General features: G+C 44.1%; 4 protein-coding genes across 12 annotated transcripts in view; 1 reads left to right on the top strand and 3 right to left on the bottom strand.

Moving 5' to 3' along the window:
• HPSE (heparanase) overlaps nucleotides 1-60,341 on the bottom strand; it is an 89,281-nt gene extending 28,940 nt beyond the window's left edge. Inside the window, exons 1-10 of the mRNA XM_073541756.1 lie at nucleotides 59,884-60,341; nucleotides 48,646-48,794; nucleotides 35,787-35,912; nucleotides 26,803-26,979; nucleotides 24,730-24,901; nucleotides 20,829-20,876; nucleotides 13,502-13,595; nucleotides 4,687-4,793; nucleotides 440-554; nucleotides 1-108 (exon numbers count right to left, since the gene is read on the bottom strand). The exon at nucleotides 1-108 is cut by the window's left edge and continues 20 nt beyond it. Coding sequence (XP_073397857.1) covers nucleotides 1-108; nucleotides 440-554; nucleotides 4,687-4,793; nucleotides 13,502-13,595; nucleotides 20,829-20,876; nucleotides 24,730-24,901; nucleotides 26,803-26,979; nucleotides 35,787-35,912; nucleotides 48,646-48,794; nucleotides 59,884-60,074 — 1,287 coding nt within the window. The 5' untranslated portion in view covers nucleotides 60,075-60,341. The remainder of the gene's footprint in view (nucleotides 109-439; nucleotides 555-4,686; nucleotides 4,794-13,501; nucleotides 13,596-20,828; nucleotides 20,877-24,729; nucleotides 24,902-26,802; nucleotides 26,980-35,786; nucleotides 35,913-48,645; nucleotides 48,795-59,883) is intronic.
• A 66,947-nt stretch (nucleotides 60,342-127,288) lies between these two features.
• Nucleotides 127,289-191,661, bottom strand: HELQ (helicase, POLQ like). 7 transcript variants are annotated; one of them, XM_073541779.1, is made up of 19 exons: nucleotides 191,525-191,661; nucleotides 187,402-187,905; nucleotides 184,429-185,074; nucleotides 183,753-183,931; nucleotides 182,167-182,367; nucleotides 178,555-178,627; nucleotides 175,713-175,810; nucleotides 169,203-169,301; nucleotides 165,289-165,434; nucleotides 164,880-165,119; nucleotides 160,723-160,864; nucleotides 157,598-157,702; nucleotides 145,402-145,615; nucleotides 145,174-145,331; nucleotides 143,225-143,323; nucleotides 136,030-136,203; nucleotides 134,835-134,948; nucleotides 130,679-130,813; nucleotides 127,289-127,868 (listed from the first exon to the last, which is right to left on the bottom strand). In XM_073541779.1, the coding sequence occupies exons 2-19, from the start codon at nucleotides 187,594-187,596 to the stop codon at nucleotides 127,752-127,754; spliced, it is 3,135 nt and encodes a 1,044-aa protein (XP_073397880.1). In that variant the 5' UTR covers nucleotides 187,597-187,905; nucleotides 191,525-191,661; the 3' UTR covers nucleotides 127,289-127,751. The 7 variants fall into 7 exon arrangements, with proteins under 7 accessions (XP_073397880.1, XP_073397871.1, XP_073397914.1 ...); XM_073541770.1 differs by lacking the exon at nucleotides 191,525-191,661 and adding an exon at nucleotides 191,295-191,451; XM_073541813.1 differs by lacking the exon at nucleotides 191,525-191,661 and adding an exon at nucleotides 191,295-191,451 and having other exon boundaries at nucleotides 187,552-187,905.
• On the top strand, nucleotides 191,655-224,712 carry MRPS18C (mitochondrial ribosomal protein S18C). 2 transcript variants are annotated; one of them, XM_073541857.1, is made up of 6 exons: nucleotides 191,655-191,813; nucleotides 197,358-197,395; nucleotides 201,510-201,593; nucleotides 214,310-214,367; nucleotides 224,479-224,538; nucleotides 224,612-224,712. In XM_073541857.1, exons 1-6 carry the CDS (start codon nucleotides 191,723-191,725, stop codon nucleotides 224,674-224,676), a joined length of 396 nt encoding a protein of 131 aa, XP_073397958.1. In that variant the 5' UTR covers nucleotides 191,655-191,722; the 3' UTR covers nucleotides 224,677-224,712. The 2 variants fall into 2 exon arrangements, with proteins under 2 accessions (XP_073397958.1, XP_073397968.1); XM_073541867.1 differs by lacking the exon at nucleotides 191,655-191,813 and adding an exon at nucleotides 196,571-196,640.
• A 408-nt stretch (nucleotides 224,713-225,120) lies between these two features.
• ABRAXAS1 (abraxas 1, BRCA1 A complex subunit) lies at nucleotides 225,121-257,982 on the bottom strand. 2 transcript variants are annotated; one of them, XM_073541841.1, is made up of 9 exons: nucleotides 257,714-257,982; nucleotides 254,123-254,213; nucleotides 248,852-248,888; nucleotides 247,387-247,453; nucleotides 245,186-245,379; nucleotides 243,875-243,994; nucleotides 236,754-236,838; nucleotides 236,087-236,198; nucleotides 225,121-225,664 (listed from the first exon to the last, which is right to left on the bottom strand). In XM_073541841.1, exons 1-9 carry the CDS (start codon nucleotides 257,798-257,800, stop codon nucleotides 225,267-225,269), a joined length of 1,191 nt encoding a protein of 396 aa, XP_073397942.1. In that variant the 5' UTR covers nucleotides 257,801-257,982; the 3' UTR covers nucleotides 225,121-225,266. The 2 variants fall into 2 exon arrangements, with proteins under 2 accessions (XP_073397942.1, XP_073397931.1); XM_073541830.1 differs by having other exon boundaries at nucleotides 236,081-236,198; nucleotides 257,714-257,981.
• Nucleotides 257,983-258,619: the final 637 nt, after the last annotated feature.

The raw sequence follows: 258,619 nt of genomic DNA, 5'->3' as shown, positions 1-258,619 counted from the left end.
AAGATAAACCCTAATGTTTTCCACATTTACATTCATGGACTTCTTAAAACCGGCATTCAAAACAATGGCTCCAACCAGGTTCCTAAATACCAGTGATAACCAGTAGTCCTAAAGGAAATATTTTAGAAGATTGAAAATATTATAAGATGATCTACTCTTTGAGGCAGAGTTTAGATAGCATCTTGTAAAATGATGAATTTAGCAGTATACCAAAAAATATAGCATACCAAGTGGTAAAGAAGTAATGCAGGTATCTGACACAGGTACAGATATAGCGTACGGTATTGTAACCGCATATACTACATTCTGGTATACTACATATTTCGGGGCTAAACTGATACATAATGCTGTATAACTACCATGGGACCAACAGAAATTCTAAGCATGTTCCCATCCAAAAAACTACCCTATAGACATAAACTACCAAATATTTACTTACAGGTAAAGGTTCAAATTCAGAATCCACCAGATTGTATGAGCCAGCACCAAACAAGGCCTGCCTCATGACCACGTCAATTCCCAGTTTAGCAGACATCCCCAGCTTGTCTAGCCACCTGTTTGAAGTAACAAAGAAGAAGAGAATTCTAGAAGGACATCTGGTACCTTGTCTGATGCCCTAGCTATCAGACAAGGTTTTGGTTTATTTTATAATGCTTTATTACACTTCATTTTATAATACAGATAATTGTATTAGAAAAAATATCCAGCATAAATCCAACCCACCAACGGTGGATAAAAATAAATAGGGTTATTATGTATGTAACGAGAGAGACTGGATAAACTCATCCCTACAATTCCGGAATTCCAGACTTCAAATGTTTCACCCAATGTTTCAAGGCGCGCTCACTCCTGAACCAGTTTCTTTCATGCTCAATTATTCACCCAACAATCCGCCATTCCCTCAATATAAAAACATTCTGTCATAGCCAATTTCTAGTATTTAATAATCTAGCAAGAACAGTTACACTGCAATTCCACAGCTCAAGTTTTAGGTAAGGAAGCACTCCCACTAAATTTTCAATTCATTAAATGTTTATATACAGTACAGTATGTGCATGTAACATGGTGTGAGTATTAATATACTCACCTACCAGTACTCTCTCTGGGTTCAAGCACTGTTCTGGACCTCTTCTCAGTGATGTCACCGATCTGCAGATTCTTCAGGTCAAACTGCGCTCTGTATGACCCGAAAGTGGCCTTTACAATCTAAGGCTACAGAGAGTCAGAATGAGGGCCCCATAGACTTACATTGTTAAAGTGACTTCCAGCTTACACATAGCGTGAGCCAGCTAGTCACAATTGCGGTGACATCAATGAGAAGAGGAGCAGAATGGCACTGGATCTGGAGACATCAGTATTAATATACTCACACCACATTACATACACACATTTAATGAATACAAAAAAATTAATGGGAGTGCTTCTTTAAATGAATATGGAACTATCAAAGGATTACATTTAATCAACATATATTGTGATCTATTTTACTGAATTTTCCCTCTCCGTAGATCACATCGAGATCTCAGACGTTCATTGGTTTTGAGAACAACAGGGCTTTATAAAATGCTAAAACCATGAATGGTGTGCCAGCGATGTACTTTCTGAAGGAGTGTAAGGCCTGTTTCACACTTCCGTTTTTGACGACCAGTCAAAATCCGCCGTTTTTGCAAAAAAACGGATCCGCCATTTTTTTGGCGGATCCGTTTTTTTCCCCACTGATTTGCATTACCGGCGGATCTTGACGGATGGCCATCCGTTGGATCCGTTTTTTTGCGGATCCGTCAATTGTTTTCCGTCCGCCAAGATGCCTGGACGGACCATGCGACGTTTTTTTTTGCTGCAGGATCCGCATTTTGTTAGTGCGCATGCCCAGAGGAATGAAGTCAGCCGGAAATTTACCCCTGAAATCATTTCTGGCGGATAAAAAAATAATATCTCTCTCTCCCTCTCTCCTTCCCGGGCTGCGGTTCCTTTAAAATTCTTCATTCATCGGATCGGTCAAAAAAAACGGTCCGGTGGCATCCGTTCACATCAGTTAGCAACGGATCCGCTTTCCGCCATTTTGGCGGATTTTAACTGTCACAAAAGTAAATTATGTGTGAAACAGGCCTTAGTGAGCTATGAAGCCTCTGACATTAACAATGGATAACTGCACTTTATCAGTGTGATTCTTCTACTGTAGTGCATATTATCTATGAAATGTCAAATACCATTTTGCATTGATTTAATCAATCATTTAAGTATAAATAAATATACTCCATATAAAGCCCAATTCATTAAGACCAGCATTGTAAACTCCAGTCTTAACCCCTTCACCACACAGCCAATTTCCACTTTTGTTTTGTCCTCCTTTTCTTCCCAGAGCCATAACTTCTACATTTTTCTGTTCACCTAGACATAGGAGGGCTTTATTTTTGTTGAACAAGTTGTGCTTTTGAATCACACCATTCATTTTACCACTGTGTACTGGAAAACAGGAACAAAAATTCAAAGTGGGGATAAATTGTGAAAAAAAACGCAATTCTGAAGTTTCTTGGGAACTGTTTTTTAGGGTTTCCTTTTTGTGGTAAAGTTGGCCGTACAATTATGGTGATGCCAAACATGTCCAGGTTTTTTTATTATTATTATTATTATTATTATTATTTTAGTGGTGAAAAATTAGAAGTTTAAAAAAATAAAAAAATTTGGAGAGTTGTGGCGCCATTTTTTGAGACCTGTAGCCATTTCATTATTTAACCGATGGAGCTCTGTGAAAGCTTACTTTTTGCGGGGTGGGATGATGTTTTTATTGATACCATTTTGGGATAAATATGCCATTTTAATCACTCTTAATCACTTTTTTGTGGTATTGCAGTGACAAAAAAAATTGACATTCCTGAATTTTTTCGGTTTACCGATAAGCTTGTTTTTATATTTTGTTAGATCTGACTTTTCTGAACTCAGCAATACCACATGTGTAATTTTATTATCTTTATTAATGGAGGAAAAGGGGGCAATTTGAAGTTTTATGTTTTCTTGATTTTCTTCACTTTTTTTTTTACTGTGTACTGTGCTTGTTTGTCTCCTTAGGGGACTTGGAGCTGTGATCGTCTGATCACTTGTGCTATATACATGTCGTAGGGTTTCAAAGCAGCTCCATAATAACAAGCACAAAGGTCTTTAACAGACCCCCTGTTGTCATAGTGTCATAGCAACGCATCGGCATGCCGATGGGCCATTAGAACGATGCTCTCCCTTACTGGCGCATGTTAATTGCCGCTGACAAAGTTGGACAGTGGCATTTAACAAATTAAGAATCATGGGTGGACCGTTACAGGCAAGTCCTGCCTGTAACACACAGCCATCACCTGCTGAGTATGAGGCAGGTTCACACTGAGTTCTATACTCCTGCCTCTGACTTGCGCCATACAGTTAATGAACTGCCTTGGATCTTCACCAGAGATATACTCCAGTCCAGTCAGGGACTAAAGTGGCAAAAATTTTCATCACACCCTATCCTGCCCATTTAGGCAAAGCCGGCTGGAGAACTAGGGTGAAAACATCAATTTTGCACAATTTTGCACTACTTTTAAGGTGTTTTATGGAAGAATTCTGTTGTAAATACGGCACCTTAATGAATGAGGTCCATAGCTCCTGCATCTAACCCTCCTTTCTCTATTACTTGCCATTTTATCTTTGCAGTTTTACATAAATGGCAGCACCTCCATGCAGGTGACCCCAACCAATTATTGCTTTATCAATGTATAAACATTGTGACTACTAATCCACTATCTCTTAAGCTGTTAAATTGACATGTGTTTTTCTTAAGGTACTGTCACACTAAGCGATATCGCTAGCAATATCGCTATAACTTGTGACGTTATAGCGATATTGCTAGCGATAGCGCTATGTCTGATACTTACCTACGACCCGCTCCCCCGCTGGTTATCGCTGATCGCGCGAGAACAGGCTGGACTGTTTCTCGTCGTCAGCTTCCTGCTGTGACGACGAGCGACGCGTGGAGCCGGGCGGGAGGACGCAGAATCGCCTAGTGTAACAGTCAAGTAGCGACCCCCATCCCCAGCGATGTCGCTAGTGAGATCTGCCTGTGTGGCAGCTCACTAGCGACCACTTAGCGATGTACCAGCGATCCTGACCGCGTCATATCGATGGTCGGGATCGCTGGTGCATCGCTAAGTGTGACAGTACCTTTAGGCTTCTTTCCTACCAAGTTTTGCAACATATACATATATGGTTAAACACTAGAATAGCATATAATTTGCAAGTAAAGGTCTTGTTTCACTGGCTGACTTACAATGAAGAATGTGTATTGTTTTTTAACATATTCTATGCTAACTACTAGAGTTAAAAACAATTTAAGACATGTTCCACATATATACAGGATAAAACAATTATCTGACAACTGTTAATAGCCAGCATTGCAGATATTGTGGAGCGGCTAAATGCCTAATTATGCAGCAATATGGGGAATAAAGTCAAGTATGTCCTATACCATTTCATGAATTCTGAGTGACTGAATACCACTAATTGTTACCCATCACTTTTGGAAGCATAGTATTACTATTAATGTGATAGAAAGTATTAATAAATGAAATCCACTGCAATTATTTTCTCCTGGACATTATAATCGCCACATCAAGGTATAAGTGGGATTTTTTTTTAATTAGAAAACATTGATCAACTTACATGAAGCCATCTATATATGTATTGGATAATCCTGGAGATCCTCCACCATATGCCGAACTGGTTTCACCCAACCAGATTAACTTTCCTGGAACAGTTTCATTTACTATCTAAAACAATGAGTGAAAAAAAAGAAAATAAGAATTGTTATTATAGTTATGGGGTTTCCAGTGTTGTCCAAAAACTCCAGAAAACAAGCATATCACTACAATATCACATTGTCATGTAAATACCCTTTAAAACCCATGCCTTTCCCATACTGAAAGTTCAGTGATCATTTGATATTCTTTGTTAAAGAAACCCTCCCATTTATTTTTTTTTATTAAATGTGTGTATGTGCATGTAATATAGTGTGAGTGTATTAGTATACCTCAGCTACCCCTGGTTTCTCCTGTGTCAAGGGCCGGTCTTCTCCTCTTCTCAGTGATGTCATTCCTCTGCTGACCTCTTAGGTCACGCTGCACTCTGCAAGACTAGAAAGTGGCTTTTACAATGTATGGCTATGGTGTGTCAGAACGAGGCCTGATAGGCTTTCATTGTAAAAAAGACTTCCGGCTCACAAAGAGCACAGTGGCCTGGCTAATCGCAATTGCCGGGATGTCATTGAGAAGACGAGAAGAACTACTCTGGACACCGGAGAAAGCAGCTGTAGGCGAGAATGTTAACACACACTCATACTGTGAACATATACACAGATTTAATACAAAAAATATAGATGAGAGTGCTTCTTTAAGAAGTCTAGAACAATGATATGCTGTGCTTCGCATGTAATCACATCAGTCAACCACTAACAACAGCAATGTTGTCTGTATAGCTGACAACACCAAAGTGATCATCTGTCCCACTCATGTGTCACTTGCTTTATGTCAAAATAAAGCACAGGTGCTTATCACAAAATTAGAATATCAACAAAAAGTTAATTTATTTCAGTTTTTCAATACAAAAAGTTAGACTCATTATGTAGAGTCATTACAAACAGTGATCGATTTCAAGTGTTTATTTCTGTTAATGTTGATGATTATGGCTTACAACCAATGAAAACCCAAAAGTCATTATCTCAGTAAATTAAAATAATTAACAAAAAACAACTGCAAAGGCTTCCTAAGCATTTAAAAAGGTCCCTTAGTCTGTTTCAGTAGGCTCCACAATCATGGGGAAGACTGCTGACTTGACAGATGTCCAGAAGGCAGTCATTGACACACTCCACAAGGAGGGTAAGCCACAAAAGGTCATTGCTAAAGAAGCTGGCTGTTCAGAGTGCTGTATCCAAGCATAACAATGGAAAGTTGAGTGGAAGGAAAATGTGTGGTAGAAAAAGATGCACAAGCAACCGGAATAACCGCAGCCTGGAAAGGATTGTTAAGAAAAGGCCATTAAAAAATTTGAGAGAGATTTACAAGGAGTGGACTGCTGCTGGAGTAATTGCTTCAAGAGCCACCACACACAGACTTACCCATGACATAGACTACAAGTGTAACATTCCTTATGTCAACCACTCTTGACCAGAAGTGTTTTTTATTATTATTATTATTATTATTATTATTATTATTCAGTATGTGATGGTATTTATTATACAAACTAGCGGGCAGGTCAGTGAGGGATCAGTGACCTGTCAGCAGTCTGCATTATGAATATCTAATCAGAGCACCACATACATCAACCCTGCCTTAGAGCACGAGAATGTCAATAACACAAAACTGAAAATAAAGATTAAGAAATAGCCAAAAGATGGATTTAATCAATCAAGGTATCATTTTATTCAGTATAATGGTGCCGACCTGAAACTGTGCGTAGGTTACTATGCATAATCCTGCTGAAAGGTTCCCTTTAACCACTTCAGGGTTTGTAAAACCCTGAAGTGGTTAAAAGAAGGGACATGCTCATTTTTCCTAGTGGAAGCAGTCTGCTCTTTTTCTTCACAGTATGGAGAGAAAGATGCCAGTAGCAAGAATTCCTGGGATGGAAAAACAACAGACAGTGAACTCTTGAAGCAGCTTTGCCTGAGAACACTCGGTGGCTGCGACAGCATCTCAGTGACACCATGTGCACAGGTCAAAACCTGAAGGTTTTCCTTCACTTAAACTGACTATCCAATATATTAAATGTCCTTTACAAATATTTGTCTTTAAGTCCTAACCACTTTTGTCATTTGCTTTATTTCAAATTCCCTACACCACTACATCCTATATCTGTTTTTTACTTTTCTTCCTGTGATGTTTTGTTTGAGTGCCAGCATTCGCTAGGAACTCTAAAACAGGACTACGCCAGGAGAATGGCCCTGCAGATACTTTCCCACAGCTTCTATAAAGTACTCCAAATCTTAGAGGCGACCCATGGGGACCCCAGTGACGTAGGGGAACTTAGGACTCGCCTGTTTAGCCGCATGCAAAGAGAGGGGGAGATGGTTACGCAATATATGAATACACTGCAAGAGTTACACACAACCATTGCTAGGAAGGACAGAGTGGGGATAGGGCCGACAGATGTCGTGTTGCATGACTTGTTGGTGACTGGCCTGCATAACACCCTGACCAAGCAGACCCTGAGAGAGTGGATGCAGGCAGACCCTCGTATCACTTTTGGCGACATAGGAAAAGAGGCACGTGAACAGGAGCAGGGGGTGACGGTCCCGATAGGGAAGGTCCAGAGTTGTGAAGCAGCAGTGAAGCTGATCCCGAATGGGTTGAAGAGATGAGAAAAGAGTTGTTGAATATTCAAGGGGAATTGGCTCAGGTGATGGAGAAAGTTGAAGCCAGCCAGTACGCAGCCGGGGGCCAAGGTGAAGTAGATGTTCCACCGGCAGAGGCTCTTCGCTTGCTATAACTGCGGAGAAGTAGGACATATGGCTAGGGAATGCACGACGGGCTGGGCCCTGGCCACGCTGCCTGTTAAACTAGAGGGCTCCGAGCCTGGGGGACGTCACCCAGAGACAAAATGGAAAGGAAGGAGTAGTGAATGTCCCACAAATCTGGTGTCTGCATGCCCGCTGGCCTGGGCTGAGTTCGATGGTCGGGCCATGCATTGTCTGGTGGATACTGGATCTCAAGTGACCACGATGCCCGAAGCGTATTTTCACCGACACTTCCTACAGACTCTCTGGCCTGAGTGGGGCCCGGTAGCAAAACTGACAGCGGCAAACCACCTGCCCATGCCAGTCGCAGGGGTGGTGTGGATGCAGGTCTCCTTTTACGGGAAGGATCTTGTACAGAGGGGTATCATGCTGACCCTGGGGGAGGCCAGTCCCTGTCATACCATGACCCTGGGGATGAATATCCTGAAAGAATTTGGAAAACTCAGCAATGAACCTTCTTTAAAACAGTGGAGTCCGCACACACCCCAGCGACAGGTGTTTCAACAGCTAATTAGTACAGCTCGGGTTCAGAAGGTCTCTAGTGAGGGGGAAACATTAGGAAAAGTGGTTGTGCTAGCCTCCACTAAACTCACCCTACCACCAGGATAGACCATAATGACCTTGCCCGTCCAAGCACATGCACCCGCTGGAGGGGGTGGAAGTACATTTGGAACCCTCAGTAGCGGAACAATTGCCTGCAGGACTCTTAGTGGCCCAAACACTGGCTGTGGTACGATAAGGGACGGTGTTTGTACGCTGCGTAAATTTGTCAGATCAGGAAATTGTCATCCCACACAGGAGTGAAGTGGCGCGGGTTGTGGGCATGCCGGAAGAAATCATACCGCCCCACATTACCCAGTTGGCAGTAAATCCAGAAGACCCGTGGTCGGTAAAAGTCACCACTTCTGACAGCCGAACCTCAATACATCCAAGAGGGTCCATGCATACTGGAACAGATGCACACTGAACTATCTGAACTCATGCCCACCCAGGTACAACAAGTGGAAGCATTACTCGGGCGATACCAATCTGTTTTTGCGAATCATGAGAATGACTTTGGCTGCATCACGGCAATCACTCACGAGATGCCAACGGGAGATACAGCACCCATTCGAGAATGTTTCCGGCAAATTCCCCCTCAGTTATATCAGGAAGTGAGAGATGCTCGGTCAGATGCTACAGGCGGGCATCATTAGGGAAAGCCAGAGTCCATGGGCAGCTCCTATTGTGCTGGTGCGGAAGAAGGACGGGACACTGAGGTTCTGTGTGGATTACCGCAAACTCAACGCCTGCACCATGAAGGACTTATACCCTCTACCCCAGATTGAGGAATCTCTGTCTGCATTGGGGAAAGACAAATTCTTCAGGATGCTGGATCTCGCCAGTGTCTACTGGCAAGTGTCCATGTCAGAAAAGGACCGGGCTAAGACGGCCTTTATACTACCTATGGCCCTCTTTGAATTCAACAGGATGCCATTTAGCCTGGCCAGTGTCCTCGGTACGTTCCAACGACTGATGGGGAGGTGCCTTGGTGATTTGATCTTTGAGGCCACACTCATTTACCTGGATGACATCATAGTATGCGCTGCCTTGTTTGAAGACCACCTGCAGAGATTAGAGCAAGTGCTGAGCCATTTGCAGAAGTAAGGGCTAAAGGTGAAACCCCAGAAAATGCCACTTGTTCTGGACCTGGTTCGAGTACCTAGTTCATGTTGTTTCCGCTGAGGGAGTGAAGCCGTCACGGGAGAAAACCACCGTGATTCAGAATTGGCCAACACCAGAGACCGGAAAAGATGTCCAAGCGTTCCTGGACTGACGGGGTACTATCGTCGCTTCGTGAAGAACTTTGCCCATGTGGTGCAACCTCTGCTCGAACTTCTGAAAGGAGTACACCCGAATGCAATAGGTCGATCCATCCATTGGGAGGAAAGGCAGGAGAAGGCTTTTTGTGACTTGAAGGCACAGACCGAAGCCCCGCTACTGGCCTATGCGGACTTCTCTATACCGTTCATTCTCCACATTGACGGATGCTTGCACGGACTTGGGGCTGTGTTGTCACAGGTGCAGGACGGGAAAGAGAGGGTGATTGCCTATGCTAATCGGTCCCTTCTTGATTCCGAGCATAACCCAGACAACTACAGTTCCTTCAAACTGGAGTTGCTGGCGTTGGCCATGACGGAGAGATTCGCAAAATACCTATCCGGCTCAGAGGTGCTAGTGCGCACCGATAATAATCCGTTAGCGCATCTGGAGAATGCCAAGTTAGGGGCCCTGGAAAAGAGCTGGGTGACCCGGATGACAAAATTTAGGTACAGAATCCCTTACAGGAGGGGGACGTAGAGCATCCACGCCAACGCCCTATCCAGAGCAAAACATGTGCCACCTGGAAAGAGTAAAGATAAGATGAGATGAGATACTGGCGGGGGAGGAGGTTATCCGGTTCCAGAAAATCGCTGGGACACGCTGTACCAGATATGGACTCCCCATCATGAAAGAGTGTTGGGAAGATCTCGGGATGAGTGGGTCCGGTTGCAGCAGGAAGATCATGAACTTGCTCTGTTTAGACAATGGGTGACACTGAAGAAGCTGCCTAGTCAGGAACAGCAGAGTACTCTGACTCCAGAGGCAGTGAAGATATTCCAGCAGTGGAAGCACCTAGAGATGAGAAATGGGCTGTTATATTAGAAGGTTCAACCTTAAAAGGAGTTGGGAGCCTCATGGCAGGTGGTGATTTCAGAGACAGTGCTGTCTACAGTGGTCACTGAAGCTCATTAAAAGAGGGCTCATTTCAGTCTTGAAAAAACTTTCCAGTGGCTACAGTGGTTTGTCTACCACCCTCGGCTAAGAACAGTGGTTGAAAAAGCTTGCAAACTCTGTCGGGCCTGTGAGGTGGCCAAATCCCCAGACCAAAGAGCTCCTACTCAAACAATACTGACATCAGTGTACTGGGGCCCAGATTGGGGGGTGGTCCACTGCTTACCACGACCGGACGATGCAAAGGCGAGACGGAGGCAGAATTCAGTTATAACAGATCCGGGTTTATTGGCTGTCCTCCTGACGACCTTAGCCATGCACCGCAGTTCCTTTACAGCTCTCCATTTCCAGGCCTGGGTACCTTTCACTTTTCCTTTAGTCGTGATGACGTCCCTCGCGGATCTTTCGCTGGGGCTGTCCTAGACCAATCTACTGCCAGCACTTCACCTGCCCGAGGACGTCATCCAATCGGTACCCCCGGGGCCTCGTCTGTCCTGCGGTACGTCGTGTCAGGGCCACGCCCCTGACTGTTTTCTCCTGTCAGTCCCCTGGTCGAGCTCTTCACCGTTCTCAGTCTTCTGTCCTGGGTCTTCCTCTGCTGAGCTCCTCCCGAGACTAGCCTCTCTGGAAACCCAACCTGTCCTATTTATCCCCTCTCTCACTGGAAATTTCCCTCCTGGGTTCCTATCTCCCCGCCCCCATGACTAAGCGGTTTCTATAGCCTTAAGCTGCTGTCAAGTCCTAACCTACGCTCCCCCCTGCCATCTTGTGGTCAATTCTAGGTACTGCACTCCCTTTTCTCTCTTTCCCAGCCGTCTCCCTTCTGTCATTACCATCATCCGTCACCAGTGCCCAAACCGTCCCTTCTACCTCCAGTCAAGTCTGTCCGGCAAGTCACCTTCCCCACGTCAGTCCCCTTGGAGCTGTTGACCATCGACTATTTGACCATCGGGCCGGCACACCAAGGATACGAGCACTGTCTAGTGATGGTAGATCATTTCATGAAGTTTGAGGTGGTGACGCCCACCCGGGACCAAACAGCTGAGTCCGCTGTACATGCCATCCGTAAAAGTTTCTTTTAAGGTCTATGGATGCCCACAGCAGATCCATTCTGGTCAAGGAGCCTGTTTCTTGGGAAGAGTAATGGATGAGTTACAACAGATCTATCAGTTTGACGGGTCTCATACCACACCTTACCACCCTCAGGGAAAAGGGGCCTGTGAGCAGTTTAACCATACTCTAATCCAGATACTAAGGACCCTGGAAGACGATAGGAAAAGCTAGGTGGCCGGAGTATGTGTCTGAACTCGTGTGGATCTACAACAATTGAGTCCAGCAAACCACGGGATACACACCCTACTCCTTGCTGTTCGGCCAAACGGGAAAATAAGTCACAGAACTGGAGCTGGATCCAGGGGAGGACAACCCGTGGATAGGGGTGTCTACCTGGGTCTGAGAACATCGCCACCATTTGCAGACCATACATCGTCTAGTTCAGACTTTGCTCCGGGAGTTAGAGCACCTTGAGAAGCTTCCTCTGAGGGGGACAGATCTTCAGGTTGGTGATCAAGTGTTGGTGTGGGAGAAACGTCCACGGGACAAGCTGGAAAACCAGTGGGAGAGTAGGCCATACAAAGTGAAGTGTCAGGTCGGTACAGAAAGACCTGTATACGAGATTTATCCAGAAAGAGAAAAGAATGCTCCCACTAGAGTGGTACATAGAAGTATGCTCCGGCCATGCCTCTCAAAGGACCCCCATGCAAGAAGAAACACCTGAGGTTCTTGAAGTGGTGCCTCCCGTGACAGTAGAAGATGCAGAACAAAGTCCTGAGCAGCCATCTGAGAATACATCTGTTAGTCAGGGACCTGGTACCCTAGAAGAAAATGTTACGGCAGGTACAGATCCAACTTTACCTCCACTAGAAGACTCCACTATTCTTTCCACTCTACGTCGCTCCGAATGCACAATGGCTGGACAACCTCCCAATCGTTACAGCTAGGATCAGTTCATTTGGCAACAAGTCGCTAAGACAGACAAGCAACAATCTAATGTTTCTCAAGATGCCTCGCCCGTGGAATGGCGAGTGAAAAGAGGGGAGGGTATTAGAAGATGAGCCAGGACAGAGTCAGCTGTTTCCGGTGTACTTTGAGGCCGGAACTATCGGGACTCTCAACACTGTTGCCAGGAAAGGTTCTTCTGGGAGGGGAGGACCTTTGCACTGGACAGGAGGGCACGTGAGGGGAGATAAAAGGGACTGAGCGCGGGAACGGGAGAGATCTGGCAGGAAGGCGAAAGGAGAACAAGGACAAGGTTGACTTCCTCCCCTCTACTTCAGAGGTTCGCACGCTACCGCAGCCCGCAAGCGTGAATGCGGTTTGTGTTCAGCGCCATTCCAGAGGAATCCTCAAAAGAGACTGTTTCTATGTTCCAGCGCACTCAAACCAAGCGGGATTGGATACATCGGCACAGTCGGGAGACTGCTTTTCGTTCCTCCGTAAACGAGTCAGAGACATTGTCCCCGATCTACAACACCGGTGGGAGATATTCCAGTCTTTCCCCAACAAGAACTGCAAGCGATAAGTTATCTTTTTTGTACACCTTCTTCTCAAATATTGTGTTTGTGAGCAAATCCTGTTGTTGCCGTTACTGATATCGTCTCCCTGTGTGAAGTATTCATTGTATGATAATAACCTGTTTTAGTAAATCCAGTTAACCCCTTCTCTGCCTCTTTGCATCCAACGAATCTTACTTCCAGTACCTCTTACAGAAGCAGGGCGAGCAGCTGTGTGATGGCACTGCGTTCCCTTCTCTCTTCTACCACCATGATTGATTCTAGACATCTGCAGAGGGCGGTAGTTGTAAAAAGATGTGGTATGTGACCACAGGTCCGCCAACTGAAGCCTTCCTCTTCCAGGAGGGGGTGATAGAGACTCTAGTGACTGCAGGGTAATCTTCCTCATGATATCTCCTTTGAGCATACCTTCAAACGAAACATCACAGGAAGTTAAAAAAACAAAAACCTGACAGGATTAGCTGTAATGGAATTTTAAAATAAAGCAAACTGCAGAAGTATTTAAGGGATAAAAACAGATATTTACCATATACAGGACCACCATGTTAAATTGACAGAGTAATAATTTCAACATTAAAGGCTTTCATTAGAGATCTTATGCACCTGAAAAAAAATACAACAAAAGTACCCTAATCCATACCCTTAAGACAGTCTTTATTTCTGAAGATAAAGTGTCCAAAATGTCACTGCTGACAAAGTCTTCCATAGATGCAGTCCGGCCATCAACATAATAACTGTTTTTAAGAAAAGAAAACTTTTTTTTATTATACATTAGATAAAAAATAAACTTAATTCATAGGTCAAAACTTAAAGGGGGTTACATTCAAAGTCCCTCCCTCAATTATTTAAAAAATAAATAACAAGTCATTGTAATCTAAGAATTATAGAGCAAGTACTCATCCCCTCTGCCCACAGCACAGTGGGGGTCTCAGATAACTGTAAAGTGGTAAGTACTGTCAGCTCAATCCATAATTTAAAAATCACTCTTTTCTTCTCATGCAGTTAAAATCCATTTACAGTTTCTTATGGCTTTCAACCCACGTGTTTCAAACACTTCATCCATTCTTAGTTCTGGTGTCACATGTGAATGAAGCAATAATTTTTTTAAATGACTGGATTAAGCTCGACAAAACTTATTTTTGTCAGTACAGAAGAACACCCAGCAATGGTAGAGTCTCAGGCACTAAAGGAACATCGAAAAGAATTGGGCGAGCTGATGTTTTCTGAACTTTTGTCTCTGCAGCTAGATGGCACAAATGCATTCATAACTAGTGTTGAGCATTCCGATACTGCAATATCGGGTATTGGCCGATATTCGCGGTATCGGAATTCCGATACTGAGTTCCGATACTTTTAGTATATCGAATACCGGAATCGGAAGTTCCCATAATGCAATGAGCCAGTTTGATTTTATTAAGCCAATGAGGATCCTAAGAAGTGTGGGCACATCCTGTTAGAGCATATTAGGCATGTAACCACTGGCATGGCTGTGATTGGCTGCTGAAATGATGTCATGATGCACTATAAAACCCGCCGCCATTTTGGGTTCACTCTGCTGTGAATTCAGTTATGGATAGGACGCTGCTGTTCTGAGGGACAGTGTGACCTAGCGATTTGCTATATTGTGCTTTACCCAGGCTACTTTATCAACCGCTGTAGCTTTCTTTTGCCTTGCAGCGCTGTTCACGGCTGTCTGTGAGGTCTCTGTGTGTGAGTGCAGCTTACGCTGTAGTGTGTTCTGCAGCAAGCCACCTCTGGTTGTAGTCCACTCAGCGTGCGTCACTGCCTCATACACTGTCCTTTTTTGCATTAGTGCTGCTCATTTTTCCAGATTTCTCCTATTAGTGTGGTTCCATCCATATCCAGCTAAAATATTTGCACACACTATAGGAGTAGTGTAGATGATGAGGTCCTTGACCCATCATGGCATGAGGTACAGGAAGGTGGTGGGAGCAGCTCTGAGGAAGAGATTCCCCAAAACTGCCAAAAAAGGAGGGAGAGGGAGGGGGCAGACTCGGTTGCCTTTAGCCTCCACTTCGGCACCAATTAGGAGCATGCCTCTTCCAAAACACAAAACAGGCGCTCCCAAGACTTGCAGTGCCTGGTCCTTTTTTGACACAGTTGCAGATGACATTTGCTTTGTCAAATGCAAGCTGTGTAATCAAAAAGTGAAAAGAGGGAAAAGTGTCAGCAACCTCAATACCACAAATATGTGGAAATATGTGCGGACCAAGCATGTGGTGGAGTTACAAAGACACACTGAAGACCTAGGCCAACCTACAGTGCAACCTACCACCTCTTCAGCTCGTTTTGTAGCCTCTTCCTCCAGCTCACACACAGCTGGTTCGGCTTCCTCACAGGATCGCCATGGAAGAACCTCTGGCACTGTTGTACAGAGACACAGTGTCATTCCACCCACAGCACCACGTTCCCTGTCATCCTCACACTCCCAGGCCAGTCTACAGCCATCGGTAGCACAGGCATAGGAGAAAAGGCGCCCATACTCGGCAAACCACCCCCGAGCACAGGCTCTGAATGCTGGCATTGCAAAACTACTGTCCCTTGAAATTCTCTCATTCAGGCTGGTGGAGATTGACCCCTTCTGTAACTTCATAGCATTGGCAGTCCCACAATACAACATGCCCAGCCGCTTTTATTTCAACAGGCAAGTCGTCCCTGCCCTGCAAAAGCATGTGGAGGGAAAAGTTAAACATGCGCTACTAAATGCTGTCAGTAGCAAGGTCCACCTGACCACCGATGCGTGGACCAGTAACCATGGACAGGGACGATATCTTTCCCTCACTGCCCATTGGGTAAATGTTGTGGAGTGGCGCTGTACGTGTTCTGCCAACTCCAAGGATTGCAGGAATCCAGTCTGTACACATTGACTCCTCCTCATACTCCAGTTCCTCAGAATCAGCGCTGCAAGAGCCTGTTACGACCGATATGAGCACAGCCGTGGCCAAAAGTCAACAGGCCATATTGAAATTAATTTCTTTGGGGAATGGAAGCCACACAGCGCAAAAGCTCTGGAATGCCATCAAGCAGCAGAGCGACGTGTGGTTTGTGCCAGCAAATCTCCAGCCAGGCATGGTAGTGTGTGACAATGGCCGAAATCTGGTGGCAGCTCTGGGCCTAGGCAACCTCACTCACATCCCATGTCTGGCACATGTGCTCAACTTGGTCGTGCAGAGTTTTTTGAGGGACTATCCGGATCTTGATGCACTGCTCCACAAGGTCCGCATAGAGTTCGCTCACTTGCGGCGTTCCAGCATGGCAAGATCACACATTGCAGCGCCGATTCCGCCTTCCGGAACATTGCATCATATGTGACCTACCCACCCGGTGGAATTCAACGTTACATATGTTGGAGAGGTTGTGTGAGCAGCAGGCAGCAGTAATAGAGTACCAGCTGCATCAGGCGCAAACAAGTCGCACTATGCGCCGGTCACACTTCAGCACCACTGAGTGGGCCTCTATGAAGGACATCTGCCACGTTTTGCATGCCTTCGATGATTCCACGCGGATGGCAAGTGCAGATGATGCACTAGTCACCCTGACTATCCTCCTTATCTGCCTGCTTGAAAAAACACTGCAAGCACTAACGGAGGAGGTTGTGGAAGAGGTGGAGGATGAGGAGTCACAAATGCCATCTGCTTCTGGACAGTCTGCACAACGTGGTTCCTCACAAAGGCCTAGGCAGGGGACACTTTGTGAGGAGGATGAGGAGGAGTCAATGGAGGAGGAAGACATCTGTCCAGAGGAGGGAGGTACACAATGCTCTAGTAGTCAGTATGTAGAGCGAGGGTGGGGTGATGCAGAGCAGGCAGAGATGATGCCTCAAGCAGGGGACAGCGTTTCTTGGCCAGTTGGCAGTCTGCAGCACATGGTTGATTTCATGCTGCAGTGCCTGAGAAACGACCGCCGCATCGCCCACATTCTCAACACGGCTGATAATTGGGTGTACACCCTCCTAGATCCTCGCTACCGGGACAACTTACAAAGCCTCATAACACCGTTGATCCGGGAGTGTAAAATGCGGGAGTACCAAGACACACTGGTGCAGTCCATCATGTTCTCCATTCCACCCGAGATCAGTGCTGCTAGTGCTTTACAAAGCAGCTCAGTGCGTCGAGGCAGTGGAGGAAGCTCTGCACAAAGAAGGAGCAGAATCAGCGCCTCAGCACAAGGCAAGACCAGTATGGCCCAAATGTGGCAAAGTTTTGTGTCCCCGCCACAAATGTCTACACCATCACAGACGGCTCCAGTCAGCAGGAGGCAACGTTTCCGTCAGATGGTGACAGACTACATGTCTTGCCCTCTCAGTGTTCTCCCACTCGGCTCTTCCCCCTTCAAGTTTTGGGTCTCTAAGCTGGATACATGGCCAGAGCTTAGCCAGTATGCATTGGAGGTGCTGGCTTGCCCTGCTGCTCTTGTATTATTGGAACGCGTCTTTAGTGCCGCAGGTGGTGTACTAACAGACCGTCGCATGCAACTATCCTCCTATAACGTTGACCGGCTTACTTTTCTGAAAATGAACAAGGCCTGGATCTCGCAGGAATTTGCCAGTCCTCTTCCAGATTAAATAATTGGTTGGCAACAGTATCCAGGTCTCCTGTTGTGTTCATGTTTCTACCACCTGAACTGTAATCCCTGGGCTCCAACACCGCCAGTTGTAACTCATAAGTGCCGTCTGCACAGTCAACACATGCTCCAGTGTTATTGGGGTTCAGTAATGTCAGCTGATCCCCTGCTGTGTGTCCGGCAATTTCTCCTGCTCTGTCCACATTCACACTACTACAGATATTAAACTTGCTCCAATTAGGCCTCTGGCTACACTCTGTTTCTACTGTAATCCCTTGGCTCCAACACTGCCAGTTGCTGCTCAGAAGTGTCTTTGGCACTGGTACTCCCTCCTGCCCAGCCTGGTTCCAGCACGCAAGCTGTTTCCGGGTAGTGTCAACGTCACTTTGCCTCCAATACGTTGTACTGTCGTGTTGCGGTCGGGTTAGCCGACTCTATGGTGCCTGCAGTTTAGGTGCTTCCTATGTGGGCTGCGGGATCTGTCAATGAAGGCTGGTTCCGTAGTGCCAATAGGACAAGCTCCCACTGTAGGACTGTGGGTTTTGGTAACTTCGGCCGGGTGGCGGCCTTGCAACTTTTTTTTTCATGTGTACCTTCTGCTGCCTATCTGAGTTCCAGTACCATTAGTTGGTTCTTTGGAAGTCAATCTTGAATACGTCCCCCTGGGTTCCAGTAATGTCAGCTGGTTCCAGGCAGAGCCTTTGGCTTATGTGCCTCCTTCTCGGTATCCGAGTTCCACCAACGTCTGCTGGTCCTTGGTAGTGCTTTCTGGCACAGGTACCTCCTGCTCAGTAACCGGGGTCCAGTACCATCAGCTGGTCCTCGGTAGTTCCATTGGCTCTTGTACCTTCGGCTACCCATCCTGGTTCCTGTACCGTCAACTGGTTCTCAGCAGTTCCTCAACCTTCTTGTACCTTCTGCTAGATTTCCAAGTTCAATCTTTTTGAAATGGTTTTTGGTAATCACTCTGGATCTCCCTGACGACGACCCCGAATACGACGACCCTGAAGACCACCCCAAACAAGACGACGACCCTGGAGACGCCGACCCTGAAGAAGACGACGACCCCGAAAACGACCCCAAAGAAGAAGACCAAGAAGATGACCCTGAAGAGGATGATGAAGGAGAAAGTGTGGGAGAAGTAAAAAATGAAGATGAAGAGCATGGAAGTAGTGAAACATAAATATCTGACAAAATATAAAAAAGCTTAACATAGTCAATATCTTTGTAACTCCGAACGTCTTAAAAAAAAAATAAATTCCTGCTATTCCATTTGATTGGGCTAAACCTCTATGTCTTTAATGTCTCCTCCACCTCCCCCAATACATTCTACATTATTCTTAGTGGTTTTCCTTCATGTAGAATTAACCTACATGGAAAGTTAGGGTTTTGTTATGAAAGAGTCACCGTAGGAGGCAAAAACAGAAATACTAGCTAAGTCCAGAAAACCAGAGAAGTTGGCAGCTATCGGATTGCAGACCCCTGAACCTAACAACAACAACTAGCAGTAGCCGAGGGGGGTTCCTACGGTGCCCTAGACCCCTCGACCACAGCCGGAGAACTACATAGCCTAAAGACAGAAAGGGAAATCTAAACTGCCCCAGAGCAGACCCCAAAGCAATAGGCAGCCCCCAACATATAATGACGGTGAAGCAAGATGAAAAAACACTCTCACAGATAGAAAGATAGGCTGAGCAAATGATGGGGCCCAAGCTAACTAAATAGGACAGAATAGAAAAGCTGCTGTCTGCAATCCACCAAAACCCTCTCAAAACAAGAGCCAACAGACTGATAGGGAAAAAAGCCCTGAAGACGCTAGGCTTCAAAAAGACTATATCAGTACTCAGGTATTTTCTGAAGACAGAGCAAAAAGGAATTCAGCTCACCCAGCAGGGAAAGGCAGAAATCCAGAAAAACAAGGCAAAACAAAACCAAAACACAAATGCAAAAAGTAGAGAAGAAAACTTAGCTTTTGAGGAGCAGGAATCAGACTGGTCTCCAAGAATCCCTCAGAGTAATCACCCGCAAGGCAGAAGGGCGTCGGCTGCCTTATATACAGTCAGCAATTCCAGTCACCCAGTCATCATCATTCTGCTCAGGTGCTTTGTAATCAGCCTCACTACCTTCCTTCACCAGAAGAGGGAGTTCATCAGACCTCAATGGTGAAGGGGAAAATGAACTCACAACAGGGTTTATTTTCATTCCGATATTTGCGTCCAATTGACTTGCATTGGTTTCCGGTATCGGAATCGGCGATATCCGATATTTTTGGGGTATTGGTCTGATCCAATCCGATCCGATATTTCCCGATATCGGAAGGTATCGCTCAACACTATTCATGACATTCTCATTACACAGGTCTTCGACTTCCAAGACAAACATCTTAAATAGCCAATATTATGAGACTGATTGACACAAATCAAATTTGAATCAAATTTCCTGAAATGTGCATGTCCCCATGAAGTTGAATAGTCTGTAATGCAATTGGTACGGATCACTGGAAAAAAAAAAGGCCATTTTGCACATTACTGAAAAGTCGCAGAATGGGTTAATGAGGTCAGGCATGCTTCCAACTAATGCACTGCAATTATTAGATCACATGGTCTAGCACGGTCATTCAGAAGGGAAAGTGTCCACAATGAGTTTTTGGTGAATTTTTGAAGCTGGGTATAATCTCTGTGTCAAAAATGCAGAGTCTTGTAGTTCCAGCAAAGTGGATGGGATTTATAGAAATCTCATGCCCACCATGCTTATTTACTCAGCGTAAATTGACCTGCGGAGAATGTTTAATCTGCAACATGTGAGTTTCTTGCGCACAGTTTTTTCCCATCAAAATTAGAGGTGGAAAATCCAAAGGTAAACGTACATTCAGATTCCCCAAACACGCATTTAATCCGCACAACTGTTTCAGTAAAGTTTTGTCCAGGATGAATACCAGGAAGTATCAAAAACACAGCAGCTTTATTTATAACATGACATACCAAAAAGACAAAAATGCAGCGTAAAAAAACTCATGTAAAAAAATGGTGGTGGTCCAGCGATGATGACTCCCTTCCCATGCTGGTGCGGCAGGTTCGGCGGTACCGGGGATCCGACGACGTTTTGTGAAAGCCGGGAATACTGCCGCACCAGCCTGGAATAGGAGTGAGATCACCACCCTACAGCGTCGGACCCCCGCAGAATCGTCCAACTTCTGCTGCCGCCACACTACTGCTCAGTACATTCCTACTAAGACGAACCCCCCATTTTCTCCTCAAATTTCTTTGGAAAAATGAGCATCTTATAATCCATAAAATATGTTAAATTAATACCATAATGATTTTAAATGCAATTAAACTACCAATTTTAACATCATCAAATTGGATAAATATGAAACTACTTACTGGTGCCAAGTGACAGAGTTGATGACTTTACCTCCAACCTTTAAGAAGCTAAAAAAGAAATATTAAGAAAAATATTGTTTCAAAAAATCTAAAATTAGAAACATCAACAATCTGTGTATTATTTTTGTTACATTTGATGTAAACCACCTGAGCACGCTGAAGTTTAAAAGGGTTGTCCAACTTTTGGGACATTTTTTTTTCTAACTTATTGGGGCTAAAAATTTTTGTAATTGGATTTCATTAAAATTTTGCACCGTTTGCCTCCAAAAGTTGCTGCATCACACGGACTGTTGCTGGCTGCACAATCAGTTAGTGGTGTTGGCCATATTATATTTATTGTAACAGATGTGTTTGGGACATTATTTTGTAGTAGTTACTATTATATAGGTATGACAGGTTCTCCTCCTGCTCTTGTTACTGCAGGTTTCCTCAATGACTGCACAGCTCTCCAGTCCATACAATGGCTGCTGGTGGAGGAACAGTGACTAGACCAGTCCAGCAGTCTCCGCCAACAGAAAAACAACTCACATGAGAAAGACGCTTTTCTATTTTAGGAGGCTCATGGCTGCCCATATATATTAGATAGCGGTCAGCAGAACAATTATTTGGTGGACAACTAACTCTCCTGACGCCACCATACACAGGAACACAAAGGGTCCGCCGATCCTGTAAAGTTTACATGAATTTTATATAATGTGTATTGGGGCCTCATGTTTAAATATGTTCTCTTAGAGCACATCTATATATTGATTGTTAAGCTTTTTAAGTTTAATAAAACTTTTTTTACACTTTTTATTGTGCTTAATAGTTTTCTTGGGGGAGTTGTAGCTTTGATTACACAACTTCCGACTTTTGCCATGCATGCACGGCGCATGTCATGAAAGAATTAAACATTTAATATCACCATAATCACTCTGACCATAGAATAAAGTTAATATTTTATTTGCGCTGCACATGAATAGTGTGAAATTTACCCCCTCCCCAAAAAAAATTGCTGTTCTTTTCTATCGCGCCCCATAAAGAGTTACTTTAGATGAGTGACATGTTCCCCAGAATGCTACCACTGACAAACCTGGCTTGTCACTTGTCACACTGTGGATCACCAGCTCCTCCTCACTATGCTCCACTCTATAGGCTTCAAATAAATTTATCTTTCTTGGTTTTCCTCCTACCTCTTACCGCATCTTTACTGTCTCTTTTGCCAGCTCTTATTCCTTTAATCTTCTCTTACTATCGGAGTTACTGAAGGCTCAGTCCTAGGCCCCTTCCTTTTTTCTCTATGCACTATCCCTATTGGACAAACCACAGATCCTGTTTCAAGTATCATCTCTATGATGATGATACTAAAGTTATACACCTCTTCCCCTGACATCACCCCCACCTTAATACAAATACCAGAGAAGGTCTGTCTACTGCCTCTAACATCATGTCCTCCTATCTGAAACTGAATCTCTCCAAACCTGAACAACTTATTCCTCTACAAACCTACCTTTACCCTATATTGCACTGTTACTGTTGCTCTTATTCATTCTCATCTGGACTACTACAACTGTCTACCAATTAGTCTCCCTCAAACCAAAACTTTCTCCCCTCTAATCAGTCCTAAATGCAACAGTCAGGGTCATAGCTCTATCCAGCCGCTGCATGATGCATCCACTTTTCAGTCATTGCACAGATTGCCCATACACTGTAGAATACAATACAAACTTATCTCTCACCCACAAAGCTCTCCGAAATTCTGCATCACCCTACATCTCCTCCCCCCTCATCTCTATCACCCCACCTATGGTCTCTGTTCTGCAATTGATCTTAGACTAACATCCTCCATAATCTGAACCCCACACTTGCGTCTTCAAGACTTCTCTCAAGTTGTGCCAGTTTTCTGGAATGCGCTTCCTGAGAAGATACGACTAATGCTTAGCTCCCACATTTATAAGCATGGTTCAAAAACATCTCTTTAGACAGGCCTGTCACCTGAACTCACTAACCCAACTCTTCATTGTTGCCGCTTTCTAAATTTTCCTCAGAATATGGTCCCTGCTATTCATCTGTCTTTACATCTTCCACGCACCCAATACCATCGGTAATTGTACTTAGCTACTGTCTGATGACTTGATCATGCAGTTTATTTGGAATTCCATATTTACTTACAATGATGGTTGGACCATACATGACTTTCTACTTATTGTGCCCCCACTATTTCCTTAGAGATTAAGCCTGTGAGCAAGACCCCCACTCCTCTTGTAATTGTTGAATGATTTGTTAATTTTTATTTATTCTCTGTACGCACTTAATTGTAAAGAACTGTAGAATATGTTGGCGCTATGACTTCATCGATTCATCATCATCTTCTTCTTCTAAACCATCGATCATCCCTCCTATTGCTTTTGGTAAAAAACAAAAAAACCCACAGCTTTGGATTTGTTTGAGTAAAATGTATAAGCAGCCTCCTATGACCAAATACATTTGTTACTGTTTAAGACTGTTACGCCTCCTATTAGCAGATGCAGGTTTGTGCCAAAATGTGCAACTTTTTCTGGCATGAAGTGGGTCGCCCTCCCAGGGCTGTTGGGTACTCGGTACCGGGCCGGTCTCTCAGATAGGAATGTCACAGTAGCGGTGACCTGGTCCGTGGCCCTGGGCGCCCATGTAAAAGGGGTTGAGTTGGGAATAAAGTTTATAAGTGTTTCATGACGCCACCTGTGGTGTTTGGCAAGGGAGGTGTTGAGCCGACGCTGCAAGCAGATCCTCTGGGACAGATGGTGTAATGCAGCAATGATGTTGTAGCCCTCCACAGGTAGGGCTGTTGGTCCCAGGGCAGTGTAGCTTAATGTTTAGGAAGAGGGTGCAGTGTTTGACACAGAGATGTAGCAGTGCTGAGGATGTTGCAGGAAGGAGGCAAGGACACAACAGGGTGCAGTTTCTTTACCTTTACTTGGCAAACACAGTCCAGGGTCCTGATTACAGATGGTACAGGAGCAGGCTAGCCAGGAAGCAACTCAGGGATCTCTCTATCAGATGGGTTGTGTAGTCTTCTTCCTAGCGCTGACTTGAGATACATGCAGTACTGTGTTACACTGAAGTTCCTCCTTCTTATCTTCTCTTGGAACTACCTCGTATGGCAGACAGCTGTAGCCCTCTATCTCTCTTGGCTCACCCGTCGCTGTTGTGCCTCCGAGTCTTAGGTGGGAATAGAGCATTTACAGCTTCCTATTCCTCTGGTTTCTGTTGCAGGACCTTCAGTATCCATACAACCATGGAGACCAGGCTCCAGATCATGCGCTATCACTGGGAGGTAGCTCTCTAGCCTCAGCTCAACCTCCAGCTTCTCACCACATGTCTACACTAGTTGCCCTCCTCACACTAACTCCTCATTTCCCTTCCTGGCCCTCAGAGAGCACTCCTCTCCCAATTCTGGTTCAGAGCTCCCTCTGTTGGCCTAGAGTGGGAACTGTGTTGCATGAAAATGATTAACTGCTAGAGAGACCCTTCATTGCCTCCAGGCATGACATCACCCTCCCTGTAGGAAGGCAATTGGACTGTGGCGACCATACTCCTGGGGGCGCCACAGAGTCGTAATCAGTCTGTCTACAAGTTGTTCAAAATGTCTACTCTTGGTACTCTGTCAATTTTATCAGCATTGTGCAATTATACGGCAGGAATCTAGAATTTTGCCAAATTTACAACATTGACAATTTTTGGGACTTTATGTAAAAAAATTACTTGATACAAGTGGATCTGTGTTTTTCACAGGTAGAACACCGATAACAATTCTTGATGCATTGGTTATAGTTGCTGCGCAATATTAAGAACATCCTGAAAACTATGACCGGTTAGAGAATATTCAGAGCCAGAGCTTTCATACCACTATGCATCAACATGCTTATAATTACAGCTTTACCTTTTCAGCATCTTTTGTGTTGATTTCTTTGGCTGCCCGATGTCTGGGCCAAAGAGACCTGAGGTTCTGTACCTGCTGTACTTGCCAAGTAGGTCATGTAAAGTAATAAAATCCTTGCCAAGCTGAGTGCCATCAACGTACAGACCAGACTTCTTTTTAAAGCTGTTGGGTTCTAATCGTAGATTAAAGGAAAGAACAAACAATACGGTATAAATAAAGGGGTTCTCCAGGACTAGAATATTGATGGGTCATCTAGAGATCACTATCCAATTACCGTAGTTGTTGTCTCAGTATCCCCATGATTCACCAGGCTATGCTCCCTACCTTTATTAGTGGACATCTACTACTATTGCATCAGGCAGGCTAATCCCACTCGGTGTATAGGACTGAGCTGCACCATCAAGCACAGCCACCACAAAAGGTACACTGTCTATGAGGCACAGTTCCACAAACAATGTAGAGGATTCTACATCCATCACCTTTAATCAGTTGATCAATGAAGCTAGTTTATGAACAAAATGAAAAGTCCATTGAAACTTGAATTTTTATGTGAATTAACATTGCTACTTCTGACATTTTGCAGAGAATGATATCAAAACAAAACAAGTCAGGACCGTTGCATTTTAAAAAATAAATGAAAGAAATTCCTAAGATAAAAAGCTTGCAACTAGAGTAAGCCTTATCTCTGACTTAAATCAGAACTTACACTTAGGGGTACTTCACACACAGTGACCGCCCCCTCCAGGGTATCGCTGATTGTGCATAAATGTCCTGGGCCGTTTTTTGATCGTTGGTCTGCCGCTGGCCAGCACGCGTGTGGCAGCGGGAGACCAACGATCAGTGAGCTCCCAGCGCTGTAAGCAGACACTGGGAGCTGGTATCCAAGGTAAATAGCGGGTAACTAAGCGCGCACGTCACTTAGTTACCCGCTATTTACCCTGGTTACCAGTGTCCTCGCTTGTCCTGATCGCTGGCGAGATATGCCTGTTTGACAGCTCACCAGCGATCATGTAGTGACGCACCAGCGATCCTGACCAGGTCGTATCGTTGTCGGGATCGCTGGTGTGTCGTTTAGTGTAACGGGACCCTTAGGCTATGTTTGCACATTGTGTTTTTGCTGTTTTTTCATGCAAATTTTAAGCTGCATTTTACAGTACCAGCAAAGTTTGAGATTTCATAAATCTCATGCACACACCTTGGTTTTATTTTCCTGGCTGATTTCAAAAACTGCTCAGTTTTTGCAAATAGCAGCATGTCACTTCTTTCAGCATTTTTTCTGTGTATTTGCAGTGTCTTTTCACCCCTAGGAAGCAATGGGTAAGTGCAAGAACAAAGCAAAACATGCAGATATCAGTTTTTGGTGCAAAAACCTATGGAAGTTAAATCATGCTTATTTTTGGGCCATGAAACTTTATCAATGTGCATAAGAAACAACGAAAACACAGCAATAAAAAGCAGCAAAACCTGATTTTTGTTAGCAGCTTCCTTACTTCTAAGAGAGCAGGTTTTGCCAGTGGAAAAAAAAAAAAAACGCAACAAAAATGCAACATGTAAACATAGCCATAGGGTGTACTCAGATGTCCGTGGAAATCGGTTCGATATCGAACCGCAATGCACGGATTTGGTCATGGGTCTCCTGTCCAGAGCAGGACAGCGGCACAGAAATATATGCTACGGTCAAGCTCACACCAGGAAGCCAGCGGCCAGTCTGTGCAATGCGGTTGCAACCTCGAACTGATTTGCTTGGATGTCTAAGAGAGCCCTTAAACTGAAAGATTGTGAAAGAGAATTCCCCAAAACACTTGTTCACGATAATCACGCATTCATCATACAATTAAATCACCAAACTGCTTGTTTAGTGAAATGATTATCGTTCTCAGCAGCGCATTGTCCACACAACCAGGACTGCCGAGAACACAGGCAGCCGATGAGCGCCGACAGATTTATTGCAGATGGTTCAGTGCACATTGGGAGTGTGGTCTACCTTTGTAAACATGCAATTAAACAAGTTGCTGATCAGTGGCTGTTTGGATCTCTCGTTTGCTAGTCTTTCAAATAATTAGTGCATCTTACCATTGCCCAATTCCCAGGACATATCATATTTCTTGGAGTCACAGTAATCAATTAATAACTTGGCATTTGAGCTGTTCCAGTGATGATTTTTATTCTTCCTCAGTAAAGCGTTTAGCCCAAATATGAGATGAAGGCCTGAGCAATTAGCAAATCTGTATAGCAGGTCAACCGTCTGCTCTGGAAAGATAATAAGGTAACACTCAATATTAACACACTTTACATGGCCCAAAAGGTATATGGGTAACAGGCCTAATAATTAGAGATGTTTCAGCCACATCCATTGCATAAAAGCAAGCAAACAGCCATACAACTTCTATAAGGAGGTATGGGACACAGTGAAGACCTTACTTTCATGTAACATGGCCCTGTCCTAAGATGCTTTGTTCTGGAAGATCTCTCCTGGTCAAATCTCAGTGCTATTATTGTGACATGGATGATGGAAAGATCTAGGAGTAACAACAGCTCAGCCACACAGTGGACCAAGAAATCTCACCGACCAAGGCCGCCGAGAGCTGGAGTGTGACACTAAATTCAGCTATACTGTTACAGCAGTCACTAAACATTTCTTATCTTCCTTTGGAAGTGACATTAGCACAAAAACCTTGTGCCAGGAACTTCCTGAAATCGATTTCTTTGATTGAGCTCCTGAATTCAAGCCTAAGGGCTCATACTCATAAGCGAGAAACTCGGCCGAGTCTCGCACGTCAATACCCTGCACTGCCGCCTGCACTCGGATCGGAGCGTTCACCTGCATGTATTTCTATGCAGCTGAACGCTCCGATCCGAGTGCCGGACGGCAGTGCCGGGTATTGACGTGTGAGACTCGGCCGAGTTTCTCGCATACTAGTATGAGCCCTAAGATTACCATGAGTAATGCCACGCGTGACCTGGAGTAATGTAAAGCTTGCAGCCGTGTTCTCTGGAGTGATAAATCAGGTTTCATTATCAGACAGCCTGGTCATAAGTCAGCAGATGCTCTGCAAATGCGACCTGCTAAAATGTGTATTACTAGTTGTAAAGTTTGATGAAGGCAGAAGAATGGCATGTAATGGTTTTACAGTATTTGGGCCAGACACCTAATTCTTAGTAAAGAGCATAACATTTTTTGCTCCCGATGTTTTAGTAACAGCTTGGGTTGGCCTTCTCCTGACCCAGCAGGACTGCCTAGTACAAACTGTAAGCAATATGACGACCATCACTCATGTTATCCCCTTCATGATGGCGTCTATTTCCATTTTAATTTTTTCAACTCCCTTCTTCACAGAGCCATAACTTTTTTATTTTTCTGTCCACAGACATACAAGGGCTTGTATTTTTGCAGAACGAGTTATGCTTTTGAATGACACCATTTATTTTACCACACAGTGTACTGGAAAACAGGGAAAAAAAATTCAAAATGGTGGGAAAAAAAAATTGAGAAAAAACCCACAAGTCTGACACTTTTTTTTTTTGTGAATTGTTTTTATGATTTACATTTTGTGGTAAAGATGACCTAGCAATATGATTCTCTTCATCAGTATAGTTATGGTGATACCAATCATGAAAATAAAAAAAATTTTACAGGAAAAAAATTCTGGAGATCCTGTTGCTATTTTCTAACGCCCGTAACAACTTAACTTTCACAGTATTTCAAGCTGCAATAAAGCAAAAATCACAGTCTCCTTTGAAGCCTGGCCACATAGCAACCCACAGGTGACCATCGATCACGTAATGGGTGCACTGATGGGCGCTTAGAATGACACACCCATACGTCGGTGCATGTTAAATGTTACTGTCAGAGTTTGACAGTGGTATTTTAAAGGTTTACACCCATGAATGCTAGAGGCAGGTCCTGGCTGTTACAGCCATGACCTGCCGGGTATGTGGTGCACTACAGAGACACAGTTTTTGCTGTGTAATCTGAAAACAGCATGAGGTTGGGGTTGTAACACAGATTTCACTGATTTGTCACATGTCAGGCTGTGTGCTGTTTACTTATAATGAAGATTTTGTCACTAGGACATTATCATTGCTGTGACTAGTTGGCACATATCAGATCACTTCCAAAAAGAAAAAGAACGTCCAGCTCCAAGAGTAAAATTCAAAGATTTATTCGGTATAATTTAAAATTGAATACATGGCTGCTAGTGATCAAGAGCTGGTAAACTGAAAAATTTACCGCATGGGGATGATCCAAGACCCTCTGAATGCGTTTCGAGCAAACATTGCTCTTAGACTCAGAGTAACCTCAAAGCATCAGCTGAACAATATATAGAATCAAGATACAGGTGATCGAAATTAATTAGTCAAAAACACCAAACATATGTCAGAATTAAAACAAAACATAAGAAACAAATAATTTAAAAAATCAGTAATGCAGCATAAATTCTCTTCTTAAATTCAAGCTTAAAAGGTGTCCAATACATCCAGTATGCTTCACGATTTCGTAAGAACTTTTCTCTGTCACCACCTCGTATATTTCTTTTAATTAATTCTTTCCACTGCATAAACTTTCATACTAGATGGATCCCTATTATGAGCGGAAATAAAATGCTTGGATAAATTAGAGACATTTCTATTAGAAATCTGCACAATATCGTACAAATGTTTGCGTATTCTTTTAATTTACGAATTGTAGATCCTACATATTTCAAACCGCCTTTGATGCACTCAACAATATACCGTATATACTCGAATATAAGTCGAGATTTTCAGCCCAAAAAATTGGGCTGAAAGTCCCCCTCTCGACTTATATTCGAGTCATATACAAAGGGGTCGGAGGGGGCGGATGTGTCAGGTCATACTTACCCGTCCTGACGCTGTCTTGAGCCCCCAGCTTTTCCCCGTGCTCTCTCTTCCTGCCTTCAGCGGTCACATGGTGCCGCTCATTAAAACTCATCAATATGCGCATATTGATGAGTTTTAATGAGCAGCACCACGTGACCGCTGAAGGCAGGAAGAGAGAGCGCGGAGAAGCTGGGGGCTCAAGACAGCGTCAGGACGGGTAAGTACAGCGATACTCACCTGTCCTGCGTCCATGGCTGCTTGCTGCTGTCTGTCATCAGTCAGTGACTTCAGACAGCAGAGGGCGCGGTGACGTGGTTAATGCGCGCAGCGCCCCCTGCAGTCTGAACGTCACTGACTGATGACGTGCAGATAGCGGTGAGCAGCCATGGACGCAGGACAGGTGAGAATCTGACACCCATCGACGGAGAGGTGAGTATGTCATTTTTTTTATTTTTACATGCAGCAGCAGCAGCGGCAGCACATGGGGGAATAATCTAAGGAGCTTCTTATGGGGGCAGCATATGAGGGAACAATATATGGAGCTTCTTATGGGGGGGCAGCATATGGGGGAATAATCTGGAGCTTCTTGTGGGGGCAGCATATGAGGGAACAATCTATGGAGCTATTTATGGGGGCAGCATATGAGGGAACAATCTATGGAGTTTCTTCTGAGGACACCATATGGGGGAATAATCTATGGAGCATTTCCCACCCTAGACTTATACTCGAGTCAATAAGTTCTCCCAGTTTTTTGTGGCAAAATTAGGGGGGGTCGACTTATACTCGGATCGACTTATACTCGAGTATATACGGTAAATCACATAGTTAGAATTGCAATTCAGAAATTCCTTAATTTTAATGTACTTTGTTATTAATAGAATTAGAGAATGATAAAGTTTTAGATGAAAAATGACAGGTTTTACATGATGAATGGCCACATTTATTATAACCAATAGTAGACAGCCAGTTTTTGCTTTTTATATCAGAATTATATAAACTAGGTGACAAACTGTTGCCCAGTGTTAATGCTCTCCTAGACACTATTCTTATATCATTTTTTAAGCAATTCATTCATGGTATTATCTCTACGCAATATATGTAAATTATTATTTATTATGCTACGAATTTGTTTAAAATAAGGCCTGTAAGTGAGAATCAAGGTTGGACAATCCTTATTTTGTCGAGCAACAGTATTAGACTTAATGAGAGTATCACTACATTTTTTATTTACAATGTGTGCGGCTCTTTGTATGATCCAATTCGGATAGCCGCGTTTATTCAAGCTATTTGGACATCCTCGGACATTTCTACAGATTTTTCATGTGACTTATCCGAGACTAATCATATCAAGAAGAATAAATCCCAAGCAAATTACAAAAAACCACGGAGATCTTTTTAAAAAAACGCACAAGGAGGGCAGGATGGAAACATTCAAGATACGCCGATTTTCCTCAAATCTCGTCTGAGAAGTTCCAACAGGACTCATCATTAGACGTTATTAACCTGTCCTCATTTGTTTTGTTTTGTCTCCAGCGGAACTTAGCCTATTATCTAAAGGTCTAAATTTTGTACCCCTTATTCCAAAATTTAGATGTTTTTTCTACTATTAAGGATATAAATAAATTTGTTAGGGATCTTACCGTAAAGAAACATTTTTTTGCAGATAATGAATCCCATGATACATGTAGAATTTCACAAGAAAATGTTTTTTTGGGTAGGAATTTCTCAGAACAATCATGTTTGTTAAATTTGTTTGATTTGAGTGATTCTAGAACATCTTCTGGTAATTTAACCTCATATTTTCCTTTTAGAACTAAAAATCCATTATTCTACCCGGTATAAGCCAGGACTAATGAAATGGAAATCTTTCAAGAATGTGTCGCGAAAGATATCAAACAATTATTAAATAATCCTAAAGAAAATTTTCCCCAGTTTAATTTAACACATGCAGAAAGAGAAGCTCTATCTAATTTAAAATCCAATCGTCAAATCATCATTAAGATGTCTGATAAGGGCGGCTCCGTTGTTGTTATGAATGAAAATGATTATTCCTTGGCCATTAAAATGATTTCTGAGAATTCCATTTATACTCCCTTATAAGGTGACCCTACTAATTTTTTTTCTAAAAAGATCAAAGATATAACCATAGAAGGGGAAAAATTTGTTTGTTTTTTACAAAAAAACAGAGTTTTTACAAATAGATGATCCAGTAATTCCTATCATGCACGCATTACCAAAAACTCAAAAGGACATCTTTCCCCCACCCATGCATCCTATAATAGCAGGGATAGGGTCCCTTAATGAGCGGTTAGGTCAATGGCTTGACTCTGTTCTTCAACCCTTGGTATATCGTATACCTGGGTATTTAAAAGATACGAAAGATGTCCTTCATATGTTTCATAATGTATCTTGGGAGTCGAATTTTACATGGGTTACACGTGATGTTGCTTCACTATGTACCAGTATTCCTCATAATGTTGCAATTTCTGCGGCACGTTTTCATCTTCAAAAATATGGTCCGTATTCCATTGATTTACAAAATTATATTATTTTGGTTTTACAATTTTTGTTATCTCACAACTATTTTCTTTTTGATAAAAAGTTCTTCCTACAAAGTAATGGCGTCTCCATGGGAGCTAAATTTTCACCATCTGTGGCTAATCTAGTCATGGCTTTGTGGGAAGAGCTTTTTATATTCAATACTAATAATCCTTTTTTTGACCATATTGAATGGTATGCAAGATATATAGACGACTTGTTACTTATTTGGAAGGGGGACACAAATTCTATTCCTATGTTTATTGATTATATTAATTTAAATCAAGTTAACTTGAATTTTACTTATTTTTCTGATCCGCACAGTATTTGTTTTCTGGACCTTTGTTTGTCAGGGGAATCACACCAGTGTATCTCTACCTCCATCCATAGAAAATCTACCGCAGGTAATACTATTTTACATGCTCGTAGTTACCATCCAGCCCACACCATTAAGGCCATTCCTGTGGGTGAATTAACCCGTGCTAAAAGAAACTGTAGCACTGAGGATAATTTTAAAAATGAATTTTTTATATATAAAAAAAAAAAAAAAAAAATCGCTTGAATAAACTCGGCTATCCGAATTGGATCATACAAAGAGCCGCACACATTGTAAATAAAAAATGTAGTGATACTCTCATTAAGTCTAATACTGTTGCTCGACAAAATAAGGATTTTCCAACCTTGATTCTCACTTACAGTCCTTATTTTAAACAAATTCGTAGCATAATAAATAATAATTTACATATATTGCGTGGAGATAATACCATGAATGAATTGCTTAAAAAATGGTATAAGAATAGTGTCTAGGAGAGCATTAACACTGGGCAACAGTTTGTCACCTAGTTTATATAATTCAGATATAAAAAGCAATAATTGGCTGTCTACTATTGGTTATTATAAATGTGGCCAATCATCATGTAAAACCTGTCATTTTTCATCTAAAACTTTATCATTCTCTAATTCTATTACTAACAAAGTACATAAAATTAAGGAATTTCTGAATTGCAATTCTAACTGTGATTTATATTGTTGAGTGCATCAAAGGCGGTATGAAATATGTAGGATCTACAATTCGTAAATTAAAAGAAAGAATACGCGAACATTTGTACGATATTGTGCAGATTTCTAATAGAAATGTCTCTAATTTATCCAAGCATTTTATTTCCGCTCATAATAGGGATCCATCTAGTATGAAAGTTTATGCAGTGGAAAGAATTAAAAGAAACATACGAGGTGGTGACAGAGAAAAGTTCTTACGAAATCGTGAAGCATATTGGGTTTATGTATTGGACACACGGGCACCTTTTTAAGCTTGAATTTAAGAAGAGAATTTATGCTGCATTACTGATTTTTAAATTATTTGTTTCTTATGTTTTGTTTTAATTCTGACATATATGTTTGGTGTTTTTGACTAATTAATTTCGATCACCTGTATCTTGATTCTATATATTGTTCAGCTGATGCTTTGAGGTTACTCTGAGTCTAAGAGAAATGTTTGCTCAAAACGCGTTCAGAGGGTCTTGGATCATCCCCATGAGGTCAATTTTTCCGTTTACCAGCTCTTGATCACTAGCAGCCATGTATTCAATTTTAAATTGTACCGAATAAATCTTTGAATTTTACTTTTGGAGCTGGACGCTCTTTTTCTTTTTGGAATTGTACTAAGGACGTTTTGGCAGAGACATGTCCGTGCTCAGAGACATTGCTAAGTTCTTATGAACTAATGAAAGGTGAGCTGAGTCTCTCTTCTAACACATATCAGATAACGCACCATTCTGTGATAAGCAGCTCACTGTAAATAAACTATGCACATACAGAGTCTGGTGTGGGCAGGAGCAGCTTTCTAAGCTCTGCTGCATTACTAAATCTAAAAACTCTGATTGTGTCAGGACTGCTGCACCTAGTAATCTAAGTTATACATTGTTGGATTCAGGGTACCTTTGCCTACATCAGGTTGTTCTCAGATGACATAGCAAAAACCTGCTAACAGACTCCCTTTAACTAGGCATATTTCCATGCATAACTTTTTATTACGTCCCATATGGAATCAGTCTCAGTCCCATTCCTGTCTCTTATGCATTGCTTGTTTTATTGTATATACGTGCTACGTAGCTGTGAAAATCTGTAACCTTGAAAAAAAAACTGTGTACTGTACTAATCCCATGGAAATTTTAAAAAGCATTGTAAGAAACAAAGCAATATACCAGTACTCATGAAACTTTGAAAAATATTATTAAAAAACATGAAAAAAGTTATATTTTGTGATGGTTCTTGTGTATGTTACTTTGTTTTTTAAATTTTTACTCCAGGGTTATTGGAGAATACTGTAGTACTCGTTACCTCTATCCATTTGACAATTTTTGAGCTCTGCATATTTTGCATAATTCATTTTTTCATATGTTTAAGTGCGCCTGTCATGTACCCAGTTCTCAGCACGTGACTTTGGGTTGTGCCTGCAAGGGTTAATCTATCTCCTCTCACTCAGTCCAGCATTCAACCTCTGTCATATGCTGCAATCGCAGCAAAAATCATACCCTGACACAGACCACGCACCCCGCTTCATACACATTACCACCGCTCACGGAACACACTGCCGATGAGTCCCGGAAATACTACTACTGTCTGCCAGTCACCAGGATCACACACTCTAAGGCTATGGATTCTTTAGACTGGCATACAAGGTTCAAACTTAAAGTTTTAAGGTTTAATAGAAAAAGGTACAGTGCTTACAATAAAAGGATGTAAAAAATATGGAAAAAGTGACATACAAATATGCAAAACAGTTATAAAATAAAAGTGACAAGCTTACAGAAAAATCTAAACTTTGCAGTCTGGCATTCTGCTCCATGAGAGGGAGATGAATATGGAATGGCTCACACCAGCTTAGCTGTCCCTCAGTCTGTGAACAGCTTTCTATGTGTAAAGGCCTAATTTATAGATTTAACCTGGAGATCAGATTTCTGGACCAGCCTCTCAGGTTAATATTCTAATTCCTGGTTTGTGACTGGACTATGTCTACTTTGCCAATGAATACATAATTTTTCTCTGAACGCTATTTGTATAACTTTTCTTTCTCATAGTAAATAGATAGTGTCAGGCTGCAATTTGGCTTCTCCCCATCAAACACAATAGGTGTGAAATGTTTCCAATTCTGTGTGTGTTCTCAGGAAGGCCCCCTGGGTGTCAGGGACCAGGAAAACTGTCTTCTCAGAATAATATAGGTTGTGACCTTTGTGAAGCGCTGCAGCCTGGAAACATATGCCATCACCTTTATGAGACCTGTAGCCTAGAAGAGATGCTAATTTACTGCTGGTCATACATCCATACATATACATATTTCACTTCAGCACATACAATTCCATTTTCATCAATGATAATGGAATTATTCTTGGAACACCTAAGTGACAGGTTCGATCTTCCTGCGGGCCAGGTTCTTCAGTTTCTAAAGTGCATTTTGTGGTCAGTTTATTGCCTTAATTCTTAAATCTTTTTGTGACAAATCGTATTTTTCAAATCATAGTTTGGACAGAGTAGAATATAGTGATATTAAACAATAGTTTAATCATATGGTGTCATAAAATATTATATAGTACAAAATATGTATTATTTTTCTACCTAAAAAAATACATTGCAATTCTTATCTACTAAATTTAGATTAAAATCAGCACTATACGCCTTACTTGTGATTGTGGCATTTTTGTAGGTCTCAGAAAAAGCCTCCTTAAGAATGGATTGTACCTGAGCAGGCCACCGAGACCACAGCTTCAGCTGCACAGAAGAGGAGACTTTGCTTCCTGAACAGACATCTGTTGAAAAAGAGAATTTCCTCATTATGTACAATTAGAGGTTGTCAAGTGAAAAAGAGCCATCACCTAGCCACAGGACTAGATACTGTAGGTGATTATTTGTAAATCAGTGGGTATCCCACTGCTGAGACTCGCACCGCTCGATAGATCAGGGAATTTGTTTCCTCAATGGGGAACTTTTATCCGCATTGCAAAATGGTTGGACACCCCAACAGTAGCTCTATTCATTTTCCATGGGTCTGCTTGAGTGCAGCGCTCAGCAACTCCATAGGGTATAAAAGCAGCAGTGGATGAGCATGCTTAGTGCAGCTTCATTCTAGCGAGTATAGAAGCTCTCCGTTCTGCCTATCAATGCGGGTACCTGTGGTCATATGACTCGCCCCCAGAGGCCGTGGGGTACTCCGTGCCGGGCCCGTTGATTTCAATGGGAGATGTCACAGTGGCAGAGACCCAGTCCTTGGCCTCAGGCGGTCAATGTAAAAGGGGTAGAGTGATGGGGATAAAGTTATTGTGATGATTCGTGACGCCACCTGTGGTTCCTGGTCAGTTTGACCAGCGCTGCTGGGTTCCTCCTCTGGGACAGATGTTGTGGTGCAGCAATGATGTTGAAGCTCCCCACAGGTGGAGCTGTAGTCCCAAGGCAGAGTAGATGAGGTTGGTAAGTGGGGAGATGGTGTAAAGAAGTAGATGTAGCAGAGTCAGGTGCAAGGCGCAGGAATAAGTGGAGGACACAAGGGCATGTAGTTCCAAAGTTTTTCTCACAGTCTGGTGCACACAGATGCCTGCTTCAGTGCCGTGTCCTCCAGGTCAGGGGCTCAGCCAACTCACAGACAAAGTAAAGTACACCTTTCCAGCACTCCTCCAACATATGCCTTCTCTGAACGTCTCCTCACTAGTGCTTAAACTGAAGTACTTGTAGTTGTGAATTAAACTCAAAGATCCTCCTTCCAGATGTTACTTGGAACTCTACTCGTACGGCAGACTGCTGTAGCCTGCTTCGGTGACTTCTTAGTATCAGATCCCGGCTCACATATGTTGCTATTGTGCCCCCGAGTCTCAAATGGAAATAAAGTGATGACAACTTCTATTCCTCCGGTTTCTGCTGCAGGAACATCAGTATCCATACAACCTCGGAGACCGGACTCCGGACCATGCGCTTTAAACTTTAGGAAGGGCCCTGCTCTCACCCTTGTCCTCAGTTCTCTTCTCCCCACATTCCATACTAATCTTTCTTTTGAGGAATTAGGCTCTCTCTTGCTCCTTACCGTGCCAACAGCTCCAGATCACAGGAGTCTGCTGCAGCACTTGCTTTCACTCCATCTCTCTCTGGGGATCTTCTCTCACCAACTGACTCTTTCCTAACATTCTCCTGTTCTCATGTGCAGTATAAGCTCCACCCACTTCCCAGCACTCTTCGTGTTCCAAGCAGGGAGCCACAAAGGTTGCTCTGCTACCTACTGGTGTGTGTGGCTGTGAGTGTTGTAGTGTGGTCAGGTGGTTCCACCTTACCTGGACAGTGGGGTACCACACCTCAGGAAGATGTGCAGTACCTCTGTGGCAACTGAACCCTCAGGTGTGCCACACATACGATACCTGATAAACCTATGGATAAGTGTTTTGCAGAATTGCAGTTTTTGACACAACTAAAATATACAGTGTCAAAAACTCACTAAAAATTCATCGTGGGCACACAGCCTTACACTTTAAAGCCCTATCCTTAAAAATGTAATCAATTTCTTATTAAACAAAAAGTCACCAGGAAGCATCATAATGCTGAACTAGAAACCAGTGATGTGACTTGAAACTCATGGGTCCTATTGCAACATTTCCGACAGGACCCCTACAACTACTTGTCTTTAGTAGTATTGGTATTCTCATATGGGCCAAAGGTTTATTTGGTCCCCACTAGGCTCAAAGGCACAAGTTGTGACTTCAACCCCTATACTTATTATAGTTTCACCCCTGCTAGTAAGTAGTAAGATCAACTCCACATATTTAATCTTTGCAGCACTGGTCAATGAAATGCAAGTAGTCAGAAGTGTAAGCTCCTGTGCCCCAATACTAAATCTTCATGAGGGCCCCTAGCTATCATTTAGAATACTTGTGGCACAGGTGCCTTAGGTCTGGGCTGCTACCTCTGGACATACTGGAAGTTATGCATCTGCAGGTTTCAAAATAATTCAAAAAGTAGGAATTAGTCCTACCAGAAATGTTATTTCCAGGAGTCCATCATGACCGCACCACCAGGAGGTTGTCCTTCAAATCCTTGATATGAACAGGAACACAGAAGAGGTTAAATAGCCCCTCCCCACTACCACCCTTCAGTGATTTTCCCAAGTACCACACGAGGATGGCTGCAACGCTATTTTATTAAACTTCTCTTCTCGCATGTTTACATCACATACCAGATAGGAAATTCACAAAAAAAGGGGGGTATATAAGGGTGCTGTCAGGATGGACTCCTGGAAACATTACCGGTAGGACTAATTCCTACTTTCCAGGACGCCCCTCTCAACACCAGCAGTGACGGGAGCTTTGTTCGCAGCAGGTCCTGTCGCTTCCGGGCTCTTGTGCCGCTGCCTGTAGTCCCCAGGGACGGTCATGAGCCCTGGCACCTGAAGACCCGCCCCCGCCGGAAGTAGTCGCCGGTGCACCTCTCGACGCAGCGGAAGTTCGGGCCCAGGACGCTGACTACCACCAGAACAGCAGCCCCTGCCTAGAGCCCGCTGAGGGGATATGGCAGCAGTTGGGAGCAACCAGCTCAACCGGAATGCTGAGGGACCGCCCTCGGCTTCAGCTTTCTTGCGGAGCATTATCCAGCGGATCTCCGCTCTGAACCCCCCACGGAGGGGAGATTTCCTGGAAGCCCCAGCTTAACCAGAATCCGACCATGCCAGGGAAACCCTGGCCCGCAGGTACTTTGATCTTCGCGCCCTGCGCTCCTCTGCGTCTGTCCCTGATAGGGACAGGAAAAACACTGAAGGGTGGTAGCGGGGAGGGGCTATTTAACCTCTTCTGTGTTCCTTTCCCTATAAATTTGAGCCCCATATGAAGGATGCCAAATGGGAGTTGATCATGGCAAAGACTGTTTGTGGGACTACAACGGCTGAAAGTTCCAGTACAAATTGGAATTTAGAGAGGACTGTCATTGTAATAAAATTGATTCTCTCAGCTACTAACAGATGGAGGGCTCTCCAGACTAAATTTCTACTGCAGGTATGAGAAAAGAGGGGATATATTTAAATCACAGAGTTGTATGTGATTTTTTGCTATGTGTATATCTAAATGTATAAAGAAGGATATTATTAGTATCCTGCAGAATTCATCCCTACTTTCCACCCCAGAGGTAACAACATGGAATTCTGCCAGTTTATTTTTAGAACAGAGAACCAGCTGACTTCAATCACATCCATTACCAAAGGCTGTATAACTCTTGGACTGGCCATAAACAGAATTAGATCATCTGCATATTACCTTAAGCGGTCTTCACAGGAACCCACTTTAATTCCTTGATACCCTGCAGTCTGACGTATCCTGACAACTAGTGTTTCCATGGCAATGGCAAACAAAAAGTGTGGTAGAGAGCATCCCCGTCTGTTCCCTCTCCCCAAGGGAATCAACGAAGACATAAAACCATTAATCGGGACCATGGCTTTCAGAGATCAATACATGACCAAAATCCCTCTTCTGAAGCCTGGTTAAAAGCCAAATTGTTTAATGGCCTTCTCAAGGAAGAGCCACTAAACCAAATCAAATGCCTTAGTAATATCCAGAGATGCCAAGGCCCAATTTTCCTGTCCTTTCCAACTGTGGAGTTGCCTGTGCTCTAATTATATTATTGGTTGTAGACAAATCCACACTGGACTGGATGAATAATTTTGTGAATGTCTTATAGTTAGAATTTTGGTCAAAATTTTCTAAACTAAATTTAATAAGGATATATGTCTGTATGAGTCACAATCTTTGGTAAGCTTAACTGGCTTTAGTATTACCCTGATATTGGTTTCTTAGAAAGATTCGGGTAGAAAGCCGTGTTTCAGTGAGGAATTATCTACCTTATTTTTGGGACTATAAGACGCACCGGACTGTAAGACGCACCTATGTTTTAGAGGAGGAAAGTAGAAAAAAAAAATTTGAAGCAAAAAGTGTGGTCATGGCACACTGTTATACGGAGGGGGGGGGTCTCTGATGTTGACGCTGTTATTATAGATTTATTCATGTTGCGCTGCAGCGCTTTACAGTTTAGGTGTAATGTCCCCCAATATCCCCCATCCTGGAATATATGGTCCTATACTGGTATACATGGCCCCCCTTCCCCATCCTGATATACATGGCCCCCCATCTCAATCTTGGTATACACGTCCCCCCCATTCCTATCCTGGTATACCTGGTCCCCTCATCCCCATCTTGGTATACATGGTCCACTCATCCACATCCTGCGCCTTGATGCTGTTTGCATGCACCACAACCACCATATTGAGCACTCTCTACCTAATTAATACCCTGCATTGACAACTATACAGGTAATCTGCTCTATTAATGCACCTCCTATCACTCACACCATGCCATTGTGTGTCCTTTTAATTTCTAACCCCCCTCTCTTCACAGCAATTTATTTTAGCTACTTGAACTAGGGATTCTCTTAGTTCTTCATTTAACCCATTGTTGAAACCTTATCCAGCAACAAACGACAACGTAATGAGTTTGATGGTGATGAATGTGGCTCTTTGCTTCTGTAATTCAGCAGAAAAATCTAGAAAAATGGACACTAAGTCTCTCCTTTAGGTCTAGCCATGTGGAGTGCTGTGTCTCGATCCCAGAAATTTAGGAGTCTGGCCACAAGTGATCTGGGTGCTGCCCCTGGAGGGGGGGGGGGAATTGTTTGCCAGGCACCCTATGAGCATATTGCACAGCAAAGGACAAGGAGAAGAGTGAGTCAGGGAAAAATTTTCATCAGGTCACTGTCCCTCTGGTCTTTCAGGAAGCCTGATAAAATCAGAGCTGATTCTCCAAGTCATATGCCTTTTAAAACCAAAGCTCTGACCACCCAGTGAGGTCTCATATAGCATTAGGCATCCTTACTATGAGGTCACTTTGAGCCGATACCCAATCCTCCACCTCAAACACCCTCAATCTCAGCTTCTGCATATCGTGTCTGAGTAGGCGCACATCAATTTTTACTTCTTCCATTTCCCAGTCAGGAAGGCATTTCTAGATGCAATAGCAGATAGCAGATAGGAGTTTATCAGATGCCTGTTTCAGAGTCACATCTATCTCCTCCATCCGTTCCCCTGGGAGGTGCCTGTTCGTGTTTCCTGGAGTATGATGGTGGGTCTGGAGGGGCCTGCTGGAATACTCTTCTAGTCGGGCAAAATCTTGCATTAGATTAATAGCAGAATTTCAAGTTGGACTCATTATGTTGGGGGTGCTCAGCACACAAAATTTGTTGCGTTTAGGAGAAATGATGTAAAAATCTAGTCCCCAGCAAGATAGCGTATCACAGCAATTTAGGAATGAAGACACACTCAGAAGTTACCAAGACAGTCGTCAATGATGACATGGCCACACCTCTTGTAACAAGAGTTCATTTATTCAAAAAATATATGGAGACAAAGTGCTTCTGTGGCGCCCCTGAGGCTCAGTCGCCACAGAGGTACTGCACCTTCACCTAAGGTGTAGTGCCCCACCATCCAGGTAAGGTGGGAACTCCTTTCCACGCTCCAACACTCGCACCCCACACAACAGGGTAGTTCTGCACAACCACATTGTGGCTCAGTGCTTAGAGAGTAGCAGAGCACCTCTGGTGGTTCCCTGCATGGAACATTGGATGTGCTGGGAGGTGGGTGGAGTTTAGACATATAAAAGAGTGAGAAAGAGTAGGATTACAGGGCAGTCTGACAGAAGGTCAGTGAGGAAGGAAGCCACACGGGAGGAGTGGGGATCCCTGGAAGAAGGGATGGAGTAAGGAGTGCTGCAGCTGCCTCAGTAATCTGAGCCAGCTGGCACGGGAAAGGAACAGAAGGAGAAAGACGTAGAACTGCAACCTAAGCTTCCATAAGAGAGAGAAGGATCAGTACGGAATGAAGGAGTAGGAGAACAGAGAGGAGACATGGGTTGGAAGAGGAACCCTGCCTATAGGTTCCCAGCGCAAGGCCGGGGCCCGGTCCCCGGGGTTGTATGGACGCTTATGGTTCTGCAGCAGACACCGGTGGAGTAGTTGGCTGTAAATGCACTACTCCCAACTAAGACTCGGGGCACAACAGCAACTGAATAGAGAGCCAGGACTCCGGAGAAGGGAGTCCCCGAGAGAGGCTACAGCTGTCTGCCATACGAGTAGACAGGAGGAACTCCAGAGTACCACGGTACTGGGGATCTTCACACCTTAAGGCGCAATAGAGGAGTCGTTCAGGAAAGGTACATGTTGGTGGAGTGGTTGGAGAGGAGCTTTCCATCTGGCCTGGAGGTTGGCTCAGTCTCTGACCTGGAGGACACGGCCCAGAGGCAGGCACCCTTGTGTACCATGAAGAGAGAAGGAAGATCCGGCACTGGAGACTTGATAAAATCCACGATAAGTTTTATTCACATAATTTCATGATAAAACCATAAAGGGGAAAACAGACCCCCACGTCTGACGCGTTTCGAACCTTAACCAGGTTCTTCCTCAGAACTGGTTAAGGTTCGAAATGCGTCAGGCGTGGGGGTCTGTTTTCCCCTTTATGGTTTTATCATGAAATTATGTGAATAAAACTTATCGTGGATTTTATCAAGTCTCCAGTGCCGGATCTTCCTTCTCTCTTCATGTTTGCAACACATGGTGGTCAGCCATTTGATCCCTAGGCACGACCGGCTTATAGGACTATTTTGGTGAGCACAAATTTCCCTTTCCCCTTCCCAATTTTTTAAATACCCTTGTGTACCACAGACTGTAAGTAAAGCTTTGGAACTGCAAGCCTCGGTGTCCTCCAATCATTCTCGCGCCAACCTATTCAGCACCGCTACATCTGGGTACCATCTTTTACACTGCCTGCTGTTATGAATGAGTCACCGTAGGAGGCAAAAGCAGAAATACAAGCTAAGTCCAGAAAACCAGAGACGTTGGCAACTATCAGATTGCAGACCCCTGAACCTATCAACACAACTAGCAGTAGCCGTGGGGGGTTCCTACGATACCCTAGACCCCTCGATCACAGCCGGAGAATTAAATAGGCCTAAAGAAAGAAAGGGGAAGTCTAAACTGCCCCAGAGCAGACCCCAAAGCAATAGGCAGCCCCCAACATATAATGACGGTGAAGCAAGATGAAAACACTAACACAGACAGAAAGATAGACTGAGCAAAGACGGGGCCCAAAACTACCTAGATAGGAAAGGACAGGAAGGCTGCTTTCTGCAATCTGCCAAAACCCTATCAAAGACATAAGCCAACAAGCTGATATGAAAAAGGCCCTGAAGCAGCTAGGCTTCAAAAACTAAATCAGCACTCAGGTATTTTCAGAAGACAGAGCTAAAGGAATTCAACACACCCCAGCAGGGAATGGCAGAAATCCAGAAAAACAAAGCAAAACAAAGGCAAAGCACCAATGCAAAAGGCCGAGCAGCAAACTTAGCTTTAGAGGAGCAGGAATTCAGACTGGTCTCCAAGGATCCCACAGAGAAATCACCCGCAGGGCAGAAGGGCGTCGGCAGCCTTATATCCAGTCAGTAACTCCACTCAGCCAGTCATCATCATCAGCCTCAGGTGTTTGATAATCAGGCTCACTACCTTTTTTTACCAGAAGAGGGAGTTCCTCGGGCCTCAGTAATGAAGGGGAAAATGAACTCACAACAGCCTGCGCCTTTCCACAACCATTACAACTACACTGCACTGGGACATCTGCCCTGCCTGTGGAGGGCTATACCATCACTGCTGCATCCTGCCATCTGTCCCAGAGGATCTGTCTGCAGCGTCGGCTTAACACCTCCCTTGCCAAACACCACAGGTGGCGTCACAAACTATTCCATTCCATTAACTACATATACATTCCACCATTGACTTGGGCGCCCAGGGCCACGGTCCGGGTCACCGGTGCTGTGACACATCCCCCTGACACTGGCCCAGTACCGAGTATCCTGCTGCCCTGGGAGGGCGACCCACTTCAAATAGGTGAGCTCAAGTTTTGCAGTATTAGATCATACAGTGTACAGATAGATGGTCAGATTAGGGGGGAAGGGGTGATGCGAAGCAGTATATGCCCACCTCAATACTGTGTATTAGATTAGAGCACTTTAATTGTTAAGATTCCTCAATAGCCAGATACTAGATAAAGCAGGATTGATTAAGTTTACTCATTTATATAGTGCCATTAATTCTACAGCGCTTTACAGACATTATTGGCACTGTCCCCGATGGGGCTCACCAGGGCCGCAGCTATAATGAGCCAAGTTGAGCCAGGTGCTGAAGCGGCAGGCAGCAGGGGGGCGGCATTATACGCTCCCCTACCCGCAGCACCTACAATTTAGCCTCTCCATGCTGGTGCTGCGGTCGTGCAAGAGGCTGTAATTGATGAGATCACAGGAGGGAAGGAGTCAGGGGCCCCCTGATCATGTGACCCCTGACTCCTCCCCTCCTGTGATCTCATCATAGGTCCTGTAGTCGCTCCTCTCCTCATCTATAGCGTCTTTAATCTGGATATCATGTGACCCTGACTTCTCCCCTCATATGACCTCATCACAGGCCCTGTGCGCATCAGCCTTGGTTTATGCAGGACTCTGCTGTCTGTGCTGGCTGTCATCATCCTGGATGAGGGAACTTTATTTGTGGGGTCAGGGGGGTTTACATGGTGTAAGGAGCAGAGCCGCGTGTGTGTACGAGGTGTAAGGAGCGGAGCCGCGTGTGTGTATGAGGTGCACGGAGCGGAGCTGCACGTGTACGAGGTGTACGTTGTAGAGATGTGTACGGAGTGGAGCTGTGTGTGTACACGAAGCGGAGCCATGTGTGTGTACGAGGTGTACAGAGCAGAGCCGCGAGTGTGTGGGGTGTACGGAGCGGAGCCACGTGTGTGCGAGGTGTAAGGAGCAGAGCTGCATGTGTACGGAGCAGAGATGTGTACGGAGCGGAGCCGTGTGTATACCCGGAGCGGAGCAGCGCGTGTGCGGAGCGGAGCAGCGCGTGTGCGAGGTGTACAGAGCAGAGCCGCACGTGTACGAGGTGTACGGAGCAGAGTCGCGTGTGTGTGAGGTGTATGGAGCAAATCCGCATGTGTACAAGGTTTACGGAGTGGAGCCATTTGTGTACAAGGTTTACAGAGCGTGGCAACATGTGTACAAGGTGTACGGAGCAGAGCCGCATGTGTGCAAGGTTTACGGAGTGGAGCCATGTGTGTACTGAGTGGAGCCGTGTGTGTACGAGGTGTACAGAACGGAGCCGTGTGTGTATGAGGCATAAAAAGCAGAACCGTGTGTGTATGATGTATGCGGAGCCATACGTGTACAAGGTGTATGGTGGGGAGCATTCATACCTCCCGGCGAAACAGTCCCGATTGAGAGAGATTCTACCCCACTGCCCTGGCTGGGAGCTTACTTTTCCCGTGGACACAGGAGTACACGGCGGAACCCCGAGGAGCACTTTAAAATTCGCACGTGACGTTCCACCGGAAGTGACGTGCTAGAAGCTGACTGGAAATAAGGTAATTTCAGGAGGAGATTGTGACGGAACCATGGAGGCACTTCAGGGAATGCTTCAGATTCATCACCGTATCCTCCCCCAACAGCGTGGACAGCAGGATCGCCATGGACTCGGGATGCTGGCCATGTGAGTGGATCATGATATGTCCTGCATTGGGAGGCTCAGGTGGGAACTACAGTGGGAGCCAGGCTGCTGTAGTATCTTTACAGAATCTCTCTCTCTCTGTTTCTTTCCTTCTTTCCCCTCTTTCTCTCTCTGTTCTTTCGTTCTCTCTCTATTTTCTTTTTGTCTGTACAAGTCAGTGTGCCCACAGTACCAGTCGAATAAGAGGGGTAGGAAACTAGGTGGCACTGGTCACATTGAGCCTCTCATACTTTTTACTGGTGTATAATCATATGCCCTGAGCACCCCCATAAAGTGGGCCAGCGCCAGACAACAGGGTAGAAACAAATCACTATTATTATCAGTCCAAGTGGACAATTATATAGGTAAAGTTAATGATGTCCCTGTGCCAAGCACTGCGGAGGATCAGAATGCACTGAGGAGACCAGAACAGCGGGGTTTGGGTAGAAGAATTATATGGTGCCCATTATACTGTATGAATATATGGGGCCCATCATACTGTATGAATATATGGGGCCCATCATACTGTATGAAGTAATATATGGGGCCTATTATACTGTATGAATATATGGGGCCCATTATGCTGTATGAAGTAATATATGGGGCCCTGTTGTGAGTTCATTTTCCCCTTCATTACTGAGGCCCGAGGAACTCCCTCTTCTGGTAAAGAAAGGTAGTGAGCCTGATTATCAAACACCTGAGGCTGATGATGATGACTGGCTGAGTGGAGTTACTGACTGGATATAAGGCTGCCGACGCCCTTCTGCCCTGCGGGTGATTTCTCTGTGGGATCCTTGGAGACCAGTCTGAATTCCTGCTCCTCTAAAGCTAAGTTTGCTGCTCGGCTTTTTGCTTTGGTGCTTTGACTTTGTTTTGCTTTGTTTTTCTGGATTTCTGCCAATCCCTGCTGGGGTGTGCTGAATTCATTTAGCTCTGTCTTCTGAAAATACCTGACTGCTGATTTAGTTTTTGAAGCCTAGCTGCTTCAGGGCCTTTTTCATATCAGTTTGTTGGCTTATGTCTTTGATAGGGTTTTGGCAGATTGCAGACAGCAGCCTTCCTGTCCTTTCCTATCTAGGTAGTTTTGGGCCCCGTCTTTGCTCAGTCTATCTTTCTGTCTGTGTTAGTATTTTCATCTTGCTTCACCGTCATTATATGTTGGGGCTGCCTATTGCTTTGGGGTCTGCTCTGGGGCAGTTTAGATTTCCCCTTTCTTTCTTTAGGCTTATTTAATTCTCTGGCTGTGATCGAGGGGTCTAGGGCATCGTAGGAACCCCCCACGGCTACTGCTAGTTGTGTTGATAGGTTCAGGGGTCTGCAATCTGATAGTTGCCAACTTCTCTGGTTTTCTGGACTTAGCTTGTATTTCTGCTTTTGCCTCCTACGGTGACTCATTCATAACAGGGCCCATTATGCTGTATGAAGTAATATATGGGGCCCATTATACTGAATGGAGTAATATATGGGGCCCATTATACTGTATGAAGTAATATATGGGGCCCATTATACTGTATGAAGTAATATATGGGGCCCATTATACTGTATGAAGTAATATATGGGGCCCATTATACTGTATGGAGCGTTATGTGGGGATAGGGGATGACTTTGTTGTGGATCAGACCGCTGGGACCCCCATGATCCTGGGAAACATAGCTTTGAAGAGCACCATGTAAATGGAGCTGTGGTCAGTCATACGCACTGTTGCACCATTCACATGTGGCTCTTCAAATAACTCCTTAAAGAGAGTGATGAGGGGACGACAAAGTATAGCAAAAATTCACTAATCGGGGTGATGAGTGCTATAGTTTGTGGGCTGGTGGGATTTGTGTGGCAGGGCTGCATTTTTGTCCCAGTCCGGCCCTGTGCCAGGCCTACCATTGCCATTATTGACCCTTGTTCTGGATACTTCTGTGTTGTTCTTCTATGTGCGTGTGATGCCGCTGACATCCTTGTGTTTGGACACCTTTTTTTTCTATTTATCTAAATCAAAATGTCCACTACTGTACTCCGTTTTACAGGATAGATATGAGAATTTACTTTGTGTGTGTGTGTGTGTGGGGGGGGGGGGGGGGGGGGGCGCCATTTTGCTGTTCGCCTCAGGCAGCAGATAGGCTAGGTTCACCCCTGGGGCTCACAGTCTAGAATCCCTATCAGTAGGTCTTTGGAATGTGCAAGGAAACCCACACAAACACAAAGAAAACATACAAACTCCTTGCAGATGGGATTTGAACAAAGAACTCCAGCACTGAGCCACCGATTACAGGGTTAATTCAAGACCCAGGCAGATGCTTGTGCTTTACAGTGAGCTGAGTACAGGACTGCAAGTAGCTAGCCAACCCAGAGATTGAGAAGGAGCAGCTGTCCCAGTACCTGCAATTTCACAGATTCTCCCTCAGACAAAAGAGTTTTCTGTACTTATCTTATCTGGGAGGCAACAGTGACATTGCTAGCACTGGGCAGGCAAGCACCAATTTCCAATTGCACCACATCCAGGCACTTGTGGGGCGCAAAGGGAACACTATTACTGTCTAAACATACTATGAAGATTAATATGTTTGATTGGGGGCTGGAAAACTTGAAAATCATGTTTTGTAAGGTACAGAGTGGGGCAGTGGGACTCTCACTGTATAATGCAATAATACTGTTTGGAACACAATATGGAAGTGTCTGTTTGGCATTTTTTGTAGGGCCGCTATCTTTGTTGCACCAATTGTTATAGGAAAAAGAGTGTTTTTTATTTATTTGCTGTTTTTTTTTTAACCTGAAGTCTCATTTATCATTCACCTATTGGAGAAATTGTAACAGAGAAAGACATGAAAACGAAAAACAAAACCAATACCTTTTAAAAAAAAAAAAAAAATTTGAGAAACTAAATGAATTTAAAAAAAAACAAAAAAAAAAAAACCCCACATTTCAGTGTGGTGCTTAAAAATATACATTCATTGTCACCTCGCTTTCTATTTTGGAGGTTCCAGGTAATATTTTCTTCTATCGATGCATTTTGTGTTGGATCAAAGTAAAGGAAGTCTGATTTTGTTCCTCCAAATCTTAAGAAGGCAGGAGAAAGCCCTCTTGTTAAAGTGATAAGTTTTTGAGACCTAAAAAACACAAATTAGAATTATACAGTCAGAAAGAGGTCTCTTGATAAGTGCATAACAAAATAGTGACTGATGTACAGTAATTAAGGCAGATTCTGGGAGTAGCTTAGATATTCAGATATTAGTAGTATTGGTGCAATGGGTCCCTCTGCATCAGACAGCCTGCAGTGTTTTCTTCCTCCCCGCCGGCAACCTCCTTCTGTTACTACTCCCTCCTTACTTCTGACCTGTCTCTATGCTGCACAAAACTGTGGCCGACGGCACTTTTATGGAATCCTAAAAAAGACGGACAACACCGGATCACAAGTCAGACAGCGTTCACAGTGCCTCCCATCTGCCTCATTATAGGGAATCTTCTGCCGGGGGGGGTTCTGGTTGAATCACGTATTTCAGAGACTTACAGGGAAACCTCGGTGTAAGCGCTCAGCGCAGAGCATAGGGTAAATGTGCAATCTGTGGGAGGCAAAATGAAAAAAAAAGTCAACAGCACGTGAAGAATTTGTTTTATTTTTTTACGCCGTTCCTCGTGTCATAAAAGTGATTAGGTGACTTTATTCTACAGTTCAGTGTGATTACAGCGATACCAGATTTAGATTGGGTTTTCATGATTGGCTGCTGTCACACAGTAAAAGATGCTAATTTTTCAATATTTTGGCCCACAGAGTTTTTTGCGGGACAAATTGATGTTTTTATTGGTACCATTTTCGGTCACAAAGCATGGTTTTTTGCCTTTTTTTTTTTTTTTTTTATATATACAGTGTTCACTTAAGGGATTAACTAGTGGGACAGTTTTATAAAGCAGGTCGTTGCGAATGCAGCAATTCCAAATGTGTGCTTTTATTTATATTATTAATTTACATAATTTTTTCCAATAAAAATATATGTTTTTGTTCTTTGAGGATTTAAAAAAAAAAAATAAATTTGTGGGCGTTGCTGAGGGGTGTCATCTCTTACACAGAGCTAACACTCGCACTTGATCACCACGATGCTCACCGTGAGGCCGTGCCATCGCAGCGCCGTAGATATACTACTGTTTGCGAGGACTCAGCTCACACACAGCAGTATACAAGTGCTTCTCACTAAATTAAAATATCAAAAAGTTAATTTCAGTTCTTCAATACCAAAAGTGAAACTCATTATATAGAGTCATTATAAACAAATTTCTCTATTTCAAGTGTTTATTTCTGTTATTATAAACCCAAAAGTCATTATCTCAGTAAATTAGAATACTTTATAACATCAGCTTGAAAAATTATTTTAAAATCCGAAATGTTGGCCTACTGAAATGTATCTTCAGTAAATACACTAAATATTTGGTCGGGGCTCCTTTCGCATCAATTACTGCATCAGTGTGGCGTGGCATGGAGGCGATCAGCCTTTGGCACTGCTGAGGTGTTATGGAAGCCCAGGTTGCTTTGATAGCAGCCTTCAGCTCGTCTGCATTGTTGGCTCTGGTGTCTCTCATCTTCCTCTGGACAGCAAACTCGCCTGACCTTAAGCCCATAGAATCTATGGGCTTAAGGTCAGGCGAGTTTGCTGTCCAATCAAGCACAGTGATACTGTTGTTTTTAAACCAGGTATTGGTACTTTTAGCAGAGGGGACAGGTGCCAAGTTCTGCTGGAGAATGAAGTTTCCATCTCCAAAAAGCTTGTCGGCAGAGGGAAGCAGGAAGTGGCTCTAAAATTTCCTGGTTGATGACTGCACTTGGTAAACAGATGCACTGACTTTGGTCTTGATAAACACAGTGGAGCTACACCAGCAGATGACATGGCTCCCCAAACCATCACCGCTTGTGGAAACTTCACACTAGACCTCAATCAGCTTGGATTGTGTGCCTCTCCATTCTTCCTCCGGTCTCTGGGACCTCGATTTCCAAATGAAATGTAAAATTTGCTTTCATCTGAAAGCAACACCTTGGACCACTGAGCAACAGTCCAGTTCTTTTCTTCCTTGGCCCAGAGGCAAGACGCTTCTGGCGTTGTCTGTTGGTCATGAGTGGCTTGACACAAGGAATGTGACACTTGTAGCCCATGTCCTGGATACATGTGTGTGTGGTGGCTCTTGAAGCAATGACTCCAGCAGCAGTCCACTCCTTGTGAATCTCCCCCAAATTTTTGAATGACCTTTTCTTAATAATCCTTTCAAGGCTGCGATTATCCCGGTTGCTTGTGCACCTTTTTCTACCACACTTTTTCCTTCCACTCAACTTTCCATTAATATGCTTGGAGACAGGACTCTGTGAACAGTGTTGTGAGATCATTTTCCCCTTCGTCACTGGGGTCTGGTGAACTCCCTATTCTGGTAAAGGAAGGTAATGAGCCTGATTATCAGGCACCTGAGTCTAATGAGGATGACTGGCTGAGTGGAGTCACGGACTGGATATAAGGCTGTCGACGCCCTTCTGCCCTGCGGGTGATTTCTCTGTGGACTTCTAGGACACCAGTCTGATTCCTGCTCCTCTCAAGCTAAGTTTTCTGTTTTGCCTGTTAAGCTTTTGGTTTTGTTTTTTGGTTTTCCTTGCTTTTCTGTATTCTGCCATTCCCTGCTGGGGTGAGCTGAATCTCCTTTTGCCTTTAGCTCTGTCTTCAGTATATTCCTGAGTACTGACATAGCTTTTTTGAAGCCTAGCATCTTCAGGGCCTTTTTCACTGTCAGTCTGTTGGCTCTTATTTTCATAGGGTTTTTCACGGACTGCAGACAGCAGCCTTCCTGTCCTTTTCTGTCTAGTTAGCTTGGGCCCCTCTTTGCTCAGTCTATCTTTCTGTCTGTGTTGGTGTTTTCATCTTGCTTCACCGTCATTATATGTTGGGGGCTGCCTTTTGCTTTGGGGTCTGCTCTGGGGCAGTTTAGATTTCCCCTTTCTTTCTTTAGGCCTATTTAATTCTCCGGCTGTGATCGAGGGGTCTAGGGCATCGTAGGAACCCCCCACGGCTACTGCTAGTTGTGTTGATAGGTTCAGGGATCTGCAATCCGATAGCTGCCAACTTCTCTGGTTTTCTGGACTTAGCTAGCATTTCTGTTTTTTGCCTCCTACGGTGACTCATTCATAACAGAACAGAACAGCTTCTTTAGCAATGATCTTTTGTGGCTTACCCTCCCTCTTGTAGCTTACCCTCCTTGTGGAGTGTGTCAATGATGGCTTTCTGGACATCTGTCAAGTCAGCAGTCTTCCCCAAGATTGTGGAGCCTACTGACACAGACTAAGAGACCTTTTTAAATGCTTAGGAAGCCTTTGTGTTTTTTGTTAATTACTCTAAATTTACTGAGATAATGACTTTGGGGTTTTCATTGGCTGTAAGTCATAATCAACATTAGCAGAAATAACCACTTGAAATAGATCACTATGTTTGTAATGACTCTTTATAATATACAAGTTTCACTTTTTGTATTGAAGAACGGAAATAAATTAACTTTTTGATGATATTCTAATTTAGTGATAAGCACTTGTATGTAAGGCGAATGTTGGGACATGGTTGATGATAAAGTCAGTGACCCAACCTAGCAAGGTGACATGCAGAGCCAGCACAACAGCGCAGAGGGCAAGGGATCCACAGCATCACAACCAGCAGGAAGAGGCAGTGGGGTAGCCAGAGGGAGAAGGGGGTCAACTGTTTCCCAGAGCACCGACATGCAGCCAGATCTCAGGCCAAGGTTTAGGTGTTCCGCCGTCTGGCGCAATTTTTTTTAATTTTTTTTTTTTTTTACAGAAAGTGCAGAATACAAGAGAACGGTCATTTGCAACCTGTGCCATACCAAGTTCAGCAGGGGCCAGACCACTACCAGCCTGACTAGCACTAGCATGCTAAGGTACCTGTCATGCAAGCACCCAACTAGGTGAATCGAACACCTGGATCCATAACCAGTGTCTGCGGGTGACACCACTGCTTCTTCCCCAGTTCTACATGCATGCCAATCCCCTGTCTAGGACCCGCCCTGCACCTGTTGTTGCACATACGCAAACACCATCAACAACCACTTCCTTGTCAGAGGGCAGTGATCAGCTGTCCCCACCTCAGACCTTGGAATGCAAGCAGAGCCACCATTTCTCCAGTAATGCCATCCCCGCCTTACACCCGCACATGTCCCATATAGCACATTGGGTGAACCTGCTGGAGGCCGAGGCCAAGTCAGAACCTGGGACGGTGCATGTGCTACTGACGCCTAAAATTGTGGACCCAAGTTCCATCAGGGTTTCACCTCCTCCTCCTGCTCATCCACCATCTCAGAATTATTGTCCATATTAGTCACAAGCTGGAAGCACTGCCTCATTGAATTGGCAACAGGTTATGCTTAAACTCATCTTTAAGAGACAAAAGCACACCCTGACAGAGTTATTGAAAGACAACTGTCGCCACTGAACCTACAACAAGGCATGGTTGTGTGTGATAATGGCCATAATTGGGTGTCGGCTCTGAAGCTTGTCAAGCTCATTGGGCACATGTGCTCAATTTAGTGGTTCTGCGCTTTCTGAAAACCTACCCCAATTCACCTGAGAAGGTACACCGTGTGTACCCCAATTGCCGCAAGTTAGCTACAGCTGCCGCTTACAACTCCCACCTCACCGACTTGCCCGTGTACTGGAACAAAACATTGCATATGTTGGCAAGGTTTTGTGAGCAGCAGTTAAATATCAGCTACAACATGCCCATCAGTACTCCTCTCAGGCTCCGAAACTAACAACCGACGAGTGGCCATTGATGTCTGATCTCTGTGCGATTCTCCAAACCATCGAGTAATCAACCAAGATGGTGAGCAGCGATGACAACATAATCAGCTTGACCATCCTGCTTCTAAACCGATTCAAATCCTTGCTGCTCACAATGAAAGAGGAAGCTTTGCATGTGGACAAGGTGCCACTGAAGGAAGAAAGTAGACAAGGTGATAGATACTACGCAGCCCTGCCTTATCTCATCTTTTCAAGCGGATTGGATGATAATGAGGGGGGGAGGAAAGGAGATGGATACCTGCGCTACAGAGTGTACTACTAACACCAGCTTCTCGTCTGTTCAGCGTGGATGACCTGAAGAGGAGATGAAAAGTAGTCATCCTAGTGGGGAGAGGGAAGTAATGCCTGTTGGGAGTCTGGCACACATGGCAGATTATATTTCCTGCTGCCATTCACTTGACTCTCCCATTATACACATTTTGGCCACCAGCGATTACTGATTGTAAACCCTTCTTGATCCACGCTATAAGGAGAACCTTCCATCTATCCTTCCTGCAGTGGAGAGGGCTACTAAAATTGTGCAATACCAGAAGGCCTTAGTTTAAGAATTGCTAAAAAAAAATTTCCCAGTTCTTTGGACAACTAAGGAGTAGAGAGAAGGGACAAAAATACAACAGATCCAACAGAGGCAGTAGAACACTATAAAAGGTCTGGGACAGTTTCATTAGACCCTCCCAGCACCCAGGCCCTGATTTGCAGGGTACTCTAACAAGGAGGGGAATATTTATGAAGATGGTGAAGAAGTACCGAGCTGACCATACCAGCATTCTCCGTGATTTCCTCTGTGCTGTACAACTATTGAGTGTGAATATGCTGACCTGCCCTGCTGCTAGAGGTTGTCAGAGCAGGTTTTTAGTGCTACCGGGTCATAATAACTTATCAAAATGAACAAGGTCTGGATTTGCAGATATTTCTCATCTCCATGAGATGACAGCAACGAAACAGCCAAATAAAATGTTTGCTTTTTTCTGGTGTATTCTCATGAACTCCTTCCCACCCAACAAGTGTATACAGTTCTTTTAATTTTTAGTGTCCTAGTCCTCCTCCTCCACCATATCTACGGGGTCATGATCCGACCCTTGCTCTTATTTTTTTCAAGAGTGTGTATGATGTCCTTCTCTATAAGTAGCAGGCGGCGGCAGCAGTAGCTGACTTGCGGAAATAGGTCTACAAGCGGCGTATTTTCATATGTAGCTCAGGCAAAATCAGGGAAGATTTTCAGAAACTGATGATCCGCTAAGTTCAGCACGTGGGCAAGGCATGATACGTGTGCGAGGTTGCCAAGCTCCAGAGCCGTTACCAGGTTGTGGTCATTATCACACAAGACAATGCTTGGTTGTAGGTTCAGCATCGAGAGCCACAGATCTGTCTTGTCTGGTATACCTTTGCACAACTGTGCGGCGGTGTGCTGTTTGTCCCAGAAACAAATGAATTTCAGCAAAGCCTGTCACCGCTTTACTGAAGCATTGCTTCCAGCTTGTTATTGACATGGACTGTGACATGTAGAATAACGGGCCCCGTCTACTGCGCCACGCACAACAGGCCCTGTCTATTGCTCCATACATAAAAAATAAATAATCACATACTTACCAATCCTCGTTCCTTGCTGGCTGCAGCTCCGGTCTTCTCAGCATCTTCTGACCCTCTGCACTGCTCAGCTCAGAGGGCGAGCTGTAGTGACGTCATCGCACCTTGAGACATCAGAGTCAGAAGATGCGGAAGAGACAGAGGTTGCAGAGGAACAGGAAGAGGCAAGTATTTCAAACTATTTAAAGCATGATGTGGGGGAGGGCCCAGTGGCAGAGACCACGCTGGCTCTGGGCTTCCTCCGGCTCATGGGACCCATAGCGTGCCGGTGTCCCTGACGAGTGAGCCCCCCCGCTTGCTCAGGGCCCAGGCACTTGCCCAGATGGCGATGCCAGCCCTGGCCACGGGTCCCAGTCCTTCTAAAATGTAAATGTTTTCTGAAGCCCTACTCGGTGTGTGTTCCAGAGTGTATTGGAGTGCCTCCTAATTTTTGGAAGCCCTTGCACATAGTGCATACACTTTACGAGTCTGAGTCCCACTCCCTACAAAATGAGAAAAAAAGGTTTTCTGAGGCCATCATCTATGTGTATTCCAGGCTGTATTCCAATCCTTCCTTCCAATTTTTGATAGGCTTTGCCATTACTGTATAGGCTTCACCAGTCTAGGAGTCCCACTCCTTACAAATAGGAAAAAAGTTCAGAAATCTCATGCACGCGATTCTTTATTGCTTTTTTCACCCTCAAAAAAAATGGAAAACTGCTGCATTTTTTAAAGCAGGAGCATGTCAATTCTTTCAGCTTTTTGCATCATTTTTTCACCATTGAAAGCAATGAGAAAGTGAAGAACATTACTGATGAGTGAACGTGCTCAGATGACATGTTATCCTAGCATGCTCGAGCATTGTCTAAGTGTCTTCTGCATGCTCCAATAATATGTTCGAGTCCCTGCGGCTGCATGTGTTGCGGCTGTTAGACAATACCTGTATATGTTGCGGCTGTCTATCAAACAGATCTGTCAGCCGCAAAACATGCAGCCGCACGTAATCCGAGCACGTTCAATCATCACTAGTGAGCATAGCCAAAGGGGTGCAAGAGGAGTTTTATTTCTCTCTCTTTTTTTTATATATAAATTTGCCTTGGGCTGGGTTCACATTGCGTTTTTGGGCAGCGATTAACGCTATGTAACGGATGCGTTAACGCATAGACTGCAATAGACGAGCGCATCGCTAACGCATGTCATAATCGGCATGCATTCGCAATGTGCTGTCATTCTGTCACGAACCCTTGGACGCGGTCTGCAGCGTTCGGGGGTCCGTCACCGCTAGCAGAGACGGGAAGCTGCGCTAGCGTGATCGCTAAACGCGATCACAATATGACAGTAGCGTTAATGCAGTCTGTCAACGCTATGCATTGAACGAACTGCATTAACGCAATGTGAACCTAGCCTTATATACAAGTGATTATATTGAGCAAATGTGTCTACAGTCACAGCACAAATACAAAAAACTAGAAAATAATGTGCCAGTCTATATTCTCTACATGTATAGAGTGACAGGTTCAGTATAAATGGAAACATGTAATCATACAGTGACAAAGGTAGACCAGAACCACACATCCCAGGTAATAATAATAATAATTTTTATTTATATAGCGCCAACATATTCCGCAGCACTTTACAATTAAGCAGGGACATGTACAGACAATAAATTCAATACAAGTTAAGACAATTCAAACAGTGACATTAGGAGTGAGGTCCCTGCTCGCAAGCTTACAATCTACAAGGAAATGGGGGGACACAGTAGGTGAGAAATGCTTGTTAATTCAGGTCTGGCAATTATAATAGGGATTTTCATATAAAGCTGCATGATCCGGTCATCAGCCCGTGTGTTTAAGTGCAATAGACAAGTATCAAGTGCAGTTATCATGTGCATGAAGGGTGTGGAGACAGATGAATAGTAGGGTGCAGATTCAGAATAATATTTGGAAGGAGGGAACAGGGCAAAGTTAGCTTGCTGAGTAGTTGATGTGGTAGGCTTGTTTGAAGAGATGGGTTTTCAAAGCGCGCTTGAATAGGTAAGGCTAGGTATCAGTCTGATCGTCTGGGGAAGTGCATTCCAGAGAGCTGGAGCAGCACGAGAGAAGTCTTGGAGACGGAGGTGCGAGGTTCGGATTACGGGGGATGTAAGTCTTAGGTCATTTGTAGAACGGAGGGCACGTGTAGGGCGATAGACAGAGATGAGAGAGGAGATATAAGGCGGTGCAGAACAGTGGTAACATGCTAACATGTAACATGTACAAGTGGTAACAGGTAACATGCGTCTGAGAGTGCTCCCCCTGTTAGGACTTTATGACTGCACTTTCTGTTCGTTATGTTGTCGTAATTGATGATAGTTTTTTACATGATGACATGGTTTACAATTATGATACCAGCAAATGATGGACAAGTTAGATACGTGTGGAATTGATTGATATGGATTACGGTATTTCATACATAAGTTTGTTACACACTATTTTAGGATTGCGGTGCCATTTTGTGTTTTCCCACTTTTTAATATGTGTTTGTGTGTCTTGCATTGTTGTAACGAATACAATTTCATATGTCTTTTGATATACATACAGTATAGTTCTGTTGTAAAATGTATTTGTCTGATTGCAAGTCATTATACTGAATAGAATGTTTCCCTACTTTTTTGTTATGTTTTATTGTCAGTCCGTAAAAGTGGAGTTATACTCTGGCAACATTGTTCTCAGCACTGACCTGGGAGGCAGAGATGCATCCATGCTTCTTCCTCATGCTGTTCCCATTCCATTTCAGAGCTGTTTCCATCCATTTCAGAGCTGTTTCCATCCATTTCAACAATTTTCCCTGACCCCCCCAGACATCCTGGGAGGGTCTGCCGGAAAAATGCTCGAGTTTCCCATTGCCTTCCATTATGATTGTTACTCAAGTCGAGCACCCGAGCATTACGACCTGATCGTTTCGAGTGCTGAACATCTGAGCATTTTTGTGCTCGTCCATCACTAATGATTACATTGTGAAATGTTTACTTTCTGGAGGGCACAAAGAATATTATTACTTTCTTGGTGCTGAATGCATTATTAGGCTGGAGTCACACACAACGAAAAAAAAAAAAATAAAAAATAAAAAAAAAAAAAAAAAAAAAAAAAAAAAAATCGGTCCGATTTTAACGGTATGAAATCGCACAAAGAATTCTTGTCCAGGGATCCGTCTGTCATCCCATTTTCCGGCGATGAGCCAATTTTATTCGCATCTAAGCATCAAATTGACATCCAATGTCAATGCTTGATGCTGTTTCCTGTTGACCTGGAGAAGTCTTCCGATTTAATCGCAAGTCACACGTGTGGTGCGTTTTCAATGCGATTTTTAATCGCATCCATAGACTTGCATTGTCGAATCCGATCCGAAAATCGGTGACAATCGCAGCATGCTGTGATTGTCTTGGTCTGAGGAACGGATCCGATAAAAAAAACGCATGATGGGAGCAGCCCCATAGAATAACATTGGGACGAATGCAATGCAATTTTTTATCGCATTGCATTCGTCCGATTTAATCGCTAGTGTGACTCCGGCCTTACTGTCAAAACTGCAGTATTATGTAGGTGTGTGGGGCCTAACGTCAGCACTATTACTGTTTGTGGGCCCTGGGAATCAAACAGCAAGGAGTCAGATCTCATAGCACAATTCACATAGGTGGACACCACCAGAGATAGGATAGACAAAAGGAGAGGAAAGGGGAAAGGAAAAGTGAATTAAAATTTAGCTTTTATTAGTATACTTACAGTAAATAATATTCAATTTAATAACCATACACCCACTAGGGGTGTATATTGGATCTTCGTCAGTGATTGGTTATGTTATAAGCACCACTAAGATCCACTAGATCAAGATCAGAGTTTGGACTCAGAGGAAAAATCAATAAAATCAAGGAATCGCAAACATGTCCCCAAAAGTTTTAGAGGCTGGACTCTGGTCCCACAAAACTAGACACTAAATTAAATTATATAACAGGACATGAATGTGGATCAATGTTTTATGTCTATTACTCATTAAGCATAGGGCTTGTTATATTCCTTACCCCTATGGTATATCAGAAATAATAAGTTGTACCTTAACTGTGATATACACAGTCCACAGACACCCTAATGGTGTATTTAGAAATCAGTGTATCCTCATGGCGAGGTTCATAGGATTGTAACACCCTAATGGCGTATTAGAAATCAGTTGATCTCACCATGAGATTCTTATTAATTAATGGACACCCTGATGATGTGTTAGATAGAGGGAACCATATATATTCCACAGCCCAAAATTAGGGTTATCTCCACAGGCACCAATACTTAGGGTACAAATATAATGCAATTATACATGAGGTTCAAGAAATGGGTAATAGACTCAAGTGTAAAATACTGATCAAATACTGAGCGTGTGAACGTGGCCTTAAAAACAGACAGCACTAGGATGCCATCAGTGTTCTGTCCAGACCCCCAGATTTACGTTGGCAAGTTTGGTTGCACAGTCCAGAAAAAAATGGACCTATGCACAGTGCCATAGAATAGTTGGACATGTTCTAGCCATGAAACAAGAACATTTAGATGAGGAATAAAAGTGCCAAAGGTCATTGCTGCAGTGATCTGCATGCCACCACCTAAATCGACAGTTTATGACATTGTTGTAGGTGCAGTATTTCTGGATTTGAGGGCTCAAATTACAATTTGCCAGGCCTTTGTGTAAAACCAACCCTGTAGAAATCTTATATTGGGTATGATTCAAGGCTAGAGTATTTAGTGGTACATTGTACCCAACGTGCTACTTACCCAAGGAAAGCAATGTACTTAGGTTCTGAAGCGAGGCTGGCATCTACGGTTACAGAGAGGAATCTTGGATTTAGAGGGGGTCTTCTGCTACTGTCCAGCTGTAACTGTAGCTCCCCAGGTGCCTCCAGAGCATTGCTGATGGCGAACAAAAGAGAACCAGCAAAAAAAACAAAGCAGACTGAAATATTCATTAGTCAGGCGCTATGTGGAGCGCTGGAAATAACTTGAAATATGCTTCACTGAAATGCTGTACAGGCTGGAAGCAGGAAGCAAAGTTTTCCTCTGTGGAACATGCAACCCACAGAGGATGCTGTGTACATACGGCCACAATGAGTTTGGTTTCTGCTTGGATTGCAAATATTTGTACTCTGTCAAATCATAGGACTTTCCCAACTTCCTCCTTCTGGGCACAAACAAATTCATGAAAGCAGAAGTCACAGCATAGGAAGCACATACACATCCACAGAGAAGGCTACTACCTGCTTTCTGTGCAGTCAGGTGATCGCAGGCAGGTATAGGGAGGAGGCTCACCGGTCAGCCTGCCCCACCCTGACAGCACTCATTGCAGGGAGCTGCTATCAACAGGTTATACAGTATTTGCCAACATCTTCAGAGGACATGGTGGCCTGCAAGTTCCTTTATTATCTCCGATTGATGAAAGGGAATTGAAGGACTGCGGCTTCATAGCATTGAAAAAAGCTGTAGGATCCCCCACATCTCTAGGACGAGAGGGGAACAGTTCGTAGGAAAAAAACGCATATTTTTTTTTATCCTAATCTCAGATAGTCCAGTTAAGCATACACATATTTTACAACTGCTAATAGAAATACTACTATGGGGTCTGTTACCCAAATAGACCAAAAACGTAAAGGAGAACCTGTCATCAGCATCAGGCCTGTTGGGCCATGTGCACACATTGAGTATTTGGTGAGTTTTTTACCTCAGTATGTTTAAGCCAAACCCAGGAGTGGAACAGTCAGAGGAAAAGTATAATAGAAACACGTCACCACTTCTGTATTTATCACCCACTCCTGGTATTGGCTTACAAATACTGAGGTAAAAACGCACCAAATACTGAATGTGTGCATGTGGCCTAGGACTAAAGTGTAGAAATCTGCTGCTTGGTTATCACTAGAAGTTTGTGTTCAAAAAGCTATAAGTGTACCAGGGTGGGACTGTGAGGAAGGTCTTCAGCTCTGCCATGGCCTCTCGGCTGCTTTTGGTGTTCATATCTTCATACTGTTTAAAATTTTGAGATGGGCCCATATTAACTGCGATCGCGCAGCTTGATCTAGTTGCCTGCGCCAGTAAAATGGCGCAAGTGTTTCCTGCCATTAGAGGTATATGTGTGGCACCCCTGAGGCTTCAGTCGCCACAGAGATACTGCACCTTCTCCTAAGGTGTAGTGCCCCACCATCCAGGTAAGGTGGGAACTCTTGACCACACTCCACACCTGCATTCCACACACAGGATAGTTCAGTGGGGCCACCTAACAGCTTCAGGCTGGGGGTTAGCAGAGCACCCCTCGTGGAACCCTGCTTCGTAACACAAGATGTGCTGGGAGGCGGGTGGAGTGAGATGATATAAAAGAGTGGGAAGAGAGAGTTAGGGAAAGAGTTGAAGAGAGAAGATGGGTGTCTGAAGGACGTGCTGCAGCAGGTCCTAGTCATCTGGGCTGCTGGCACGAGAAAGACAGAGAAAGAGACTGATAAGATTGATTACCTAACCTTCCATAAGAGAGATAGAACAGATCGGAACGAAGGAGAATAGAAGGACGGTGGGAAGCTGGTTGAAGAAAGATAGAGAATCCTTCCAGTCCAGAGCGCAAAGGCCGGGGCCCGGTCCCAGAGGTTGATTGGATCTTTATGTCCGGCAACAGACACCGGAGGAGTAGTGAGCCGCTAACGCCTTGCTCCCATCATAGACTTGGGACACAACAGCAACTGAATAGAGAGCCGGGACGCAGTGAGGAGTCTCTGAAGCAGGCTACAGCTGTCTGTCATACAAGTAAAGACTAGGAACACCTAGAGAGAGGCACTCCAGGGTAACTAAGTACTGGAGTGCTTCACACCTAAAGGCGCATTGGAGGAGTCGTTCAGTAAGGTACATATTGGCGGAGTGTGGAAGGGAGAATCCTATCCTGCCTGGAGGTTGGCTGGAACCCTGACCTGGAGAACACAGTACGGAGGCAGGCAGTTGTGTGAACTGCAAACAGTGAGTAAAGCTTTGGAACCGCATACTCTGGTGTCCTCCAGTTACTCCCACACAGTTACACCTGAGTACCAGCATCCATACCATTCTGCGCCTCTCCTCATCCATTGCACCTACACTGCCCTGGGACTACAGCTCCACCTGTGGGGAGCTACACCATCTTTGCTGCACCACACCATCCGTCCCAGCGGATCTGCATGCAGCGTTAGCTCAACATCTTACTTGCCAAACACCACGGGTGGCGTCACGAAGTATCCAAATAAACTATTACACCATTAACATCACCGCCGTTGATATTGGGCGCCCAGGGCCACGGACCGGGTCACCGCTGCTGTGACACATTACCGCCTTGACACCGGCCCGGTACCGAGTACCCCGCTGCCCTGGGTGTGTGAGGGCGACCCATATGCATATTACACTAGTCACTGTAGCAATTTTTTTTTTGTTGCACGGAATTATGTATTTATATATAATCCTATACAAACACTAGGCCTGTTGATTGACATGTTTCAAATGAAGATTTATTTCTGATTCACACGTTTTATATGTAGGTGAAATGTTTTGAATTAGGAACTGGTGACTTATTTTTTCTATAGTCCACTAGATGGCAATATACTAATTGAGTTCACTTTCTTGGCCTTGGAGATACCAGCTCATTGCTACCTAGCTATCTATAGAATAAGGAAATTGTATGCATAAGGATTTATTTTCTCTGATACACTGACCACACTGTCATGCATTTACAGTACATTGTCTTTAGCCATGCCACATGGTCTGCTTTCTCATTGTATCTCTTCATAGCCTTTTTTATCATATGTATTGTTAATTATGTCTCAATAAAGTTTTTATTTTTTTTCTAATAGAAATCTCCATATCTGAATAGGGTTATACATTGTTATTTCTTGGGATACTATAAATAAATATTTACTTTTGGTCCAACTATCAGTTATATATATAAATAAAGTTATTTAGTTACATACAGTTGTGCTCAAAACAGTTTGCATACCCCGGCAGAATTTTTCCTTTCTTGGCCTTTTTTCAGAGAATATGAATGATAACACCAAAACTTTTTCTCCACTCATGGTTAGTGGTTGGGTGAAGCCATTTATTGTCAAACTACTATGTTTTCTCTTTTCAACCCGTTAACGTCCAATGACGGGCATAGGCCATCTTGGCCGGGTGTCAGTTTCCACACCAGGATGGACTGTGTCCGTCATGCATTTAAACTATCACTGTGTGTAAACACAAAGTGGTAGTTCTGTGACAGTTGGCACAGGAAGAGGTGCAGGGACCCATGCAGTCGGTCCCCGCACCCAGATCGCTGTGATCGGTCAATATGACTAACCAATTACAGCATGATCGTGCAGAAGATGCTGAAATATCAGCACTTCCTGCCCAATCACTGCAGTAGCTCAGCTCTGCAAGTGGTACAAACAGCCAGGAGCGCTGTACGCGCCACCTCTGGCTGTTAACCCCCTGCGATCACAGTGTTCAGGAGGTAGGCAGAGGGACAAGAGCTCCCTCTGCTTTCAGATCGGCGTCCCCACGACGTCATAGCTGGGCCCAATCATTGCCATGGTTGCCAACCTCTGAGACCATGCACACAGCATGGTGTCAGAAGCTTTCAGAATAGGTATAATGCACTGCTATGCTAGTGCATTGCAATGTATTATACCTACAATCAAAGTGGAAGAAAGTGAAAGTCCCATAAAGGGACAAGGTAAAAACATTTTTTAAAAATTAGGTAAAAAAAAATACAAAATAATAATAATTTTAAAAAATCCACTAATAAATACACATTTTTATATAAAAAAATTAAACAAAAAAAGTACACGTTTGCTATCGCCGCGTATGAAACAATCCAATGTATAACAGTGTCACACTAGTTAACACAAAAACAGTAGCAAATTATGCTTTATCATCATACCACTTGGAAAAATGGAATGAAACGCAATCGAAAAGACAAATGGTAATAAAAATAGGATCACTGAAAGCGCCATCTTGTCCTTCAAAAAACAAGCCGCCATACAGCTCCATCAGAGGAAAAATAAAAAAGTTAGCGCTCTCAGAAGAAAGCAATGCAAAAATTATTTTTTCTATAAAAGTTTTTATTGTGTAAAAAACACCAAAACATAAAAGAAATAATATAAATGTGGCATCGCTGTAACTGTACTGACCCGAAGTATAAAACTGTTATCAATTTTACCACACACAGAACGGAGAAAAAAAACAATTCCTGAATTGCTGTTTTTTTTCATTCTGCCTCCACAAAAATCGGAATAGAAAGCGATCAAAAAATGTCATGTGCCTGAAAATAGTACCATTAAAAAAGTCAACTCGTCCCGCAAAAAGCAAGCCCTCACATGACTCTGTGTGCCGAAATATGGAAAAATTATAGTTCTCAAAATATGGCAATGCAAAACTTCTTCTTCCCAAAAAAAGCGTCTTTTAGTGTGTGACAGAAGCTAATAATATAATAATAAATTTTATTTCTATAGCGCCGACATATTCCGCAGCACTTTACATTTCAGAGGGGATTTGTACAGACAATAGACATTACAGCATAACAATAATCACATAGATTATAACAGATACCAAGAGGAATGAGGGCCCTGCTCGCAAGCTTACAGTCTATGAGGAAAGAGGTAGACACGAAAGGTGGGTGGTAACAGTTGCCCTGATTGTATGGACCAGCCATAATGTTAAGTGTGTAACAGTACAGACACAGCGTAACAATGGATGTGGGTCACCCTCCCAGGGCTGTGGGGTACTCGGTACCGGGCCGGTATCAGTGGGATGTGTCACAGCAGCAGTGACCCGGACCGTGGCCCTGGGCTTCCAAGTTATAGGAAGATATGAATGGTGGAATGTAGTTAGATGAATAGTTTGCGATGCCACCTGTGGTGCTCAGCAAGGGAGGTGTTAAGCCGACGCTGCATGCAAATCCGCTGGGACTGATGGTATGGTGCAGCAAAGATGTAAAAGCTCCCCACAAGTGAAGCTATAGTCCCAGATGTAGCGGTGCCGGAAAGGTAGGAAGCAGACAAGACACAGCGGGGTGCAATTTCTGTACCTTTACTTGATAACTGCAGTTCAGGGTCCTGATTACATATGGTATTGGAACAGGCTAGCCTGGAAGCAACTCAGGGATTCTCTCTCTCAGCAGATGGGTTGTGCAGTCTCCTTACTAGCGCGTATTTGCGGGATCTCCAGTATCGAGTTACACTGAAGTTCCTCCTGTCAGATGTTCCCAAGAATCTCACTTGCACGGCAGACAGCTGTAGCGTATCTCGGGGACTCCTCTCTCCTGAGTCCCGGCTCACTATCCAAGCTGCTGTTGTGCCCTCAAGTATTAGATGGGAGTAAGGCATTTACAGCCTCCTACTCCTCTGGTGTCTGTTGCAGGACCGTTAGTATCCGTACAACCGTGGAGACCAGGCTCCAGTTCATGCGCTCTCTCCAGAGATCAGCTCTTCCTCTCAGCTCTATCTCAGCGCTCCTTCCACAAGTCTGCACACTTCACCCTCCGCAGACTAACTAACTAACCACCCCTTCCTCTTGGCCCTCAGAGAGCACTTCTCCCCTTAATCGCGGTTCAGAGTTCCCCCTGCTGGCCTGGAGTGGAACTGTGCTGCATGCATAGATTGACTGCGAGAGAGACCCATCATTGCCTCCAAGCCTGGCATTACCCTCCCCTGGAGGAAGGCAAAGCCACTGTGGCGAACATACTCCTGGCGGCGCCACATTCCTCCCTAGTGCAAGTCAGCACTCCTGGGCTGAACAAAACATGAAACATATAAACAGTTAGACAATAATAATTGTACATGAGTTAAAAATTAAAAAGTTACAAAAACCAAGAGTTTCAAAAATGGTCCTATGATGATAAGTCCAAGCATCAATGTCCATGGTCCATTCCTGGGAAAATGGTGTACTATATACAGGAAAGTCTTTGACCACACAAGTCCTGTGGTACAATGTCCATAAAACAAAACTGGCAAATCTAAAGGAAACTCTTACAGGTTACCTGTAGGCACAAAACTTGAAAAACAGTTACATATATACACATATAATTTCAATATTTACATCTATCTATATACGATATCTGATGGGTGGTTGTTATGATTGAGTCACCGTAGGAGGCAAAAATAGAAATGCTAGCTAAGTCCAGAAAACCAGAGAAGTTGGCAGCTATCGGATTGCAGACCCCTGAACCTATCAACACAACTAGCAGTAGCCATGGGGGGCTCCTACGATGCCCTAGGCCCCTCGATCACAGCCGGAGGACTACATAGCCTAAAGACAGAAAGGGAAATCTAAACTGCCCCAGAGCAGACCCCAAAGCAAAAGGCAGCCCCCCACATATAATGACGGTGAAGCAAGAAGAAAGAACAAAACACAGACAGAAAGATAGACTGAGCAAAGATGGGGCCCAAGCTAGCTTAGATAGGAAAGGACAGGAAGGCTGCTGTCTGCAATCCGTGAAAAAACCTATGAAAATAAGAGCCAACAAACTGACAGTAAAAAAGGCCCTGAAGACGCTAGGCTTCAAAAAAGGCTATGTCAGTAATCAGGAATATTCTGAAGACAGAGCAACAGGCAAAAGGAGATTCAGCTCACCCCAGCAGGGAATGGCAGAATCCAGAAAAGCAAGGAAAACAAAACACTAATGCAAAAAGGCAAAGCAGAAATCTTAGCTTTAGATGAGCAGGAATCAGACTGGTTTCCTAGAAGTCCACAGAGAAATCACCCGCAGGCCAGAAGGGCGTCGGCAGCCTTATATCCAGTCATTAACTCCACTCAGCCAGTCATCATCATCAGCCCCAGGTGTCTGACAATCAGGCTCACTACCTTTCTTCACCAGAAGAGGGAGTTCCTCGGGCCTCAGTATTGAAGGGGAAAATGAACTCACAACAGTACCTCCCCCTTAAGGAGGGGTCACCGAACCCTCAACCACGCCACCAGGGCGATCAGGGTGAGCCCGATGAAAGGCACGCACCAATCTTTTGGCATGAATATCAGAGGCAGAGACCCAGGAATTATCCTCCTGACCATAACCCTTCCACTTAACCAAATACTGGAGTCTCCGTCTAGCCAGACGGGAATCCAGTACTTTCTCTACCTCATATTCCATGTTACCTTCAACCAATACAGGGTCTGGAGGTGCAACCCCCGGAACAACAGGTTCAACAAACCTCTTCAACAAAGATTTATGGAACACATTATGGATTTTAAATGTGACAGGAAGAGCCAAACGAAAAGAGACCAGATTAATAATCTCCAAAATCTTGTAAGGTCCAATAAATCTAGGCTTAAACTTAGGAGAAGCCACCTTCATAGCAATATTTTTTGATGATAACCACACCATATTACCAACCTTAAACTGGGGACCAATGGTCCTATGTCGGTTGGAAAACCACTGGGCCTTTTCCTGGGAGAGAGATAACTTATCCACCACTTGGTCCCAGATCTGGTGCATTCTCTCCACCACAGTGTCAACACCTGGGCAGGCAGAGGGCTCCACCTGCCCTGAAGAAAATCGAGGATGAAACCCAAAGTTACAAAAAAAAGGTGACATCAAAGTGGCAGAACTAGCTCTATTATTTAAAGCAAATTCGGCCAAGGGCAAAAATGAAACCCAATCATCCTGATCAGCAGAAATAAAACATCTCAAATATGACTCCAAGGTCTGGTTTGTTCTCTCTGTCTGCCCATTGGTCTGAGGGTGAAAAGCAGAGGAGAAGGACAACTGAATTCCCAGCTTGGAACAGAAAGTTCTCCAAAATCTAGACACAAACTGGACTCCTCTGTCAGATACAATGTTCTCAGGAATCCCGTGCAAGCGAACCACCTGTTGTAAAAACAGGGGCACCAATTCAGAGGAAGAAGGCAACTTAGGGAGTGGTACAAGATGAACCATCTTAGAGAACCTATCACAAATCACCCAAATGACAGTCATCCTTTGAGAGACAGGCATATCAGAGATGAAATCCATTGAAATATGGGTCCATGGCCTCTTGGGGACAAGCAAAGGCATCAGCAACCCACTAGAGCGAGAACACGATTTAGACCGGGAGCACGTCCCACAGGACTGCACAAAATTCCTGACATCACGAGACAAGGAGGGCCACCAAAAAGACCGACTCACCAGATCTCTAGTACCAAAAATACCTGGATGACCAGCCAAAGCAGAGCAATGAACTTCAGACATCACTCTCTTCTTCCACTGGTCAGGAACATACAACTTTCCACTGGGACAACGCTCAGGTTTGTCCTCCTGGAACTCTTCCAGAGCACGTCTCAAATCGGGCAAGATGGCAGAAAGAACTACCCCTTCGCCTAAGATGGTAGCAGGCTTGGTCACCACAGGAGAATCAGCAAAGAAGCTCCTAGAGAGGGCGTCAGCCTTGACATTCTTAGTTCCAGGAAGAAAAGAAACCACAAAATCAAAACGTGTAAAAAACAAGGCCCACCTAGCCTGTCTAGGGTTCAAGCGCTTAGCCGACTCTAGGTAAATCAAATTCTTGTGGTCAGTGAGGACCACGACTTGATGCTTAGCTCCCTCCAACCAATGTCTCCACTCCTCAAATGCCCATTTCATGGCCAACAGTTCCCGATTCCCCACATCATAGTTACGTTCAGATGGAGAGAACTTTCGGGAAAAGAAAGCACAGGGATTCATTTTAGATGTTACAGGATCCTTTTGGGACAAAACAGCTCCTGCACCAATCTCAGAAGCATCCACCTCTACCTGGAACGGAAGTGAGACATCAGGTTGCCGCAAAACCGGGGCGGAGGTGAATCTTCGCTTCAGCTCCTGAAAGGAAGAAACAGCCTCTGGAGACCAATTTAACACATCAGCACCCTTCTTAGTCAAATCAGTCAATGGCTTGGCAATACTAGAAAATTTTGCTATAAATTTCCGATAAAAATTAGCAAAACCCAAAAACTTCTGGAGGGCCTTCAAAGAAGTGGGCTGAACCCAATCGTAAATGGCCAGTACCTTGGCCAGGTCCATTTCAATAGTTGACGGGGACAAAATAAATCCCAAAAAAGAAATCCTCTGTACTCCAAAAAGGCATTTAGATCCTTTGACATACAGGGAATTCTCCCTCAAGATCCGGAACACAGTCCGAATATGTTCCACATGAGAATCCCAATCCTTGGAGAAGATCAAAATATCATCCAGATAGATAATCAAAAATTTATCGACAAAATCTCGGAAAATATCGTTCATGAAGCACTGGAAGACAGAAGGGGCATTAGTGAGCCCAAAAGGCATCACCAGGTACTCAAAATGTCCCTCCGGAGTATTAAACGCCGTCTTCCATTCATCCCCATGCTTAATGCGAATAAGATTATACGCCCCCCTGAGGTCAAGCTTGGTAAACCAGCAAGCACCTTTAACTCTGGAGAATAGATCAGAAATCAGGGGTAACGGATACTGATATTTAACAGTAATTTTGTTGAGAGCACGATAATCAATACAAGGTCTTAATGATCCATCCTTTTTGGATACAAAAAAAAAAACAGGCACCTAAGGGTGACGAGGATGGTCTAATATGACCCTTCTCCAATGCCTCCTTAATATAGGATCGCATAGCCTCGTGCTCGGGTACAGATAAATTGAAGAGCCGACCCTTGGGAAATTTACACCCCGGGCTCAGTTCAATTGCACAGTCATAACTCCTATGAGGAGGCAGAGACGCAGACTCATTCTCACTAAATACATCATAAAAGTCCGCCAAATAATCAGGAACATCATGCGACTGAGGAGAGGTGGAAAACACCGGAGCCTCACTAAAGGCACACCGACAACCCCAAGTCACCACAGACACAGATTTCCAATCCAAAACTGGATTATGAATTTGTAACCAGGGAAACCCCAGAACAATAGTATCATGCAGATTATGTAACACCAAAAACCTGCAATTTTCTTGATGGTCTGGGGCGACCCGCATTACCACCTGGGTCCAAAACTGAGGTTTATTTTTAGCCAAAGGAGTAGCATCAATCCCCCTCAAAGGGATAGGCGTCTGCAGAGGTGTCATCGGAAATCCACAACGTTTAGCAAAATCCAAGTCCATTAGGTTTAGAGCTGCTCCCGAATCCACAAAAGCCTTGGCGGAAAATGTGGACAGGGAGCAGATCAGAGTAATAGCCAGAAGAAACTTAGGTTGAACACCACCAACAGAAAACGTGTGTGCAAGGCGTTTCTCGCGTTTAGGACAGACAGAAATAATATGCGAGGCATCTCCACAGAAAAAACACAACTTATTACGCCTTCTGAACTCCTGACGCTGCTCTCTGGAAAAAACTCTATCACATTGCATAGGTTCAGACATCTGTTCAACAGGTGGCAACACCTCTCGTGCAGCTCTGCGTTCGCGCAAACGCCGATCAACCTGAATGGCTAAAGACATAGAATCGTCAAGACCAGAGGGAACAGGAAATCCCACCATAGTATCTTTTACGGCTTCTGACAACCCCTTCCGAAAGAGAGCAGCCAAGGCATTATCATTCCAGGTAGTAAGTACTGCCCACTTTCGGAATTTTTGACAGTACAATTCTGCAGAATCACGACCCTGGTTCAATGCCAGCAGGGTCTTTTCAGCCTGATCAATGGCATTAGGTTCGTCATACAACAACCCCAAGGCCTGAAAAAATGCGTTCACATTAGTCAGAATAGGATCATCTGGTTTCAAAGAAAACGCCCAATCCTGGGGATCGCCACGCAGCAAAGAGATGACAATTTTAACCTGCTGCGCGGAGCTCCCTGACGACTTAGGCTTCAAGGCAAAAAATAATTTACAATTATTTTTGAAATTCAAAAATTTAGACCGATCCCCAAAAAATACATCAGGTGTAGGAATCTTTGGTTCAGCAGCATGTGAATGAGCAAGGTAGGCGGAAATTCCCCGCACTTCCGCAGCGAGCTGCTCCACACGATCAGACAATTGCTTTATCTCCATTGAGAGAAAAAAAAATTCCCCCTACGGCCTCAGAGATATAGAGGAAAAAATATACACACTTAGGCCTAGGCCCCTCGATCACAGCCGGAGGACTACATAGCCTAAAGACAGAAAGGGAAATCTAAACTGCCCCAGAGCAGACCCCAAAGCAAAAGGCAGCCCCCCACATATAATGACGGTGAAGCAAGAAGAAAGAACAAAACACAGACAGAAAGATAGACTGAGCAAAGATGGGGCCCAAGCTAGCTTAGATAGGAAAGGACAGGAAGGCTGCTGTCTGCAATCTGTGAAAAAACCTATGAAAATAAGAGCCAACAAACTGACAGTAAAAAAGGCCCTGAAGACGCTAGGCTTCAAAAAAGGCTATGTCAGTACTCAGGAATATTCTGAAGACAGAGCAACAGGCAAAAGGAGATTCAGCTCACCCCAGCAGGGAATGGCAGAATCCAGAAAAGCAAAGATTTATGGAACACATTATGGATTTTAAATGTGACAGGAAGAGCCAAACGAAAAGAGACCAGATTAATAATCTCCAAAATCTTGTAAGGTCCAATAAATCTAGGCTTAAACTTAGGAGAAGCCACCTTCATAGCAATATTTTTTGATGATAACCACACCATATTACCAACCTTAAACTGGGGACCAATGGTCCTATGTCGGTTGGAAAACCACTGGGCCTTTTCCTGGGAGAGAGATAACTTATCCACCACTTGGTCCCAGATCTGGTGCATTCTCTCCACCACAGTGTCAACACCTGGGCAGGCAGAGGGCTCCACCTGCCCTGAAGAAAATCGAGGATGAAACCCAAAGTTACAAAAAAAAGGTGACATCAAAGTGGCAGAACTAGCTCTATTATTTAAAGCAAATTCGGCCAAGGGCAAAAATGAAACCCAATCATCCTGATCAGCAGAAATAAAACATCTCAAATATGACTCCAAGGTCTGGTTTGTTCTCTCTGTCTGCCCATTGGTCTGAGGGTGAAAAGCAGAGGAGAAGGACAACTGAATTCCCAGCTTGGAACAGAAAGTTCTCCAAAATCTAGACACAAACTGGACTCCTCTGTCAGATACAATGTTCTCAGGAATCCCGTGCAAGCGAACCACCTGTTGTAAAAACAGGGGCACCAATTCAGAGGAAGAAGGCAACTTAGGGAGTGGTACAAGATGAACCATCTTAGAGAACCTATCACAAATCACCCAAATGACAGTCATCCTTTGAGAGACAGGCATATCAGAGATGAAATCCATTGAAATATGGGTCCATGGCCTCTTGGGGACAAGCAAAGGCATCAGCAACCCACTAGAGCGAGAACACGATTTAGACCGGGAGCACGTCCCACAGGACTGCACAAAATTCCTGACATCACGAGACAAGGAGGGCCACCAAAAAGACCGACTCACCAGATCTCTAGTACCAAAAATACCTGGATGACCAGCCAAAGCAGAGCAATGAACTTCAGACATCACTCTCTTCTTCCACTGGTCAGGAACATACAACTTTCCACTGGGACAACGCTCAGGTTTGTCCTCCTGGAACTCTTCCAGAGCACGTCTCAAATCGGGCAAGATGGCAGAAAGAACTACCCCTTCGCCTAAGATGGTAGCAGGCTTGGTCACCACAGGAGAATCAGCAAAGAAGCTCCTAGAGAGGGCGTCAGCCTTGACATTCTTAGTTCCAGGAAGAAAAGAAACCACAAAATCAAAACGTGTAAAAAACAAGGCCCACCTAGCCTGTCTAGGGTTCAAGCGCTTAGCCGACTCTAGGTAAATCAAATTCTTGTGGTCAGTGAGGACCACGACTTGATGCTTAGCTCCCTCCAACCAATGTCTCCACTCCTCAAATGCCCATTTCATGGCCAACAGTTCCCGATTCCCCACATCATAGTTACGTTCAGATGGAGAGAACTTTCGGGAAAAGAAAGCACAGGGATTCATTTTAGATGTTACAGGATCCTTTTGGGACAAAACAGCTCCTGCACCAATCTCAGAAGCATCCACCTCTACCTGGAACGGAAGTGAGACATCAGGTTGCCGCAAAACCGGGGCGGAGGTGAATCTTCGCTTCAGCTCCTGAAAGGAAGAAACAGCCTCCGGAGACCAATTTAACACATCAGCACCCTTCTTAGTCAAATCAGTCAATGGCTTGGCAATACTAGAAAATTTTGCTATAAATTTCCGATAAAAATTAGCAAAACCCAAAAACTTCTGGAGGGCCTTCAAAGAAGTGGGCTGAACCCAATCGTAAATGGCCTGTACCTTGGCCAGGTCCATTTCAATAGTTGACGGGGACAAAATAAATCCCAAAAAAGAAATCCTCTGTACTCCAAAAAGGCATTTAGATCCTTTGACATACAGGGAATTCTCCCTCAAGATCCGGAACACAGTCCGAATATGTTCCACATGAGAATCCCAATCCTTGGAGAAGATCAAAATATCATCCAGATAGATAATCAAAAATTTATCGACAAAATCTCGGAAAATATCGTTCATGAAGCACTGGAAGACAGAAGGGGCATTAGTGAGCCCAAAAGGCATCACCAGGTACTCAAAATGTCCCTCCGGAGTATTAAACGCCGTCTTCCATTCATCCCCATGCTTAATGCGAATAAGATTATACGCCCCCCTGAGGTCAAGCTTGGTAAACCAGCAAGCACCTTTAACTCTGGAGAATAGATCAGAAATCAGGGGTAACGGATACTGATATTTAACAGTAATTTTGTTGAGAGCACGATAATCAATACAAGGTCTTAATGATCCATCCTTTTTGGATACAAAAAAAAAAACAGGCACCTAAGGGTGACGAGGATGGTCTAATATGACCCTTCTCCAACGCCTCCTTAATATAGGATCGCATAGCCTCATGCTCGGGTACAGATAAATTGAAGAGCCGACCCTTGGGAAATTTACACCCCGGGCTCAGTTCAATTGCACAGTCATAACTCCTATGAGGAGGCAGAGACGCAGACTCATTCTCACTAAATACATCATAAAAGTCCGCCAAATAATCAGGAACATCATGCGACTGAGGAGAGGTGGAAAACACCGGAGCCTCACTAAAGGCACACCGACAACCCCAAGTCACCACAGACACAGATTTCCAATCCAAAACTGGATTATGAATTTGTAACCAGGGAAACCCCAGAACAATAGTATCATGCAGATTATGTAACACCAAAAACCTGCAATTTTCTTGATGGTCTGGGGCGACCCGCATTACCACCTGGGTCCAAAACTGAGGTTTATTTTTAGCCAAAGGAGTAGCATCAATCCCCCTCAAAGGGATAGGCGTCTGCAGAGGTGTCATCGGAAATCCACAACGTTTAGCAAAATCCAAGTCCATTAGGTTTAGAGCTGCTCCCGAATCCACAAAAGCCTTGGCGGAAAATGTGGACAGGGAGCAGATCAGAGTAATAGCCAGAAGAAACTTAGGTTGAACACCACCAACAGAAAACGTGTGTGCAAGGCGTTTCTCGCGTTTAGGACAGACAGAAATAATATGCGAGGCATCTCCACAGAAAAAACACAACTTATTACGCCTTCTGAACTCCTGACGCTGCTCTCTGGAAAAAACTCTATCACATTGCATAGGTTCAGACATCTGTTCAACAGGTGGCAACACCTCTCGTGCAGCTCTGCGTTCGCGCAAACGCCGATCAACCTGAATGGCTAAAGACATAGAATCGTCAAGACCAGAGGGAACAGGAAATCCCACCATAGTATCTTTTACGGCTTCTGACAACCCCTTCCGAAAGAGAGCAGCCAAGGCATTATCATTCCAGGTAGTAAGTACTGCCCACTTTCGGAATTTTTGACAGTACAATTCTGCAGAATCACGACCCTGGTTCAATGCCAGCAGGGTCTTTTCAGCCTGATCAATGGCATTAGTTTCGTCATACAACAACCCCAAGTCCTGAAAAAATGCGTTCACATTAGTCAGAATAGGATCATCTGGTTTCAAAGAAAACGCCCAATCCTGGGGATCGCCACGCAGCAAAGAGATGACAATTTTAACCTGCTGCGCGGAGCTCCCTGACGACTTAGGCTTCAAGGCAAAAAATAATTTACAATTATTTTTGAAATTCAAAAATTTAGACCGATCCCCAAAAAATACATCAGGTGTAGGAATCTTTGGTTCAGCAGCATGTGAATGAGCAAGGTAGGCGGAAATTCCCCGCACTTCCGCAGCGAGCTGCTCCACACGATCAGACAATTGCTTTATCTCCATTGAGAGAAAAAAAAATTCCCCCTACGGCCTCAGAGATATAGAGGAAAAAATATACACACTTAGGCCTAGGCCCCTCGATCACAGCCGGAGGACTACATAGCCTAAAGACAGAAAGGGAAATCTAAACTGCCCCAGAGCAGACCCCAAAGCAAAAGGCAGCCCCCCACATATAATGACGGTGAAGCAAGAAGAAAGAACAAAACACAGACAGAAAGATAGACTGAGCAAAGATGGGGCCCAAGCTAGCTTAGATAGGAAAGGACAGGAAGGCTGCTGTCTGCAATCTGTGAAAAAACCTATGAAAATAAGAGCCAACAAACTGACAGTAAAAAAGGCCCTGAAGACGCTAGGCTTCAAAAAAGGCTATGTCAGTACTCAGGAATATTCTGAAGACAGAGCAACAGGCAAAAGGAGATTCAGCTCACCCCAGCAGGGAATGGCAGAATCCAGAAAAGCAAGGAAAACAAAACACTAATGCAAAAAGGCAAAGCAGAAATCTTAGCTTTAGATGAGCAGGAATCAGACTGGTTTCCTAGAAGTCCACAGAGAAATCACCCGCAGGCCAGAAGGGCGTCGGCAGCCTTATATCCAGTCATTAACTCCACTCAGCCAGTCATCATCATCAGCCCCAGGTGTCTGACAATCAGGCTCACTACCTTTCTTCACCAGAAGAGGGAGTTCCTCGGGCCTCAGTAGTGAAGGGGAAAATGAACTCACAACAGGTGGTATCCCTTGTGTAATGCGGGTAGACCTGCGTAAGACTGGTGTAGTGGGTAATGTACCAGATACACTACTGGGGGTTCTGAATGGCACAGGGATCCTAGATTGTCTGCGAACTCTTAGACTCACCAGGGGCATAACAGGTTCACCACTGGCAGGGCGAGGGTTCTCTGGCTCCACTGCTGGTGTGGCATCTGCTGCCTGATTTTCCAGATCCTCAGGATTTCCTTGAGTCACGTCTTCCTGTGCTACCAATTGGGGAAATGTCAACACCAGCACCACTATAGCATCATTTACTTTAGTCCAATTCGCAGGGAATTCCCCAAGTATTGTGCTGACCTCTTCTTCCTCTAAAGGTTGGATGCTATCTGGTTCTTCCACTCTTTCCTTCAGCAGGTCAGGACATAGTTTCAGGTGATCTCTTGATATTCCTGCTGAGGTTTCTCCTCCATCTTTGCTAATAAGGCATACCTTGGTATTATCAAAGTTCGAGGGCAGAATGGTATAAGGTTCAGCTTCCCATTGATCATCCAATTTGTGCAATCTTCTCTTCCTCTTTAAGACTTGTTCTCCCGGCGACAAAGGAACGGCAGGTGCATTTTGATTGTAAAGCTTTTCCTGCTTTTGTCTTGCCTGGGACAGACTCTTTTCCATGCATTCTTGAACTCTTCTGTACTGTTGTTGTCTCTCTGTATCCCAGTCAGCATCTGGTGACGTTACTTCGGGCGTAAGGACTCCCATGTCCAAATCAATAGGCAGTTTACCAGGTCTTGCTCTCATTAAGTAGGCTGGGGTACATTTGGTGGAATTCACTGGAATATGGTTGTAGAGGTCCACCAGATCTGGCAACTTCTCTGGCCACAGATTCCTCTCCTCCAAGGGCAAAGTCTTCAGTAGGTCAATCACTAAGTGATTCATCTTCTCACACATGCCATTGGTCTGTGGGTGGTACGGTGTTGTCCGGATCTTCTTACAACCATACAAGTTACAGAATTGTTGGAACACTTCTGCCTTGAAAGCTGGACCTTGATCTGTAAGCACTCTTTCAGGATATCCATGTGGTCTACAGAAGTGCTGTTAGAATGCTCTGGCTGCTGTCCTGGCTGTCTGATCTTTGACAGGCACAACTACCAGGAATCTTGAGTAGTGGTCCACAATGGTAAGAGCATATATGTAGCCTGACCGGCTTGGAACCAGCTTCACATGGTCCAGGGCTACCAACTCAAGGGGCTGTTTGGTGATGATTGGCTGTAGAGGAGCTCTCTGACTGTTTTGATCCTTTCTGCGCAGGTTACATTGTCCACACTCCCGGCACCACCTCTCAATGGCTTTCCTCATACCAGCCCAGTAAAACCTCTCCCGGAGCAATGCTTCCAACTTCTTCCATCCGAAGTGTCCAGCTCCATTGAGGTATGCTTCCAGGTACATTGATGCCTCTCTCTTTGGGACTATCACCTGCCAGACCAGCTCATGAGTACGGGCATTGATACTCCTCCGACACAGTTTTCCTTCATAGATGAACAGCCGGCCTCTCTCCTTCCACAACTGCTGGGTTTCTTCAGGAGCATCCGACTCTGGGCGTGAGTCAGCTTGTGACAGTAGCTCCTTCGCCAGGTGGACTGCAGGGTCACTATCTTGCATTTCTGCCCAGTCATGATGGGGCAATGGATTCAGGGTGACCTCCTTCAAGCCAGACCGTCTGTTTCTCACTCCTTGAGCACGCTGGGCCGCAAGTGGCCGGTGGAAGGGAGGTAACTCTATTTCCTCAAGAGCCTCAGGGTCTTCTCCTGCATCTGGTAGGTTAGGCATTCTGGACAGCGCATCAGCATCGGCATTCTTGTGCCCTGCCCGGTACTTGATGGTAAACTCATAGTTAGATATCCGAGCCATCCATCGCTGTTCCAGTGCACCTAGTTTTGCAGTGTCCAAGTGCATCAACGGATTGTTGTCCGTGAAGATAGTGAACTTGGCGGAGGCTAGGTAATGTTTGAACCTTTCAGTGACAGCCCAGACTATGGGAAGGAACTCCAGCTTGAAAGAACTGTAGTTGTCAGAGTTCCTTTCAGTGGGGCGCAGCTTCCTGCTGGCGTAGGAGATCACTCTTTCTTTCCCATTCTGTACCTGCGACAGTACTGCTCCTAGTCCCACGTTGCTAGCATCAGTGTACAGCACAAAGGGTTTGTCATAATCTGGGGAGGCCAGAACTTCATCTCCTGTGAGAGCCACCTTCAGTCTGGTGAAGGACCTTTCCAACTCTTCAGTCCATTCAAAGGTGGAATTTTTCTGTTTGGTCTTTTTGGACTGCCCCACCAGAAGATTTTGCATAGGGGTGGCTATTTCAGTAAAGCCTTTGATGAATCTTCGGTAGTAGTCTACCAGTCCAAGGAATTGGTGTACTTCATGAAGGTTGCTGGGCTTTTGCCAGTTCTGGATGACTGTGACCTTATCAGGATCTGGTGCCACATCTTCTGCACTGACCACATGACCGAGATACTGCACCTTAGGCTTCAGGAGGTGGCACTTGAAGGGCTTCACCTTCAGGCCAAAATTGGACAAAGCTTCAAACACTTCAGCCTGGTGTTCCAGATGATCTTCATAGGTTTTGGAGAAAACAATGACATCATCTAGGTACAACAGGACCGTCTCAAAGTTCATGTGTCCCAGGCAGCACTCCATCAGCCGTTGAAATGTTCCTGGGGCTGTGCAGAGCCCGAATGGCATATAATTGAACTCACAGAGACCCACTGGAGTGGTTAATGCTGTTTTCTTCTTGTCTGCCTCTGCCACAGGAACCTGCCAATACCCACTGGTGAGATCTAAGGTGGAAAAGTAGTTAGCAGTTTTAAGTGCAGCTAATGATTCCTCAATTCTAGGTAGTGGGTAGGCGTCTTTATGTGTAATGCTGTTAATTTTCCTGTAATCAACACACATTCTCATGGTACCATCCTTTTTCTTTACAAAAATATGGGAGCTGCCCATGGGCTACAACTGTCTCTGATAACGCCTGCTTCCTTCATCTCCCTCAACATACTCTTAGCACATTGGTATTGTGTTGGGGGTATAGGTCGGTACCTCTCCTTTATGAGTGGATGGTCTCCAGTGGGGATATGATGTTGAACCCCTTTTGCCTGCCCAAAATCTAGTGGGTGTTTGCTGAATACCCGCTCATACTCTTGTGTCACTCTGTAAACCCCATTTTTCTGGTAGGAGGGCGTAGAGTCAGTTCCCACCTGCAGTTGCTGGCACCACTCCTCCATCTGCTTCACAGAGCCATTGTCCCCCACCTGATCGGATGAGACCAAGGGCTCTGCTGCCTGCAAAGATTTATTATTGACAGTGAGCAGCTTAGCAACTGTGGCGTACCGAGGTATCATGGCTTCCTCCTCCCCACAATTCAAAAGGCGTACAGGTACTCTCCCCTTTCGTACATCAACCACCCCTCTGGCTGTCAGGACAGTGGGCCTGCTATCGGAGTATACTGGTTCTACCAATGCCTGGTTATCTCTCCCTCTAAGACCTATAGCTGCCCGACACCAAACCAACATTTCACATCTGGGGGGGGTATTGCAATGGCGAAGGGATCACTCACTCTGACACTGCCAATTTCTCCGCCAGAGAGTTCTACCTGTTGTCTTTGCATCAGGGCTCTGATCTCCTTCTGTAGGACTCGTTGTTCACTGGAACCAGCAGTCTCAGCCACATGTTGCAACAAGACAATAACCACAGACAGACAGTTTTCAATTACATTTGTACCAAGAGTCATCATGGGATTACATTCACGTCGATCAATATCAACAACTATCAGACCTTGAGATTTTAGTTCTACCCGACACACTTTAACCCCTTCCTGACATCCGACGTACTATCCCGTCCACGGCACCCGGGCCCGTATGACCGTGGACGGGATAGTACGTCTACCGCGATCAGCGGCGCCCACGTGGTGAGCGCCGCTGATCGCGGCCGGGTGTCAGCTGATTATCACAGCTGACACCCGGCACAATGTGTCAGGGGCGGTCACGGACCGCCCCCGACACGTTAACCCCTTGCACACCGCGATCAAACACGATCGCGGTGTACCGGGGGTTAAAGGGAAGCATCGGCAGGGAGGGGGCTCCCTCCGTGCTTCCCTGAGCCCCCCACGGCAGCGCAATGTGCAGCGCTGCTGCGGGGGGCTCCTTTCCTCCAGGCCCCCAAATCCAAGATGGCGACGGGGGCCTTCGGGGGCCTGAGGAAGCTGGCTTCCTCAGTGCCTGCAAAGCGCAGGCATGAGGAAGCCTTCTGCAGTGCCTGTGTCAGATCGCTGATCTGTCACAGTGATCTGTGATGTGACAGATCAGCGATCTGTCACAGGACAGTGATGTCCCACCTGGGACTATTTAATAAAGTAAAAAAAAAATAAAAAAAGTGTAAAAATAATTTAAAAAAATCGCCAAATATATTAGAAAAAAAAAAAAATATTCCCCCAATAAATCCATTTTTTGGAAATAATAAAAAAAAAAACAATAAAAGTACACATATTAGGTATCGCCGCGTCCGTAACGACCCACCCTATAAAACTGTCCCATTAGTTAACCCCTTTAGTGAACCCCTTAAAAAATAAAAATAAAAAACGAAGCAAAAAATAATTATTTATTATCATACCTCCAAACAAAAAATGTAATAACGCGCGATCAAAAAGACACATATAAATATCCATGGTACCGCTGAAAACGTCATCTTGTCCCGCAAAAAACGAGCCACCACACAGCATCATCAGCAAAAAAATAAAAAAGTTATAGCTCGCTGAATAAAGCGATGCAAAAATAATTATTTTTTATATAAAATAGTTTTCATTGCATAAAACCGACAAAAACATAAAAAAACGACCTAAATGAGGTATCGCTGTAACTGTACTGACGTGAAGAATAAAACCTCTTTATCAATTTTACCGCACGCGGAACGGTGTAAACGCACCCCCCCCAAAAGAAATTCATGAAAAGCTGGTTTTTGTTCATTCTGCGTCCCAAAAATCGGAATAAAAAGCGATCAAAAAATTCCACGTGCCCGAAAATGGTACCAATAAAAACGTCAACTCGTCCCGCAAAAAATAAGACCTCACATGACTCGGTGGGTCAAAATACGGAAAAATTATAGCTCTCAATATGTGGTGATGCAAAAACTATTTTTACAATAAAAAGCGTCTTTTAGCGTGCGACAGCCGCCAAACATAAAAACCACCATAAATAGTAAATCAAACCCCCCGTTATCACCCCCTTAGTTAGGGAAAAATAATAAAATAAAAAAAATGTATTTATTTCCATTTTTCCATTAGGGTTAGGGTTAGGGCTAGGGGTGTGTTGGAGTAGGGTTAGGGCTAGGGTTAGGGTTAGGGCTAGGGTTAGGGCTAGGGTTAGGGCTAGGGTTAGGGTTAGGGTTAGGGTTAGGGGCGTGTTGGGGTTCGGGTTGGAGTTAGAATTGGGGGTTTCCACTGTTTGGGCACATCAGGGGCTCTCCAAATGCAACATGGTGTCTGATCTCAATTCCAGCCAATTCTGAGTTGAAAAAGTCAAATGGTGCTCCTTCCCTTCCAAGCTCTGCTATGCGCCCAAACAGTGTTTTACCCCCACATGTAGGATATCAGCCTACTCAGGACAAATTGCGAAACAATTTTTGGGGTCCAATTTCTCCTGTTACCCTTAGGAAAATAAAAAATTGGGGGCAAAAATATCATTTTTGTGGAAAAAAATGATTTTTTTATTTTCATGTCCGATTGTTATAAACTTCTGTGAAGCACTTGGGGGTTCAAAGTGCTCACCACACATCTAGATAAGTTCCGTGGGGGGTCTAGTGTTCAAAATGGGGTCACTTGTGGGGAGTTTCAATAGTTTAGGTACATCAGGGGCTCTCCAAACGCACATGACACCCGCAGACCATTCCATCAAAGTCTGCATTCCAAAACGTCACTGCTTCCCTTCCGAGCCCCGACGTGTGTCCATACAGTAGTTTTCTCCCACATATGGGGTGTCAGCGTACTCAGGCCAAATTGGACAACAACTTTTGGGGGTCCAATTTCTCCTGTTACCCTTGGGAAAATGAAAAAATTGGGGACTAATTGATCATGTTTGTGGAAAAAAAATACGATTTTTTTTATTTTCATGCCCGGGCATTATAAACTTCTGTGAAGCCCTTGGGGGTTCAAAGCGCTCACCACACATCTAGATAAGTTTCTTAGGGGGTCTCGTTTCCAAAATGGGGTCACTTGTGGGGGTTTCCACTGTTTAGGTACATTAGGGGCTCTCCAAAGGCAACATGACACCCGCAGACCATTCCATCAAAGTCTGCATTCCAAAACGTCACTACTTCCCTTCCGAGCCCTGACGTGTGTCCATACAGTAGTTTTATCCCACATATTGGGTGTCAGCGTACTCAGGACAAATTGGACAACAACTTTTGGGGTTCAATTTCTCCTGTTACCCTTGGGAAAATAAAAAAATTGGGGACTAATTGATCATGTTTCTGGAAAAAATACGATTTTTTTATTTTCATGCCCGGGCATTATAAACTTCTGTGAAGCCCTTGGGGGTTCAAAGCGCTCACCACACATCTAGATAAGTTTCTTAGGGGGTCTCGTTTACAAAATGGTGTCATTTGTGGGGGGTTTCCACTGTTTAGGTACATTAGGGGCTCTCCAAAGGCAACATGACACCCGCAGACCATTCCATCAAAGTCTGCATTCCAAAACGTCACTACTTCCCTTCCGAGCCCCGACGTGTGCCCATACAGTAGTTTTCTCCCACATATGGGGTATCAGCATACTCAGGACAAATTGGACAACAACTTTTGGGGTCCAATTTCTCCTGGTACCCTTGGGAAAATAAAAAAAATGGTGACTAAAAGATCATGTTTGTGGAAAAAATGCGAATTTTTTATTTTCACGCCCGGGCGTTGTAAACGTCTGTGAAGCACTGGGGGGGTTAAAGTGCTCACCACACATCTAGATAAGTTCCTTAGGGGGTCTAGTTTCCAAAATGGTGTCATTTGTGGGGGGGTTCCACTGTTTTGGTACATCAGGAGTTTTCCAAACGCGACATGGTGTCCGATCTCAATTCCAGCCAAAAACGTCAAATGGCGCTGCTTCCCTTCCGAGCTCTGCCATGTGCCCAAATAGTGGTTTACCCCCACATGTGGGGTATCAACGTACTCAGGACAAATTGCACAATAACTTTTATGGTCCTGTTACCCTTGGAAAAATAAGAATTGAGGGTGAAAAGATAATTTTTGTGGAAAAAATATGATTTTTTAATTGTATGGCTTTATGTTATAAACTTCTGTGAAGCCCATGGGGGTTCAAAGTTCTCACCACACATCTAGATAAGTTCCTTAGGGGGTCTAGTTTCCAAAATGGTGTCATTTGTGGGGGGTTTCCACTGTTTTGGTACATCAGGGGTTTTCCAAACGCGACATGGTGTCCGATCTCAATTCCAGCCAAAAACGTCAAATGGCGCTGCTTCCCTTCCGAGCTCTGCCATGCGCCCAAATAGTGGTTTACCCCCACATGTGGGGTATCAGCGTACTCAGGACAAATTGCACAATAACTTTTAGGGTCCTGTTACCCTTGGGAAAATAAAAATTGGGGTGAAAAGATCATTTTTGTGGAAAAAATATGATTTTTTAATTGTACCGCTGTACGTTATAAACTTCTGTAAAGCCCTTGTGGGTTCAAAGTTCTCACCACATATCTAGATAAGTTCCTTGGGGGGTCTAGTTTCCAAAATGGGGTCACTTGTAGGGGGTTTCCACTGTTTAGGTACATCAGGGACTCTCCAAACGTGACATGGCGTCCAATCTGAATTCCAGCCATTTTTGCATTGAAAAAGTCAAACGGCGCTCCTTCCATTCTGAGCTCTGCCATGCGCCGAAACAGTCGTTCCCCCCCACATATCAGGTATCTGCGTACTCAGGACAAATTGCACAATAACTTTTGCAGTTCAATTTCTCCTGTTACCCTTGGTAAAATAAAAAAAATTGAACCTGAAGTATTTTTTTTATGAAAAAAAGTTAGATGTTCATTTTTTTTTAAATATTCAAAAAAATTCCTGTGACGCACCTAAAGGGTTAATAAACTTCTTGAATGTGGTTTTGAGCACCTTAAGGGGTGCAGTTTTTAGAATGGTGTCACTTTTGGGTATTTTCTATCATATAGACCCCTCAAAGTGACTTCAAATGTGATGTGGTCCTAAAAATAAAATGGTGTTGTAAAAATGAGAAATCGCTGGTCAACTTTTAACCCTTATAACTTCCTAACAAAAAAAAATTTTGGTTCCAAAATTGTGCTGATGTAAAGTAAACATGTGGGAAATGTTAGTTATCAAGTTTTTTGTGTGCCGTATCTCTGTGATTTAAGGGCAAAAAAATTCAAAGTTGGAAAATAGCGAAATTTTAAAAATTTTCGCCAAATTTCCGTTTTTCTCACAAATAAACGCAAGTTATTTGAATGAAATTTTACCACTAACATGAAGTACAATATGTCACGAGAAAACAGTGTCAGAATCACCGGGATCCATGGAAGCGTTCCAGAGTTATGACCTCATAAAGGTACAGTGGTCAGAATTGTAAAAATTGGCCCGGTCATGAACGTGCAAACCACCCTTGGGGGTGAAGGGGTTAACAGTAATTTCTTTACATGCTATCTGCAGCAAAGACTGACCATTACTGGAAACTACTGTCAGTTCATCAGTTGGGCCACGGGTAAGTTCTGAATCAGCCCAAAACCTCTTGTAAAGAATGTACGGCATTGTGGTCACCTGGGAGCCCGTGTCCAGCAAAGCGATCATGGGGATGCCGTCAATCACCACAGGAAGGATCGGTCTCCCTCCCACATACTTGGCTCACCAGTTCCTTGGGCCTTGTGATCATATTCCTGGGAGTTGGCCTTCTGCCCCAGGGGTTCCTCGTATAAAGGACAAAATCTTGCAAGATGACCGGCCTTGTAGCAGCGATGACAGATGGGACGTCCGTCCTGGTCATAGCGATCGTTGTTCCTCCCTCAAAGTGGCGGGGCTCTCCTCCTCCGGAGCCACGGGACATCCTCTGGGCTGGAAGCAAGCTAGATCTTTTCCTTGGAGGACGCCTGCAGGGACTGCACCGTTTTGGTAAGTGCAGCCATCCCTTTGGTCAACTCCTGGACCTGAAGACGCAGCTCCTCAGTTGGATCTTTATCCAGAGTCTGTGCATCAGCCTCTACGGGGATGGAAGGGAAAGATGTTGCTTCCTGGTGGTAAGTGATCGCTGGGCGCCTAGGGGGCGCTGGACGGCTGTCAGTTGATTCCTGCAGTACCCGAATAGCCCTGTCCTTAAAATCAGCAAAGTCCTGATCAGGGTTTTGCTGGGTTATGATACGCAACTGTCCTCTGTGGGAACTGGATAGGAGTCCTTCAATGAACTGCTCCTTTAGGAGCTTATCCTTGTCCTTCACACTGTCAGGATCAACTTGCTTAACTGCTCGCAGCGCCTCCTGCAGGTTGAGAGCATAGTCCCTTATACTGTCCTGCGCTTTCTGTTTACAGCCAAAGAACCTCATCTTGATTTCAGCTGCAGTGCGTGTCAAAGGTGCTTCTCAGCTTGGCCAGGATCTTTGCAACAGTCTCTTTATCAGTGTCCTGCCAGGCTTTCACTTCTCTCTGCGCTGCACCCGTTAGCTGTCCAATCAGGATTTTCACTTTCTGGCTCTCAGTCAGAGGGTATACTTTAAACAAACTGCACAGTCTCTCTTTAAATTCTCTCAGGGTATGTGACTCACCCGAGTACTGCGGTAGCCAGGCCACTCCCGGTATGTAGGGCATAGACAGCGGCATTATGGGGACCGCTGCGGCGGGCGCTCCTCCTTGTGGCACTGCGTGGTTGGCAATGGCGTCCGCCGCTGCATCCCCACTAGTTAACCTTAGCCAGGGCCGGGGTTTTTTGAGCTCACCGGCGGCCGCTTCGCAGGCCCGACACTCCGGGCTGTAGGCCTCAGTTCCTCCCCTTCTCGCATGCTGTCCCCTCTTCCCGCGCGGCAATACACTTCTTTGCGCTCTGTGGCAGGCTCCACCCACGAAGGCCTGCCCTTTTTTCTTCCCACGCACGCCAAGCAGCATAGCAGTGGCGGCAATTGGCGCCAATTTCACACACAGTCTTTTACACAAACACAGTCTATGGCACACAGGACGAGGGGGGTACCGGGCTCCGTAATCCTGTTCTTGATGCCAAGTTGGGTCGCCCTCCCAGGGCTGTGGGGTACTCGGTACCGGGCCGGTATCAGTGGGATGTGTCACAGCAGTGGTGACCCGGACCATGGCCCTGGGCGCCCAAGTTATAGGAAGATATGAATGGTGGAATGTAGTTAGATGAATAGTTCGTGACGCCACCTGTGGTGCTTGGCAAGGGAGGTGTTAAGCCGACGCTGCATGCAGATCCACTGGGACTGATGGTATGGTGCAGCAAAGATATAAAAGCTCCCCACAGGTGAAGCTATAGTCCCAGTGTAGATGTGGATGGCACGGAGATGTAGCGGTGCCGGAAAGGTAGGAAGTAGACAAGACACAGCGGGGTGCAATTTCTGTACCTTTACTTGATAACTGCAGTCCAGGGTCCTGATTACAGATGGTATTGGAGCAGGCTAGCCTGGAAGCAACTCAGGGATTCTCTCTCTCAGCAGATGGGTTGTGTAGTCTCCTTACTAGCACGTATTTGCGGGATCTCCGGTACCGAAATACACTGAAGTTCCTCCTGTCAGATGTTCCCAAGAACCTCACTTACACGGCAGACAGCTGTAGCCTATCTCGGGGACTCCTCTCTCCTGAGTCCCGGCTCACTATCCAAGCTGCTGTTGTGCCTCATGTCTTAGATGGGAGTAGGGCGTAGCCTCCTACTTCTCTGGTGTCTGTTGCATGACCGTTAGTATCCATACAACTGTGGAGACCAGGCTCCAGTTCATGCGCTCTCTCCAGGGATGAGCTCTTCCTCTCAGCTCTATCTCAGCGCTCCTTCCACACATCTGCACACTTCACCCTCCGCAGACTAACTAACTAACCAACCACCCCTTCCTCTTGGCCCTCAGAGAGCACTCCTCCCCTTAATCCCAGTTCAGAGTTCCCGCTGCTGGCCTGGAGTGGAACTGTGTTGCATGCATAGATTGATTGCGAGAGAGACCCATCTTTGCCTCCAAGCCTGGCATTACCCTCCCCTGGAGGAAGGCAAAGCCACTGTGGTGACCATACTCCTGGGGGCGCCACAGATGAATAAAGCATGTGGGAACATGATGCGGGGAACCTGGCTATGGTAAAACTTTTGGCTGTGCCACACAGGGATAAATTAGGTTAATGTGTTGAGGCAATAGGCCAGTCTGAATAAATGCGTTTTCAGGGCACACTTAAAATTGTGGGGATTGGAAACTAATCGTATTGACCTGGGAAATGCATTCCAAAGAATTGGCGCAGCACGTGTAAAGTCTTGGGAGTGGGAGTGGGAGGTTCTGATTATTGAGGATGCTAATCTCAGGTCATCAGCAGAACGGAGAGCGCGGGTAGGGTGGTAGAGTGAATCAAGGGAGGAGATGTAGGGTGGTGCTGTGCCATGGAGGGCTTTGTGGGTGAGGGTAATAAGTTTATACTGAATTCTGGAGTGGATGGGTAGCCAGTGTAATGACTGGCACAAGGTAGAGGCATCGGTGTAAAGATTGGTGAGGAATATGATCCTGGCTGCAGCATTCAAGACAGAATGGAGAGGGGAGAGTTTGGTAAGAGGGAGACCGATTAGAAGAGAGTTACAATAGTCAAGACGAGAATGAATAAGAGAAACAGTAAGAGTTTTTGCAGAGTCAAAAGTAAGAAAAGGTCGAATTCTAGAAATGTTTTTGAGGTGCAGATGACAAGAGCGAGCCAGTGATCGAATGTGGGGGCAAAGGAAAGCTCGGAGTCAAGTATGACCCCAAGACAGCGGGCATGTTGCTGGGGAGTAATAGTGGAACCACACACAGAAATGGCAATGTCGGGTATAGGTACAGAAGTAGAGAGAGGAAACACAAGGAGTTCAGTCTTTGACAGGTTCAGTTTCAGATATAGTGAGGACATGATGTTAGACACAGCGTTTAGACAATCGCCGGTGTTTTCTAGAAAGGCTGGCGTGATGTCAGGAGAAGAAGCGTATAATTGGGTGTCATCAGCATAGAGATGGTACTGGAAACCAAATCTACTGATTGTTTGACCACTAGGGGCAGTGTACAAGGAGAAGAGGAGGGGGCCTAGAACCGATCCTTGAGGAACCCCAACAGTAAGGGGAAGGTGAGAGGAGGAGGAATCGACAAAAGATACAGTAAAGGAGCGATCAGAGAGATAGGAGAACCAGGAGAGAACGGTGTCCTTGAGGCCAATGGAACGGAGCATAGTGAGGAGGAGCTGATGATCCACAGTGTCAAATGTTGCAGAGAGATCCAAGAGAATTAGCATGGAGTAATGACCATTTGATTTAGCTGTTAGTAGATCATTAGAGACTTTAGTGAGGGCAGTGTCAGTAGAGTGTAAAGAGGGGAAACCGGATTGGAGAGGGTCGAGAAGAGAGTTATCAAAGAAATAGCGGATAAGACGGGAGTGGACCAGGCGTTCCAGGAGTTTAGAGATGAAGGGAAGATTAGAGACAGGTCTATTGAAGCTAAACATAAAAGAAAGGATATAAATCTGATATCGCTGTAATCGCACCGACCTGAAGAATAAAGTCGCCTGATCACTTATACTGTGCAAGGAACGGTGTAAAAAATAAATAAAACCAATTCTTCACCTGCTGAGTATTTGTTCATTCTGCCTCCCAAAGATCGCAGTAAGGCTCGGCACACATTTATCCTGCACTCTACGCTGATTCAGACAGAACCACCGTCGGAAAATTCCCTATAATGAGGCAGATGGAGGCACTCTAAACGCCATAGGACCTGTGCTCTGGCGGTATCCGTCTTTTCCGGCGTACATAAAAATGCAGTCCACCATAGTTTTGTGCACCTCTGAAAGGAAGGACGACGCTGAACAGAGGCCAGACGGAGTCCAGAGTAACTCTGCTGCCTCATTATAGTGAATGGATCCTTCAGGGGTTTCATCTGTCGCGTACAGTGGGTACTACAGTTGGTACGGAAAGTATTCAGACCCCTTTAAATTTTTCACTCTTTGTTTCATTTCACCAATTTGGTAAATTCAAAAAAGTTCATTTTTTTTTCTCATTAATGTACACTCTTCATCCATCTTGACTGAAAAAAAATAAATGTAGAAATTTTTGCAAATGTATTAAAAAAAGAAAAACTGAAATATCACATGGTCATAAGTATTCAGACCCTTTGCTCAGTATTGAGTAGAAAAGTAGAAACACCCTTTGGAGCTAGTACAGCCATGAGTCTTCTTGGGAATGATGGAACAAGTTTTTCACATCTCGATTTGGGGATCGTCTGCCATTCTTCCTTGAAGATCTTCTCCAGTTCCGTCAGGTTGGATGGTGAACATTGGTGAACACTGAACAGCCATTTTCAGGTCTCTCCAGAGATGCTCAATTTGGTTTAGGTCAGGGCTCTGGCTGGGCCGGTCAAGAATGGTCACAGAGTTGTTCTGAAGCTACTCCTTTGTTATTTTAGCTGTGGCCTTAGCTTAGGGTCATTGTCTTGTTGGAAGGTGAACCTTCGGCCAAGTCTAAGTTAAAAGTTGACCAGCAATTATCTATTTTTCCAACAAAATTTACATAACAATTTTTTTGGGGACCGCATCACTTTTGAACACAACTATAGGCTACATAGGTTGAAAAAAGATCTAGGTCCATCAAGTTCAACCTTTCTTCACCAACTGTACATTTTTTCAAAAAGATGCCCAAAAGTTCTTTATTTTCCTAAAACTATTTATCAAAATTGTCAGAAAAAAAGTAGACCTTAGCCTTATATTTGTAGAATGTAAGATGGACACAATGTTCCCCTTTGAAGACATCAGTGCTGTGTATAATGTAAAGTATAATGCGTATAATGTCATGCATTATTATGAGGGTAATGTGAAGTGTTGTGATGCATTGTAGTGTATGTACTGTACTGTTAGGAAGCTTTGTTCTGCCCAGCAATAGACAGTGAGTAGGGTGAGACATAGTTAAGTGTTGGGACTAGCCCAGAGAGGGAGGGACTATGTAGCAGGATCAGAGAGGACTTCCTGGTGGTGCCTCAAAAAGGGCCTAGCTTGCAGCTGGAGCAGACATTTGATCTGAGCGTTCATCAAGGCAGCATAGGTGTTTTGTGGCAAGAGAGAAAGGAGATTGGGAAAGAGATAGTGTGATCCTGAGAAACAGACAGACAGATGCAGAGAGAAGGACTGTGCCAGTTCAGAGGACTGACCAGAGAGCAGCGTGACCAAGTAAGAAGGGTTCAAAGAAAGTACGCCTAGCAGCAAGGCCCTGAATAGCTTACATCTCTTAAAGTTAACGGGCCAGGATGGAATAGAACGAGGGTCCCACGCTGGAGTTCCCTAAGCATCAGAGAGCTTGAAGCTAAATCCGGCCATATAGGCAGACTCTCTCCTCTATGAGGAGATTCAAACGAGCAACTTCAGGAAGAGGAAATTACTTTAATGGACTGTACTGTCGTACTGTGTATTGAGATGCTCTGTATTAATGAAGAAACGTGCAAGAAGTTCTGTATCCGCTATCCTGCGTACATAGATACCACGCAATGACTGTTTACTAAAGCTTCGACTGGTGGTCCCTTTTTGTGAACTGGTTGCAAATTGTCTCTTCAGAGAGGAAGAGGACTAGAACTCTAGTGCTACCTATAGGAAGTAGCAATTCTAGAAGTCGATGTCGACCCTTTAACGAGTCTTGTTACATGACTTAGTATAAAAGCCAAAGCAGAATCTCAATTTGCAGACACTGTGTTTTGGGGTGCTGCCCCTCGTCAGTGCAAAGTGTGAAATCTGGTTTGGCTATGTGAGAGGCGTCTGACCAGATTGTGAACTGATTAATAGAGTTGAGCAAAACGGGTCGAAAAATTTCAAAAGTCGCCGACTTTTGGTAAAGTCAGGTTTCATGAAACGAAACCCGACCCTAGGGTGAGGTCGGCCACGAGCTCTGCGACTTTAGCGCCAAAGTCGCGTTTCAAAAGTTTGTTTTCCGCCCTTTTTCAGCCAATCAGGATCCACGGACACTGTGGGCAACGTGATGACATAGGCAGGGGTCACCACCATCTTTGAGAAAGGCATGCAAGTGATTGGCTTGCTTTGGGGGGCGTCACAGGGGGTATAAAAGGGCGTGCACGCCGACCGCCATGCTACTCATGCTGATCTCAGAATAGGGAGAGCTGCTGCTGCTGCTGATTCTGTAGGGAGAGCGTTAGGCAGGGAAGAAGACACCAAAAACTGTTTCTGCTGATAGCGATTTTGCCTGTACAACACACCAGTCACTGTGTGTGCAATGCAAGTGGAGGCTATATTTTGCTGGATCAGCTGTGTTGGTTGTTAGGCTGCCTTATAAGGCTTCCTGATAGCTGCATTGCTGTTTTCCCACTGCTCTGTAAACTGCTTTTTTAAAAGCAATCCAAATTTATTTTTTTTTGTCCTGGTGAGGTACTGAGCGTGCATTTTTTCACACCATACAGCGGTGTACGCTCCTCACACAGTACCGTGTAACGGCTGTTATCACGGCCACAGTGAAGCTATCTGTGTGTGACTCTGTAAGGATAAGTCGAGGACATGTTCCATTCTTACAGACCTCCACCTTCTAGTTTTGTCTGGTTTTCAAACAGTTAAGTATATTTGCTGTTTGATCGCATTCAAAACTATAGAGAGACAGCGTGTGTCAGTCCGTATACTTAAAAAACACGGAGCTTGACAATTTTACGGACACCGGACAGCGGTGTACGTGCACGCTCCTCTCTCAGTACCGTGTAACGGCTGTTATCATGGCCACAGTGAAGCTATCTGTGTGTGACTCTGTAAGGATAAGTCGAGGACATGTTCCGTTCTTACAGACCTCCACCTTCTAGTTTTGTCTGGTTTTCAAACTGTTAAGGATATTTGCTGTTTGATCACATTCAAAACTATAGAGAGACAGCGTGTGTCAGTCCGTATACTTAAAAAACACGGAGCTTGACAATTTTACGGACACCGGACAGCGGTGTACGTGCACGCTCCTCTCTCAGTACCATTATCACGGCCACAGTGAAGCTATCTGTGTGTGACTCTGTAAGGATAAGTCGAGGACTTGTTCCATTCTTACAGACCTACACTCTAGGGAGATTCCTATTCTGCCCAAATCTATATACACCTTGTAGTTTGTCATACACTAGCCAATTTCTGCCTGTGACATAGCGGTGTGATATTCACTGGGCCTCACACAATCCAACAGTGTCCACAAGTGAGTTCAGAAATTCTACATCTCCCCTGTCCTATAGTGACATTTTTCACATCTACGACATTGAGCCTGTGACATAGCGGTGTGATATTCACTGGGCCTCACACAATCCAACAGTGTCCACAAGTGTGTTCAGAAATTCTACATCTCCCCTGTCCTATAGTGACATTTTTCACACCTACGACATTGAGCCTGTGACATAGCAGTGTGATATTCACTGGGCCTCACACAATCCAACAGTGTCCACAAGTGTGTTCAGAAATTCTACATCTCCCCTGTCCTATAGTGACATTTTTCACACCTGCGACATTGAGACTGTGACATAGCGGTGTGATATTCACTGGGCCTCACACAATCCAACAGTGTCCACAAGTGTGTTCAGAACTTCTACAACTCCCCTGTCCTATAGTGACATTTTTCACACCTACGACATTGAGCCAGTGACATAGCGGTGTGATATTCACTAGGCCTCACACAATCCAACAGTGTCCACAAGTGTGTTCAGAAATTCTACATCTCCCCTGTCCTATAGTGACATTTTTCACACCTGCGACATTGAGACTGTGACATAGCGGTGTGATATTCACTGGACCTCACACAATCCAACAGTGTCCACAAGTGTGTTCAGAAATTCTACATCTCCCCTGTCCTATAGTGACATTTTTCACACCTGCGACATTGAGCCTGTGACATAGCGGTGTGATATTCTCTGGGCCTCACACAATCCAACAGTGTCCACAAGTGTGTTCAGAAATTCTACATCTCCCCTGTCCTATAGTGACATTTTTCACACCTGCGACATTGAGACTGTGACATAGCGGTGTGATATTCACTGGGCCTCACACAATCCAACAGTGTCCACAAGTGTGTTCAGAAATTCTACATCTCCCCTGTCCTATAGTGACATTTTTCACACCTGCGACATTGAGACTGTGACATAGCGGTGTGATATTCACTGGGCCTCACACAATCCAACAGTGTCCACAAGTGTGTTCAGAAATTCTACATCTCCCCTGTCCTATATACACCTTGTACCTTGTTTTACATTACTATATAGTTTGTGGGATTTTGTGTACATTTTTACCAAAAATGAGGAAGGCTGGTGGAAGAGGCCGTGGAATTGGGCGGGGGTTGCCAGCTGGTAATGATGGTGTTGGTGGTGGATCTGATGGTAGTGGCAAAAGCAAAATAGGACCGAATGCAGGAGGTGTTGAGCCTGCGTCATCGTCTGGCTCCACAAGGCCTCGAAGGCTTAGTTTTCTAGGAGTTGGCAAACCGCTTTTAAAGCCAGAGCTGCAGGAAATAGTTTTGGCTTACATTGCTGACTCAGCCTCCAGCTCTTCTCTTCCTCTCCTCTCAGCCTCCTCTTCTGAAGTTGTAAAAAGTAAAAGCACTGAGTCATCATTGGAGGCTCATGTTCATGAACCACACCTTTCCTTGTGTCCTTCACCCCAACCAAGATTGAAGGATGACGCAGGCCATACAACTGATTACTCCATGGAGTTGTTTTCACATACCATGCCTGGGTTATCAAGTGAAATGGTGAATTACCCAGGCCAAGATGAATCTGACATGGAGTGCACTGATCCACAGCCACTGATAGATGATTCTGCTGGTACATTCACTCAGAGCACTACATTGTCCTCGCAGTGTAATGAGCCAGATTCTGACCCTGATGAGACTCAGGTGCCCCTTCCCGCATACTATACCACCATACACGGTGACACAGAGGAAGGTGCACATGACATTGAAGAGGAGGTGATGGATGACCCAGTTGTTGACCCAGATTGGCATCCATTGGGGGAAGAGGGTGCTGCTTCCAATAGCTCAGATGAGGAGCATCCACAGCAGACATCGACATCGCAACAGCTGTTATCTGGCAGGCCCGGAGCACTCCAAAGACAGGTTCCAAAAATCAAAAGAGTTGCTGGACAGCTTGTCCAGACGGTCAAAATAGCACAGCGTGCTAGGCTGCAAAATGTCTTCCAAAGTAGGAAGAGTGCAGTGTGGCACTTTTTTGAACAAAATCCTCATGATCAGGCCAAGGTTATCTGTAAGAAGTGCGCAAAGACCTTTAGCCGAGGGAAAAATCTGAAAAATTTGAATACCAGTTGCATGCTTAGACATTTAACCAGCATGCACTTGCAAACGTGGACACAACACCAAACCTCAAGTACCACATGTGCAACTGATCACAAAGAAGGTAGTCAGCAATGCTACATTGTTTCCTCCACTGTAAGCCCACCGGTTAGCACAGCAGCAAATGTTGAGGTGTCGTTGCAAGGCCAAAGCAGTCAGGGAATCCCACTGTTATATCAACGAAATACTGAATCTAGGCCATCAGAAAGAACACCAACTCCATCACCATCATCAACCCTCTCTCAGTCCACCCTGTCCACCGCTAGTTCCACCATATGCAGCTCTCAAGTCCAGCTCACCCTCCCAGAGACTATGAGTAGGTCAAGAAAGTACTCAGTCTCTCATCCGCGTACACTGGGTTTGAACGCCCCCATTGCCAAACTAATCTCATTGGAAATGATGCCCTATCGGTTGGTGGAAAGCGCAGCTTTCCGCGAACTCATGGCCTATGCAGTACCACGCTATGACCTACCCAGTTGCCACTTCTTCTCTCGCAAAGCCATCCCAGCCCTCCACCATCATGTGAAAGACCGCATTGTCCATGCACTCAAGCAGTCAGTGAGTGGAAAGGTGCACCTCACAACAGATGCATGGTCCAGTCGGCATGGCCAGGGCCGTTACGTGTCCATCACTGCGCACTGGGTTAATGTGGTGGATGCAGGGTCCACAGGGGACAGCGGTGGTGGGACAGTGCTGCCTAGCCCATTGTATAGGAAACAGTTGGCTGTAGGCGTTCGACCCTCCTCCTCCTCCTCCAGAAGCGAAAGCTCGTCCACAGAGCGCAGTCGTACGAGCACTCCATCTGCAGCTGCCACTGTTGCACACGAGGTGTCCCCCTATCGAGCAGCTAGTGGAAAGCGTCAGCAGGCTGTGTTGCAGATGATGTGTTTGGGCAACAGACACACCGCGGAGGTGCTGGCCGAGTACTTTCAGCGACAAACTGAGTCATGGCTGGGCAGTATACATCTTGAGGCAGGCAAGGTAGTTAGTGATAACGGCCGTAATTTTGTGGCAGCCATAGCCCTTTCAAAACTCAGCCACATACCTTGCTTGGCTCACACCTTGAACCTGGTGGTGCAGTGCTTCCTCAACAATTATCTGGAGTTAACAGCCCTGCTCCAGAAGGTGCGAAGACTGTGCGCGCACATCCGCCGGTCGCCTGTACACTCCGTTCGTATGCAGAAGCTGCAGCGATTGCTCCACCTTCCCAACCACCACCTCATTATCGACATTGCAACAAGGTGGAACTCCACCCTGCACATGGTTGAGCGGCTGTGCGAACAGAGGCAGGCCATAATGCATTTGTGGGAGGATACACGGCCAGGCACTTTGAGAGCAGACATGGAGTTGACAGGTGTGCAGTGGTCGAAGCTGAAAGACCTCTGTAAAGTCCTTCAGTGTTTTGAGGAATGCACACGGCTGGTAAGCGCAAACGACGCCATCCTAAGCATGAGCATCCCACTTATGCGTCTGCTCATGCAAACTTTGACGCACCTTAAGGAGCAGGCGTCTGCAGCCAATGTTGACGAGGAGGAAGAGGAGGAGGGAATCCTTGATGACATTCAGCCATTGTCTGCTCAGGGACCTCTCCTGGACGAGGTGGAGGAAGAAGAAGAGGAGGAGGAGGATGATGATGGGGATGATTACTTACGGGAGGAGGATGCATCTCGTGGGGCAAGTGAAAATCTTGGCGTGGCAAGGTCTGGTACAGGGTTTGTGCGTGACTGGAGGGATGTGGATTTGACAGAAAGTGCTCCTCCAACCAGCACTCGCAGTGCATCATTGACACCGGGAACATTGGCCCACATGTCAGATTATGCCTTGCAGATCCTAAAAAGGGACCCCCGCATTGCCAAAATGATGAACGATGACGACTACTGGTTGGCCAGCATCCTGGATCCACGCTATAAAGGCAAATTACAAAACATCATGCCACAGGAGAACCTTGACCTAATATTGGCTAATAAACAAGCAACTCTGGTAAACTGGTTGGTTGAGGCATTCCCAGCACACAGCAGCGGTGATGGTTCTCACACAAGCCGTATGGGCGGGGGGCAGCTTGGCAGAGGTGTTCGTGGTGTACACAGCAGAAGTGGCATTGGAGACAGGGGTTTCATGACAATGTTGTGGACTGATTTTTCAAGTACCGCTCACACAACTGGTAATACTGCATTGATGGAAAGTGACAGGAGACAGCAGTTGTCAACTATGGTTACAAACTACTTTTCCTCCCATATCGATGTTCTCCCGCACAGGTCATTCCCCTTTGACTATTGGGCCGCTAAACTGGACACCTGGCCTGAATTGGCACAATATGCTTTACAGGAGCTCGCTTGCCCAGCTGCAAGTGTGCTATCGGAAAGAGTCTTCAGTGCAGCTGGATCATTCCTGACAGAAAAAAGGACCCGTCTGTCATCCCAAAATGTGGATGATCTAACCTTCATTAAAATGAACCATGCATGGGTTTCCAAGGATTTTGTCTCACCTTCCCTTGATGACACATAGGTTGCCAGAAAAATGGCTTGCTTTGGTCCTCCTCCTATTCCGCGAACTTGACCTATTTCGCCTTTTGCAGCAGCTGAATGTCCCACATCAACATATGCCACTTTGTAAACCGCCCTAACTGGGCTGCCCCCCCCCCATGGCCGGGGTCACCACCTAGCGCACGAAACCGTGTGAGTGCCGTTGCCCTGGACAGGTGGGTAGGCCGACTCTTGGGCGCGGGCACTGGCACAGGGTCCCTCATAGTGCAATCAAGTGTCTCTGACGGTGGTGGTGCACACCCGCCATCAGACACACCGCCGTACTATGAGGGGCCCAGTGCCAGTACCGACGCCCACGAGTGTGCCCCCCTTGCTTGGGCAGGGCCCCAGCATTTGCAATGTTTACCTCTCCCTGCTCCTCCGCTGTGTGGTCTGGGCTGTCAAATCCTTCACTGGGAGTGCCACTACAAATTGATTGAACTGAAAGATGATGGTTAAGATGTAGCTATGCCCTGTCCTGCTGGTCGGGCTCTAGCTCCAGTTGATCAATGGCTTCCATTTCTTATGGACGTCGACTCACAATGACATGCAGTGGTGGTTTATCATCCGCTTTCACAGTTTTCCTACTCACAAACGTGTGACATTCCGGCGCACATTTTAAAATGTGCCCTCTCATGCCAATCAAATAGAATCGCCTACGGCCTGTGGCTTCTGTATTTTGCACTCCAAATTTACGTGACAAATCATGATAGCCAGTGAGCACCATGTTTACATCGCTCCCTGTGATAAAAATTTGATTGAGATGAGTAACAGTGATGGAATCAACGGAAGTGCGATACAGCAAGACTTTATTCACAAAAAAATGTTTTCACTGTCTCAACACACAAATTAATTGAGGGTCAACATCGCCTATGAGAATTGTGACGGAAGTTTTTCCCGTGAATAGTAATTCCTAGATTTCTGCAATCACTAGCCTTTATGTCAGTAATTGTATGCATCTCATTTCCTATTGCGGAGAGGCTGGACTGTATTACTGAAACAAAAAAATATATGAAGATTTAAAAATAACACCAAAAGTATATAGTTGTGTACGCCTCAAATGCATTTCCTTTTTTCTACTTTTTAGATTGCTGTGTAATCCATACTGAGAACACGGATATTTTACATGTTTAAACTATGCTATATATACCTGCTATCCAGTGATAAAGTACCCTTTCTCAACTTTGTACAATCTGGTCAAATCCATACTGGGCCTGAGAACACCTGAGTCTGCCTCCTGATCTATAGACATATATTTTTAATGTGTAAACTAGGCTACATATATACGTGCTATCCGGTGAAACTGTACCCTTTATCAACTTTCTACAATGTTGTTGAATCCATACTGGGCCTGAGAACGGCTGCCGAGCTGTTAAGCAAGCTACAGCACCTGTGGTTTGGACACGTAATTTTTTCAGGAATGACGGTAAGGCCTAACTCCGGAATTGCGGTTGACCTGAACTTACTGGGAAATCATCGTTCGCGGGGAATAATCTGAATCCCAGATCCCCATCACTAACGGAGTTCAGCAGGTTATCTGCACCTGTAAGCGACAAAAGCTGGTCCTTTCAGTGTAGCGTGCATGCAGCCCTGGACATGTACGGGAATGCTAGACCTGTTATTGCTCGATCTCACGTGCCAGAGCCTCGCTTATCCCTCTAGTAAGCTTGACGCGTACTGCGGGGGCATGCCGGAGTCTTGGTTGTTAACGGAATAAAGCTGAGAAATCGCTAGCACAACTACAAACACACATACCACACCACACACAGAATCGACAAAGCTTTCAAAGTGTGCATCTTTTCTTTAGGTGGCATGGTTGTGGTTTCCCAGGTGGAGTCCAATTAAGCCACAGGCTCCACTCCTGGTGGTGCCCTTTTGGACATTCCTTTAAGGTTCAGCTTTGCAATCATACTGCCCCTAGAAACCAAAAACTTTGCCTTCGTGGACGCTGTTTAGAGGTTCGTCTTTTCCTTCTGGCTCCCACACGTCCGAGCCTTAGTTGGGTACAGAGCATTTATAGCTGCTACTTCCCCCGGTTTCTGCTGCAGGAATGTCAGTGTCCCTACAAACTCGGAGACCGGAATCGGGACCATGCGCTCCAGCTAGGAGTGAGCCTTAACTCTGCTCATCCTCCAGCTCCCCTTCTCACGTCCACACACTTCCCCTTCCCTGCACAGAGTGCCCTAACTTACCTCCTCCCAACCACAGAGAGCAGCTCCTCAGCAGTCAGGTCCAGGCCATAATACTGTATGGAGTTGTATACTGTCCGTTTTTGGAGGTATTGGAGAATTTAAAATGGATATCAGTCATGAGATGTAAGAAGTGAAGTATTTTTCATTGTACTATACTGCTATTTCTCTGCCGTATCGGAGCATCATGATTTGTGGTATGTGTTAAAGGGGTGCTCTTTGGCCCTGGGCCCACGAAAACCTGGAGCCAGCCCTACCCCCCCACAACTGTAGCCAAATAACCGCCATTTTTCAGTGCGTAACTAGTATTATGAAGTAAATTAAGGTTGACAAGCTTAAGTAATAAGAATTGATGCTTTTGGCATTCAAATGGGCACTGTAGGTGTGTTTCCTGTCCTCCTCTCACTGCCGACTTTAATTCCCCATTGACTTACATTGGGTTTCGTGTTTCGGTCGGACCCCCGACTTTTCCCTATAGTCGGCCGATTTTGCTCTACCCGACTTTTGGAAAAGTCGGGTTTCATGAAACGAAACTCGACCCTAAAAAAACAAAAGTCGCTCAACTCTACTGATTAACATCTGGTCCTGGCAAACCAGTGTCAATGGTTACATGTGGCCTGCACTGCCGTATCATCCTCACAGTACAAGTTCACACACCCACCCACCCAGGACCTCCACCTTCATGTAAAGTGCCAGAGCACAACAGTGTGGCCCCCCTGAGGGTTCAGTCGCCACAGAGGTACTGCACCTCCTCCTGAGGTGTGGTACCCCACCATCCAGGTAACGTGGAGACACCTGACCACACTCCAACACCTGCATCCCACACAACATAGTAGTGTAGCAAAGCACCCTCTGGTGGCTCCCTGCTTGGAACACGAAGCGTGCTGGGAGGCAAGGAGTTTGTATGTTCTCCCCGTGTTTGAGAGAACACAGGATGGCAGAATGGATGACATAGGGAGCAAAATGGAGGCACGGGGCAGAATGGACACAGGAGGGCAGAATTGACGCAGGATGAAAAGCAGAATGGATACAGGGTGCAAAATGGAGGCACGGGATTAGACTGGAGAAGGGATAGAATGGACATAGGGCGCAGGATTGGAGACACGGGGGCAGAATGTGCGACACAGAAGGGGGCAGGATGGGAGACACATGGTGCAAGATCATGGGGCAGAATGGAGACAGATAGGGCAGGATCAGGAGATCATATGGGGCATAATGGATACTCATGAGGGCAGGACGGGAGAACATATGGCTGGAGCCAGAAATGAGATACACAGGGCCAGGATGGGTGATATTAGTACCATAGGGGCTAATTAAGGGATTTTATTACTGCCATTATGTATTTATTTTATTTTTTGGAGGTTGCTGTTTTAAATGGGGGGTGTTAATGTGCAGAGCGACACTGTCGCCTTTTTTTCTTCATCTTGGTGTAGTGTAGAAGTTGGGAAAAAATTAAGTAATGTGTTCTGCAAGTGGAGCTCGAGATAACTGTGCTATTTCCTGCAGAGACGAGCCCTGGCTTGAAGACGTGATGCGTTCTGTGCTGGATGAAAGATGAAAAGCTAAGATAAAGGTCTTCACCCAGAGACGTCACTGGTGAGTTAGTGTGTTACCTATACACTGACACTATACACTGTATACAGAGCTCCTGTGTTCAATGTCACCAATGATCACTGTATTACCTGTACACTGGCACTATATACAGAGCACCTATGTATGTCACTGGTGATCATTGTATTACCTGTGCACTGACACTATATACAGAGCTCCTGTGTATAATGTCATAAGTGATCACTGTATTTCCTGTACACAGACACTGCATACTAAGTACAGCTCTCGTGTTTAATGGCACTTATGGTGATAGTATTGTGGTTTGTTTTTTTATTAATGATCAGTATTATAGTATTCAGTCACCATGTGGTGGTAGTATGTGGTCTGGTCATGGTGTGGCTGTATTTGTTCCTTGTATGTGGTATTATAGGTCAGTATGTGGTGGTAATATGTGGTCTGGACATGGTGCGGTGGTGTTTGTCCCTTTTGGATGTGATATTATTGGTCATTTTAAAAATTGAAAAATAAATAAAAATATACCGTATTTTTTGCTTTATAAGATGCTCCGGATTATAAGACGCACCACAAATTTTGAGGAGAAAAATAGGAAAAAACGTTTTTTTTAATAAAATGGTGGTGCCTCTTATAATCCAGGTGTCTTATTGCTTACCGGAGGTGGTGGCTGCGGTGAAGTGGGGTCACAGGGTCGCTGGTGGAGGAGGCAGGAGTGGGGTGATACTGCAGGCTGCAGGAAGGGATGAGAGGGTGCTCCGATGTGCAGCGCGCTGCCAGGGGGGCTCGTGCTGCTACTAGGAGGGCTCGTGCTGCTGCCAGGGGGGCTCGCGCTGCTGCCACGGGGGCTGTACTGCTGCCAGGGGGGGTCTGTGCTGCTGCCAGGGGGGCTCATGCTGCTACCAGGGGGGCTCGCGCTGCTGCCAGGGGGGCTGTACTGCTGCCAGGGGGTTTCTGTGCTGCTACCAGGGGGGGCTCATGCTGCTACCAGGGGGGGCTCATGCTGCTACCAGGGGGCTCATGCTGCTGCCAGGGGGCAGTACTGTTGCCAGGGGGGGCTCATGCTGCTACCAAGGGGGGCTTGCACTGCTGCCAGGGGGGCTGTACTGCTGCCAGGGGGGGCTCATGCTGCTACCAGGGGGGCTTGCGCTGCTGCCAGGGGGGCTGTACTGCTGCCAGGGGGGTCTGTGCAGCAGCCCGGGGCTCTGCCCACATTTACCGGGTGTCCATTGGCGCTGTGGGTGTCTCCGGGTGCCCAGCCGTGTCTCCACGTGCCCAGCGGTGTCTCCGGTTCCAATCCCGGGCTCTGGCGACACTTTGCGACAGGCCAGAGCCCTGGGGCTCCCTCTCGGTTCCCTCTGTTTTGGGTTCCGGCAATATGGCGGCCGCCGCCAGGGGCGGCGCATGCGCTGATGGTGATCTTGGGACTGAGATCTCGAGAGATGAGATTTCAGCGAGATCTGTCCCGAGATCACCATCAGTGCATGTCAGAGATTGACAGCAGCATTTAACTAGTTAACAGCCGCGGTGGATCGCGATTCCACCCGCGGCTGTTGCGGGCACATATCAGCTGTATATATTAGCTGACATGCTCGGAAAGGTTCAGGCTCATCGCCGGCTAGGGATCAATGATAAATTATTACATTTTGGAAGTGCATACGGGACTCTAGTGGTTCACAGTTGTCTAATATACAGCTCTGGCAAAAATTGAGAGACCACTGAAAAATTTTCAGTTTGTCTGATTTTTCTCTTTGTAGGTATATTTTTGAATAAAATGTAAATTGCTCTTTTATTCTATAAACTACTGATAACATGTCTTCAAATTTACAAGTACTAAATTTTGTATTTATTTTCAGAAAATGAGAAATGGTCAAAAGAACAAAATAATGCAGTGCTTGCAGACCTCAAATAATGCTAAGAAAACAAGCTCATAATAATTTAGAAACAACAATACTAATGTTTTAACTCAGGAAGAGTTCAGAAATCAATATTTTGTGGAATAAACATTATTTGTAATCACAGCTTTCATGAGTCTTGGCATGCTTTCCACCAGTCTTTCACACAGCTTTTGGGTGACCTTATGCAACTCCTGGTACAAAAATTTAAGCAGTTCTTCTTTGTTTGATGGCTTGTGACTATCCATCTTCCTCTTGATTACATTCCAGAGGTTTTCAATGGGGTTCAGGTCTGGAGATTGGGCTTACCATGACAGGGATTTGATGTGGTGGTCCTTCATCTACACATTGACTGACATAGCTGTGTGGCATGGCACATTGTCCTGCTGGAAAAACCAGTCCTCAGAGTTGGGAAACATTGCCTGAGCAGAAGGAACCAACTGTTTTTCCAGGATAACCTTGTAATTAGCTTGATTCATCTTCGCAAAGATTAACCTGCCCAAGTCCAGCCTTGCTGAAGCATCCCCAGATTATCACTGATCCTCCACCAAATTTCACAGTGGGTGCAAGACACTGTGGCTTGTATGCCTCTCCAGGTCTCCATCTAACCATTAGATGACCAGGTGTTGGGCAAAGCTGAAAATTAGACTCCTCAGAGAAGATTACTTTACTCCAGTCCTCTATGGTCCAATCCTTATGGTCTTTGACAAACTTCAGCCTGGCTCTCCTTTGCTTCTCATTGATGGAAGGCTTTTTTCTACCTTTACATGACCTGAGCCCTGTTACGAACTGTTCTAGCTGTGCACTTCACCCCACCTGCCATTTGCCATTCCTTTTGTAGGTCACTTCATGTCATCCTGCGGTTGATGGTCACCCCGGTCAGTGCAGAGTCATTTTCGCCCTCTGCTGGTCTGTAGCTTCGTTATCCTCAATGTCTGCTGCTTGACCTTGTTGTAATGGACTGCTGTCTTAGAAATTTTAAGGATGGAGGCAACATGACGCTCACTGTATCCCTCTGCTAGTAAAGCCAGAATTGAGCCCTTCTTTTCCTCACTCAAGACTTTTCTTTTCAACTCCTTTGGCATGGTTAAAAGTTATTTTTTCATTCCTATTACTTTTGGGATTTTACTAGCACTTGTTTTGCCATTCAGCTAGTCCTATTGCAAGAGGATTGTGAACACCACAGCAGGGTTTTTTTTATACTTTCCTTTGTTAAATAAGATTTGGTTCAGGTGATCAACTAATCAGAAGCACCTTAAGTAGAATTAGGGGTACTCTGGTTGGAATTCAACTGACACTGGAATGGAATGGCTGTCAGACATGTAGAGAAGTTAATTTTTATAAAACTTTGCAGTGGTCTCTTAATTTTTGCCAGAGCTGTATATACTATGGACATACAGCAGTAATCCAATATATGCCCAGAAGTTTGGATATATGTGATTCTTTTACTCAATTATACATTTTATGTATTGAAATAAAAGTTATGTTTTATTCACATAGCTAAATTCTCCTTAATAATCTAATCTACTGCATTATGTTTACAGTCACATCTCTCCCCATCCATCTATGCAATATATATATATCTGTTCCATCTATTCAATCTATTCTATCCATCAATTAATCAGTGAGTTGGAGTTGGGGATAATCTTTATTAGCAGGGCTGATGCTTTGTGCATAACGTCTATTTCCTGTGCCAGCGTCCTCTATAGGAGATTGTGGGGTGATTCCCAAAGTGGTCCAGGTGGACCCCAGGGGTCCACGGGAGACTCGACGGGGGTCTACATTGGCGTGAAAAAAAATGGGGGTTCACAAGTTGTAAGTGGGGGTCCACGAAAATTTATCTGGTTTCGACAGTAAAGAATAAAAATGTCGGCTTGGCTTTACCTATCAATGTAGGCAGATAATATTTTAAGAAGGTCAGTGACTGTTACTTGTAAAAACTTGCATATTCGATATTCAGTGCAACGCGTGTCGAGACTTGCAAAGCACCACCCACCCGCAACGCTTGCTCAGATGTGCAAAGGGACAACATACGACTTGTGCTGTGCTTGCAATCTTGCATGAACTTGTTTCATTCTTCACCAATATAAATATGAATGCCAAGGGCAAACGTTACTCATTTGTTTCCGGAATTTTGAAAAGAAAAGTGTAAGTGAATTGACAGTCAGCGTTTGCCAGTGCCGGAAAAAGTAAGTACGTGCCTATTTGTTATACTTACAGTACTTTTATTTTAGATTGTAATCTAAATACATAATCACCAATCGGCTCTGTCACAGACTTCCGCCGCTTATGTCGCTATCCCACAATTCCAAGCGCCGACTGGAAGTCATTGATCTCTGAATATGGCGATGGCTACACTCCCGCCCATCAACTCCGCTGCACACATCTCAGCAGCCAGATCACTCCCGCCAGGTCCCCGCACCTGCAGCCTCCCAAACCCGTCGCCGCTGCAGATTAAACACAATCTGAAACTGGAGGACCCGTCATGATGTCAGAGTCATGGGTGGAGTCACCAATCACATGACTCTGACATCATCAAGGGTCCTTTTCCACGGACCTCACAACGGAGCACAGAGACAGCAAAAGGAGGCAAATAAACAGCACACACAAGGGAACACAAAAGAGACAGCACACACAAAAGGGGGAAAGAGACAGCTTACAGCACACAAGGGGGGAAAGAGACCGCTCACAGCACACAAGGGAGCACACCTGTTCATAATTTTTTTCTTTACAGGTAGGTAACTGATACGAAACATGGCTGAATCTTAGAAGAAATGTCGACAGTACAGTTTTGATTATTTGAAATTTGGTTTTCTTCCATCAAAGGCAGACAAACAACTGCCCATATGCCTTTTATGCAACAAAGTTTTGAGCAATGACTCTATGAAACCATTGAAGCTCGAAGATCAGCTAAGAAGGTGTCATCCTGATAAAATAAGTAAAGATTTAAAATATTTTCAAGCATTGAAGAAAAAATATGAAGAGACCCACCGTGCACAGTATTTTCGCTTCAACGTCTCAAAGTAACGATGATGGCTTGCAGGCATCTTACAATATCTCATTGCTTATAGCGAAATCTGGAAAACCGCACACCATTGGAGAACAGTTATTGCTTTGAGTAACAACATTGTACAATGACGTATTGATGAAATGAGCTCTGATATTGAAAGCTTCTTGTGTAATTATCTACAAACAACTCATTTTTCTATTCAACTGGACGAGTCAACTTTACCTGGTAATGAAGCATTATTATTGGCATATGTTCGATTTGTTATGGACGAAGAAATCCACAAAGAGCTGCTATTTGCGAAAACTTTGGAGACGGACATTAAAGGCGAATCAATATTTAATGTACTGAGTGATTTTTTTTTTTAAGGAAAAATCGATTCCGTTTACAAACATTATTTTGGTGGCAGCAGATGGAGCTCCTGCCATGTTCGGGCGATATCGTGGGTTTATAAGCCATCTTAAAAGAATTATACCAGGAGTAACTGCAATTCACTGTGTCATCCACCGACAACAGCTGGTAGTGAAAAATTTGTGTAATAGATTGCACCAATCGCTTCAATTTGTGATTAAAGCAGTTAACAAAATAAGAAGCAATGCGTTGAATACCCATTTATTTGCACAATTGTCGAAAGGTGCATTTTAACAAGATTTTACTCACTTTTTTAATCAGTTTTAGAGTTTCTGGAAAGTAAAGATCCAGATTTAAAAGAAAACCTGATCAAATTGAAAGCAGACATCGCGTATTTGACAGATTTGTTCAAAAAATTTAATGACATTAACTTGCAATTACAAGGGGAAAGACTAAATTTAATAAAAACAAAGGGTTTAATTTCGGCTTTATTGGAAAATTGAAATTTATGTAGCAAAATATTAGTCGGTCTGAATTCTCCCAGTTTCCATACTTGTCACAGGCAGAATGTCTTGATGAGGATATTCAGACATACGTTCAACATTTAAATGCCCTGCATGATGACTTCAAAAAAGAGATTTGAAGATTTTCTGACGATGAAAATACCACCATGGATCATAAATCCATTTGATGAAACGGAAGTGGCGAATGTGGTATTACAAGAGGAGCTTCATTGAGCTTAGCACCAATGAGGAGCTGAAGGTGAAATTTAACAAAGGCTATAAAACATTTTGGCTGCAGGCAGAAATACCCAAGGAATATCCTGGGCTGTGGGAAATTGTGAGAAAACTTTTGATAGCGATTCCCTCGTCATACCTTGTCGAAAAAAGTTTTAGTGTCGTTACAAACCTATTAACAAAAAAAGGAGCAGATTGAACATCACAGAACGGGGAGATTTGCGGTTATTCCTTACAAAACTGAAGCCAAATATTGATAATTTGCTGTCAATCCATCACCTCCCATTAAAATTATGAATATTTTTTTTTTAATTGTTGATTTGCATTATTGAAGTTACGCTACGTTATTAATGTTTAATTTTAATTCTATTAAGTCTGTAATAATATTATTTTAATAAATGGAACACAAGAAAATATACTATTTTTATTTTTATTTTTACCACTCTGAATTTTGGGTTGGAACTCAGCCGCGACGCAAATTTCCATCGTTAGATCTAATCTTCACATTTTTGATGAGTTTTGGGAATATGGAAGAAATGTAGCAGCAGGGGGTCCACCAAAACCAGTAAAATGTTGAAAGTGGTCTACGAGAAAAAAAAGTTTGGGAACCTCTGGTTTAGATGAAGAGGATTTGCTCATGTCTGGCTTGCAGCCCAGCACAAGGAATGATGTAAATTGTAATGAGAAATGAGAGGGGAATAGAGGAAGCTGAAGAGAAAATGATACAGACTACAGAACCAATGCTAGGTCAGAGAAAGCGAAGCAGAAGGGTATAAAACATGGTAGAAAACGTATTTGGTGATCTTTAACCCCTTTATGACTTTGGACGTATCCATCCGATAAGCTTAGTAGGTACTTACCGACCTTGGATATTTAGATACGTCAAGACGATTTTGTGCACACAGGAGCTGTGTGTGTATGATCGCCGATGAGTGTCACCTGATTCTGACAGCAGACATGTGACACTCAATGCCAAATGAGTGCCCGCACAGCTCCCGGCGCTTTAACCCTCTTAATTCTGTGATCAATTTCGATCACAGTATTTAGAAGGCAGACAAAGGGAGGGAGCCCACTCTGCCCTCCAATCGTCTCCCCCGTGACATCATCGCGGGGGCCCGATCGTTGCCATGGTGACCTGATGTCATCATGACATCTGGGTCACCAGGCACTAACAAGATAGTTAGATCATGTGCAGTGCATGTTCTAACTAACTTGTGTCGGCAGCACTGACAGGTTATAAAGCATAGAAATGCTTCTGCATTGCAATGGTTTATAACAATGATCAGACTGCAAAAAGTGAAAGTCCAATAGTGGGAGTAAGTAAAAAGTAACAAAAAGTTGTAAAAATATTTTTTCAAAAAATCACAAAATAATAAAATATATACACTCACTGGCCACTTTATTAGGTACACCATGCTAGTAAGGGGTTGGACCCCCTTTTGCCTTCAGAACTGCCTCAATTCTTCGTGGCAGAGATTCAACAAGGTGCTGGAAGCATTCCTCAGAGATTTTGGACCATATTGACATGATGGCATCACACAGTTGGCGCAGATTTGTCGGCTGCACATCCCTGATGCGAATCTCCCGTTCCACCACATCCCAAAGATGCTCTATTGGATTGAGATCTGGTGACTGAGGAGGCCATTTGAGTACAGTAAACTCATTGTCATGTTCAAGAAACCAATCTGAGATGATTCGAGCTTTATGACATGGCGCATTATCCTGCTGAAAGTAGCCATCAGATGTTGGGTACATTGTGGTCATAAAGGGATGGACATGGTCAGCAACAATACTCAGGTAGGCTGTGGCGTTGCAACGATGCTCAATTGGTACCAAGGGGCCCAAAGAGTGCCCAGAAAAAATTCCCCACACCATGACACCACCACCACCAGCCTGAACCGTTGATACAAGGCAGGATGGATCCATGCTTTCATGTTGTTTTCGCCAAATTCTGACCCTACCATCCCAATGTCGCAGCAGAAATCGAGACTCATCAGACCAGGCAACGTTTTTCCAATCTTCTACTGTCCAATTTCGATGAGCTTGTGCAAATTTTAGCCTCAGTTTCCTGTTCTTAGCTGAGAGGAGTGGTACCCATTGTGGTCTTCTGCTGCTGTAGCCCATCTGCCTCAAAGTTCGACGCACTGTGCGTTCAGAGATGCTCTTCTGCCTACCTTGGTTGTAACGGGTGGCAATTTGAGTCACTGTTGCCTTTCTATCAGCTCGAACCAGTCTGCCCATTCTCCTCTGACCTCTGGCATCAACATGGCATTTCCGGCCACAGAACTGCCGCTCACTGGATTTTTTTTCTTTTTCGGACCATTCTCTGTAAACCCTAGAGATGGTTGTGCGTGAAAATCCCAGTAGATCAGCAGTTTCTGAAATTCTCAGACCAGCCCTTCTGGCACCAACAATCATGCCACGTTCAAAGGCACTCAAATCACCTTTCTTCCCCATACTGATGCTCGGTTTGAACTGCAGGAGATTGTCTTGACCATGTCTACATGCCTAAATGCACTGAGTTGCCGCCATGTGATTGGCTGATTAGAAATTAAGTCTTAACACACAGTTGGACAGGTGTACCTAATAAAGTGGCCAGTGAGTGTATATATTGTACCCATAAATATTTTTATGAAAAAACCAAAACAATAAAAATACCCAGGATTGGTATTGACGCATTTGGAACGACCCGACTAGTTAACCTCTTAAGTGAACACCGTAAAAAAAAGAAAAAAATAGCCAAAACATGATACTTTATTATCATACTGCTGAACAAAAAGTGGAATAAAACACAATCAGAAAAATCAATGTAAATATAAATGGTATTGCTGTAAATGTCATCTTAGTTTACAGCAAAGAGAAGAAATTCGAAGTGCACCTGAAGAAACAGGAATGGAGACATGTGACCCAGAGAAGCAGGAGGATCAGGAGGCAGTCAGCACCCATACTCCTCAGGAACCAGTACCAGGCTCTCACGCAGGAAACCAATGAAGAAATACATCAGGATAAGACTTTGCCCACAAACAGCAACCTTGTACGCCTTCAGAGTCCTCCTGGATGGAGAAAGAAAAATGTTGTGAAGAAGAAACGGAGAGTGGTGGTCATGGGGGATTCCCTGTTGAGAGGAACAGAGGCCGCTATCTGCAGACCGGATATAACTTCAAGAGAAATGTGCTGTCTTCCAGGTGCAAAAATTAAAGATGTGTCTGACAGGATATCAGGACTCTTCAGATCTACAGATGACTACCCATTCCTGCTACTACATGTGGGGACAAATGACACCGCAAGAAACAACCTGGAAACCATCTGCAGAGACTTTGAAGACTTAGGCAAGAAAGTGAAAGAACTGGGAGCGCAGGTGGTCTTCTCTTCTATCCTCCCAGTGGATGGCCATGGAACAAGGAGGTGGAATAAGATTCTGCAGGTGAACAACTGGCTACGTCGCTGGTGCCGTCAGCAACGATTTGGATTTCTGGATCACGGAGTGAGGTACCTTTACGATGGACTACTTGCTAGAGATGGGGTGCACCTTACGAAGACTGGAAAACATGTATTTGGAAGTCGTCTTGCTACACTTGTAAGGAGAGCTTTAAACTAGAACAACATGGGAAGGGAAGCAAAAGACTAGAAAAAGCCATACACCTGACAAATGCTATTGAGAACTCTGCTATTAGAAGTGGAAAGGAAGAACAGGAAGAACAAAGACAAAAGAATCTAATTAATAAAAATATTGGAGAAAGAGAAACCAATCACAAACTAAAATGTTTCTATACTAATGCACAAAGCATGGGCAACAAACAAGGAGAATTGGAACTACTAACGCAGGAAAAGAAATATGATGTCATTGGAATCACTGAAACTTGGTGGGACAATACACATGATTGGAATACAAGACTAGAAGGATACAACTTATTTGCAAGAAACAGACTTGATAAACGAGGAGGAGGTGTCGCATTGTATGTTAGAAACGCGTATATCTGCACAGAGATTGAAGCTTCAGAGACTGGGAGTTCTGTGGAAACTGTTTGGGTAAGAATACAAGGACAGAGCAATGGAAAGGACACCATTGTAGGCATTTACTACAGGCCACCTGTGCAAGCTGAAGATATGGATGAACTCTTTATGCATCAAATGGCCAAGTTCTCCCAAAAATATGACATAGTTGCCATGGGAGATTTCAACTATCCAGACATTTGTTGGGAATCTCTCTCAGGCAAAACTAACAGGTCAAGGAAATTCTTATCCTCTCTTGCTAACAACTTTATCTTTCAAAAGGTAGGGGAGAAAACAAGGGGAACTGCTACCTTGGATCTAATCCTTATAAACAGGGAGGAAATGGTTGAGGAGGTAAAAGTGGCTGGGACCCTAGGAGGTAGCGACCATGCTATTTTAGAATTTTGGATAACTAGAGGAGGAAGACCTGTGAAGACTCAGACGTCAAGGTTAGATTTCAGAAAGGCAGATTTTAAGGGATTCAGAAAGAGAATTGGAGAGATCCAATGGCTGGATATCCTTAAAGACAAAAATGTCCAGGAAGGATGGGAAATCTTGAAAAATGAAATTCTCAAAGCACAATTGTTAACAATTCCGAAAAGAGGGAAGAATAGGAAGCATTTAAGGAAGCCAGGATGGATGAACACAGAACTTAAGCACATGCTAAAAAGGAAGAAAAAAATGTTTATAAAATGGAAAGAGGGAGGCATATCTAAAGAAGAATATAATGCTGTCTGTAGAACCTGCAGGGCACAAATCAGATTATCTAAAGCTGACAATGAATTGAGGCTTGCAAGAGATGTCAAAAGCAATAATAAAGGATTTTGGGGATATGTCAAAAGTAAAAGAAAAGTCAAAGATGCTATAGGATTTTTACAGGATGAAAATGATGAAATGGTAAGACAGGATGTTGAGAAGGCCGAACTTTTAAATTCCTATTTTGCATCTGTTTTCTCTCAGAAAGGAAATGTGACATCAACTGTTCTTCACTGTCCTATTAAGGGAATAGAAGAATCCAGGATATCTATAAACAGAAAGATAGTGAGGAAACACTTAGCTAACCTAAATGAATTCAAGTCTCCAGGTCCAGATGAATTACACCCCAGAGTACTGAAGGAGATAGCAGAAGAAATTTTTGAACCCCTCTCCATAATATTTGAAAATTCTTGGAGAACAGGAGAAGTCCCAGAAGACTGGAGAAGAGCAAATGTTGTTCCTATCTTCAAAAAGGGGAAGAAGGTGGACCCAGTCAACTATAGGCCGGTGAGTCTGACTTCTATACCAGGAAAGATCTTTGAACAAATTATTAAACAACATGTATGTCAGTACCTGGATAAGAATGAAGTGATTAAACAGAGTCAGCATGGGTTTGTAACTAATAAGTCATATCAGACTAACTTAATTTCCTTCTATGATGGAATCACTGATTGGGTGGATCAAGGAAATGCTGTAGATATAGTATATCTTGACTTCAGCAAAGCATTTGACAAAGTATCTCATACAATCCTTATTGAAAAAATGACTAAGTATAGAATGGACAAGGCAACTGTTAAGTGGATTCATAATTGGCTTAGTGATCGGACCCAAAGAGTGGTCGTAAATGGCTGCACATCCAGTTGGAAGAATGTCACAAGTGGGGTACCACAGGGCTCTGTCCTGGGCCCTGTATTGTTCAACATCTTTATCAACGATTTAGATGAAGGAATTGAGGGTAAACTGATTAAATTTGCTGATGACACAAAGCTAGGAGGGATAGCTAATACTAGAGAAGAGAGAGAGAGGATTCAAAAAGATATAAATAAACTGGAGAAGTGGGCAGCAACTAACAGAATGGTTTTTAACAGGGAAAAATGCAAAGTATTACATCTGGGCAATAAAAATGAAAAAAGCATATACAGAATGGGAGGAATAGGCCTAAGCAACAGCACATGTGAAAAAGACTTGGGTATACTAATAGATCACAAACTGAATATGAGTCAACAGTGTGATGCAGCAGCAAAAAAAGCAAATGCAATTCTAGGATGTATTAACAGAAGCATACAGTCTAGATCACGTGAAGTCATTATTTCCCTCTACTCCTCTTTGGTCAGACCTCATCTGGAATATTGTGTCCAGTTTTGGGCACCACATTTTAAAAAAGACATCAACAAACTGGAGCAAGTTCAGAAAAGAGCAACCAGAATGGTGACCGGTCTGCAAACCCTGTCTTATGAGGAAAGGTTGCAGGATTTGGGATTGTTTAGTTTGCAAAAGAGAAGACTGAGAGGAGACTTAATAGCTGTCTACAAATATCTCAAGGGCTGCCACATTGTAGAAGGATAATCTTTATTCTCATTTGCACAAGGAAAGACTAGAAGCAATGGGATGAAACTGAATGGGAGGAGACACAGATTAGATATTAGAAAAAACTTTTTGACAGTTAGAGTGATCAATGAGTGGAACAAGCTGCCACGAGAAGTGGTGAGTTCTCCTTCAATGGATGTCTTCAAACAGAGGCTGGACAGACATCTGACTGGGATGATTTAGCGAATCCTGCTTTGAGCAGGGGGTTGGACCAGATGGCCCAGGAGGTCCCTTCCAACTCTATGATTCTATGATTCTATGATTCTATGATCCCACAAAAAACATGTCACCATACAGCTCCATCAGCAGAAAAATAAAAAAGTTATAGCTCTAAGAATAAAGCAATGCAAACAATTATTTTTTCTATAAAATAGTTTTTATTGTGTAAAATCACCAAAACATAAAAAAACTATATGAATGTGGTATTACTGTAATCGTACTGACCTGAGGAATAAAGCTACCTTATCAATTTTACCACACGTGGAACGGCATAAAAAGAAATCTAAAAAAACAATTCTTGTATTGCTGTTTTTTGTTCATTCTGCCTTCCAAAAGTCAGAATAGGATGCGATCAAAAATGTCATGTGTCTGAGAATGGTATCAATAAAAATGTCAACTTGTCCTGCAAAAAACAAGCCCCCACATGACACTGTCAGCAGAAATATAGAAAAATTATAGGTCTCAAAATACAGTGATACACAATAAAAAGCGTTTTATAGTGTGTGATAGCAGCCAGACAGAAAAAAAAATATATAAATCTGGTAACGCTGGAATCGCACCTACCCAAAGAATAAAGTCGTCTAAGCACTTATACTGCACGAGGAACTGTGGAAAAAATAAACAAAATCAATTCTTCACCTGCTGTTGATTTGTTCATTCTGCTTCCCAAATATCACAGTAAGGCTTGTCGCACTTATAACCTGTGGTCTACCACTGAGCGCTTAAACATGGGTTTTCATGTAAATCTCTGAAATACATGATTCAGAAGGAACCCTGGGCAGAAGATCCCCTATAATGAGCTAGATGGAGGCACTGTGGGCGCTGTCTGACCTATCATCTGGTAGTGGACATCTTTTTAGGCATGCATAAAAGCAGTTTTGTGCACTTCTGAAAAGGACAATGCTTAAAACAGACCAGACGGAGTCCAGAGTAACTCTACTGCCTCATTATAGTAAATGGATCCCTCTGGGGTTTCATCTGAATTACGTCACTATGAAGTTTAGATGGAAACCCTGATATAAATGCTCAGCATAGAATGCCAGATAAATGTGATCCCAAATGTTATGTAAAATTGTCCTAACAAAAGCTTCAAATCAATCCACAAAAAGCAAGTCCCCACTCAGGTTTATCATCTGCTATCAGAAATATAGGGACCTTCCACGTTACTGTCAGCACAAAGGCTCTGGAAAAGCGATATAGCTCCTTGGACCCCAAAACAAATTCAGCAAATTCTGCCCTCCCAAATCAAATGCCCCATCACTTTTTATCCCAAGTGTGCCTAAACCACATTTAGCTTCCACATGTTGGCCATTTCTGTAGCGATAACAGTCCGCATAATTTACAGGTGCGTGTCTCCAGAAGCATGAGTTGGTCACTACATCGTACTGGTCACTACAAAGTTCTGGGCATTACAATGCACTGGTCTCTACAATGTTCTGGGTACTACAATGGCAGGTTTCAATTTTCACTCGGCAACATCCACTGCTTCTTGTTTCAGTAAAACACCCACGGAGTCAAAATTATCACAGCACATGTACACTAGATAATTTCCCATAGGGGTTTAATTTCCAAAATGAGATCACTTGAAGGGGGATACTGCTTTTCTAGCACTTTGAGGCTTTGTATATGGAGAATGCAAACTATTGTAAGAAATTCTGCTGTCCAGGAGGCAAATAGTGCTTTGTCCCTCCCGAGTTGCACCATATGGTTAAACAGTACCACACAGTCACCTATGGGGACTGTCTACATTCTTCATTTCTTGTGAAAATGTAAAATCTGGGGATAAAACTAAATTTTGTTGGTAAAAATGTAATTATTTTTATTTCACTGCCCATAAAATTCTGTGTCGCACATGTGGTGTCAATATGATAACTGCACCCTTACATGAATTTATTGAGAAGTGTAGTTTAAACAATGGGGTCACTTTTGGTGGGTTCTGCTGTGACATGGTACTCTCAAACCAGTCCAGCAAAATCTGAACTCCAATATGGCGTTTTTTCCCTTCTGACCATTGCGCTACAGCTCAAAAGTAGTTTTCGACCACTAATGGGGTATCGGTGTATTCAGGAGAAATTGCGCAACTATTTTTTGGGGTTCATTTTGTATTGGGGCTAAAATACAATTTTTGTGAGAAAAAGTTTTTTCTTTTAATTTTTTATTTTCACCGTTCAACATTATAAACTGCTATGAAGCACCTGGGGGTACAAGGCACTCACTGTACATCTAGATCTGCAATTCATAAAAACTATAAAATGTAAGCACAAAAACCTGAAACATATCTAATAAAGTGCAAAAAAAAGGGAAAGTGCCCATTCCTCAATGTGCGTTTTGCCTTTACACGAGCATTTGTAAGTAGGGTGAAAGGGTTGCTTTTATTGTGCTTTACCAAATGTACAAGTTGTTCTGTATGGTGCATGTGGAGAACGCCAACAAAGTGGCGTCAATTCCGGGGGGTAATATTATGCTTTGTTAGTGTATTTGACAATTTTATATTATCATTTGTGTTAATACTGTGAGAGACTGAACTTCATGATTTCTTCTATTATATTGTACTAGATTAAGGCCCGATTCTATCGCATCGGGAGGATAGTGATGTAGCGTTGACCATGTGTTGTGCGGCACTGTGAGCAGCACACCTTGAGAAGGAGATGTGGTGAACAGCCATCCCACCTATCTCTTTAGCTGTTGCCACAAAAGGATTAATAGTTTGGATTTGAAGGGCAATAATGTTCATCAATGTAGGATGACATTTTTGATTTTCTTTACATCGTAAGCGTTGTTCGTTTGCGGTAGCGGTATCGAGAATGTAAAGTTGGGCAAATGCGCGTTGATGGTCATCTGAGGGATGTAGTGTTCCAGTTCTATGATACATCTGGCCATGTATGCGGAAACAGTATGGGCCATATCCAGGAGATGGTGAAATATTTGCACCCATGGAGGCAAAAGCAAAGGAATTGTTAATACTTCAAATATCATCCATGAAATTTTTGCTAAATTCAGCAAACGTGCCCTTTCAGCAAACGTGTAAAGACATCAGGATATTGTAGTATGGGTACATGGACTTTACCCTTCTGACAGCAGAGCGTAAAGTTGTTATCAGAAGGTATCTCTGCTATAAAATGCAAAGCTTGGCAATGCTCACATACATGGATCATGTCACCACAGCCGTGTTCAGTAATACTGTTTTCATCATTAGTGAAAATGTGAGGTTGTAGTAGAAGTGCATGTCCAAACGGTGGGTTGCGCCTAGTTTTGAGACCAACGTATATTTGTCTTGGTTGCACTTTCTGCGGGCTAACTGTTGCAGCTTGTATGTGAAGAAACTGTGCGTCGGTATTGACTAATGGTGGTATTGATAGGGCAGAAACAGATTGCTGATTAGTTATGTCAGTGAACGGCATATAGGATGAAGTGTGGTAGTAACTTGTTCCACATGCTGATGTGGAAGCATCCTGTTGTGAGTCTAATAATAATGATGAGAAAGAAGCCGTCTGTTGTTGGCGGTGACGGCGTGCAGAGGCTTCTTCAGCCAATCTAATAGATTTAGAGTTAGGGGATTCATGTGTGAGACGACGGAGTTTATAAGCCTTAATCTTGTCAAGGCGATGGTGTTATTCCTCAGGAGTCTCATTAGCACGGCGTTGTTTTTGACGTAGTGCTAAAGCTGCTTTCCTTTCACTGGCATTGGCATACTTTTTGGTATGAATCATGTTGGCACAGGTAAAGGAGTCTATTTGGCAGTTATCTGGCAGTGAAGAAGGCGTCCTGGAGTATTGTAGTGTAAACAGATACTTATAGTACTTATAGTCTTCTTATAGAAGTGGGGTACAGCAAAACAGGGCATATAAATGGCGTGAGATAAATGACTTATTAACTGGTGTAATTATGCAGAAGACTTAAACTGGGGTCCTCCTTTAGTTATGCTTAACGTTTAAAGAAACTGGTGTCCTCCTAGTCGAGGCAAAATTGGCCCTGTAATTGCCCAGCAGTAGTTATGAAGTGGTAGAGGCAAATTGGCCCTGTAATTGTCCAGCAGTAGTTATGAAGTGGTAGAGGCAAATTGGCCCTGTAATTAGACACCAGCAGTGAACAGGCAGAGGAGCAAGGCAACACGTCTGCACAGCAAGTCGGCGTGAGGTAAATGACGAAATCCCGCGGGATTTCGCCAACACCATCTTGAGTATCGCGGGATTTCGCTGATCCAAGATGGCGTCGCCGCAAGAACATGTCGCCGGCGTGGACAACGTCTGGATCCAGGATGGCGCCGGCGGAAGATGTCGGGGATCGTGCCGATGCCGACGGCGATCGTGGAGCAGTGGCGATGAGAGCGTATGAGACGGAGTGAGAGAAAGGGTCGCATGTGGAGTGAAAGGGGGGGGACGTGAGTGGAGATGGTGAAAGGTGAGAGGAGTGTGTATTGAGGAGTGTGTGTTGATGGTTAACATGGGCAGAAGTGTGTGGTGACAGCTGGCATGGTGAGGAAGGTGTGTGTTAGGAAGGTATATGGTGTCAGGGAGTGTGCGGGGGGCAGAAGAGGCACAGTGCTACCGCCAAAGGCAGCTTCTGTCTGGATGTGACGTCGCCAAGTTACAACCGGACAGAAGCTGCGTTACAACCGGACGGAAGCTGCTTAGCGCATTTATTATTAGAGATTGGTACATGATGGAGAACCCAGTGGTCATATACAGGCTGTGCACCCATTTTCTATATGTTAATTCCTGAACTTCCATCCAGTGACCACGCCAAGGAAAAGGTTTTCTCCCTGATGTCATTGGCGTGGGGGCGTGAAAGGCCATCAGAAGCGCTACAGTGACAGTGATTGACACATTAGTCAATGATGGGACAGTAGCAGTCCCATCATCCGGCTAATGTGTTGAGCGAAGGAAAAAAAAAAAATACAGTACACATATAGTCCATACTCACCATATTCTGCTAATCCCTGAAGCCCTCACTCACCTGAAAAAAAAATAAACAAACACTATACTCCGTGTCCCACATCGTCCAATTAATACGATTGTCCCACGACGATCGCCCATGGAGAGCTGTCACATCAGCTGATGTGACCGCTCACCAGAGGTTCCAGTGATACAATGCGGAGGATTATCTCCGTCATTGTATCACTCCGCCGCCAACAAGTCACCTGAGTTCACCTGTCACTTTGCGAAGCGAGAGGCTTATCTCCGATGACACACTGCCGGAGGGTTATCTCCGGTCAGTGTGTCATTGGAGGTCTATAAAGCGGTCACATCTCCTGATGTGACCGCTCTATAGGGAAGATCGTCGTGGGACAATCCTTATTATAGAGGGACTGCGTCCGACAGGGAGTATACTGTTGTTTTGTTTTTTTTAAATTTTTTTTGCAGGTGATCGAGGGCTTCGAATGGATTTAGGCGTGTAATAAAAATTATGAAAAAATGTGTAGTGTTTTATTTCATTAAAATACTTTATTCTGAATGTGTGTTATTTTAACCCTTTATTACTTAGATTAATAATGGAGAGGCGTCTTGACGCCTCTCCATTATTAACTGGGCTTAATGTCACCTTTCAATAGCAAGGTGACATTAACCCCTTCTTACCTCATATGCCAACGCTACATCGCAGTGGGAAGAGAGAGGTTAAGTGCCAGAATTGGCGCATCTTAGGCTACTTTCACACATCAGTTTTTGTGCATCAGACGCGATGCGGCGAAAAGTGTAAAAACCGGATCCGGCTTTTTCCCCATAGAGTTTCATTATTGCCGCATTGCGCCGGATGCCTATGCGGCGTATCCGGTTTTTGCTGGATCCGGCAAAAACAGCCTGTCCGGCGTCTGGAAAAAATGTTACATGTAACGTTTTTTGTCTGCGGTAAAAAACCGGATGACGCCGGATCCGGCGACATGCGTTTTTTTTTTATAATGGTAGCCTATGGCCGCCGGATCCGGCGGCATCCGGTTTTTGCCTGATTCCGGCGCCGGATCCGCTTTTTGCACTGAGCATGCTCCAAAAAGTATCAAATTTGGGGAAAGCACCTGCCAATCTCCACCCACCCTATAGGAAAGGTAGAGAGAGGGCATTCATCACCCTGAATGCAAAGGAGAAAGAGCTACTGGAGACACACACAGCCACTGGATTCTGCCACATATACACCAGCCAGCCAGACATCCAGCAACCAACTTGATTTTTGACAGCCATCCACTATTGGACCTCCAGCGAGCAGGAGTTTGAGTGTGAGTATAAAAATTTTCTTGCAAGCATAGGTTTTCGTTTTGTCTGTGTGACTGCCGATGCCTGCGCACCCATCCCCGTCACAGCCAGCGACTGTGTCTTGCCGCCTTTCCAGCTAAACTTGTCATCACCATGACCCCCACAACCGCCACTGGAACCCTCTGCCGCAGAACCCCCATCACTGCTGTCACTGCTAGCCACCACGCTGGAGTCCCATGCTGTACCTGCTGCTGCCTGCCCAGCATGTATATGTATATATACACACACACATGTATGTTTTTCATACATTGTGCTATTGTTTTTAAAAAGTTTCAGGTGTGGGGAGGGATTTTAATTATGAAGGACAGTGTGAAGTAGTTTGCATGGGTGGGTGTGTGAATTTATGTGTAAATACTGTAGGGGGAGGTACTGTATATACTCGTGTATACGCCAAGATGTTACGCCCATTTTTGGGGCTAAAAGTCCCCCTCTTGGCTTATACACGGGTCATCTCCCTGTGGGTCAGAGGGGGAGCAGGGGTGTCACAGATCATCCTGCTGTCATATCTGTAGCCTTGCTCGCTTCTCCACTGTCTCCCTTCCTGTCTTCAGTGGTAACATTACCATTCCTGAATCTGTGCGTTGCAAGCATAGTGATATTCACCTTTCCTGGGTCCATTGCTGCTCACTGCGGTCTCTGCTGCATCCTCAGTGGGTGCGTTGATGTGATAAGTGCGTGGCCCCCTCTGCTGGATGAACAGTCACTGACACAAGGAGTGGCAGACAGGGGCGATGGACCCACAATTGTTTTTTTTTTTTTTTTGGCATCATATGGGGGCATATTCTATGGAACAGCATATGGGGCCATAGTGTATGGATTACACACTGGGCTTATACTATAAGTGTTCCCATTTTTTGGGCCGGGGCGGCTTATACACGAGTATATACATAGTAATTTTGCGATGGTTTGTTGTCCAAGCTGCATTTTATAGGGTGGTGAGAGTGGAATTCAAAAAAATCTTATTTTTTACTATTTTTGTTGTTTTGTTTGATTGTAAAAATAAATGTTGCACACAACACAAATCTAAACTACATCGTGCTTTTTTCATGAAGGAACTTGCCCAGGACACTACTGCCAAATCCTAATTTGCAACCCATATTGTAAGTATACAGGCCTGAAAGCTTTGAATATGGTTAGTGTTGTAGGTAACAATTGTTCTCATTACAGAATTTCAGCCAGACATGTCTTCTTCTGGGAGCCCTCCCTCACATTGCCAGCAAAATGAGGTTTTTTTTTTTTTTTGCCAGAACATTCTTGGTACACATAACCATATATATGCATTCTTGTTTAATAGGAAGCTGAACCAGAGGGTCTCTCAGAAGGAGACGGACGTAGCGGAGAAATGCCTGGAGTGGGCTCCCCGCATGTAAGTATCTTTGCATTAATTGCACTAAAACATGTTCTTACACATCACTGGACCTAAAAACAAGATCAACATAACAGCATTTAATTTTCCTTTTCTTTTTTTTTTCATTAGATGCTTCTGAAGCTGTGGCTCGTCCGAGAGTTCCTCAAAGTGCCTCCCAGAGTCGTCGGCAACCACGCCGGGGCGGTCGCCATAGAGTAAGGATTTTTTTTTAGGACTTTTATAAGGTTTGTACTTAATGCTGTGATTGTTATGTTTACCTTTTTTGTCTTTAAACAGGCTTCAGAGCGTGCTCACGATTCCGACAGTGAGGATGTAGCTATAGATGTGGACCTCTTAATTGATATGGTGAGAGATCATGAGCCGCTCTGGAATATGGCGGACCGCTTCCATGCAGATGCTAGTGTTACTAGACGACTCTGGGAGGAAGTGTGCCATGCTGTGGTATCTAACTGGGAGGAACTCCATTCTGGGGCACAGAAAGAACAGTGTAAGTATTCACATTTCAGTAATGTTTCCGGATGTATTGTGCTTGATCCTAACCATTTTGTGTTTTCAATTTTCAGGGGAAAGAGTTCAGTTGCGGTGGCGGTCAATGCGGGATCACTTCAAGAAGGAGTTCAACAAAGAGATGCAGGCTCCCAGCGGATCAAGAGGACGCAGGAGCCGCTATAAGTATTCTGAGGCCCTGTCATTCCTGAGATCAACTATGGTGACAAGAAGGTAAACATTCCTACCAGAAGTGACAAAATAAAAAATGGTCAAATGTGTAATCTTTTTTTTTTTGCAGCCAGGGCTAATGAATATCATGATATTAATGTCTATTTTTTTCTACTTTTTTCAACAGCACCTTCAGCAGCACGCGGGAGCCTGCATTGAACCCTTCTGGAGCGATCCCCCAGGAGGCCGTCACCATGGACCACAACATACCCAACCCCTCTGCACCTCTCCCTGCCTTCCCTTGTGTGTGATCCCTCAGCCCCATCCACCTCTGCTGGAGCATCTGTGCAGACTTCATTACATGAAGCTGCTGTTGACGAGGTAGGCTTTCCTTTACCTCACCCCTCTGACACAGCTGCCCTCCACAGAACACCTTTGAGTTCTGGGCGGCTGCGTCAGCGGGGTCAGGAAAGGCAGTTTGCTGCAGAGTTTTTGAATCTACATGCATCCTTTCAAAACGCTATGAAAGTCATGACCCAGCAAATGTCTGCTGGGTTCAATCTTGTTAGTAGAGAGGTGCTTGGTTTAGGCACGCGTGTTGAAAGGATGCATCTAGATGCAAATAAAGCGCTGCATCATTCTTTTTTCAAAGCTGTAATTGAGCGGCTGGACAACCTAACTCCTGAACAGCAGCTGCATGTAATGCAAGCCTGCCACGTGGCCTTAGCACAGGTGACATCAGCAGCCCCTCCAACCAGCCGAGTAGTTGCTCCAGGCCCGGTCCTTCCTACCCCTCCTGTACCATACCATTTTCCCCAGTACCAACCTCCTGCCCCTTTCCAGTCTGCTTCCCCGTACCAGTTCCCAACTGAATCCGTGCCTCCACTCCCTTCCCAACCTACACTCCCTTCCCAATACATCCAGTCTCCTTCCACATCCCAAATTCAACCGTCCTTCACCCACAGTTTAGTTTTCCCCCGTCTATTGTTTTCTCCACCCCTTCATGAGCTTTATCCACCCCTTCACCTTCTTTCTCCATTCCTATACCTTGTCCTTTGCTATCTGACCCCTCACAAACTACATACTCCCACAACACCCCTGTTGAAGTGGTCCAAACTGAGAGCCCCTCCAATACTATTTCCGCTACACATTACACCAATCTTTAATGTGTTTTGTTGTTACCAATAAAAAAGTTTTATTACAAAAATATAAAAGAAAAAATTTCAGCTAAAGCTGATAAAAAATATATATTTTTTTTCAGTCAATCAAATGTTTTTGTTTCTTTTACTGTTAATATAACATGTTGATGTATAAAACTCAATGAGTGTGTGTGTGTATGCGAGTGATTGTGTGAGAGTAGGTGTGTGTTGAGTATGTGAATGTATGGGAGTGTGTGTACAAGAACGTGTATGAGTAACGTACGTGTGTGGCGGTGGGGGGAGGCCTGCTGGTGGGCAGTACTGTGGAAGGTCCTTGGATACCGCTTTATAGCCCCTATATTATTTTCTACACACCACACTACATGATTTAGTAGAAAGTTTTTTACTAAATGATAATTTTTGTTCAATTTTAAAAGAGCTTTGTCAGGAATTTACAAATTGTGAATATTTTGGTACAAAAAAAGGTAGTAAAACAATATAGAATACTGATACAAAAGGTACTAATACTTTACCAAAATTGAAGCTAACAAGGTACAGTAACTTAAACCACAGAAATGGTTTGGTACAACAGGGTAAAAAATTGGTTTTAACATCTCAAACCATGTCATCCTGCCATTCAACTCTACCTTCAGGTGACAAAGTACTCGGCAAATGTGTCCCTCATTCTGGACACTGCTAGAGTACTTCGCACATTAACACTGCGATAATCATGCAATGTGGTTTCAACATCATTGTCTTCTATAGCAATCTGTTCCTTAGTAATAACCAAATTGTGTAGCACAACACATGCTTTTACCACCTCATCTACATTTTCTGTTTTCAAGTTAATTGCGGTCAACAGTACTCTCCATTTAGCGGTAAGAATTCCAAACGAACACTCCACCATCCTCCGTGCTCGTGTCAGGCGATAGTTGAATACTCTTTTTGTTGGTGTCAAGTCTCTGCTTGCGTACGGCTTGAGCAGGTGTTCTGACAGTTGAAATGCTTCATCACCTACGCAGACAAATGGCAGTGGTGGCCCAGAAGTTTGAGGAAGCGGTCTTGGAGGTGGGAATTGGAATGTGTTTCTGTACAAATTACGTCCCATTGCTGAAATTTTAAAAACTTGTGAGTCATTGGAGCGTCCATAGGCCCCAATATCCACCGCAATGAATTTGTACTTGGCGTCTGCAATCGCCATCAGGACTATTGAGAAATATTTTTTATAATTAAAAAACTCAGATCCCGATCCTGCTGGTTTAGTGATCCTGATGTGCTTGCCATCAACTGCACCCAGGCAATTCGGAAACTGACAGATGCTGTAAAATTGGTCAGCTATTTCGAGCCACCTCTCTGTTGTGGGCTGTGGAATAAACTCTTCATGTAGACTGTCCCACAATGCGCGGCATGTGTACTTGATGATACCTGATAATGTTGAAATCCCAATCCTATACTGGTACTGTAGCGACGAAAGGGATTCGCCTGTTGCAAGGAATCTGTATAAAAAGTTAAAAAAAATAATGCAAAATAACTGCAACAACAGGAGGAGACACATTTCCAGTCTGCTTTGAAGGATAAAGAATAACAATTGCCTTTCCGGAGAGTGACCATCAAACGCTCCGGTGGTGAGATGGAGAAGCGGCAGTAGGTGTCACATCTCCGGATCAGTTCTCCAACCCTGTCCAGCAAAAAATCAAAAGTTTCCACTTTCATCCTCGTATAATGAAAAAACTTCTCTGGATTTCCTCGCAACGACAGATATAACGTTGCAAACACTCCCAGTGTCAGCCTATGTGCAGTTATAGGGTGAATCCAGAAACGACGTTGGCGCAGACGCATGATACGCTGCCTTTGTCGCTCCTTCGCCATGACAATTGCTGCCAAAGAATTGGCCTCAAAAGTGAAATCAATGTAAGCCTGAGCAATGTTCCCAATAATGGCTTCCATCTTGCTCCAAAACAACAACCTCTCAACAGGGTGTATACCAAGGTATATATAGGATTTTCTGTAAATACCAGTAGCCAATTAAAACTGATGCACCGGTTCCGGTTTTTTGCCGGATCCGGCATAATCCGTTGGCCGGATCCGGCAAAAAAACGGAACCGGTGCATCAGTTTTTTCACGTTATGCCGGATCCGGCAATGCGGCACGGCGCCGCATCGCGCCTGATGCACAAAAACTGATGTGTGAAAGTAGCCTTAGACACGTCTTTTTTTTTGGGGGGGTCCCCCTATTTTGAAAGCCAGTAAAGGCTATGCAGACAGCTGCGGGCTGATATTCATAGCCTGGGAAAATCCATGGGTATTACCCCCTTCCCAGGCTACAAATATTGGCCCCGGCTGTCAACTTTCCCCCTTTGGTGCAAAAAATTGCGTGGGAACCCATGCAATTTTTGTTCCCGTTTTTTTTTCAAAATTAGACATATATAGATATATCAAAAGATGGATATAGCTATGGATATATCTATGGATAGATATGGGATAGATAATATCTATCGATCTATGTATAGATCTATCTCTATCTATAGATCTGTCTGTCTGTGTGTGTAATGGAGTATAAAATAGATTAAAAACACATGAGCCATGCACAAAAGTGAACAAGTCGGTAGGACAGTGTTCACACCACCCAAAGACTGAAAAAACACAGTATAACAAGCGTGTAAAAATCCTGCTCATATAGGTACTGTTCACATGATCAGGTTTTAAATACATTGGATAGGACTGCTCTAAGATGGATATACCTTGACGTTGGTGGAGTGGCTTAACATACATTTTTTGCAAAAAACATAACAACTAAATACCCTGTTTTTGTTATCTTTTTACTAGCACTTGCTGTTTACCGTTATATATATTTTTTACAACAGAGTATTTTTACACGTTTGTTGTACTGTGTTTTTTCTGTGTGTAATGGAATGTGGCTTGGACAAATGTAAAAGAGGAGGTTGGACCAGAAATAACATCACAAATTTTTTTTTTTTTATGTTAAATAACATATCTTTAGCTTACAAAAACTCATACAATCCGCATGAAAAAAAAAAAACGCATGAAAATCCGCATCAAAAACACATGAAAAATGCATGGATTTTTACCTGCTTTTTCTGCCAAGAGGTGCAGATTCCGTGCAGAAAATTCTGCAGGCAAATCTGCAACGTGTGCACATACCCTTATGCTTGGCCTGGTTTCCACGCCGCAGATATAACTTATGACAGCAATTTTTTCATGAAGACCACTTCTGGCAAGACTTCTCTGAACAGTAGATGGATGTTGCAAGGTCCTTCAAGTAGCTGCCATTTCTGAGCTGATAGCACTGTTGGACATCTTCCGAGTTTGAAGTGAAGTAACCATGATGTGTCTTTTGTCTGCTGCACCAAGTTTCTTTGGTCAACTATTGCATCTATGGCCCTTAATGTTGCCCATTTCTCAATACTGATCATAACAAGCAGATACTTATCGATCATGAAAAAATGAGGAATATGATTAGCTACAAATTTAATATGCAACAGGACAATGACCCCAGGCAATATAAAGAACCATTTTCAGCATAAAGAAGACCAAGCACCCTTGATGTAATGATATGGCCCCACAGAGCCCTGATTTCAACAATTTTGAGTCTGTCTGGAATTACAGGAAAAGACAAAAGGATTTGCAGAAACCTATATCCACAGATCCGTGGATTGTTCAAGATTTTTGGGTCAACCTTCTTTTCAAATTGCTTCAAAAATTCTGTGCGTGTGCTCGACAATTACACCTAAGCATGACTACAGTTCATAAGGTGTTAAAAGTCCCTTTTGCGGGGTACAAATTGAGCCCACAACAAAATGCACTGAATAGGTATAAAACTGGGAGCGTTTTTCTTTTATTTTAATTATGCAAATTGTCTCTTCAGAGAGGAAGAGGGCTAGAACTCTAGTGCCACCTATTGGAGGTAGCAATCCTAAAAGTCAATGTTGACCCTTTAACTAGCCTAGTTACATGACTACAGATCTCCCACTTTGCACTGATGAGGGGCAGTACTCCGAAACAGTGTCTGCAAATGGAGATTCTGGCTTGGCTTTTATCCTAAGTCATGTAACTAGGCTCCTTTCTTTTATTTGGAGCAGATTTCACATTTCTATCGTTTTTTGTTGCTTTCCAGTAACTGGTCAAAAGTGCACCATGACTTTACGGATAGATATATATATATATATATATATATATATATATATATATATATATATATACACACACACACATACACACTGTATATATAGTGTAGTGGCTGATTAAACCCTCATCACTTGGTGTTTTTTTTTCTAGGTTTATATTATTGAAGCTAACAAGCTCTGTGTTACATATCTCCCCTCCAGTACTCTGCCAGTCACATTGTCACAGTATACGAATGTGTATGTAGGCATGTATGCATGTAGAGACAAAAATATACCAATAAAAAAAGCCCGTAGAGCAAGCCTAGAACGGGTTCAGTAGCTAGCTTATATATTTATTATGGGAATATTAATCACACACAACAATTAAATATAAGAAACAATGAAAGACAAACTAATAATAGTTAAAAAATGAAGTAAATTTAATTTACAATTAATATCTACTTAAATTATTTCTACAATTTGATATATGTCGGGTCCACAATGCTAATCTGCATGAGGGCAGCATAGGATACAGAAAGTAATCTTGAGCTCAAGAATAAACATTTTTATTTTATGAGATTCAGTATTTTCATGTAAAAAGAGGAATTTCTATGCTGCCAAAAAGCTTTCTGTCTCCCCTGATCATAGAGTTACTGACAGTTCTCCTATATGAACACCGATAGCAAGGGAAAGAAAATGCCAACCACCCTGTATCACTGTGGAGGAGGGTAAACAGGACTCAAAATTGTTCTTTTTTTTTCAAGCAATTATCAGATCATAAAAAAATATCTTCAAATCAATCACCAAGTTCAGCATTCCTGCCTCTACTGAAGGTAGCAAAAGGTAAAGTAGGACACCTGGCAGATCCACCTAGGGTTTTCATTCATTTGTTTTAGAGCTTTCGGGTTCCATGATTAAATCTGGGAGATCAGTTGGAAGACGAAGCAGTTCTTCTACCTCTTCTTGTAGAGCTTCAGCCTTTTCATTTAGTAACATCTAGGGGAAAAAAAAAAAATGTATTCTATAGATTGGATAAATCACAGTGACCATGCCTTACAGTTAAATGGATTCTGGCCAAGAGGCTCAGTGCACCGATCCACACACAGGTGTGCCTCACTGGTGCCTGGAGAGAAATAGGTCTGCACGGAAAGCTCAGGCAAACCAGTGCTGTCACTCAGGAGGCGAGGACATGAAAAACTAGCAGGCACCAAGCGCACTAATTAGCACATACGATTAAGCTTCAGTTTCTGCAGAACAGAGACAGCAATTAAAACACTCAGTTTATGTGCACACGTGCGGAATTGCCGTGGAAATTTCCGCGGCTATTCCACAACTCCCTGCCGCAGGAAATCCGCAAGAAATCCGCATGCGTAATTCCAGTGAAAAACTAGCATTTTCCAAGCGTAATTAGCTGGCAGAATGCTAGCGTTTTCCAAGCGATCTGTAGCATCACTTGGAAGACTGATTGACAGGTTGGTCACACTTGTCAAACATAGTGTTTGACAAGTGTGACCAATTTTTTACTATTGAGGCCGCCTATGCAACATCAGTAGTAAAAAGATATAATGTTAAAAACAATAAAAAAATCGTGACATTCTCACCTTCCGGCGTCCCACGCAGCGTTCCTGATCATCGCGATGCTCCCGGCAAGTCTCGTTCCCAGCGATGCCTGCGACAATGACCTGTAATGACGTAGCGGTCTCGTGAGACCGCTACGTCATCACAGGTCATTGTCGCAAAGCATCGCTGGGAACGGGAGTTGGTAGGAGCATCGCTGAGGCCTGGGGACGCTGCGGGGGACACCGGAAGGTGAGAATGTCACGATTTTTTATTTTAATTCTGTTTTTAACAGATACGGCACCCAGAGCCTGGAGGAGAGTCTTCTCTCCTCCAGACCCTGGGTACCATCCGCACATTTTCCGCTTTCTTTGCGTAGGGTGGGCACAGCCACATTCGGAAAGTAAGGGTACGTGCACACGCTGCGGTTTCCGCAGCGGTTTTGGCCGCTGCAGACCCGCAGCAGCTTTAGCTGCGGTGTACAGTACCATTCAAATGAATGGGAAAAAAAACCGCTGTGCCGACGCTGCGGAAAAATACGCGCGGATTTGCTGCGGTTTTGAATCCGCAGAAAGAATTGCATGTCAATTATTTCTGCGGAAACCGCTGCGGGTTCCTATCTCCACCATTGTGGAGATAGTGAATCCGCAGGACCAAACCGCAGGCAAAACCGCAGATAATCCGCAGGTCTTTTGACCTGCGGATTATCTGCGGTTTTTGCAAAATCCGTGCGGATTAATCCGCAGCGGATTCCACAGCGTGTGCACACAGCCTTAGAGAAAAAATGCATTCCTATGTGTGTGGAAATCCCGCGAATTCTGTAAAAAGAATGAACATGCTGTGTATTTTTCCGCAATGCGATTTCGCTGTGGAAAAATATGCAGCCTTAGCACAGCATGTGTGGAATGCCATTGAATTCAATAGGTTGCTTATTTTATGCGTTTTCGCAGTGTTTTGCAGCAAAAATACACGGAAAAAATGCATAAAATTCGCAGGAAATCTGCACGTGTGCACATAGCCTCAAAGTGCGATTTTTAGTCTCGTAGGGGACATAACGTATGTGCTAGGTTTGGGCTAACAGACTCCCTTCAAAATGGCATTGGTAATTTTGTTTATATCTTTACGATTACTAGTTGGCAGAGCCAAGCGGTTCTGATTGGGGTTCATCTAATATATAAAGCTCAAAGTGTGTATGTGTGTGTGTGTGTGTGTGTGTGTGTGTGTGTGTGTGTGTGTGTGTGTGTGTGTGTGTGTCCGGGATAGGAATCCGCACCGTCGCAGCTACAGCCACAAAATTTGGCACAGTCGCACATCTGGACCCCGAGAGCGTCCTAAGCTATGTTGTGAGGCGAAATTTTAACCCCGCGCGTTCCAATTCACCAAACAATTTTGCCCCTATCTACATAATGGGGAAAAAGTGTGTGCGTGTCAAGCCCAGCCCCTCATTATGATGTCATAATAGTTTCCATGGCGACGCTGATGTCATCATAGGTTGCAAGCCCCGCCGCTCATTATGATGTCATAATGGTTGACTGTGGGATGGAGGATGTGTGATGGGTATATGGGCACTGGACTATGGGATGGAGGATATGTATGACGGGTATATGGGCACGGGACTATGGGATGGAGGATGTATGACGGGTATATGGGCTGGAGGATATGTATGACGGGTATATGGGCATGGGACTATGGGATGGAGGATATGTATGATGGGTATATGGGCACAGGACTATGGGATGGAGGATATGTATGATGGGTATATGGCATGGGACTATGAGATGAAGGATGTGTGATGGGTATATGGGCACTCGACTATGGGATGGCAAATATGTATGATGGGTATATGGGCATGGGACTATGGGATGGAGGATGTGTGATGGGTATATGGGCATGGGACTATGGGATAGAGGATGTGTGATGGGTATATGGGCACTCGACTATGGGATGGAGGATATGTATGATGGGTATATGGGCACGGGACTATGGGATGGAGGATGTGTGATGGGTATATGGGCACGGGCCTATGGGATGGTGGATATGTATGATGTGTATATGGGCACGGGACTATGGGATGGAGGATAATTATAATTTGTTATAACTAACCACAGTTAGTTACTATGCCCGGGCAGCGCCGGGCTCTTCAGCTAGTAGTGTTATAAAACTATAGCTAAAAATCATGGCATGTGCTTACCACGAAGACACTGAGGAACTGAAAATACATAAATGACAAATTATTGCAGAGTCCTCACCTTAGCTGAGCTAATTATCTGGTTTGCTTGGCGTTTTGACAAATGTTCTATAGTTTTCACCATTATTTGTGGATCAGCATTAGCCAAATGAGCAAGAGTGGTGTAACCAGCGTTGTAAAGTTGTTTGGCTCGGGCCTACAGAAGATACAACAAGTGATATTACTAGGCTTCTTTTCACATTTTGTCCTCTCAATTATTAGGAATAATTAAAAATGTATTAAACACATGTTTGTGCATAATGTGGGTACTCTAGCACTAAGATCACTATCTTTTCCCACTGAACCAATAATGGCAAACTCTGAAGATAGAATAGGGAAAGAAGAATTAAAGAGATTGGAAATGTAGAAAACAAAAGGTGAACAAACCTTCCTTCTTTATTATCTTTCTCCATGTCTTGTGCAGTAATCAATACATTGAGAAATACATATAAAATGCTTCTGTAACTCTCCCAGATGCTCAATTAGTTTACTCCATGGTTACGGAAAGTATTCAGACCTCTTTAAATTTTTCACTCTTTGTTTCATTGCAGCCATTTAGTAAATTCAAAAAAAGTCCCTTTCTTTCTCATTAATGTACACTCTGCACCCCCATCTTGACTGAAAAAAAACAAAAAAAACAAATGTAGAAAATTTTGCAAATTTATTAAAAAAAGAAACTGAAATATCACATGGTCATAAGTATTCAGACCCTTTCCTTAGACACTCATATTTAGGTCACTGCTGTCCAATTCCTTGTGATCCTCCTTGAGATGGTTCTCCTCCTTCATTGGAGTCCAGCTGTGTTTAATTAAACTGGTAGGACTTGATTTGGAAAGGCACACACCTGTCTATATAAGGGTATGTGCACACGTAGTTTTTAGTCTCTGCGGATTTTGTAGAGAAAACCGCAGGAAATCCGCAGGACAAAGTGCTGCGGTTTATCTGCGGATTATCTGCGTTTTTTCTGCGGTTTTGCCCTGCGGTTTTACACCTCATAATGGATGAGGTGTAAAACCGCAGCGTTTCTGCACCAAACAATTGACATGCTGCGGATTGTAAACCGCAGCAAAACCGCGCGGAAAAAAAACGCAGCATGTGCACAGCTTTTTTTGATTTCCATAGGAAATAAAGGTACTGTACAACGCAGCAGAATCTGCTGCGTTTCTGCAGAGCCAAAAACGCTGCGGAAACGCAGCAGAAACCGCAAAGTGTGCACATACCCTTAGACCTCACAGTGCATGTCAGACCAAATGAGAATCATGAGGTTAAAGGAACTGACTAAGGAGTTCAGAGACAGAATTGTGGCAAGGCACAGATCTGGCCAAGGTTACAAAAGAATTTCTGCAGTACTCAAGGTTCCAAAGAGCACAGTGGCCTCCATAATTCTTAAATGGAAAAAGTTTTGGACCAACAGAAGTTTTCCTAGACCTGGCTATCCAGCCAAACTGAGCAATCGTGGAGAAGAGCCTTCGTGAGGGAAGTAAACAAGAACCCCAAGATCACTGTGGCTGAGCTCCATAGATGCAGTAGGGAGATGGGAAAAAGTTCAACAAAGTCAACTATCACTGCAGCCCTCCACCAGTTGGGCCTTTATGACAGAGTGGCCTGACGGAAACCTCTCCTCAGTGCCAGACTATGAAAGCCCGCATAGAGTTTTCTAAAAAACACATGCAGGATTCCCAGACTATGAGAAATAAGATTCTCTGGTCTGAAGAGACGAAGATAGAACTTTTTGGTGATAATTGTAAGCGCTATGTGTGGAGAAAACCAGGCACTGCTCATGCCCAATACAATCCCAACAGTGAAACATGGTGGTGGCAGTATCATGTTATGGGGGTGTTTTTCAGCTGCAGGGACAGGACGACTGGTTGCAATTGAAGTAAATATGAATGAGGCCAAGTACAGAGATATCCTGGATGAAAACCTCTTCCAGAGAGCTCTGGACCTCAGACTTGGCCGAAGGTTCACCTTCTAACAAGACAATGACCCTAAGCACACAGCTAAAATTACAAAGGAGTGGCTTCAGACCAATGCTGTGACCATTCTTGACTGGCCCAGCCAGAACCCTGACCTAAACCCAATTGAGCATCTCTGGAGAGACCTGAAAATGGCTGTCCACCACCGTTCACCATCCAACCTGATGGAACTGGAGAAGATCTGCAAGGAAGAATGGCAGAGGATCCCCAAATCCAGGTGTGAAAAACTTGTTGCATCATTCCCAAGAAGACACATGACTGTACTAGCTCAAAAAGGTGCTTCTACTGAGCAAAGGGTCTGAATACTTATGACCATGTGATATTTCAGTTTTTCTTTTTTAATTAACTTGCAAAAATTTCTACATTTGTTTTTTTCAGTCAAGATGGTGTGCAGAGTGTACATTAATGAGAAAAAAAAAATAAATTTTTTGAATTTACCAAATGGATGTAATGAAACAAATAGTGAAAAATTTAAAGGGGTCTGTACCCACTGTAAATCACCGCACACTGAATTATTGGAATGTTGCTATGGTGTTTTTGTGACAATGACATTTGTGAATCAACATTCTGGTGACCACCATGGTCTACCATAACATTATAAATTCCGACAGGTAAAGTGAATAACATGGACTATCTCATTGCATTGCTTCTGTCAAAAGGGAGATACATTTTTCAGTTAGTGAATAGTCAGTTCTTGAAGTAGATACATTAGAAGTAAAAAAAATAGAAAATTTTAAAATTGTAGCAAAAGCCAAATTGTGCTGTCTAGATGACGGTCAGAGCATTTCTAAAAAGGCGGCTCTTGTGGAGTCAAAGGAAGCACTATATGACTTGATAAGAGTACCTTGGTTGTCTAAAGATACTCCATCTGGTTTGACCCTTCTGAAGAGAACTGTAGCATAAATTGATGGAAAAGGCTGATAGAAAACTGATAGAACTTTTAATCTTAGCTTGTGTATGTTACAAGACTGCAGACTGGTCAGAGTGCCCATGCTGGACCAAGATGCAATGCAACATGGTGGCATTGTCTGGCAATGTTATGTTAAGAAACGAAGATCCATAAATTAAGACCAAGTACACTCCTTCAAGGCAACATCATTTCCTCCTTCACCAAAATGTGCTCTTTCACAATTCAAAAAATATTCAATTTAAAAAACAAGTCCGACACACATGGACAAAACTGATTGCACCTTTCTGGTAAAAGATAAACCTACAATGATCACAGCTAACTTGAAACTGAAAAGTACCGTAATTATCAATTTAAATTTACTGAATATCAACTAGTGAAAATCAGACAATGCTTTTGAATTGTAGTTCAATGGAAAATTTAAAAAAAATGGACAAAAATGATGGTACCCCTAGAGAAGATTGAAAATATTTTGCCATAAGGAAAAGTTAAACTAAGGTGTGTCCTGTAATTAGCATCACAGGTATCTAAAGTGAACAGTCAGTCTATTTATAGTGTGAAAAGTAGTTACTGTGCTGTTTGGTATCATGGTGTGTATCACACTGAAAAATCAATCTGATTTTCATTAGTTGATGTTCAGTAAATTTAAAATGAAGATTACTTTTGTCATTTTCAAGTTATTTCAGTGACTGTTGTGGGTTTTTCTTACTTTAACATAAGGGTATCAACAATTTTAATATTTTGTGGACCTTAGGGTCCCCATTTAGGAAGTTACAGGACATTTATAGAGGACTTATGCAATCTAAAGGCCCTGTCACACTAAGCGAGATCGCTAGCGATATCGCTTAAGCGTCACCGATTTTGTGACGCAGCAGCGATATTGCTAGCGATATCGCTATATGTGACACTTACCTCCGACCAGCTCCTCCGCTGGCTATCGCTGATCGCGCAAGAACGTCCTGGACCATTTCTCGTCGGCCGCTTCCTGCTGGTGCCGACGAGCGACGCGTGGACGCGGGCGGACGTCTTCATCGCCGCGTCTGACAGGCAAGTAACGACCGCCGACTGCTGCTACGTCGCTAGTGAGATCTGCTTGTTTGGCAGCTCACTAGCGACCATTTAGCGATGCACCAGCGATCCTGACCGGGTCGTATCATTGTCGGGATCGCGCTGGTGCATCGCTAAATGTGACGGCACCCTAAGCCTTGGAGGGGGGAGGAAATAAAGAACTACACAATAGTAGGCAGGTGGTTCTATTGTTATGGCTGCCCGTTGAACATTCCAGCTTTACTAACCTCCAAAACACCAGCCACTTCCATTAGAGGTATTAGCTCTGATTTCACACAATAACTAAGCTTCTTGGTGACATCCAGAAGAAGAGTTTTGTAAGCCCAGAATTCATCCAGCTCCTTTATTGAAACACAAGAAAAACAAGTTTAACTAGATGAAAACAAAAAGAAAAACAGCATCTTCTTGATAGATCGCCACCTTACTTCTCCGAAAGTGCATGGTGAAAATAATAAAAATGCTTTAGTATTATATTGCATGCAACAGAATCGGGAGTGATGGTACTGTCCATGCTTCGCCATCTTTGGCTCTGCAGCAACAGTGCTAGCAGGGCATATACATATAAGTACCACCAGAATTGTTCTCTACTTAGTCAATCATTAAATATGAAGTCTCCATAACTACCAAATTTTTCGGACCATAAGACGCACTCGTTGCCGAGATCTGAATCTGGGCATGCACCGCCCTAGAGCCCACATTCCCGGAACCACCGCATTGCAGCAACGGAGCTGCGGGGCTTTCACGAAATGCCGGCGGAGGCCCGCCACGCAGCACAGAGCGGCGCTGCCAATGCCCCTGCCCAGAGTGGTGCTGCCACTGCCCCAGCACAGAGCGGTGCTGCCACTGCCCCAGCACAGAGCCCAGCCGCAACACAGAGCACCGCGCCACCGCACCAGCCAGGGAAGGGATTTCCCGGAGGCCACCACACCAGCCTGGACCACCGAAAGACCCCTGTGACCACTCCTCTCCACCTGTGCCGATCCTTTCCCTGGTAAGTTGAATTCGGACTGTAATACGGACCCCCATTTGACACTATTTTTTTTCCCCTATTTTCCTTCTGAAAATTTGGGGTGCGCCTTATGGTCTGGTGCGTCTTCTAGTCTGAAAAATACGGTAAAATGGAAGACTTGTTTTCACCCATTTAATTTTTAGACAACTCATAATGTCATTCTTTCATTTTATTTAACATTACACCAAACTTTATAATATACCAGACCAATAACTATTTATTTTTTCCCCATCAATTGTTTGGAGGCAGTAATATTTCATTAGAGTGTTATAATTAAATAATAACTTGTAAGTGTCAATCAGAAGTGTAGTCCAAAACCAGATACAACAAATTAGGATCACAGTAAGATGTAATACAAGCAAAAGGGAGTGTCTAGGGTGGCCAAATAATTTACATTTACACGTTGGATTTACCTCACAAAAATGCAGCACACAGGAAGAGAAAGAAGCAGACGAGTTCAGAAGATTCTGAATAAACCCTCGTGGCATGTTGAATTTTGTAGACACGGTCCATATATCTAGTTCCTTCATGAGGGCATGTAGAATGAAGGAAAGATAAAGCCGATTCACCGCTCTTTCTTCTGCACACTAAAACAGAACAGTAATAGCAGAGAACTTGAAATAATATGGTTATTATGCAAACACAGAATCCAAGAACAATGGGAAACCGTTACAGAGGTGAACCTTTCACGTTTCTGTGAATACACTGTCAGGCCAATTCTTCAAAGCTTTTATGTCAGAAAACTATCATAAAAGCTTTGAAAAGTCATACAATTTTTGCACGATGCGAATTTGGCTCTCACAGCAGTTTGAATCAGATTTGTCCAAATGGGCAGAGATGGGGTGAAGCCGTGGCGGGGCAGTGCGGGACCATGCTCGCCCGTCCAGTTCATTAAAAGTGGCGGCATTTTGTACGCCAGAAATGTTACTTTAGTCGAGAGGCACACGCCACTAAAATGCACCAAGTTGATTAAGCAGCAAGCGACTTTAATTGAATTTGGACGCATTGTATGCCAATAAGACTGGAATATCATGAGGGTGTGCTGTGCCAGTCCTAAAGTGGTCTACTACTAGGACTACCCCCTCTCACTCTGAATGTTTGACCCTGTAAACATAAACATCCATACTGACCTCCCATGTCGGGCCCATTCCAGTAGGCACTCGTGTTCCTGGGGTTTACGCGAGCCCTGCGACAAATCAGCGCTGGCATCACTGTCCCCGCCTTCAGACATATAAGTAATTAAAAGGAAGATAGCTGCGGCAAGCCGCTCACTTCCACTTTATTGCATGTCCGAAGGAGGGGCACAGTGATGCCTGCTCTGATAGGGTGCAATGCTCACATGACATAAGCCCTGGGATCGTGACTGCCGACACCACTGGAACGGTGCCGACACGAGAGGTCAGTATAGATGTTCTTATTTTAAACGGGGGCAAACATTCAGATTGAGAAGAGCTTGTCCTAGTAGTAGACCATCCCTTTAAATAATTGATCCCTGTTACCACTCAGTAATCTGATTTCAAATAGGAAGAAATATAAATACATAACATAATATTAAATCCAATCATACATTCAAATCTTTATGTATTTCTGATTCTGAAGTGTACAAATTATAACAATCTTCAATACAACTGTTGGTAACAATTCAGCAATACATTAGTTTTGTGGTCACCTGGCAGCTCTAAAAATGGCTAACACAAACAGGCTTTGCGCTAGGCACTCACTTTACCAGATCCTGTGGATTTGCCCTGGCCTTCTACCCTTTAACTACTGGGATAACTTATTTGAAATACGGATCGTTGTGTACTCACCGTAAAATCCTTTTCTCCAAGACGCTCATTGGGGGACACAGACCATGGGTGTTATGCTGCAGCCAATAGGAGGCTGACACTAAGTTGAGGCAAAGAAAGAGTTAGCTCCTCCTCCGCAGTATACACCTTCCTGCTGGCCCCAAGTGAACCAGCTCGGTGCAAAAGCAGGAGATCATTAATATCATATCAGAGTACGATCATTAACATCATATCAGAGTATAACCTACTGAATGGAAGACAAGAAGCAGAGGTTGTCAGGCTAACAGGGTGGGTGCTGTGTCCCCCAATGAGCGTCTCGGAGAAAAGGATTTTATGGTAAGTACACAAAAATCCTAATTTCTCCTTTGCCTGATTGGGGGACACAGACCATGGGGCGTCCCAAAGCAGTCACAGGCTGGGCAACAATATAACAGATACAACCCCATGTAGTGGCTGAGTAAAGGTGCCCTACCGCCTGTTGCAGAATAATCTGCCGAGGATGTACTGCGGAGGTCCGAGTATGATTAGTGTTTCAAGAATGTGTACATGCTGAGCCAAAACGCAGCCTTGCAGACCTGCGGACTTGTTCGGTCAGCATACGAAGCCGAATGACCCAGAGGGCGGACATCGACAACGCAGAATACGCCCTAATCCCTACTGGGATGGGCCGCTTCTAAAGTAGTACAACTCCTGAATAACTAAATGAATTTCTCTGGCTATTGTGACCCTGAAGTGACTTACAAGAGAGTGCTGTCCTGAGAGCCGTCATTGCATGCAGGGCGCGCGTAGCTTCATTCATCCGAAGTACCAGTGTCCGGCCCAAAGAGGGCAAGACAAAATCATTGTTAAAAATAAAAGGGTCAACAGCGATCTGAGGACAACCGTATCCAGGTTGGAAAGCAGAAAGAAAAACCAAATGAGCTAAACAGGACATGGCTGTCAGCTCCAAGCGTCGCTGTCATGATCCAGGTTGGATATGACAGGTTTTGAATAAGTAACCTTTTTTTTTCCTTTGAGCTGGTTGCTTGCAGTTGGTTTTGCCCCCGGTGGTCACTGGGGTTATTGCACAGTGGTGTCTTTTGTTCTAGCTTGCCCCCCGTGGTGGTGAGCGTCATTGCACGGGAAACTCTAACAGGTGTGAGACTCTGGCTCCTAACTATAAAGGTGTGTCAGGTGTTCTCACTCACGGTTGGTGATATTGGTGTTTTCCAACCATCCTTGGTGAAGGAAGGAACTTCAGAAGAGTCCCGGGCAGCCCAGTCAGAATCCTGGAGTGGCAGCTATGGTGTCAGCGAGGAGTTCTTGCAAAGCTTGGAGGAGTGGCAGCTATGGTGTCAGGGTGGAGTTCTTGCAAAGCTTGGTGGAGTGTCAGCTATGTTGTCAGCGAGGAGTTCTTGTAAAGCATGATGGAGTGGCAGCTATGGTGTCAGCGAGGAGTTCATGCAAAGCTTGAAGTGGCAGCTATGGTGAAAGTTGCACTCAGATGCTGGACTCTGCTGCTGGAAGAGAGCTGCACTCAGATGCTGGGCTCTGCTGCTGGAAAGCTGCACTCGGATGCGGGACTCTGTTGCTGGAAAGCTGCACTCAGGTGTGTTGGATCCGGTTGGAGGAAAAGATGCACTCAGGTGTCGGACTCTGTTGCTTGGAGCATTAGCAACAGAGCAAAGCTAAGTGGTGTTTCCCTGTTTGTCACTTTCCACAATGTGTGTTTTAGTGCGGTGGTGTGATTAGTTTCTGCACCGTCCACTTCACTAGTAAGGGATTGGTTCAGGGCGAGCTAGGGATTTCAGGTATCCTGATCGGCGCCCGGTGCGGAATCGGCCTAGGGATCATTAGGAGTGTAGTGTAGAGACACTGACTCAGGGGAGTGCAGGAGGTCTCCACGTCCCCGTTCCCTATCGCAGGGCCACCATTGTAATTGTTTTCCTGGTTTTCCCCTTTATTCTGAAATTCGCCCTGCTGGAGGCGGTGCATCCAGACATACGTGTACTACTGAAATTTGCCTGCTGGAGGCGGTGTATCCGGCTGCATATTCTATTATTTAAATGCGCCCTGCTGGAGGCGGTGTATCCAGGGTCACGCGTGTCATATAAATTCGCCCTGCTTATGGCGGTGTGTCCAGTCACACGTGACCATGACAGTCGCATAATAAATGACACTGCGACAAGGGCGACTTCCCAAGACAGAACTGCCCGCGAGACATCATGGAACCGTTTGAAAGGCGTCTCTTAAAGCGCAACCAGGACCGAATTAACGTTCCAGGCTTCTAACAGATTTTTGTAGGGGGGGACCCCTGAGAAGTCCTGCATTACGTCTTGGAAGCAATCCTGCGCTGAAATAGAGACAGGTAGAGCCAAGATCTGGCCTTTGAGGGAGGTGAGCGTTACGAACCTGAGTCCAAGTCAGTCTGGAGAAAACTCTCAAAAGAAATGGAGTGGTAAAGACGTGAAGAGAACGACCGTGGTCCTTACACTATGAGACAGAAAGTGTTCAGGAGAGGTGAAAGATGCAACCTGACGTCGGCCTCTGGGCATCAATCATAGTGGAGACCCCTGAGGAGAGTAGATTAGAGCTTAGGCTTTGAAAGCCAGACTGTTAAACACCAGATTGTGCGATCTGGTGATCCATTGGACGTTAGGAGAGCATGTCTGGATGATGCAACAGTCACCTGTGGACGGCGTGTATGATCTGAAGTAACTCTGCATATCATGTCCGGCGAGACCAATCCTGGACGCCTAGGGATACTGTGGAGTGAGAGCAGAGCTCCCGCTCTGCCTGCAGGCCAGTGCTGCGACAGTGACGGTGCAGGAGCCCTCAATCCACCATCCCCTCTGAAGGGGAGGTGGAGAGGGACCGTTCAGCTCCCTGCAGCACCGCTGTTCCATCAGTGGTGGCGCAGAGGGAGCAGCACGGACGCCATGGGGGGGGCTCTGTGTATCCTAAGGCTTCGCTCCCCTAGGATTTCACAGGGCTAGGTCCAGCTGTGGCAGAACTTGTGCTGCGTGGATTCCATGGCACTCACCGTGGTGAGCGTTCCGGCATGGAGACGCCGCAATGGGACTTCAGCGCGGAGGTGCGCGTTCTCCAGGCGACCTTCGGACTGTTCAGTCACTTATCCGGCCGCTTTAGGGCACCATGGTAAAAAGGTATATTTGTACATCTGTATTGTAAGCTTGTGAGCAGGACCCTCATTCCTCTTGATCTGTGTTAATTGGTATGCTGTAATGTCTATTGTCTGTACAAGTCCCCTCTAAAATGATAAGTGCTGCGGATTATGTCGGCGATATAGCAATAAAATTATTGTTATTAATTATCATCATCCTAATCTGTATCTCTGATAGGTATCTCCCCGATTTTATTTCATATTATTTATAATTTTTTTTAAAAAAGTAAGATTTAATAATAATATTATGTGACATCATTTTTGTAGGAATAAAAAACCCTTCAACCTCCTATACAAGGATACACTGGGTCCCCTAAGCCACAGCTATGTAGTCATCTGCTATTTAGTGGATCAAGCTGATAAGAGAATAATCAGGTAGCAGAGTCAGAACCAGCAGTACAGGTAAGTTGCAAAATAGTCAGGTAGAATTGTGAGTAAACAGCTGAAGTCATGAACAGGAATATCCACTAAGACACAGGAGTGGAGACACATACAAGAGCTAGTGAGGTTTTAACCCCAGAGCTTTCGGATTGGCCAAATCAAGAAGTCCCAGCAGTATGACAAGGAAACTGAACAGTGGGCCAACGATGGAAGTGGGAATAGAGAGGCAGTTTCATGGGCAACATTGCATGCTTTTCACTAACTCTATGCATATTTATTGAATATTAAAGCACCACCCCAATGTTTTGTTTTTTTATTGCAGTGTTGGGAGTGGTGCTAGTAGTGAAAATTACCTGCCTTAGATCTTATACTTACCAGCCGCCGTCTTCATCTTTTATCAGCGCTGCTCCAGTAGGTCTCCCAACAGTTTGTAACCTGCCGGCTCGTTCCACTGTTTGCTGGGTGATCCAGAAGTCACAACACAATGTAAGTCTATGAGAGTCATAAGAGGCTTTCAGACTTACACTGAGAGCTTGTGACTGTTACTAGAGATTAGCCCAATGTTCGTTACTCGAGTTTGCCTAGGGTGTTTGGGTATGCACCGTATCAGGATCCTGACAGCGCCGGCGTACAGCCTCCGCTGAGCAGGGACTCACCCGCACAGTAGGGACCCCTGGGGATCAGGACAGCCAGAAAGTATAGGTGCACAGGACCTGAGTGATGAAGTTTAGCAAGCCGACACGGGACCTATGGTCACGTGACTGCAAGGGGGCGGGGCTTAGCGTCCTGCTTTCAGAGAAGACAAAACGGAGTACATACACAGTACGGACAGCGAGGTACAGGAGGGATAAACAGACGGGAGGTCAGACAAAGCCAAAGGTCATACACAAGAGGGCGACGTGGTAACAAGGGGACGAGCAGAGAGAAGTCGGGTCACAAGCAGAGAGTCATACACGAGAGGCAGCGCAATACAAGAGGGACAGGCAGAACTCGTAACAGGGACAGAACCGGATCAAAACCAAACAAGCAAGCAAGATATCAGGCACAAGGCACACGTACGCACAAGGTCAACTAACTCAGCCGAGGGCAGGTGTATAACTGACACCGGACCTAGGTCCAGTGAGCATTAAATAGCCGCCCTCTGCCAGGGAGAGGCAGAACAATTAACCCCCAGTCAGACCAGGACGGGCCAAAGCGAAATCCCGTCCTGGATCATGACACACCGAGTATTGTGGATGTTCGAGCGACATGTTCGAGTCCTCGCTGCCGCATGTTTCACAGCTGTTAGACAGCCACAAAACATGTGGGGATTCCCTGACAAACACAGGCAAGCCCCTCATTTTGTGTGGCTGACTAAGAACAACAGGGTCTAAAACATGTCACTCGAGCTCCAGCAATATTCGGTGCATACCCGATAGCCCTAGGCAAACTCGAGTAACGAGCACTTACCCTCATCACTAACTGTTACCTGACTTGTGGTCAGTTAAAAATTGTGGTCATAAGATGGTGACCCGGGACTGGAGCGGCGCTGGGAAGAGCTGAAGAAGTATAGTACAAAAGTTGTAAAGTATAAGACTAGGGTCAGAAAACGTAGATTACTAGCACTACTCCATCGCTGAATTATCTGGAGTGGTGCTTTAAATAGGTTGTCAAGGATCTGCTTTTTCACTTCTAGAAACAGAACCACAATCCAGGTTTGATGTTGAAGATTGCAGCCTGGCGGCAATTACCGATGAATTGTAATACAAGAGAAAAAAAGTATTTCGCTAATCCTGGACAACCAATGAAGTGAACCTGAAGTTTAATTCACACGTTTTGCTATTCAAAGATATACTTGAAAGTCATGTAAGAGTTAAAAGAAAATTTTGGGTTCCTACCGTAAAATTTATTTCTCGGAGCCTTCATTGTGGGACACGGGAAACCAAGGGTGTATGCTGCTGCAACTAGGCAATAGAAAAGTTAGCTCCTACTCAGTAGTATACACCCACAGACCGGAACCAAGACGATCAGTTAGTGTAAAAGCAGTAGGAGAAGCAACCAAAGATAAAACAGACTGGCCCAACTTAGGCAGCATATACACATGGTTTCCGGTGAGCCCAAATGAAGAGATAGAGAAAACTGCCTTGTGCCAGCACCACTACTATAACACAGGGCTGTGTCCTGTCTTTGTACCAAACAATACTTATGTTATCATATCTTGCCATTTGTCATCTCCATCCCTCATGTTTCACCAAAAAGATAATCGAGATACAGAATAAAAACACAATATTACTTTACCTTCTTCACACTATGACCTGATACTTTTCTGGCAAGAAAACTTTCCGGCACGCCTACATTTCCCGCCACTTTCTGATCAACAGAGTCAAGGAGATTAAACTGAAAAATATATTTAAAAAGTTCTGTTGTGAAAACATTTTAAGAAACCGTCATGAAGGCAACATAACGGATTATCTATTTTTTATCTCCTGTTGCTTGTGGAGCGCCAACATACAGTACAGACCAAAAGTTTGGACACACCTTCTCATTCAAAGAGTTGTCTTTATTTTCATGACTATGAAAATTGTAGATTCACTCTGAAGGCATCAAAACTATGAATAAATACATGTGGAATTATATAATTAACAAAAAAGTGTGAAACAACTGAAAATATGTCTTATATTCTAGGTTCTTCAAAGTAGCCACCTTTTGCTTTGATTACTGCTTTGCACACTCTTGGCATTCTCTTGATGAGCTTCAAGGAGGTAATCACCGGAAATGGTCTTCCAACAGTCTTGTTGGCCCTTTTGCCTTCACTCTGCGGTCCAGCTCACCCCAAACCATCTCGACTGGGTTTAGGTCTGGTGACTGTGGAGGCCAGGTCATATGGCGTAGCACCCCATCACTCTCCTTCTTGGTCAAATAGCCCTTACACAGCCTGGAGGTGTGTTTGAGGTCATTGTCCTGTTGAAAAATAAATGATGGTCCAACTAAACGTAAACCGGATGGAATAGCATGCTGCTGCAAGATGCTGTGCTAGCCATGCTGGTCCAGTGTGCCTTCAGTTTTGAATAAATCCCCAACAATGTCACCAGCAAAGCACCCCCACACCATCACACCTCCTCCTCCATGCTTCATGGTGGGAACAAGGCATGTAAAGTCCATCCGTTCACCTTTTCTGCGTCGCACAAATACACAGTGGTTGGAACCAAAGATCTCAAATTTGGACTCGTCAGACCAAAGCACAGATTTCCACTGGTCTATTGTCCATTCCTTGTGTTCTTTAGCCCAAACAAGTCTCTTCTGCTTGTTGCCTGTCCTTAGCCGTGGTTTCCTAGCAGCTATTTTACCATGAAGGCCTGCTGCACAAAGAAAGTCTCCTCTTAACAGTTGTTGTAGAGATGTGTCTGCTGCTAGAACTCTGTGTGGCATTGACCTGGTCTCTAATCTGAGCTGTTGTTAACCTGCGATTTCTGAGGCTGGTGACTCGGATGAACTTATCCTCCGCAGCAGAGGTGACTCGTGGTCTTCCTTTCCTGGGGCGGTCCTCATATGTGCCAGTTTCTTTGTAGCGCTTGATGGTTTTAGCCACTGCACTTGGGGACACTTTCAAAGTATTCCCAATTTTTCAGACTGACTGACCTTCATTTCATAAAGCAATGATGGCCACTCGTTTTTCTTTACTTAGCTGCTTTTTTTCTTGCTATAATACAAATTCTAACAGTCTATTCATTAGGACTATCAGCTGTGTATCCACCAGAGTTCCGCACAACACAACTGATGGTCCCAACCCCATTTATAAGGCAAGAAATGCCACTTATTAAACCTGACAGGGCACACCTGTGAAGTGAAAACCATTTCCGGTGACTACCAATGCCAAGAGTGTGCAAAGCAGTAATCAAAGTAAAAGGTGGCTAATTTGAAGAACCTAGAATATAAGACATACAGTATTTTCAGTTGTTTCACACTCTTTTATTAATTATATAATTCCACATGTGTTAATTCATAGTTTTGATGCCTTCAGAGTGAATCTACAATTTTCATAGTCATGAAAATAAAGAAAACTCTTTGAATGAGAAGGTGTGTCCAAACTTTTGGTCTGTACTGTATTCTGCATCTCAGTACAGAGTTTCTCATTACTATTATGGGTCACAGACTAGATATCTTAGACATTACCTTGGACAATTTTTAGAACATATTTACACCTCTACAGTGTTTTTCCTAGACTTAAAGAGGATTGATCATTTTACCTGTCGGAAGTAAACCATCCAGTCTGGACTGCACTGAGTTACCATGTCATAGGGGGTCACAAGGTAAAGAAGATGAAGGTGGCTCTGAAGTACCAGTCCCTCTAGTCCCTTCCTCAAATCACAATAGAGCACATCACAGTAGGATAAATCAATTGATCCTATGGGAAATTACACAAGTTAGTGGCAAACACAATGATAAAATAGTGGGCACACAACAAAACTACCTACCTTTATAAGTTGCGTGGCCAAGCCTTGATACCTCAAATATAGGCTGTTCTTTTTCAGGGTGCTGCTTGGGGCACACAAGACCTTTGCTAACCAGATACTCTAAAGACTCTTTTGTTATATCCCATAACGACTTTCCATTACTCAGATGTTTTTGTTGGACACTGAATAATGTATAACATGCAAATTGATAGATCTCTTCTGCCGTTTTTGCAATCTTTAAAAAAATAAAGTATATACATTACTGCCAGCATGGTATGCTATACTATTCTGGTAATTATAGACATCAGACCTATTAACAGGAAAGCTCTGATCAAATTTGTGTCAGAACCTGTCTCACCAGTTGCATTTATATACATACAGCGAGTGAAACAAGTATTAAACATGTCACCAATTTAAAGTAAATACATTTCTAGAGGTGCGATTGACATGAATTTCTCACCAGATTTCGGTAAGAAGCATCCAATGCACACAAGCAAAGATGTCCATAAATTATGTGTAATAATGAGAAATGACACAGGAAAAATACATTGAACATGCTTACTGAAAATTAATACTTCTTACAAAAGCCTTTGTTGGTGAAGACAGCTTCAAGACACCTTCTGTATGGAGAAACTAGTCGCTTGTATTGCTCAGGTGTGATTTTGGCCCATTCTTCCACGCAAACACTTAACTCAGACTCACTAACAGGAACACCAGAATTGGCGCTCCTGTCAGTGCCCTACATCACCCCTTCATCCCTGGATTAACCCCTTCACTACCAAGGGTGGTTTGCACGTTAACTACCGGGCCAATTTTTACAATTCTGACCACTGTCCCTTTATGAGGTCATAACTCTGGAACGCTTCAACGGATCTAGGCGGTTCTGACATTGTTTTCTCGTGACATATTGTACTTCACTTTAGTGATAAAATTTCTTCGCTATAACTTGCGTTTATTTATGAAAAAAACGGAAATATGGCGAAAATTTAGAATATTTTGCGATTTTCAAAGTTTGAATTTTTATTACCTTAAACCAGAGAGTTACATGACAGAAAATAATATGCAAATTGCCTCTTCAGAAAGAAAGAGGACTTTTACTCTACAGCGCCACCTATTGGTAGTAGCGATCCTACAAGTCACAATCAACCCTTTAACGAGTCTTGTAGTATGACTTAGGATACAAGCCAAATCAGAATCTCAATTTGCAGACACGGTGTTTCGAGCTGTTGGCTCTCGTCAGTGCAAAGTATGAGATCTGATTTGGCAAGGTGAGAGGCTCTGGACTAGGGTCTAAGAAGTAAGGTTTCTCCTTGCGGAGAGTGACATGCCAGCTGTGGCTTGTCAAGGTAAGGAGACTTATTCGCCGTGCAATGCTCCTCTGGGAAAATAATATGCAAATTGCCTCTTCAGAAAGAAAGAGGACTTTTACTCTACAGCGCCACCTATTGGTAGTAGCGATCCTACAAGTCACAATCAACCCTTTAACGAGTCTTGTAGTATGACTTAGGATACAAGCCAAATCAGAATCTCAATTTGCAGACACGGTGTTTCGAGCTGTTGGCTCTCGTCAGTGCAAAGTATGAGATCTGATTTGGCAAGGTGAGAGGCTCTGGACTAGGGTCTAAGAAGTAAGGTTTCTCCTTGCGGAGAGTGACATGCCAGCTGTGGCTTGTCAAGGTAAGGAGACTTATTCGCCGTGCAATGCTCCTCTGGGAAAATAATATGCAAATTGCCTCTTCAGAAAGAAAGAGGACTTTTACTCTACAGCGCCACCTATTGGTAGTAGCGATCCTACAAGTCACAATCAACCCTTTAACGAGTCTTGTAGTATGACTTAGGATACAAGCCAAATCAGAATCTCAATTTGCAGACACGGTGTTTCGAGCTGTTGGCTCTCGTCAGTGCAAAGTATGAGATCTGATTTGGCAAGGTGAGAGGCTCTGGACTAGGGTCTAAGAAGTAAGGTTTCTCCTTGCGGAGAGTGACATGCCAGCTGTGGCTTGTCAAGGTAAGGAGACTTATTCGCCGTGCAATGCTCCTCTGGGAAAATAATATGCAAATTGCCTCTTCAGAAAGAAAGAGGACTTTTACTCTACAGCGCCACCTATTGGTAGTAGCGATCCTACAAGTCACAATCAACCCTTTAACGAGTCTTGTAGTATGACTTAGGATACAAGCCAAATCAGAATCTCAATTTGCAGACACGGTGTTTCGAGCTGTTGGCTCTCGTCAGTGCAAAGTATGAGATCTGATTTGGCAAGGTGAGAGGCTCTGGACTAGGGTCTAAGAAGTAAGGTTTCTCCTTGCGGAGAGTGACATGCCAGCTGTGGCTTGTCAAGGTAAGGAGACTTATTCGCCGTGCAATGCTCCTCTGGGAAAATAATATGCAAATTGCCTCTTCAGAAAGAAAGAGGACTTTTACTCTACAGCGCCACCTATTGGTAGTAGCGATCCTACTACCAATAGGTGGCGCTGTAGAGTAAAAGTCCTCTTTCTTTCTGAAGAGGCAATTTGCATATTATTTTCCCAGAGGAGCATTGCACGGCGAATAAGTCTCCTTACCTTGACAAGCCACAGCTGGCATGTCACTCTCCGCAAGGAGAAACCTTACTTCTTAGACCCTAGTCCAGAGCCTCTCACCTTGCCAAATCAGATCTCATACTTTGCACTGACGAGAGCCAACAGCTCGAAACACCGTGTCTGCAAATTGAGATTCTGATTTGGCTTGTATCCTAAGTCATACTACAAGACTCGTTAAAGGGTTGATTGTGACTTGTAGGATCGCTACTACCAATAGGTGGCGCTGTAGAGTAAAAGTCCTCTTTCTTTCTGAAGAGGCAATTTGCATATTATTTTCCCAGAGGAGCATTGCACGGCGAATAAGTCTCCTTACCTTGACAAGCCACAGCTGGCATGTCACTCTCCGCAAGGAGAAACCTTACTTCTTAGACCCTAGTCCAGAGCCTCTCACCTTGCCAAATCAGATCTCATACTTTGCACTGACGAGAGCCAACAGCTCGAAACACCGTGTCTGCAAATTGAGATTCTGATTTGGCTTGTATCCTAAGTCATACTACAAGACTCGTTAAAGGGTTGATTGTGACTTGTAGGATCGCTACTACCAATAGGTGGCGCTGTAGAGTAAAAGTCCTCTTTCTTTCTGAAGAGGCAATTTGCATATTATTTTCCCAGAGGAGCATTGCACGGCGAATAAGTCTCCTTACCTTGACAAGCCACAGCTGGCATGTCACTCTCCGCAAGGAGAAACCTTACTTCTTAGACCCTAGTCCAGAGCCTCTCACCTTGCCAAATCAGATCTCATACTTTGCACTGACGAGAGCCAACAGCTCGAAACACCGTGTCTGCAAATTGAGATTCTGATTTGGCTTGTATCCTAAGTCATACTACAAGACTCGTTAAAGGGTTGATTGTGACTTGTAGGATCGCTACTACCAATAGGTGGCGCTGTAGAGTAAAAGTCCTCTTTCTTTCTGAAGAGGCAATTTGCATATTATTTTCCCAGAGGAGCATTGCACGGCGAATAAGTCTCCTTACCTTGACAAGCCACAGCTGGCATGTCACTCTCCGCAAGGAGAAACCTTACTTCTTAGACCCTATGACAGAAAATAGTTAATAAATAACATTTCCCACATGTCTACTTTACATCAGCACAAATTTGGAAACATTTTTTTTTGTTAGGAAGTTATAAGGGTTAAAAGTTGACCAGCGATTTCTCATTTTTACAACAAAATTTACAAAACCATTTTTTTTAGGGACCACCTCACATTTGAAGTCACTTTGAGGGGTCTATATGGCAGAAAATACCCAAAAGTGACACCATTCTAAAAACTGAACCCCTCAAGCTACTCAAAACTACATTCTAGAAGATTATTTACCATTCAAGTGCTTCACAGGAGCAGAAGCAACATGGAAGGAAAAAAATAACATTTAACTTTTTAGTCACAAAAATGATCTGTTAGCAACAATTTTTTAATTTTCCCAAGGGTAACAGGAGAAATTGGACCCCAAAAGTTGTTGTCCAATTTGTCCTGAGTACGCTGATACCCTATATGTGGGGGGGGACCACTGTTTGGGCGCACGGCAGGGCTCGGAAGAGAAGCAGCGCCGTTTGACTTTTTCAACCTAAAATTGGTTGGAATTGAGATTGGACGCCATGTTGCATTTGACGAGCCCCCAATGTGCCCAAACAGTGGAAACCCCCCACAACTGACCCCATTTTGGAAACTAGACCCCCTAAGGAACTTATCTAGATGTGTGGCGAGCACCTTGAACCCCCTGGGGCTTCACAGGAGTTTATAACGCCCGGGCGTGAAAATAAAAAATCATATTTTTTCCACAAACATGATCGTTTAGTCCCCAATTTTTTATTTTCCCAAAGGTAGCAGGAGAAATTGGACCCCAAAAGTTGTTGTCCAATTTGTCCTGAGTATGCTGATACTCTATATGTGGGGGGGACCACTGTTTGGGCGCACGGCAGGGCTCGGAAGGGAAGCAGCGCCGCTTGACTTTTTCAACCTAAAATTGGCTGGAATTGAGATTGGACACCATGTTGCGTTTGACGAGCCCCCAATGTGCCCAAACAGTGGAAACCCCCCACAAGTGACCCCATTTTGGAAACTAGACCCCCTAAGGAACTTATCTAGATGTGTGGTGAGCACCTTGAACCCCCTGGGGCTTCACAGGAGTTTATAATGCCCGGGCGTGAAAATAAAAAATCATATTTTTTCCACAAACATGATCGTTTAGTCCCCAATTTTTTATTTTCCCAAAGGTAGCAGGAGAAATTGGACCCCAAAAGTTGTTGTCCAATTTGTCCTGAGTACGCTGATACTCTATATGTGGGGGGGACCACTGTTTGGGCGCACGGCAGGGCTCGGAAGGGAAGCAGCGCCGCTTGACTTTTTCAACCTAAAATTGGCTGGAATTGAGATTGGACGCCATGTTGCGTTTGACGAGCCCCTAATGTGCCCAAACAGTGGAAACCCCCCACAAGTGACCCCATTTTGGAAACTAGACCCCCTAAGGAACTTATCTAGATGTGTGGTGAGCACCTTGAACCCCCTGGGGCTTCACAGGAGTTTATAACGCCCGGGCGTGAAAATAGAAAATCATATTTTTTCCACAAACATGATCGTTTAGTCCCCAATTTTTTATTTTCCCAAAGGTAGCAGGAGAAATTGGACCCCAAAAGTTGTTGTCCAATTTGTCCTGAGTACGCTGATACTCTATATGTGGGGGGGACCACTGTTTGGGCGCACGGCAGGGCTCGGAAGGGAAGCAGCGCCGCTTGACTTTTTCAACCTAAAATTGGCTGGAATTGAGATTGGACGCCATGTTGCGTTTGACGAGCCCCTAATGTGCCCAAACAGTGGAAACCCCCCACAAGTGACCCCATTTTGGAAACTAGACCCCCTAAGGAACTTATCTAGATGTGTGGTGAGCACCTTGAACCCCCTGGGGCTTCACAGGAGTTTATAACGCCCGGGCGTGAAAATAAAAAATCATATTTTTTCCACAAACATGATCGTTTAGTCCCCAATTTTTTATTTTCCCAAAGGTAGCAGGAGAAATTGGACCCCAAAAGTTGTTGTCCAATTTGTCCTGAGTACGCTGATACTCTATATGTGGGGGGACCACTGTTTGGGCGCACGGCAGGGCTCGGAAGGGAAGCAGCGCCGCTTGACTTTTTCAACCTAAAATTGGCTGGAATTGAGATTGGACGCCATGTTGCGTTTGACGAGCCCCTAATGTGCCCAAACAGTGGAAACCCCCCACAAGTGACCCCATTTTGGAAACTAGACCCCCTAAGGAACTTATCTAGATGTGTGGTGAGCACCTTGAACCCCCTGGGGCTTCACAGGAGTTTATAACGCCCGGGCGTGAAAATAAAAAATCATATTTTTTCCACAAACATGATCGTTTAGTCCCCAATTTTTTATTTTCCCAAAGGTAGCAGGAGAAATTGGACCCCAAAAGTTGTTGTCCAATTTGTCCTGAGTACGCTGATACTCTATATGTGGGGGGGACCACTGTTTGGGCGCACGGCAGGGCTCGGAAGGGAAGCAGCGCCGCTTGACTTTTTCAACCTAAAATTGGCTGGAATTGAGATTGGACGCCATGTTGCGTTTGACGAGCCCCCAATGTGCCCAAACAGTGTAAACCCCCCACAAGTGACCCCATTTTGGAAACTAGACCCCCTAAGGAACTTATCTAGATGTGTGGTGAGCACCTTGAACCCCCTAGGGCTTTACAGGAGTTTATAACGCCCGGGCGTGAAAATAAAAAATCATATTTTTTCCACAAACATGATCGTTTAGTCCCCAATTTTTTATTTTCCCAAAGGTAGAAGGAGAAATTGGACGTCAAAAGTTGTTGTCCAATTTGTCCTGAGTACGCTGATACTCTGTATGTGGGGGGGACCACTGATTGGGCGCACGGCAGGGCTCGGAAGGGAAGCAGCGCCGCTTGACTTTTTCAACCTAAAATTGGCTGGAATTGAGATTGGACGCCATGTTGCGTTTGACGAGCCCCCAATGTGCTCAAACAGTGGAAACCCCCCACAAGTGACCCCATTTTGGAAACTAGACCCCCTAAGGAACTTAACTAGATATGTGGTGAGAACTTTGAACCCCCAAGTGTTTCACTAAAGTTTATACTGCCCAGGCGTGAAAATAATAAATCCTATTTTGTGCCCACAAAAATGATCGTTTAGTCCCCAATTTTTAATTTTCCCAAGCGTAAGAGGAGAAATTGGACCCCAAAAGTTGTTTTCCAATTTGTCCTGAGTACGCTGGTGCCCCATATGTGGGGGAAAACTACTGTTTGGGCACACGTCGGGGCTCAGAAGGGAAGAAGTGACGCTTTGGAATGCAGACTTTGATGGAATGGTCTGCGGGCGTCATGTTCCGTTTGCAGAGCCCCTGATGTGGTTAAACAGTAGAAACCCCCCACAAGTGACCCCATTTTGGAAACTAGACCCCCTAAGGAACTTATCTAGATATGTGGTGAGAACTTTGAACCCCCAAGTGTTTCACTAAAGTTTATACTGCCCAGGCGTGAAAATAAAAAATCCTATTTTGTGCCCACAAAAATGATCGTTTAGTCCCCAATTTTCAATTTTCCCAAGCGTAAGAGGAGAAATTGGACCCCAAAAGTTGTTGTCCAATTTGTCCTGAGTACGCTGGTACCCCATATGTGGGAAAAAACTGTTTAGGCACACGGCAGGGTCGGAAGGGAGTGACGTTTTGAAATGCAGACTTAGATGGAATGGTCTGTGGGCGTCATTTTCCATTTGCAGAGCCCCTGATGTGCCTAAACAGTAAAAAAAACCCACAAGTGACATTGATTTGGAAACTAGACCCCCAAGGAACTTATCTAGATGTGCCCCAACTAATCTAATGTTTCCGGTAACGAAATTTAGTAGTGCATTGAGGTGTGGTACAATTTGAAGCAATCCTTCATACACAGGCCAGGTTTTTCGGGGCAGGTGTCGCATTGATAAATGGTGTCCTTGCGTATTCCGTTTTTGTAACACACTCGGCACCTTTTTTGCGATTTACCTCTTTTTCCAGTTTGCGGGACCTCCCCCGGGAAATGCTGACCTGGTACAATACGAGCACCTTCAGTTCCGGAAGTTCTGGGGCCCGCTCCTTCCAGAGTGCCAAACATCAGGGCCTTAACCACTACCTCCTGAAACTGAAGGTACGACGTATCGCTGGGGCATGCACATTGTGACAATAGGAATGCGTTGAGCATTGCCAATTGGACGATGTGCACGACCAGCTTTTTGTACCACGCCTTGGCCTTTCTCAAAGCATTGTACGGTTGGAGGTATTGATCGGAGCGATCAACGCCCCCCATGTTTTTATTGTACCCCAGCACACATTCAGGTTTGCTGACCTGTGCCGAGGTACCCCGTACAGTGCTGAGGGCGCTGCCATCACCGTGTATGGTGGTCAAGAGAAAGACATCCCTCTTGTCCTTGTACTTGACCACCAGCAGGTGGTCGCTACATTGGGCCCTGCTCTCACCTTTTCGGAGCATCTGCCCAAGTAGCGTCTTCGGGAGGCCTCTCTGATTTTTGCGGACAGTACCGCAAGCTGCGGTACCTCGCGCAAAGAGGGCTTTGTAGAGTGGGACACTGGTATAAAAGTTATCAGTGTAGAGGTGATAACCTTTATCCAGCAGTGGGTGCACCAAATCCCACACAATTTTCCCACTCACTCCCAGGTCAGGAGGACACTCAGGGGGTTCAATCCTGGTGTCCTTTCCTTCGTACACTCTAAACCTGTGGGTGTACCCTGAGGTACTCTCACACAGCTTATAGAGTTTGATTCCGTACCTGGCCCTCTTACTGGGCAGGTATTGACGGAATCCGAGCCTGCCCTTAAAATGGACCAAGGACTCGTCCACGCAGATGTTCCTTTGGAGCACGTACACTTCAGCAAACTTTTTGTTGAAGTGTTCGATGACCGGCCGAACTTTGAACAGACGGTCAAAGTTGGGGTCATCTCGTGCGAGACACTGTGCATTATCGTTATAATGCAGAAACTTGAGGATGGCCTGAAAACGCGCCCGGGCCATGACCATTCGGAATACTGGAGTGTTGTATAAAATATCAACACTCCAATATTGCGAAATTTCAGGCTTCTTCAGGATACCCATGTGGAGGACCAGGCCCCAAAACTTCGTCATTTCAACTGCGTCCACAGGAGACCAGTTAGTATAGGATGAAAGCGGGTTTTGCTCCAAAAATTGCCGAGCGTACAAATTAGTTTGCTCCACCATGTGGTTAACAAAATCCTCAGAGAAAAAGACTTTGAAAAAGTCAATTTCTGTGAGGCCGGTGGTGTCAAACTTGATTCCTGATTCTGCCACAAAATCAGGAATCAGTGGCTCGTAATTTTCGGGGGGCGAGGTCCACACAGGGTCTGCTGAATCAGCTGCGGGCATGGTGGGCGCTGCCTCATCTTCTGTCCTGGAGCGTCTGCGTGGCGGTTCCGCAGGACCCGAGGAGGAAGATGAGGAGGGGGAAGAGGAAGAAGAAGAGGATGAAGAATCCGAAAAATAAAGAAAAGTCGGATCGTCATCCTCGCTATCAGTGTCGGAGGCAAGGTAAGAATATGCCTCCTCCATTGAATAGCGCTGTTGGGAGGAACGTGATGGGCGGGACATTTTTTTGTGTAAATATGGTGCTTGGGTGTACTTTATTTATAACTGTGTATGTGGTGGGGGGCTAGTGATTGGTGCACACTATCCTGTAAGAAAAAGCTAAAAGGAAATGTGGAAAAAAAAGTCTAAAACAGCAGGACCTAGATATGGTAAGTGAACGGCGTCACTTACCAAAATTCAGTGGCTGCTGGATGTGTGCACAGGGGTGGCTCAAAGGGGGGGGGAGGTGAAAAAGAAAAATGGAAAACAGTCGGCACGAACTTTTATAAGTGAATTGCGTCACTTATCAAAATTCAGCGGCTGCTAAATGTGCACACGGAAACGGCACAAAGGGGGGTAAAAAGAGGGGGCTGGGAGGATTGGGGTGGATGAATAGAGATCGGACAGGGATCAACAGTTAGGGTTGTAGTTACGTGGCACAAAAAGGGGAGAAAAAAATTTAAAACGGCAGGCAGGTGGCGCAAAAGTGGGGTGGAGGGGGGTGGGGGATGGGGGGATTGGGGTGGATGAAGAGAGATTGGGCAGGGGTCAGTTAGGGTTGTTGTTAGGTGGCACAAGGGGGGGAGAAAAAAAATGAAAAACGGGATGTGTGTGCGAAGGAAAAAAGGCGAGCACGAGTGTTGATCGGTGAACTGCGTCACCGATCAACGCTCGGTGGCTGCGCACGGAGGTGGCGCAAAAGTGGGGTGGAGGGGGGTAAAAATAGGGGGAAGGGGGATGGGGGGATTGGGGTGGATGAAGAAAGATTGGGCAGGGGTCAGTTAGGGTTGTAGTTAGGTGGCACAAGGGGGGGAGAAAAAAATGAAAAACGGGATGTGTGTGCGGAGTAAAAAAAAGCGAGCACAAGTGTTGATCGGTGAACTGCGTCACCGATCAACGCTTGGCGGCTGCACACGGAGGCGGGCCAAAAGGGGGGGTGGAGGGGGTAAAAGGGGGGTGAGGGGGGGTAAAAGGGGGGTGAGGGGGGTAAAAGGGGGGACGGGGGAATGAAGATAGGTGGGGGGGTGAAGATAGATTGGGCAGGGGATCAGGGATCAATTAGCACTTACAGTTGTAGTTTTCTTTCTTCTTCTTCTTTCTTCTGCAGGGATTGTGATGCTACAAGCTGTGGCACCACAATACCCAGCACAGGAGCTCTTGCTGCGTCCGACCTCTCTGCAGGAATCCTCAGCTAGAGTGAGGACCCCTGCAGACAGGTTAGACAGGTCAGAGGCAGGTCAGGGGGCAGGTCACAGAGCGGTCACTTCGCTGCTGTGACCTGTCATTGGTGGGATCGAATGATTACATCGATCCCACCAATCCCTGATCTGCCTGGTGACCATGGTAACTGCCTAGGATCGGAGCTCACAGCTCCGATTCCTAGGCAGGTCATGGCCAGGTCATCAGCAGGGCACAGAGCGGTCACATGGTGACCGCAGCTGTGCCCTGTGGCTGGCGCGATCGCCGATCTAATCGATCGCGCCAACCACTTCCTGCAGGCCCTACTGGGCCTGTCCTAGGCTCTGGCCTAGGATCGGTGCTATTACAGCACCGATCCGGGCCGGTACCGGCAGGGCACAGCGGCGATATTGCGCCGCTGTGCGCTGCGATTGGCGCGATCGATTAGATCGGCGATCGCGCCAATCTGGGGGCTTTTCTCCGGTGCCTGGCGTTGCCAGGCACCGGTCCTAGGATCGAGTACATCGGTACTCGATCCTAGCCTAGATTCCTGTTGTTTCAGCCAATCTGATTGGCTGAAACAAAGAGAGTTGCTGTGATTGGTTGTTCTGAATTGAACAGCCAATCACAGCTCAGAGAGGGGCGGGCCAGGGCGGAGACTGCCCGGGATGCCGAGGCCATCTATCCTGAGGTAAGATGGCATCGGCATTTTAATGCGATCACCGCGACTTAAGTCGCGATGTCGCATTAAAGGGCATGACGTAATATTCCGTCCATGGTAATTAGGTCCATGGTCACATGGACGGAATATTACGTCAATTGTAGGTAAGGGGTTAATGATCGCTACATAGGGGAAAGTTATCAGGAATACTGCTGATAACCTTGGGTCTTTATCTGATTATGACTCTGCTCGCTGATCTTCACTCCTTGTAACTCTGATGCTGCCAATGTCTATACCATTTGTGTATACCCACAAAGTTGTCCAGAGAACTCCTTTCATTATACTATACTAGATGGAGGCCCAATGCCATAGCATCGGAAGGGCGGTCATGTCACGATGAGGACAGGCTTTGCAGCGTTAAGAATCTCCCCCCCCCCATGTGCTCACTGACCTATCCACTCTCTCTTTCCCCATGTGCTGACTTCTCCCGTCTGTGCTCTCTTATTATCCCCCTTGTCTGCTGTCTCTCTCCTTCCTGTGCTGTGTTCTCCCCTCATGTGCTGTCCCGTTTGAGCAGTCTCACCCCTGTATCTGACCGTGTACAGAACATACCACAGCTCCTGGGCAGGGGGGGAAGCAAAAGACAATACTCACATTACAGCAGGAGATTGCAGAGGATACATTTTGTGAGGTAAAATATTGTTTAAAAACAGTCAGTGAAATATTTTACCTCACAAAATGTATCCTCTGTAATCCCCTGCTGTAATGTCAGTATTGTCTTTTGCTTCCTCCGCTGCCCAGGAGATGTGATATGCTCCGTACACGGTCAGACACAGACAATTTTTAAAAAGAACTTTGGTTCGTTAGAAAACCCATTTAATGTGATCGGCTTCCTCTGCCTGTAGAAATGTCGTGCATCTGCCGCTGGGATCAGCGGAATGATTCACTGCGCCTGGGAGATGGTGTTCGCTGGTGGTACCGCGCAATAGGTTGGTACCAGCAGCAGTTTCCATATTGAGACACCCATCACCTGGGTGTCCCAATATGGCGGTCGGTGAACTTCCTGTGCTTGGAATTCTGGGATAAGGTGACATCTGGACAGAACAGGAAATGAAAACATTACAAGGCAATTATATAAATAGATACTTAGAGCAGTGTGTCAAAGTCTACTGTTATGTGTAAAGCATAAGCATTTTCAATGTGTACCTTCAGGCCAATTATTGAAAGCAGCATACTTTGGAAACCTTTTCCACGGTCGTGCATGAGATTGCTGAAGCAGTTCTCTGGTGGTTTACTAACCAGTTCTCGAGCCTTAAAAGCAAAAGTAAGCTATAAATACAGTTAAGGACCATGTAAGGATATGCTGCCATAACAGAGCCACTGATCAAATATTTAGATAGGCGATTACTGTGATCCATCAGGTTTAAACATACTTAAAATATATAATGTAAGGATGCAACAGAACACAGCTTAAACATTACAAGCTCAAAACAGTAAGCATCTAGGTAATGATCTGCTAAGAACTAAAGAAGCACTGCCAAAGTTTATCCTCCTAATATGTTGCATTCATCACTTTATATGGCACTGTGTACTTACAATTGCTCATTTTGCCCTTCTACTCAGTTAATTCTTCTCTTTTCCAATAGGTCTATGACATCACGTGATTTAAAAAAAAAAAAAAACTAGCTGGATCCTTCTCAGCTCTATAAAGAAACAGAAAGTCTCTTTTCCCTGCATGAGTCATCATAAGAACTACAATTCTACATCAATACAACGTTCTTGTCAGGAGTTGAAGAGGTGTTGAAGCTGGGCCGAGAGGGGCTTTGCAGTGATGTAAAATTGTAGTTCTAATGAAGACTCATGCAGGGAAAAAAAGACTTTATAGAGCTTAGAAGAATGCAACTTGTCTGTTTTTAATCAGGTGAGGTCATAGACCTAATGGAAAAGAGAAGAATTAACTTGGTAGAAGGACAAAATGAGCAATTGTATAATATGATGACAGCAATATATTACGAAGATACTGCTGGGACTCACCAATTCAGACAATGGGGCTATAGCGTTGTGGCAAAGTCAAATAACAGATAGTATGAAAAACAAAGCAGCTTTATTTTAAACACGACATGCCAAAAAGAGACAAAAACTGCAGCATCAAAAACACACGTAAAAAAACACACTGTAAAACGAAAAAAAAAATGTAATTAACCTAATAGGTCCAGATATGCAGCAGAACATATGCAACATCAAAAACTCAACAAATACTCATCATGGGAGCATAACCTTAAAAGGCTCTTTGCACAGCCTTCTATTATGACCAGAGGGTCTCGTCTGTGCCCCCATTTCCAGGTGTAGCTGGTGCTTTTGAGGCTGTGGAGATGATATTGGATAATAGCTCAGCTACTGATCAAAGTGTACAACCTGAATGATACCATTTGTGACTGGCCATTATAGTAGTGGCTGTATTCTTGATAGATTTGGCTTTTCTGCATTGGCGGTCTAGTCCCACTGTGATTTGGTTCCTACAGGTTCCCCAGGCAGGATGGAGGGAGACTTCACTCTCTGCTTATACATATGACACTGTTGTGTATCATCTCCTTACATGCATCTCAGAATGTTATGCCACTTTTATTATAGATCTTTTATTGTAGAGTATTAATTTTAATTGAAACAAAAAAATATATACAGTGGGGCAAAAAAGTATTTAGTCAGTCAGCAATAGTGCAAGTTCCACCACTTAAAAAGATGAGAGGCGTCTGTAATTTACATCATAGGTAGACCTCAACTATGGGAGACAAACTGAGAAAAAAAAATCCAGAAAATCACATTGTCTGTTTTTTTTTCATTTTATTTGCATATTATGGTGGAAAATAAGTATTTGGTCAGAAACAAAATTTCATCTCAATACTTTGTGATATATCCTTTGTTGGCAATGACAGAGGTCAAACGTTTTCTGTAAGTCTTCACAAGGTTGCCACACACTGTTGTTGGTATGTTGGCCCATTCCTCCATGCAGATCTCCTCTAGAGCAGTGATGTTTTTGGCTTTTCGCTTGGCAACACGGACTTTCAACTCCCTCCAAAGGTTTTCTATAGGGTTGAGATCTGGAGACTGGCTAGGCCACTCCAGGACCTTGAAATGCTTCTTACGAAGCCACTCCTTCGTTGCCCTGGCGGTGTGCTTTGGATCATTGTCATGTTGAAAGACCCAGCCACGTTTCATCATCAATGCCCTTGCTGATGGAAGGAGGTTTGCACTCAAAATCTCACGATACATGGCCCCATTCATTCTTTCATGTACCCGGATCAGTCGTCCTGGCCCCTTTGCAGAGAAACAGCCCCAAAGCATGATGTTTCCACCACCATGCTTTACAGTAGGTATGGTGTTTGATGGATGCAACTCAGTATTCTTTTTCCTCCAAACACGACAAGTTGTGTTTCTACCAAACAGTTCCAGTTTGGTTTCATCAGACCATAGGACATTCTCCCAAAACTCCTCTGGATCATCCAAATGCTCTCTAGCAAACTTCAGACGGGCCCGGACATGTACAGGCTTAAGCAGTGGGACGCGTCTGGCACTGCAGAATCTGAGTCCATGGTGGCGTAGTGTGTTACTTATGGTAGGCCTTGTTACATTGGTCCCAGCTCTCTGCAGTTCATTCACTAGGTCCCCCCGCGTGGTTCTGGGATTTTTGCTCACCGTTCTTGTGATCATTCTGACCCCACGGGGTGGGATTTTGCGTGGAGCACCAGATCGAGGGAGATTATCAGTGGTCTTGTATGTCTTCCATTTTCTAATTATTGCTCCCACAGTTGATTTCTTCACTCCAAGCTGGTTGGCCATTGCAGATTCAGTCTTCCCAGCCTGGTGCAGGGCTACAATTTTGTTTCTGGTGTCCTTTGACAGCTCTTTGGTCTTCACCATAGTGGAGTTTGGAGTCAGACTGTTTGAGGGTGTGCACAGGTGTCTTTTTATACTGATAACAAGTTTAAACAGGTGCCATTACTACAGGTAATGAGTGGAGGAAAAAGGAGACTCTTAAAGAAGAAGTTACAGGTCTGTGAGAGCCAGAAATCTTGATTGCTTGTTTCGGACCAAATACTTATTTTCCACCATAATATGCAAATAAAAGGAAAAAAAAACAGACAATGTGATTTTCTGGATTTTTTTTTCTCAGTTTGTCTCCCATAGTTGAGGTCTACCTATGATGTAAATTACAGACGCCTCTCATCTTTTTAAGTGGTGGAACTTGCACTATTGCTGACTGACTAAATACTTTTTTGCCCCACTGTATATAGTCTGACTATACATTTTACTTGGATTAAACAATATATTACCATTTCCTTTTCTTTTTCCTGTAAGATAAGAATACTTTCCCCAGCATTGTCAATACCGGCTCGACCAGCCCTGCCAATCATCTGTTTATACTGGGCCCTCTTGAGAAAATCTTTAGCCACGTAAGGTGCTCGCAAAATGACCCTGTAGGAGAGAGTAAAATATTAACAGGCTGAACAGATTTGAGCAGGAATCGTGTAACCAACATTCACATTCTGTCCATTACCATCTAGTTTTTGCCATGGATTTTGATATAGAAGTTAAAGGGTTTGCCCATGAACAAAAGTTCATTTTAATCAACAGATCTTGGAATAATAATAATTTCCTCAATTGGATGTGCTAAATAAAATGTCCCTGTGCTGAGATAATCTTATAAATGTGCCCCTGTGTACTGTGTAATGGCTGTGTCTCACCGTACAGGAACATGGTCTGATCATACTACATCATACTATGGGGAAAAAACGGCGATCCGTCAATACGGTGTACAGCAAAAACAAGCTAACGTTGTTTTTGCAGTACCATTGATTTAAATGGAGAGGCCATGTCCTCAATATTTTTTCATGGCCGTATATATGGCCCTCACGGCCATACGGGACACGGCGCTCCAATGTATTTTTGCGGGCCATTTTGAGGCCCCATAGAAATCTATTGGGGCCGCAAAAACATTTTTGTCAAATTTCTGATATTTTTTTTCTATAATTAAACACAAAACATATCAACCTAAATTTACCATTATAATAAAGTATAATGTGCCATGAAAAAAAAAATCTCAAAATCACTGGGATTTGTTGAAGCGTTCCAGAGTTATTACTACATAAGGGGTTATACATACAGGGGTTGGACAAAATAATGGAATCACCTAACATTTTGGCATCATAATCTTCGAACATGTTATAAACATGCAGTGACATATGGTAATGTTTTGTAGTTGATTATTTGTGTTATATGATATGTGTATGTAAATTAACTGTTTGTTTTGCAGAATTGTAAGAACATTGATGAGAACCTGATACCAATGGCAGACTTCTCGGATTTTCAAAGAGGCCAAATTGTTGGTGCTCGTATGGCAGGCGCTAGTGTAACAGAAAGTGCCTGAATGCTTGGTGTGTCAAGAGGTACTGTCTCCAAAGTAATGACTGCGTTTGAAAGAGAAGGAAAAACGTCTGCAGCAAAGCACAGGTCCGGCCGAAAGTCGAAGTTGACAGAGAGACCGTCGGATTCTAAAGCGAATTGTGAGAGAGGATCGCAAGACCATGGCTCCGAAAATCACTGCTGAGCTCAATGAACACCTACAGAACCCAGTTTCCATGAAAACTGTTCGTCGGGAGCTGCACAAATCTGGATTCCACGGAAGAGCTGCAATTCGAAAACCGCTGCTCTCAATGACAAATGTTTCCAAGCGTTTAGAGTGGTGTAGAAACCTCCAGAATTGGTCCCTCGAGCAGTGGAAACGTGATATTCTCAGACGAATCATCGTTTACCTTATTTCTGTCCTCCGGCCGAGTGTACGTTTGGAAACAGCCGAAAGAAGCATTCCATCCAGACTGCCTTCTCCCAACCGTAAAACATGGTGGAGGTTCTGGGATGATCTGGGTTGCTATTTCGTGGAGATCCGCCGGGCCAATGATATCCCTTCATGGAAGAATTAACAGCCACGATTATTTAGGCATTTTGGGCGACCAAGTGCATCCTATGGTTCAAGCACTGTTCCCGGAGGGGAACGCCATCTTTCAGGATGATAATGCACCAATTCATACAGCTAGAATCGTTAAAGCATGGCACGAGGAACATTGTAATGAAGTTGAGCATCTCATCTGGCCCCCACAATCCTCAGACCTCAACATTATTGAGCATTTATGGTCGATTTTAGAGATTCAAGTTAGACGCCGATTTCCGCCGCCATCGTCGCTCAAAGAACTGGAGGGTGTTCTAACTGAAGAATGGACTACAATTCCTTTGGAATAAATTCACACCTTGTATGAATCAATACCTCGGAGAATTGAGGCTGTGATCGTCGCAAAAGGTGGACCTACACCATATTAAACAAACTTTTGTTGATGTTTCCAGGTGTTTCCATTATTTTGTCCAACCCCTGTATATGTTTCTTTAAATAGTTTCCTAAAATGTGGGACTCCTATAGAAGGCTCTAATGGTGCAGAAAAGAATATGCGAATATAAAGTGCATTTCTGTTTTACTCTTAACGGGAACCGGTCAGGAAGTTTCTCACATATGGAAGTGTAGTAAGACGGTACAGGCACATATCCCCAATAAAAATTATACCTTTGCCGTAGAAATCTGATGTGCCAATCATGAGAAATCTATCCTAGAAGCCATATGCAAATCACACTGGATTGTGCTGGGGCCTTTCTTCTACAGTGCCTTAGTATTCGGCCCCCTGGAACTTTTCAACCTTTACCCACATATCATGCTTCAAACATAAAGATACCAAATGTAAAGTTTTGGTGAAGAATAAACAACAAGTGGGACACATTTGTGAAGTTGAACGAAATTTAATGCTTATTTTAAATTTTTGTGGAAAGTCAAAAACTGAAAAGTGGGGCGTGCAATATTATTCAGCCCCTTTACTTTCAGTGCAGCAAACTCACGCCAGAAGTTCATTGTGGATCTCTGAATGATCCAATTTTGTCCTAAATGACTAATGATAAATATAATCCACCTGTGTGTAATCAAGTCTCTGTATAAATGCACCTGCTCTGTGATAATCTCAGGGTTCTGTTTGAAGCACAGAGAGCATCATGAAGACCAAGGAACACAACAGGCAGGTCCGTGATACTGTTGTGGAGAAGTTTAAAGCCGGATTTGGATACAAAATGATTTCCAAAACTTTAAGCATCCCAAGGAGCACTGTGCAAGCGATCATATTGAAATGTAAGGAGTATCATACCACTGCCAATCTACCAAAACTCGGCCGTCCCTCTAAATTTTCATCTCAAACAAGGAGAAGACTGATCAGAGATGCAGCCAAGAGGCCCATGATCACTGTGGATGAACTGCAGAGATCTACAGCTGAGGTGGGACAGTCTGTCCATAGGACAACAATCAATCGTCCACTGCACAAATCTGGCCTTTATGGAAGAGTGGCAAGAAGAAATCCATTTCTCAAAGATATCCATAAAAAGTGTTGTTTAAAGTTTGCAATAAGCCACATGGGAGACACAGCAAACATGTGGAAGAAGGTGCTCTGGTCAGATGAAACCAAAATTGAACTTTTTGGCAACAATGCCAAACGATATGTTTGGCGTAAAGGAAACACAGCTCATCAGCCTGAACACACCATCCCCACTGTCAAATGGTGGGGGAACATCATGGTTTGGGCCTGCTTTTCTTCAGCAGGGACAGGGAAGATGATTGAAATTGATGGGAAGATGGATGGAGCCAAATACAGGACCATTCTTGAAGAAAACCTGTTGGAGTCTGCAAAAGACCTGAGACTTGGACGGAGATTTGTCTTCCAACAAGACAATGATCCCAAACATAAAGCAAAATCTACAATGGAATGGTTCACAAATAAACATATCCAGATGTTAGAATGGTCAAGTCAAAGTCCAGACCGGAATCCAATCGAGAATCTGTGGAAAGAGCTGAAAACTGCTGTTTTCAAACGATCTCCATCAAACCTCACTGAGCTCGAGCTGTTTGCCAAGGAAGAATGGGCAAGAATTTCAGTCTCTCGATGTACAAAACTGATAGAGACATACCCAAAGCGACTTGCAGCTGTAATCGCAGCAAAAGGTGGCGCAACAAAGTATTAAGTTAAAGGGGCCGAATAATATTGCATGCCCCGTTTTTTAATTTAAAAAAATAATTAAAATAACCATTACATTTCGTTCAACTTCACAATTGTGTCCCACTTGTTGTTGATTCTTCAACAAAAATTTACATTTGGTATCTTTATGTTTGAAGCATGATATGTGGGAAAAGGTTGAAAAGTTCCAGGCACTGTATGTGCATTGTCTCCCCCTCGGTCCACTTCCAGTTCAATTTACATACAGCATCTTCGTAGATCTCTCATGACTGACACACTGAATCTCTTCAAAAAATGTATCATTTTTCTAGGGGACAAATAAGTAAAAACAAGCTGACAAGTTATCTTTAAATTTTTCAAAGAAGTAAATAGTGAAATTGGCTAGCACTGACCTTCTGGCAGGTAAATTCACCCCAGCTGCTAAGGTAGAAGTGCAGGTAAGGAGGCACAGAACTCCTGAAGAATAGGCTTCTTCCACCAATTTCCTCTCATCACTGGTCAGCCCACTGTGGTGGTAAGCTATACCGAAGGGAATGGTACGCTTCAAAACAGAGCACATGATGCCATTTCCAGTATTCCTCAAGTTGTCAATGAGTGCTTTCTTTTCTGCTTCTCTGTGACTCAAGAATGCTCTTCATTACATGGGCAAATTTAGTTGATAATCATGCAGAAAGAAAAAAATGTTTTCAATGAACAGATCTTTCAAGAAGTAGTCGTTGAAGTCATACAAGACTATACTATTCAAATCTTCTACAGTGGCAGATTTATTTTATCGAAGAGGTCTAGGATGGAAAGTCTTACTTGTTGAGGTATTTGCAAATCATTTCTGCAACATTTTCACAGTTCCTTTTGGTAGGACAGAAGACCAGACAGGACAGATTTGGAATGACCTCAGTCACCAGGGCAATGATGTGATCAGGATCTATTCTAAGCATGTTACTTGAATACTAGTAAAAAGAAATAATAGAGAATATAAAAGTAATAAGATATCTTATTTGCTTACCAAAAAATGTACTTCTTTGCAATTGTGCAAATTACAAAAAAAAAAACCTAACCCCCAGCCCCCCATGCATCCCAAACTGTGTTACACGCTGAGAATTTTCAAAGCCGAGGCATCTTCATGCAGTTTTAAAGGCAACTGTAGTAAAACAGTAAAAAAACTGCAATCTGACATCAATGACTAAATAAATCCCAATATATCCCAAGTATGAAGTAAAGCAATCCCAGAAAATGCAATAATGAAAAAAAGAGGATTTTTGGTACCCACTGTAAAATCTTTCTTTCGTAACCTTAATCAGTGTAATTGGAAATCTGCTGCTACCTGGAGGCTGATACTTAGGCTGTGTGCCCATGTTGCGTTTTTTTATGCGTTCCGCCGCGTTTTTTGCCGCAGCGGAAATGCGTAAAAAAACGCTAATAAAACGCACCCCCGTGCAATCCTATGTGATTCCGCAGTTGCTGTGCCTATGCTACGGATTTTACCGCTGCGGAATCGCATAGCGGTAAAGTCCGCAGCATGTTCATTATTCTGCGGAATCGTGGCAGTTCCGCCACCATAGGATTGCATTGAAACGCTCACTTTACGCATATGGCTATGCCCACCATGTGTAAAGTGAGCGCTTCATGTGCGGATGGTACCCAGGGTCTGGAGGAGAGAAGACTCTCCTCCATGCCCTGGGTACCATATTCTTGTAAAAAAATAGAATTAAAAATATGGATATACTTACCTTCTGTAGGCCCCTGGAGCCTTCCCGGCTCTCAGCCACGCTGCCAGCATCTTCCATTCCCAGGGATGCATTGCGCGAATGACCTCTGATGACGTAGCGGTCTCACGTGATGCTACGTCAGAGGTCATTGTCGCAAGGCATCCCTGGGAACGGAAGTTGCCGGCAGCGCCAATGAGGGGTGGGATGACTCCGGGGGCTGCCAGCAGGTAAATATATCCCTTTTTTAATTATTTTTAACATTCTATCTTTTACTACTGATGCTGCATAGGCAACATCAATAGTAAAAAGTTGGTCACACTTGTCAAGCACTATGCTTGACGAGTGTGACCAACCTGTCAAACACTTTGCCAAGTGACACTTCAAATCACTTGGAAAAGCGCAAGCATTCTGCAAGCTAAAAACGCTTGCAAAACGCTTGTGTTTTGTGGGAAAACGCATGCGAATTCCGCATGAGTTTTACCCGCAGCAGGTAGTTGCGGAAATGCGGCGGACAGTTCCGCTGAATTTCTGTAACGTGGGCACATAGCCTTAATGTACATCTTAATATAAAAAAAGTCTCCTCCCCCAACCACCAGCTATTCACTTATTGCAAAAGCAGTTGAAGCAAAACAAAAACCACCGAGGTAACAAAAGTCTTTTCTCAGATGCTTCAATCGGGTGGGGGGGGGCCACAGGAAACCATGGCACGTCACAAAGCAGTCCCTTGGGTGGGAAAACTAATAATTTGCAGAAAGAGGAATAGCAGTCTCTCAGGTTAGCAATGGAGTGAATGACTCTTCAAGTACCCTTTGCAAAGACTTGCATCCGTTGACGCATAAGTAAGAGCTCTGCAAAGATGTGGACTGAAGACTAAGTAGCAGCCCTACGGAAGAGAAGAGATGCCCGGAGGCGTACTACCTAGGAGGCTTCTACCACACGGGTGGAGTGAGCTGTGCGCAGCTGGTGGTGCCGTAGCTTAGACATATCTTCTGCAATAGCAAATCGAAACCAGCAAGCAATAGCAGTGCTGGATGCTGTCAGACCTCAGCAACGGCCTACCTGGACGACAAACAAATCATTTGAAAGTCTGAACGGAGCTGGGAAAGACAGGTAGAGCTGCACAGACCTATCCACATCAGAATGTGCAATAACGTCTCAAGGAGATGAAAGGCGAAAGGCATAAGGAAGGAAAGCAATCTCTTCATTAAGATTGGAGGCAGAGAACACCTTAGGGAGAATGGATGGTGCCGGACACAAGACAACTCTGTCCAGAGAAAGAGTGAAAGTTGAGAGTAGAGTGGCCTGATGGACGAGATCACCAAGAGAAAAACAACACCTTGCCAGAAAGCTGGAGCAGAGAGATGTCTCTATTCGGGACAAGAGGAAATGACTAAAAAAATCATTCAAGAACAGATTGAGGATCCATTGATCCAAGGGGGCCAAAACGTTGGTTCCAAGTTCGCCCTGCCCTGGAGGACATTCCTGACCTGAGGCCTACAATTCAGGTTCGACTGGAAAATAACAGTCAAGTCAGGAACATGGCCCCAAGGGGCTAACCCTGGCTAAAGACATTAATGCTAAAATTAAAAAAAGACCGTACAGATGAAAATATCATAATGTGACATCTAAGACCTTTGGGACTTGATCCTAGTCAAACCAACGAAATCAGGAAGTCCTGAAGCTTTCAAAACTGTGGACTGAACATCTGGGTGTTGGTAGGCGAGGAGCCAACTTATTTTTTTAATTTAAGAAGTAAACCATGGATGAAGATTTCCTATGTTTCCCAATGAAGTGTCCGAAAAACACAAAGTATTGCAGTTCTTAAAAATGTTGTGTCAAGTGCTTCTGTAACCCATCATTAGATGGATCCATCATAGCATTGTAGCTTCTCTTATGAACACGAATGGGTTGCATTTGGCACCATGGGCAATTTGTTCTAATTAGTGATGAACGAACGTGCTCAGATAAGATGTTATCCGAGAAAACTTGAGGGCTAACCGAATCTTTGATGTGCTCGAATAATATGTTTGAGTCCCCGTGGCTACATGTCTCGCAGTTGTTCAACAGCTGCAATACATGCAGGGATTACTTTACAAACAGGCAATCCCTGCATATGTGCTGTGGCTACCAAAAACAAAACACAAAACAAATATCCAGTAATAAAAAAGTAAAAAAATATATTGCAAAAATTGCATGAAGGTAGTAATAATAGTAATAATAAGGGTATTTAGTTAACATAATTTTGATCAAAATAATGTAGAAGCCATCATGCCACGTCACGGCAACCCTTGTGGGACAGTCCTAACTCTTGTATTTAAAACCTTTCCACTTGTCAAGTGACGTAAATGTGAACAAGGACAGAGGGACTGAACCACCAGTAATGGTATAGGCCAGACAGGATGAATTTTCCAACTCAGAAACAGGGCGGTCACACCCTTATATGCACAGAATGCACAATGAAACAAATAAGAAACTGGGTCTGAACAGAAAAAGTAAATTAATGTGCATGCAAAATGTAATTGCATATGAACACATGACCTTTACACAGAGAAAACCAAAAACAAAAACACAAAACAAATATCCAGTAATAAAAAAGTAAAAAAATTTATTGCAAAAATTGCATGAAGGTAGTAATAATAGTAATAATAAGGGTATTTAGTTAACATAATTTTGATCAAAATAATGTAGAAGCCATCCCGCCACGTCAAGGCAACCCTTGTGGGACAGTCCTAACTCTTGTATTTAAAACCTTTCCACTTGTCAAGTGACGTAAATGTGAACAAGGACAGAGGGATTACTTTACAAACAGGCAATCCCTGCATATGTGCTGTGGCTGTTTGACAGCAGCAAGACATGCAGCTGCGGGAATCAAATATATTTTTCGAGCATGCCAAAGACACTCGGTTAGCACCGGATCCGATCATGTTCGCACATCACTAGTTCAAATGAATGGGGGTGATAAATAAATGATCTTAAGAAGAAAAAAAAAAAAAAAAAAAGGTGATTTACCTTGTAGTTCAGCAACCGTGATAATGTAAAGTTGTTCTCTGCTTTATTGTCAACTTCATATATACTATCTCTTAATTTTACAAACTCCTTTAATTCAACCTGGAAAAAAGTAAAGGGTATATATTACTGACATTTTAAATATTCATGGCGGTTATGACTGCTGTCTTGCAGTAATGGGGTCAATTGTGACCATGGACAACATCTGTTGGTTTTTGAGCGGATTTCTTACCACCATTTTCATACTATAATGTGACTGAAGGGGTTTTTAGGGCTTTGTCAACACCTGTCACAGGAAAGGATAAAATAAAGCAATAAGTGTCACCATTTTAAATCACTACTACTCCCGCAGCACTGCTCTAGGGTCTCCACTAGTACTGAATAAGATGGCATCTCTTCCAGTCAATCACCTGGCTGTTGAAGACACTGATTATCTGTAAGTTCAGGTGACTGATAGATGAAATGTGATCTTATATGAAGTGTGTAATACAAGGTGTGGACAAACGGATAAACAAACAGATAATTTAAGCTTGGGTCTGGTTTTCTGCCATATAAAAGGAAGTAATTAGAGAATTTAGATTTGCAAAAAAGGACTTAGGGATCAGCACCGCACTGTGTTAGAGGGAATAACTAAGCTTAGGGAGCAAAATCATTAGATTTATGCGACCAGCGATGGATAACGGGAGTTTACTCCAAGATACAAATTTAAGCTTAACTAGATCCAATAGTGGAAGGATATTGAGTTGTAGGTTAAGTTCACTATTTTTTGGAATATTAATTTTTAAATATTTAAAATGTGACACTATCGGCAACGAAGATAGAGTATCAAAGTGGGCTTCTGGGTTGTGAGAAAGAGGAAACAAGGCGGATTTCTCCCAGTTAATATACAGACCCGAGTATTTACTGAATTTATCACATACATATGGCAGCATCTCCTCTGTTTTATCCATGAATATCACCATGTCATCAGCGTAAACGCTGATAGTATCTAGACGATCTGCTGTTTATGCCCTTGATATTTAGAGAGAGGACCTTAAGCGTATTGAGAACGCCTCGATCGCAAGGGCAAAGAGGGCCGGGGAGAGGGGGCACCCCTGCCGGCCGCGTCCCTCTAGACAAAGAAAACTGTTCCGATATAGAGTTATTGATAATTATACGAGCTTTGGGTTTTGCATATATTGTGATAATCTATTTTTGAAATCCATCACCAAAACCTTATTTCCACAAACACGCAAATAGGAAAGGCCTTTATAATAAATTTTTCTGTGTTTTTTTTTCCCTTTTAACTTACTAGATTAGAAATAGGGTTGTCTGATAGACACCGCTCCATTACTAATCCATGGGCTTGATGCCAGCTGACTGTAAGGATTCCGGATTTTCCTTTGAGCCTGTTTGGCCTTGTCCAAGATGCAGTCTTGTACCTCGCCTTCTTGGAACTTCCTGTCTGTCCTGCTAATTAAGTCCAGCTCAGAAGATCCTCCTTGCCTGAGTATTTTGTTTGCTGCTGGCTTAGAAGCTTCCTCCTGGTCTGCTTCTGGTGTTCATGCTGCTGTTGATCGTTACTCTGTGCTCTGCCCCTCCACTTACAGCTGCCTTCAGCCTTCTGTGTGGCTTACGGATCCTGGTCGGTTCTATTTATTGTCCGGACTTCTAGTGTGGAGCTACTCATCTCTGGAACTGCTGTGGTCAGTAAGAGATTCTGACATCGTTATCATTTCTTGGACTGTGTTCTGTGTGGGCTGCTGTGCTGGACTTCAGTGGGACTTTTCAGCCCTAAAGGAACATATAGTAACTTCTCCTGTTAATGCTCCACCTGTGTATTGCTGGACTTCTACGCTAAGAGCTGTGCGCACTCTTGCTCATATTATTGCTGGACGTCTACGTTAAATGCTGTACTTACTCTCGCTTCATTTTACTGCTGGACAGTTTGCTGTTCATTTCTATATTGTGCTATGCACTTCGTTACTATTGCAGGAAGTTCTCTGTTAGTTTTGGTTCAATTTCTTATTTTGTTAAATACACTTGTTTACATCAGCTTTGGACTCAATTCCATTTTATCCCACGCAATTAGATTCCTTAGTACCCACATAATTGTTACACAACCGACATCAAACCAAAAAAATATTACCCTGATTGCTAATGCAACAGAGCAATCGGTAAGAGGTAAGCAAAGCGCCAGAATTGGCACATCTAATGTGACACACCAATTCTGGGGGTGGCTGTGGGCTGGTATTTTTAGGTTGGGAAAGACAATAAGTATGGACCTTTCCAGCCTGATAATACAAGATCGCAGCTGTCTGCTTTACCTTGGCTGGTTACCAAAAAAATACGGGGGAACCCCACGTCATTTTTTTTCCATTTATTAGCTAAGTACAGAAAGGTACAGAAAGCTACACACGCAAAACACTCATTATATATCTCACGGATAACTCTCGCTATCTTTGCACATCTAATACCTAAACATCAGTTATTTATCTTCTGCATTCTACTTCAACATGTGTCACAGAGATGGTGCACACGGATGCCACACAGATTGTACACACAAAAATGGATAGCGTCGGTACTGGTTTTTCCAGTACTGGAAATATCAGGACATGTGAAGGAGGTCTAATAGACACGTTTATAATCAAAAGGCATAGGGTAAAAAAACATGTGAAAAGGATCTATTGAGTAGCACAAGGCTGGTTTCACGCATACAGTTTTTTTATGCAGCCTTTTTTTAAACAAAGCCAGTAGTGAATGTAACCTTTTCTCTCTTTTGCATCCAGAAGAACTGGCCACGCTCTATACAGAAGGCAAGAAAATAAGACTTGACAGCTGCTCTATGAATAATGCAGTATTACATAGCGGCAATTCGTATTTGGGCACTGCAGGAGTGGTGGAAGTTCAGAAAGTAAGTAACACTTATTTGTTTACTTTATATAGCGCCCCTACCCCTAGGGTTTAAGAATTTTATGGAGTTTCCCTCTTTTAGAAAGTTATCCCCATATGATTGCTGTAATGTAAAATAAAGACAGGTGACGATAGGTCAGGGAGAGGCTTTAAATATTGTCTTTCGTTGATATTTTACAATACAGGATTCATTTTGGGCCCCCTTTTAAAAAAAAAAAAATGGAAAACCCCTTTAAGGAACATTATATACTATATAAATAATAAAAAGCAAGCCAATATTCCAAAAAAAAGAAGAAGTATATGATACACTGCTCAAAAAAACCAAACCGGTCATGCTGAAGGATGTTACAGGCAGCAGGTTCACACTCAGCACATGTGACAGACGTGACAGAGTCTGGAGAAGCCGTGGAGAGCAATCTGCTGCCTGCAACATCCTTCAGCATGACCGGTTTGGCAGTGGTTCAGTAATGGTGTGGGATGGCATTTCTTTGGAGGGCCACACAGCCCTCCATGTGCTCGCCAGAGGTAGCCTGACTGCCACGAGGTACCGAGATGAGATTCTCAGACCCCTTTTGAGACCATATGCTGGTGCAGTTGGCCCTGGGTTCCTCCTAATGCAGGACAATGCCAGACTTCATGTGGCTGGAGTGTGTCAGCAGTTCCTGCAAGATGAAGGCATTGAAGCTATAGACTGGCCCGCCCGTTCCCCAGACCTGAATCTGAGCACATCTGGGACAGCATGTCTTGCTCCATCCAACAACGACACGTTGCACCACAGACTGTCCAGGAGTTGACGGATGCTTTAGTCCAGGTCTGGGAGGAGATTCCTCAGGAGAACATCCACTACCTCATCAGCAGCATGCCCAGACATTGTAGGGAGGTCATACAGGCACGTGGAGGCCACACACAATGCTGAGCATCATTTTGACTTGTTTCCACTTTCATTTTGGGAGTCTCTTCAAATCCAGGCCTCCATTGGTTAAAAAATTTGATTTCCATTGATTTTTGTGTGATTATGTTGACAGCACATTCAACCTGTGACGGAGTCAGCTTTCGCTGAGACGTTTTCTTTAGAGTGGACCCTCTGGGTCGTGGCACCCACCTACCTAGGGCAAGCTAACCTTGTGAGGAACCACCCCCTATACAGAAAGTATCAGGGGCAAGACCAAGGGGGTGAGCCACCACGACTGCTGGAACCAGACACGAGTGTCTGACGACAAAGGACAAGCAGGAAACAAAACAAGACAAGACGTGAATTCAAGGTACCTTCATTAAGGCAAACACAGGGTTACATCAGGTGCAAAACGTGATAACAGGGAAAACACAGCAAGGTGCGTGCGAGGGCACGCCTAGGTCCATGGCATGGTACATGCTAGATGGCACGCCTAGGTACAAGCAAGGCTCGATGGCATCGGACTCCAGACAGCTGGCAACGATCGATAGGATCAGGGCATCAGGCTGCGGACATCAGCTCCGGACATCAGGCCGCAGTCGTCAGGCTTACGATCTCTGGCAGTGATCGGCAGGCTCTGGGCATCCGGCAGGCAAAGCAGGGTTCAGGCAAGGAGGCACAACAGATCACCAGACATGGTGCATGTTAGGGAATACACCATGGTCCAAGGCAAGGTTCCAGGCAGGGTGCGTGGCAAGGTGTGTGTGTAGGGGACACGCCAGGTTCAAAGTACAAAACACGGTGCGTGTGTAGGGGACACGCCAGGGTCCAAAGCACAAGACATGGGGCGTGTGTAGGGACACGCCAGGGTTCTAGGTCCAAGGCAAGGTCCTGCGCGTGCCGAGGGACACGCCAGGGTCAGGGTACAAGGCATAGTCCTGCGCGTGCAGAGGAGCACGCCAGGGTCAGGTTCAAGTCAGGGGCCTGTGCGTGCTAGGAGACACGCCAGGGTTCAGGCTAAGGCCTATGCGTGCAAGAAGGCACGACAGGGTACCAGCTAGGGCCTGTGCGTGCAAGAGGGCATGACAGGGTACATGGCAAGACCTGCGCGTACTTTTACAGAAGCACGGGGAGGTATGCCAAGGAGCAGGCTAGGGCCTGCGTGTGCTATTAGAGAAGCACGCAATGCACAGTGCGGGGCAGCGTGGGGGCAAGGAAGCACAAAGCACGGCTGGGGCACTGGCTAGCTGGACGGGCTGAGGTTCAGACCGGCGGGCACGACCGAGGCAAGCACGGCTGAAGCACAACAGGCGGACACAGCTTAGTCACTGACCGACGAGCACAGCTGAGGCACAGACAGGCGGGCATGTATAGCATGGCACAGCTGAGGCACAAACAGGCGGGCGAGGGAAGGCCAGGCACGTGCAAAGGGCACGTGAAGAAACAAGGCAAAGCAAGGCTAGTCAAAGTACGGAATAAGGAGCGGAACGTAGGCAGAAACACTGAGCCAGTTCAGAGAGAGTATAAGGCTAGCAGCGGAGCGTAGGCCGAAGCCCAGAGCCGGGTCAAGGGAGAACCTTGAGACTAGCCATGGAATGTGCAAGCGAGCATCAGAAGACGGAGTTAGGAAAACCAGGCAAAGACAGGGAACATGAGAAGTACTACAAGGCTCAGAATAGCAAAGACCAGACATGGCGAAACAGGCAAGGCAGAGAAAATAGGAAGTACTACAAGGCAAAGCATAGCAAGGGCACAACATGGCGAAAACAGGCAAAGGCAGAGAACATAGGAAGTACTACAAGTCAAAGCATAGCAAGACAAGACATGGCACAAAAGACAACACAAGACATGGCACGAGACAAGAGGCAGAACAGAAGCACAGAGCGTGTGCAGAGAAGCACTACAGGGCAGAGTGCAGGGGCACAGAATACAGAGAATGACCAAGCAGCCATGCAGGGAAGCAACACGATACTCAGGCCCGACCATAGGAAGGGGCAGTCTGATACAGGGCAATAGCACCTGCATTTCCGGGTCAGGACCGGGGAGGAGGGGGGGGGGGGGGGGGGGGGGGGACTTCCGGTTCAAATCCTCCAGGATCATAGAGAGGATCACAAGGTAGAGTCCTCCAGGACCATAGAGAGGACCATAGGAAAGGTCACATGGTCAGGGTCTCCAGGATCAGAGAGGATAGCTGGATCAGACTGTGCTGGAACATAGGAATGGTCACATGACCAGGGTCTCCAGGAACACAGAGGATTGCTGCACGCAGAGCAGAGACGGCTGGTCACACAGCAACGGCGTGTAGCCATAAGGCAAAAACACACATGCGCACTGGCAATGGCAGGCAGCCATGAGATGAGGCGCGCGTGCACACTGCTCCAGGCATCTTGCAGCACAACAGTCACGAGGTGCGTGTGCACACTGCTTCCAGGGATCTTGCAGCATAAGACATAACGGGCATGATAGTGCAGTGCACGTGCACACTGCTCCAGGAGTCTTGCGGCGTACCAGACATGGCGGGCATGATAGTTTGGTGCGCGTGCACACTGCTCCAGGGGTCATTTCGGCATAACAGACATGGCGGGCATGACAACTCTGTACAGAACAAAGTATTCAATGAGAATATTTCATTCATTTAGATCTAGGATGTGTAATTTGAGTGTTCCCTTTATTTTTCTGAGCAGTGTATATATGTATTTATTATAGTATACATCAATGCAACAGCTTACAGGTCTGAAGTTGTCCATATAAAATTCGGCCTTAAGGAACTGTTGCAGCTCGCCCACATTGTTTAATGTTGCACTCATTCCAATGATCTGGGTGCTTTCTGTAAAAGAGCAGCCAGACAAATATATTATTAGCATGTTAGCTTATAATCTCATTTAGGAAAATCTCTCCTCTGTAAACAATGGTCCCCTTTATAATAAAGAGAAAATCTGATTTCATTTCCGAGCATAAAAATTCTTTCTGATGGCTCATACTGATGCCTCCCAAAAGGTTGTAAAACCTTTCAAAGTTCTTTTTACAAAATACATAAATGCAAGCTTCTCACATTAATTTACAACATATTAGAACATACAGTGCCTTGCGAAAGTATTCGGCCCCCTGGAACTTTTCAACCTTCTCCAACATATCATGCTTTAAACATAAACATACCAAATGTAAATTTTTGGTGAAGAATCAATAACAAGTGGAACACATTTGCGAAGTTGAGCGAAATTTATTGGTTATTTTAAATTTTTGTGGAAAGTCAAACTGAAAAGTGGGGTGTGCAATATTATTCGGCCCCTTTACTATCAGTGCAGCAAACTCACTCCAGAAGTTCATTGTGGATCTCTGAATGGTCCCATGTTGTCCTAAATGACTAATGATGATAAATATAATCCACCTGTGTGTAATCAAGTCTCCGTATAAATGCACCTGCTCTGTGATAGTCTCAAAGTTCTGGTTGAAGCACAGAGAGCATCATGAAGACCAAGGAACACAACAGACAGGTCCGTGATACTGTTGTGGAGAAGTTTAAAGCTGGATTTGGATACGAAATGATTTCCAAAACTTTAAACATCCCAAGGAGCACTGTGCAAGCGATCATATTGAAATGGGAGTATCATACAACTGCAAATCTACCAAGACCCGTACGTCACTCGAATCTTTCATCTCAAACGAGAAGACTGATCAGAGATGCAGCCAAGAGGCCCATGATCACTCTGGATGAACTGCAGAGATCTACAGCTGAGGTGGGATAGTCTGTCCATATGACAACAATCAGTCATACACTGCACAGATCTGGCCTTTATGGAAGAGTGGCAAGAAGAAAGCCATTTCTCAAAGATATCCATAAAAAGTGTTGTTTAAAGTTTGTAAACAGCCACCTGGGAGACACACAAAACATGTCAAAGAAGGTGCTCTGGTCAGATGAAACCAAAAATCGAACTTTTGGCAACAATGCCAAATGATATGTTTGGCGTAAAGGCAACACAGCTCATCACCCTGAACACACCATCCCCACTGTCAAACATGGTGGTGGCAGCATCATGGTTTGGGCCTGCTTTCCTTCAGCAGGGACAGGAAAGATGGTTAAAATTGATGGGAAGATGGATGGAGCCAAATACAGGACCATTCTTGAAGAAAACCTGTTGGAGTCTGCAAAAGACCTGAGACTGGAATGGAGATTTGTCTTCCAACAAGACAATGATCCCAAACATAAAGCAAAATCTACAATGGAATGGTTCACAAATAAACGTATCTAGATGTTAGAATGGTCAAGTCAAAGTCCAGACCGGAATCCAATCGAGAATCTGTGGAAAGAGCTGAAAACTGCTGTTCACAAACGATCTCCATCAAACCTCACTGAGCTCGAGCTGTTTGCCAAGGAAGAATGGGCAAAAATTTCAGTCTCTCGATGTACAAAACTGATAGAGACATACCCTAAGTGACTTGCAGCTGTAATCACAGCAAAAGGTGGCGCAACAAAGTATTAAGTTAAAGAGGCCGAATAATATTGTACGACCCACTTTTCAGTTTTTGAATTTCCACAAACATTTAAAATAACCAATAAATTTCGTTCAACTTCACAATTGTGTCCCACTTGTTGCTGATTCTTCACCAAAAATTTACATTTGGTATCTTTATGTTTTAAGCATATGTGGGAAAAGGTTGAAAAGTTCCAGGGGGCCGAATACTTTCGTAAGGCACTGTATCCACTGGATTTAACTGAAAGTTTCATGTGGCTATCCTAACAGCCGCATACACATGGTTGTTGTAATGTTCTTCAGCAAAGCTAGAGCTGAGTTATTACATTCATAATGCATTGCCATACATCCATTAGGAATTATTATTCTTTATTGTTTAGGGTTTGTGTCTTGGGGTGTTGGTTCCTACCATAGAAGCATTGTGTAAAGGGCTAGGACTATCTATTGATATACAGCGACTAGATTACATCACAGCGGGATGTGTATTTTACAATAGCTGCTTTGTAGTTACATGATGCCCCTATTACCATCTTAGACCCTGTGTGGTTTCCCAGGTTGCATCAATGGTATTTCCACCCATGCTCCAGTCATGTGACAAGGCTCCTTAGAGAGATATTAACTTTTAGGGCTGCTACTTCCTATAGGTGGCACTAGAGTTCTAGTCCTCTTCCTCTATGAAGAGACAATTTGCATATTTCCCAGAGGAGCATTGTACCTTACCTTGGCATGTCAGATTTGACATGTCACTTTCCACAAGGAGAAATGTTACCCCTTGCACCCCAGATCTGAGACCCCTGTTCTCAAAATAGCCAGCGCTGCTCAAGTTCGTTAATCACTGTTCTCTGTGTATGGGACTAATCTGACACCTTTTTATCAATATAAACTTTCATTTATGAGACGTTTATGCTAAAGTAACTCTTCTGTAGAATCAGACCATACAAATTAGCGTTCACTCCCCACGTGCACAAAAATGAGGATTTGTTGTCCGTAAGCCTGTTGCTCATTCACCAGCTGCCCTTCCTTGGACCACATTTGGTAGTCACTAACCACTACACCACCCCACAAGACGTCTCATTCCGGAGAAGTTCTGACAACTTACCACTTGTGTACAGAATCTTAGCTAGAGTCATTTCTAATATTGCACCGCGACTTCCTTCACTGAGCATATGCAACTAAGAGAAAAAAAAAAAGACATTTAGTACCCAATATAGAAAAGAAATATCAACTACTAATAGCCTTATAAGAATCTTTTGACTCCCTCCCGACTGACAAATCTGAAGCAAGGAAGAGTGGGCATAGATTGCCAATTCTAGACATGCCATACTGATACAATCCTGCCCAGAAAGCCTGAAAGCTGTCATAACTTCAGGCAGTACTTCAACAACATATTAGTTTAAAAGTGTGCATATTTATGCAACCACATTATTTTAACTGTTTATTTTATTACCCCACCCAAAAAGATTTCATTTTATTTTTTAAATTGAACTGTAGTACAAATTAAGGGCGATATCAAGACTTCATTCAGATGTCGAAGAGAGCTACATGATTTTTTTCATGGACAAACAGGCCCAAATAGAAACCATGGGCACGGACAAATGAACCTATAATAGATTAATGGAACGTGCTATTTATGGGAAAACCACGAAAAATGTATATTTGATTGAGGCCTAAAAGGTGGAAAAACTTCAGAAATAATTCTCCCTGGTTAGTTTTTTTCTATTTTTTTAGCACGAGTGTGCTTTTAGATCATAATAAAAAAAATGTTTTTGTTTTTTTTGTCACAGAGACTTATTTGATTTTTTTGCAGATGCTTCATAAGTATTTTTTTTTTTTTTATTACACAATTCATCTCCCAAGAGATCATAAAAGATCTGTGGAATGTTGGAATATTACTTTAATTTTTTCCCTCCTGTAACTGGGGAATCATTGAGCCCTGGTTACAGGAGAAATCTCCCCTTGCTGTGCCAGGACCAACTAGTAGAGCTGATCTAGGTCTTCTCTACTATGCCAACATGTTGTTGCCAAGTCCTACATAAGAATTGGCAGTGTCGCTGATTCTGTTCATTGCAGAGCACTTATTGAGCACTATGTAGTTAGCAAAAGAGACATGCAAGTCAGTTATTACATATTTCACACTGGTGGCGACATCCTTCATTTAAAGTGAGCTTTGTAGACAGATTCTCAGTGAGATCTACCCTATTTTTCAGACAATGTTTCTTTTTGGGGGGTGGGAGTGCGTCGTATTGTCCAGATGTACTTACCAGGAGTGTGGCAGCAGCAGGAGTTGGGCGATTCTGCCAGCCCTGGGATGGGAAGACGAGTGTTACGTGATCCGATGCTGCAGAGCAATATGTTTTCCATCCCAGATTGGTGCAGCAGTATTCGGCAACGCCACCGTACCACCAAGCACTGCCAAACCTTCTGCACCAGTCTGTGATGGAGTCATATTATTGACGGACCACCCACTGACCCCACTCCACCAGCGCTGTTGAAGCCATTCACCACCCACCCCCCAAAGTAAGCTGAATACGTACTGTAAGACAACCCCAATTTGACGCATTCATTTTTTTCCCCATTTTCCTTCTGAAAATTTGGATTGCGTCTTATGGTAATGTGTGTCTTATAGTCCGAAAAATACAGAATGTCCAGCCCATAGTTCATTTATGTATTATAAGAAACAACAAGGATTTCTATGTAATAACACATCAGATTACAGATGTCAAGGGGTCATTTTATTCAGCTTATTATAATAATCTTTATTTATATTAATTTCCTTCTATGACGGAATCACTGATTGGGTGGATCAGGGAAATGCTGTAGATATAGTATATCTTGACTTCAGCAAAGCATTTGACAAAGTATCTCACACAATCCTTTTTGAAAAAATGGCTAAGTATGGAATGGACAAGGCAACTGTTAGGTGGATTCATAACTGGCTTAGTGATCGGACTCAAAGAGTGGTCGTAAATGGCTGCTCATCCAGTTGGAAGAATGTCTCAAGTGGGGTACCACAGGGCTCTGTCCTGGGCCCTGTATTGTTCAACATCTTTATCAATGATTTAGATGAAGGAATTGAGGGTAAACTGATTAAATTTGCTGATGACACAAAGCTAGGAGGGATAGCTAATACTAGAGAAGAGAGAGAGAGGATTCAAAAAGATATAAATAAACTGGAGCAGTGGGCAGCAACTAACCGAATGGTTTTTAACAGGGAAAAATGCAAAGTACTACATCTGGGCAATAAAAATGAAAAAAGCATATACAGAATGGGAGGAATAGGGCTAAGCAACAGCTCATGTGAAAAAGACTTGGGTATACTAATAGATCACAGACTGAATATGAGTCAACAGTGTGATGCAGCAGCAAAAAAGGCAAATGCAATTCTAGGATGTATTAACAGAAGCATACAGTCTAGATCACGTGAAGTCATTATTGCCCTCTACTCCTCTTTGGTCAGACCTCATCTGGAATACTGTGTCCAGTTTTGGGCGCCACATTTTAAAAAAGACATCAACAAACTGGAGCAAGTTCAGAAAAGAGCGACCAGAATGGTGACCGGTCTGCAAACCCTGTCTTATGAGGAAAGGTTGCAGGATTTGGGAATGTTTAGCTTGCAAAAGAGAAGACTGAGATGAGACTTAATAGCTGTCTACAAATATCTAAAGGGCTGTCACATTGTAGAAGGATCATTTTTATTCTCATTTGCACAAGGAAAGACTAGAAGCAATGGGATGAAACTGAAGGGGAGGAGACACAGATTAAATATTAGAAAAAACTTTTTGACAGTTAGAGTGATCAATGAGTGGAACAGGCTGCCACGAGAAGTGGTGAGTTCTACTTCAATGGAAGTCTTCAAACAGAGGCTGGACAGACATCTGTCTGGGATGATTTAGTGAATCCTGCTTTGAGCAGGGGGTTGGACTAGATGGCCCAGGAGGTCCCTTCCAACGCTACGATTTTATGATTCTATGTTATATAGCGCCAACATATTCCGCAGCGCTTTACAGTTTAACAGTTCATACACAAGTCATAAGTAACAACGTTAAAAAAAATACAATAATTAAAGCAAAACAAGACGACACTGTTCGTAAACGCTTACAATCTACAATGAGGTGGGGGAGACACAAAGTACAGGTGTGCATTTACAATGATGGTCAAGCCATCTTGAGGGCGTGGAGGACAGATAAAGGCCGCATGAGGTAGTCACCAACCAGTATTTGTGGTGCTATTGGGTGCGGTGGAGTTTGATGGAGGGTTATTCTCAGATAGTGAATGGGATATAATTATATATATATATATATATATATATATACACACAAAACTTTGATTAGGGAACGTGATAGGTCTATTATGACCTACATGACCATATAGCCGGCTAAGGAGGGATGATCCTACTGACAGACTCACTGTAATACATACTGAACCCCTGAACCCCCTATGAATAAATGAACGAACGAGAAGCACTCTCACAACCATAGGTGAAGACACAGGGATGCATGATCCTTCTTTGGGGAAAAAAAAAAAAAGCCTTTTTTTGTTTAGTTATTGAGATTTGTTCTTTTCCTAATAATCCTTAAACTGAAAGGATGATCCTACTAACCAGTGGTAGAGTCATTATACTGTATTCAATACACAAAATGTCAGCTGCAGAGCGCATCCTCGCCACAATGCTTAGGGCAGCCCACTAAATATGTACAAAATGGTGATTTACCTCATCAACAACGACCAGACCCAAGTCACTTATTCGCTCAGTTTCAATCAATGAGTTGACAAGACTATGACCTTTTTCAATTGTTGCAATATACAGGGACTTTTTGGTTTTCCTTTTTATTGGAGGAAATCTTCCTTTGCTTCCAGCATACTCCTCTATTAAAAACTCCAGGTCTATGCCAAAACTGGACAAGCCACGAACCTTGGAAAGCAAATGTAACACTATGAATTACAGGTCGGTAAAAAAAAACAAAAAAAAAAAAAAACAGCCTACTTACAATTAAATGAGTATTCCCCTCTCATACGTATGCAATATCTACAGGATATGCCATAAACATAGTACATGTTGATCTTGACCCTACTAGTGGAACCCGAATTCTTTTTTGCGAATGGAGCCTTGATGCGCAATGAAGCTGTGAGAAATCATATCCTTTGTATGTGGAGTCCTATTGACTCTCCACTGACAGCAGCATCGAAGGTGCCTTGTTCTAAAGATGGAAGAAGGACCAATTGGTGGGATCTACATCTGCAGAACAACCTGAGGATATGTCATAAATGTACAAGATGGGAATACCATTTTAAACACTATCCAAACATTGAAAGCCCAGATTTTTCTTACAATTGTGTTATTATACATTGTCCCATATCTTGGGAACAGAAACAAGTTGTATCACACTTTGGCTAGATGTATGGTCCAGGCTAAAGCAACATCTTTAAGATGTAGGCCACGTTCACACGTTCAGTATTTGTAAGTCAAAACCTGGAGTGGGTGATAAATCCAGAAGTGGTGACATGTTTCTATTATACATTCCTCTTGACTGTTCCACTCCTGATTTTGGCTTACTACTACTACTGATCAAATACTGAATGTGTGAATGTGGTCTTAAGAGTCTCACTTACAAAGATACATGACAAACTGCTAGAGCTAATTAAAGGGAATCTGCCACACCTTTTTTGGAGTATGAGCTGCCGGCATTGACATCAGGGGCTTATCTACAGTATTCCGGTCCAGCGCCTCCTTCCTGTAGTGGCTCCGGCGCACTGCTCTGCCCTGTTGAGGGCAGAGCAGAGTCCTGCAGTGCGCAGGCGCCGGGAGAGGTCTGGAGCCTGCGCACTGCAGTATTCTGCTCTGCCCTCGACAGGGCAGAGCAGTTCGCCTGCGCACTGCAGTATTCTGCTCTGCCTTCAACAGGGCAGAGCAGTTCGCCTGCGCCGGAGCTACTACAGGAAGGGAAGAGGAGGACGGCATCGTATGAAGATGGGAGGAGTCGGACCCGGACCGCCCCCTCCGGTGAGTATAATCTAACATGTTTTTCTTATCTTTCAGGTTACATCAGGGGCTTATCTACAGCATTACAGAATGCTGTAGATAAGCCCCTGATGTCAATGCCGGCAGTGGATAATCCAAAAAAAGGGTGACAGATTCCCTTTAAATGCCAACAAAAGTGGTACACTGGCGTAGCAGATAAATAATACACAAATATCAAAGGGCAGCCTAGCACTTCTTACACTGATTAATGTAAATATGACTTGTGGGATTTATGGAACAGCTAAAAAGTCAAAATTTGGTCACTATACAAAACAGACCTTCTCCTGTACAATAGCCACATATGGCAAGATCATCAGCACGTCCCTTTTCCTGCACAGAAGTTCTTGAAGTATTACAATTTCTGCAACCAGAGTTTTACCGCCACTTGTTGGCAAGGAGTAAATCAAGTTCTTCCGCTGTCGTAGGGATTCCAAAGTTAGGCATGTATGTTGCCAGTCTGAAGAAAAACAAAATAAACATATATGTTTTAATGAAGGTAGAAAATCCAGTAACTCTGTGAGATAGTATAATAAGCGGGGCCCATACATGCTTGATAAGACAAAAGCAGTGTAACCTTTGAAAAAAACGGTCACCATAAAGTGCTTAGGCTAGGCAACAATGGTAGAATGATTTACTCATCCCTTATGCAGGACGTGGAGTGATAGGTATGTACAGCAGAGGAAACATTTCTCAGGGTTTCCATCAAAGTAACAAAGCCGGGAATCCCTAATATACATGTTACTTGTCATAGAATTCAATTGTTTTTACAGGGGCGTAAGTAGGGGTGGGCAACCAGGGCATGTGCCACAGGTACCTGGTGGGGGTGCACACATGCCACTTTGCTTTTCTCTGGGTATTTAGATACAGGCAATTTAACTTTTGCCCTAGGTGAAGGAAAATTTAGCTCCAGCTCTGGTTTTTTGGCAACCTAGAAACACAGAGGAATTCAATTACCATAAAGTTTTTTAATGCCTCTATAGTGTTCAATAAGTTCAGCAACTTTGCTGGGTAAACCGTAAAAGGGTCCCAAGTCCATTTCAGACGACATCTGCACAGTCTTTTGGGCAACGTCAAGTTCTTCCATAATGATGGTTTCTTTTATTTGCCTGCTCCTAGAGATATGAGGAGTATGTGCTTTAGCATTTCCAGCCAATGTGTTCTTCAGACTGTCCCGTAGGCTTTTCGTTTTTCCATCTTTTGCATTTATATAAGAAGCAATGGACGTGTATGCAGGACTCGCTTTGTCAGAACTGTGCTCATTATGTTTTTGTTCAGTGACAGATTTTGGATTTGCATCTTCATAACAGAGGAGCTGTGAACAAGGAAGATCATCAGACGAGTCCCAGGAGTCCGAATTTCCCTCCGTAAGCAATACATTTCGCTTCAGTTGATTTAGTAACTCTTTATCTCGAACAGTGGATTTAGAGGGGTTGAGTGGTGTCACAAACTGGTTAGAGGGGTCAAGTTTCTGAATAAGAGGTGAAGTGCTTGCAGCCTCCTGGTTACTCTTTTCCTCTAAGCGATCCATTTGCGCTAGCAAAGATGGGTCCTCGGCAAAGCTGTCATATTCTCCAAACAGGTCGTCATCGCTGCCACAATCCTAAAAGAAAAGAAAGACTGCTATGAATGGCATATATAAAGTTAAAGTGTTTAAAGGTGACAGAGGTAGAATCTCTGAAAGCACAAAGTTGTATAGAGAGTACAGAATAGGTACGACTGTCCTCCGACTATCATGTGATGTCTTCTTTGTAGTATTCACGATAAGCCCAAGCTGATTTTATCTTCTAGTAACACTCACAGGCGACTGCATTTATCAGTAAGTACACCTGATTTATTATATGTACTGTATATCTGATTATGACAGAACTAAAATTAGAAAAAGTAAAAAAAAAAAAGTTCTATTTTTCCCCACTTGAGGGAGTTCTGGCTGAGCTGTGACACCAGCAAAGAGAAGAGGTGGGCAATTAATTTTCACGAGGGGTCACAAGAGAGACCGACTGTTGTGGATGGCCGAACCAATAGGCTGAAATTAATTCTGCTCAATATTAATAAAATTCTAATTACCGTACTTTATATTAATACTCAATTGCATCACTTAATATTGAGCAGAATTAAGTATGTTTATCTATACATAGTATGAACAGCCACATAGCCTCTCTACATAGTTTGAGACCCCACATAACCCTCTTTATACAGTATAAACCCCCACATAGCCTCTATATACAGTGTGAGCAACCCCATATTGTCTCCTATATAGAGTGTGTGCTCCAACATAGCCTCCTAAATAAAGTATGAGCCCCTGCTATATACCTCATACAGACATACACCTCGTCCTATTCCTTTGCCGCTCTGCTAAGGTCTCCAGTGCAATGAAATTATGTCATAGCGCCTGCTGTCTCAGTCGCACATGCCGATTGGTGGAAAAAGCTGCCGGCGACTCTGTCCTCCACAAACGTATTCACTGCTGTCTGCATACTGAGGATGCGGACAGCGGTGACAATGGGACACATAAGGCGGCAACTGACGGCGACGGGGGAGGGTGGCGACATCGTGCAGCCTGTGCGCCACTGTTTTCTCCGCTTTGTGTCAGGTCAAGAGCCAGTTTGGAACAGCCAGAGGGATAGATGTAACCTGCAGGCCACACTTTGCCCAGCTATGGGAAAGAGTGAAACCATTTAAAAAATGTAACCAGCTGACCTTTCTCACCTACTGGAAAAAGTAACCATTTCAGCCGTATGTCCCCCATTGATCTGTGTTTCAGACGACCCAGATGAGGAGGAAGGCTGATGGACAGACCTCCCCCGACGTTGCCTCTGGAACCGTAGCCACTGCACAGGCGGCATGCTTTTGGCCCAGGTATTTTTTCTGTATAGGTTTTGTCCTTTGGGTCCTATAGGAACAGGAAACCAACTGAGGAAGAGAAGCGGACCGCCCCTTTTATTTCTGTAGGTTTCCTGTTCCTATGGGCGGATCCTTCTCATATGGGTGCTGTCATGGCGAAGAGTAAAAATATGAATTAACAAAAAAACAAAAACTTGATGACATCATATATGTGCACGTGACCACTGCAGTCAATCACATACTTGTATGTGATCTCCCTGCTCCATGTCTAAGAAATACATCTGCGCAGACCAGAGCACTAGTGCTGGCACTGACAGGCCAGTAATGGTAGGTTTGATACTTTATAAGGGTATGGGCACACAACATCTTTTACTAGCAGAAAATGGTTCAGAAAAGTGTTGGCCGTGTTGTCTCAAGCGTATTTTTTTTGTATCTTTGCAGTTTTATAGCGGCCAAAGTTTTTTTTTTATTTTACTTCTATGTATAAAATAGCGAGTGGCTTCCAAGCAGAAGCTGCCTGAAGAATGAGCATGCCACTTCTGTTAACGGCTTCTCATCTTTGGAAGCACGAAGAAGTTAAAAGAGGCTCAAAAGCTTGCTGGGCATACATTCATTAATTTTAACGTTTCTTTAGAGCTTCTTCAAGATGTTCAAAGACGTTCTGTGCACATGCCTTTATATTTCCAGCAGATAGTAAAGCCCCAATGATCTTCTCGGTTATGGATACATATGGGAAGATCATTTTATAAAGTAACTTATTTGAGCGCCTCTGATTTCCAGGACTCGACACCACTATGAATCCTTCCACAATGCTGCTGGAAATCTGACAATCTGCGCAAAGTGCTATTTAAATAAATGGGAGTTAGGATTTGTAAAACATAACAAGTAAAGTACATTAATGCTTTAGTAGTGTCTGTATCATGTTTTGTAACTTCTGCTTATGCGACTGGTCAAAGAAGCTTGAAACAAACGCGTTTCTCTACTACCTACTTGAAGCTAATCTATAATTTACTATATCTCAATAGATATGTTCTTATCGATAATGAATAAATGGAATTATTGTTATGTCCGCTATCCATATCTTACCTGTTGGCCTGAACACATTGTATTCATCTCTCCAGAACAATCAATCATGTTATGGGTTTCTATTGCTATCTTAATTTCCTCACTTCCACCTGCCTTCTTCTTAACCGGTGTGTAAAGACTGTTTCCCGTAGAAAGATTTCTTTTCCTTACCGGTGGCCGTCTCTGGACATTGAGCAGACCAGTTTCCATCCTCATAATGTGAAGAAGCCCATGTTATGTGCTGGATATTACGTCTGAACAAATATTCACTGAAGTCCCCAAGTAAAGGCATGAGATCCAATCTGGAAATTCCCTGCAGTTATTTGAATGTCATGTGTTTATTCTAGTTTCTTAAATTCTCCAATGATGGAATCCAAAGAAACATGAAGTGTTATTTGACAGAAAGCAAATATTTATGGTCACTGTTTCTTGGTTGAAGAAAAAAAACTAAGGGAATAGAACACTTTGGGTATTGAAGTATTCTGCAGACTTGCTCGTTTATTCCACAGTTTGTAATGCAGATGTCTAAAGAATGAAAAAAAAGAGAGCGATTAGCTGAACATAAACTTATTGGAGTGTTTGACAAACTCAGGGAAAAAGGGTCGTTGCTGAGCTTTCCTCTGAGGCATCTATTACATTTTTCATTGTCTTCCTGCATGGTCTACTTGGATTCTAAAGTCTACAGTAAAGGTTATTCAAGACCTAATTCATAAGTATAGTTTACATTATCAAGGTACGGGCACAGTAAAGGATATCTCTAGCTTATAAAATGATTTCCTAGCACAAGGACATACTATCACATTATGATCATTGAGGGTCTGACGTCTGGGACCCCCAAAGAGGTAAAGGAACTGTAGCTCTGGTGTACCCCCTTTAACAGTATTTCCCTGCACAACAGCTCTAATGTCACCCATACTACAAGAAACTGCAACCAGTTTCATTCCTAGAGACGGATCTGGCTGAAGTACCTTGTTCTGCAAGGAAAATGTACAAGGAGGCACAGCACTATACCATCAATGCACCCCTATTAAAATAGAAAAAAAAAAAAAAAAAGTTAAATCCTAGCTCTAACATGCTGGATCCAGCAGTAATTGCCACATCATTCATTGTAAGGTCACAATCATGACAGCTATAAGCCGGCAACCTTAGTAACGAGTCATTCATAGCCGACACTACCGAAAACGAAGTAAGGCTATGTCCACACTATCTGTATTTGTAAGCCAGAGGAAAAGTATAAGGCTACGTCCCCATGATCAGGACGAGTAATGTTTTGGATGTAGCACATTTTCGCTGTGTCCAAACAGCCGCACTTGTTTGCTAGCACAGATTCACTGCATGCAATCACATTCAATTGGTCAAAATCTGCAGCGGACAGAAATTGACATGCTGCGGCTCATAAACACACGCCGTGGGTGAGTTTACACAGCGGTAAATAGAAGCTCAGTGGGCATGAGATTTCTATAAACCAATCCACTGTGCTTGTAATGTAGAATGCAGCGTTCTGGACGCAGTGCATTTGTGCTCTGTCCAAAACGCTGCTATTCCTGATTGGAGCACGTAGCCTAATAGAAACACGTCACCACTTCGGCATTTATCACCCACTCCTGGTTTTGGCTTACAAATACTGAGGTAAAATACTGACCAAATACTGATAGGTTACGTTCACACTAACACACATAATGCATTAAAAATCCATGAAACCCATTTATCACCTCTCCGCAACATACTGCGGGGAAAAAAAGTATTTAGTCAGCCACCAATTGTACAAGTTCTCCCACTTGAAAAGATGAGAGAGGCCTGTAATTGACATCATAGGTAGACCACAACTATGAGAGACAACATGAGAAAACAAATCCAGAAAATCACCTTGTCTGATTTGGCAAAATTTATTTTTCAAATTATGGTGGAAAATAAGTATTTGGTCATTAACAAAAGTTCATCTCAATATTTTGTTATATATCCTTTGTTGGCAATGACAGAGGTCAAACGTTTTCTGTAAGTCTTCACAAGGTTGCCACACACTGTTGGTGGTATGTTGGCCCATTCCTCCATGCAGATCTCCTCTAGGGCAGTGATGTATTGGGCCTGTCGCTGGGCAACACTGACTTTCAAATCCCTCCAAAGGTTTTCTATGGGGCTGAGATCTGGAGACTAGCTAGGCCACTCCTGGACAGCTGGACCTTCACATGCTTCTTATGAAGCCACTCCTTCTTTGCCCTGGCGGTATGCCTGGGATCATTATCATGCTGAAAGACCCATCAATGTTTCTTCTTCAATGCCCTTGCTGATGAAAGGAGGTTTGCACTCAAAATCTCACGATACATGGCCCCATTCATTCTTTCATGTACACCATCAGTCTTCTTCATCCCTTTGCAGAGAAACATCCCCAAAGCATGATGTTGCCACCCCCATGCTTCACAGTAGGTATGGTGTTCTTTGGAAGCAACTCAGCATTCTGTCGCCTCCAAATACGACAAGTTTTGTTTCTACCAAACAGTTCTACTATGGTTTCATCAGACCATATGACATTCTCCCATTACTCTTCTGGATAATCGAAATGCTTTCTACAAACTTTAGACGGGCCCAGGCATGTACAGGCTTAAGCAGGGGGGACACGTCTGGTACTGCAGGATCTGAGTCCCTGGTGGCGTAGTGTGTTTTACTGATGGTATCCTTTGTTATAGTGGTCCAAGCTCTATGCAGGTCATTCGCTAGGTCCCCCCATGTGGTTCTGGCGTTTTTCCGATCATTTTGACCATACGGGGTGAGATCTTGCGTGGAACCCCAGATCGAGGGAAATTATCTGTGGTCTTGTATGTCTTCCATTTTCTTATTATTGCTCCCACAGTTGATTTCAGCACACCAACCTGCTTGCATATTGCAGTTTCAGTCTCCCCAGCCTGGTGCAGGGCTACAATTTTGTTTCTGGTGTCCTTTGATACCTGTTTGGTCTTCACCATAGTGAAATTTATTTATTTTTTTTTTTTTTTTAGCAAACGTTGGAATTTTTTTCACCACAGATAAAAGAACCTAGACATGTTTGGTGTCTATGAACTCGTAATGACCTGGAGAATCATAATGGCAGGTCAGTTTTAGCATTTAGTGAACCTAGCAAAAAAGCCAAACAAAAAACAAGTGTGGGATTGCACTTTTTTGCAATTTCACCGCACTTAGAATTTTTTTCCCCGTTTTCGAGTACACAACAAGGTAAAACCAATGGTGTCATTCAAAAGTACAACTCGTCCTGCAAAAAAAATAAGCCCTCACATGGCCATATTGATGGAAAAATAAAAAAGGTTATGGCTCTGGGAAGAAGGGGAGCGAAAAACAAAAAAAAAAAAAAAAAGAAAAAAGCTCCGGCCATTAAGGGGTTAAGTGGGAGAACTTACACAATTGGTGGCTGACTAAATACTTTTTCCCCCCTGTAGCTGACAAGTGTATAACTGCTGGAGGGCGGATAGCAGAGACTGTCGATAATCACAAGAACAAGCGTCTCCAAGCACCTATGTGAATGACTGCTGCTCCGTGCACTTCTATGGGACTGACACGGGGACTCTCACTGATCACACACACAATGCCTATACTGGGAATAGGTTAAAAAAAAATAATCACTTTAGTAAGGTAAACGCACCCTCCGGCGCGCCTTGTTGCCCCATTACCAACCAATAGGGTGCGTATACAGAGGATTTGGCTGTTTCCAGGATCACCTCGGTAACCACAGCTGGGACCCGCCGGAAGTCACTTTGGGCCCTTTTCTGAGTCTCAGAGACTTACTATGAGAAAGTGTCCTACAGAAGACGCCATAGGAGCAGCTCAACCAGCAGCTCCAACTATGACAGCCCACCTACAGGGACGCAGAATGCAAGTGTCCGCACTGTAAGGGTCTGCGGCAGCCTTCACCTCACCTTACATACCTGCGATTCTCATTCTCAGTACCGTGCAGACGATGCTACTAACGCATCTCTCCGCGCTCGCCCAAGTCTATCACCAGACATTATTTGAATCTTTACAGTACGGCGCATGCTCACAGCCACCATGTAAGCGGCGCGTACTGATGACGTCACACTCCTCGGAAGCCATGCTTCATTAGGGAACATACCATACTGTACTAGTACTCTCAGTACGGGTGTAGTAAGTGGCTTACCGTATTAATCACGTTCCCTGGGTGTAGGTATTCGTAGTCGCGCTGTCTCCAGCGTGTTTGGCCCGTGGTGCTGTGACTTTTGGAAACCGGAACTGTAATGCATGAGGCAGTGTTGTGAGCCGGGCCGGTGAGGTGACGGGACACGGAGTGTAGCTGCTTCCTCTCCTTCTGCAGGTCACAGGATACAGTGTGGGTAGGATGCTGGTGGTCAGGGCATGGCGGGGCGCTGCGCTGAGGCCACCTTGGCTGCCAGTACTGCGCCCCTCCTCCTCCTCAGTGCACAGCACAGGTAAGGACTGATGCAGCAGCAGATGTGGGGACTGGTAGGCTAGCTCCCAGCATGCACTGGGGACATGGAAGTGACAATCTACATAGAGCCATGATGGGGATTTTCAGTCATGGACTTCTGTGGAATACTGCCTGTCAGGCACTGGTCGTATTCTGTGGCTGCCGGTAGAGGAGACCTGAGACCCACCTCTCTGCGCTCGTAGCAACTCTAAGGAGTACCCAACCTGCCACGTCACTGCTGTGACATAACGTACACTTCGCTTGTTCGGCTCATCAAAAGGGTCATGGCGACCGGGAGGTAGGAGGCGGCTCTCAGCAGGGCTGTGGAGGCGGTATAAAATGGACTGACTCTGACTCCTAAAATATATAATAATTTGGGTACAGTAATGCAATGCAGGATGTGCTGTAAATGTTTCCATAAGAATTTGGGAAAGTTATGAAATGTCCTATAGATGTCTGTTCTGTTCCTGATATGAGGATCTCGGCTTTTAGCTGAGATGAATCTGTGCTTCACTTTATGTACATGCTCAGTAGTGACCAGTGCTGTGAGGTCGTAGATGAGATGAATCTGTGCTGCACTTTATGTACATGCTCAGTAGTGACCAGTGCTGTGGAGTAGTAGATGAGATGAATCTGTGCTGCACTTTATGTACATGCTCAGTAGTGACCAGTGCTGTGGAGTCGTAGATGAGATGAATCTGTGCTGCACTTTATGCACATGCTCAGTAGTGACCAGTGCTGTGGAGTAGTAGATGAGATGAATCTGTGCTGCACTTTATGTACATGCTCAGTAGTGACCAGTGCTGTGGAGTAGTAGATGAGATGAATCTGTGCTGCACTTTATGTACATGCTCAGTAGTGACCAGTGCTGTGGAGTAGTAGATGAGATGAATCTGTGCTGCACTTTATGTACATGCTCAGTAGTGACCAGTGCTGTGGAGTCGTAGATGAGATGAATCTGTGCTGCACTTTATGTACATGCTCAGTAGTGACCAGTGCTGTGGGGTCGTAGATGAGATGAATCTGTGCTGCACTTTACGTACATGCTCAGTAGTGACCAGTGCTGTGGAGTCGTAGATGAGATGAATCTGTGCTGCACTTTATGTACATGCTCAGTAGTGAGGCAGTGCTGTGGGGTTGTAGTTGAGATGAATCTGTGCTGCACTTTATGTACATGCTCAGTAGTGACCAGTGCTGTGGAGTCGTAGATGAGATGAATCTCTGCTGCACTTTATGTACATGCTCAGTAGTGAGGCAGTGCTGTGGGGTCGTAGTTGAGATGAATATGTGCTGCCCTTTATGTACATGCTCAGTAGTGACCAGTGCTGTGGGGTCGTAGCTGAGATGAATCTGTGCTGCACTTTATGTACATGCTCAGTAGTGACTAGTGCTGTGGAGTTGTAGCTGAGATAAATCTGTGCTGCACTTTATGTACATGCTCAGTAGTGACTAGTGCTGTGGAGTCGTAGATGAGATGAATCTGTGCTGCACTTTATGTACATGCTCAGTAGTGACCAGTGCTGTGGAGTCGTAGATGAGATGAATCTGTGCTGCACTTTATGTACATGCTCAGTAGTGACTAGTGCTGTGGAGTCGTAGATGAGATGAATCTGTGCTGCACTTTATGTACATGCTCAGTAGTGACCAGTGCTGTGGAGTCGTAGATGAGATGAATCTGTGCTGCACTTTATGTACATGCTCAGTAGTGACCAGTGCTGTGGAGTCGTAGATGAGATGAATCTGTGCTGCACTTTATGTACATGCTCAGTAGTGACCAGTGCTGTGGAGTCGTAGAGGAGATGAATCTGTGCTGCACTTTATGCACATGCTCAGTAGTGACCAGTGCTGTGAGGTCGTAGATGAGATGAATCTGTGCTGCACTTTATGTACATGCTCAGTAGTGACCAGTGCTGTGGAGTCGTAGATGAGATGAATCTGTGCTGCATTTTATGCACATGCTCGGTAGTGACCAGTGCTGTGGGGTCGGAGTCAGGGAAATTGAGGAGTCGGAGGTTTGGCTTACAGACTCCACAGCCCTGCTTCTCGGGGCTACCATTGATGTGACCACTGGACCAGGTCCTGCTTATTCAATGGCACCAATATTGCCTATGTCATAACAGTCTGGGGTAGCCGATTGCTTGGCCTTCATGACCCCAAGAAGATCTCTGTTGCACATGCGTGATTGTCTGATCTGTGACTGTTAGGCCTCATTCAGACTTCTGTTTTTCACATAGGTATTCTATTTATGTGTTTCAGACAACATGTACCCATTATAATCTATAGGTTTGTTCACATTTCCATGGTTTGTGTCTTTTTTGCAGACAGTGTTTTTGCCAAAAAATAACTGAGAAATATCTGGTTTAGATCATGCAACAAAATGACCCCTACGGGTCCATGAAAATGATAGACAGCACACGGATTGTACGAGTGTATAATCCATTATCAACAATGCAGTGTATAGGAGAATCTTCCGCAATGTATTTATTTTTTCATATAACAGAGAAATCGCTGATGAAACTATAATGATATAAAGTGACCAAACACTGATGAACAACGGCCCATCTTTTTTACTTACTATTAAAAATACAGCGATGTCTGAATGAGGCCTTAGGGTATGTTCACATATCTATGTTCACAGATTTTATGTCTAGGGAGAGAAGGAAGGAACCACAGCATATTACCTAATTGTTGCACATTTTCCCCAATCAGTTTAATGGGCAAAATGGATTGGTGGAAGCACCAACATGGCTATAAAATGTATTGTTTGAACAATGATCTTGGTAAGGGAACTAAAGGTAAATTAATCAAATGTACAGATGATGCAAAGCTAGGTGGGATAGCTAACACTAGAGAAGACAAAGGATTCATAAGGCTCTAGATAAGCTTGAGCAATGGCCATTGACTAATAGAATGGTCGTTAACAGGGAGAAATGCAAGATTCTACATCTGGGCAATAAAAAAGAAAATTACATCTACAGAATTGGAGGAATATAACTAAGCAACAACATGTGTGAAAAAGACTTGGGTATACTGTTAGATCACAGAATACACGAGTCAACAGTGTGATGCAGCAGCAAAAAAAGGCAAACAGTTCTAGGATGTATTAAGACAGGGATGCACAACGCCACTCCTCAAGGACCAACAGTGCATGTTTTCAGGATTTCCTTAGGGTTGCACAAACAAGGTGTTGGAATCATCACCTTTACCTGCAAAGGTAAATTGTCACCTGTGCAACACTAAGGAAATCCTGAAAACATGCACTTTTGGTGGTGCTTGATTACTGGAGTAGTGTATCCCTGTATTAAAATAAGCCTAGAGTCTAGATCACGAGATGTACTTATCCCCCTCCCTACTCCTCTTTGGTCAGGCCTTAGGGTGTGTGCACACGCTGCGGATCCGCAGCAGTTTTTGCTGCGGTGTACAGTACCATTATTCCCTATGGGAATAAAAAACCGCAGTGCAGACGGTGCGGATTTTTCAACGCGGTTTTCCTGCGGTTTTGAAACCGCAGAAAGAATTGACATGACAATTCTTTCTGCGGATTCCGCTGCGGTTTGCCATCTCCTCCATTGTGGAGATGAAAAACTGCAGCGCAATCCGCAGGTAAAACCGCAGGTCTTTTGACCTGCGGATTTTACAAAATCTGCGCGGCCAAATCCGTGTGCACATAGCCTTATGTAGAATACTATGTCCAGTTCTGGACACCACATTTTAAAAAAAGACGTTGAAAAGCTGGAGCAAGTTCAGAGAAGAGCTATCAGGATGGTAAGTGGACTGCAAAGTATGTCTTACGAAGAACGGTTAAAGGATCTGGGAATATTTAGCTTGCAAAAACGAAGACTAAGAGGAGACGTAATAGCTGTCTACAAATATCTGAAGGGATGTCGCAGTGTAGAGGGATCATCATTCTCATTTGTACATAGAAACACAAGAAGCAATTGAATGAAACTGAAAGGGAGAAGATACACAATAGATATTAGAAAAAACTTTGACAGTGATGATGATCAGTGGCTGCCATGAGAGTTGGTGAGTTCTCCTTCAATGGAAGTCTTCAAACAGAGGCTGGATAGACATCTGTCTGGGTTGATTTAGTGAATCCTGCATTGAGCAGGGGGTTTAACACACAGACCCTGGAGGTCCCTTCCAACTCTACCATTCTATGATCTATTCGCCTCCTCAAGTGGTGGCTACAATAAATAGCGTTATCATTTAGCTTTTAATGGCTGTTTGAAGGAGAGGTTTTGCCGCTGTGTATCAAAGATAGGAATGCCAATCTATTAAAATATATTGTGATGGATCATAAAATTAATCAGTGCAAAAAACAAAAGAATATCCAGAGTTAGATACATTTGGTCAGTTGGACAAAAGAACACTGCTAATATAATAGATAGAGACAAACACCTTGGTCGCCTCAAAAAAACCTTTTTGAATCAGGGTTACCATCCAAGAACAATTGAAAACCAAATTACAAGAGCCACCAGATTGTCAAGGAATCACCTGCTACATTACAAAGCTAAAGAAGAAAATAACCGAGTGCCTCTAGTAGTCACCTACAACCCAAATCTGGAGGTGCTAAGGGGAGCTGCACGGAAATTACAACCTTTACTACAAAAAGATGCCCGATTAAAATCAATTTTTCCAGACCCCCCACTGCTGTGTTTTAGGCAGCCCCCAAATTTAAGAAGCATCATTGTCAGAAGCTCCCTGTCCTCTCCAACAGCTGCAGGAACCTTTCCTTGCAACCAGAAAAAATGTAAAACCTGTCCATTTATAATGACCACGGACAAGATAAAGATCCCCAACTCACATCAGGACTACAAGATCCCAGGTACTTTCACCTGCATTACATCTAATGTGGTGTACTTAATTATTTGTACTAAATGTCCAACTGGGGGTCTGTATGTGGGGGAGACAGGGCAAAAGCTTAGAACAAGGATGAATGCTCATCGTCACACAATAAGAGAAAAAAGAATGGATCTACCTGTGGCAAAACATTTCTGTATCCCTGATCACAGCAGCATGGATATGAAATTACTGGTATTGAAAGGTAACTTCACATCTCAGATAGAGAGACGAGTTTGGGAGTACAAATTTATGACGAACTTTGACACTCTCAGTGCTGGAATGAATGTGTCGCATGGATTTATGTCTTTTTACATCAATTAAGGAATTTCCTTTTAAAACCTTGCAGGGCAACACAGAACTAGACCCCAATCAGAGGACCATAAAACATCCAGACTCCTTATCTATGAACTGGTCCAATGTTTATATTTATGTTTCTCCCTCTCCCATATTGATAGTTCTGCTTCACGTCACTTGTCTTATCTATTGCATTTTTTCTAGGCTGTATTGTGCATAAATATGTGACTTCAGATTTTGTATTAGTCTAGCCTGATGAAGAGACCTGAGTAGTCTCGAAAGCTTGCAATGTATTACCATCTTTTCAGTTAGCCATTAAAAGGTATCAACTACTGAGGACTCTCAATCCTGAATATTTTTCCTGCTAATATAAGGCATTTATTAATTGGTGTGTTTCTTTTCCTAGTAACCCCAGACAGTAACCAAGCAGCACTTGAAGATATGGTAAAGATAACACTTTTGTACTGTGGAATTGTAGTTTAATTCATGTATTTTTTTTTCTAATAGCGGCACCTAAGACCCAACAGTTGCATCATCCCCCATGTGCATGACTGTTGGTTACTATCTTAGTCCTGTAAGACAGAAATTATGTCCTCATCAGGCAGGAAATTCACATATTTTGCAGCAATTTTTATGACTCCATGGTATGTTGCTTGTGGTACTTATGATGCTGTTATTTCAGGCGACTGTGCACTGAGCCTAAAGTATACATCAGGGCCATTCCCATAGACTGTCATTCACTAAGTCGAGGCCCAAAGTGTGTTCTTTTGGCCTCCGTCTGGCAGGTATGTGTCCGCATACCATTTGTTTTACTATATACAGTTGTGGCCAAAAGTATTGACACCCCTGCAATTCTGTCAGATAATACTCAGTTTCTTCCTGAAAATGATTGCAAACACAAATTCTTTGGTATTATTATCTTCATTTAATTTGTCTTAAATGAAAAAACACAAAAAGAATTGTCCTAAAGCCCAATTGGATATAATTCCACACCAAACATAAAAGAGGGTGGACAAAAGTATTGGCACTGTTCGAAAAATCATGTGATGCTTCTCTAATTTGTGTAATTAACAGCACCTGTAACTTACCTGTGGCACCTAACAGGTGTTGGCAATAACTAAATCACACTTGCAGCCAGTTGACATAGATTAAAGTTGACTCAACCTCTGTCCTGTGTCCTTGTGTGTACCACATTGAGCATGGAGAAAAGAAAGAAGACCAAAGAACTGTCTGAGGACTTGAGAAACCAAATTGTGAGGAAGCATGAGCAATCTCAAGGCTACAAGTCCATCTCCAAAGACCTGAATGTTCCTGTGTCTACCGTGCGCAGTGTCATCAAGAAGTTTAAAGCCCATGGCACTGTGGCTAACCTCCCTAGATGTGGACGGAAAAGAAAAATTGACAAAAGATTTCAACGCAAGATTGTGCGGATGTTGGATAAAGAACCTCGACTAACATCCAAACAAGTTCAAGCTGCCCTGCAGTCCGAGGGTACAACGGTGTCAACCTGTACTATCCGTCGGCGTCTGAATGAAAAGGGACTGTATGGTAGGAGACCCAGGAAGACCCCACTTCTTACCCTGAGACATAAAAAAAAGCCAGGCTGGAGTTTGCCAAAACTTACCTGAAAAAGCCTAAAACGTTTTGGAAGAATGTTCTCTGGTCCGATCAGACAAAAGTAGAGCTTTTTGGGCAAAGGCATCAACATAGAGTTCACAGGAGAAAAAAAAGAGGCATTCAAAGAAAAGAACACTGTCCCTACAGTCAAACATGGCGGAGGTTCCCTGATGTTTTGGGGTTGCTTTGCTGTCTCTGGCACTGGACTGCTTGACCGTGTGCATGGCATTATGAAGTCTGAAGACTACCAACAAATTTTGCAGCATAATGTAGGGCCCAGTGTGAGAAAGCTGGGTCTCCCTCAGAGGTCATGGGTCTTCCAGCAGGACAATGGCCCAAAACACACTTCAAAAAGCACTAGAAAATGGTTTGAGAGAAAGCACTGGAGACTTCTAAGGTGGCCAGCAATGAGTCCAGACCTGAATCCCATAGAACACCTGTGGAGAGATCTAAAAATGGCAGTTTGGAGAAGACACCCTTCAAATATCAGGGACCTGGAGCAGTTTGCCAAAGAAGAATGGTCTAAAATTCCAGCAGAGCATTGTAAGAAACTCATTGATGGTTACCGGAAGCAGTTGGTCGCAGTAATTTTGGCTAAAGGTTGTGCAACCAAGTATTAGGCTGAGGGTGCCAATACTTTTGTTTGGCCCATTTTTGGAGTTTTGTGTGACATGATCAATGTTTTGCTTTTTGCTTCATTCTCTTTTGTGTTTTTTCATTTAAGACAGACAAATTAAATGAAGATAATAATACCAAAGAATTTGTGTTTGCAATCATTTTCAGGAAGAAACTGAGTATTATCTGACAGAATTGCAGGGGTGTCAATACTTTTGGCCACAACTGTAGGAAATCGCAGGAGACTGGTTTCCTGCAAAGAGATCTGCCACAAAAAGGAAAACAAAGATGACTTTCCAGTGTTTTCTTCACTTACTCTCAATGGGAAACGGCTGTTGAGACACGCATCCAGACAGTGGTGAGAAGCTCAAGCCTGGCCTTGCTGCTGTGATACCGACACAGAAATACGGCAATGCATACACTGCCTAGTGGCATTACATTTCATTTGGACTTTCCCTCTAAAGTTCTTTTCTAATCCCAAAGACAAAATGAGTATAAAGGAATCCTTCCCATCTCTCCCTCTGTATTGGTAGTAACAAATCAGAAACTTCACATTCTAGTTTGTAGCAAAGGTGGCATCCTATGACAATGCCACATTTGCTGTACTACTACTACTAATAGTGGTGGAGTTTGGCCAGGGCTTTATTCCACTTACATGGTTTAAAAAGTTGCACGTTTTGATGCTCTTTTTTTTTTTTTACCTATCTCACATCTTTGGAAAAGTAGCAAGAAAACTGGGCAGGGTGTTTTGGGAGGGGCAAAGCCAAACAGTCAGACATATTTCCCATCATTTGGGCCAGAAATTAGCCAAAAAGGGAAATACGTGGCGAATTTACAAAGGGGTACTCCACTGGACATCTGTGTGATGTGTTTGCAATAGGTGTGACTGAAATATCTGGTATCTGCTGAAAATTATAGAGCTGGATGATGGAGGCATCTACATGCTATATGGGTGTACTGCAAGGGGAAAACTTGGGGGGGGGCGGGGGGGACTTTAACCCCTTCATGATGTGCACCATACATGTGCTGTGCATATCGTGTCTTTCCCGTTGATGTGGGCTACGGCGGTGAGCCCACAGCTTTCCCGGCACGTCAGCTGTTTTGAACAGCTGACGTGCACCTAACAGCCGCGGGTGGAATCGCGATCCACCCACTGCTGTTATCGCACCAGAAATGATGTGATTGCATCAGAAGTGTGTCACCAATCCCACCCATCGGCACTCGTGTCACATGACGGCGGCTCGTCGATGGGTTGGCATGACAACCCGGGGTCTGTAGCAGACCCCTGTGGATGTCATTGCCGGATTGCTATGAGCGTCTCCCAGCTACACAGAGGCAATCGGATTATCGAAGCTTCTAGTCTCCCATGGAAACTATTAAAGCAAGTGAAAAGTAGAAAAAAGTTGTTGTTTTTTTTAAAAATATATACCGTATATATGTTCAAGTCACCATCCCTTTCGCCCCATTCAAAATAAAACAATTGAAAAACAAGATACACGTTTGGTATCGCCGAGATCAGAATCATCAGATCTATCAAGATATAAATATAATTAATTCGATTGGTAAACAGCATAGCGAAAAAATTCAAAACACCAAAATAACTTTTTTTGGTCTCCGCAACATTGCATTAAAATGCAATAACGGGCGATCAATAGATTGTATCTGCAACAAAATGGTATCATTAAAAATGTCAGCTCGGCACCCAAAAAATAAGCCCTCACCCAACCAACCCAGTGGAGGCGCTATGGGTCTCGGAAAGTGACGCAGTGGGGTTTTTTTTTTTAACAAAATTTGGATTTTTTTTTTTCACCATTTAAATAAAAAAAGAACCTAGACATGTTTGGTATCTACGAACTCGTAATGACCTGGAGAATCATAATGGCAGGTCAGTTTTAGCATTTGGTGAACATGGTGATAAAGAAAAACAAGTGTGGGATTGCACTTTTTTTTTTCTGTAATTTCATCGCACTTGGATTTTTTTCCCATTTTCCAGGACACAATATGGTGAAAACAAAGTTGATGTTCAAAAAGTGCAACTTGTCCCGCAAAAAACAAGCCCTCGCATGGCCATATTGATGGAAAAATAAAAAAGTTATGACTCTGGGAAGAAGGGGAGCGAAAAACAAACGCAAAAACTAAAAAGGGCTGCGGTGTGAAGGGGTTAACTTAGTTTGATGCATTCCTGCATTACTTCATGTTTTTGGTTTTATAAAGGAATCTGAATACAATATTTAGCTGTTATTTACTACATTGTTTTCAGTTGTTATTTTTTGCATATTGGATTTAAAACAATAACTTGGTGTTTGTCACTTTTTATTCATTACAGCCACAGAAAATGGAAAATCCTTTTAAAGAGCCTCCAAAGAGGTGTATCTTGTGTGGCATCCCAGTAGAGTACAAGAATACACAGGTGTGTATCTACAAGCTTATAGGGGTTGGCCTCTACTGTACATGTCTCTTTCATGTGAACTACCTGCCATAGATAAATAAGCATTTCAATAAATATCTTACTTTGTCAAATCTGTCTGTAACCTGAGCTGCTCTTCTGGTGACATGATCTCTGGCTGACTTCCTGTAATGTCACCTCAAAATGTCCCTGAGTTCCTGGCTCTGGAATCTGATGGGTGGGTGGAGCTTATGCTCATGGGCGGGGCTTCATTCAGCAGAGCTCACCCTGCTCCTGTGCATGCAGCTGCAGACAATGGTCTCCCTTATGTCAGTGTGTATGTGTGTGGGGTGGTGTACACACACTGCTCCACACCTTGTGTAATGTATATATAACCCTCCTGTATTCCCTGTACACTAAATATATTCATATCTTTCTCCTCATCCATTAGTCAATGAGAGGGAGTAGGGGAATAATCTTTTGTACCAGGGCTGCAGTTCGGGTGCTTTGCGCATTATTTCTATTGCAGTGTTCATTACAGGAGATCATGCTGAGGCTGTGTGTGATGCTGGGGGAGGAGGTTAGGTGGTATTATAGAGGGTGTGCTCACTGTTCAAGGGATGTTGGGAAAAGGAAGCAGAGGATTCTGCAGAGGAAGTGATGGCTTGACAGCAGAGCTGGTATCTTGTAATAAGTAATGAAGCAGAAAGGCATGAAAACTGGTAGAAAAGTTATATGGGGATCTTTAGGGATATTTTCCTTAAAGGGGTTTTCCCAAGAACCAAGTTACAACTTCCACAATTGGATGTGTATAAAAAAATGTTCCTTTTTTTTTTGTACTGAGATATTGTGCGTCAAGGACATCGTTCTCTCCTGGTTCTCTTCCTATGTCTCTGACCGCTCCTTTACTGTATCTTTTGCTGGCTCCTCCTCCTCTCACCTTCCCCTTACTGTTGGGGTTCCTCAAGGATCGGTTCTAGGCCCCTCCTCTTCACCTTGTACACTGCCCCTATTGGTCAAACAATCAGTAGATTTGGGTTCCAGTACCATCTCTATGCTGATGACACTCAGTTATACGCTTCTTCTCCTGATATCACGCTTGCCTTTTTAGACAACACCAGTGATTGTCTTACCGCTGTCTCTAACATCATGTCCTCCCTCTATCTGAAACTGAACCGGTCAAAAACTGAACTCGTGTTTCCTCCCTCTACTAACCTACCTATGCCCGACATTGATATTTCTGTGTGTGGTTCCACAATTACTCCACAGCAACATGCCCGCTGTCTTGGGGTCATACTTGATTTCGAGCTTTCATTCACACTCCACATCCGATCACTGGCTCGCTCTTGTTATCTGCACCTCAAAAACATTTCTAGAATTCGACCTTTTCTTACTTTCGACTCTGCAAAAACTCTTACTGTTTCTCTTATTCATTCTCATCTAGACTATTGTAACTCTCTTCTAATCGGTCTCCCTCTTACCAAACTCTCCCCTCTCCAATCTGTCTTGAATGCTGCAGCCAGGATCATATTACTCGCCAATCGTTACACCAATGCCTCTACCTTGTGCCAGTCCTTACACTGGCTACCCATCCACTCCAGAATTCGGTATAAACTTATTACCCTCACCCACAAAGCTCTCCATGACTCAGCCTACCACCCAACCCATGCCCTCCGTTCTGCTAATGACCTGAGGTTAACATCCTCAATAATCAGAACCTCCCACTCCCGTCTCCAAGACTTTTCATGTGCTGCACCAATTCTTTGGAATGTACTACCCAGGTTAATATGATTAATCCACACAGTTTTAAGCGTGCCCTAAAAACGCATTTGTTCAGACTGGCCTACCGTCTCAACATATGTAACCTAACTAACCGTGCTACCCAATCAAAATTTTTTACCATAACCAGGTTCCTCGCATCATGTTCTCACATGCTTTATGCATTTATTAGCCCTCTGTGTCTGTACTGTTACATACTTAGTCTGATAACCGCTTCACGCAGCATTACATGAACACCCGATTCTTACACTCTGGCTGGTCCGAACAATGAAAGCAGTTGTTACCATCCACCTTTTCCTCATAGATTGTAAGCTTGTGAGCAGGACCCTCATTCCTCTTGGTATCTGTTTTGATCTATTGTTATGCTGTAATCTGTACAAGTCCCCTCTATAATGTAAAGTGCTGCAGAATATGTCGGCGCTATAGAAATAAAATTATTATTATCTGATAAATGTCACCCTGCTATGTACTGTGTAATTGCTGTGTATGACTGTGCAGGAACTTGGTCTGATGATATCACTTCTTCCTATGCAGGGGAGGAAGCATAAGAGAGTATACAGCACGGGGTCAAAACTGATTCTTTCTTTCATGCAAACATTGCTTAAAAACATGCAATGAAATGTTTTGCCTCTCAGAAAGAATAACCTGTGATCCCCTGCTGTAATCTCTATATAATCTCTTGCTTCCGCCTCTGCCCAGGAGATGTGGTAGGCTCAGACCATGTTCCTGCATGGTCAGACACAGCCATTACACAGTACCCAGCAGGGGCACATTTATAAGATTATCTCAGCACAGGGATATTTATTTTTTAACTTCTTTAATTCTAGAACATATTCTTGTTCTATCTTCTGATTAAAGGGAACTACTCACCAGATTTGACCCATGAGATAAAACCAGTGCATTTCACCTGAAGGGCCGTCGAGTCAATGGCCGTCACTGTTTTGGGGCTATGCCATCCTTATTGCTTTGTGTGGATTTTGTGTGCTATGTCATCCATACAGTGTCCCCGTCATCGCACTCCTACACTGGCATACTTCTTTGCTTCTCAAAGTAAAGTACTGCAGTGCACATGCACCAGGAAAGGTCAAAAAGCCCTTGCGTATGCGCACTGCTGTACTACTCTGCCCTGTTCACTTCTGCAGAGAAGTATGCCTGCGCAAGGCCGGGGTCACTGTCTAAAAAATGACAAAATAATACAAAATATTACACCAATAAATACACATTGTTAAAAAAAATACATAAAAATTACACATTTAGTATCGCTGCATCCAGAAAGACCCGCTCTATAAAACTGTTACACTAGTTAACCCCTTCAGTGAACGTCGAAAGAAAAAGTTTGGCAAACTGTAGGTTTTCATATTGCTGAAAAATGGGGAAAGAATTGAACAAAAAGACGAATGTAAATAAAAATGGTATCGCTAGAAACGTCATCTTGTCCCGCGAGAAACAATCCGTCATGCAGCTCCATCAGCAGAAAAATAAAAAGTTATAGCTCTGATTAAAGCGATGCATTAAAAAATGATATATCTATGGTATCGCTGTAATCGTACTGACCCGAAGAATAAAGCTGGCTTATCAAATTTACCACACAGTGAACGGGATAAAAAATAACCCCCACAAAAAAAAATTCTTGAATTGGTGTTTTTTTTGCTCATTCTGCCTCCCATAAATCGGAATAGAAAGCGATCAAAAAAGTTATGTGCCCGAAAATGGTACCAATACAAACAACTCATCACGCAAAAAAACAAGCCCTCACATGACTCTGTCGTCAAGTATATAAAAAATATGGCAATGCAAAAACTAGTTTTTGCAACAAAAAAAGGTGTCATTGTGTGTGACCGCATCCAAACGTAAAAAATGCTATAAATCTGGTATCGCTGTAATCGCACCGACCCAAAGAATTAATAACTTTTACCACACAAGAAACGACGTAAAAAAATAAAACCAATTCTTGACCTGCTGTTGATTTGTTCATTCTGCCTCCCAAAGACGGCAGTAAGGATGGTTTCACACTAGCATTTTACCGCGCAGCGCATCGTGCGCACGCGCAATGTTCCCCTATCTCTAACATGGCGTGCGCAGTGTTTAGCGATTGCACACGCGCATATCAGCGTTTGCGTGCGCATTTTCCAGATGTGCGTCCAGGCGCGCCATACGCTACATGTTGCATTCTTTGTTCCGCCCAACATCGTTAAAAAATCGCACGCGGTATGCGCAAAAAATAGCATTGCAGTCTATGGGGTTGCTGACATGCGCTTTTTGCATGCACGTCAGCGCTTTTTGCGCGCACACGATTTCAGTAAACGTCTAGACACTTGTTTAAACCTCCCCCTAAACAAGCAACATTGTTTGGGAGGAGTGTAGATAAAACCAGGTGTCTTCAGGGCCACACCACTACATAAGAAGATAAGAGCAGCTACAGACAGCCTTGAAAAGAAGACCAGACAAGAGCCTTGGATTCAAGCTTCAGCAGCCAAAATGTGAGTATTCTTCAACATAATGTCTGTGTGTCCTGTACAATTTATTATGTACTAATGTTTTTTTGTTTAAATTTCAGAATGTCTTCTTCTGGATCGGCCTTATTCGCAGGGCTGTGGAGTCGGAGTCGTGGAGTCGGAGTTAGCGTTGGTTGGAGTCGGTAGAAATGTACCGACTCCAGCTTTAAAAAAAATGTATTAATATTTCATAATTGAACTTTCATATGAATTTTATAAATGTTACTCAAATATATATGTTCTATCAAACTATGAACAACAGTGATAAGCAGTTCTGTTGGAGATAGAGACATTTCTTACTTCTTGTGTGTCACTGTTCTCCACTGCCCTTATCTAATCTTATACTTGGTTAACCTCATGCTGCCCCAACCCCCCTACTTACAATGTATGAAACTGAAAGTGAAAATGTGTTGCAAATTCTTAGTAGTAAAGCTCCTCCTCAAGACTAGATCATACTAGGTGTGCGTCTTCCAAGCATCTCACAGCTGCCTGCTACTCAGAAGAGGAAGACTGTAAGAAGTATTATCCTTTCAACAAACTTTGCATCAGTTAACTGTGAGTACATGAGGAATAATAACAGTATTACTGACCACTATATCAGTTGTACGACCTGGCAATAATTTTGTACAATTGTTTTTAGGAAAAACAATTGTCATTTGGATTGTGAATGCAGAATTAAAAACCTGAGAATGTCAAAGAAGCATCACATTAAATCAGCTGTATTTGAACATTTCACCATCACTCAAGATAGAAAACATTATGTCTGTCAGTGTATGACAAATGATCCAGACGAAAACAAATGCTGTGAAGCCAAGATGAGTGCATATTCAGGCAAAGATAAAAATGCTCCTACCAGAGCTTCTAATCTAAAGAGACATTTACAGCGCTTTCATCCAGAAGTACTGAAAGCAGTGGATGTGAAAGACTGCATCCAAACCAATGAACCAGTGCCCAGCTCTTCCAGCCAAACAAAGGAGCAGAGAACTTTGCAGCCATCAGTTGGAAGATATTTTGTCAGTGACAAAGTTACTGTGACAATGACAGTAGATACATTTAAAAAACAGATCATAGAGCTTGTTGTAAAGGATAGTGTGCCTATTTCATTATTTTCACGACCAGCTTTTATGTGTCTGAATGGGGAAATGGCCCGCAAGCTTGGTGTTTCTCTGGAGAGAGAGAGTATTAGAAAATTAGTAATCGAAGAAGCTTTTAAACAAAAGGAAGAACTTAAAAAAACTCTCAAGGGACGCTTTCTGTTTCTTAAAATGGATGCCTGCACACGTCACAGAGTGAACTATTTTGCCATCAATGTCCGATTTGTTTGTGACAAAAATGAAATAGTTACCAAGACATTGGCAGTAAAAGACACCAAAGCTCATCACACCAGTGAGTTTCTCCAGGTCTTGGTGGAAAAGGTTCTGCAAGACTATGAACTTAAAGAGCAAGTTCTTTCTGTCGTAACTGACAATGCTTCAAATATGATAAGGAGCAAACTGAAGTTGCTTCAGATGAACAGCAACATGATAGATTAGATGATCTTGTTGAAACTGTGTCAATATGTTTTTTCATTCATCACATGCGCTGTGTTGTGCATACGCTACAGCTGGCTATAAGAGACAGTCTGCAAGAAGGACATGCTGCTGCACTGATTGGCAAGGTGAGAAAATTGGCTACTGTTGACAGAACCCCTAAAGTTGACTCAATTTTGAAGAGACGTGCTGGAAAAGGGGCAATTATTGATCAAGCCACACGATGGGGCAGTACTTACTTAATGATTCAGCGCTTGGTTGAACTGAAAACCTTTCTTGTAGACATGGCTAACCCTCAACTGACGCTAAATGAAAGTCAGTGGAATCAGGTGACTGAGCTGGAAAAATTGCTAGAGCACCCATTTACAGTGACTAAAAATTACAAGCAGAGGACTTAACTCCAGGTATTTTCTTAAAGGAGTGGAAGAACCTGATGTTTCGCCTGTCCCAAAGAGGAGGGTTAATTGCAAGTGGCATTGCTACATCAATGAAACGGAGAGAGGAGCTACTATTACAAAATAACATTCTTTTGGCAGCTGTTTATGTAGACCCAATGCATTGGATTCTTCTAGATGATCAACAGCTAAGTAAAGGAAAAGAAGCTCTGTTTGAAATAGCAGTAAGGATGAAAGGGTTGCAGAACAGTCAGGAGGAACAAGAAGAATTTGGTCGTCCTGCCACATCTTCACCCTCATCATCAACTGATGAAGAATTTAATTTCGAAAAATATTTGGATCACAAGGACCGTGCAAAGCGTTCCCGCATAGAAGAGTCATCCCCATCAAGGAACACAGCCAGTACATTTCAGCAGAATTTTTCATGTGCACTAAAAGAAATTGAGAAATTTGACCGTTCATCAAAAATAACAGTGCAACAAGCGATTCCTCTGTATCCTGACATTGTCAGAGATGTTGCCCGAGTGGTTACTGCTTTGCCACCAACACAAGTTAGTGTAGAGAGGTTGTTCTCTGCTCTCAAAATAATTAGATCAGATTTGAGGGCATCCATGAAGGAGGATCTGACAGAGGCAATACTTTTTCTGAGGACTTATTTATAGGTTTCTTCTTATTAACTGTATAAAAGTGTTTATTGCATATTTACTTACAGTTTAGAAAAGTTTATAAAAGTTATTTGCTATATTCTAATTGTATTCTAATGTAGTTTTTGCTCTAAGTGGTCTGATTACTTATATGATGGTGAGAAACTGAATAAGCACGATGTTTATTATTTTACAACAGTACATTTGTTGTTATGAATAGGCCATTTGTGAAGGAGTCGGAGCCTGATAAAATCCAGGAGTCGGAGTCGCAACTGTGGCTTACCGACTCCACAGCCCTGCTTATTCGCCATCCCGGCAAGAACTGGCCCAAGCAGATCGTGAGGTGAGGATCTTGCTGCCTTTTGGGTAAGTATTGCTGCTGCATCTAGAAATGTGTAATAATTTTTTTTTCTTTACAGACATCGGACATGGCAAGTGAGGCCGAAGAGCAGCCTGAGCTGGAGCAGCGTAGCCAAGTCGCGGCGAGGAGACGTAATGTACGTATATAGTATATATGTTCCTTTGTTTTTTTTTGTTTTTTTGGTCCTGATTTTCATCTTCTATCTTCCTTCTTTTATTCCTATTTTTCTATCTTTTTCATTCTCCAATTTTCAAAGATTAGAATATAATTTTTTTGTTTGTTCTAGGTTCAACAATGGGATGAAGAAGACATGTACATTGATAACGACGCCCTGATCCACCTTGTTGAGGAGCGTATCCCGTTGTGGGACAGCCGTGACCAGCAGTACAAGGACACAGTGGTGACCCGGCGCCTCTGGAATGAGGTGGCCGCAGCGATGATGGATGGCTGGGACAGCGCCTCTCCAACTTCAAAAAAGGCGTTCAGTAAGTATAAAGCTGCTCTGTGATGCTGCATTGACTCTTGGTCTTTAAGGTACTGGTGTGTTTGTTGCAAGATATATTATTGCATCAAACACATCAGTCCCCTCATGATCAACAGTGATTGCTTTGTGTATTGCACTGCTGTCTTGATTCTGTTTTCACTCTTGGTCTTGAAGGTACTGGTGTGTTTGTTGCGAGATATATTCTTGCATCAAACATATCAGTCCCCTCATGATCAACAGTGATTGCTTTTTGTATAGAATTATTTTGTGATGCCGCATTGACTGTTTGTAAAGTTCACTTAGGTTTGTGTGCTTATAATGATGTTGGCATCAGTGCATTGCATAATGTTTTATCTTTGTTTTTCCAACAGTGAACAAAGTCCGCACACCTTGGCGCTCGATGAAGGACCGCTTCAACACTGATGTTCGTGCTGAGGGACAGGTTTGCAGTGGTTCAGCGGCAAGGACCAGAAGAAAATATAGTTATCGCGAGTTGGCGTTCCTGAGACCGGTCCTTGCCCCCAGAGAGCAAGTATAATTTTTTTTTTTTATTTTTAACCTGTCCTTTTCTATTCCACAGCTGATGCTTCTTGTAAATGCATGATAGTAATGTATTTCCTTTCTTTCCACAGCACCTGGAGCAGCACCCTGCAACTTGTCCCTGGAGCGGCCTTTCATCGGACGACTTCGGACGCGTCCTAGCCATCCGATAGCCGGGAAGCATCTTGCAGGTCAGCAACACAGACAGCTGGTGAATCAGGTGTTCCCCTGTCCCAGGTCTCTGCCACTGGTTATGCGGGCACTACCCGCCAGTGGCAGAGGGCCTTGGACAAGCCTGTCATGCCCGAGTTCATGCACTTGAGCGAGGCCTTTCAGGCCAGCCTCAAGGCGCTGTCCACCAGAGTGGAAAGCGGTTTTAACCACATGGAACACCGCTTCCACTCTGTCGACCAGCGCCTTGACCGTCTGGAGGCCGACCTCAAGAGACCAGCGCACCATTTTTTCAGTAAAATTGAACAGGGCATGGCGGAACACCTTAGTCCCGAGCAACAGCTGAGTGTGTTACAGGCCTGCAACACTGCTTACTTGCAAGCTATGCAGCAGAATCGGTATGTGCAGCAGTCAGTGGTGTCATTTCCAACAGTGCCACCACTGACTCGCTACACCTTACTACCGATTTCTGCTGCATACTTCTGCACGGCCACCTGCATTCCAAGCCAAGCAGGACACCACTACACCACCCCAAGTCCGAGTGCTGCTGGACACTCCTCCGCCACCACCACTATGGCAAGCGCTGCTCCTGTCTGGAGCACCGCCACCGCACCACCTGCTTGGAGCACCGCCACCACAGAACCTGCTTGGGCCACCAACACCTATTCTCCAGTTCAGAGCACCACCAATATTTCCCCGTCTAGGAGCACCGCCATCACTCCTCATCAAAGGAGCACCGCTACCACTCCTCATCAAAGGAGCACCGCTACCACTCCTCATCAAAGGAGCACCGCTACCACTCCTCATCAAAGGAGCACCGCTACCACTCCTCATCAAAGGAGCACCGCTACCACTCCTCATCAAAGGAGCACCGCTACCACTCCTCATCAAAGGAGCACCGCTACCACTCCTCATCAAAGGAGCACCGCTACCACTCCTCATCAAAGGAGCACCTCCACCACTCCTCATCAAAGGAGCACCTCCACCACTCCTCATCAAAGGAGCACCTCCACCACTCCTCATTAAAGGAGCACCTCCACCACTAATCAAAGGAGCACCTCCACCACTCATCAAAGGAGCACCTCCACCACTCATCAAAGGAGCACCTCCACCACTCATCAAAGGAGCATCTCCCACCACTCATCAAAGGAGCACCGCCAACACTTCTGCTCGGAGCACCGACACGACTTTGTCTGCTAGGATCACCGCCACCTCTTTGAGCACCGACACAAGTTTGTCTCCTTCTCGGCCGCCACTTCTAGGAGCACCGCCACCACAGAGCATCAGAGGGGTGACCCACATTCCATCTTTTACAGGTCAACGCCACGGTCCACCAGCTCAAGGTGGTCGAGCAATGTAAGGCGGTCACACGGTGGAAGTCGGTTCAGGCAGGATACTCCTGTGCCAAAGAAGTCAAAGAAACCAAAGACTTTGTTTGTCCATCCACCCTCTCCTCATGTGTCTCAACCTGCTTCCATGTCCCTTCCCCCAGTACTTTCGTCGCCCCTTCTCCTAGAACCCCTTCCTCAACTTCCAGCCGTTCCTTGTCTCTCTACACCCCCAAAGTATCCCAATCTTCCCCCAAACGTGATTCATAATGAAATTGACTTTTTTAAAAAAAAAATAAATGTGCAGTTCTGCTTTCAAAAAATATGGTTTGATTAATTTGTCTTTTGCCAACTACACACACTGCACCGTACACTTAGCGTTTTTGACAACAGATATCTCCATTACTGAGACATGTTTCTTGTGTCAGTCTTGGAGATATGTCTTGTCAAAAAAACAAATCTAGATGACTTGTATTTTCACCACCAGTCTCTTCAGTCTTCTATGGCACAGACTGAATGGAGTCGGGTTCCCAAAGTCCAGTCCTCAAGGCCCACCAACAGATCATGTTTTAAAGGGGTTGTCCGGGCTTTTCACATAATCTCAGTACATATCTGGGCTGCAGAATTATGACAATAAGTAATTTACTTTCTGTCACTAGTTTGCACGGTTTTCTGATATTCTGATCAGAACGTCCAAGGGGGGGGGGTGTTATGGCATTGAAATGAGAACTAGTCGTAACCTCCTACTCTACTCCAAACATGCCCTCTATAGCTACACGCCCTCCCCGTCCACATGAAGAAGCCCTCATCACACAGTAACAAATCCTCCAGACAACGTGGATACTCCAATCCGGTAAGGGAAGTGGAGTGAAGAGAGGGTCTCTCCAGTAGCCAGGAATCTGGGAAACCAAGAAAAAAAAATTATTCTTTATGTATATGGATTTTTAAAACACCAAAAATAAACAAAAAAAATCATAAAAAATACATCTGCAGCCTTTTGTTCACTACATGCCATAAAAAAATTACCGCAGCCTTTTGTTAACTACATGGCAGAACTATAATTCTGCCAGATTTGGAATAGTTCATGTCACAACAGAGAAAATTATGCAGGCATTGGTTTTGCAATACTACATACCGTAATGTAACCAGGAGCCGTTCCTCAGGAGTAATCGCACGACGGAGCTGTGTGTCCTGTCTCCGGATGGCTTCTTGGACACAACCAAGCAAATCGTTAAAGGTTTCTTGGGACATCCGGGTATAGTCAGTAAATTTCTCCGGGTTTGCCTGTAGCTCACTGTAGAGGGTGTGGTACACTCCACGGCTCTCCCGGAGTTCAATAATGGGATGTATCCACAAACGCCGCCGCAGCCATCTTCGCTGCCTCTCTCTCCCTTTGTTGATGGCAAGAAACTGCATAAGCCTGAGCCATCCTGATGTCCAGATCCAAGCCAAAGTAAAAACTCTTCTAGAGCAGATCGATGTTTCATGAGGAAAAAGCAAGCAAATGTGAAAAATTCAGCTGTAAACAGGGTCTATATAAAGAATTCCCATAACACATGGCCACTGCTGTCCCATTGGTGGAGTCTGTTGCAAGAATTTTTCAAGGATTTTTCTCCTGTGAAATGTGACACCTAGACTACCATTGTGCATAAAAAACGCATACCCCGGCAGAATTTTTGCTTTCTTGGCTTTTTTTTTTCCAGAAAATATGAATGATAACACCAAAACTTCTTTCTCCACTCATTGTTAGTGGTTGGGTGAAGCCATTTATTGTCAAACTACTGTGTTTCCCTTTTTAAATCATAATTACAACCCAAAACATCCAAATGACCCTGATCAAAAGTTCACATATCCTGGCGATTTTGACCTGATAACATGCACAGAAGTTGACACAAATGGGTTTGAATGGCTACTAAAGGTAACATCCTCACCTGTGACCTGTTTGCTTGTAATCAGTAATCATAAAAGTTGAGTGAGTTTCTGGGATCCAGACTTTTGCATCTTTCATCCAGCCACTGACATTTCTGGATTGTCAGTCATGGGTAAAGCAAAAGAATTGTGAACGGATCAACGGGAAAAGGTAGTCAAACTGTATAAAACAGGAAATGGATACAAAAAGATATCGAAGGAATTGATAATGCCAGTCAGCGGTGTTCAAACTGTGATTAACAGTTGGACGTCCCTGCCATGTGCTGCTTACAAGCATCAAGCAGCTGCTGGCAGTGGAACAAGGCACTACGAGGGAGCGCAGGGAAGGAAAATGAAATGTGTTTTTTTAATGTTTTCTGACGGGGCCATGTATACCATAATAGGGATGAGAGTGATCATTCCTGCCAGGATAGGGATGATGGGTACCATTCCTACCAAGCTCCCGCTGAAGAGGCATGCATACTAGAATGGGGATGAAGGAGCCATGCATACCAGGATAAGAGATATTAAGTACAGAATTGACCATAATTTACTCCTCTAAAACCTAGGTGCGTCTTATCGTCTGAAAAATACGGTAGATTGCATATGGGTAGACTTCCTTTCACTAAGCATGTGACCTATGAAGGTTATTGCTTGCACCAGAAATTTTTAGGGGCTTCATCACAAAAGGGTTGAATGTATATGCACATGCCAATTTTTAGTTATTCGTTCCCATAAATTTAATGGGTGCCTATATTTTTCACCAACGTAGACTGTTTAGTGCTGATGCATCACACACAAGTCAGATTACAAAAATATTTAAACACTGGCTGTAATGTAACAAAATAGGTAAAAAAGACAAGGGGGTGAATACTTTTGCAAGCCAGTCAGTTACAAGAGGGATGTCTTTTTTTTTTTTTTGTTCCAGTAGGTCTTTAGCAAATTAGGAATCATTTTATTGCAACTACTTATCTAGAATGTTACTTATATTTTACTAATTTAGCTTTTTTGGAGGGACTATAAAATGTGCACCAAAATAAAAACTGAGCAAAAATAAATACAGTAAATAGCCTTGTGGACTACTCTTCTTCTTGTATCGTCCATAGCTCCTGTCTCAGTTTGTTTCACCGCACACTGGTCGCATTTATGGAAGGCATATAACAGGTAACTCTCAGAAGGATATTTTATATCAACTATCTCTGAAATGTTATGAACTGTGGTCTTATTCAACTTTTTGGGCATTGTATAAAATATACCCAGTTTATATGATTTGGAATTCATTGGGGACAGATTATTTCTAATAATGCTGAGTGGCATCAAAATGATTTTTAATATCTCAATGTCATCTTAAGTGCTTCTTAATACTAGGATACTGCTGCCCTGCCCTTACTGTAGGTGTTGAATTTCTAACCAATGGCCATTAAAAAGAGAGTGTGACAGGGCTGTGTTGTCCTGCTACGGCACACTTTTTATATCTAGCGCTGGTAATAGCTGATTTGTACTAAACCCATATTGCGGGCAGTGATCGATCATCAATATCATAAAAGAAAACCAGGATTTTTTGGGTTGCTTACCGTAAAATCTGTTTCTCGGAGCCTTCATTGGGGGACACAGAGACCATGGGTGTATGCTGCTGCCACTAGGAGGCTGACATTATGCACAAAAAAATTAGCTCCTCCTCCGCCGTATACACCCCACCGACCGGCAGGAAATTCCTCAGTTAGTGAGAAAGCAGTAGGAGAAGTAACGGAATAGATTGGTTACAGTTGAGTTGTTCGTTCTGTTTTCAATCGACAAACATAAGAACAGGAGTTGTAGAACATGGGAGGGTGCTGTGTCCCCCAATGAAGGCTCCGAGAAACAGATTTTACGGTAAGCAACCCAAAAAATCCTGTTTTCTCGTTCGCCTTATTGGGGGACACAGAGACCATGGGACGTCCCAAAGCAGTCCCTGGGGTGGGAAACAAACTTCCATCAGGCCAGTGGACTCACCACCGCGGCCTGCAGAATCCTTCTACCTAGGCTGGCGTCCGCCGAAGCATAGGTGTGGACCCTGTAGAATTTCACAAAAGTGTGAACCGAAGACCACGTTGCAGCTTTGCAAAGCTGCAGCGCGGAAGCTCTGTGGCGCACCGCCCAGGAGGCACCCACCGCCCGGGTAGAGTGCGCTCTGATCCCTGAAGGAGCTGCACGATGCTTGACCCGGTATGCCTCCAAAATTGCCGATGTGATCCAGCGAGCAATAGTGGCCTTTGAGGCTGGGTGACCTTTCCTTGCACCGTCTGGAATGATAAACAGAGAGTCTGACTTCCGCAAGGAAGATGTCCTGGCTAGATAGACTCTCAATGCCCTGACCAGGTCCAGCTTGTTCAAGGATCGCTCCCGAGGATGAGCTGGGCTCGGGCAGAAGGATGGCAGAACAATGTCCTCATTGAGGTGAAACGAAGATACCACCTTCGGAAGGAAAGAGGGCGGAGGCCGCAGAACTACCTTGTCCTGATGAAGTACCAAGAAGGGAGAGCGGCAAGAAAGGGCCGCTAATTCCGACACACGTCGGATGGAAGTAATGGCCACCAGAAAGGCCACCTTCCAAGAAAGGAGGGCAGGGAAACATCCCTGAGAGGTTCAAAAGGAGGACCTTGCAGAACCCCAAGAACGAAATTAAGATCCCAAGGATCCACGGGCGCTCGGTACGGAGGAACCGTGTGAGCCACACCCTGAAGAAAGGTTTTGACCTGGGGCCGGGAGGCCAGCGTCTTCTGAAATAAAATGGACAGTGCCGAAACTTGACCCTTAAGGAACTGAGAGCAAGCCCCGCATCCAGCCCTGTCTGAAGAAACGCCAGAACAGAAGGAAGCGAAAAAACCATGGCCGCAATGTCATTGGCCTCACACCAGGAGAAATAGGCTTTCCAAGTACGGTAATAGATCTTGGAAGAGGAAGGCTTTCTGGCGCGGATCATGGTATGAATCACTCGATCAGAGAATCCTGCCCGTTTCAAAACCTCGGTCTCAACAGCCACGCCGTTAAATTGAGCGACCGAGAATTGGGGTGGCAAATCGGGCCTTGCGACAGCAGATCTGCCCTGTCGGGAAGCTTCCAGGGGGCGTCCGCGAGAAGGTTGACAATGTCCGCGAAGCAAGACCTTCTGGGCCAATTCGGGGCGATGAGGACGACTGGAATCCTTTCTGCCTTGATTTTCTTCAACAGCTTGGGAAGAAGAGGCAAGGGAGGGAACAGGTAGGGGAGCTCGAACTGTGACCAAGGAACGGCCAGAGCGTCGGCGCCCCCTGCCAGGGGGCCCCGAGACCTGGACACGAATTGTGGTACCTTCCTTTTGAGGAGAGACGCCATGAGGTCTACGTCCGGGGTTCCCCACCGACGGCAGAGCAGATGAAACACCTCCGGATGTAGGGACCATTCCCCTGCCGCGAGACCCTCGCAGCTTAGAAAATCGGCGGCCCAGTTGTCCACGCCGGGAATGTGAACCGCGGAAATTGTTGGAACAAAGGTCTCTGCCCATTGAAGAATTCTGGACACTTCCGCCAGGGCTGAGACACTCCGTGTCCCCCCTTGTCGGTTGATATACGCCACCGCTGTGGCATTGTCTGTTTGAATCCTGACAGGCAGGCCCTTGAGGCGCCGTTCCCAGTGGACGAGAGCCAGAAGGATCGCTCGTATCTCTAGGACATTGATCTGCAGAGCTGATTCCTGAGTCGACCATCGACCCTGAACCGTGTGATTGCGGAACACTGCACCCCAGCCGATGAGGCTGGAGTCCGTTGTGACAATCTGGGAAGAAAGGACCGCCCCGAGAGAATGAGGGGAGACGTCAACCACCAGTTGAGAGACCGCTTGATCCGGCATGAAAGACGAACCGGACGATCCAGAGACAGAGCCGACCTGTTCCACCTGGACAAAATGGCCTGCTGGAGGGGCCTGGCGTGAAAACTGGGCAAAGGGAACTGCCTCTATTGCTGCCACCATCTTCCCCAGAGTCCTCATGGCTGTCCTGAGAGATGAAAACCGTGCGATCTGTAGTGATCGGACGCCCTGCTGCAGGGAAAGAATCTTGTCTTGTGGGAGAAATACCCTTGACCGACGAGTGTCGAAAAGAAGGCCCAGAAACACAAGGCGTTGAGTAGGGATCAGACAGGACTTTTCCGGTTGACGATCCACCCAAAACTGGACAGGGTGTCTAGAACGATCGCCACACTTAGGCGGGCCTGATGAAAGGAGGGAGCCTTGATCAGAATATCGTCGAGATACGGAAAAAGAACAAGACCTCTGATCCTCAACAAGGCCATCAACGCCGCCATAATCTTTGTGAAGACCCTGGGAGCGGTGGCGAGCCCGAAAGGGAGCGCGACAAACTGATAATGTTCGTGGTGAATCGCAAACCACAGGAACTTCGGATGTCCGGGAAACATGGGCACGTGTAGATAGGCATCTTGGATGTCTATGGAACACATGGATTCCTGCTCCTCCATGGAGGCAATCACCGAGCGAACCGACTCCATCCGGAAGTGGCGGAGGCGAACTCTCTTGTTGAGTAACTTGAGATCCAAGATGGGTCGAACCGCCCCGTCCTTTTTCGGCACCACAAACAGGTTTAAATAAAACCCTGTGAATCGTTCCGATTCGGGAACGGGCACAATCACCCCGGAGCTGAGGAGAGAGGCGATGGCTGAACCGAACTCCAGGATCAAGGCAGGATCCCGTGGCGGACGGGATTGGAAGAAGCGATCCCGTGGAAGAGAAACGAACTCTATTTTGTATCCTGTCGATACAACCTCTCTGACCCAAGCGTCCTCTACTGAGGCGAACCAGACGTCGCTGAAGAAAAGAAGTCGACCTCCCAATTGGAAGGGACCCACGGAAGACCGATGATAGTCATGCGGACGTAGACCGTCCAGATCTAGATCTGGGTGGTCTTCCCTGGGAAGAGTGGGACCGCCAGGACGGAGTGAGCCTGAAGGAGACCTTCTTTCTTTCCTGACGTGCTTGTGGCCTTTGCTGGTTGGAAGGGTTTTCCGCCGCATTGAAACGGCGGAAAAACCGAAAGTGACGGAACTGACGCCTTGGAGGAGGTCTGCGAGACTTGGATTGGGGGAGAAGAGAACTCGTACCTCCGGTAGCGTCCTTAATAATCTGGTCCAATTGGGACCCAAAGAGACGCACTCTTTGAAAAGGCAGATTAGTCAGACTTTTTAGAGGACAAGTCCGCCTGCCAGGCCTTGAGCCAAATTGTACGTCGGATTGCCACGATGTTGCTTGACGCCTGAACCGCGCAAGATGCGGCATCCAAGGAAGCAGAAAGCAGATAATCCCCCGCATGGGAAATCTGATTGGCGAGATCGGCCAAATGCTCCGGTTGTGCCTTATCCAGAATGCCCTGCCGAAGGTCCTCTGCCCAAGCGGATATAGCCTTTGCTGCCCAAGATGAAGCAAAGACTGGACATACCGCCGCAGATGCCGCCTCGAAGGCAGACTTTGCTAGGGATTCTATGATTCTGTCATTAGAATCTTTTAGAGACGCTACACCCGACAGCGGAAGAACAGTATTATTAGAGAGTCTGGATACGGGAGGGTCCACTGAAGGAGAGGCGGCCCAGTTGTCCGTGAGCTCTTTAGCAAACGCATACAGCACGCCGAGACGCTTTCCTCTTTGAAAGCGTCTAGTCGGATCTTCCCTTTCCTTGGTAAAAATCTTCCCAAACTCGGAATGAAAGGGAAACACCCTAGAAGGTGTTTCCGCCCGTCTGAACGAAACCTCCTGATCTGAGGATTTCGCAGGGGCGTCAGTGATGTCGAAGGTATGGTAAATCGCGGCAATGAGGTTCTGCACCGTAACCTTCATGTTCGCATCCTGATCCGAATCCAGCTCTAAGACCCCTTCAGATTCCGAAAGCGCTTCACCTGACTCGGGAGAGGAGGCCCGAGAGGGAGACTGCTGGGGAGTATGGGGTGAGGTAGGGCGAGTAGAGGACTCCGCCTGGAGATCCTGCCTGGGTCTCTTGCGACTGACACTGGCTGGCTCAGATGGGACGTCCTGGGACGTGCTAGGTCCCGCAGAAGCTCCCAAGGGCAACTTATCCAGAACGGCTACTAGGGACCAAGACACCTTGGTGAGGTCTGCCACCGACTGTGATAGGGAGGAGGCCCAACCCGGCAAGGGGGGCTCACTCACCCCTGGGGCTATGGATGGCTCCTGAGCGGCGTCGGGCTGTGCAGGGGAGGGCCGAAGAGCGGGTACGATCAGCCGTAGGGATAGACATTGTGAAAAACTTGAGGTAGTGCCGGAAGGTTGGGGGACAGAGGGCGGAGAAGGGTCAGTCTGCCGTGCAGAACTACTCACGGTCCGGTGTCCCCAAAAGCGATGCTGCTCGACCTGTCCGGGGATGCAGATCAGAGAGAAGTCCGGCTGGCCGTCCCAAAGAGGCAAAAAGCTGCTTGCAGAAACTGCACAGGGGCTGGGGAGCCTCTCCAGCTGAGTCCGGCTGGCAGGCTGTGAAGATGGCGCCTGCCTGTAGAAAAGCGCGGGTCCCGGGGAAGGGCGGTCCTCGCAGGGTTAATAATTGTTGCCCTCTAGCCATATGCTGGGCAGGAGAGGGAAAGGCGGGGGGAGGGCCTGTGGAGAGCAGGAGTGAAGCCCGCTTAGTAGAAAGGGGCGGGGGGCGTGGCCGCGACGCTGCGGTAGGCCCGAACACAAGCCGGGGCCTAAATTAGTTGCGGCGGCCGCCTGTCAGCAGGGGGTCGGCGCGGAAGACGCGTCGCAACACCGGGCCGCGTCCCTGCCCAGAACTGCTCGACCCCAGCGCTACCCCTGCCAAGATGGAAAAAAGGGGGAAGCACAGAACGAGGCCCGTGAAGACCCGGGGCCTGCATGGATGCGGTGACCGTGGGGGGATGCGGGGCGTGCAGGGACCCTAACGTGGTCCCCCTGGCGACCGCTCCAAGAGAAAACGCCGGGGGAAGACTGACATACTCACCCAGGCAGGGGGCCTTACAATAAAGGTACCTGAAAATCCCACGCTGTCTGTCTCTATGAAATCCGCGCCTCATCCAACCTTCAGGCTCTGGTAGGCGAGATGGGGGGAGGCGGGGGGCAAGGACCGTCCGTGCGGCTGGCACCTACTTGTGCGAGGCTCCTGGTCCTGCTCCGGAGACCTATGAGGATACGGGGTGGCAGTACACGCCGTACTCATAGTCTCTTTGTGGGAGTACGGATGTGACTGTTCACTTCGTATCCCTCCGGAACCTGCAAAGAAACGACGCACACTGAGGTAGATATGGGTCTAATAAAAGACCCGTGTCCACCTCCTACTGACACTAAGCTAAACTGAGGAATTTCCTGCCGGTCGGTGGGGTGTATACGGCGGAGGAGGAGCTAATTTTTTTGTGCATAGTGTCAGCCTCCTAGTGGCAGCAGCATACACCCATGGTCTCTGTGTCCCCCAATAAGGCGAACGAGAAAATCTTTTAAAAGGTTTGGAGTGCAGATTTCTGAATCCTCAGAGCGCGGATCGCACGCTGTCTTGATTCTCCAGTGCTGCCGGCAAGAGCGACCAGTCACGTAATATGCAATTTGCATATATCAAGCTGCATTTCAACTAGATGTGCGCGGCCTTGTTTAATACAACTGAATTGAGCAAGAACAAGCACATCTATAGTTGGCTCGTGCTTGCCAGCACCGAAGAATCCTGAAAGCGAGCAATAAGGATTCAGAAATCTGCAATCACAGTGTCTGCAGACTTTCATTTTTTTGGCTGAGAGTGGCTTTGGGGTGTACCATTGTGTGTAGGTGAAATTATATATACAGTGGCATATACAAGTTTGGGCTCCCAGAATTACTGTTGTTGTGAACAGTTAAGCAAGTTGAAGATGAAATAATCTCTAAAAGGGTAAAGTTGAAGATGACACATTTCCTTTTTATTTTAGGTAAAAATTATATATATTTTTTCATCGTTTACACATTTTAAAATTTCAAAAAGGAGAATGGGCGATGCAAAAGTTTGGGCACCTTTTGGAGATTTGTGTGCTCAGATAACCAGACCTTAATTAGCTTGTTAGGGTTATGGGTTGTGCACTATGATTGTAAGGAATGGTCAGGTGATTAAAATTACCCAGCTTTATATAAAAAAAACAAAACAAAACACTGTTGCTCATGGGTTCTTCTAAGCAGCTGCCTACCACTCACCTGGTGGAGGCCCACAAAGCAGGAAAAGGCTATACGAAGATGTCAAAGCAGTGTCAAGCTGCCTTTTCCTCAGTTAGATATGTTCAGTCATATGTTAAAGTTTGTGCACCCCTATTAATGTTAACCTTTTTTCTTTATAACAATTTTGGTTTTTGCAACAGCTATTTCAGTTTCATATATCTAATAACTGATGGACTCAGTTATATTTCTGGATTCAAATGAGGTTTATTGTACTAACAGAAAATGTGCAATCTGCATTTAAACAAAATTTGACCAGTGCAAAAGTATGGGCACCTCAACATAAGTGACATTAATATTTCGTAGATCCTCCTTTTGCAAAAATAACAGCCTCTAGTCGCTTCCTGTAGCTATTAATGAGTTCCGGGATCCTGGATGAAGGTATTTGTGACCATTCCTGTTTACAAAACAATTCCAGTTTAGTTAAGTTTGATGGTCGCCGAGCATGGACAGCCCACTTCAAATCATCCCACAGATGTTCAATGATATTCAGGTCTGGGAACTGGGATGGCCATTCCAGAACATTGTAATTGTTCCTCTGCATGAATGCCTGAGTAGATTTGGAGCAGTGTTTTGGATCACTGTCTTGCTGAAATATCCATCCCCTGCGTAAGGCTAGTTTCACACTAGCGTTTATTCGACGCAGCGCACGGCGCCGCTAAGCCCTGCCCCCTGCCCGCCCCATCCGGTCATCGCCGCCTAGTATCGCACATGGACGCTTGCGATCTGCGCACCCTATCTTTAGCATAGGGTGCGCAGATCGTGCGCTAGTAGGATTTTGGCGTGCGCTGCGCACCTTCAAAAGTGCGCAGCGCACGCCAAAATCCTACTAGCGCACGATCTGCGCACCCTATGCTTAAGATAGGGTGCGCAGATCGCAAGCGTCCATGTGCGATAGTAGGCGGCGATGACCGGATGGGGCGGGCAGGGGGCGGGGCTTAGCGGCGCCGTGCGCTGCGTCGAATAAACGCTAGTGTGAAACTAGCCTAACTTCAACTTCGTCACCGATTCTTGCACATTATTGTCAAGAATCTGCTGATACTGAGCTGAATCCATGCGACCCTCAACTTTAACAAGATTCCCTATGCCGGCATTGGCCACACAGCCCCAAAGCATGATGGAACCTCCACCAAATTTTACTGTGGGTAGCAAGTGTTTTTCTTTGAATGCTGTGTTTTTTAGCCTCCATGCATAACGCCTTTTTGTATGACCAAACAACTCAATCTTTGTTTCATCATTCCACAGGACCTTCTTCCAAAATGTAACTGGCTTGTCCAAATGTGCTTTTGCATACCTCAGGCGACTGTTTGTGGCGTGCTTGCAGAAACGGCTTCTTTCGCATCACTCTCCCATACAGCTTCTCCTTCTGCAAAGTGCGCTGTATTGTTGACCGATGCACAGTGACACCATCTGCAGCAAGATGATGCTGCAGGTCTTTGGAGGTGGTCTGTGGATTGTCCTTGACTGCTCTCACCATTCTTCTTCTCTGCCTGATATTTTTCTTGGCCTGCCACTTCTGAGCTTAACAAGAACTGTACCTGTGTTCTTCCATTTCCTTACTATGTTCCTCACAGTGGAAACTGACAGGTTAAATCTCTGAGACTACTTTTTGTATCCTTCCCCTGAAAAGCTATGTTGAATAATCTTTGTTTTCAGATCATTTGAGAGTTGTTTTGAGGAGCCCATGATGCCACTCTTCATAGGAGAATCAAATAGGAGAACTACTTGCAAGTGGCCACCTTAAATACCTTTTCTCATGATTTGATACACCTGGCTATGAAGTTCAAAGCTCAATGAGGTTACAAAACCAATTTAGTGCTTCAGGAAGTCAGTAAAAAGTAGTTAGGAGTGTTCAAATCAAGAAAATGATAAGGGTGCCCATCTTTTGCACCGGTCAAATTTTGTTTAAATGCAGATTGCGCATTTTCTGTTAGTACAATAAACCTCATTTGAATCCAGAAATATAACTGAGTCCATCAATATATATGAAACAAATAGCTGTTGCAAAAACCAAAATTGTTATAAAGAAAAAAGGTTAACATTAATAGGGGTGCCCAAACTTTAACATATGACTGTAATCAAGAAATAGCAGTTAACAGGAACAGTGGAGGTCAAGATAAGGTCTGGAAGACCAAGCAAAACTTTAGTGAGAGCTGCTCATAGGATTGCTAGAGAGGCAAATCAGAACCCCCGCTTGACTGCAAAAGACCTTCAGAAAGATTTAGCAGACTCGAGTTGTCGTACTTTGTTTTACTGCTTACAGCCACCTGCAGAAATATGGCCTTCATGGAAGAGTCATAAGAAGAAAACCTCGTGTCTGCACCATAAAATTCAGTGTCAGAAGTATGCAAAAGAACATCTAAACAAGCCTTATGTATTTTGGAAACAAGTCCCGTGGACCAATGAGGTTAAAATATAACTTTTTGACCACACTGATCACAGGTATGTGTGGAGATAAGGGCACAACATTTCAGGTAGAGAACATCTCGCCAACCAGTAAGCATGGTGGTGGGTGGATCATTCATGCTTTGGGGTTGTGTTGCAGCCAACGTCATGGGGAACATTTCACTGGTAGAGGGAATAATGGATTTAATAAAATTTCAACAAATTCTTGATGCAACTATAACACCAACTGTAAAAAAGCTGATGTTGAAAAGATGGCTTCTACGAATGGATAATTATCCTAAACACACCAATATCCACAATAGACTACCTCAAAAGGCGCAAGCTGAAAGTTTTACAATGACCCTCACAGTCCCCTGATCTGAACATCATTGAAAATCTGTGGCTAGACCTCAAAATAGCAGTGCATGCAAGACGACCTAGGAATCTCACAGAACTGAAAGAATTTTCCAAGGAAGAATTGAAAGACTCTTGGCTGGCTACAAAAAAAGCATTTACAAGCTGTGATACTTTCAAAAGTCTTTAAAGTTAGGCCTTGGGGAGATCATTTCTTCTTCAAATTGCTTAACTGAAACACAACAAAAGTAATTTTGACCTGGGGTCCTCAAACTTTTACATGCCACTGTAACAATTGCATTGTTACTTCTATTTCAGGGTTATGTGGTCTGAAACAAAGGGCAGTAGCTAAAGCCATTAAAAGGGCGACTATTATGGGTAAGTTGTGGTTTGAGCCGTTTTCTTCCCGTCATGATTTTATACATAATAACGCATGAAATTTGTCTTCTAGGGTTTATGCCTGTCACATACAAGGACCCTGCCTACCTCAAAGACCCAAAGATTTGTGAAGTTTAATAAGTGTTTTGTTAATTAAAGATTGTTTTGGAAATATTTGTGGATATTTATTGACCATGGGAACCTAAACCCAACTTACCACTAATATTAGCAAAGGAGTTCATTATCAGTAAAGACACTAAAGTTAGAAAATAAATTTATTGCTTTTAAGTAGTGATGAGTGCAAGTGCTGGTTACTCGAGTTTGCCTAGGGTGCTCGGGTATGCACAGAGTATCGTGGGTGCTCGAGTGATATGTTCAAGTTCCTGTGGCCATATATTTTGCGGCTGTTAGACAGCCACAAAACACGTGGGCATGGGGACTCAAACATGTAACTCGAAAACCCGCAATACTCGGTGCATACCCGAGCATCCTAGGCAAAGTCGAGTACCAAGCACTTGGGCTCACCACTAGATTAAAGATAAGCATCCTTGCAACAAACTCATGAAGCGGACAAGTACAAAATGGAGAATATGAAGCACTTCAGTATATTTAAGATATAAAAACAAATTATTTCACTCCAGCAACTAAAAAAACGTGTTCTTCTAAAGCAGCATTTGCTGTAAGAGTTGAGCTCACATCTCAGGTCCTGCCATTCCTATTTGAAACTACTAAAATGTGGGTGATTGTGAACTCGTCCAGTCAATTCTTAGCTGCTCAGAGTCATCTGTTTCGGTGCCACTACTGAACAGTATTCGGTCATCAGTGCTGTTCTTCTGTTGTGTGGTACTTCTTGTCGTCGCTCTTAGTAAACAAGCTTTCCTTTTTAGAGGTGGTCTTTTTCGCTTGCCAGCTTTCTGCATAGAAACTTTAGAGAGGTCACCAGGTTGAAGTAATAAGGTAAGATTATTCAGATCAGAGCAGCTATGGTTGGTGTCACAGATGTGTGGTATGGTCTCCCCATGCACAGTGAGGGAGGAGGACTGTAGAACAGCAAAATTAGGGAAAAACTTGCGCAAAGCTTGACACAGGAACACATTTTCTTCGGGGAGTGACAATTCTTTCTTGCCTACAATATAAAAGGTGTACTATTAAACCTACTGATGCTGAACAAAACAGGCTTTTTCTCCTGAAAAAAATCATAAAGCCTTTTAAAGTTGATTAATGGGAATGTTACAATCATCTGTTAGAAGAGATTGTAGAGTTTGGGCAAGTCCATCAGACACTTCAGTTAAGCCAGGTTATGCCAATAGCCAGATCCACCATTGATTTATAATTTAACCCCCTTAACTCCTTTCCAACATCGGGCATCTATTTACGCCGATGACGGACTCCCTTCCTTTGATGTGGGCTCCGGCGGTGAGCCCACATCTTTCTCGGGACATGTCAGCTGTTTTGAACAGCTGACATGTGCCCGCAATAGCCGCTGGTGGAATCGTGATCCACCCGCGGCTATTAACCAGTTAAATGCCGCTGTCAAACTCTGACCAACATTTAACAAGCGCTTCCAGCAATCGCGCCGGAAATACAATCCGCAGCGACCAGATGTTACAGAATAGTGGAGGGGAGTTTATGAAATCCCGTCTCCACTATAAGTGCATGGCCACATTCGGCGGCCCTGTGTCACCGTACATGCGGCGTGTCTTTAGAGACCGTAGCTCTGTCTCCGCAAGAAAAAAAACCCAGTCTATGAATATTTCCAAAAAGGGGGTCAATAAAATAAAGCTCATCCAAAAATAAGTCATAAATACCCCCAAAAAAACAAAAATTGGATAAAGGAGCAAATAAGAAATAGATAAATACAAATTTTATTAATAAATATGTAGAAGACAACAGATAAGAGGTAAAAAAAAAAAAAAAATTCTTAGAATGATAAAGGGATAGCGACACCTAAGTGCCACGACCTAAAAGGTTAGCATACAAATCCATCAAAAAGCCAAAACAGGGTCAAAAAGAAAGGAATTTAGGTCTCTACAAGTAAAATTATACTCAACGAGAGTGATAATGCACAATAAAATCAAACAACCCATTTTTTTTTTATATAAAGGAACCAATAGTCATAATGTATAAAGTGACAAGTGCAGCAGCGTGGTCAAAGCAGACCTACAAATAAATAAAGGTCCATATATAATTTGGAAGGGTGGTTATAAAAACAAATGCAAGATAGGAGACAGTCACATAGTTTTAAATATATGACTCAAATATGTGCAAAAAAACATGGTCAGCTAGGCATGCATGTCATTCAATGCACCAACCTGATAAGAGACGTGGGTATATATATATATATATATATAATACACACACACACACACTCACATATTGTATATGCCGTATATATATATATGAAGGGTTTTTTTATTTTATTGTGCATAACCACACTCTTGCCCGCTGTTCATAACAGCTGACATGTCCCAGCTTTGAGGGGGGTTCACCGCCGGAACCCACATCAAAGCGGGGGGTACTCCCATCGAACGTACTAGTACATCCGATGGCAGTAAGGGTTTAATGGAAAATAGCTGGGATATGCTATACTTTTATGACTGAGTGTTCAACTTCTGGGAATCCCCTACTGGACAGCTCCTGTGTTATCAATTTAGTACCCCACAGAAAATAAATACAATGTATACTCTCCTTCCACTGTTAGTTACTGCGGTTCTCAGTGAGTCATGTGACCCATTCAAAAGACACTGACTGTAGCGCATCAATATTCCATCTAAGTGGACGCCCACTCTGATGAAATAGTGGAGACGGCAGCCTTTCAGCAGCCTATTGTCTTGATCAGACAGCTGTTTTTTTGTTTTGTTCTCTTTAAACCGTGTTCAAAATGGACAGTGAAGGATCAATGTAAGTTATTAGGTTAGTTCAGATGATTTTTTTCACACAGATGAAGAATCAGTGTATTTAAAAAAAAAAAAAAGCGCAATAATGTGCTAGTTTTTCCCATTTCCATTTTTTTCTTTAATTCCACTTTTCCCCCATTATAGCCGATGGGTGTGTAGAACAAAAATTGATTAACTTACTTAGACATTGTTTTTATGGCATCCATTATTAGCAAGTCCATTGCAAAGATTACATAGGTAATGGTATTAGGCTTTCTATATAACTGTGGATGTGAAAAAAAGGACATACTAAGCACCTTAGAGGTCAGGAATTATGAAAAAATAGGCTGGGTTCAAACAAGCGTATGAAAAAAATCATCTGATACCTACAGGTGCATCTCACAAAATTAGAATATAATCAAAAAGTTAATTTATTTCAGTTCTTCAATACAGAAAGTAAAACTCACATTTTATAGAGTCATTACAAACAGTGTGATCTATTCCAAGTGTTTATTTCTGTTAATGTTGATGATTATGGCTTACAGCCAATGAAAATCCAAAAGTCATTATCTCAGTAAATTAGAATAATTTATAACACCAGCTTGAAAAATGATTTTAAAATCCAAAACGTTGGCCTACTGAAATGTATGTTCAGTAAATGCACTCAATACTTGGTCGGGGCTCCTTTGGCATCAATTACTGCATCAATGCGGTGTGGCATGGAGGCGATCAGCCTGTGGCACTGCTGAGGTGTTATGGAAGCCCAGGTTGCTTTGATAGCAGCCTTCAGCTCGTCTGCATTGTTGGGTCTGGTGTCTCTCATCTTCCTCTTGACAATACCCCATAGATTCTCTATGGGGTTAAGGTCAGGAGAGTGTGCTGGCCAATCAAGCACAGTGATACTGTTGTTTTTAAACCAAGTATTGGTACGTTTGGCATTGTGGAAAGGTGCCAAGTCCTGTTGGTGAATGACTATTCCATCTCCAAAAAGCTTGTCGGCAGAAGGAAGCATGAAGTGCTCTAAAATTTCCTGGTAGACGGCTGCGCTGACTTTGGTCTTGATAAAACACAGTGGACCTACACCAGCAGATAGCATGGCTCCCCAAACCATCTCTGATTGTAGAAACTTCACACTAGACCTCAAGCAGCTTGGATTGTGTCTCTCCACTCTTCCTACAGACTCTGGGACCTTGATTTCCAAGGCCTACCTTAACTTTTTGATGATAAACTAATTTTGTGGAATGCACCTGTATAGGTCATTATCTCCTTAACTTTTGCTGTGTCTCTTGTACTGACACATATTGATGGGGGTATTGCCTAATAAACACCTAGAATAGCATGCTGGGACACACTGTCTGTCCTATGCAGTGAAGGCTTGTTTATATGCTTTTAAAATGGACTCTGTCAGACAAGAATGACTGTTCAAACCAAGTACAGTCGCTCTCTGCTTCATGGCGGGAGCCAGCCATATAAAAACACCTTTTCATCTTTTTTTCCATCCATCTCCTCTTTTTTGGCTCTAATTCAGAGCTGTGAACAAAGGAAGTGGGGGTGGAGATTCAGGGGAAAATAGGGATTTTTGTGTACTCACCGTAAAATCCTTTTCTCAAGAGTCATTCATTTGGGGACACAGAGACAGTGCCTGTTATGCTGCTGCCACTAGGAGGACACTAAGCAATCAGAAAGAAAAAATTTAACTCATCCCCTGCAGTATACACCCCGCAGCTGGATGAGACATCTCCAGTTCAGTGAAAAAAGCAGTAGGAGCTTAAACAGTCAACAGTAACGAACTATGTCAAAACCTAAGAATGCTACAAATGAGCCAGTAGGCTAAACAGGGCGGGTGCTGTGTCCCCCAATGAATGGCTCGGAGAAAAGGATTTTACGGTGAGTACACAAAAAATCCCTATTTCTCCTATGCCTCATTGGGGGAAACAGAGACAGTGGGACATCCTAAAGCAGTCCCTGGGTGGGGAGCATACATCTGCTAATACCCCATGTACCTCTGAGTTAAGACTGAGGTACTGCCACTTGCAGGATGCGTCTGCCGAGAGCTGCATCTGCAGAGGCCTGAGAATGAATTTGGTAATGTTTTGAAAAGGTATGCAGACAGGACCAAGTCGCAGCCTTTCAGACCTGTTCTGCCGTGGCCTGGTGCCGAATGGCCCACAAGGCGCCCACTGAACGGGTAGAGTGCGCCTTAATCCCCGCAGGGACGGGCGCGTTCCTGACGGTAGGATTCCTGAATCGCAGAGCTAATACACCTGGCTAGCGTTGCTTTGGACGCGGCTAGGCCTTTCCTATGCCCCTGAGGAAGTATGAACAGGGCATCTGACCTGCGGAAGGGAGCCATCCGCGAGATGTACCGTCTCAGCGCCCTAACCACATCCAGGGTGTGGAGGGCTTTCTCAATGCGATGGACTGGTGCCAGACAAAAGGAAGGCAAAATTTCCTCGTTGAGATGGAAAGAGGAAATGACCTTGAGCATGAAGGACGGGGACGTTCTGAGAACCACCTTGTCCTGATGAAAATTCAGGAACGGAGAACGGCAGGACAGAGCTGCCAATTCCGAAACTCGTCTGATTGACATGATGGCTACTAGAAAGACCACTTTCCAAGAGAGGATGGTCAATGACACGTCCTGCAGCAGTTCAAAAGAATCCTCTTGTAAGGCCCCGAGAACCAGGTTAAGGTCCCATGGTTCTAATGGATTACTATAAGGAGGGGCTACATGGGAGACTCCTTGAATAAACGTCCTCACCTGAGGTTTGGTGGCAATTCTTTGTTGGAAAAGCACTGACAAGGCCGAAATTTGGCCCTTGAGCGAGCTAAGCGCGAGACCTGATCTTAGTCCGGATTGAAGAAACGCCAATATTCTCGGAATGGAGAATACCAGAGGGGAACGACCATGATCCTTGCACCATGAAAAGAATATTTTCCAGGTGCGGTGATAGATACGTCTGGATACGGGCTTCCTATCACTAACCATGGTGGAGATGACGTTGGGAGAGAATCCAGCCTGTGCTAAAATCCAGGATTCAACAGCCATGCCGCCAAAGACAGGGCCCTGGAGTTCTGGTGGTAAATCGGGCCCTGAGAAAGCAGATCCAAGCGATCTGGAAGTCGCCAGGGAACGTCGGCGACTAGCTGTATTAGTTCCGCATACCATGCTCAGCGCGGCCAATCTGGCACGACTAGGATCACAGGCACTCCCTCTGCTCTGATCATCTTGACGACCCTCGGAAGCATGGTTACTATCAACCATCTTACTGGGAGAAAAGACCTTCCTTGATTCAGGGAGGACTTGAGTTCACCACTTGAGGGCTTGCCTAACCCACAGGGACAGTAGGATCTGACGTTCCAGGGAGAACGGGTTCCTGTCCCAAGCTGACAGCAACTGCTGTTGTAAGGGACGCAGATGGAACTGTGCAAACGGAACTGCTTCCATGGCAGCTACTATTTTTCCAAGGACTCTCATGCTGAAACGAATGGAGTGAGAAGCGGGATGGGAAAGAGTTCGCACTGCCTGTTGTAAAGCTTGCGTCTTTTCTGGAGGGAGAATGACCAAACCGCGGGAAGTGTCCAAGATCATTTCTAAAAAGGAGATTTGCTGAGCCGGTTTCGGGGAAGACTTTTCAAAGTTTATCTTCCACCCCAGACGTGAAAGTGTATTTATTGTTATCTCCACAGATTCTTCGCAGGCTGAAAGGGACGGACCCTTGATTAACAGGTCGTCGAGATACGGTAACACTACTACTCCCCGAGAGTGGAGAATGGCTATGACAGCCGCCATGACCTTGGTAAAGACTCTGGGGTCAGTGGGGAGTCCGAAGGGCAAGGCCACGAACTGGAAGTGTTCCTCGTGAAATGCAAAGCGCAGGAACTGCTGGTGAGACGGGCAGATCGAAATGTGAAGGTAAGCTTCCTTGATGTCGATGGATGCTAGGAACTCTCCTTTTTCCATGGAAGCGACCACTGACCGGAGAGATTCCATTCGGAATCGCCAAACCGTGAAGAACTGATTTAACAGTTTGAGATCCAGAATGGGACGCATCGAGCCGTCTTTCTTTGGAACCACAAAAAGGTTTGAATAAAATCCTCTGCATCTCTCGTGATGAGGGACCGGAATGATGACGCCGTCCCTTAAGAGAGCTTGAACAGCCCGAAGGAAGGCTCTTGTCTTTCCCTTGGGCGGAGAGGAAAGGAAAAAACAAGTTGGAGGGGGGAGAGGAAAACTCTATCTTGTATCCGGAGGACACTAGCTCCCTGACCCACTTGTCGTGGATGACTGCAAGCCAGGTGTGGCTGAAGGAAAGTAGACGGCAGCCTACTTTTTCGGCGTCTGCCGGATACCGCAACAAGTCATTGGGTAGATCTGAGACCTGGCTCCTTTGGAACCAGAAGCCCTATGTCTGGGTTTCCAAGGACGGTTAGGTCTGTACGAGACCTGGGAGCCTCTGTTCCTGCGCGAAGATGGACCTGATCCGGAAGAGAAGGATCAACCGGAGGTGTTGCGAAAGGAACGAAAGCGCGCCGGCTGTTGGTTGCGAAATGGCCGAGCAGCTTTTTGTTGAGTCAGAAATTTACGCTTCCCCCCCGGTAGCATCAGAAATGAGGATCTAGTGTCTCTCCAAAAAGGCGACCTGTTTGAAACGGGAGAGAAGTCAAGGATCTTTTGGATGCGGCATCCGCCCGCCAGTCACATAGCCATAGGGCTCTTCTAATGGAGACCGCATTAACGGCAGTTTGAGCCGCGCAGTTGGTGGTGTGAAAAGAGGCGTCCACTACGAAGTCCGCTGCGTGAATTATCTGCCTGGCGACCGCGGTTGCTTCTGGAGGAAGATTGGTGTCCTGGAAGGAGGTAATCAAGACCTCTGCCCATTGCTTTTGTGACCCAAACTGCCGCGGAAGATGGAAAAAGCGCTGCTCCTGAAGCTTCAAAAACTGAACGGGCAAGGTAGTCAATCTGACGATCAGAGGGGTTTTTGATTGATGACCCCTCGGACACAGACAGAAGTGTCTTTGAAGCCAGGCGCGATACAGGTGGGTCCACCGGAGGAGACTGTAACCAATCCTTCATTAGGTCTGGGTCAAAGGGGTATTTAGCCTGAGTTGACTTGTGCCCTGTGAATCGCTTATGCGGACGATCTCTATGTTGCTGAACCACTTCCTTAAAGTCCGGATGGCTGGTAAATAACTTACGCACGCACTTGGCTTTCTTAAGAGAAATAGGATGTGTTGGAGCGGGAACATTATCCTCATCCAACTTCAGGATCTTGTTAACTGATTCTATAAGATAATCAAGTGACTCTTGATCAGATGGAGGATTTTGAGGGGCAGACGTGTCAGAATCAAAATCAGAGTCGTGCTCGCTGAGAACTCCAGTAGAGGGAGAGCGAGAGATAGGAGCCGCAGATGCAGAAGCGCGAACAGGGCTAGAGGAAGCGTCATGGGTCCGCTTTCTAGAGCCCCGACCATCCCTTCAACGAGAACGGCCCCTGTTGGCGGACGGTTCCCTTTCAACGCCAGAGCTTTCCTCGGGGGGTAAGGACGCCTTATGGTTTAAAGAGCCCTCGCGAAGGGAGAATACAGCCTGGGTCAGAGACTCTACCAATCGTTTCATGGACGCAGCCCACTCAGGGGTACTAGACGCAGGAGACCCGTCGGCAGCGGCGGCAGGGGGTGATTGAGCGCAGGTCCGGGCGCAGGCCGGGTCGCAGTCAGTGCAGAACGGATTAGTCTGTGCACTAGGTAAGCCAGCCTTGCAAGAGGTACACACGCAGTGTGCTTTTTAGCAACCCGCTTCGCTTCCTTAGCTTGAGACATAGCGCTCCTGAAAGGGTTAACGGCAGAGTCTCCTGCAGCTGCAGGGAACGTGCCGGGAAGGGGTTAAGCTTTGATCTGGGGTAGATGCAGCATACCCGATCCTATCTTGTGTCCCTCGGGAGGAATGGCGGTGGCCCTGCGGTGACACCCGGTATTCGGCTGCTCGCCTCACAGCTTGTGTCCAGCTGAGGAAAAAAGGATATGGCCCCCGAGATTAGCAGCGCGCGTCTCGTACTGGCTGAAAGGCGCCAAAGCGAGGGGGGAGGCACCAATAGCGCGGGCGGCGCTATTCAAATTGCGGCCTAGTAGGCCGGAAAAGCCAGGGCCTGGATTTTGAGCCTACCCGAGGTAGGGGCCGGGGCGGCGCCATTTAAATTACGGCCTAGCAGGCCAGGAAGCCGGGGACTGGAGCGACGGTGAGGGCCGCGATGGGCACTGAGAACTCCTGGGTGCACCGCCGCTGACTACATCAGCGCTACTCCCGGGGGACAGGACCCGACCGCATACCTCCACTCCAGCGTTCAGCACTGTCCGGTCCTCTATGCAGGCTCTCATCCTCCAGGATGAAGCAGACATGGAGGAGTTCTTAAAGGGGCCACGCTCAATCGACCCTCCCTATGATACGGGGATGGAGAGCTATGGGGCTGATTCAGGGCCTATGTAAGCGCTGTCCCAGTCTTCTACATTACATGCGCCTGCCCTGGACGGGAACTTCCATCAAGCATCATCGCCAAAGGTAGAGGAATCAGCCCCAAAAACGTCGCAGGAAAGGTACTTGAAGGGTTACTCCACATGCTTGCCTGTTGTTGGTTCGGGGGAGAGCGGGCCGTAAAAAAGGAACCGTCGCCCCCTTCACTCTGTTAATTAAAAAATAAAAATTTACAGAAAAATTCAAAATTAAAATAAAAACGGTGGGGTCTGAAACCAGACCCAACTGCCTCCTACAGACACTAAGCAAGAACTGGAGATATCTCATCCAGCTGCGGGGTGTATACTGCAGGGGAGGAGTTAACTTTTTTCTTTCTGATTACTTAGTGTCCTCCTAGTGGCAGCAGCATAAAACCCATTATCTCTGTGTCCCCCAATGAGGCGTAGGAGAAAAAGCAGGTGAAGGTGTATATGAATGATTGGCCCCACCGTGAAGCACAAAGCGGTGGGACTTGGTGTGAACAGTTATCCTGTGCTGTACTGAGTCCTTTAACTTGTATGGATTTTGTCTTGTTTGGTCTGTATAATTGTATTAAAAGGGCATCAGTCAGCACACTTTTGCTATTAATCTGAGAGCAAATAATGTGTCTCAGTAGCTTGCTGTTGTTTCAATAAAGTCAGCGTTTTATCAGCAGGAGATTATCACTGCATGAGTACAGTATATACTCGTGTATGAGCCGAGATTTTCAGCCCATTTTTTTGGGCTGACAGTCACACACCCCCCCCCCCCCCCGGCTTATACACGAGTTAAATACGGGGGGGATCGGCGGGGGAGGGGGAGCGGGGGTGTCAGATCATACTCACCCTTCTCTGCTGCTCCCCTGCTTGTTCCATGTTGTCGGCGCTGCTCTCTCCCTGCTTCAGCTGTCAAATGGTACCCGCTCATTAAATATGCGCATATTTAATTAGTGGTACCACGTGACTGCTGAAGCAGGAAGAGAGCAGCGCCAACTACATGGAACAAGCAGGGGAGCTGCAGAGACAAGCACCAGGACCGGGTGAGTATGAACGGGGGGGAGGCATATTCACCTGTCCCTGCGCTCTGCTACCTTGCGTCCTCAGCAGTGACATTCAGGTCAGAGCGCACAATCGTACCCTCTGCCTGCACAGTCACTGCAGAGCCCGCAACGCTGATGAGCAGGGGGCAGCGACGGAGGTGAGTATACAGTTTTGTTTTTTTCTTGTTTTTTTTTGTAACGGAGGCAGCGGCAGCAGCAGCAATATGATGGGGCCACACACTGTGCAGATAACTGGGGCCACTCACTGTGCAGCATTATAAGGGGCCACTCACTGTGCAGCATTATCTGCGGCCACTCACTGTGCAGCATTATCTGGGGCCACACACTGTGCACCCTCGGCTTATATGCGAGTCAATAAGTTTTCCCAGTTTTTTTGAGACAAAATTAGGGGTGTCGGCTTATACACGAGTATATACGGTAGGTATCCCATACGCCAGGTAGTCCAGCTAATCTGTGTAATCCCGCCCCCCACCGCTGATTTGTAGCTTGCTGACAATGCAGTGTACACAGGAAGCAGAGAATCAGTGGTGAGGATGGGGTTATTGACAGTTCAGCATTTTGACCACTGCTACAACCACAGCAAAGATTCTATAAAAATTGCACCAAGCAGACCAGTAAGTGATGCATCGCTGGAATCGGGTTGTCTTTGCCCTTACATCATGCAGTTCAGATTACATAGTAAAAACCTTCCGACAGATACCCTTTAATATAGATTATCGTAGTTTGCAGTGGACTTCTCGTTATTATTTTTTTTTTAGTTTTTCTAGGATGTTGGCATTTAAAGCATAGCAAATACTGCTGTAGGTTTTATTTCACAGTGAAATCTGCATGCTTTGGCGTGCCTCTCCTACCTATCTGTGTACTTCCTGCTCTGTCTTGAAGGACATGACCACTGCAGCCAATCAATAACTGCAACTGTATCCAAAATATCACTATTAGTGTCAATGACAGGCTGCTGTGATAGTAAATAGAAACATCAGAACATAAGTGACTGGAAATATGGTGAATATTACTACATACTATTTTACAGCACTCTTTACAACACTTTTCTTTTTATCACATTCTCAAAACAGACATGATAAAGTGTAAAACAAAATCCTTGTAAAATCTTACCATTACCATGTTTACAAAGTTGTTGTTTCTTTTTTGCGATTTGCATCTTCAGCTGGTTAACTTGCTGCAATAGCTTTTCTACAAAATTTTCACTGTCTGCCACACGACTGCAAGTTTCCTGTAAATGGAAGAGATCACAAATAACTACAGACTGTTTAGGCCACTGCTAACCCCTTCATGACCTTGCAATTTTCAGTTTTTGCGTTTTCGTTTTTCCTCTACTTATTCAAAGAACCATCGCTTTATTTTTCCATCAATATAGCAGTATGAGGGATTTTTTTTATTTGCGGGACGAGTTGTACTTTTCATTGACTCCATTTATTTTATTATGAATGCACTGGAAATCAGGAAATAAATTCCATGTGCGATGAAATTGCAATGAAAGTGCAATTACACATTTGTTTATACAACAGCTAGATGTGTAACAATAGGAAATGTGAATTAATTCCCAATCCCACATTGAAAGTTTTCATTCAATAACTACTATGGACATTTAATTTTCCTAAAATTTATTCTAAAAAAAAATCTGACAAATCGATCCAATAACATGTCCAACCCATATATGCTTTCTGTAGAAAGCTTCTTTTCTACTGCAATTCAGGCCTAATATTTGACCATGTAAACATATTCTAAATGATAACTGGGTGTGATAAAAATTCATAGATTCATATACCTTCAGTTCTTCTTGTAAACTTGTACACACCGCAGTGATTTTATTCACTTCCTTTAAAGTGCCATCTTCATTAAAAAACTCTGATCTGTCAAAATAACGCATGTCATTTTCATTAAATATATAAAGCGGAGTCGGGGAATTTTGCTAAAAAAAAAATTTTTTTATTATAGACTATTTTTGATTATAATCTATAAAAAATACTAAAATCCCCTCTCTTGGTGCTTTTGTGGCAACCAGGGCAGTGGAGTCTGAGTTGTGGAGTCGGTGTCCATTTTGGTGGAGTCGGTATAAGGCTATGTGCACACGCTGCGGTTTTTGCTGCGGATCCGCTGTGGTTTTGGCCGCAGCAGTTCTGCAGACAGTGTACAGTACAATGTAAGTCTATGAGATTTACATTCTGCTGTGCACATGCAGCGGATTTTTAACTGCGGAAAAGCTGCGGTTTTGAATCCGCAGAAAGAAATGACATGTGACTTCTTTTCTGCGGATTCTGCTGCAGTTTACCATCTCCTCCATTGTAGAGATGATAAACCGCAGGGCTAAAGTGCAGGCCAATCCGTAGGTCATTTTACCTGCGGTTCCGCAGATAAAAATCTGCAGAGTGTGCACTTAGCCTAAAATGCACCCACTCCAACAAAATATAAATATATATATATATATATATATATATATATATATATATATATATATATAGAATCTAGTATAGACTGTAGGTGGCGCTAGTAACTAGAAAAAAAGAGGAACACTTGCTGCAAATTAGTAACACACGCCACCAATGTGATCAATAAAATATAAATAATTAAAATTTGCGCTAAATAATGAACCCCTTTAGCTTGTAGTGAACTAAAAATTACAAATGAATTGGATTGCTCCAAGATAGGTAGTTATGTTATTATGATTGGGTCACCGAGGAGGAGAGCAAGCCCAAGCTAAGCCACAGAAAACCAGAGAGGTTGGTAACTAAGCAGATTGCAGACCCCTGATCCTATCCACACCACTAGCAGTAGCCATGGAGCGTACCTACGATGATCCTAGACGCCTCGGCACAGCCGGAGAGCTAACTAAGCCGAAAGCAAGAAAGGGGAAATCTAAACTGCCTCACAACAGACCCCAAAGGAATAGATAACCCCCAAACATATATTGTCGGTGAGACAAGATGAAAACACAAACGCAGGTAGGAAAATAGACTGAGCAAACGATGGGGCCCACACTGACTAGACAGGAAAGGAAAGACACTGTCTGCAATCACGCAAAAAACCCTGCAAAAAAGTCCAACACGTCTGATGCAAAAAATACTGAAGTCGCACGACTTGGCCCACTATATCAGCACACTGGTATATTCTGAAAGCAGAGCAAAAAGAGGCCAATTTAATAAGGGACAAAAACAAACTGGCACAAGCTGTAACATATGGATGGTGATTCAGCACAGCCCCAGCCGGAGCTGGCTGACCCACACAAAACTGAAATAGACAAAACCAGATCAAATGTTAACAGAATAGCAAATGAATACTTAGCTGAACATGCAGGGACTGAGCTGGAAACTAAGACTTCAGGAGGCAGGAAGAAAATCACCAGCAGGGATAGAGGGAGTCGGCTGTCTTAAATCCCAGTCTGAAACCCCAGATCTCCAATCGTCGTCCTCATTATCAGGTGGCAAGCCTCTGTTAATCAGATCAGCTCCATTACCTCCAGTAACCACCAGAGGGAGCCCAGAAAGAGAACTCGCAACCCCTCTGTCAATTTGACCAGCTCCACTACATTCAGTAGTAACCAGCGGTAGGCCAGAAAGCAAATTCACAACAGGGTTCATTATTAAGTGCAAATTTTAATTATTTATTTAAAAATATATATAGATAGGTCCATATATATTTGGACAGAGACAACATTTTTCAAATTTTGGTTCTTGACATTACCACGATGAATTTTAAACAAAACAATTCAGATGCAGTTGAAGTTCAAACTTTCAGCTTTCATTTGAGGGTATCCACATTAAAATTGGATGAAGGGTTTAGAAGTTTCAGCTCCTTAACATGTGCCACCCTGTTTTTAAAGGGACCAAAAGTAATTGGACAATTGACTCCAAGGCTATTTCATGGACAGGTGTGGGCAATCCCTTCGTTATGTCATTCTCAATTAAGCAGATAAAAGGCCTGGAGTTGATTTGAGGTATGGTGCTTGCATTTGGAAGGTTTTGCTGTGAATCAAACATGCGGTCAAAGGAGCCCTCCATGCAGGTGAAACAAGCCATCCATCCTTAAGCTGCAAAAACAGAAAAAACCCATCCAAGAAATTGCTACAACATTAGGAGTGGCAAAATCTACAGTTTGGTACATCCTGAGAAAGAAAGAAAGCACTGGTGAACTCATCAATGCAAAAAGACCTGGGCGCCCACAGGAGACAACACTGGTGGATGATCGCAGAATAGTCTCCATGGTGAAGAGAAACCCCTTCACAACAGCCAACCAAGTGAACAACACTCTCCAGGAGGTAGGCGTATCAATATCCAAATCTACCATAAAGAGAAGACTGCATGAAAGTAAATACATAGGGTTCACTGCACGGTGCAAGCCACTCATAAGCATCAAGAATAAAAAGGCTAGACTGGACTTTGCTAAAAAAAACATCTAAAAAAGCCAGCACAGTTCTGGAAGAACATTCTTTGGACAGATGAAACCAAGATCAACCTCTACCAGAATGATGGAAAGAGAAAAGTATGGCGAAGCGTGGTACAGCTCATGATCCAAAGCATACCACATCATTTGTAAAACACGGCGGAGGCAGTGTGATGGCTTGGGCATGCATGGCTGCCAGTAGCACTGGGTCACTAGTGTTTATTGATTATGTGACACAGGACAGAAGCAGCCAAATGAATTCTGAGGTATTCAGAGCCATACTGTGTGCTCAGATCCAGCCAAATGTAGCCAAAGTGATTGGTCGTCGTTTCATACTACAGATGGACAATGACCCAAAACACAGCGTCTGGTTTTGTCCATGAGTTCAAGACTTCAGGCAGTCATTGCCAACAAAGGGTTTTCAACCAAGTACTAGAAATGAACATTTTATTTACAATTATTTAATCTGTCCAATTACTTTTGGTCCCTTTAAAAACAGGGTGGCACATGTTAAGGAGCTGAAACTCCTAAACCCTTCATCCAATTTTAATGTGAATACCCTCAAATGAAAGCTGAAAGTCTGAACTTCAACTGCATCTGAATTGTTTTGTTTAAAATTCATTGTGGTAATGTCTATAACCAAAATTAGAAAATTGTTGTCTCTGTCCAAATATATATGGACCTAACTATAATTTGGGTACAGTAGTACAATGCAGGATGTGCTGTAAATGTTTTCATAAAAATTTGGGAAAGTTCTGAATGTCCTATAAATGTCTGTTCTGTTCCTGATCTAAGCATCTAGGCTTTTAGTTGAGATGAATCTGTGCTGCACTTTATGTACATGCTCAGTCGTGACCAGTGCTGGGGAGTCAGAAGTCAAGGAAATTGAGGAGTCGAAGGTTTGGCTTACCGACTCCACAGCACTGGTGGCAACGTTTCTTGACAGGGGACTCTGTATTCTGGTCTTCAACAATAACGTGTCGTCACATGAGATTGCTGCAGGGGTGGATAGAACACATTTCCATTAGCAAGAATTGGAAGTAGCACACAAGTTAGAAAATAAAAGCAGTGGGAACAGTATTGAAAAAAATCCATTGAAGGACACCTGTCATGTCCTTTGTACCATGCAAACTGTCCCCAGTGCGTTGTTATTGATGCAATGTGCATCACTAACCCGTTATTTTCATTAAAAACGACTGTCTATGGTTAGTTTCACACTAGCGTTCGGCAGAGCTGCGGAGGGCCGTGTAGTTCCTCCATGAAGCTCTGACCACTGCGTACCCTATCTTTAACATTGGGTATGCAGGCCATGCGGATGTATGTGGATGCGTCCGCGTGCGTCGTTTTGACACTGCGGCGACCGCAACAAAATGCAACATGTTGCGTTCAACGCAACGTCAAAACGACGCATGCGGACGCATCCGCATACATCCGCATGGCCTGCATACCCAATGTTAAAGATAGGTACGCAGGTCGCATGCAAACGTAGGCAAAGCTAAACAGAAGAGGCGCGGCAGTAGGCAGAGCTTTACGGAGGAACTACGCAGCCCTCCGCAGCTCTGACATCCGCAAATGTGAAACCAGCCGAATTATGTGCTGAAAGCACTTTATATAGTTAATCATACCTGCTCATTTAGTCGTAGGGGTGTGCTTCATTTCATTCAGTGCCGATCTGGAAGCCGCGCTTGCCCAGTATTGGGGAGCTGTGCATGCACACTTTTACTGTGTGTAGTACCCAGTTTCACTGACTGTGCGGACGGAGCCACTCGTCACTGCATATGCGCGGCTCCCCAATTGACCCTGCGCATCCACGGCTCCACGATACACTGCGCAAGTGCAGGATTTTTCCAAATGGATTTGAGCGACGTCGGCGCAACCCCGGGAACATCATTCAAATTGCATGGGCGACAACAATCATGACTGAATCATGAAATGAAGCTCACCCCTAGGACTAAATGAGCAGGTACGATCTATCTATACAAAGTGCTTTGTGCACAAGATTACACCGCCGTTTTTAATAAAAAAAAAAAAAGTGTTATTGATGCACATTTCATAGCTAACACACTTTTTACATGATAAAGAGGACATGACAGGTTCCCTTTAAACAGATCAGTCAACACCATACAACAGTCTGCAAATACTGATTTGTTAGCAGGAAAAACGCTGCATAAAATATTAGCTTTTTTTCTCCTCAGTCGGATGGATGAAAAACGGTGAAAGAATTGACATGCTGCAGAATTGAAACTGCTTCTAATCTGCAAGGAAAAAATAAGCAACGTGTGCATGAGACTAAAGGAATCCCATACACTTTGCTGGTACTGTAAACTGCTGCATTTCTTTAGTGTAAAAACAACATGTGCACATACGCTCATGGTTATGTTCTCATGTTGAGTTTTTGACACTACATATTTTTGCTATGCAAAAATAGAGTATCACAGTTCCTGCAAACTGGATGGAATTTATAGACGTGTCATGCCCACTGCTTTTTTTACCAGGTAAAATAAAAAGCTTGGAAATTGCACATGACTCAATCAATAAGTTTGTCACAGCGAAATACAAGGAATACTAGGAAATATAAAAAAACAAATCCGCTTTATTTAAAATATGACATACCCAAAAGAGACAGACCGCAGCGTAAAAACTGCATGTAAAAAGAAAAAAAAACCCTCAAAACTGCAATGAAAACAACGCAAGTACTGCAAGAGATGCAAAAATACACCTGAAGATCTACAACATCAAAAACGCACAGAAGACTCATCATGAGAACGTACTCTAAATATGAAAAGCAGATAAACACCAGCATAACTCACTTTATTCAGACAGGGGATAAAAAATGCAATGTCTCAGCTTACACAGAAGCCTTTATCAAGTGTGGAACATCACATTTTCTGTATTCCCTGCCTGAACAATGTGGGGTGTCCTACAACTACTTATTCCTCAGGAGCAGGATTCAGGGGGCAAAGGGAAGCGTTTTGCATATAGCTACTAGAGCAGGCAAGGAAGTATGCAAAAAAATATATATTATAATCAAAATCTGCTTGATTTGCATGCACAGTTGTCAAGCATATTTTCCAGCAGTTTCTCAGGATTTGCAGTGGAACCTTTTTACAACCCAAATACTAAATGACACTTTTCCACCACATAGAATCCTAGAATTGTAGAGTTGGAAGGGACCTCCTGGGCCATCTGGTCCAACCCACTGCTCAAAGCAGGATTCGCCAAATCATCCCAGACAGATGTCTGTCCAGCCTCTGTTTGAAGACTTCTATTGAAGGAGAACTCACCACCTCTCGTGGCAGCCTGTTCCACTCATTGATCACTCTGTCAAAAAGTTTTTTCTAATATCTAATCTGTGTCTCCTCCCATTCAGTTTCATCCCATTGCTTCTAGTCTTTCCTTGTGCAAATGAGAATAAAGATGATCCTTCTACAATGTGACAGCCCTTGAGTTATTTGTAGACAGCTATTAAGTCTCCTCTCAGTCTTCTCTTCTGCAACCTTTCCTCATAAGACAGGGTTTGCAGACTGATCACCATTCTGGTCGCTCTTTTCTGAACTTGCTCCAGTTTGTTGATGTCTATTTTAAAATGTGGCGCCCAAAACTGGACACAGTATTCCAGATGAGGTCTGACCAAATAGGAGTAGAGGGCAATAATGACTTCACGTGATCTAGACTGTATGCTTCTGTTAATACATCCTAGAATTGCATTTGCCTTTTTTACTGCTGCATCACACTGTTGACTCATATTCAGTCTGTGATCAATTAGTATACCCAAGTCTTTTTCACATGTGCTGTTGCTTAGCCCTATTCCTCCCATTTTTATTCACTTGTAAAGTGGTCTAACTGGGTTGGGCTTAAAGCCAGAGGAAGGCTCAAGAATTCTCTTTTATTTCAATTTATGAAAGGCATGTGTGAGAAAGTTAACTCTTACCCCATGCAGATGAAAACAATACAGCAGATAGAACAGAGGCTGGATGCAGAAGTGGAGGTAAGGGTTAACTTGCTTATACAGAAAGGAGAGGTTTAGGTAATGGAGAACACTAGTAGTGAAGGAGGTACAAGGGGAGACTTTTAACCTGCAGATTAAATCTACATCTGAAGGTTTATAGCGTTATCGGACCAGACAGGTTCCTTTTAAGTTAGTGTCCCAGGAGTGCAGCCTGGGCGCGCATTTTCTCCAATACTTGTGATCCAGTTACTTACAGCAGCTCAGTACAAGTCACAACACTCTCCACAGGCTGACTCTTGCTGAAGACTGAGCTCCTCTGCCCAATCAAGGAGCTCAGTAGCTTCACCTCCACAGTACCAATGACAATTGGTGGACACATAGCAAAATTCTGGAAAAAAAAATCAGAATCGTGCTACATAATGACAGCAAATTGGTATTATTTTAAATGTTTGCCACATAAGCCTTAAAGAGGATATCTGGTTACATTAAAACCCCTGTCACCACCCTCCCTTTAATTAAACAATTTAGCATTGACCAGTAGCTGACACTTCTGCCCCTACCTGTGATTTGTAACTGCACGGTTAAATCCAGCAGACATAGAGGATCCAAATAAAGTGCTGTATCCCTGTTGTTCTGATAACCCTAAGTTGGTAATTATAAGAGGCACTTTCTGTAAAAGACTGGGACAATAAGAAAAACATCATGAAGGAGAACAAAGTGCATATCTCACGCATCTGATTTGTTCTTGATTTTTCTGCACCTGATGGCTGGCTTTCTGCCACACATCAGTAAGGTGTTACCTTAAACAATGTTCTAATTACAGTATAAATAGGTATATTTTTTCTCAAATATCATTTCATAGAACACAAGTGCTATAGAATTTAGCCACCAGTATAGAATTATTTAATTACACCTATATATGAGTAACCCTTTTGCTGGCAGAACAATTTTTTTTACATTTTTTTCACATATAAAAAATTAATAAATTCAAATAAAAATCATTATGCCTACAATAGACCTAATGGATACTTAATAATAATAACAACATTGCTTTAATAACATGAAGAAAAGGTTTTATTACAGGAAAACACCACTAGGCACAGGATGGAAGATACCGGTTATCCAATTTTTTTTCTAAGTTCATTAAAACAGCAGTAAACACAATATAAAAATAATCATACCTTACCTCTTAAAGAAGACATGTCACTAGGTCAAAAAAGGCCAGTTTTTTTTTGTTTTGTTTTTTATACCAGCTCCTCCCAAGCATTTCTCTTTTTCGTTTTTGAAATCCGTCACACGGTTCCAGAGATATGTGCCTTTTGCTTAGTGATCATTTTTATGGTCTTTATGTGGGGGCATGGCTCAGAGGGTAATAATGCAAAGCAGCCTAAAGATACGCCCCCAGGGAAGGGAGTTCTGTGAGCCACGCCCCCAGGGAGTTCTGTGAGCCACGCCATCTTGGTAAACACCATAACAATTAGCACTACATAAAAAAGCTCATATGTATGAAACCATATGGCGGATTTAAAAAACAACAAAAAACGTCATACTAAGGGCAGCAGTGGGAACAAAATAAGAGCCACTGGCCACTTTTGACCTAGTGACAAGTCTTGTTTAAATCCGCACCATCCTCTTACTACAATAGTCTATGTGCATAGGGGTCTATGTGCATGTGATTTCTGCAGCCAATCACTGGCCTCAGCAGTGACACCTGCACATACGAAATGAGACAGATTTTACAGGTATGGATGGCAAGTCATCAATGCTAAACTGGTAAAGGCAGGCAGTGAACAACAAAACATTGGCGATGGACCAGCAGGGATTTAAAAGGGGACGAATAGCCAATTTTTATTTTCTACATATGCACTTACTCATCTTGTGGTTTATGTAAAGCGTACTCCATGAGGTGAGTAGATTCGGTCTCCGTTGTAGAGTGTGACGTGACCAATAAGAAAACAAGTTCTGGATTAGAAAAGTAAGTCTGAAGGTTGTGTTGCAAAACCTTCTCCCTGAAAGTTATTGTTTGTTCAGTGTTATGGCGAAATTTATACCATCCAATCACATCCTGTTACAAGAAAAAGAAGTAAATGCAATGAAGCAGCTCACTGTGCTCTCTACATATGCAACACAACAGCAAAACCATTTTCTTTTGACCAGTTATTTATCAGCCCAACATAATAAACTACAGGGTGGCAAACTATATAAGATAGGTTATTGTAACGCTATGTTCACACTGGAAGCTACGAGGATTTGACAAAAGTGTTTTCTGACTGTCGGTTGGGGTTCTGTCATTATTTACTAAGAACAGCTCTGCAATGTGCAATATTTTGCCTAAAAATTCCAGGAAAGTGAAAAATTAAATTATAGGTTCAAACTCATTGAAAGAGGACCATTCAGTAGTTTGAGCGTGTTAAACAGGACACATCACGGTATAGGAGCTGCAGAACTGAATAAAATAGAGGGTTTTTTTACATTTTCTCTGTTGTGGAGATATTAGCTTGTAAAGTTTGGCTTACAATTTATAAGAGAGACATTATTAACAAAGATGTGTGTCTGTGTGTATGTACTTTTTTCCCTGCATGAAATTGACCAATTATTAGCAGGAGGCGTCATGCAGTGGAAAAAAAAATACACCCCCTAGAAAGTCAGAAGAATACTATGTGAGCTGTTATGACAGACAGCTCAGATCTCTCCATCTACTCTGAATTACATAGTCTACTAGAGTTCAGTGCCATTACAGACATTTTCAGTTTTCATATCATGATATGGGAGAAGAAGGGAGAAGAGCTGACAATGCCCTGAGATGAAATCTGGAAGGGTTTGTGCTCACACACAGCTTTGCTCCATTCTACACAGTAGTTGCAGAGATTCGGGCATACTGTAGAGCAGGGCTATCTGCCATTACATTTCTAACACAGGAGAATGCCTGAGCTGCCACTCTCTTTTGGCATGCTCTTTTTTGACCCTGAATGACGTCTCTTATGAATGGTCCAAAACATGAAAGTGAAAGTAAACGCCTTCAGAGATGAATTACTGGAAACGCCCCCTTGGACTTATAAATTATAATCTAAACTTTACAAGCTAATATGTATGCAATGCAGATGAGAAATTAAAAATTAAAAACTATGGGCCCGATCAAGACCAGTGTTGTTCATGTTGGGCTTGATGAAAGGACATGTGCTGTAGGTGCTTGCCTCTTCATGAATCAAAAGAGGCATTCGAGTATTGGGCACTCCCATATACCCCTCCTGGAGTAAGATTTGTGGCATAGCAAATGCTGCTGCATGTCATAAATTTCAGGAGAAGCAGTCAGCATGCCCCATTCTGCCATGAGGCGCAGCTCGAAGTTGTGCCAAAAGATCTTGTGACTTTTGAAAGCTTTTATGCTACAGTTTTTGCCACAAAATCTCGGAAGCATCGGACCCTATTTTTTATTCATCATGTGATCAATAGATATAATAATGTGGCAAGTTTAACACACTAAAACTGGTAAGCAGTCACTAATGTGAATGCATGAATTTTCTAACGCTCCTTGCATAAATGGCAGTAAATAATTACAGCTAAAATAGGATGATTCGTTCTGTTTACATGAAGGCCACCTAATCACATTGGAAACTAGACTGCTGGCTCCTGCTCTGCTTCTTTTGCTGAAACTATAAACTTGGCTGGATAGTGATAAATAGACTCCACATCCTCCGAACATATTTCTCCACATTATAGTTTACAGAACTACTCCCTTCCTGTAGGCTTTGTAGGACCTTCGCAGGCCCTAATAATAAAGGAGCCACAATCACAGCTTTTTGAAATACTGTGATTCGATGGCTGCTGCCATGTAGAGAACTAAAGCACAGCTCCATTAAAGTGCAGGAGGTCAGCCTCTTGATTTTCAGTAACATGGGGCGGGGGTGGCAAGCTAGCCATTATATAGAGTATCTTAGCAATATGGGAACACGACTATTTGTAAGCAATGACTGAAGCATCATTTAATTTATACCTGACTCAACTTTTATTGCTAAACTATAATAAAACCAGAAATTTCTGAATTATGTCCATGCCCGACTGTGTTGGTTACCTTTTCTTGGCCAGCAAGTAGCTTCTTTAATTCAAGGTTGTTCAATTCACCCACTCCACTGTAAAACCTATATATATGTATATATCATTAGACATGCAGAACAGTAATTCTGGAGATCATTTTAAACAGACTTTAAATAGTTAAAACATGCTGCTTATTTAAAGGGGAACTATCTGCTACCATGGAGCCTTGCACTGCTGGTGGTAAATGGGCCTGGTGCTGTGACTGCCAGGGAAAGTGAAGGCAGTTTGACTTTTGGGGATAGTAGATGAGGGACATGGTTGTGATTAGAAGGCAGAGGGGGTTCGTGACTACTTGGGAGTGCAGCAAAACATCAACTTAACCGAAAAACTAGTTAATGGGAATCTGTCAATAGGATCATCCCTCCTAAGCCATCCATATGGGCATGCCTTTCATATATGCGACCTGATGTTTTATTCCAGAGAATCCACCTTTTTCTTAAATATAAATGAGCTGGCCTGGGATATGGGCGGGACACTGATCTGCATGAGGATCTGCCTCCAGAGATTATTTTATATAAAAGGGGATGCTACCAGTATAAGACATGCAACTAACACAGGACAGTAGAACTGAACTTTGTCTCATTACAAACACATTTGCTACAGCTCTCACAGCTCTGCTGTATTGTAGGTCTGTCTTCTAATTACACACAGCTGTGAAATGAGATCAGGAGAGCCATTACATGTCTCACACTGGTAAATCCCCATTTCATATAAAATAAGCTCTGGAGGCAGATTCTCATGCAGATCAGTGTAAGGCCCATAGATCTTAACAGCACATTTACAGAAAAAATATGGATTTCACTGGAATAAGATATCAGCTCGTAGATATCAAGATATAATTTTATTCAGCATCCTACAACCTACATTCCCATATAGACAGCTTAGGAGGGTTAATCCTACTGACAAGATGCCCTTTAAATACTTAAAGAGGTGGTTCAATACAATCTAAATTGTGTACATCAATTTAACCCATTGAAATAAGTGTTTGTGCATATACCTTCTTTTTTTCATATTTAAAAATCATAGTTAAAAACTGGTATCACTATTAACATGAATGGAACACATACACAAATCAAGACAGTGTTAATGGGGCCTAAAAGGACATCGACATGAGGCAATGCCCCTGCGGAATAACTGCAGCTGTAACATCCACACCAGATGACGCTAGCTTGAACTGTGGCGTATGGCACGTTAGACAAGTGCATGGACCTGCACACGGATGCAGTCACCTACAATTCGTAGATATGACTGGCACATTAATAAGACCAGTTTTCTGAATGAAGCCAGATACACGGTACATTCCTCTCCAGGAAAACCAGTGGAGCACATGCCCATTGTGCACATAACCTAAAACATATATTTTTTTTTATGCTGATCAAAATAAAATATTGCAAAATACAAGAAATAGCACTTTTCTCTAGTAAACAGAAACATTTACAAACCTGCAGGGATGATATAAAGGTATACTTCTTTGGATATCTGTGAGATAGAATATCAATTGCATTAGAATACCAATAGCTTACATGGGAATCTGATAAGAAACTATGTCCAACTTTGAAGTTTGTGTAGTGAAGGATAGGTCATGCCATATTAAATGTGGTGAGCACTGACTTTGGATGGCGACAACACAGTTACGTCCAACTCCATTATTTTGATATGGTAGAATAGGAAAAGCTTTCAGCCACATATCCACATGACCGCAATAGTCACTCAGGGTAAGGTCACACGTAACACTCCCTGCACAAACATGGCTTTCAAAGACAGTGAAATAAAAGCATGCAAACAGGGTGGAGAAGGGGTAATGCGAAGGTGGGGTGTTGATGTGTTGTCATGGTGGCCAGGGGCCTGCTAAAGGCCCCCGTTCTCGCATTGATGATAATCCTGTGTATAGTGTTCACAGATTTTTTTTAAGAAATGGAGACACTGTGGAATTTCTGTATATAGTACAAGCGATCAGGCAACCACATTATAACCTGTGATTTAATCATTTACACCTTTGCACTTTCTGGGTGTTTAGGTCCAGTGGGTGGTTCTATCAGTGACTGACAACTTTCCTTGTATAAGAATGCATAGTGATAGCTGTCAGTCACTAATAGGACCGCCCACTGGACCCAAACACCCAGAAAGAGCAGAGGTGTAAATGATTAAATCACAGGTTATAATGCGTCTTTTCTCATAAAACCACATATCAATCTTCTGGGCTCCTCCTGCTCTATAACATGCTGCCTGCAGACTGGACAGTATTTTCATGGTGATAGGAATGGATTGGTACGCAAGGACGTTCAATACACATGCGTTCTTCAGAATGAGCAGGTTCAGGAAGTGTTAAATTAAAAAAATTTTCACAATCCCTGTCTCCCTTTGTTTTCTTTATCTCTTTATTTAAACATGTGTGTATTGTTGAGTAAAGTATTAACGGGTGTTACAGTCAAGGTGTTTACTATTAAAGTTACAGTGAAGGTGTTAAAGTCAGCAAACATTACAGGTACATTTATTAGCGGCTTAAACCATTTTGTCTTGCCATGCCACACGTCCAATATCAAAAACAAAGTAGGCAGCAAATTTATCCCTCATTTGGGCAACTTCCACTGAAGTCCTCAGAGGCTGATCTTGGTAATCTTGCAATGTGGTAGCAACAGGTTCCTCAAGTTCTAAGTTGGGTCGCTCTTTTGCCAGGAATTGTGCAGAACAACACACACTTTCAGAACCTCATCAATTGTCTCAGTTTTTAGATTGATGGGTGTTCCCAAAATGCGCCATTTAGATGCCAGCAAACCAAATGCACACTCCACAGTTCTTCGTGCCCTTGTCAGTTGGTAGTTGTAAATCCGTTTGGTGTGATTCAAGTCCCGAATTGAGTACGGTTTTATAAGGTTGGCACACATTTGAAAGGCCTCATCCCCAACCACAACAAATGGCATTGGCAGTCCTTCAGTGTTCGGAACAGGTTGTGGTATTGGAAAATGTAAATTATTCCCATACAAACATTGGCCCATGTCAGAGTTTTTGAAAGTCTGTGAGTCATTTCCTTGTCCAAATGAGCCAACCTCCACGGCGACAAATTGACAATCAGCATCTACAATCGCCATGAGAACAGAAAAATATTTTTTGTAATTGAAATACTCGGATCCACTTCCAGCAGGTTTCCTAATCCGAATATGTTTGGCGTCCACAGCCCCCAAACAGTTAGGCTACTTTCACACTTGCGTTTTTTTGCACTGCGTTTTTGCGCATAAATGCGCATGCGGTTTTTTTCCCTATACTTAACAAGGGTGTGCATTGTCATGCGTTTGTACGCATTTGTATGCGCATGCGTTCTTTTGTAGTGTGCGCCCGGGCGCACAAAATGCATCCTGTTGCATTTTTTGTGCGTCCGACCTGTCTCAAAAAAACACATGTGCACGCAATGCACACGAAACTCACCCAAAAACCCATTAAAGTGTATGGGAGTGCTGACGTGCGCATGGTCATGGTTTGCATGCAGCTCGGTGTACAACGAGTGGTAGGCTCCACGGCTCTCTCGGACTTCAACGATGGGGTGTTGTCAGTAGCGACAATTCCGTCTTTGACTTCTTTCTTCTTTACAAGCCACAACAAAGGCCAATTGCAAGTCCAAATACAGATTAATCATGAAGCTCTCCACGCTAAGATCCATGTTGCAGCTGGATACAGCAGTAAAAGTTTAGTAGTGCATCTGTACAAGGGTTTATATACAGAAATTCCATGAGACACGCCCATTGGATGTGGCTTGGGTCAAGGAAATTCTCCAGCAAAAGCATTGTCCTATCGAACGAATGCGCATAAATAACGCAAATGCATGCCAAAACGCATGCAAACGCAGCTTTTTTTGGCATCATGCGTAAGATGATGTGGATAAAAAACACTGCGTTAGCATGCGTTTGCACATGCAGATGATATGCTGCACACATATACGCAAATATGAACTTAGCCTAACATTTCCCACTTGTTTACTTTACATCAGCACAATTTTGGAACCAAAATATTTTCTTGTTTGGAAGTATAAGGGTTAAAAGTTAAAGAGCGATTTCTCATTTTTACACCATTTTTTTTAGGGACCACATCACATTTGAAGTCACATCTGAAGGTGCTCAAAACGACATTCAAGAAGTTTATTAACCCTTCAGGTGCTTCACAGGAATTTTTGGAATGTTTAAAAAAATGAACATTTAACTTTTTTTCACAAAAAATTTACTTCAGATCCCATTTTTTTATTTTACCAAGGGTAACAGGAGAAATTGGACCACAAAAGTTATTGTGCAATTTTTCCTGAGTACGCTGATACCTCATATATGCAGGTAAACCACTGTTTGGGCGCATGTCAGAGCTCGGAAGGGAAGGAGCGCCGTTTGACTTTTCAATGCAAAATTGGCTAGAATTGAGATGGGACGCCATGTCGCATTTGGAGAGCCCCTGATGTGCCTAAAAACTGGAAACCCCCACAAGTGACACCATTTTGGAAAATAGACCCCTAAGGAACTTATCTAGATGGGTGGTCAGCACTTTGAACCACCCCCAAGTGCTTCCCAAAAGTTTATAACAGAGAGCCGCAAAAATAAAAAATCATATTTTTTTCACAAAAATGATCTTTTAGCCCCCAATTTTTTATTTTCTTAAGCGTAACAGGTGCAATTGGACCGCAAGAGTTATTGTGCAATTTGTCCTGAGTATGCGGATACCCGATATATGGGGGTAAACCACTGTTTGGGCGCATGGCAGAGCTTGGAATGGAAGGAGCGCAGTTTTATTTTTTCAATGCAAAATTGGCTGGAATTAAGATTGGACACCATGTCGCATTTGGAGAGCCCCCCGATGTGCCTAAAAAGTCGAAACCCCCACAAGTGACACCATTTTGGAAACTAGACCCCCTAAGGAACTTATCTATATGTGTGGCGAGCACTTTGAACCCCCAGGTGTTTCACTAAAGTTTATAACATCTGGCCGTGAAAATAACACTTCATCCATGGTTAAACTGGCCCAAGGCATATGGACGGAATATTACGTCTAATGTCAGAAAAGGGTTAAAAGTAACAAACACAGTTATACTTAACTGAAACCGAATCCATTGAAGCCCTCGTCTCCTGTAATAAAATAAAAATAAAAAACAACCATATCCCTCACTTATCCATCGTTCTTTCCCACGCTGTAATCCATAAATGGGGATAAACAGTTTTCAATCTGGACAGTGCCAAGATGTGACCGTCCAGGCTGAGAACCACTGTGGAATGAGCTGCTGCATTAGGTGGATTGGGCGTTAGTTGAGTAACACTGTGTTTGTTATTTTTAAATTAAAAAGCAAACGTGTGTTTTGCTTTTATTTCAAATAAAGGACTTTAAACTTGCTGTGTGTTTATTTACAATACAACTATAGGATTAGTAATGGAGAGGCGTCTTATAGACGCCTCTCCATTAGGGTATGTGCACACGGTGCGGATTCTGCTGTGGTTCCGCAGCGTTTCTGCAGTTGCGGGTCCGCAGCAGATTCTGCTGCGTTGTACACTACCTTTATTTCCTATGGAAATTAAAAAACGCTGTGCACATGCTGCGGATTTTTCTGCGCAATTTTGCTGCGGTTTACAATCCGCAGCATGACAATTGTTTGGTGCAGAAATGCTGCAGTTTTACACCTCATCCATTATGAGGTGTAAAACTGCAGGGCAAAACCGCAGATAAACCACAGGACTTTGGTCCTGCGGATTTACCTGCGGTTTAATCTCCAAAATCCGCACACCAAAAAAACTACGTGTGCACATAGCCTTACTGAGCTGTGGGCTTGATGTCATCAGGCAATACAAAGGTGACATCAACCCCACAAATATAAACCTCACTTGCCACTGCCACAGGGCAAGTGGGAAGAGCAGAGCAAAGTGTCAGAATTGGCACATCTAATAGGTGTGCATTTTCTGGGCGGCTGAGGACTGCTATTTTAGGGCTGGGGGGAGCCCAATATCCATGGCCCCTTAACAGCCTGAGAGTCCCAGTCGCAAACTGAACCAGATTACTAGGTGCCGGTACTTGTCACACTGATCAGTGCGCACGTGTGCGGAACATTTTGCGGCTCGTGCTGTTAAAAAACGGATATATCAGCATGTTTTGCCCGTGAACACACGGTCCGTGGAAACACACTGACATGTGCACATACCCATTCACTTGTATGGGTCTATGTGTTTAAGTGTCTCCAGTACGTATGGAAACTTACCACAAGTACAAGAAACACTGAAAGAGCCCTAAAGTAGAAAGAGGATCACCCTGTATAACTGGTGGAGAAATGTTGAACCCAATAGTTAAACAGGTTGAAAAAAAATAGGTTAAATAGGTTGAATGGTAAAATGAATGAAGTCATTCACAATGGTGCCTACAACCATTGACAAACGTTTTTTAAAGTTATGGGTCTAGGAACATGGGAGGAAAAAAAATGAGTCATCGCCATATTGTGTAGCTGATAGTTAGGACGCAGCCGCATCATGTGACCGTACCGCAAGTGTCGACTCTTCCAATATGTGACTATTGCCTTCAGGTGTATATTTCACCAAGATTATTTCCAATTATGTTCCACCATATTAAAATAATAGAGTTAGATGTGATTGTGCTGCACTTTGTACATTTTATCCATATTATAGGAAGCAAACAATATGTATATAATCTAAGTATATAATCTAACACATCTCAGAGCTGTCTCAATCTGCTGAACATACCGATAGTGTAAACCACTTGTACGTCGCTCATGTGAGAATCAGTGATACTATCCTCTGCTTCTCCCTTCACAACCCCCAGAAGAAATCCTTCCTGTGTACAGAAAACATAAAAGCATTATAGACAGTACTAAGACTGCGAGGGAGAGTGTATCAGCTAATCCTACATCGAAAGTACACTGAATTACCGCTAAACAAAATGAAAAAATGAAATTATCAGCGACATGAAAACTACGCCAATACATACTGGAGATTAGGAGACTGTAGAGGACTATGGATAAACCAGAATCAGGCTGAGCCCAGATAAAAGATACCATTGTATTAAATAGACAAGTCATACTTTTCTTTTTTTGTGGTATAACTATGTAAAGGACACATATTGTGCATGAGCTCTTTTTTGGCCATTTCTCCAAACTGTCCCAACAGCCATTTTTAACTGTGGGCAGCCTGCGTGGCCGAAATGAAACAGCGTTTCCGGACTTCTCTCCCATAGGGCACATCAGGGACATCACTGGTCAAGAATCTGCAAAGGGAGCTGCCAGCAGGAGAGTGTATATACAAGGTACTGTGCAAATGTTTTAGGCAGGTGGGGAAAAAATGCTACAAAGTAAAAAGGACTTGAAAAATAAAGAAAATAAAGGTGTTAATAGTTTATTTTATCAATTAACAAAATGCAAAGAGAAGGAATGTAAGTGAAATCTAAGTCAAATCGATACTTGGTGTGACTGCACTCTGATTTGAAAACAGCATTAATACTCCTAGATACACTTGCACACGTTTTTTTAGGCAACTCGACAGGGAGGTTGATCCAAACATCCTGGAGAACTAACCACAGATCTGTGGATGTAAGCTTGTGCAGATCCTTCTGTCTCTTCATGCAATGACAGACAGACTTGATTCTCTGAGGGTACCATTTCAGCACTTCCAAAACTCCATGTTCTTAAAAAAGGGTTGTTCACTTCAGACAATCCCTTCTCAAACACCATATTCCCCAATGTAAAATGGTAGCAGAAGCTACACCCACATCTCGTGCAGGCACTATTCTAGCGATGTCGCACTTTGCTTTCCCGGGGCTGGCTTGACATGTTATGCTCTCCCAGCAGCCAATTAGCAGCCGCTTCCCCCTAATTTCCTTCAGATGAAATTGACAGCTGGAAGAAGTAAGAGCTGCTGTATGACTTCCTCTGGATGTCAGCTACAGTCATGGCCAAAAGTTTTGAGAATGACAAAAATATTATATTTTCACATGATCTGCTGCCCTCTGGTTTTTATGTGTGTTTGTCAGATGTTTTTATCACATACAGAAATATAATTGCAATCATATTATGAGTAACAAAAGGTTATATTGACAGTTAGAATGAGTTAATGCAGCAAGTCAATATTTGCAGTGTTGACCCTTCTTCTTCAGGACCTCAGCAATTCTCCCTGGCATGCTCTCAATCAACTTCTGGATCAAATCCTGACTGATAGCAGTCCATTCTTGCAAAATCAATGCGTTTATTTGGTCTGAATTTGAAGGTTTTTGTTTGTCCACCCGTCTCTTGATGATTGACCACAAGTTCTCAATGGGATTAAGAACTGGGGAGTTTCCAGGCCATGGTCCCAAAATCTCTATGTTTTGTTCCCTGAGCCATTTAGTTATCACCTTTGCTTTATGGCAAGGTGCTCCATCATGTTGAAAAAGGCATTGTTGATCGCCAAACTGCTCTTGGACGGTTGGGAGAAGTTGCTCTAGGAGGACATTCTGGTACCATTCTTTATTCATGGCTGTGTTTTTAGGCAAGACTGAGAGAGAGCCCATTCCCTTGGCTGAGAAGCAACCCCACACACGAATGGTTTCAGGATGCTTGACAGTTGGCATGAGACAAGACTGGTGGTAGCGCTCACCTGGTCTTCTCCGAATAAGCCGTTTTCCAGATGTCCCAAACAATCGAAAAGGGGATTCATCAGAGAAAATGACTTTACCCCAGTCCTCAGCAGTCCACTGCCTGTACCTTTTGCAGAATATCAGATTGTCCATGATGTTTTTTCTGGAGAGAAGTGGCTTCTTTGCTGCCCTCCTTGAGACCAGGCCTTGCTCCAATAGTCTCCGCCTCACAGTGCGTGCAGATGCACTCACACCTGCCTGCTGCCATTCCTGAGCAAGCTCTGCACTGCTGGTAGCCCGATCCCGCAGCTGAAACACTTTTAAGAGACGGTCTTGGCGCTTGCTGGTCTTTCTTGGGCGCCCTGGAGCCTTTTTGGCAACAAGGGAACCTCTCTCCTTGAAGTTCTTGATGATGCGATAGCTTGTTGACAGAGGTGCAATCTTTCTAGCTGCGATACTCTTCCCTGTTAGGCCATTTTTGTGCAGTGCAATGATGACTGCACGTGTTTCTTTAGAGATAACCATGGTTAACAGAAGAGAAACAATGATGCCCAGCACCAGCCTCCTTTTAAATTGTCCAGTGGTGTCATTCTTACTTAATCATGACAGATTGATCTCCAGCCCTGTCCTCATCAACACCCACACCTGTGTTAATGGAGCAATCACTGAAACGATGTTAGCTGGTCCTTTTAAGGCAGGGCTGCAATGATGTTGAAATGTGTTTTGGGGGATAAAGTTAATTTTCTAGGCAAATATTGACTTTGCAAGTAATTGCTGTTAAGCTGATCACTCTTTATAACATTCTGGAGTATATGCAAATTGCCATTAGAAAAAATGAAGCAGTAGACTTTGTAAAAATTAATATTTGTGTCATTCTCTAAACTTTTGGCCATGACTGTACATCCATAGATGAGAGTGAAGTGGTCCGATAGGCTGCTGAGAGAGCATAACATAATTCCCCAGGAAAGAAGGCGCCGACAGTGTAGGAACCAGAGGGGAGTATAGCTGCTGTTATTTTCCATGGGGGAACTATAGAGATTGGGAATAGGGAGTAATGGCCAACCCCAGATCAGTGTTGCGGCCGGGAACAGGACCTGCACGAACTTCCTGAACTTCCAGGTGTCTCGGTGTGAAGTTTGATTTGCTGGCCTCGTGTGACCTCCTTTTATGATGCACAAGTGACAACGAGCCAGCATAGCAAAGCAGATGAGTCTGGCATCCCATAATGTCAGGAAATCTGTGCAGCTCCATCCCACAGCCAGAGAACACAGATCTTAGCTGGGGTGGTGCGAAACGATTCGCTCATCTCTATTTGGGAGCTCAGGGTGTGGAACTATTACCCAGGTCAAGTGTCAGGAGCGCCCCACACCGGGCAAAGCTCAGCGGTAGATAGAACATCCCTTTCATTCCTGCAGCTCACCCTATAGTTTACGCTATAGTGACCGAGGTGCCCTCGCGTGGTTTCCATGCAGGGGCAGCTCTGATTGCACCCCCCGAGTGTAGGACGACCGCTGTCGGATGGACAATACTGGGAAGTGGCTCCTGCTCCATTATCTGATCTTTACCCACCTGCCCCGATTATGTCACTACTTGTGTGGGAGCCCTCAGCCGTGGCACAAGATGGCAGGGCACCTCACTACCCATCCCAGAAGCGTGTAACTAGGGGCAGCAGCCACACACCGCCGGGGTCCTCCCATCCGCTCCGTGTCACAGCAGCCTCTACTCACCGAGTCTGAGCCGGCGTTCACATGCTGGAAGGCGAGGGCGCCAAAAACAAACCCTGACATGAGCGCCCTTGTGCTCTCCCCTGCCATGGCGAGCGCTCACCCTCCGCTACCATAACGGTCTCTACGAGGAACGGACTACGCCACTGTCTACAAGGCTCAGAGACAAACTAGAGCGACGTTCACACTGTAACGGACTAACGCGGAAGTGTGCGCCTCATGTACACAGCAGCAGCGAGAGGACCGCGGGCATGTGTAGCGCGACACCACAGGAGGCAGCGCCCTCTGCTGGACAAAGTCTATACTGCGCCAGGGAGCGATGAAAAGCTCAGATTTACTGACACATTTACTTTCTTTCTTTCAGTTTTTCTCCCTTTCTTCCAAGAATTACAACTTTTTTTTATTTTTATCATCCACATAGATGTTTATTTGCAGAACAAGTTGTAGTTTTGAACGAAAAAAATTATGCTACTATTTTCTGAGACCCGTAACCTTTTTTTTTTTAAGTGCATGTCTAAAAAATTTTCAATTTTGGTGTTAAGATTTTGTTTTTCTTTTGGCGTGTAACGTAGGTTTAAATGATTTTCTATTTTGCGCTTTTAGACTGCATTTTTGGGGGGTTTATAGGTGTTTTAATCATTTTTTCTTTAGTATTATTTTGTTTTTTTTGTATCCAATAAAATTTCTATACTTGCGCTTTTTATTGTTTAGGATAATTGAATGACTCCCGACAGTCGCGTAAATTTTACATCTTGATTCTTTTACTCAAAACTTGACGCGTTTCAGCCCTTTCCAGAGCTTCCAACAGCAGCTACGGGAGGACTGAAACGCGTCCAGGTCTGAATAAAAGGATCAAGAATGAAAACTGTCGGGAGTCATTCGACTCCGCATTACCTGTTTCCACGTGCG

The sequence above is a fragment of the Dendrobates tinctorius genome, unplaced genomic scaffold (genome assembly GCF_039654945.1).
Source record: "Dendrobates tinctorius isolate UK_male_01 unplaced genomic scaffold, ASM3965494v1 ptg000011l, whole genome shotgun sequence".
Classification (NCBI taxonomy): Eukaryota; Metazoa; Chordata; class Amphibia; order Anura; family Dendrobatidae; genus Dendrobates; species Dendrobates tinctorius.
The sequence above is the reverse complement of the archived record's forward strand: the minus strand, read 5'-3'. Positions and strand labels throughout refer to the sequence as shown.

What these genes read in the sequence shown, in the direction of transcription:
- ABRAXAS1 (XM_073541830.1), bottom strand. Translation starts at nt 257,800, where the DNA reads ATGGCAGGGGAGAGCACAAGGGCGCTCATGTCAGGGTTTGTTTTTGGC. An exon ending in ACAAGTGGTTTACACTATCG is followed by an intron (nt 248,889 to 254,122) that starts GTATGTTCAGCA and finishes TCTATCTCACAG; the next exon opens with ATATCCAAAGAAGTATACCT. An exon ending in CGTGCAGTTACAAATCACAG is followed by an intron (nt 236,839 to 243,874) that starts GTAGGGGCAGAA and finishes TTATTTTGACAG; the next exon opens with ATCAGAGTTTTTTAATGAAG.
- MRPS18C (XM_073541857.1), top strand. Translation starts at nt 191,723, where the DNA reads ATGCTGGTGGTCAGGGCATGGCGGGGCGCTGCGCTGAGGCCACCTTGG. An exon ending in TAGAGTACAAGAATACACAG is followed by an intron (nt 201,594 to 214,309) that starts GTGTGTATCTAC and finishes TATCGTCCATAG; the next exon opens with CTCCTGTCTCAGTTTGTTTC. An exon ending in TTATGGAAGGCATATAACAG is followed by an intron (nt 214,368 to 224,478) that starts GTAACTCTCAGA and finishes CTTCTATTTCAG; the next exon opens with GGTTATGTGGTCTGAAACAA.
- HELQ (XM_073541779.1), bottom strand. Translation starts at nt 187,596, where the DNA reads ATGAGGATGGAAACTGGTCTGCTCAATGTCCAGAGACGGCCACCGGTA. An exon ending in CAATGTGTTCAGGCCAACAG is followed by an intron (nt 185,075 to 187,401) that starts GTAAGATATGGA and finishes CTTTTCTTTTAG; the next exon opens with GATTGTGGCAGCGATGACGA. An exon ending in TTTCAATAATTGGCCTGAAG is followed by an intron (nt 145,616 to 157,597) that starts GTACACATTGAA and finishes ATTTTTTTAAAG; the next exon opens with ATTGCAAAAACGGCAGAAGA.